We start from the raw sequence: 243,793 nt of genomic DNA on the forward strand, positions 1-243,793 counted from the left end.
AGGCACAGATACTGATAGGCCTACTGTATGTATTATGACTGTTAGTATTCAGTAACTTGAACCCGTCTTATGCTAAAATAAATTGCAAGATACTGTATTTACTAACGTGCGTGACTAAAGCGCTCCACTGAAATCAAACTTGACATTTTGTGGGTAAGGTGATCAGTGTTTAGAAACACCCTAAATGTACTTACTTTTTTCAATTAAAACATGTACTATACATCCTGATCATAGTCTTGTCAAAGAAAAATGTTTGAAAGAACTTTGATGACAATAACTGTGTCCCAATTCTACACTACATACTATTTTAAAGCAGGTTTTATGTATGTCATGCATTCATAGTGGAAAAAGTCAGTTTGCATGGACACTATTTTCCCACAATGCACTGCACAAAGGAAATGTAGGAGCTACTCACATCTCCGTAACATTACAATAAATTGCAAATGTTGGAGAAACAGCTTCAAAAAGTTCTAAGAACACAAAAAAAGTATTAAATCTTTGGAAAAGACATTTAAATGGCAGTGACCTTCTAAAGTCGCAGTTTAGTTGACTTCCTACAGTGCAGCTTTTGTATCATTTCTTGTGAGTATAATAATGGTAAAATATGTTGACTTCTTTTATGCCAAATGGAACACTATAATGACTAGTATAAAGTACATACTGTATACAATAGTATGTAGTTTGGGATTGGGACACACAAAATGTTTTGGTGGCATCATTCAGACTTTTTGTCTCCCCCTCTAACGCCCGCCATGTAGTGACTTTACTTCCACAAAACTTCTATTGCACAGAAAAAGTATGGATGGAAACTAAGAAAACGCACGACGCAGTAACGCAGAAGTTATACAGTTTCAGATGAGTTGACTTTATTTTCCTTGAGGGCGTAATGAAGGTGACCAACCTCAAACATCTTCTCGATGTTGTCGTATTTGGTCTTGAGCAGCTCGCCCCAGGAGGTCAGGTTGCAGTAGGTGAGGACGCCGCCGGACTTCAGCAGCCTGTGAGCGTGACCCTGCAGAGACACGCGGACCAAATCAATCAGTCCTTCAGCCCTGTAAGGATACGACCTGAAGAAGACTACAGTATGTGCACCACACAATAGCTCAACACTGAAGTCATTCATACTGGTTATTGATACGTGTTTTCTACTATTACGCACTATCTTCAGTCCACTTTTCATATAAACAATTCCAAGATTATCCTCCTATAGAATTTGTATCTTTTCAGGACTCTGTGTTACTTACTGGAGTGTTTTATGAGGATTTTAACTACTTACCTTAATGAAGTCAAACTGGTGGGTGTGCCATGTGTCCTCTGACAGAGGGTATGTGTCATAGAGGATACCTGAGAGAGGAAGGACACAGTGTTAGCAGAGTGCATACAACAACTAACTCATTCAGTTTTCTATGTGTGTGTGTGTGTGTGTTGTTTGTCGCTTCTTAATATTTTGAATCTATCAAGTGAAATAGGACAATGTCTCAGACTGTGTTCGTCTATTCATCAAACATGAGATCTCAGACAACAGTGGCTAAAGTGTTGAGGACCTTTGAATGGATTATGCATCCTCACACTGACTTTCAGCAATCAATAACTTACACTGAGTGGCATAACCAGGGTGCAGTGAAGTTTTATTTATCCTGATGTGGTAACTGATACTCCACTCGTCAGAGTTTGATGACGTGTAAAGGGATGAAACGGTTTCACGATGTTGTCGTGGTGTTTTAAAAAAAATGCTTTGCATACAGATTTGTACCAACTGTCTGCTCCAGTTGTCTTCAAAACATAGTGAACCGTAAACTCCAATCAAGCAAAACCGTGAGCTGAATGTCTGGTTTGATTTCTTACCATCAAAGTGGTTATCAGGCAGGGTGGGAACAACGTTCTCCCAAAGGCCCTTCAGAGGGACGACCTGCAGCAACAGAAATGCCACCTTCACTCATCTTCACTTTTAAGGACGGTAACTGTAAACTAGACGTGTAAACGTGCAACACACGCAGCTGTGATTAACAACACAGGCAGATAATGTTAACAGTTGGATCTGCTGACCTTATGTGGCTGAGCCTTGGCCCAGTTCTCCAGTCTGGCGAAGACGCCGTCGTTGCACTCGATGATCCAGTGCTCCTCAATGGGGTAAGACTCGATCTTGGTAGCGGCGATGGCCATGCCGAAACCGATCTCCAGAACGCGACCGCCTACCAGACAGAACACAAAAAAACAATACGATGAGGAAACGTAAATCTAATTAATCAACCAATAATCACCAACTGCTGATTGTCTATGAAACACTGTGACATCGACGGTTATTTCCCATCGACGGTTAATTCTCACACTAAGGAAGGAAGCAGGTTGTTGGGGCTCAGTAACATAGTGATAGCATTATTTTTGAGCCATTGCTCTTATGGACTAGCAAGACCATAGACCGTACTTTTGTAGTTCGCGGTTGAGGTTTTCTCCCTCTGTGGGGTGTGGAGGGATAGCCAGTTGCTTGTAACATGTGGTGGGACAGTAAAAGCCAAAGGGTTTAATTTCCTTTCAGAGAAGCATATAAATAGATCAGGGGTGAAGGCTATTTGCTGTTGCTTGACCCCTTCATGATGATTTACTGAGCCATTAATCAGCAACTCAGTGTAATATTCACATTTTAATTTCATTACATATTGTATACACTCAAAGAGAAGTGAGAGCAAACTGCATGGAGCTGAAATTTGCTGTTTGTTTTAAGTGCTACGTGTCTCTTTCATGTGAAATTCTCATGTTGTTTCTGTTTTGCTGTTACGTCTGTTTATTTGTTCTTGGCCTGAGTTTCATCTGAAAAAATATTTAAATCTTAAGGGGACTATCCTGGATACACAAAGGTTAAGTAAAAAGAATAAATTATAAATAGTTTAGATATGGCCACAGAGTCTTGTGACCGAATATATTTTGAATAAATTGTGTATGCTGGGTTATACAGCATACACGACAGTTGTACAGTGTTGTGCAGACAGTTTTAGTGCACATGCTTGTCCCTTCCCATATGTCTGCAAGGGTGTGTGGATCAGTCTATTTTTTTAAAGCTCAGAGCAGATGAGCCGTTTCCCCCTGGAGACTCCTTGGCCTGTTCCCATGAGTAGAGAAACAGCTGCTGTAGTACTCACACAGCGCTGAGCGAAGTGCTGCTCACACGCTCACACGTGTCCTCCATCATTCAACAAAATACTAAAGAAAAGTATGTGTTTAAAAAAACAATTACCCTGGTACAAACATTATCACACCTTTATAAGTATCAACCAAATCTCAAAAATCAAAACACTACTTTCATGAATGCATTTCATGTTATTTTTTAATTTACAATATTTTAGGGCAAACTGTGTACTAAAGTATGCAATATGCATAACAGGTACAATTTATTGGGAATAGCATACTGGTTTTCTGTGTATTGAGGATACAGATTATTCACCTGACAGCTACATTTTAAATGATATAGTATTATATTAACGGCACATTTATGTCTACAAAACTAATGTATATAATTTATGACATTAACTTGTTGTTATACTTATAAATGTCCCTCACAAAACGGCTATTTTGTGGCAGGAGTCCCTCATCAGAAGCACAGTCGTTCATCACAAAAATACGGTGTCCGATAATGGACCACGCTTCACTTCCCTGAAACTGCGACTTTTACCTTTTGAGGCCGCAACGGTCGCCAGGGAATGCATGTACGGGGTCTCCCAGCGTTCCATCACGGGTTTGCCCATGATCTCCAGGTGTGTGTCGGTCTCATTGTAGCCGGCGCTAGCGTCGTGCCAGGAGGGCTTACAGTCCTCTCCCTTGGTGAATATGGGCTTGGCTGCGGTGCTCATTTTGTTTTGATATGGTGGAGGCAGTGGTGGTTGTTTAGTTCTGCAGACTGTGTCTCCACATGGAAGAGGGTGAAATGCAGGAGGCGGCAGTTTATATCGGGCTCAGTAGTGCTGACACCTCGTAAGTTTCCACTACAGGTCAAAGGTTCGCATACATTCCCAGAGGGGGCGAGGAGGCGTCCAAGATCCTTTGTAGAGAAGATGATTCACTATGCGGAATGTAAAGCACTAGGGGGTGTGAGGACTCAAGTCACTGTGAGGTTAACAGCATCTACAGATTAACATAAAACCTTAAACTTACACTTATCAAAGTATTAAATTGAACAAATTAGATGTAATTTGTTCATCATGATAATAATAACTGAGCTTTACAGGTGCTGATGGGTTTTCCTATACCCTTGGACTGAGCCATGCTAGCTGTTTCCCCCGTTTCCAGTATTTATGCTAAGCTAAGCCATCTAGTCGTAACTTAATATCGGATAGATATAACGAGTATCGAACTTCTCAGCTATTTCTCCGCAAGGAAGCTAATAAAACAAAAATGAAAAACTACTCATTTAAAAGGAAAAGTCTATTTGTTTATTAACTTCAAAGCTTGTTCACAAGTCAAATGCTCCAGGTTAGTTGTGAACTGCGCTTCATTTAGCCTTCTGTCTTGTAAAGCGGTGTTTCTTGTTTGGCGTAGACTGAACTAACGGCAGAGTGAGAGCTCTTTGTTTATTTTCCTGCTCTCTGAGCATGGACAGCTGGGGTCAACTATTTCAGTGGATCTAAATCACACTTGCACTTTTGCTCCTACTGCATCACCTCATTTGAGCAGCTTCATGAACTGGATTTATAGATCCTTTATTAGTGTGTGGCTGGTATTGTTTTCACCTCGTGAGTCTGCATGTGTAGGAGGTATGAAGTGGGGAAGGGATCATTGCTGCCCCAGATAAAATAAACCAATGATCATATCTACGCTATCTGATTTCAAAATAAAAAGAGCTGCACATTATTTGAAGCAGGATGTCAAAATGTTCACAGTTTAAAGAATACATGCAATTGTGCGAGTTAATAGTCACAAAAAAATCGCGTAAATGCAGCGCAGTGAATCACGGTTAGATAGGATAAGAGTTTAAACAATTATTTGATTAATCTAGAAAATAATTGATTGATTAATTGATAATATAGAATGTATGTCGTCCTAGAATGGGATTTTAGGTTCTCATAAATTCCCTGATGAATACAGCGATGCAGTAATTCTCTATGAGAATAGTATTAGGATAATTTTTTATTTAAGGTGTCAAACATTTTGTTTAAAAATGCTACTGGACGTGAAAACTCTGCCACCAAAACTTCTAATAAACCATAATTTCACCGTTTTCAATGTCACATAGCCTCTTCCTATGAGTTGTATGACTCACAATGAGACAGAACGACAGTCAAAATTGGATCATCTGATCATCTTCACAGCCCCTCTGCCCCAGTTACCCATCATCCACTTCAGTCCCATTAGGTGAAGCTGAGTGGGACCGGCTCCTCAGTGAGGGTCCTCATCAAATCGCAGGTTTTCATCCACCTACCGCTCTCACACGAGACTCTTCATCCACACTGCCTTTGAATAGTACTTATTTCCACAGAAGCTCACATTCATGCAGCAACCACAGCACTCTGACACGGAAAACAATAAACCATTACTCTTTTCTTTTTTGCAGTTCTCAAATGTTGTCATGTCACAGACCCCAAAAAGCCCATCAGAAACCTTTTGATGAGATTTAGCTCCGGGAAATGTCCTACTTTGGTAAATGTTGATATTGAATTACAAAACCACTTGGGCAGATGAGAGTGAGACCTAACTGTGAACATTTCCAGTGATTTCAGTTAACGTACTTTCAAGAATATCAGTTATACCAACGCATAATAGGACTTACAAAACATTAACAAGCTGCTAACCCATCACACCACTGTAACGGCCCTCAGCAGGGACTGGTGACCTAAAGGTCAACTTTGGATCAGCCTTTCTCAAAGCCACGTCTAAGTTACTGCTAAATAATAATTAAAAAAACATCAAAAGACACAGATTTTAATTGTTGTATTTATTTGACCAAAACATAGAAAATGAATAAATACAATTGTTAAAAACAACACAAAACTACAATTCCTCTTAAAAAAATGTTTTTAAAGATTCAAACATCATGAAAACAAACTGATTAAAATAAAATTACTCTTGATGTTCACATTGCTAGCTTATATTTGATTAATTATTTATTTACTTCTTGAATAACTCATTGAAAACCCCTGAAACACCACTCTGTTAATCTCTTCTGGTATCCCAATACTCTTAATATTATACTTTATCCTTCTAAGGTCTTCTTCAGAAAAGCACTTACCACAGGCAGTTTATCATACTGCCTCACTGTTAGTCTGCCCAATAAAATGACAATAATTACACTAGTTACTTTGTCATGTAACCTGTGTCATCACAGGTCTCCTGCTTTGCTTTTTCACTGTTTTCCTCTTCCCATATAACATCCTGCTGCCCTCAGCATTTCACCAGCAGGCTCAAACTAAAGGGAACTTAAAGCTATCAAGAGTCAAAGAGCAGAACAACTCTTCGCACGTCAACCAGATAAAATCAAATCATTTTATTATCCGTCAGTTCAGAGTTTCCTTGTTTTGTTTTTTTCAATTCACGTGCCAACAGACTTCAGAGACAGAAGTTGAGTGAAAGAATCAGAAATGTGAATCACATCTTCCAGAACTTATACGTTTGGCTGTTCTTTGAAGATGTATTCTGTATTGGAATAATGGCTTTGCGAGAAATTACAGAAAAGTGCGATGAAGAATTAGATTGTCAAAGATACATCTTTGATAAAGTAAAATGTCTTTGCAGTCTGTATCAATGTGTTGCCATTTGAGTTTGTATTGCTTTGTTAAATACATACCCTGAGGAAGTAAGATATGAGGAGTTTATTCCATTGCAATATACCCATATATATATATATATATATATATATCAAATATGTACTATATGTTGGTGTGTACAGATTTGGTTTTGGGATCTGATGGATTGCTGTGCAGCTCACAACAGGAAGAGGGTGCTGTTTTCCCCCCAAAGCCAATGGAGAAATAATGAATGCCAATCACAGTCGACACCTTTATGTTGTGGTGGAGTGTAACTCAAGTACCGTATGCCTACTTAAATTACCTTTTTAAAAATACTTTTACTTTACTTAAGTTCTTCCATTCTACACTACTTCATACTTCTACTTCACAACATTTCAGAGAGAAATATTGTATTTTTTACTCCTCTACAGTTATTTGACAGATAAAGGAACTAGTTACATTTATTTGAAGATGAAAACATGATATGATGCTGTACTGTATTACACATCCAGCCAGTAGTAAACAAACTGTTTACGATTGGCTCCACATTGACAAATGAAAACATCTAAATTGCTCTGAGCCTATAAGTTGCTATAAAAACTGAACAATATAATGATGATGAAATTAAACTTTAAAAGGATCCATAATGACACTTTTACTTGAGATACTTAAAGTACATTTTACTGACAATACTTTTGTACCTTTACTACAGATACATTTTTAACAGAATTCAGGACTTTTATTTGTAATGGAGTAATTCTATAACTCCAACAGTAACGCTGACTTTATAACAGTTGTCTCAGATGGATGATTTAAGATTGACCCTCATGGCAGTCTTCCCTCACAGACTGTATGTTGTAAAGCTGCCTGTACCTTCAATGCCCTGGGATCTGGATTGAACTGTAGCACCTCACCTCACTGTAACAGAGATTGTAAATAAAACAAAATATGACCCATTAGAAAACATTGTATCTGTGTTTCACTGAGTGTACTCAGTGTACTAAATGCTACTCAACCCTGTAACCACTGACTCAGCATTTTACTGTTTGTTCTTTTTCATGCAGATATCCACTGCTGTGTTTCTAGTTTGTTTTGTGATCGTTCCTTCACTGATGTTTTAGACATGACCTGCCTAGAGACTGCCCATGAGAATTATCTGTAAGCTAACTCTGGTTCAATAAATATGTGTAATACTGTACATGGTCCCTTAATAATTACATAAATAAACATAACCAGAATTTAAAGCCCACAGAAACAGTTACTAACATGAAGTATGCATGCCATCATGACAGTGTCCTCTCCTCCTCCTGCTCCAATTTGTCTCTTTATTAACACAGTAGCCAATCCCCTCTGAGAAACATGATCGAGCTGTTTTCCCCACATACAATTTAAATAAAACGGTGTTGATGGAGTCCCAGTGGAGAAAGACTGAAGTGTGACCTCATGTTGTCCTCTAAAAGTGTCATTAAATAGAGAAAGGGAAGCAAGAATGAGAGGGTGAACCTCATTCTGACATTACAGTAACTGAGTTGTGCGTAAGCTTGGGGAATACTCCAAAATGTGTACTTCTATTTTTATTGTTAATTAGTTATCCAATTATTGCATGATCTAAGCTTTTTGACTGACTTTGCAGGTAGATAGACAGCATGTGTGTGAATGTGATGGTCCACTTTTTACAATTAAGTATTACATAAGGTATTTTTATTTTTTATTAAGACACACTCTCAGAGATCTTGCAAGTGAAGGGGGCCAACTTTAGTAGATTATTTGCCATAATTTATGATATATGAGTCTATGAGAAATGTTCCACTTCGTAGCACTGGTAGAGGCGGATATTCTTGTTTTTTTCCCCATTCGGCAGAACGTTTCCTCACTAAATCATACACGACTTGAATGCAGGTATTGTTTTGCCTTCAGGAAGTACTTAGGTGTTAATTCAATAAAACATCTGTGATAGGATGTTAGACTGTTCAAAAACTGAAAAGTGTAGCAGAGAGCTGTTCTAACATAACTGTTTGAACATATTGTGAGATTTCTTCTAAACTAAAACACAGTTTTACCCTGAAAACGAAAACCTTCCTGTTTATGTGCACATTATTATACTCTGAATGCTATAGTTATTGTTTTCTTTATTGTAGGATTAATTCGTCTATTGTGTCTGTAACTTTGTGTTTGAATTGTATTTTTTTTATGCATTTATACTATATATGTTTTTGTTGTACGCAGGTCTATCTTAAAATATATCTTGTTTTCTATTAGACTAAATGTTTAAATACAGGAGTAACATAATATAACCTCCTGACCTATAGACAGAATGCTCCCAACAGGAAGAGAACCATCGGATAACACATTATCTTTTCTTTTATCCCACCTAAAATAATCAGTCCACACGTTAGATACCTTTGTATTCTGTCGTCAATCCATGATGTCTTAAGAGGGCTGTCTACTTTTCATTGTTTTCATTATCACTCATTGTTGTTAGGGCTGTTTCTTCAACACATTTCCTGATAGGAATGCTTAAAAGACCTCCGGATGTAAAGCATTTAGATAGTCGGATAGTTAGAACTAGTAGAGTGACTGGTTGGTTGTAATGTTCCTTTAAAGGCCGCTGCCCCCCTGCAGCGTCGTCATTGCGCAGAACAGTTTGAACCAAAAAGCGGAGTGACCTTCCTCCGCTCTCAGTCTGAGACGGGCAGCACTGAAGCATTAAGCCGGTCACAGCTCCGACAGTCCCCCGCTTTAGCCTCAGAAATGAACAACAACTTAGTCGGAGATGAAGTCGGGTAAGATCCATTTAACGAAGCCTTCCACTGCGGACGCATGACACTGTGCATTGTTAACTTATAATTAGCGTGCTGACTTATCAAGCTGTCATCTGACAGCTAGCGTTAGCTATCAAGCTAAGCTAGCTGTAGTAACTTAGCGAGAGATCGCTAGCCCGAGGAGAGACGGACAAAAAAGTGAAAGTAGTCATCAAAGTGGCTCAGTTGTTACTGTTTTTGCTTACGGTGAAATACACCGTGCATGTCTGGAGTACTGCTGCGTATCTTGTCAGGGGAATGTAGGAAAGCGTAATTAGTTATTTCAGTGTTGTTTTCAGTTAGCACCTGAGCTAGCGCAGCTAACGCTTGCCAGCGAAGCGAGAGTCTCCTCTTCTCGACTTCGCCGATGCGAGGAGGGCATTTAGCGGGCACTGCTGGAGGATGGAGCCTCCTCCTCCTGCACTAACACCCACACTTCTGTCACAGCCGCTACAGTCATCACGGATGTGTGTTCAGCAGCGATCTTAATACATTAACTCGCAAGCTGGTTTTGATATTAGCGCCACTTAAACTGTCGTTAAACTTCCAGTTGTGCAGTCACCGGTCCGCATGCATGGAGCCGAGCAGCCGCTCTCTCGTCCTCCGCTCGGATACTCGGCGCTTCAGAGGTGGATGCTGGAGCCGCTGGTACACAGTCACTAGCTTGCTGCAGCTTCTGGACTCAGTTTGTCAGCAGAGTGCTGTGTTAGCTAAACGCTGTGGCTCTATGGCTCTGTCCCGGGGTAACTTACGTGGCAGGAGGTTCATACAAAAGACCGTTATTGTCGCGGTCATCACGGCCAGTGTCGGAAGTCCAAAGTGACCTCCACGACCAGGACTGGACCTTAACGTTGGTCACCATAAACCCGGTCAGCTGAAGCTGTGTGTGTATATCTCCCTGCTCTGCACCAGCGTTGGTGGCAGCGTTGCCTCATGTTGTGTAATATCTTTGTACTAAGCTCTTCAGTCAGCTGGAGCGTTGTTATGGCTCTGAAGCTGTGCTGTCAATCGTCTCCTCTGCCTGTGTTTTCAGCCTCTCCGTGCTTGTTATCATGCCTTTTTGTACGTGACTTGTATAACTATAAGTTTGTCCTTTACTCTGATTCAAAGTGATGGTTAACGATTGACTCATCTATCATTATATATCTACTCTTTTCAGGAAACTTTTTGTGGGAGGATTGGACTGGAGTACCACACAAGGTTAGTTACGCTGTTGCAGACACTTCGTGCAGGCAGCATTGTTCATTAACAGGAATTTGTCGGATGTATCGGATTGTTTTGCTGTCGGACTGAAGGACCTTGTTGGTCATTTGTTGGGCCTCTCGCTTGGAGTTTGAATCAAAGTTGAATAAAGTCTTAATAGATGATCAGGTTATAAGAAGTAGAGCTGGGCAATAAAATACTACTTTTGCATGTGACAGTTGGTGCTGTCATACAATAATTCAAATAAGGGTGTCCTGTATGATTGGTGTATGACAATCATTACCAACGTGGGTGTGGTGGTCTAAGAGATAGAGATGGTCTTGCTTATTTAGCAGCTATTATTGTCGCTGATATCAAGTGTATGATGACAGTGATGCACATCACATCATATGACATCAATTAGATAATTTAACACCACTGATGCATAATGAAAAGTATAAAATATCAAGATACGTTATTTACATTACATTGATAGAAGTATTGTTCCTCTTTATATAATGCAGTTTTCCTGTGTTTGAAATATGTCATTGGGATTTTCTCCATTTCCACTTTGCAAAATGACTAATGATCAGTTGCAAACTGCAAACCCCGGTGGTGGAGTCTACATTAGACGGTCTACATTGGGTGTATACATTCCCCAGCACAGACTAGCCCAGAGATGGGCTAGTCTTCAGTCGTTTTACTGGCTCATGCTTGATTGGCCATTGTGTAACTTTAAACAAGGGCTTGCCTGTGTTAACAGCACACTGCTAACATTACGATCTGAACCACAGCTCTGCCTAACTCTGAGCTTGTTTCCTCAGCGATGCCCCAGGGCTTCCCAGCAATGAGAAAAGCAATTACGATAGCCCTCTCCGAAGTGGCTCCTCGTTTGTTCAAGCTGGCACGCTTTGCTGCTGTGGCGTTACAGTAGTCCGTTGTATATTTGGTGCCATTTAACATGACAGTGTGTCAGTGCTTTGTTCGCTCTTTAGGAATGTCATAATGTGAGTTTTTTTATGTTTTTACATTAAAAGCCAATGGTAAAAAGCCCAATGTTATGCCATAAGACAAAACCACGGTCACTGGATGACTTATAGTCTTCCCTGTGTACTTTCATGGAGTGGTGCTTGTGTTTCTCCCCCAACACCTGTTTTACTGCAGGTTGGAGTGCTGAAGATATTTTCTTAGCATCATTTATCATAATGAAAGCATGAGTTCTATAAATCATGACCACACTTCTTTGTGTTCACGAGGCAAGCTGGATTGGGTTATAGCTCCAATTATAATTGCACTATAGTTGTATGTTTCTGTGCTAATTTTCATGAAGCACCACTGTTATGCAATTTTCTTTCTTTCTGTCCTCAGAGACACTTAGGAACTACTTCTCACAGTACGGGGAAGTAGTGGATTGTGTCATCATGAAGGACAAAACTACAAATCAGTCGCGAGGCTTCGGCTTTGTCAAATTCAAAGACCCCAACTGTGTACGGACAGTGCTGGAGACAAAGCCGCATAATCTTGATGGAAGAAATGTGAGTATTTTAAATCAAAGGAGCAGATAGTCGTATCAACCCGAGTGATCTGCCTGCGCATTGTGTGAGCAATGTGAAAAACCCTCGTGCTGCATTTCACCATTCAGAGAAGTTAGAAGTTATTCAAGGAGAAGCACAGTTGTTCTTGCCTGCTGGCGTTGGTACAGACAATGCACTTAGCTAAATATTGATTTTGGTTTGTCCAACAAGACTGACCTGTTTTAAGTCCAATTAGCAGAGATCGGCAGTTGAACCTGGACTTCTCTGAGATGGCAGAAAAGAAACTGCTTCTGCATTTCAGGTTTCAATAATTACTTATATCAATGCAGCCAGCTCACCGTGACTTATTGCTTCCGTTGCTCTGTTTAAGAAGGCGGAGAAGGGCGTAATTGGCCATATATTCAAATGAATGTCCGTACATGTGTTTCCCTGTTGTGTGAGGCGAGTCGATATACTGTGATGGGTTCAGTGAAGAAGAACATTTGAAGGTGCCTTTATTTGGGGCTAAGGTGGCACGTTTTCTCTCTCTCTCTGCTGTCAGATTGACCCGAAGCCGTGCACTCCCAGAGGAATGCAACCGGAAAAGACTCGAACCAAGGAGGGCTGGGTAAGAAAAATCTGATTTCTACTGGGTATGATAGGAGTTATATAGGACTCGGGTCATCCGTCTCTCCATCCCCTACTTCTGAGGTTGAGGTTGGACTCTCTTCACGGCCATGAGGAGACATTGAGCTTCATTTATAAAAACAGTCTGACTTTGACCTACATGTTGTTTCTTAGAAGAGTGCAATTTAAAAAAACGATCTACACGGCCTTAATGCCTTTGAGAACACTAGAAATTGGTTTGGGTGTTTTGATAAATCACAGAAGCATCAAAGAATCTCTGACTTGTATCGACCTCTATTTGTAATCGAGCGACTGCAACAATATCAGCAGATCTGTGGTCACGTTTTCCCAGATGTAACAAAAAGGTCTCATGAAGAGGTCGTAGTGGAACTGTAACAATACTTATGCATTGCTTTTTTTGGATGTGGAACCGTTTTCTTTCTTTTAAAAAAAAAATGGTGGAGTTTTCACGCCTTCCCAGCTAAAATATGTTGTTCTTATAACTGTTGTCCCTTGTTGAATAAAACTGAGAAAACACAAGTAGAACTAGAGACGAGCAGGATAGTGTGACACAGGAAATTGCTTTCAGCAGTGAATTTTTTTCTGAAAGGCAGAAATCTCTGCAGCAACTTGGGTAATTTCTGGTTCGATCAACGAGCCACTGCAGATCTATTATAGTCATCTTGTCCCTTTGGACGTCGATGGTTTCAGTTATTGCCCCTTTGCTGTCAATAAAACATTTTTTTGTATGTCCTATATTTAGCTGTAAGCCTAAATTGTATGTCGGAAGCTTTTACAAATGAAGCCCTTTGCGTTCCCACTGGAACCTCTTTTCACTGATTTTAAGTAGCCGCCACTGAATGTTTTTCCTAACAAAGCAGAAGATGTAATTGTTAAAAAATCATTGTTGTACGCAGCCTCGAGCCTTTGCAGTATGAGTGCAGTGCGCAGCAATGGTGAAATGCTTAGTGGTTGAGAGTAAGTGGAGGAAGCCGTGCGCTCTGATCTGTGGAGACTAGTGTTTGCATTGACATGACATGTTAAGAATTATACCCCGGGGCAAGAGGAGAACCTCATTTCTTTGAATAGATGATGGCTAACGTTCTCCTAGCCAGAGTGATCCTTTAACAGACATTATAATCCATACACTCCCTGTTTTCTTTCAGAAGGGCAGCAAAGCCGATAGCAATAAATCAAAGAAGATATTTGTAGGTGGAATCCCCCATAACTGCGGCGAGCCTGAACTCAGGGACTATTTCAATAGATTCGGAGTGGTGAGTATGGAGAAGTGCATAACGCCGTTCATATTAAGACTGCTTGAATAGATGTGAGAGTTGATATTTAGAGGGATGGGATAGGACAATTCATTATTCTTTCAAATTGAGGCAGAATATTTAATTGGAGTATGTCCTGTGATCTGAATGGAGCCACTGTTTCCCTTTGTCCCATCGAAGGTCACAGAGGTGGTAATGATCTATGATGCGGAGAAGCAGAGGCCCCGAGGTAAAAGCTGATCCCGTTTTTTCCTCCCCTCTCCACACCGTACCATCTTAAATCTCATGACAAACTATTCTGGCCCAAAGAGAAAAAAAAGCCCATCAAGCGCCAGATATTCAATTGAATTTAAAAGCCGTCAGCCATAACATGAAGTTTATGTACGGTGAAGACCCACAGTAAAACTCCAACGCATGTTGGATGAAACCCGTGTAAAAAGTCAACACAGCTTACAATCGAATGGGGAAATCTGACTCAACATTTCTAGAGGTGGAATGAGAAGCTTATTGTAACGTGAGATACACTGCTCTCCTGTGAAATTCATGAAATTACCTTCAGTGTATGCGATGGTTATAAATGTGTTACATGTAATCTGTCCACAGAACAAAACAGCAGATGGGACTTTAAAACCTCGTCTCAGCCTTTTGTCAGACGTTCAAATCTGACAATTGTTTCCTGCGTGACCTTGTGTGACAACATGAGTCTGCTCCATGAACACATTTCTGCTCTTACTACATGTGGAATTAAGAATTATATTTGGGGTGATTACGATAACTAATTAATTCAATTAGTTAATTATTAAATTAATTAAGCCATTTTTGAAAGTGTTTTTTTAATGGTAAAACGTGTGTCACAATTTCCCCAAACCCTTAAATTGATCATTTTATCCGACCAACATCATCTTCAGTGATATTGTCTGTTGTTGCCATGTTTGCTTTGAACAATTATAGAGATTCATTGATCTATCTCTAAAAGGAAGTTTGACAAAAAGAAAGTTTTAAGCTATTTAAACTTTGTAAGATTAAAAAAAGAAGAGAAGTCCATTTTAGAAGTAGGGATGCCCACAGTAGCCTCAATATAGCATATAAATATCAATATAGCAGAACTTAATATAGCGAAGAGATGTGTCATTTTAAAGAGTATAACTCCAGAAATACTAGGAAGTATCTCCTCTAAAGTGTATTAAATGCAAAACGTCCATTCCTTTAATTGGAAGGATGTAAAAGCATGTAATGTAAATGCCAAATTTTAGTCTATTTCAATTTTGGGAATTGTCTTTATGAACCTGTGATAATGCTGAAAGGCCAGTAAACTAAACTATAAAAAGATGTTGTGGAAAGGAGAGCAGGTGCTCCAAAAGCAGTACTTCATCACAACATGCATCTGGCATATTGAGAACAGTTTGAGCATCTAAAGGGGGGTTTAGTCCTTCAGAGGTTCAATATTACATTGTTATCATCAGAACAATGGAACTATTTTAACAGGTTTTACTTTTCTATCACAACATTCTTTCTAACCTATTTACTGACAGTTATAAATGAGACCTTTTTAAAATCCCAGAAGAGTTTAATTTCATCATTTATTTTATGATATGTTTATGACATGTTTATGACATGTGCCTCACTGGGAATCAGACCCTGTGCCACCGGCAGTCTCTGCCCGCTGACTTACAGTCTCGGCTGTTTCCTCTGTGTTTGTCCTACATAGCAATGATGCAGCGGCCACTGACCCACTACGTGTATTACTGCTCTCCAGTCCAAACCCCCATTCATCCTCTGTTGGGAGAAACCCAGAATAGTTTGTCATTGGAATTTAACATGTATTGCACCACTAACAACCATAACATAATCTTTAATAGTGTAAACAGTTTCTTTTACTAAAAACGTTAGACTTTCAACGTTGGAATAAGTTTTCTTTAACTTGCTATCTATGTAACTGATACGTGTATCTTATCTTAAATGGCGTAGTATGTGTTTTCCCATATGTAGAGAGTTAAGTATTTTTGTAAGTAAGCCCTTTTCTATTTTTCTTTCTTCTGTCCCCCTTCTCCTTGTGAATGGTTTGAATGTGATTAACGGTGTCTCTTAAGATTTGTCTTTTCTCCTTTAGGTTACTGTGCATTGACTGGTAGCACAGAGGTACAGGCCAAATGTAAAAGCACTCAAATTCTTTACCTGGTCAAAATGGGGTGTGTACAAAGTTGCATCAAATTGTGAATGCTCTGTGACTAGAGAGAGACAATGTGATGAGGATTTAACTCCAGGTTACTCGAGCAATAGTTTAGCAGCAAGAAACCCTTCGCTACGTCCCGCCCCTCGAACGCAGACTGGCCAATCGTAGCGTAGCATTGGGCAGGTCCACCCGGGTCTGACACCTATCCGACTGTCCTACATAGACTCTCATGCAATCGTTTCAGATTGTCTTCATTTTCAGGCTGGTTTTCATCTGCTAATTATTTTCATGATTAGTAGATTCATTTTTTTAATGTATAAGCTTCATTAAAATTTCCCAGAGCCCATAATGATGTTTTTTTCTGACCAATCTTACAAAAAACTAAGTATTTATATTCAAGAAGCCGAAACCAGTTTTTTATTAAAAAAAAATTTTGTAAAAAAAAAAAAAAATCCCTAACCCAAAAATGATTATTAAATTATCAAAATAGTTATTGTTGCTGCATAAATGATGATTTTAAATGATCTCACAGTTCTACGTTTCATAGTCTGAGTGATAGTCACTCCACAGCTAGTCTTATTTCACATCAGTTTTATCAGTAGTAGTAGTTTAAATTGTCAACTTGAGTTTGTAACCAAGACACGTCGCTGTAAACAAGATATGTCAAAGTCTTCAATGTGTCAACTTGGTTTTATATTTAGAATAAGGACGGGTCATTGACAGATGTTATTAATAGCAATAGATCATGAGGCTGGGGAACGCTTGGCATGGCACTAGAGGTCTCTAAAGTCTCAGTAGTATTGTCTTTAATTGGATTCAGGCTAGGTCCCCAAGTAGAGAAGCGCACACAACCCAGTTCTGCCATCGTGGAAAGTTTATCAAATTGAAAGTAGATCACTGCAGCGCAGCGCGGCCCGCTGACGCTCTATTGCACTGTTGCAGATAGTCGGATCAGTTTACTGAGCCCACATGTTGGTAGCGAAATGTTCTCACTCTTGTTGATGAACATTGTACATCCCCCATGAAAACTTTTGATCACAATCAGCAACTTGTGACTTTGGGGAACCAGTTGTGGCCTATATCTTTGTGTTACCGTTGTGAGCAATACTTTAATTATCCATTTTAGGCTTATCCTGGCTGACTCAAAAATAAAATACTGAATTTGGGAAAGCTTGGAGAAAGCTTTAGGCATTCTACAGTTTGTGTTTCTCCATATTTTTGTGATGCATTAACAATGGCTGCTGCGAGTGTGTGCTCCACAGCAATATACCAAGGGACAGATCAAGGTGGGGTTTGGATGAAACGGCATGAAGTAATATTGGTTCGATTGGCATTTATCAATGTTAAAGGGTGGAAGATGGACTTCATTAAATCAATTGCTGCACGTGTCGTTCTTCATGTTTAGCAGTTAAGCAGTCCTGTATTGTTCTCTTCACTAAATCTTTCCCTGCACAGTAAAGAAAGAAAGTTTCCTTCAATCCCCCAGGCATTAGTCTTGGAATTTGTGTTGTTCTGCGAGTCTGCGACATCATCCGAACCCCAGGAGCCTCTTGCTCAGTCTTGACGGATCCTCACTCTGCTGAAGCCCAATACTGTTCTTCATCTTGTGTTGTCACAACCCCCCTGCTACCTTGATTGACTCTTGGTCGTTGGCTAGGTTTTGGATTTATTACTTTCGAGGCCGAACAATCAGTGGACCAGGCTGTCAACATGCATTTTCACGACATCATGGGCAAAAAAGTGTGTAGTTGTAGTTTTATTTTACCCTTAAGATCAAACGGAGGCTTGGGCGACAGAGTGAGAATTACACTATGATGCTGTTTGATTTGGTCATTTGCGGCTGCAGCATCATAGAGCACATAGTTAACCTTTGACATCAAACAAGAAAACAACTGATCAGGCCACTAATTAATTTACTCATAATATTATTCTTGATAATAATATTTTTTGCTCTAAACATGTTCTGCCCTCTCACTTATTGCCATAAGTTATAGTTTCTGGAGGCACAATGATCCTTCACTAATGCTGATATATCACAGCTTCTGTAGTCGCCTAAGGCTTTGTTTAAATCGACCACTCCTTTAGGATGTCTTAAGTCCATTCGATTCTCCTAAAATATTAAAGTTACATCATTTTCTGTTTTATTACATAATTGCGATATAATACAGCACTTTGCTGAATATGAATCACCTAAAGGATTGGTCCAATCAGTTCCGTTTCTTTTGTTTTCTGATATGTTGTTGGCAGGTCACTTACACGTCAACATGTTTTTCTTTTTTTTGTTCGTTTTGAAAAGTTAAAGAAAAAGCTCAACTCGGTGACCTCAGTTGAAGAATCTCCATACTGTGTCTTTCAGTTTTTCTAAATAACAGATGACAGTTCTCTCTGAAATGCTGCTCGGGATGAGACACGAGTCGCACAATAATATTTGCATGTCACTTCTTAGTGTTTGTTTTTAAATCGGTGTGTGTACCAGGCGGCTGGGTTTACTGTGCAAAGACAATTCAGATTGTGTCAGGTAAGCTGTCCATCCGGGGAAAAAACTATAAATTCATTCTGGTGTTCTATTTAAGCACAGCTCCTAACCTTCTGGCACGCCTTGTATTGTTCTATTGCTTGTGGCAAACACCATCCACCTGGCACCTCAGCTGAGTAAAACAAACAAGTCAAAAATACAGTACTACTTGGTACATATCTGGCCAGGATTGGTCCTGGCACTTGGGCTTTAAAGCTCTCATTCATCAGCCCCGCTTTTCCCCCAATAGAGACATTTTGTAATTAGAAGCTTTTACAGCACTCTACAGAGATACCAGAGGAGAGACGGTCTCCTTTCCGCTTTCAGTAATGATTTGTGGAAGAAAAATATTCAAAGTCACACCGTGTAGTCAATCATATCGTATCATCACACGTGTCTTGTTTCTGTCCTTGATCGTTACATGGTCGCAGGGGTCTTTTAAATAGTTGAAGGTCAGTGTGCGATATTTGACACTCAAAGACCGTTGCTTATATTTATGCTTTGGGCTAAGGTTTTTAACTCTTATTGAAAGCGGCGCCTTTTTTTGTTGTTGCTGAAAAGCTCTAATTTGTTTCTGCACTGAATAGTGGGAGCGGCGTATTTTCTTTTATGGATTTGGGTCCAGATGAAGCATGAGTTTCTGTAAGTGGAACCCTCTTTGTTAAGTCATGTCAGTCAGTCAAGTTGTTTGTAAAAGTATGTTTGGGGTCTTTTGTGCTTTTATTTGAGGGTGGACAGTAGATGGAGGACACTGAATAAAGGAAGAGAGAGATGGGGAATGACCTGCAACCAGGGACGATGCCATTTAGTTATTTTTTAAGTTGTTTTAGTTAGAAACGGAAACGGAAACGTAAAGCTTTCCCGAACCGGATTTAAACTGGATTTTTGTTATAATAATCAATGCTATTGAGGCATTTGTATTGAAATGTCATTGATCGTTACATTAAAAAGATGAAACCTTGGTATATGATGTAGCCCAACCTGTACACTCTCCAGTGGTACCTCCACTCCTTGACTTTGCCCTGGTTTCCAGCAGGAATCTCGGCTTGACTTAATCCATTGTTCTTGACTTGACATTACCTTATGCTGGGACTTGAGGGAGGTTGGGAGATATGAGTTACTAAATTAGAAAGTGGAGCACATCAAACTGTGGAACAAATCCCAGTTCTGCTGTTGGGGACCGTACAGAAGTCATAGTATCCATCACTCGTAGCTGTGATGCCCACGGGAGAAAGCTCAGGTAGCTGCCGGCGGCGGGGCCACTGCCGGAAACATGTGCATGTAATTAGGTCGACAGAGAAGGAAGAGGGGAGGCTGGGGAAGGTGGCAACACTTTAAAGCGGGGAGGAATTTGTGATTCGTTTTCCTCCTGCAAGGTGACCCCAATAACTCAACCCCTCAGTCTATTTCTGGTTGGCCCCCCTTAGTCTCAGCCTGTTTCCTTGCTCTGGTTAACTGCTGGTAGCTTTGCCTAGTTACAGGAAGGACACTTTGTTGTTTTGGAGCAATACATTTATATTTGATCCAAGGTATTTCAACTTAAAGTCACCATTCTTACATTTGAGAGTCCTCCAGCAGCTAGCTGACATTATATTGAGGTCAAAGTGTGTCAGTCACTTGTACTCAATTGAAAAAAACAAAATTCTTCCCTTTGACACAGTATGAAGATTCAATTTTAGATTGACTGAAAAAAACTGTTTATTTATAATATTTGCATGTTTACCTTTTATATATTCTGTTAGACCTTAGATACAAATTTCTCTCTACATCCATTCCCCCCTCTAAAACTTATTCCAAATATAATAAAAATGAGATTCTTTATAAGCGTTAGAAAGGTAAGTCATGACCTTCCGTTAGATGTCTTTATCATATTTAGCGTAATTCATTGGAGGAAAGAAATAGTTCTATGTTTCTCAGGTATATCTTAAGAGGCTGTGATCTGGAGATGATGCATTTAAAAAAAAAAAATAAAGTTGATCAATTACTATCTGCATTATGATTTTGGCCACCATGAAATTCCCGCTTGATAATAACTACCTGAGACACATAGCTGCACAGCTCTCCTGGCTACACCGTAGTATAAACTAACGTAGTTGCCCCACGTTATTCCAATAAACATAAAGTGAGAGATTTCAAACTGGCCCAATGTTGAGATTAAATACTCAGTGGTAGGACAGCTCTGTCTAGGTGAGGCACTTCGTAGACCGTATACTGGTGATGCCAAATGTGCCCTCCTTGTCCTTTTGTACAGGTGGAAGTAAAGAAGGCCGAACCCCGTGACAGCAAAGCTCCTGGCCAGCTTGGCCCTGGTCAGTGGGCACCCAGGGGCATCTTGAGTGCAGCTAATGGTTGGACCGCACAGCCTGCCCAGGGCTGGCAACAGCCTTACGGGGCACAGGGTGAGTGGGGACAAGTCCAAGTGCTTGTAGTAACTGCTTAAATGTGTAAAAACCTGCTGCTTTACATTACATTTGTTACACTTTCATGTTGAATATTAAACTGGTTTCTGTTAACAATTTACATTCCAGTTATTGTCCCCAGATTAAACCTTTTTCTCTCTCTCTCTCTCTCTGAAGGAGTGTGGGTGTCGACTACTGGCCAACCGATAGGTAGGTGTTTGATCTCCATTTGACAACACAGAAATATATCTTCTCTTTATTTTAGAGAATTGGTTGTTTTTTTCAGTATGTTGCATAACTGTGAATTGATCTTATAGATTTTCAGTCTTATCTTGAAACGCTCGTGTCACAAAGATGGCCGTGCACTCTGTGTGGCCGATCGCATTGAACAGCACATGTTCTCACTGATTCATAATGGCTGAGGCTGCTGATAATGTGCTGCTTGACACAGATGGCCGTCTTGAATAGATTCCAGCCTCCCTCTGCTTTTGGTCAGGCTCAGTTTCATATCACCACCTCCGGGTCAACCTGCAAGGCTCGCCACAGTGTCGGCCATGTGCTAACTCACTCAGTTTAAGCTTGCGTTCTGCAAATTCAGTTTATAACCCAGTTATGTATCAACTGTCTGTCTGTTATTCAGCTGTTCAATAAGACACGTTCACATTCATCTGATATCACAGATATTACTAGTATTGCTTGTGTACTTACATATAAAACATATATTCATGTAAAAACATTTCTGTAAAATAGATCTGTTCTGTATTGGATCAGGCGGGTATGGACCTCAGTTGACAGCCAGCCGTGGAACCCCCACACAGCCTCCGTCACCTTTCAACGCATTCCTGGTCACGAGCCCGGCGGGTGGCTTCGCTGCACCTCAGGGCTACCCTCAGCAGGGCTACAGCACAGCACCTCAGTTTGGTCAGTAATACCGACACACTCGTACCTAACCCTTTTGTTGTTGTTTTGACATCACTACAAAGTACTTACAGGTGATATAGCATATGTAAATGTGACACTGTGAGTTAGGTGGACACATTAATTGAATCTATGTCAGGTTTTCCAGGCAGCTTTGCTGTTGCTGTTGTCAGGGAGGAACCTCCACCTTATCAGAGGTAGACAGAGTGACTCGCAGATAACCAGCATTTCATGAAATCTTGCTAAAAAGCCTGTTGGGGGGTTTGTTACCTTACAAGAATCAAGCCTATTATACGTCTTTGACAAAATGTTCGAAACAAACTGTGGAAAAGAAGTCCATAATGATGCGTTACAAATGTGTTAGTCACAGTTTGTTCCGGCAGCTGATATGTGTAAGAAAAATTTGGACGTACAACTTGTATTCTAACCGGCTAAAATGAGAAGAGACTTGGTGGATTGTTCAATACATTGACTCGGAGTGGTTTTTGTATGATGATGTGGTGTGGTCAACTAGACTAGACTATGTGTAGAAGATCATTTTGAACATAATATACCATCTGTGATAAAGCAACGGTCATATAAATGACCTTATTACTCTCCAACAGGTTACAGTTTCAGCACACCCCAAGCAGACCAGTATGCTCAACAGCTTCCTCCTCCGCCCACCACTCCAGGAAGTGCACCTCTGGGTTTTGTCCCGGCCACCACACCAACTCAGGACTTGAGCAAAGCTCCCACTGGGCAGCCTGACTTCTCTTATAGCCAGTATGGTAAGAATAGCATTGTGCATTAAGCAGTTTGCTGCCCTATTCTCTCCCATTTGATTTAAATTCCCTCCTCGGCCCTGCCCATCTCCCTGGATATTTGAATGGGTGCGACTACATCTCATGTAAGTGCATACCTACAACCCTTAGACAAGCAGGAGCTTGCTCTCGGTACCGTGTAGCTTGAACTGCTCCACATGCATACATGCTTCTTGCATACATGAAGGCCTCTGGGTCTGCGGTGAAGATGCTGCTGAAGTTTCACCATATCCAGGAGTCTTCAGCAGACATTTCTGTCAAGTTTTTCCGGCTGGGCTGTGGATTGGTAAAAAGATTGGTAGGTCTTCGTAGGTTTGAATTAGATCATCCTGCCTTGCAATGTTTGTTTTGTTTTCCATTTTTATTTAGTCTTTATTTTCCAGGGAGTGCAACCTTCCCCTGATCGACTGTACTTGACATTTGACTTGTTTCAAATGTTCTTCCCTCTAATTACTCCTCCTCCACGTCCCTCTCTTCCTCCCTGTTGATGACTTTGCTGCCTTCTTTTTCCTGGTCTTGGCACAATAGCCATAGAAGAGCACCAGCATGACAGTGTTATGGAATTAGGCATGTCCAACCTGCCACGCTACTTATCAAAAATTGTTCATCATGTCCATCAATTTATCACACCAGAGCTTTGCATGTTTGTCTGCAAAATGTGAACCTTGAGCCTCTGCCTTGTGGATACATGCAGATATTAGTAAGTCATTTTTTGAATAACGTGTCTTTGTGGTCTTTGAGATGGACTGTGTTCAGCCAGGATAGTTATTCCACCTGGATCTGTACTGAGCTGAATTCTTGGCCAAACTTGGCTAGAGACTTGAAAATTTGACATTTCATCAAGTCGCTTCTCGGAGATGATGTGCCTTACTTACTATTTGCTATGACTTAAAACAATTAGGAGGTTGCTTCTCCAGTGAAACACTCAGAAAGGCTGACACACTGTGATAACTAAGCAGCATCTGTGGAAAATGAACATGCTTCATTCAGCATTCACCCATTCAGTCACATAAACACACAGTCATGTAAGAGTCAGACGCTCATTTAGAAGCTGCATTCAGTCTTCTGGCTTACAGCTGCTTCACACTGCTGGATCCACATTTAAAGCAGTCGTGATCGCCGTCAGTCGTGACAGGTGCTCATCTTGTTCAGTGTCTCGTCTGTGCTTATCTTCCATCCAGCTTTTTGAATTTAGTGTGCGCTGCCTGTTCAGGCACTTAGTCAGTAGCAGCAACACAGTCTCGCAACGTTTTTATGAAATGAACAGAAAATCGGAAACGTTGTTGATGATGATGTGGACACAAATCACACACCTCTACCATGAAAGTAACAATAGCAGGACCTGGGTATGACAGTTTCACTTGTGTAATATTAGTAAATGGTTGAAGTTAGTTCGTTAACTTCAGTTAAGTTTGGCTCACGTGGAGTTAGGAAGTTAAAATAATTTGGTTAGAATAAAGATCAAACTAGTAGTTTTGGATGTTTCAATGCATAAATATTTGATTCAAGGCCAATCATTTTGTAATCCATAACCATATGTTATGAATTATTCCCACCTTCCAGGCAGGCACTGGCTTTTGCTCTCGTTATACTGTGTCACAATAAACATTTCGTTTATTTTCTTTTGTCAAAACTTCCGGGTGCATTCAAGAACATTGTGACATCGGAAATTTGAGAATTGACTGCCGTAGAGCGTCATATTTTGCTTCACTTTAGTTATGCCCATGTTGATTTATGGATCAGAATTTTCTTTCAACAGAATAGCTCATCAATGGAGTTCATTCTGACAATTTTGGGATGAGAAAGTTGCTTGAATGACCCACCAAGGACTCATTAAACTTTGATTACGCAAGTAACCTAAAGTTTTGAAAATGGTTGGTTGACACAAAACAATGATGAAAAGTAACAAAGATAAATCAAGTTGGTTGTCACAACATGCTGAAAGTAATCTAGACCAATGCCGGCTTAGAAAATAGGAAATCAATCTACAAAATGATGTCATTCTTTAAAAAAATGTTAATCAGCAACGTGAAGTCATATTTTATGGACTAAAACATGCAGAACCACCAGTGTTCTAGTTTTTGCTTCACTTTCATAACATTGTCTTGGTAGGAAAACATATTTCCTATGTTACTTGCATCGTAGCATATCATGCACATTTCACAAAATGTCCTGAACCAAAGCTGGCATGAATTAAAAAGTCAGGCATGCTAGCAGATAGCTCACACACTTGCACTCCATTTTGTTTTGACTTCAGGACGAAGTTGAGCAGTGATGCCTCTCAGAGCGTAGTGCAGACGCAGTAATTGAGTATAAGTGTGCAGCTCTGTCAGGTCAGTGAGGGGGGGGAACTATGTAGTTGGCCAGTAGTATCTGGGTTCAGTCAACCTGGTCTCCTCATCTCCCTGATAGGCTTGGGTAACTACCTTCAGGACCCCTCTGCCTACGGACCAACGCGTCCTTCTCACAGTTATGGTCAGGATGAGCAGGGAGGATATAGTGCAGGTAGGTGCCAGCATCGTCTTCTCAACCACAAAAGTCGCATTTGTTCAGTACTGTAGTGTTTATAGAGCTGCAACCTGGTTCTTTCCTCTTTTCTTTTGCTCTGTGTTTTGTATTTGCATGTACATACAAATTACTGTGTATACTCTTGTATAGTAAAACACAGCCACGACTGCTAGCTGAGAGGATTTAATACATTTACGTTGAAATTTGGCATCCAGAGCTCTAAGCAGTCGTCTCTCCCTCAGCGGCTGTAGCTTTACTATACCAAGAAGAACCATGTCCTCCTTTTTTGTCCAGTCTCTCTGTCTGCATTGCTTTGCAGATTATAAAAGGATGATCTAATTGTCAGAAAATGTGTTCATGGTTCAGTTGTCTCTATGCATCAGCAGTCCATTCAATCATTGTCTTTTCCCCCCATGTACTGTCTCCACATTATAGCTGAAGGGATGAGAAAGGAAAGAAGATTTAAAGAAGGAGACGATGGCAGTAAATTTACAATTTCACTTCTCTTCTCTCTTCTGTCGGGCGGTCCTGTTGGGACTGCTCTTGTTCTTCAGATTTCTTATGTTTGTTCCGTTCATGGAGCACGTTGAACACCCCAAAAATAAGTGTGGTATTTTCTAACTTTTCTCACCATATTTCTTTCTTTCTGGCTCTTGTCTTTCCATTCTAGTTATTTAAAAGGTCCTCCACTCCAGTATTTATCGGTGACATTTCAAAATCAGTGCTGACTGGATGATTCCAGGGCAGGAAATTAACCAGCAAGACGCTGGAAAGATTTGGCTGCAGCTGGTTTCCATATTCTACCATTTGGTAGCAAACCCCTCAGTTTTTTTTAACTTTAATGTCCTTCTGACTTTGACGGTGGCTGGTGAATTTTGGGTTGCACCAGCCTTTAGTTGGTTAGTTTCCTTCCCCAGGTGTCACTTTGGTTCCCTTGTTTGTTTGCAGGGGGGTGGTGCTGCCATCCAGTGTCTGAATAGAAGAACATTATGCGTGTTGCACTAATCATCAAGAGAATCAAGAGATTGTTTTCCTCAATGAAGCCCCCTTTAAGTGTTTATTTAATTCTCTATACATTTTAACAATGTTGCACAATAATGTTCAACACTAAAGGGCTCATTGAAGGAATACAGTATTTCAATCTAGAGAAAAAATCCACCAATAAACTTTTAAAGCCTTGACATCATTTACAAAATGCATATTTCATTTTTTTTAATCTATTAAGTCGTTTGGTGTGTCAGTTAATGTATGTATATAGCACTTTATCACAAACACATCTCAGATCCCTTCATTGACAAACAATTAAAAGATTGAATTACTGAACAAAGTAAAAATAAAAAAAGCTCATAAAACAAGACAGCCTGTTAAACTTGTCTATTCTACCCCATGGGTTATAAAGTGGTAAAAGTGGAACAAGAAGGCAGCATGATGATGATCGTTGTGACGTACCAACACTTCAAACAGCTGCAGTAGCACCTGTAATTGGTGTTAAAAGAAAACTAACGATTGGATTGTATAGTAAAAGGTGGATTTTTAACCTACCTACCAAATGACCATTTCATATCAGTTACGGAGCCCGTGTTACCTTGAATTCTTGAATAAACCTTTTCTTGCATGCCTCGATAATGAACTACGAATCAAAAAATTAAAAGTTGGTTGTTGAATCTAAAACTATATTATTTCCTTTAAGACATCAAGACATTTGTTTACCAACTTGCACAACTCGTGCAGTATAACAATATGATCTTAGCAAAAATGCACGTGTTTAGGAAGTACTGAGCACTGGATAAATGAGATTTGGACTTTTGTTATATAATAGTTTAGTAGACAACGTTTTCTTCAAGCATTCAAGGTAACATGGGGTGAGTAATTGATATGCAAATGATCATTTTGTGGGTGAAGTATTATTTTAAGATTAAAATAGTTTTTTACTTAGCAGTACTTTTAATGGCGTAAGGCTTCTCCCTAAACAGCGTCTGGTGACTCTGACATTAAACTCCTCCTCTCTTCCTCCTGCTTCCTCCTCTCTGTTGTGGTCCTCAGGGTACGGGCAGGACCTGACAGCCTTCAGTCACAGCTTCGCAGACCCCAGCCAGCCGACGGCTTCCTACGGGGCCCCGACAGCACAGCCCGCCCCCGGCCCCCAGACTGCTGCCACCGCGTTCGGCAGAGGGCAGAACCACAACATACAGGGCTTCCACCCGTATCGACGCTGACCCCCCCCCATCCCACTGGGCAGGGCCGCTGTGTAAAGTTCAACTAAAAAAAAAAAAAAAAGAAGTCAGGGAAATGTGTGTTCTCGCTAAAAAGCATAACTGGAGTTCTGGATTGTTGAATGCACACAGTTTGTGAAAGCAGGAACTTTAGTAAATTCAAAAGGGGTCTAAAGAAACCCAGGTTTTGTTTGCATAACTTAATGAACATTCAGCAGAGAGAAGCTTTTATCCCCTACCCCCCCCCCCCCACCCCATGTTTTATAGTAGAACTAAACTACTTTGCAATAATTTTGATTGTCTGTTCAAACACTAGCACAGAGACTATATGTAAAGAGACTTGCATATAAATATGTATATTTATGGTGGACACAAATGAAAACAGGGTCTCAAGTTTCCTCAGCTTTAAATTCTAGGGAAAAATGTTTTTATTTTTCATTTGGTGGATATTGTTTACTTTCTGAGCCTTTAAAGTTTGTTTAAAATGGAGATTATGAATATATATATTATACACAAACTGTGCAATTTTTTAAAAAGAGAATTTTGTACTATAAATGTACACTTTGCTTGTTTTTTTATTTAAAGATGTAGACTTCCCTCAGGTGGCTCTTTTGGGTGCATTTTTTGCACTTACGCAAAAAGAAAAAAAGGACAAATTATTACAAAAATAAATGTTTTAAGGATACAGTGCTTGTCCCAGATGTTTGTATTTGGTTGTGGATGTATTTGCTTCTGGTGTTTTGGTGGAAGACCTGCAAAGTAAAGCTGAAACAATTAGTAGATTCATAGGAAATTAATCGTCATCTATTGAATGATTCATTGTTTGGAAGAGTGGTTTTCAAGCAAAATGACATCAGCAACAAATGTAGTGGATCCTGCATCTCCAATTTTAATATATGCCGCTTTTCTGTGTAATATATTGTAAATGAAGTGTCTCTAAGTGGACTGATGATCAAACAAACATTTGCTCTTAAAAACTGCGATGGACATTTAACATTTAAAAAGAAAAAAGACTAAACGATTTATTTATTAGAGAAAATAATTGTCACATTAATCAGTAATGAAATAAATCATTAGTTGCAGCCTTTATGCTAAAATAGGAGTCATTGGTATCTTTTCTGAGATTCAATTACGGTTTAAACAAACTGAGTCCCACCAGTATTCAGATGCTGTTTTAAAAAAGGACCAGAGATTAATTAATTAATATGTTTTTTATTCCCACAGACTTTTATTTGGGTTATTTCTGATGTAAAAAAAAAAAAGAAGCTGTTTCTACACTGTAGTTTAACGGAATACAACATCCGGGTCACAGGTCGTAATCGTCATTTCTCGAGCTATTTCCGCGTTGTACGCATATTAGCATTAAGCTACCATCTCTTTGGAAAGTATCGTTAGTTGAAATCTGTAATTTATTCAGATCCGGACCGTTGTATTTATACGGATGCTACTTCGACAAAAAGAGAACAGCTTTCGAGGTTTTGGGGCAGAAAGTGTAAGCTGCAAAGGAATGAATGTTGTCTGTTTAGATGTGTTCCTGTTTTGGTACGTTAGCCTGTTTAGCGGTAATGGGCGGCTAACTGGCTAGCTCCAAGCGACGTAGAGCTATAAGGTTAACAGGATGTCAGTTGTAGCTTAATTATGGTCATGTTGGATGGGGACGACACACTGTGTGTGTGCGTGTGTTCAGAAGCTTTGTGGATTTTAGCATCTTTAACGTTAGCGGATGTGTCAAAAAAACGAAACTAACGCAATTTATTGTCACAAAATTGATGATTTAACATGGATGCTTAAAAACATACAAGCTGAGACGATGATGGCAGAGATATAAGGTTACATGTTTAAATAGTGAGGTGTCTATATGTGGCACAGACTGGGAGAATACATTGAGACGTTATCAACAGTGATTCAGCCTTTATCCCTTTGAAGTTTATTTTTGCTTTCGATTAAAACACTGTTTGCTGTTTCTCTGAAAAAGCCCACACAGTTGTGTTTACAAAACAAAACTACGTGGGAAAACAATCGAGAATAATTAGTATCTCACTGGTTATTCTCTAATATTTATTCATGGCCTCATCTTTTAGGCTGAACAGAGTCAACGGTCACGAAGACAATCCAAAGCGTTTTTCATAAATCTAAACACATTAAAATATAATTTATATCTTAAAGAGATGACTACCATGAAGTAGAATACAATTGAGAAAAATCATCTTTTTTTAGTAATTTGCTTTAAAAGATTGAAACCCATTCAGTAGATTTATGTGGAGCATTAAACCATCTCACAGCCTTCATCAACAGTTGTCACGTCACGTGATAACAGGTGGTTGTATATTAGGGAGAATGAAGAATGTTTCCTTGTATTATTCGTCAAATGTACAAATACTGTATTTGTGTCTCTGTCAGACATGATTTGGTTGAAGGGACCGGCTGTTGTGTTTTCTGGGAATGAACTTGTGAAGAATTTGCATTCCAGTCAGGCCCAGGCCAACGGACCGGCCTACAGTAAAATGTGGAGGGACAGTGTAACATTTGCCACAGTTATGACACAGACGTTGAAGTGTGAGCACCGTGCAGCTGAGTCACACTCAATGAGACCGCATATCAGGAACACACAGCTGCGAGTGTGGTCGGCTGAAGAGTAGCAGCTCCACGATGAAGCAGCACAGAGACCTCCAGGGCCCTCACTTCAGTAACAAGATTCACTGTGTACATCATAGGAGCTTAGCTCAAGGCATCGTCTAGGTTTTCACTGTTAAAATGATCTGTTTGTCAGTAGGACCAGGTGCTGCCATGCAACGATGTGTAATTTGTGTTATCTGTTTGACATCTTCACTTCTTATGTGTTCACCTGGTTTCCCACAGGGTGTCAGTGCTTGTCCTGGGTCGTTGAACGGTTCATGCACAGAGCAAAGAGGCTGAAAACTGAAGACAAAACAGAAGACGGCCAGGAAAGGTAGGGGACAATCAACCCCACAGCTGTCAGAACCATGTTTATTTGTTTTTAATTTCCTTCATTTTGATTTAATTAAAAAAAACATGCAGAGGTGCACAGATTGCAATTTTCTTGGCTGATTCCGTTTAGGTTTTTTTAAGTTTGTGGACCATAAGCCGATTTTCTTTCTTAGAACTATAATTTACAGCAAAGCACCAGACTAACTTTTTTTTCTCCCTCGACTGTCCTGAAGTCAGTGTAAACCATCAAATCGACTAATGTCAGATATTGACATTGGTAGATTTGATGATGTATTAAAAGCAGCTTAGAGCTAGTGTTTGGAAGGTAAACAGGTCATAATTCCATCTCTATGTGTTATATATTGCTGTGAAAACGTATCCTTCAAACAACGGCAAAAACTACATTTTCCAAGACTTCCATTGAACACATCACGATAATGTTATAATTTGAACATCTCTTTTCCGTCGGGGCAGTACATGTGTGTTGAAATAAACCCTTAATTTATCGACACACTGTTTTTTTCCCCCGCTGCCTCTCTCTCCTCACAGAGCTTCTGTTACTGATGTTGCATGTCCCGTCTCATTGTTAAAAGCCACTCTTACAAACCATTATGTTGGGGCGTGTTCCCGGGTTGAGGAGGACCCTAAAGTGTGCAATTGGATTGTTGCGTTGCTGGATTATTTGGAAGAGAGAACGCCAAATCGCTCGAAAGGTTTTTGTGGAGTCGGGAATTGTTTTCGGACAACATAATCTCTGATGTAGTCTACATTGAAAAGTGTAATTCAAAGTCTGTCACACATTTATGGCTGGAGTGGCGGCGCTCGGCCAAAACGCTTAATCAGTCAAACACTATTCAACAGATCATCCATAGTGCCGCGCTGCTAGCTTGGCAAGTAACATTAAAAGATTTATTTTAATATGTTTTGACCACATTGTCCAACACCTACATTATATGATTAGTAGACCAATGCATAGGCTGTTTTCTGTCAGAACGTCTCATTTCGTTAGGTAAAATATACCGTCCTCAATCAGAGATCTACACATGTTTGTAGTGTTACTTTCCCGTTGTGATTTACTGTAGCTGTATCTGATTAGTCCGAGCTCCTTCCACAGCATCAGGCACGCACTGGCAGGCATGACCGGGGTGGACGAGCTCTCGGACAGCACAGAGGTGGTGGAGATGGAGGATGTGAATCCCACCCAGTTCCAGGTGGAGAAGCACACGTGGGACGGCCTGCGGAAGATCATCCACAACAGCCGCAAGAACACGGGCGTGGTCATCAACAAGGCGCCACACGACTTCCAGTTCATCCAGAAGGACGAGACGAGTCCGCACTCCCACCGCATGTACTACCTTGGTGAGCTCGGGGACCTGAAAGCTGGAACCTGTCACAGTTTGTTGGAATATGTATTCATCTTCAGGCAGATAACTCGTACAGGAACACCGTTTTGCTCTCAATCAGTTAGATGTAGCGTGTGATAGCATTTCCAGAGATTCCCGTAGGACCCGTACACATGGTCGCTCGGTTGTTGACTAAGCGTCTCTGCTCTCACAGGAATGCCTTACGCCAGCAGGGACAACGCTTTGCTCTACTCAGACATTCCCAAGAAGATCCGCAAAGAGGCTCTATTGGTTTTGTCATGGAAAAAGATGCTGGATCGCTTTCAGGTGAGAAGGATTTTTAGCCCACTCTGACACTTTAATGTGACTATCCGAACCAGATTCAAACGAGGATTATTGTTGAGAGGATGATTATGAACCACTCCTTTTCATAAGAGCGTCTTTCCTCGTGGAGCTTAAAACAACTGTTGTAAATCTTCCCCTAAAGACTAAATAATCTCCACCACTTGATTTCATTAACGGAAGTTGTTTTTGCTGAAGAGAGAGCAGATGAGAGGTTCTATTGATTGGTACATAGCATTTCTCTCTTAAATTAAGTCTGGTAATGATTTCTTACCGTCTGTTTGTTTTCCATGCCCTCTTCGACTTTGACCTCGCTCGGGCCAGAATTGTCACATTGTGTGTCCTCCTGTCACCCCTGACCTCAGGCCAGCCCTCACCACGGGGGCTTCTCGCGGGAGGAGGAGCTGCTGCGAGAGAGGAAACGCTTGGGGGTGTCTGGCATCACCTCCTATGATTACCACCGACCCAGCGGCCTCTTCCTGTTCCAGGCCAACAGCAATCTGTACTATTGCCGTGACGGCGGAAACAACAGCTTCACTGTGAGTTAAAGGATAATAAAGCAAGTAGTGACATCACAGAAATGGCAAAGATATGGTTGAGGTCATTTGGAAACGGGGTTTCATTATTACACAGTTTGTCCACCAGGGAGCACTGATACGTTTATTTTTCAACTGTAGAATTCCCCCTCACTACTTACCCCACATAGACACAATTCAGACAGCAACCAGCTGTTATTTTCATTGTTAAAACATCTTTTTATTTCCATAAAATGTCAGAAAATTGCTTCAGCTTTAGTCAGAATTCTTTCTTAACCAAAAATAGGGAATCTTTATCATTTCTGTTTTTTGCTGTGAGGTTAAGTATTTTTCTAATATTTGAAATTGCATATTTAGCTGAAGAAGTGGGAGAATGTTCTCAACCTGAATAGGCAAAACTTGATCCAAAAATCACCTAATTTGGATAGACATGTTCTTACAGGAAAGTGGCATTATATTAAAAACAATACCAGTCTGATATTAGGCTTGGACAGTATCGAGGTATTACAATGTACCAGGGGTGTTTAGAAATCCCGACGGTATGATCTTCCATATAGTCAAAAATACGGGGACTCCTCTTTCTATAATACGGAGATGCTGCATTGAGGTGATGTATTCATGATCACAGCTGGCACCACTAGAGGTCAGTCTCTACTGGTTAAACAGGCAGCTGAGCTGAGAAAGATGGCGACTGCGAGTAGTTGGTATAACGTTACAGGACTAGTAAAAAAAGAAAGTGTCATTCTCTTTCCTATCAATTCATTATTCTATGTTCCATAAGTATTTAAACCCAGCAAGACGTGTCTAAAAAGGCTAATTAGACACAGAATTTAGTTTTTTAGACAATTTCTTTCATCTACCATATACCTCAGTGAAATGTATGAACAATTAGATACCGCCCTAGCCTATCTGATATGTGGTCAGATTTTTTGCACTCTGAAATATCACTGTTGGTCTGAAACATCCTCGTCTTGGTCTGATGTTTTACATATTTTCCGTCTGTTAATGACAAAGTGTGCAACTACAGCAGCTGTGACCTCAGATGTCTGTCAACCTCTCCGTCTGTGCAGACTTCTCCCATGGAGCCTGTTGAAATTAAGAGCCAGAGTTCAGGCACACGCATGGACCCAAAGATCTGCCCCGGGGACCCCAACTTCATTGGCTTCATCAACAACAATGACATTTGGGTGACCAGCATTGAGACGGGGGAAGAGAGGAGGCTCACCTTCTGCCACAAAGGTCAGGATGGAGACAGTCGGGTGTTGCTGGAGAGTCTTACCTGGTGCTTTGAAGTTTTCACACATCGTTTTATTTTTCTCTTAGGCATTGAAAACCCAAAAGACGACCCCAAATCTGCCGGTGTTGCCACTTTTGTCACGCAGGAAGAGTTTGACCGTTTCACCGGATACTGGTGGTCACCAGCTGCTCGTGAAGGTGAGCGAGAAATACAGACATAGATTGCTGTCGCAGCTTTCTTAGCAAGGAGGCAATCAAATGAAGATGGATTATTATTATTAGATACTTAAATAACACAACTTTATTTATATGAGACTTTACCTGTGTTAAGTTTTCAAATGATTCCGATACCTACCGGCTGGCAGTTTAGTCCTGTAAACAAAACCGTCCTTTACTGTTTTTACTGGTTTCTCTCTGGCTCAGAATCAGATGGTGGTAAGACTCTACAGATTCTTTACGAGGAAGTGGACGAGTCAGAAGTTGAGATCATCCATGTTCCATCTCCGGCTTTGGAAGAGCGTAAGACCGACGTCTACAGATACCCACGCGCAGGTACACTACACACACACACACACACACACTCACACACAAATAGCTTTTGATTTATACATTTTGCATTTGTTGTTTCCTGGTTTTGTATGATAAAAATAAATATACAGTAGGCAATTTTTTTTAAGGATGCTCTTGGAGTTTTCTTGACTTTGGTGAAGTGCTGGTGTCTTAGTATGTTAAGGAAACTGCTCTAGAGAGCTATAGGTCAAAAACTCCACGGGGTACTTTTTAAAACTCTGTGCATGTATGTTGTGTAGCTCATTCAATACAGCATGACTTATTAACAGAAGTCTAGAGTTATAGCAGAAAGGTATCGTGTGGATTTTTATGTTGATACGCTACTCGGTTTTGTTTTGTGTTCAGGCAGCAAGAATCCGGAGATTAATCTCAAAATAGCAGAAATCCGGACAGACAGTCTTGGCAAAGTAAGTGCTTGTTCAGTGCCATAAAACATAGTTTACCAGAAAGTTCATCAGAGAGAAGTTCAAATGCCAGCTTCTTGTTTTTTCTCCCTCAGATTGTCAGCACGCAGGAGAAGGAGCTGCCTGTTCCCTTCACCAGCCTGTTCCCTAGTGCTGAATATATCACCAGAGCTGGATGGACAAAAGACGGCAGATAGTATGTTTTTTTTTTTCTCTCTCCAAAACCTAGAAAACACAACTTTAAAACCACCACTCGTAGTCTTTAAACTTTGCCATGCTCCAAAACCAAAAATGTAGTAACATGGAGTCCCTATGCTGCACGTGCCTCACAGCTCTTCCTCTTTCTGTGTGTCAGTGCGTGGGCGGTCATGATGGAGCGACGGCAGCAGCGTCTCCAGTTGGTCCTGCTGCCTCCAGCGCTCTTCATCCCTGCACATCAGGAGGGAGCCAACAGGCAGGAGAGCCTGGAGGCCCTCGGAGACACCGTCCATCCCTTCATCATCTACCAGGAGACCAGCGACACCTGGATCAACGTGAGGCCCAGCACCACATCGTTCTAAAATCTTGCACAAATAGTGCAGTCTTCAGTGGAAAAAAACACATCGTGATTTGTCTTTCAGGTGCACGACATCTTCCACCCGTTCATCCAAACCAGCGATGATGAGATCAGCTTCATAGCAGTAAATGAATCAAAAACCGGTTTCTGTCACCTGTATAAGATCACCTCAGTGTTACAGCAGGGCAGCTACAACTGGGCCACAGGATACGTGCACTCTGAAGGTAACGCCTTCCACAAGCACATTCACAGTTCAGGTGCACCAGACAAACTGTCCCCCCTAGAACAGGGGTCTTTACTTCATTTGATGACTTTAGTGACGAGCATGTATTAATTAATATTTATAGTTTTTTGTGAAAAAACAACACCTTGTAGTTTTGGTCTATAATTTAACCCAACCACACAGTACCATACCAACTTATTAACTCCAAAAGCCCAATTTATTCAATCAGTTTGGGGAAAACATTTTGATTTGTTTTTCAAATATGTGAGCCACAACGTTTCAGACTTTCTATTCTGTTGGTCTCATTTTTGCCCGTTTCGTTTCAGTGTAATCTTGAGTAATCGGTTGTCTGTTGTAGTTTTTGTTTTGCGGACTTATTTCAGTTTTGGTTTTATTATTGTAAACCAATCCTGAACTCATTGACTCATTTCAACATATCTGTGTTTCCATGAGGCACCACAAGCAATGAGATTAAAGGTCAAAAATATATTCTGGAGCCTTCAAATGTATCAACAAGATCTTAAATCAGTCCTAAAACAAATGTGTCATCTGCATAACAATGAAAAGGGATACCATGTCTATGGATGACATCGCACAAAGGGACCATATACATGTCTGGATCAATTGTGTCACAGGCAGCACTTCTATCCAGTAGCACAAGAATTGTACACATGCCTGCGTCAGCATTCATGAAAATGTAATTTCTTACTCTTGAGAGGTGCTGGCTCAGTACTGTGATATTGATAAAAGTAATGTAACGATTCCTTTGTTGTAAAACAAGCACCTGTCTTCTCTCACCAGATGATTTCAAGTGTCCAGTCAAAGAGGAGGTCACCATAACCTGCGGGGAGTGGGAGGTGCTGGCCAATCACGGATCGAAGGTAAAGCCCCGCCCACATATCTGTTCAAGGTGGCTGAAGTTTAACTGTATCCGTTCCAGAGCAGCACAAGTGAACCACCTTCTCATCAGAACACTGAGTTTCACATAACATTTGAGATGCTCTGCTTGATGTGCAGTATGTATGACATGAGCAGAGTTAACGGTTCTAGGGTTCGTTCTTCGGGTCTCCTGCATCAAGATGTTAAATAAATTATATTTTTATGAGGCCTTAATAATTTGGAAATTTCACAAAAACAACAAGAGTAGTTTTATGTAGTTGTCAGTTGCAGGTAGTAAAGAACAGCTATGTACTGTCACTACAGCAAACTAATGAAAAAGCACTACTTCAAAACAGGATGTTGATTTTTTTTTTCTTTTCTTGTTTGTGTCAAACACTGTTTCTAGCTCTGTGTTTTTTTTTTGTTTTTTTTCAGCGTTCATCAAGTCCTCAGATTTGGGTGGACGAGGCAGCAAAGCTGGTTTACTTCCAGGGAACCAAAGACTCTCCTCTGGAGCATCACCTCTATGTTGTGAGCTACGACTCGCCGGCTGAAATCGTCCGACTCACCAAATCCGGCTTCTCCCACAGCTGCTCAGTGAGCCAGGTATGTACCATCAGTGATGCCTGGACCAACTCCAACCTCATTCAAATACACATAAATCATCCACCCGTCACACAGCCCAATTCATTATTCTCTCTGACTTAGAGACCTGCAGCCTCATGGACAACACATCTGCAATTAACTAGAATGTTAATTTCTATGAACCTCAAACAGACATAAAACTGTACTTTTATTTGTTAATTCCTTGTGTGTTAAAAGTGTTCAGAGGCTATTTCACTCCTGTTTCTGACACAATCTTATTATAACATTATTTATAAATTTGGCACAAAATATCACCCATTAGCACCCTCAAAATAAATGTATTGGCATCGGCTTTCAAAATACCATGAGCATAACCTTAATTAAGAAAAACTAAAACGATGTCAATTTGTGATCCTGTATTCAGGTGTCGGCAGACATATGAATTATAAGGGATGCAGTTTAACCTTGTTTTGTGTGATTTATTTTCTTTTTTCCATACAGACCTTTGACATGTTCGTCAGCCATTACAGCAGCTTGACCACAGCACCCTGTGTGCACGTCTACAAGCTGCAGGGCTCAGACGACGACCCGCTGCACAAAGAGCCTCAGTTTTGGGCGAGCATGATGGAGTCCTCTGGTACTAAAAACAGTTTGTTTACAACATATAAAATATTGTGTTGCAGCCGTGACAGTTTCTTATCCCCTATCACCGGTTTGAGATTACACTCGTATCCACCGATTTAAACCGAGTTAATGTTCAGACTTGTGTATATTTCCAGGTTTTCCTTCCGACTCCACTCCTCCAGAGATCTTTAGCTTCACGGGGCAGTCGGGCTTCGAGCTGTACGGCATGTTGTACAAACCACACCACCTGGTCCCCGGCAGGAAGCATCCAACTGTCGTCTTTGTTTACGGTGGCCCCCAGGTTTGATCTCCCCCACTGTCACAGCAGAGTCATGTCATGCACACTTAGAGGTTTACTTTTGATACTTCAATTACATTTTAATGGTAAAATGCAATATTTTTGTCATCATATCATCATCCTCATGTTTTTTTTTTTGCTGTAACCATGTTTGTTTGTTTTCTTTCTTCCAGGTCCAGTTAGTGAATAACTCTTATAAAGGAGTGAAGTACCTGCGTCTGAGCACGCTGGCTTCTCTGGGCTACGCTGTGCTGGTCATCGATGGACGAGGCTCCTGTCAGCGCGGACTCAAGTTTGAAGGAGCTGTGAAGGACAAAATGGTAGTTAACACATTAAAGACTCATGCAGGGGAAGGAACAGTGTTTTATTTACATGTTTTACTCTTAAAGAAGTATTTAGTTATTTACTGATAATGACAGTTGGTGTTTCATGACCACATTACTATATGATAACATATGCAGCTTGTAGTTATGTTGTTAGAAGTCACATATAATGTAAATGGAAGATTAAGTCACTTTATTGTATTTACAGTTTATTTGTTTTAGCCCTTTTTAAACTTGTAGTAGAAGTAAATGTGTGTATTGTAATGCCCGATCTGTTCTCCTCCAATCAGGGTCAGGTGGAGATTGACGACCAGGTGGAGGGTTTACACTACGTGGCTGAAAAGTACAAGTTTGTGGACCTGAGTCGTGTTGCCATCCATGGCTGGTCATACGGAGGCTTCCTCTCCCTAATGGGCCTCATCCACAAACCGGACATCTTCAAGGTGAAAGACACTAACGTTTACTCTCTCATCATGCTAAAGGTTGTGCAGTAAGTGAGTATGAGACTTAAAGGCTAACTTGGACCCTATTGTAAATGTTTTTTGGTCTAAGTGACCAATAGGGACCTTTTTTTTAAAATATATCCAGTATTGAGGGGTACTGTTGTACCGGCAGCTACAAAACAATCTGCGAGGGCAAGTGAGCAGCACCAATATCACGTTACTTCCACTAAAAGTGCTTGTTTGCATTTGACAACATAATGGAAAGGACCCTACAGAGAAATATCAAGTTTTGCGAGCTTTCAGAACGAGACTCCTCCTTGAGCGAGACTCTTTCCATAATATCAGACTCTTCCAATCAGCCCGACATGGTGAACACGAGCACTTCCAGTGGACTAGGGGTGTCATAATTCTCCCAATCCATTATTCAATTTCACTTTCAGTTTTGAGGTCATGATTCAAGTAGATTTTACACTTCTTCTGTTTGACTTCCTGTTTGTGTTTTTTTCAGGTTGCCATTGCGGGAGCTCCAGTGACGTTGTGGATGGCCTATGACACCGGCTACACAGAGCGATATTTGGACACGCCTGAGAAAAACCAGAAGGGATACGAGGCTTGTTCTGTCGCCCTGCACGTCGACAAACTCCCCAATGAGTGAGAGCAGTCCTATTATTACATCATGTTATACGGCACCTTCTGTCAGCCGCCACCTTTGTCCAACAAGGCTGGTTTTTACAGTTAATGTCACAAAATAACACAGATTGTTGATCATTTGTAGGTTCAAGTTAGAAGTACACGTCAAAGTGCACAATTTGATTTAGTTTCTGTATTCCTGTTGGTATCAGTTTAATTCATCCTACATGTTTATATGTGAACAATAGCAAAGAAATTAAGAATTGCGTCTCTCTGTCAAACAAAGGCCCAACCGACTGCTGATCCTGCACGGGTTCCTAGATGAGAATGTGCACTTTTTTCACACTAACTTCTTGGTGTCTCAGCTCATCCGGGCAGGAAAGCCTTACAACCTGCAGGTAAGAGGGTTCACTTATTCATACTGACTTTAGTGGAGTCTGTGAGAAAGATGTGCAACCGAGTCCGAATCTATTGTTTTTAATAAAGTCTAAGGAGGCCGAAACTCCAGCAACACATCATGAGCCAATGCGTTTTGCCTTCATCCCACAACACGTTACAAAGCACATTTAAGTGAGTTTAGCAGAGAAGATGTGAAGGACAACCTGTTATGTCGCGTCTTGTTCTTCCTTGTGTCTCTTCGTTCTTTAATGAACTAAAACAAGACAGCAGCTGGAAGCTTCTCCAGTTTTTCCAGTATTTCAAACTAAGATAGGCTTCGCAAAAGTTAAGAAATTGCTGATCCTTGATTATTGGATGTGGGGTTTTTTTGTTTCTGTTTTTCCAGATTTACCCCAACGAGCGACACAGCATCCGATGTCCAGAGTCCGGAGAACATTACGAGATTACGCTGCTGCACTTCCTCCAGCAGAACCTCTGATAAGCCTCGCTACACACTGACCTTCCCTTCCTTGCTTCTTAACCTCCTCTCCTTGTCTCCTCTTTCCCTTTCTTCCATTTATTTAAACCTGCATCTTCTTCTCCTTTTCTCTCGATTTTATGATATTACGCTGACTGCAAGCTATGCCATACCTCATCACACCTCAAGAGTTGTGTCGTCAGTCTTAACGGTGCTGAAGCATTTTAGCATCAATAAATGATGACGAGATTAATTTACAGATTTTAGAAGCGTCACCATGAATGAGTCACTCCCTGAGAAAGAAGTCGTGGAGTCTACACTCTATTTTACAGTGTAGGGAAATCTGCTGGATTGCTCCTGAACAAACGGGGTCTATAAAAAACTTAATTGATGTTTAGACAGAACTTTGTCAGCAATGCAACAAGTACAGAAGTGGACCAGCAGCTCTGTTTTACTGTCTCTTTTTCTTACAATTCCTTTTTTTTATTGAACTCTCACCTTTTTCTGGGAGCCGACTGATGATCGTCGTCCTGTGTCTGTGAATAAACACTGGAGTGATGTTAGCAAACGTAGAGCTCTATAAGAGCATACAAGCTCTCAAGCCCCCTTGTCGTATACTCTGTGCCCTCACGTGCTATCATAAAATACTTCTTATGTGCTGTGCCACACTTTGCCAGATCTACCAGAAAAAAAAAATCACATGCCACATTTGTTTTTTGCTTAGTGTTAAACCATATTTGTATGAATTATTATGCATTCATAAAAGGTGGAACTATGTAGCGACCTGTTGCTGTTTCACTCGCTCACTCGCTTGCTTAAATTTTGTGGGGAGCTTCTTTTTCTTCTGCTGCTGCTGAGGAATTTTGCACATATTACATATATTTGCCTTGGTGCCAACAAACTGACCTATGAGATGATGTATGACACAACTGTTAGCAGTCTGAGGTGCCTTGCTCGTATAGTTTAAATCAGGGAATCTGTCTGAGGACCTACGACAATAAAATGCCTTGTTACGCATGTGTCTGATGAACATCTGTCAGATGAGCTACCGTCACCTGTTCATGGTTAAATGTACTCTCAGATAATGTAGAAATAAACAGAAGTGGACTTTTTTTTTGTTTTCGTCCCAAAAGTCTTGTCACCAAATGAAAAGTAAACAGTTTTTTAAAAGTATTTTAAACGTAATTTTTTTTGGTAAAAAATCTGAAGATTCCTCTGACGGTTCAGGCAGTTGGTAGATAAACAGTGTGAGGCCTTCTGATGTTTGAGTTTAGGGGAAAGGAGATTAAAATGACAACATAAACCAATTACACCAAACTCAATGAAAATGTTAGATTCATGAACGGAATGGATACATTCAGGGGGCTTATGAGCACAACTCTGGTCAACATGGACGTCACAAAAGTCAAAATGACTAACTCCAAATCAAAAAAATACGAATCACCCTAATGCAGCAAGAAGACTTATTTCTATATAAATAAGAAATTGCACAGAAGTAAAACACAGGCCCAGCAAGCCATTTCACATTAATAACAAAGTGAGAAAATCCTCTTAAGAAACACACTTTAGAGAGAGATCGACTGTTCCATTAATCTCATCCTGATACAAAATACACTTGTGAGCTTTCTGTCTCTTAATTGAACACATCGGTGGTCTTTCTCATTTCCCCAGCAGGGAGCAGTAGTTTAAAAGAAACCATTTTCAACCCCTTTGTCCAATATGTTAAACAAACGTCACACTATGTGCCAAATATTGTAACGTAATAAAGAATGCCCTGAAGAGCATTCATTCAAAATCAGATTTCAAGCGGCTCATGTTAACCATCTACAAACAGCTCATTTACATTTGTGTTTATTTACATCACCCCACAGATGTAGGATTCTCCAGTAAGAGGCATTGTTTTCAATATAATCATGTACAGTTTGTGGTTTATTTTGACCTTTTTATATAGACTCATTATGAAATGCGTAACTCATACATGTACGTAGACGGTCATTTGAAGAACTTGAAGTGTAAAATGTTTCTTTGTATGGTTTTTCATTTTATTGAGAAGAAGTTTGCTGTTACGCCTTCAAGCAAGAAGAAAGAACCAAGACTTATTAAACTTTCAAAAAACTTTATTCTCATCCACTTCATATAAATGAAATATAAAATGTTGTATAAATGATGTAGATAATACACTGTAGAACTACTGAAAACACATGCAGTAAGTATTACAAAAAAAGCTCAAGAAGCCCTTATAAAGGGAATAAACAACTGTCAATATGACTGAACATGTCCACTGTGACACTTATTGATCGTATGGCACAGCATAGAAATATGTGATGATCCTGTTAGGAGAGATCATTACTTAGTATTAAATAGAGTCATGTTTTCTTTGGTCCTCTGCCGTTTCAGGCAGACTGATCTGCTTATTGTTTTATTGTGGTCGGCGCGATCTTCAGAAGCGTGGCCTTCACAGAGTGGCTTTGTCCCTTTGTGGACGGCCAGAACATCTCTTGTCTTCTGGACCGCTGCCGTCTGAGCACGCTCGGCCTTCTGGGATATCTGCCATTGAGGTTTGACTCGCCACAACTACTGAACCACCAACCACCTGCAACACAAGAAGAGCATTTTTATAGCAACATTTTTGTTTCGTTCTGATTATTCGTGGTATTAAGCCACTCCAGACAGTTTGAACGTGTTGAGGTTTCGTACCTGAGAGCAGTTCAGCACAGTTTACATCTGCAGCGAGGTCGTTGTCTCTGTCGGCGGTGGAAAAGGGAAGACCGGATTCTGCGGTTGTCATGTTCTCCTGAGCCCCAGATGAAGACGTCTGCTCCAGGTGGAGAGCAAACGTCTTCTCTTCTCCTTCAAGTTGGAATCGATAACGAGCCTCCTGCTGCTGCTGCTGCTGCTGCTGCTCTCCCGCCCAATCAGAGAGCTCCACCTGCAGGACGTACTGGCCTTGTTTGGAGAGCGAGTGGATGTTCTCCAAGCCCAACCAAAACTCACCTGAAGGGAGGCGAAATGTTGAGATTCATTTTAAATTTTCACTGAGGTTTATTGATATTTTAAGAACTTCTTTGAGACAAGTTTCTTACCATTCAGGTTGCCAAAGCCTTTCTTATAGCTTTCCCACAGCTGGTTGAAGTTCTTGGATCCATCTTGACGTTTCTGGATCACGGTCCATCCACCTTCTGCAGAGAGAGAGAAAAGATTGAGCTAAAGAGGCTTAGCACACAAAAATACTTCACTTTGTATTGTATTGATGCTGTAGTGGAAATAGAAAAATGTAAGAGCTGTTTAAATTTCTTAGGGATCATGTATCGCTGTGAAACCTTTTGAACTAAAATTTCTCCTCTTAGTGTGGCCCTCTCTGGAGTGATTTTTTGAGACTGCTTTATGATTCTCACCTGAAGTCATTTCACAGAGGACGTTGAAGGGCCGGGAGCTCTGTGGTTGGATTTTGTAGACGCCGCTGGCTCGCTGCCCTCGTACAAACAGATCGTGACAGTCTCTGGCCAAACCTGAGGAAAAACCAGAACACAGAAAACCGATCAGATGATTGAGGTGTTCGTTCAGGCTGAGGCATCAGAGCCAGTCTGTTGGGCTCAGGTTTGATTTTGGACATTCAAATCAGTACATCTGTAAAACGTTGTTGATGAATCTGGCTTTCCGTGTCCTACAAACATACAGTACAGGTGTGTTTAACAGCTGCTGTCCTCTTTTTCTCCTGATCTTTGGACTCTATGTGAACTGCTCTGCCAGCGACTCAAGTGTTATAAATTCAGGTGCAAAGGTGATGTTTGTTGTTGTTCTTATGTGACTTCAGGATAAATGAATAGCTCCTGTGTTCTCTTTCTGCAAATGGTTGCAAACTGAAAGGCGTTTGCTGAACTGCTGGTTAAAGTCTTTTCAATATCCTCCCTCATTCCATTTTTTTCTTTCCCCTCAGAGCGACTTTGTCTCCATCACTTTCTTACCTGATGCGTCTCTGCTCAGCTCTTCTGTCTCTCCCCTCAGTGCCGTCTCTTCATCTCTCCGTCGGTGTGATTTGACTCTCTTGTGTGCAACCTGGGAGGATCACAGAGCAGGGTCAAGAAACTATAATTAACCACTGACAATCATCTTGTTAATTCTTTTGGTTTGAGGGATCATCCTGCAGCTGAAAAGTCACAGTTTTGTTCTCTCTCACTGGCTTAAACCCTACGAGGCTCACCTTGGTTTGCAGTGTTTGCAGGTGCAGACTCTGCTTCTCCAATTTGTCTTGTTGCTGCTTGATTTTCTCCACCAGCTGGTCAATGCGTCTGTTCTGAGCCGCTACCAGTCTCTGGAAAAATACAATGTCTGGTCAGCTTCACAGCGTCATTGTGTTTTCAGGGGTACAGCTTTGTTTCAAATAACATCCGACATGGAGGTATTTCGATGGGAAACAAGTTCACATACTACTGTTGGATTGTGTTTTGTAACTAGCACTTGTGGATTTTGTTTTCAGAAATGCTCCTATTTATTTTTCCTCACCTGGATAAATGAGACTCCTGTGCGATCGCTGTTGTTGCTGACCAGTGTCGGCTCTTTGAGAACCTCATCCACCTTCTCCTCCAGTCTGTCCATCCTGGTGTGGATGTCCTCGCTCTGTGTCTTCACCTCCTCCACCCTCACCCTCACCTCCTCAGCCAGCTCTGCCGCCAGCCTCTCCCTCTCCCTCTCCTCCTCCACCTCTTTGCTTCTTGCCTTCAGAGCTTCATCTTGCTCCTGCTGCTTCCTCTCCAGTTCAGCCACCGTGCGGTTGAAGGCCTTCAGTTTGGCGTTGACGTCTCTCATCTGGGCTTTGTTCTTGTCCACATGCTCCTTCAGACCCTGGCCCAGCTGCAGGAGGCCGTGAGCCAAAATGTTCATGTCGTCCCAGGAGGCGTGTTTGTCAGGCTGAGCTCTTCTGTCTGTGGGGAAAGCGACTGCTGCGTGCACCAAAATGGTCATCAGGAGGATGAGAAGCTGTGGCATATTCATCTTTGTGTCCGCTGAGAGTCTGTTCCAGTATGAAAGCTGGTTTTGATGTCTGTCTCTGAACAGCACTGAGAGATTTTTATAGCTCAGTGCTGCAGCAGAGGGCTCTTCTGATTGGCTTTTGGAGCTTGGAGGTGGGATGACGGAAGGCTGGGGGCGTGGAAAGTCTTTCATAGTAGTCACCCTTATGCAGACTTGGATCATGACGCAATGAAAGGTCTGAATCTTACTGATTAAACACTCGCTGATGGAAGAACTTGACATGGATGGTTTTATTTTCAAAGCTCAAACTGAGCTTTTCTACCAAAGTCTGCTTCTGATTTTAGTTTTTAGTTTGTGACAAAAGTTTAAAAAATGTCTTTTTTTCTAGCTGTGCGCTTTGTAGTTTCCATAAAATAACTCAAATATTCTATCTAGGGCTGAAACTTTTAAACTAATTATTTTCATTATTGATTAATCTGCTGATTATTTTAACTTAATTAACTGATTTACCATCTATAAAATATCAGAAAAGGCAAAGATTACATCACAAGGTGACATTATTGCCTTGTTTTGTCTGAACAACAAGTCCAAATTATCATCTAAGACCAAGAATCTTCACATTTGAGAACCTGGAACAGTACATATTTGGTATTTTTGCTTGAAAAATGACTCGATAGTGGCTGACTTATCAATTAATTGACTTATTGTTGTTCTTTGTAACATAATTATCCTGTATATCACAGGCGTTCATTTGTTCATATTCTATTTGCATTAATGAAGTATTACATCTAATGTTTTGCATGCATTTAACATCCCCAACACACTGTTTGTAATAAAACAATATTTATCTACTGTGTTTTCCATATTTCAGTTCACTCAAAAAGATTCAACCTAACACAAAAATATCTGTGTAGTTTTTATTATTTTAAATTTCATGTGGAAATTCAGATTGATTTAAAAAAAAAAAAAAAAAAAAAAGTCACAATAGTTATAGTTTTGTTGAATGTTAAACAACAAGACGTTATGGTCAGATTTAGTTTCTTTTGCCTCCACAAATGAACCACTGATATTCAATATTGTTGGTTATCTCAGTGAGTGAAGCAGGCGAGTTGCTGCCCGTCTTCAGTTTGAAGTGTTCAGGAATGCTGGAGAACATTTAAAGATGGAGGAGTCAGTGTGAGAAGTAGGGGAAAGTTCAACCCTCAGGCCTTTTTACACACACGGTCCTGACGACGAAGTCCAACAATCACTCACGTTGACGCAAGGCACGAGGTGTAGCTCACTGATGAGGTACAGATGCCACATGATGTGCCAGACACTGAAACACACACACACACGCAGTACATTATGGAAAACCTTGGCTTTGCTTGTGATTTATAAGAAAAGCGTTTTTAAAGAAATATTTTACTCAGACAAGAGAAGATTATAAATGGTCAGATTAAAAGGGATTTCTTAAACTCTTGAAGTTATGATGCACTAAAAAGATTAGTTAATAAGTTAATTACAAATATTCTACAACTATCTGCCTTTTCTCTGTCTATTGTGATAATAAACTTATTATCTTTGCGTGTTGGGCTGTTGGTCGAAACCTTGCGTTTTAGGGAAACTGATGGCCATTTTTGTATTTCCATATTTTACAAACCAAACAATATTAATCAAGAAAATATTTGTCAATAGCAAAATTAATAATAGTCAGTAATTACAGCCCTAATCTAATGAATCAAAATCAAAATGTCAACATGAAGAACTCACAAACTTCTGAATATGATAACTAAACTAAGCATCTACAGCCATGATGTCCGCTCCACGAGGCTGAACATCATGTTACTATGCTAACATGCTAATGTTTAGCAGGTGTAATATTTACCATGTTTGCCATCTTAGTTTAGCATGTTAGCAAGCTAACATTTGCTAATTAGTACTAAACACAAAGTAAAGCTGAGGCTGATGAGAAAATCTGCTCGACATGTATTTTCTTAAAACAACAAAGTTCATAATATATTATTAATATTGGAGGAATTAAAATGTTAGCCTGATGGTGTCGCAAGAGGAAAAGTCAAGAGATAATAAAGTTATTACAATTCATCATTAGGGGAACATGACAATGTATCCAATAGTGGTGCAGACATTTCATTCAAAACCACAAATGTGATGTGTATTCACTAAAGTCATTAGGATTCATCCTCTTTAAGCCATGAATGTTTGAACCAAATCTCATGCCAACCCATCCACTAGTTGTTGAGATATTTCAGTGTGGACCAACATGGTGGACTTACAGACAGCCACGCTGCAAGTGAAGCTAAAAAACAAATGACAACAAATGTCGAGAAGAGAAACCGCTCAGTGTGGCAATGTTTGACTGTAGTCTCTGATAAACAAGCTGCTGTTGTGGTGTCAAACTAAATCATAATGGCAACTAACATTTTGAAACTGCAGTCATGAATGTTTCCCAACCTCTGATGAAACCAGACGGACAAAGAGGAGCTATATTTTCTTGTTGCAAAGTTACAAAGTGCAGTAAGATGAAACTAAACCAAACATTGACAATTGAACCAGTATACTTGTCATTTGTTTGTATTCGTGATAAAGCCTCGGCCTCGGGACATTTACATCATTTGTTTGTACTGCGAGTGTCTGCTTTGTGATCCAGTGCACGTATCGTCTGTGCATGCAGGCTGCCGTCCTGCACGTATCCCTGAACCTCCTGCTCTCAGCTTACATGAGGCGCAGCTTTGTGTCCGCAGCTCTGCTCAGAGGCAGCCTTGAGCCTTGTTTTCATAACAGCTGTTTCCTGTAAATGGGAATAAATATTCAGGGTTTCAGAAACTAGAAGATGTATTAAAATATATTTCTGGTGGTAGTTATCATAATATTTATCCAAATCTTCAGTTAGATTGTCAGACGGGAAACTGAGGGCGATTTGACATTTTTAAAAAGTTTCGCTCATTTTTATATTGACACTGCCAGCAAATCATTGTTTAATTCTAAAGAAATTCAAGAGCCACACTCTAATTTTGGCTTATACATTTGATTTCCTCTGACGTAGTATCGTAGTGATACATGCTTCTTATTAAACGAATCCATCACAGGTTTATATGATTTCGTAAGTGGAAAGTTTCTTCTTGCCCCGACTTCACAAGATGAGATTCATGTTGATGCTTTTAAAGATGTTGGCAGTTATGTAAAGCCTCATTCATGTATTTGCATTCAGCTGCGTTAAAGCTGCACTAATAGTTATTTTTATGTGTAATCTGTAAGGAGTTGCTCATAGTAATTGACCCACACATAAGTATCACCTGAATCTGTTGCTCTACCGAGCGTTTTAGCGTCTTTCAGCTCATTGTTTTGGTTTTCTGGAACACGCGTTAATATGCGAGTATGGCAAAGTTCAAACGTGGATGTTGATTGCAGTGATGTGCCTGGATATATTTTAGGCTTGTAAATGATAATATTAACAAACATTTTACACATGCATTTCTGTATCTGTGACTTAAATGAGGTGAATGACACTGAGCGGCAGATATCTGATCATATTGTCCCGACACATCAGATAACTGGTTATCTGCAGATTAATTAATCTCAACAAATCACACTTTGACATGAGTCAAAAGACAGTTTTCATCTTCCAAAAACATCCAGAAACTTTCCTGAACCCCGAGGTCACTTTTAACTATGTGCAGATTACAACAACACAGCATGTTCCATCAGATCTGCACATGTACAGGACATGAGCTTCCATTAAGGGGCGGGGTGGCGGTGGCGGGGGTAGACCGTGTCTTCAGGCACCAGTGGGTTAGTGTGTGAAAGTTGAGGCTGTTGTCACGTGTCTGGTGTGTTGCATCAGCCTCTCAAGGAAAGAAAAGATTCCCAAACTCTCTTTAGGATCTGATATACTCAGCTTGAGGGCGAGACCAACCAACAAAAGCAGAAGAGCTGCAGCTGGATCAGGATTTATTTTTAACTTTTGTTGTGATCTTCAACCTCGAGTGTTTGTGTAGTCTTTATCAGTCACCTTGAAAGATAAACACGGCCAATTCACAGAAGCACGAGATGAGAAAAAAAATAAACCATTGACAGCAAATCTAAAATTAGTGTAACAGAGATTTGGGATTTGTTTGATTAGGCATTTCAGTTTTTACTTGAATGTTTTCATCACAGTTCTGTCTCTATTTTCTATCTATATTTTCAACTAAGGGACACAAATCAACAGAAATCCTGTAACTTAATGTTTATGTTTTATACTTATTTATTTGGTTTAGAATGGTATCTGTCATTTTTGGAAAACAGTCTTTAGTCCCGTCTCGTCTCTTTTCTGTTTTCAACATATGGGAGTCAGCTCAGATAATTTGGCAGAAAAGCAAAGTGTGTGAAAGGTAACGTCCGTGACGTCATGGGGGATTCATAACAAAGCAGCTGTTATTTACAATTCAAAGGTTGATTCTCCACTCATTCACATGCATCACTCTGACCTTTTACCCAGTTTCTCCTCTCACAGCATCTGTATCCTGGTGTTCCCTCTCGCTTTGGGACCAGTTGCCTTTTTTTTTCTCCTTTTTTTTTTTTTTACAACCTGATTCTCTAGCTTGCACTTTAACCTAGAAAGCAGCGTTGTTTCCTTGAGGCATCCACTCCCTGATCAAAGAGTATAACAGAGGTGAAGGCATGTCAGGCTGTGTAAATACCTTTCCTGTTTTCACGAGTGAGTTAATGAGGTTTTTAAGGCTACTGTGAAACATTGAATGTATAGTTTTACAGTGATTTAAATCAGCACTACTTTAGGTTCATCATCCTGTATCTTACCGTTAAATTAAACCACTTATTCTATTTATTTTTAGCAAATGTATAGTTCTGTTTGTAATCAAGCTTTTTATGTAATTTGTATATTTTTGGGCTGTAATGATGGCGATGTCAGGTCCACCACTTTGATCCAGACTGAAACATCTGCCATGAAATCTCATTCAGACATTCATGATCCCCAGAGGATGTACAGTATTTGAATGACTTCAGCGATTCCTCAGAATTCCACTTCAGCGGCAACAGCAGGTCAAAGTTATTACTTCTCCTGTGTAATATTTTGATATCTAGTAGATGAGTTGAATTTAAATGTTGTACATTCATGGTCCCCAGAGGATGAATATGCAGGTGAATACAATTTTAATTTAACCACTACCATTTGTTTTCGTTCACTTACATTGGTGTGCTACGGATCAAAATCTAACTTTTGACTTCAACTTTTATGCATCTTACAGTTAGGTTTTCTTTAGGATGGGCGTAAGAGCTTCACAAAGATGCAGTGCTCTAAACTAACTAGTTGGAGCGACATGTTCGACCACGTCTGCAGGCAAAGTGTGCCTATAGCTGCACAACCATGCACAAGGAGCGGGGTAAACAGTCCGCCATCGTAGAGGGGACCGATAACAGCTTGATTGGGGATAACATTTAGTTGAAAGACGTGTTGCACTCGGTTGTAAACATGAAAAGTGACAGAAATAGTTGCTTTTAGAGAGAAAAAAAGACTAGAGAGAGAGAATGTAAAGCCCTGCCAACTTTCTCACTTCCGTACAGTTGGTCGATCACAGCGTGAAGTGTGTGTAAATTGTCGGTTTTGGAAAGTTACTGAAGTTGTCGGAAGCAGTGTTCTCAGTCCTGACGTTGGAAAGGTGTGTTGGGAGGGAGGAGGGGGTTTCCAACACGTTTTGACCATCGGACAGGCAGCAGCAGCATCCTGACATGTTTAATCTTGTTTAGAGTAACTTGAACAGTCGTAGTGTAGCCTACAACTTGGACCGGCGCTGTTTTACATGACACCTCCCTGTGTGATGTCTTTCTTTTACATCCTGTTAAGACAGGATGCTGGTTCCTCATTTCAACAAGCATAAATTGAACAACAAACGTACACCTGACAATCTGTCTAAACTCATCTTTAAACTTCCTCAGCGTCTCATTGCATGAAATATAAATACCTCACCGGCCTCTGCTTCATTTCTAAAAATGAAACCCTGCTTGACCTTTTGTTTGTGGTGTTATTCATCAGGTACTAACCTTTGCTTCAGTCAAGAAAGTTACTCACATGGGGCTTCACTGGTTCACTGCACCCACCATCACATTGCTTCACGCTCTGCTGGGCCGTGACTTCTGCTGTAAGAGGGTCAAATCACTTCTCTTACACGGTTCACCTTTCGCCCAGAAACTGGTAGGAAAGCCTCTGGGTGTGAAAATAACTTGACTTGTAACCACATGCAGATTTCTTACTGACTGTTGGTTTTTCTGTTGGTTTTCTTTGCTTTATTGTTTTATAGTTTTTTATGTTTTGGGATGTTTTCAATTATGAGAAAATAATCAAAATTTGTTTTTAAACATGGCCCAAATGTTATATAATAATATCGTAGTCATCAGAAGGTTAAAAACATCATCAAGAGACATTTTACGAAGTTTAATCACTTGACATATTTGACAGTTTAGTTAATTATTATGCGTTTTGTATTATGCTAAAATTATTTGTCTATTTTTAGTTAGTGAAAAGGGCCTCTGGATGAATATTTAGAAAATAAAGACACATTAAAATAATCTGCTGAAACCAAACTTAATTAAACATTTTATAATTTCTTTTTTTACTGAATTTCCATTCAACATTCCAACATTAATGTCAGCTCACAGCAAATACATACAAAATACCAAAAGGGAAACAAAGGAATACTAGACATTGTAAAATCGTACACATCGACAGGAAATTGTCCAATTTCTAAAATAAAGCAGAAAAAGGGTTGCCAGATCTAAAACCTTCTGCTTTAGCCAAGACCAGTGTTACTTATTGGAGTTTGACATGTGCCACTGAATCCTCCAGCCAGTGTTTATGACATGATGGTGGTTCAGTCCCTTTTCATTTGAAGATAATTAGTCGTGTAAAGAAGGGCGCAGACTTAGCTTTGTTAGCTGTGACATTCAAATCTTCAGGGACCAACACTAGTATGGACGTAAAAAGGTTTCGATCAATAACTGTGACGCATTCATTTGAAAGGGAAAACCATTGTTCAGCTGCAGACAGGACCAAAACATGTGGATGGTCCCAATCACGCCCAAATCTTAAACAATTCTCATCTACTCATGAACTAATCCTAAAAGTTAGCTGCAGGTCAGGTGGAGCTCTTGAAGCTGTAGTAGCCTAACTGCCAAGGCATTTCTGATCTTTATACACAAACATTAGTTTAATACAATGTGCAAATAAAATCTAAATTCACATTAAACTTAAATATCAATGAGATGGATATGGTCACCTTTTTGTGACAATACTTCATACACACTACAGTGAATTATTAGAAATTGATAATAAAAAATAATCTTAAATTGCAGCCCCTAATTTTATGATTCATGACTTGAACTCGTTTTTCTGAAGCCAAACAAGGAGCTCCTTTCCCTCCTCAGAGGTCTTGAAGCTGATGCCAAATGTGTTTATTACTTCATCCTGTTTGGCCCCACCTGGACTCTCCTTCGGGCCGCAGTGAAGAAAACATGTTTTGTTGCCAGTGTCTGGACTTTGATTTGAATGTGAAAGACGGGTGTCCTATCTCCATCCCCTCAGTGCCATTCGCTACTCAGCTGGGAAATAGCTTTTTGTTCTGATAAAGAGCTGCTGGTGTTTGGCCTCCAACTCTTTTTCCCCCCCCTCTCTGGTTGCTCACTGTGTACAAAGGTTTCTACAAAGTTACCAACACAGAACGATAGAGGTCAAAGTTCAATACCTTTTATTATGTCGACACAGTTGAGAGGAATTTGTCTCAGTGCATCTCTAAGAAACAGGCAAAAAACATCAATAAACAACAGTGAAAACAGTTAGCACATTTCTCCATAAATGTATGATAAACTTATACAACCCTGGAGTACTTTGTTCTGCTACTATCTACTTTTTTCTTTTGAAGTGCTTGTTGACTGATGCTTGTGGAATTTAAAAGTGTCAATCTTCTCCGCTATCGCGATTATTATTTCTTTGATCGTAGCGATGTTTACAATCGGTCTGTTTTCCCTACACCACTCCACGAGGACTAAATTAAAAGCTTAACTAAAAAGAATAAAACCCTTTCATGAATGGTGGGGCCTCCAGGTGCTGCAGGATTCTGTGAAGGCACATAGACACAGCTTCCTCTAGACACACGCATCTTTATGTAGTCGAGAAAGCTCACCAGAGGATGTTCTTCCTTAGACTGCTCCAAAAAAAAGATACTACGCATCCTCCCGAAAGTTCACACCCAATTCTACAGAGCCACCATCAAGAGTGTCCTCACCTCTTCCATCACAGTGTGGTTCCCCGCATCCTTTGCCAACACCAACCACACACTGGAACGCATTGTGCAAACAGCCTGGTGGCTCATAGGCCAGGAACAGGTGCCTGTGAGTGTTCTGCCCGATGCCAGAGACAGAAAGCGGTCCAGGAGGATAGTGGCTGACCCATCAGTGTTTGCAGGAATTCCTCCACCAATATACTGACTATCATTTTCAATTAAATAATCTAAAATGTTTTGTGAAACGTTGACATCCATGTCTGTCCAAAAAAAATCATCATTTTATAGTATTATACAATTGTGTAAATAGTAATAATTAGCAAATTAATTCCGGAGTACTTTTTTCAACCTGTTGTACCATGAATATTTTACTTTTTTCTACATGCTAAACTATGACTATTTTCAACCTACTGTACTAAGAATTTTTTCGACATGCTATACCACTTTTTTTAGACACGCTAAACTATGCCGTTCCTATTATTTTTCATGTCGAGCTATACTACTCATGTTTTTTTATGACCAACTATACCATTACTTTTTCATGGCATCTTTTTAATGACTTACTTACAGTTTTGTATGGCATACTATACTATGACTTAAAAAAACTATAATATACTATAGTATACAATTTTGATGTCATAGATAGTATAGTATGACATACCATTTTTATGACATACTATACTCTGACTTTTTTGTATTTTTACCACATACTAGTCATTTTTATGCCATACAATACTCTTGATATCATTTTGAAATGTTTCTAGTATACTACACTACAACAATTTGTTGGGACTTTTTCACTTCAACTAATCTTCAGTTTCCCAGCTTTCAAGTAAAGTATACCTCTATGTGTTATATACTGATGACCTGCTATGTCCCCCTAAATATCCACTGTCCCCTCCTAAAAAAAGACTAAAAGCAGCAGCCAGACCAGGAGGCACAATTTTATATTTTAAAGTGTCATTAAAATTGTCTCGGAATTTTTAAACATTTACTTTTACATTTCCCATGTAAAATATAGAGGTAGCTACATGTACTTCTACTTTGTTACTTATCACCTGTACAAGAGAGGAATAATAACCACTGACTAAATATATTAAGTAAAAATGTACTGTTTCAGTGCTTTTTAAAATAATCTTCTAATAAAATGATAACTAAATCTAAAACATTCAGGCATGTGTTCATTACTTGCATTTAAATGAGGCAAAAAATAATAAACAATATTTTTTATTCAATTTCCTGTTGTGTCAACCTATTATCTTTAATGTATTTATCTCCTGCTTTAACATTTACAGTTTCTTTAAAGCTGCAATGATAGTTGTGATTTGTGGCCACTTGGGGAAAGCAGAACACGCCGTCAACACAACAACTCACTATTATATCTTTATAAAGTCGTCAAACAGTTGCTTATTTACCCAGCTACAAAGCAACATCATTATATAATTAATTGTGTTTCTGGTCAATATGAATCTACCCTTAGCTGTGTTTGGTCCATCAACTCCTGAGGGACACATCTGTCTCTTTACCATCACTCCTCCTGCCCTGTCTCTTGGTGTGTGTGGTGTTTTGACAGCATCATGTTGAGGGTTGTTTCTGCCGGCTCTTGTTCTAATGACAAAGAACATGATATTTGCTTGAAAGCTCAAACTAATGTTTCTCAAGTCAAGAATGAACTTTGACCCTTAACAGGAACCCCATATTGCCGCGAGACATATAGACCTAATAAATCCTTTAAATCTGAAGGACTGTTCATAAGCTGAAAGATGTGAACTGAACATGAGCCTAATTTAAATGACTTAAGTAAAAAGAAACAGCTTGAGCCGGATGCAGTGGAAACTAAAACTAAATAAGAACATTAATCATAATCTAACTCCAGCTGTATTGAAGTACCAGTACCAGTTCTCTCTGAAATACAGTGAAGTACAGGTATAAAGTAGCATTCAATTAAAACACTCAAGGAAAGTAAAAGTATTCCTACCTACCAAAATGTACTTTCCAGCACTATTATTAAACAGTACTATGTTGTGGACTGTCGGTTTCAGGTACGAAAATGCTCTGACTGCCTTCAAACTGAAAGACAACAGCGTCCTCATCTGCTTGATGGAAGATATTGTACTTTCTGATGTTTTATGGTTGTAGTCTTGGCTGTTTATTTTAATATAAACAAATATGGTTTCGTCTAAAACTGTGACAGGCATAAAAAAGAAAATATTGTGTGAGCGCTGGTTGACTTTGATACGAACAGACCACATCGATATTAGATATTTAGACTGAACAACCTAAGAAAACAAGACTTCTAAAACAAGCTAAATGGGTTTAAAGTATGTGGATTATTTTGATATTGTGAAAACGTTATATCGGTTGATCGGCATTTGTTTTGCGACTATGAACAAATGTAACGACGCATTTTGTCGACCAAACTGACGAACAAGTCCCGCCCCCTTTCGTCACCAGCCCGGCGCCGTGTTTTTCGTTCCTGATTGGAGGATTCAGCTGTCTGTCATTGATTCCTTCGCACTGTAACCAGCGGCAAACTAACAGCAATCTGAAAGAATCTGGTCAAAATCCACAGTTAGACCGGAAATGACTGGGTCAAACAGGATTCTGCCTTCAAAATAAAAGCACATGGTGGGACACGCGTGCTAAAATGCAGCCTGCAGAGTGTCAAGTATGTTTTTCACACTATGACAATTTATCTTGTTGCCATGTCAGGCTACTATAGCATTATTGGGCATGTATTTAATATAATTATGTAACTTAAATGACACATCAATCAACTTTTACCTCACACTTGCACACAATCAAATGTAGCCTATTTTGAATTGATCCTACAGTCGAGGCAACAATGTATCACTCGTATATGAAAGTAAATGTCGTGTCTGCTTCTTGTTCTCAAATCGTATCATGTTTATTGTCAATGCAACATCATGGGTTCCACACAAGCAGGTTTTGCGTACGCAAAAAAAGATTTTATATTGTAGTGAAATGTATAAAAAAAGTATAAGCAGCATATCTGCTGCAGCAACGCAGCATAAAAACAACAAAACGAAAGTGGCAACTGCTTATATACGACTAACAAAAAAAATCATGTTCAACATTGTCGTTTTATTTTTAAATCCCAAACCGGAAAACGTGTTTTATATGTTGTGTAACTTGACACGAGTCAGGGGTAGGATTTTTTTTTTTTTCATCTTCTCCCAAACTTTTCTTACCTTCTCCAGAAAGTCATGACAAGTCTCAGTGAGACTGGACGGACACACGGCAGAAGGTAGGAAACAGCCCGAGGGATCGATGACCACACACTGATACTGATATCTATTGATTCGCTGATTATTGCCACGCTCCAGGAACTAACGACACAAAGATTTACTCTGCATGTGTTTTAGTTATTAGCCTCAAAGTGTTGCGGTGAATTATTGTAAGAAGTACTCGTCGGTTGCAGGAAATCTATATATTTGTGATGCTCCTGTAATATCACTGTCCTACTACGCTTATGTGTTTATAATCATGTTGTGCTTTTTTTTTGAGTTTTTAACTTCCAGGAATGTAGCCAAAATCCTTTGATTTTCAATAGAGACCTATTGTTTCTATCTTTAAAGTCATCTGTCTATTATTGCTTTTTATAGCCCTACAAAGTGACTGTAACTCTGTCATTTCTAAAATACTTAATTGTATTACCATTACTACTTAGCTTGTTCTTTGTTTCTGTTCTCTACCTCCTTTTCCCTGTCTCTCTCTCCCATTCAGGACTTCTGTTTGCAAAGTGTTATAAATAAAGTTGGTTTGCTTGCTAGTAGAGCAGAATAAATATCTCTGATAGTGTTGTGGGTGAGGCTCCTACATGGGATGAAAACGCCCCCCCCTATTGTCAGAAGTGTTGAACCCTATATATAGTTGGTAGAGACCAAATACAGAGCTAAACAGTTCATATTTGACTTATATCCACTAGGCTGACACAAACACAACTCTTCTGGATGTGTAAATAAGCTATTTGCTATCAAGCTCAACATATCAACTTAAAAAGTGATATTATGTCAATGTTGTGTTCACATCTTGTTTTTGCTGCTCCCCTAGTGGTCAGTTATTGCAGGTTTAACCAAAGTTAATTTTCCATAACATCCTGTTTTCTCTAAACCGTAAACATACTTTAGTTGCCACATGCAGATACCGAAGAACAAAATCCTTTTAAATGATATCGACGTTGGATGTTAACAAACGATGTAATTGCATCCTCGATTTTATTTTGCAGAATTGGCCAATATTGTTGTTTCTGGTGATCGGGTGTGTTTACAGAGGTAGAGTGGAAGGATTCAGTAAAAGGAAGCAACATTTGGTTTTAAAGACAAGTTTGAAAGAGCGTCCAGTTTGATGATCGATGATGATGGCCGCTACTGGATGGGAGAGCGTTTCTGCCATTGTGCGATATCACGCAGATACAGTCTACTGACTCAAATAGCTGGAATGGGTATTGGTGACAAAGTGGCTGATCTATTCAATTCAATTCTATATCATATACTATATACGTTACTCACTGGAATTTTAATTCCTGTTTAAATTTAGACACATTTAGCCCCAGTATTGGTATCGTGGCTGAAAAAAGTCTGATCGGTGCGTCCTAATTGTACGTTTATGTTTCTTCTTTACGAGTGTGGCTAAATTATTTGATACCAACCATATAAAGGGGAGGGGGGGGGGACCCTTTATATATATTTTAAACTTATTGGATAAAAGGCTACAGAGAAACAGTACATGTTTATTTATTTCAGTCAGGAATGTCAGGATGCCGTGGCCTTTTCGTGGAACTTCCTCTTTAGCGTCTTCTTGTAAAAATGAAACAGAAATTAAAGCTGGAGGGTATTTCTTAATCTTGTTTTTGATGAGACAACCTGCTGTACATGAGTAAGCAGAGACGTGTCCCTTTGAGTCAGTGTTTATCGCTCAACAACCTTTCTGGCTGAGGGGAAACAGGACTCTGGGGTTTTCACTTACTGCTGTCGTCTCAAAAATAGATTGACTGTAAGTTTAGTTGGAGGTGTCAGGAGGTCAGTGTTGCACTTTGATACTCTGGATATTTCCTCTCTTGCTCCAGTTATTTTTTGCCTTTATACACACACTCCCTAACTCATACATGCCTTGCACCTAAGAACAGAGGGAGGACAGTTTATTAAATTAAAACTGAATTAAATTTGGGTGTGTGCTCTCACTCACGAGCTTGATAAGATGCATGCCGTCGTATTTTTAGCTCTATTACGAGTGGTTTTATTTTAGCGCCTCCAGACTGAGTAACTCTGCACTGCAGTGACATGATGAGCGAAGAGAAAGCTGGACTCACCAGCGTTAAGATGACAGTACACTAAAGTCAAAATCTGCATTTTTTTCACAGGTAATCTGGTGGGTTTGCAATCCTAAATAAACCCCTGAATGAGAATAAAATCGCTGCTGTGTGCAGAAACATTTTTCAGTCTCATTCAACATCTTCACTGGATTGCTCTTGTGTTGAATGACGTCCATTTGAAGGACCACTGAGTGCAGCTTTAAGTGGGCATTCAGGCGTTGGTTGGGCCGTGTTGTTTCAGATGCAGGTTAGACAATGAAACAGTTTGAGTAACAAATTCATTTGTTTCAAGGCTCAACAGATGCCAAACCACTGTACAGAGGGTCTGTCACAACATCTTATGACTCCTGGAGAGATATCACGGCGGCAACTATTCAATCTTTTGTCACGACAATCACAAAGTAAACGGTGCGAATACACAGCTGATGCTAAAAAATTCCAGCTAAAAAATTCCAGTGGCGCCAACACTAGAATTTTCCGGATGACACTGTTGTTTTGCCGGTGTTGGCAAACGCACTTTTACTGAGGCCCTGTATTCAAGTACAACTTTAAGGTACATTTACTCGATTTGAATATTTCCATTGTATACTACTTTATACTTCTACTCCATCACACACAATGTTGTAATTATTACTCCACTATATTTATTTAACAGCTTACGTACTTATCTTACTTACTTTTTCTAAATGTCTTTGCATTATGAGTACTTTTAATACTTTAAATTACATTTAGTTGATGGTACCTCTGTACTTTTACTTATGTTTTTGAATGCAGGACTTTCACTTGTTATGGGGTATTTTTCTGTATTTTAATATTTCTTCCACTACTGGTTGCTGGACTGGCCTCTGTGAAATTAATGACAGCGCTGCGTGTTGTTTTTAATGCCGTGTAAAAGTTGGTCTGAACGCCTCCCTGTTAAAGGTGCCGCCGTTTGTTTATGAGTTGAAGGAAGAATCTTGAGCTTGTACTATTTGTTATTAAAGCGGATACCCACTGATTAAAGAAGAACAATTCCAGGAGAATTTAAACAAATAAATGTTCTGCTCTGTGAATCTATGTGGTTTGTTTACCTTTTAGTTGAGGCAATTTTTATTCTTCCAATCTAAGGCAACACTTAGTTTTAAGTGTCGGAGCTGTGTGGAACCTGAGAGCAGGAGGTTGTCATCATAATTAGCAGGCATCCAGGCTTAGAAAATGGAAATTACCACTTTCAGCTTCATGCCAGATCCTCTGATTGGAGTGGCTTTCCAAACTGTCCCTGGAGAAAGGAGAGAAGCCTTTCAGAAGTTCAGTGTGTTTGAGTGAAGCAGCTGTGAGTTGTCTACATGTAGTTTTAGTTTTCACAAGGTAGAACTTTTTTTTTTTGATTTATCCAGATTTTTGTCGCAGAGACCATGTTGAAATATTTTAAAACAATGGCTCCAGAGTTGACTTCCAGCTGGACGGGAAGTTTAGAGCAATTACAATTCAAGAACACAACACTGTACACAGTGGAATGTAATAAGTAGAAATGACACAAATCTTTAATAGTAAAACAAAGGCTGTTGTGTTGTCTTAGTTCTTTGTAGCTGGTAGACACTTAAATATTCAGAGTTCATCATAATATTATTTGTCCGATTAGTCTCGAGATGTGACTCGTGAAACAAAAAACCAACAACTTAGGTTTTGTTTGGGATTTTTGCCGATTGAGTTTGTATTTAATTGTTAATTGTTAGTCTTTTAAAAATTCTCAAGATGACAGATTCATGGTTTTGTAGAAATGCAACTTACTTTATTAATTTAGTTGTCTGATTATCTTTTATTATGAAGTCCTTCCTCTTGGCCTTTTGCATGAATTCAATCAAGTCTCTTGTATAATTCTGAACAGCTTCAGTAGAAATGAGACACTGGAAAACTCTCTGTGACTTTTTAGTGGGATCAATTTACTGTTTGTTTTGGTCTTTTCACAGGATTTGTTCACATATATACAATTACATATATCACCAGATTTATCCTTTAAAATGTTGCAAATGACTGTACATAAAGGAGCAATGCCTTCTAATGACTGTAGTAAAACAGGACAATACTATGAATTAAAAGGTTAGCGTCTACCACGGTGGTCCAATCAGACGCTCGTCCCTCTGCTCTCTCCACTGCCTGAGAAACTCTGAATGAAAAACACAGGGCTAAAAATACCCACGTTCACTGAAGTACTTGGGCAGAGCTTGGGAAAGAAGAAGCACTAATCAAACTGTGTGCACTAACACCAGGCTGAGAAAACGTCAAACGGAGAAATCACTGCTGCATGCTGATTCATCTGGAGGATCTGTTTAGTCTAGACTCGGATCATGATTTACAGGTTGGGATTCTTGACCCTGAAAGGCTTTTTGGCGGGTAAAATGGTGAAAGACTGGTTTGACTCTTGTGGTTTGAGCACCAAAAAGGTCAGACTCTCGTTGTGCCTGAGCTGACCACTTCTCTCTGTGGAAGAACCAAACCACGACTGCTTTTGGAAACACTTCCTGCATGTCACTGTGAGGCCGGAAACATTTTTAACCCAATTTAAATATTTTGGATCAAATAATGAAAGTTTTTGTGCGCCGCTAAAGAGAGCGAGACGTTTGTGGTTGTACTCAAACTTTCTCTGACGCCGTAACGAGATTTTGAATCTGAGGCCTGAGGAAAAAGTCAGGGCAGAGCGAGAGCGAGGCCTTGAACTCTAGTTTAGTGCGTGTTCTGCAGCACAGAGATCACCTCTGTTCACCGGCTCATAATGGAGGAAATGTTGTGGAAAAGCACCTCTGCCCTATGAAGTCATAGGCAGAGGCTGAACAACACTGACATGTTCAGTTCCCACTGCAGCCACCAACATGAAAACTATCTTTTGTATCCTAATGTTACCGCCTGACTTCTTAAAAATGTAATGCTTTTATGAATATCAGTCATTTTGTAAAGCATTCTGTGAAAGGCTTTATTTAAGGAAAAGGCAAAAAAAAATAAAAATACCTGTTCCACTTTCTAATAGAATCGAATTTAATCTTTAAAAGTCGTAACTAACGGCTTTATTCATGTTTTAAAGTAATTTCCTCCTCCTTGACAGATCAGTTATAAGCAATTAAAAAGAATAACTTTTTTGCGTAGCCATGTTGTAAAACATCTCTGTGGCTGCTTTGTCATTAATAGTGAAGTCATTAATAAAGGGATGAGTTTCTCACTTTCTAAAAAGCCATCAAGTTGTTCTTTTTCCAGAAGTTCAGACGGTCCATTGGAAAGTCTCACTAGAGAGAGTCTGAACTAAAGAGCTGAGTGATGGAGCCTGAGGTAACCTGACAACCTCAATATTGGGTGTTATTGCTTAAAACTCATCTAGTACATTATTTATCAACCAAAATATTGAAAAACAGACCAATAAAACGGCAAAAACAAGGCGGTAAATAGTTGTGTAATGTAACAGAAGAGGCGGCAGACGAAGAGCAAGTAAAAGCCAAATTCTATGAAAGGAGTCTCCTTTACAATCCGGCTGAGATCAATGTGCAGGTTGTCTCGACGTCTGCATGGCATCGATATGTTCAATTATGTTTTGTAATGCCTGGCAGACATCAGATTGCCTCTCAGGAGTAACGAGCAGCCCAAAGTTGAGAAGCTAACTGAATCAGTGCCTGCATGGAAAACTGAATTAGAGCCCAACAAACATGTATTTTCCACAGGAGCAGCTCCGCGGCGATGAAGGTGTGTTCGCAGGAGCTTTGGGAGACCTTTCAAAGACCTACCTGCACCCAGTGCCTTGTCATTACCCCGACGCTCTCCATCAAAGCGATGCTTGAACTGGTATAATTTCCACCGGTGAAGGAAACAACTTGATGATATACATATTTCAGTTGTTTCTAGGCAGAAAGCTGCTGACATCTGGTCCTGTTCTGTAGTTATGAGAATCAAACATCTGGAGACTCCAGTTGCTACTGCTGTGAAAGAGACAAATGTTGAATATCTAGGTCAACTCAGAGAGACTTTTAGAGACGCATCAAGCTGGTTTGTTTTCGTTATTTGCTTGTCTAGAAAACAAACAGCTGAAGGGAATGTAGGAAAAAGTAAATGTGCAGAAAGAAACATATTTTTAGATGGAGAACTCGGTTAAGTCTTTTCTTGGATATTTAAAAAGCAGCTTCTACAAAGGTTCAGTTTGTCTTGTCAGGAAAAACAAAGTGTTTCAGTCCAAAATACAACGTGACATCAGAACTGGAAATTGGGTAAAACTTGATTTGTGAACGCTGCTTTGGTTCAGGGTCGGGTGGGGTTGGGGGTTGGGGGTTGTCAGCCATGGGACCGCCTCTGTCTCAGCTGACTGGATAATGCTGTTGCAGCTGACTGGGACACTGTGCAGCTCTGCAAACTGATGCTCACAGCATTGTTTCCAGAAAGAAACATATAATTTTGCTATTCCAAGAATTCATTCAGGTCCCGTCAGGTCGTTTGGTTCTGTGGTCGTCCATATTTGAATCTTTACTGGATGGAAAACCACAATGCAGTTTTCACAAAAGATGCAGAAGTTTGTTACTGGTAAGAGAGAATATATACCAGAATACTTTTACAATTTGTAAGCCAAAGTGGGATTTTTGACTGAGTTTTTCACCCCGACTGTTCTCTTCAGACCTGCTAGTTGTTGGTGGTTTATCTTGTGACTGTTGGTAGTTGGTTGATGGTCAGTATCTTCCTCTTGGCCCTGGGTTTCTCCGTGCATGGATTTCAGAATTTATCCTGCATGAATTTAGAAATAAAAGGGGAATTAATTAGTATAGTATATACAGATATAGATGCAGAGTTCAATATGTTTTCAGACTAAATTCAGTAATTAACCGGTCATTAAGAACGATGGTTTAAAGGGTTAAAAATTATATAAAATAACTCTTTGTATAAATACAGCAATTATGTATGCTTAATATTAGACCTGATATGATTAGCAAAACTTTATATTTTACATTTACAGTCATACAGGAAATGAAAACCAGATTAAAGAATAGACCTTTAGTTCCTTGATCTAAATCACACACAATCCATGATAGGTAAAAATGCATACAAACCTATACAATTGCAACTATGTCCCCAGATCAATAGCTCGAATGGAGCAGAAGCTCAGTGAAGCAGCCCACTGTGCAGCAGCCAAAGATTCAAACGGATTGTAAAATGATGCAGACAGAATCCAGTGAAAGTGAAAGTTCATGTTATTATACATCTGCACGAATGACATTATTCCACGGCTCCACATCAGCTGATTCGTCATGACGTGTCGCTATAACTTATTCAGGCTGACCCACGGACGCAGCAGCCCACAGGTGACTGGGATCTTACTCTGTTTGCCCGATGGCCAGTACATGCCTGAAATAATTGATATTTTTAAACATACCTGTAAGCGATGCACAAGTCCTCCCACAGTTTCTCCATTTGTTGCCTTTTTGGGGCCATTGTTTCCAAATTTGTCGAGGCAGCGCTACCATGTCCAGCTGTTCTGTTGCCCCTCTGGCACTTGTTGCCGTACAATAGCAAGTGAGTCGCATGTATGTAGCAGAGGTGCTGTGGGCATGTGAGTATTTTATGAAAACTAGACTGTTTCTTACGAAAACTCGTGCTCGGTGTGAAACGGCTTTTCCCCAGCAACTTTATTTAATTTACTTTGTGACATTTCGGGGCGTCTGGTGTGGAGAAAACAACGAGGCCTCACAAAACTTCTGGAAAACAGCGCCGCCACCAAACGGGCATAAAGCCTCATTGTGGAGGCTGAATGTGGCTGATTGTGTTTGCTGGAGGATCTGGAAGGAAGAGGGAGGGGAGGCAGGACGCATGTGATGTTTGAAGTCAACCTGGAGGTGATTCACAAAAAAAACGATTTCTCATTTAATCTGGATACAGCAGGACACGCAAGATGTTAGAGATGTGACGCCAGTGTGTGATTTATGTTGAAGAGATGACGGAGAGGAAGTCACACTACTCTATGTTAGTGTATATATATATATATATATATATATATATATATATATATATATATATATGCCGCAGTGTGTGTGTGTGTGTGTGTGTGTTTATGTCACACTGGCTCTATTTGTTCAGCTCTCAGTTTTTGCTTGCGTTCTCTCCGGTGTTTTCCTGCTGCCTTCAGGAAGCAGCTTTCAGGACAGCCTGATGGGTTTCCTGCTGGCAGGCCCCCACCCCCCCACCCCCAGTTCCTACTGGGAGACAATGGGAGGTCTCCCACAGGGGCATGAAGGGGTTATGTGTGTGTGTGTGTGTGTGTGTGTGTGTGGTGATGAGGGGGATTTATTGGAGGAGTAGTGGGCTTCCCTTTAGGAAACTGCAGATTTATCCCAGCAGCAGAAAGGCTCTACTGTTTGTGTGTGTGTGTGTGTGTGTGTGTGTGTGTGTGTGTGTGTGCGCTTTAATTTATATGTCTATTAGGCCTAAAAGTCCTCACAAAGATAAAGACATGAAACAAATCTACTCCTCTCTATTACAAGAGATTAAGTTCAGGATTAGCAGTATTGAGGTTTAAGATTAACTGGGTTGAGAGTTGAAGCTTGTTAAAATTGACATTTGCATCGAGATGCTGTTTCCTGTTTCAGAAAGCAACAACCAAGTCAATGTTCAAAGTTCATTCTTGATTTACAAATAACAGAAAAATCTGACCTCGAGATCCATTTAGATGTTCTGAAGATTTTGATCATGTCGTACCATTTTCGTTAAATTAGTTTTAATTTGTTAAGAACAAGCTGCTTCACATGTTGATCTATTCTGTACGCACAACATCTGCACTTCTTTCAGTCCTGGAGGAGGGATCCCTCCTCAGTTGCTCTTCCTAACTCGTTTCCTATTAGATTACAAAGGAACAATTTGTGAATGTCTTTACAGTGTAGTAATCCAGGTATGTCATATGGGGTAAAGGCCTATATTTGTACTTTGTATCTCTGTTGCTGTGTGTGTGTGTGTGTGTGTGTGTGTGTGTGTGTGTGTATTTCTGTTCTGATAGTAAAAGTTGCTGTTGGTGAGAGAGGATGTCGGCTCTCACTCCCTCCTCGTCTGTCAGATTGACTTCTCTTCTCGGGAAAAGGGAAAAGGGTGGCGGGCGGTGTGGATGAGGTCACTGTTCCAAAACATGGCCCCCGAGCCTCCAACCAGCACAGCATTTCCTCTTCCACTGAGCGCAGGACAACTCAGTGTTTTCTTCTTCGTGAGTCTGCTCTGGGACGACGTGCTAATTCTCCACTCGTCACATGTTCCTACTGAACACGAGGGGGGAAACTGAATCATTAACGAACTGTTCTGTATTTGACAGATCGATGTTTTTATAGAAATAAATGTGCGCAATAATCCTGAATGCTGCTTGAATTTCAGTCGGGATGTGTCCATAATTCCTTTCGGGGATAATAAAACTGTACTTACTAAAGTTAATTGTTGAGATCTGCAAACACAATAACGTCCAGCAGTGGAAGGAAAAGAACACAAGCAAAGTCATTCTAACGGGTTATAAACATCCATCACAGTCTAAATTGAAATAGACTTTTGTTGTTGTGTTTCGAACGTTTCAGGTTTGACTTTGTGTCAAACCTCCAGAGAAATAGTTTTAGATCAACAGGGAGGCAACAGGTTTGTAATGTCTAAATCATTTTATTTGCTACACGTTGAATTATTTAGTCATGTAAAAACTTTATTTTCCATAGTTGTTTGCTTGCCCGTGGGAAAAGTTTTAAGTTCTGCATGTTCAGGTGCCTCGCTGTGCAATAAATAAAAGAGGCTACTCTAGAAATAAATTGGAATTAATTAATTAGAATTGCACCAGTTGAAAACTGTCTATTTTCTATGTAATTAGTACCAACGTTTGAATTCTGGACATTTTGGGAGCATAAAATGACACTGTACGAGTCCTTCAACAAATGACTTTTAGTTGCAGATAGTGCCGGCAGACATGGAAGATTATTGTGTGGCTGCAATGTGAGGAAATGCGACTGTAGTGTTGACTTGTGAGCAGCTGCAGTTTAAAGTTGATTGCAGTGTTACATTAAAACTGAAGAATGTCATGTAATTTGTAGCCATGGAACATACAGACGTCTAAGGCTGTTTAGTGAGTCTGAAGAATAATGAAAAACACAGTTTAGCGCTTACTAAATTAAGGTGATATGCCCACAATGTGTTGTAGCTGTGCATCGTCTCTTTCTGACTGCAGGATCATGTGACCGTGTGTGTGTGTGTGTGTGTGTGTGTGTGTGTGTGTAAGAATACATGCACTGTGTTTCTGTTGCTGTGTGCACTCGCGTACATGCCTTTATGGGCCTTTTTGTTATTTTGTTTTTGGCTTGTGCAAGTGTTATTATGAACATTGCCACTCAGTGGTGTGTGTGTGTGTGTGTGTGTGTGAGAGAGAGAGAGTGAGACAGAGACTTGACAGAGTGGCTCTCGGCTGGTCAGGAGTCGGGGGGTGTAGAAAGAAGGAATGCAGCTTCTCCCTGAGGTCTGTAATTTGCTGTCTGTCATCAAATCAGAGAGAAAAACAGAAACACTCGAGGAGTGTGTGTGCGCGTGCGTGTGCACACTGTCTGTCTGTGAGAGAGAGAAAAGAAGACTGTGAGAAAAGAAATGAGTCATGTGGGAGAGGAGAAGAGACCAAGAGTGAAAAGGAGGTGAGAAAGAAAGAGGAGAAAAGAAATGTTTAAATGAGAAGAAGGATAATGAAGAATGAAGATAATAAAATAGATGATAATGAATAGAAGATAGTGGGGAGGACTTGATGTTTATTTAGTTTGTTCAACAGTCTACTTAACTTTGCAACACATTTATAGCTTCATGAATAAATGTTCTACAGAAATGGATACTTCTCATCTTTCTGGTTGCTGCTGTGGATTCAAGTACATTATTGTGTCTTCAAACTATTTAAGAATTTAAGTTTGATACTATTTCATGACAACGCTGTCAGTTTCGTGCTGTTAAACCAGCGATTCATCTTATAATACAATTCCTGTATATGGACTCGGTTAGTCTGCATTATAATTCTAGCCTAGAGCTTCCCAAAACCTGAACTTTTAGGAACCCTGTAATGGTAATGTAACACCAAATGGGAAGGAAACTATTTTTGCCTTGTCTAATGCAAGTTTGACAGTGGCATCATTTGTGTTTATTTGCGTCACTTGTGCTCTACGTGTCGGGGAGGAGGGTGGGGGGTAGGAAAACCAAATGTCTTTTAAAAGCGTACTAATGCTCAGTAGTTTTCATTATTCCCCCTATTTTTCACACTGTTTATAAACATACATTTATACACATAGTTATGTCTGGTCTCTGTACACATATCAGGTATCTTTTGAAGAGCTCTGGGTGCTATAGGATAGATGCATAGGCTCTGCTACTCTCTGATACCCGATCTAGCATTTGAGGTTGTACTGGAGACATCGGAACAGCTCCAAATAACGGGAGAGGGAAACGGGGTAAACAATTTCTGTCTGCACTCAGAAGAGTGCAGACGAGGCGTTTTAGTTTCATAAACTGAAGCCAGATTTGTCTCAACTTCTACATCTCCTCTAATACTAACCAGGCTGGATTACATGCTGCTAAATTTGCACCAATAAATAGACCATCTTTGAGTCATGTGACTTATTTATAAACTCTGGTTGGCTTGTATTCGATCCTAAACAAACTCAAAGTCCGGTAAACTACCTCCCTCTGGCTCGACCCAACGTAAACCAAAGGTTCTTGTATAACTCGTGTCTGACTGGCTCGGACGCTGCAGCATCATGTCCTCTGTGGTTTGACCTGAGCGTAGAAACTGACCCTCTGAGGGGAAACAGAGCTGTGGCTGATAAGCAGAGGCTGAGCAGAAACGTCGTTATCAGTAACAGAAGATTCTTTTTCTTTCCACTGCATATTTTAATTGATCTATTCTCCATAATTAGTCTAGAATATAATTAGTCCTAATTAGTCCTCTGTCTCTCTGAATGTTGTCGTCTTAACCTCGACAATAAGCTGTCTGTCTGCTGCAGTCTGAGACGACACATGATGTGTGTTCATAGGTTATCAGTAGTCAGTCAGCTAGAAGGACAGCCGGCGTGTTACAACAGCATGTGTTAGGAATGTGCCCGAGGCCGCTGGAAAACATATCCGTATGTGTTTAAAACTAAATGAATCACTTCATGTAGTGAGGTTTTTTTGTGTGTGTGTGTGTGCGCTGGGGGGGGGGGGGGGGCAAGTTACTGTATCTGAGACTGTCTTTGAAATATGAAAACACGTACACACAGTGCATCTGTAGTTTTGTGTTAATGAATCTTTCTCTATTTTTAAAAGTGGTGTTATGCCCCAAACACACCAGCTTTGTAAGACCCACATGGACGACAACGTCTATAACTTTCTCAGTAATCTTAACACACCTGTGAGGTTTGTGGTGGTGCAGGTGGATGCACACCTTGTGACAGTTGACATCAGTGACCTGTTGTCCAGCATCAAGGCTTTTTCATACTCGGCTCTCTAGCTTCTCAAACTCCTTCTCTTGTCACATGATGGCACATCGTCTCTGGTCTAGTAGATGTTTCTCTTCGTCCTATGTTGAGATGAAAAAATACTTGGATTTCTGCAAAAGAGAAAAATGATAAATAATAAAAACAGCTGGAATTGATTAAAAGACTCCAAATTAAGGGCAGAACTCACTGTGTGGTATTTACACAAATGTGACAAAAGAACACCACAATCCTCCTGAACAGCTTCATTGCTCCTCGGCAAAGATTCTACTGGATTGATTAACTACCATTCTTACACGACATATTCAGTCATTTGGTGTTTCGATGGTGGTGGAGTGTGTTTTGCACGTCAGTCCAAAACCTCCAATATGTGAGTTTAGATCTGGTGAACTGGTGAAGGACATAACTCATGATTATATGGTCAATATGCTGTAGTGTTTCCTCTTTGTGCAGCTGCACTGTGATGTTTCTGATGGTGGATGTGTGTGTCTCTCTCTCTCTCTCTCTCTCTCAGGGCTGAGTGGAGCAGGAAAGAGGGAACCAGCCTGAACTGCAGCTGTATGAATCACTCACTGAGGGGCTGAGAGGTGAACTTCTCTTCAACACAGCAGCATTCATTTGAAGTTCAAATCTGTCATGTTTAAGTTCATGTTGTCCTTCTTTTCTCTGTACTTGGTGTACGGTTATCCAGAAAAAGTTCAATGGTTTTCCCCACTTGTTGTTACTTTTTTCCTGAAGCACAGGAAGCTTTTGAATATTTAGTGTCTGTTTGGAACAAACACAAGAAGAACATTGTTATTATGACTGAACGAAGACGAGCTTTAAACCTTTGTTTATTCTATTGAGACTTTTTGAACTTAAAGATGATGAATATCAGAAAAAGAAGTTTATGCATCAACTTAAAAGTTGACTTTTTAATGTTGGGGAATTCTTATAATGTTTGTGTTTAGCTTTGTTGATGATGTTGTACAAGTTGGTCAGTCGCCTTAGTTTCTTTGTGTCTAAATGCACAGACATTATTCCCAAAGGAAACGGTATGTACGTACGTCAGGTTTCAGCAGTCTTGTGGTGACAAGAATCCTGTGGTCTCTCAGTGGAGTTGGATGGTGCGATGCTGTCGTTAATGGAGCAGCTGTCGTGTGGTTTGTGAATAGTGTTGAGCTAGTGTTTCCCCTGACTGCCAGAAGTTTCTACACACTGAAGCTTTAGCTATATAAATGGGATGCATTATTATTATTATTATTATAATAATGTCACTGTGTTCTCTTTAGCCAGGTGTTTATTTGAAGCTGTGTGTGCTGAAAGGTCCCAGTCCTGAAACATGACTCAGTCGGTGCAAGTTAACCCAAAACTGCCTGGTAAGAAACTGTTTTTTTTTTGTATTTAAACCTCATATCCCAATTTCTTTTGTGACTGTGAACATATCTAGACTTCTCTTTGAGATGAGGTTAACTGTATTGTTATAATAAATCAAATGGACTTGTTTTAACCTGCCAGTAGCCTGTTTGTGGAGTTTACCACATTAACAATGCTGTTTAACCGCAGGAAACAAAATATATTTGAAATAGTTTGATGTGTATTTATTTAGCTTACATTGTAAAAACAACAGGTCAGACACATTGTCATTCAGTTGGTTGACACGAACACTATTATCTCCAAGCCAGTAGACATGGATGTACTGTAAACAAGGATTTAAAATATTCAAAATACAATCGCTATTCCAGTGATTTATGAGACTGGAAATACATTTAACGCATTTGTTAGACCTCAAGGATCGCCCCAATGCCTGAAAAACACGAAATGTAAACATAACTTTTGTGTGCTCCACAGGCCATATTTAGGTAACAGGGATAGTAGCCATATTGTTTGGTCACATGTTCTGTTGTTTCAGATCTGGGCTCTCCATTCATCTACTCCAGTCAGGAGGAGGCTGACCAATCAGGCTCCTACTCCGTCCAGACTCCGTATGGTTTCCAGCTGGATCTGGACTTCCTCAAATATGTAGAAGAGATAGAAAGTGGGCACAATCTCCGTCGGGCACCCGTTGGTTCCCGCCGCACTGGCCGAGGTGTCAAACTCTCCCAGAGGAGTATTGGAGGACGTACCAGTGGCTGGACATCCACAGAGTCTCTGTCGTCCCCGGCCAGTGAGGATGGCAGAGCTCCTCCGCCGCCGCCACCACGCAACCGCCTTGGGTCGGCACCCTGTGAGGGGCTCCGTCTTTCCCCTGTGACCCTCATCAGTGTTCCTGCCCTGTCTGCCGGAGCCAAAGTGCCACCTCCTCCACCGCAGCGCAACCCCAGAGTGGAGCGGACTCTTCTTGAAACCAGCCGGCGGCTACAACAGGAACAAACTCACCAGTACCAGAATGGTGGGCGCTTCCAGCTCGCAGATCCTCCAAAAAAGCTCCTACCCTCGCCATCCACTCAGCCGCTGCAGAGTAGCTGGACTAAACCCAGTCCTCAGACCTCTGGGCGCAGCACTCCAGCAGTTGGCAGCACAATGACTCCGATCCCACCCAGCCAGCTGCAGACGGTTAGAGAGCAGATGGCTACGGCCTTGAAACAGCTGAAGGAGATGGAAGAGAGGGTTAAGGGTGTTCCTGCGCTTGAGAAAGAGGTGGCCAAGCTTCGTGCAGAGAAAGACACGCTCCTGTTAGCCCTGCAGGAGAAGAAAGAGGCCAAGGAGGTGGCTCAGCAGAAGCAACAGTCCACTGAGTCTTTTACCCAAACCACAGAGATTCTTCAAACTGACCACAGTATCCACAGTCGTTTGACTACACCAATCTCACCTGGACATAAAAGCCTCGGAAAATCTGGTGAGCTGAAAAGGCTGACTGAAAAATTTGAGGGGAAGGAAGGGAAAGCTACAGAACCTTCATCAAAAGTTTCAGTAAAAGCTCCAGAAAAAGTGTCTGTTGAGAAGAAATCAGTGGCTGTTGGGGGTGACTTGCCAATGGACTCTGTTGTTTTCTACTACAGCCAGGGTGTGAAGGATGCTTCTGAGGGCACCGAGGTAAATGTTTGTGATAAAGGCACAGGAATAGAGGCCCCTGTGGTTCAAGAGGCAGGAGTACAGGTCAGAGTGGAGACAAAAGAGGCTGAAGTTTGGGTTATGGAGTCACTACTTGGGCTGACCAGCGAAGCACAGCGGGAGATTGATACCTTACAGGACACCATTAAATTCCAGCAAGAGTCCATTGTGGCTCTAGAGGAGCGATTGAGTGTGGCCGACAAAGACATGGGGATCCTTAAAGTCCAGATGGAGGAGAAAACCTCTAAAGTCACATTTGAGAAGGGGGTTCTTGCCAAACCAGACATGGTGAATGCCCAGGTAGAGACATTCACTGCTGCATTAAAACATGTTGCGGTTTCGTGCCGTCCTGAGGTGAACGATGTATGTGTAGGGGAGAACTTAACAGCAGATAAGATCGAACAATTCACCCAGACCGACGCTGTAGCGATAACAGCTGAGCCAGCACCTGTTGCAGTGGTCAGCACTGGGTGCCAATGGGAGAACTTGTTTGAGGAAAAGATGGAGCAAAAAGTTACCGTTCTGAAGAAGAGACAGATGACCATCGCTGAATACAAGGTCTCGCCAGAAGAGGAGGTGGTCAGTATGGCTGAGAATAAAGAGGAAGACCAAGGAGAGAAGTCTGCAGCCAGCAACACCAAGACAGGTGAGAACTTCAAGGTATTCAGCTTCATCGTAGGGTCGAAGTTCATTTGGGTGAGGACATCAAATCAAAATGCATCAAATGCAGAATTCTTTGTCTTTATAACATTGGTGCAAAAATGTAACACATCATTAGTAAGTGCATCCCAGAGAACATCATTTAATATTCATAACAAGTAGAGCATAATGGAGAGATTTCATAATATCAAATAAGTTCCCTGAAACGTCTAACTGAGTAAAACTACACACTATGTAATCTGGTACTAATTTAAAGGGAAATAGGAATGGGCTTAAAATAACTGTCATTTAAAACCAAGTCATTTTATAAGTCATTGTTTTAAGTGGACACGTGTACGCTGAATTGGCTGTTTGGCTGCATGTGGGTAAGCTCACATTTCTTGCACAACAACCTGATTTCTTGTGCATTGGCTAAAAGACTCACTAGGTGATTATTTAAGTCTACCAATTAAAAAGAAAATATCTATTTTTTCCCCCAATATAAAGTTGCAAATTACATTATTCTTTCCCTGAAATGAACTATTCAGAAATTGCAGAAAATAAAGCATTGCCCACACTGATATGAAATATATTTACTGAAACTATAAAAACAAAAAAGGCAAATTGTTTTTATAATTAGTACCACTAGAAAGACAAAAATGAGGTATTCTAAAAAGATGGCTCAATCCTCCAGCAATGGACTTATAACTCATGATGTAAACCAAACGATCTGATTATGTGTTTCTCTTTATTTGATCCATCGGCTTCCTTTATGGTAACAGGTATGCTGAAATCAATCATGAAGAGGAAGGACGGGAGTAGCTCCGGCGAGAAGAAGAAGAGCCTGCAGTTCGTTGGCATTCTGAATGGAGGGTGGGTAACATGAAACCGTATTTTATTTTTTACCACAGTTAAAAAAAAATAAGAGTGACAGATGGTCTAGACTAGGTTGTAAATAACACTTTGTCCAGATCACAAGTTAGAAGTGCAAGACACAAAAGCCTTTTTACTCACCAACAGCAGTGTTGTTTTCCAAAAAAAGCGCCATCAAAGTGCCTTAAATGTGAACTGCATAAGTTGCTCTGTATTCCAGCAAATATTTGTGTCTCCCAGGTATGAATCTACATCCAGTGAAGAAGAAGAAGAAGAGGAGGAAGAAGAGGAGGAGGAAGATGGGAGTTCTTCTGGAGAAAGTGGAGAAGGCGAGTGCTTGGACAGCACAGATGATGAGGCGGCTCTGGAGGACGAAACATCAGAGGAGGAAAGAAACATCAACCTGGACGAGAGCGACACTGATGAGGAAACCCTGAGAGCCACAAGTTATTCATGTGAAGCTGTGAAAGAGAAGTATGTTGTCACTGAAAGTACGGAATAATACGAAGCGATGAATTCAGTTTCAGAGCTCCTGATTAAAAAGCGTAGTGCTGTAAATGTGAATGCTACCAAATCATGTTGGATGACAAAGAGCGCCGCATTGAAACACACATACATTTGTAATGCAGGGAAAGATAAACTATGTAAATTTTAAATGTTTTAAATTCATTTTTGTGTTTGTTGCAGATTTGAGCTGAGCTCAAAAATGCGTGAAGCGTGCCTCATTCTGAAGAACCACCTGAACGATGACATCAAGACACTGAAGAGTAAGGAAGTGGTGCGTCCCTGCATGCTTCTTCAAACCATTTATCACCGAGTTACACATTTAACTTCACTTCATTGTTGGAATTACGCAAAATCGTAATTAGTTAAAGTTGATGAAAGCTGTATTGTAAAGGTATATATTTGGCACTAGCAAACATTAATTATGAACAATATAAGCTTAATTTAACAATAACAAGTGTGTAGAATGAGAAAGGGCTCATGAACTGGTTCATGTTGAGTCTAACTCAACAACGATCCACGGCTTCCCTTTACTGTGGAATGTCAGGCTTCTATAAACGTTGACTTTGCCAAAATACACCGTTCACACAATTGTTTTTAAGTTCACCAAACCATGAGAAAAGGTGTGTGAGAAACAAGCGGTAGTGGTGGAAGAAGTATTTAAATCTTTTACTAATGTAAAAGCAATACCACAATGTAAAAATACTCTGTTAGTCATGTACTCAAAGTTTTTACTAGAGTAAAAGTATAAAAAGTACTCATAATGTAGTAGCCAATTTCAGATTAATATATATTATTGGATTATAATTATTGATGCATTAATGCGATCATCACTGACACAGCTGGTAAAGATGGAGCTAATTTAACTACTTTATATACTGCCGGGTAGTAGCAGTATATAAAGGATCAGTATGATCTTAACCGATAATAAAACGTCAGTTTGATTTGATTTATACTTTGATTTATATTAATCTCAATATGAAAAAAATAACTAAAGTAATCTAATAAATGAGTAAAACAGTTAAATTTTTGCCTCTGAAATGTGATGACGTTGGATTAAATGAAAACAAATTTGAAGTACAAGTACTTCAAATTTGTACTTTAGTACACTGCTTGACTAAATGTATTTAGGTAATTTCAAGCACTGAGTAAAATACAGCTTCATTACTTTCTACCTACAGATGCTGTGTATGTGTGTAATGTATACTTATAGATAATATATTACTTCCCCCTGTCGCCTTCAGCTCTCCAGCACCCACACCGTCCAGCTGGAGTGGTTCCGTGTCTCCAGCGCCAAGACGGCTCAATCTCCCCGCGTGTCGGACTATCTGATGGCGTTCTCTGAGGTGTCGTCAGCGCTGCTGGAGCATGTAGTCAACATGACCGACGGCAACGGCAACACAGCTCTCCACTACAGCGTCTCCCACTCAAACTTCGGCGTGGTGGGGCTGCTGCTGGACACAGGTCAGGGACCTTCTGAAACTAATCCACTCTACGCGATAGAAGGTCTTATCCAGTCAATAATCCGACCAATTATTAGAGAGAGGTCCAACGACAGACCCCAGGTCTGCGAGTCAGTGGAAAGAAGGGACGGGTGCCCATTAGTGGTCTTTTTTTATTTTTACCAGATGTATAAACGGTGACATATCTCTGCTCAAGACTTTAAATATTGTTAACGTAATGTTTATATTCTGATTAAAAACTAGCTAAATAGTCTTTCTGGTAGTGTGTTGTGTACTGTTGGAGAAGCTAACATTTGTATAAGTCCTATAAGACCATGTGAAACAGATTGTAACATATAGTACCTTCTGGAACAGAGCAGACTGTCGTGTTATACTGCATTAGTTTGAGCTAGTTGTACCTCCCTAGCTGGCAACTTAGTGTAAGTATGTGTGCATTTATATGTAAGTAGCGATGTGTTCTGTATAGCTGTGCACTTGCATGTATGCCTAAATGCGCAGTAATAAAAGCATGTGCTCCCTGCAGGTATGTGCTGTGTGGATAAGCAGAACAAGGCGGGGTACACGGCCATCATGCTGGCTGCTCTCTCTACTGTGAAGGAGGAGGAGGACATGGCTGTGGTCAAGAGGCTCTTCAGTCAGGGCAATGTCAACGCCAAGGCCAGCCAGGCAAGTCATCATCAGTTCATCACAGTTCAGCGGGGAACACAACACACACACACACACACACACACACACAAAGTGCTGCTTGTAGCCACTTTCTGTTCCTCCTCCTTCAATGTTCCCTCAGTCATTTTACTGAAGTCATTCCTCTCTTGAATATGCATGTTCACTTTTAACAGCTGAAAGACTTGTGGCACAACATCGTTTTTAAAGATAGTTTTGTACTTAAAAAGGTATCACCTGAGAAGTGTGAGTGACAAACGTGTGAGCAAAAACAAGAACCCAGAGACTTACTGCGAGTCTGTAGTCAGCTCCAACAGCCTGAAGCATTTCATCACGTAAGACTCAATCCTGACTCAGCTGGCGTTGTTAAAGTTGAACCTATTTAAACCGTTCATGTGAAAACATTCATTATAAAACCAAACATCGGATTGAGTCCTAACATTACAGCCAAATAAGAACGAGTGTAAGTGATGTGAATGAGTCACTGATTTGCTGTTACCAGCATTACATTGGATGGAGTTGAGTTTTTACAGAATTCCTTTGTTGAATCTAAACTTTGCTTTTTCCCCACTGGTTTACAGTGTGTCAACGAAGCTCAATGTGACTTAATCTTTTTTTAGATAAGGCAAAACAGAAACCAGGTTTTGAACGAATATCTACTTGATTCCCACTTGCTAGTTTGAGTGAAGGTAAAAAAAAAAAAAACGGTGTTCTGGGGATAAAAGCCGTCTTTGTTCCCTGTTTACGTCAACGGGGGAAGTGTTAAAAGAGTCTGTCCTGTGTGGTAAGGAAGTTCTTTATTCAGAGCCAGATGAGTAATTGGTTGCAGGTTGGATTGCGTTATCTGTTGCCTTTTAAGTGGTTTTATCTCTTTGCTTGATCTAATCAGGTTGTGTGTTGTTTGTGTTTTGAACACAGCGCCTGACAGGCTCTCACATTGCCAAGTCATAGGACTCTGGATTTATATCCAGTGATGCTATAAATTCAATTACTGGCGCTTGTTATTGTTGCTGTGGGGAACAGAACACAAGGCATGCAATGCAATTTTAGAATCTGTGCCCTGTTGTATAAAACGACTTCGGCCAAGGTTGCCCTTACATAAAATCACCATAATGGATGATTGGTATCAGTAAGTCAGTGTTGTTTTTAGTTTTTTTGCAATATTTTTCAAGCTGTAAATGGTGTGATTTTGTCATCACTTAATAAATAGGCTATGCAATAAGACAAGCTCTACAATACGGTATTCTCTTAAGAAGAAATTGCATTCTTTACCTTTTGCAGGCGGGCCAGACAGCGCTGATGCTAGCTGTTAGCCATGGTCGGCAGGAGATGGTGCGGGCGCTGCTGGAGTGTGGCGCCGACGTTAACGTGCAGGACGACGAGGGATCCACAGCTCTGATGTGTGCCAGCGAACATGGCCGTGCTGAGATTGTCAAACTGCTCCTGGAACAGCCTGGTTGCGACATATCCATTGTTGATAATGTAAGGCATTTACATTTAGCTGATGCACACATTGAGGACACCTTTCAGTAACCTACACTGAGCTTACAGTGGAGGCCAACTGTTGTCTGCTGAAACCATCTGAGCACGTTCTCGTCTGGGATTCAGCTTAATCTGTGCTCAGGAAACGGCTCCTCATGGGAAATTGGTCTCTGCAGTTTCCTTGTTGCATCTTTTTCTGCCTCTTTTCTTCTGCGTTTGTCTTCATTAACAAGATCGGCTGAGAGCTAAAGAGACACGATCAGATTAATTTCAGCTTCCTTCGGCTTAAAGCAGTGCTGTATACAGGAAACAGTCAATGGGCCACTCACAAGCCCCGAGGGATGAATTAAAAACCCACAACTCCTCTATTCACAACTGCAGATTTGCAGATTTCAGACACAATGCCCTGCAGGCTCTTACACGATTCGTCTGTATACTTCATCACATGACCCACATGTCAGCAGCCACTGTTCATATCCTAAAAGAAATCTTAAAAATCCTAAATGATTACTTTTAAACTCTGAAGGATCCAGACTTTGCAAGATTTATCATTTTGTCAACTAATTGACTTAAATTACTCACCAAATGTACCAAATAGTTGTAGAGTAAGTGCATCAGTGTGTCGGTGGGAACGTTCCCTTTTCTCAAGCAGCCGAAATCTTACCCTGAACCGAAACTCTTGTCATAGCTGCTTGTGACATTTCTCGCTTCATTTTGTGTTAATCTGCACAGCCGTGTGTTCAAAAGTGATTTCACAGAGGACCGGTCTGAATGCTTGAAGAGAGGCCAGGCAGACTGATATTTGAGCATTCACATCTGTGCCATGAATGAGTTGACCATTCAGCGCAGGCAGCTCCTGGATTGTGTTTCAGTGCAGCACAGCTGGATTGGGGCATGGAAAACATTTGGGAAAGCCCCAATCTCCGCTGTACTGAAAACACAAAAACAGCATGACAAACCATGACCGTAAGAAACAGTGGAGTTAGATGTACAAAGATTTTAATTTTATGCATTCCTCTAACTAGAGGTGTGAGGGTATACAACTTTTGGTTCAGTATTATATAAATGAAATGATTTCTGTTGGCTTAATACTGTCTAAATAGGTCTATGTGTTTGATGTGTGGAACATGAATGCCAAAGTGTGAGAGTTCTACCACAACAGCTCGTTAGCTAGAACATGCTGGATGGGTTAGTTAGGGTGAGTCTCCCTTCCATTACATCAACGAAATGCTGAGGATGCAGGACGAATGGATGTTGGGGTTGTTTACAGGCCAATCTTGGCTTTACTGAGGGGAATGAATGAGCCCCAACATCCATCACAAGAGTGATGTGACTCATCAAGACGGAGAAGTCTTGAAAAAGGAACAACCGTGTGAAATGTGGATCACAGGGTCAATCTCAAACGGTTACGTTTTCTATTCTCTCATGTTTTAAGGGTCAATAAACTCACTTTTGCTCTCTCTCTGCTACATCTGTTTCTCCCTCTCTCTTCCGTCTGTAGGATGGCAGCAATGCTCTGTCCATCGCACTGGAGGCGTCTCACAACGACACAGCTGTGCTGCTCTACGCCCATATGAACTATGCTAAGACCCTTCCTGTGGTGAGTCCTCCTTCCCACACGCCTCCTCCTCTGCAGAGATGGGGTAGTCACACTTGTAAAAAGACACGGGTAACGGAACTAAAAAACAACAACAATGTTACAGCGTTATGTAGAGTTCAAGTATGGCCGTTATTTAAGCAATATGCAAAGTCCCCTTTGGTTTTTAATGTTGAGTCAAGAGTGAACTGTTTAGCTGGCAGTTTAATTCTTTGGTTTCACAAGCTGAAAGGTTAAAAAGCCACCCGCTTGTGATCTGCTGGGAAAATGTAAGCAGGCTGAAGTCTGGGCAGGTCACACTCACAACATAACGGTATTGTGAGCAATGTCTGTTTAATTTAAAGTGGGTCAGGTCAGTTCCTCGGCAGCACTCCAGGCTTTATGGGTGTGGGCAGCACTGACTGAAGGGGCACTGCTGCCCCCTATAGGTGCTATCGAGCTCCCGTGGATTGTGTTTTCTGAATAATTCAATGATTACTTTATAACAAAAACAAAAAATTTAAATACAATTTAAGTTTAAAAAAAAAATATTAACAAACCAATAAAAGTCAACAATGAAGGCGCCTTTCCATTAATATTTAATGCTCTGAACCCTTCGAACAATTCAAAAAATATAATCCCTTGCAGAATAATTAATTATTTTATGTGTTTGATGTCTTTCAGGGGAGTCCGAACGCCCAGCCAAGGAGCCCCACCAGCTCCCACAAGTCCTGGCCTTCAGACTGAAAGAACCATGGCCGCTAATGCAGACCGACAGACCAGCAACAGAACTGGATCCGAGTTGTGAAAAGCTCCACTGGAATTGACTAAAACATACATGTATTTATATATTGCCGTATGTCCTGCATTTTATAAGTATTGTTAATATGAGAATATTATTTTTCCATAAAAGTCGTTAATGGTTATATAATATTCTTGACTAATAAGAGCTCCTAGCATATCTAAATGAGGTCTCCAACGCTTGTCTGTTTTCTGTTACAGGAGATGAGACCATTGCATTAATTATTTGCACTCCACTAATATTTGTACTGTTAAGAGCAACACACACCGGTAGGATATGATGCACATAAAAAAAAACATAATTCAACCATAATCTTCCATGCAAGCCCACACACTGACATCACAATACATGACTGTCTTGTAGTAAATCTTAAAGTAACATGTCGCTGCTGTAGAAAATGTATCCTATAGGCTCCCTAGTTAGGCATCCTGGCTACTCTGCCTGACGACCGTCTGAAGTCCGGTGTGTACTTTAGACGTCACATGACACGACGACACAGCCGGTGTGTGGTGCCGTCTGCTCTTTCTGTCCTGCCTTGGCTAACTGATCTGTGAACCTCTCCACCTTCAGTCCGTGCATTTAATGTTCATATGAATATATATATATATATAAAATCATGTCTGAAATAAACATATTTACATAAAAGTTGATGGAAAGCAGTTGTTTCTGCAAACATAACAAACATGTTTTCAACGATAAACTGTTGTTTGCACTAAGTGAGGTGGCGTTCACAAAGACCATCTTCAACAGTGAAATCTCTCTCTAGTAAACCTTCTGATGCACTGGATAATTGAGTTAGTTTGGGTTTGCTACATTTTTCTACTAGCATTTGAAATTCAAACTCAGTGTTTAGCAAGCTAACATGGCGGTGTGCTTATTGTGAATTGATCGTAACATTACATTCCTACCTTGGCTGAACACACATGAATCCTGAAGTCACTGCATCTGAAAACACAGACAATTAAAGTTAATTATTACAAAAGACTAACGCATTTTGAAGACTGCTACGTCTTTAGAAAAACTAAAAGCAATTACAAGATTTGTTAGTGGCTATGTCGTCTCAAAACGCAATACTATTTTATAGAGTGTGCTGAACATGATACACCCTAATAGACACGAAATAGATGAAGCAAGTTATTTTTCTGGGAAGGGTTTGTAAAGAAGTATAGACATCTTTTACTTTGACTTAAAATAGCTTTAGCATCAATATATACTTAAACGTAACAAAAGTAAAAGAATGGTCCGTTTCAGAATAATGAATATCATATTGTTGAATTATAATTATTGATGCTTTAATGTGGATATCACACAGTAGCTTGTGAATTTACCACAGAGGATAGATTTTGTATTCATGTTTTGGATCTACAAAGTTGTGCCATGCTTGCAAAGTTTAGTACAAGGTAATAAATAAGTTCAGTTTATTATAATATGCAGAAAAATGTTCTAATTATCAGACAGCTAGAGTTACTTTATACATATGCACTTTATTTAGATTTTAACACATTTGCAACACAATCAATTAGCAAACATATTTACAATATACAGTACTTTATACAAATATTTTACCAATATATTTAAATATATAACATGCTTTACAGTATACGTGCATATATTTTTGGGTTATTGATCAATGATTAAAGCTACAATCCTGAAAGAATTAAACTGGGTGTGAAAGTTTCAATAAAGTGTCCTTGGTCTGGTCTTGTCAGTATAAAAGCCCCCATGAGGGTGTCTGGTGACAGTCACAAGTAATAAAACAGAAAGTGAGCATCAATCCATTATTTGCCTGTTTTGAGTTCATCGAGGGGGATCTACTCCTGGTTCCTGCTTCTGTGCAGGTTCTGCTGTCATTTCTAAAATGCCTTTAAATATCTTACCTTCACATTTTTATGCATTAAACATTTACCAATGCATCATTAGTCATGGCAGCATTGTGACAGTCAGCAAAAAATGAATAACACACAGTAATATCAATATACATAACTATTTAAAGTGGCATTAAGCATCAGGTTGGCGCATTCTACTGCCACTCTTTCATGATATACACTGATCTTAATTACAATGAGTTTGTCTACCTGATCGTAAACATGTAGTCAATTATTGTAAAGGGCAATCAGGCTTCTTGTGTGTTTTAGCACACAGTCTGAAAACAGCTATTAATAATACATTTAGGTGGCATCTATCCTCTCCCTTTTCTTCTCCATTGATGCACTGCACCTAAAAACGTTATTGGCCAGTCACGTCACTGATCTCAGAGCTCTATGACAGCTGAGCCAATCAAACATAAACATGGTAACAGCAGCTCAGCAAGGAAAGTCTTACCTCATGTCTCGATAGAGACGTGACATGAACACACCATAAATCTGCACACGAAGACAGATGGAGTATGATTTTCCATCAGGTATAAACTCTGTCAGACCAACACTATTTTAGCAATAATTCTTTTTCAATAATGATTCCATAGTGAAACAGAGGTATAAAGTATAGAAGACGACAAAAATAAATCGTAAAACTACAGTAACCACTCTGTTCGTGATTGTTAATACATTTGGTTTTGGCCCCGTCTGATGTGCCAGGTTCATTATGTATCGCAAGATGTGGTAGATACGAACATTCTTCTAAAGCACAAGACAGTCAGCCGGGTGAAGGTCGGTCTTGTGTTGATTAAAAACGCTCAAGTGTGACATGGACTCAAAAGGGTAACTTTTTAGCAATGCACCAATATGGAATTTCAGGGCCAATCATTTATTATGTGTTTATTGTAGCTGATTACCAGACCTGGAATTACGGGCGAACCCATGGGGCCCAGGGTTGCCCATCCAGTGATACGTAATCGCTATTATTATTGTTATAATCATATATATTATCATACATATTCTCTTGGTTGTGATTTATTATTATCATTATTGTTGTTATTTGATGTGCTTTATCCAATTGTTTCTTTAGTATTCAACTATCTTGCAACATTGTGTCTGGAATATCCCACACAATGTGTGTGTCTGGGATACGGACATTCACACACGCGCGCACACACACACACACACACACACACACACACACACACACACACACACACACACACACACACACACACACACACACACACACACACACACACACACACACACACACACACACACACACACACACACGCACACGCACACAGTGTTGCCAACTTGGCAACTTTCTCACTAGGCTACAGTTAAGGAGAAATGGCAGAGACAACATATTTTCACATCATAATTCAAAATCTGAGAATCAAACAACTGCTTTTAAGGTAAACATTTCGATTTTTAATGCGTAAGACATGCAACTGGCTAACAGTCCTGTGACATCATCATTGCTCCTCTCCACCTCCCTCTGCTGCTGATGTGAGGCACAGCCGGTACGCAGGAGAGGCTGGTTGGTCTCTGCCACCAGGACTACAAGACTCAAACTAAAGCTTGTTCACAACAGTTTACTATTTGCATCAACAAGCTCTGTATGATTGTGTAAAACAAACAAAGTGTGGATAAGGAGGGAGCCAAAGCTCTGCACCTTCGGATTTCATTTTTGGCTGAAATTCCATTATTGGAATAATAATTACATTTGCTCAATTACATACTTTAACCTGAAATATGTGCAAGTGTGTAAGTCCCTGGGACTATTTATCCGTCTATCTTTATTTGTTTTGATCATGACAGAGGTTTATATTTATTTTTTGTCTTTAAAAAAAAATAATAATTTGAATCTCAACATAACTCCAAATGTAGCCAAGCAGATACCTTTACCGCGGTGTTTGTGATCCATTTTCAAATTCTTGGAAGCAAAAAGAGGAACATGCCTAATGCAAAACCATAAAAATATGTGGAAAACAAGTATGTCAAATTGATAATCTTTTCAGTCACAACATAAAGACACAATATAACAAAGTGCTGTCTGAGTTCTGTGACCTTATGTTCTGAATAGAAATGGGAATTGAGAACTTGTTCCTAATTGTCAGATTATCTGCGTTGCAAAAAACTAATGCATCTGACGTCAAACTCTGCGTCTATGCTCTTTCAACAAAAGGTAGTCATGGATGAGAGGAAGGGGAGAATCTTATATTAATTAGCTTATTCCCTTTTGATTCATTAATCACCTCGACCAGGGTTATTTAATTCAAATTCAGCGAGGTCCAGTTAGAGAGAATTTCCTCATGCAAAGGTCCGGAACATCACAATAATGTCTAACTTGCGCTATGATTTAGTCCCATATATACTGAAGTAGCCAACAGTTGTATCAACGTCTGTAGTAGTCAACTACTGACTGTCAATCAAATAATGAAAGTTCAATTGAATAATATCATAATATTTCAAATTAGCGCTCCGTTAAAATGTATTAATTCTTAATTATCTATCGGTTATAGGTCTGGGTCCAGATACACCGGCGTCTGGGTCCAGACCCGGACCGCGGTCTGCACATTAGTGACCCCTGACCTAGACTGTGGCGTCCTGTGTCTTTTGCATCAGTTTCTAAAAGAAGTTGAACTGTTTATTATTCTTTTATCATTATTCGGTTTTATATTTTTTTTCCAAGTTATTTCCTTTTAAGAAAAGAAGCATTGTAATTTTTTCCAACATTTTGAAATGTTATTAGGCAGAGTTAATAAATGCGATGGTTGACGCGATGGCGATTACGCAGACAACCAGTACAAGTCTACTTTTTTTGATAAAGAATCGGACCGATAAGCATAAAGGAGAATGGAATTGGTATCAATAAAATCTTGAACAAAAGTTGACAATAGATCACAAAATAAAATTGTGATGACCTTAAATAATAATCTTTAAAAACGTGCATTTCTACTTCGAAACTACTCAGTATTTTGTGGAGCATACTATAAAATATGAATGTATTTTCAGTGGCCAATGCAAATTCACCGGCTTCACATTAGCTTTATTTTGGAGTATAGCATTGAAATTGCTGTATGCAAACAGAAAAACCCCGTCACCAATTGCAAGAAAAAGGATGTTATGCTCACTTGAGGTGGTGCTTGTTGAAAACAAGTTGATGCATTAAATGGAAACGCTTTGCCGAATAAATTCTGATGAAGCGAACATTTAACTCGTGGGAGAAGTTTGCCTTCAGCTGGAAAAGGTTAGTTTGAACCCAAACCATGATCTTGGTCATGAACTTTTCTGGTGGAAAGGGCTTTCTGGGAGAATGAACGCACATGACTGATCAGGTCGAGGTTTGTAACCTCCATTTCTTCTTCTACTCTGTTTACTGGCAGATTACAGCCATACAAGCCCACAGCGCCAATATCTGACCAAACTAAGCTGGAGATGATTCCATTTGCTCCTCGCCAATCGATGGAAACAAGCCCAAATTTCTTATTTGAGACAAAGTGTATTACCGTTTATGTGAGTGAAAATGCCATTTAATATTGTCGATAGCGAGGAGATATTTGATATAAAAGACCGAGATTGAAATCTCAGACATTATATTGGCTGATAGTCATTTTTTAGCAAAGTAAAACATTTTTGATAAATATCCTTATTTTATTTTCTATTCTTTAGTCATTTATTCTGTTTTATATTATGTTCTTTAAGAATTGTGACCTAGATACATGCTGAGTGGGACATTTTTCAATTGAAAAATAAACCTGCCGTTTGACTTACTTTCGTGTTTCGATCCTTATTCCTAATCCTATTATGTCCAATAAATGTACATTTCTGGCCACCACGTTTGTACAATGCTTAATTAATCCAGGATATAGTCCAGGGCAATACGTTAGCCATCTGCTGAATCTCATTCAACTTCACTTCACTGCTCAACGGCTTCAAAAGCATGTTGAGGCTTGCATGTGAGGTGTTCCAAGAACTCAGGACGTCTTCTGTGACCTCAAATCAAAGCATGGGATGTATTTCAACTCAAATCACAGGATCAGTCAAATGCTGTTCTGAGGAATTCAATGCAAGGGAATATGAAATTGATTTCTGTGGTGGTTTTATTCCACATCAGTGAGGAGAGTTTAAGCCTACTCAAGAGCTCAAATTTGAAATTTTTCACATATTTTCTGCATGGTGTCTTGAGGCTTCAGTGATGCCGTAGCCTGAAGGCCCCACATCAGGGTATAAAGAACAGGGGACGTGCTTTCTGAGGCCACAGAGCAAACAGTGTACCACTTGGCCTATTACATTGTATCCTGCAGTATCGTTCACTGAAAGTAGAGGTAAGAGGCAGAATGGAGTATCAAAATGCTTCAGAGATGAACGGAGGAGTTGACAGGAACCTGAACACATGCAAACGTAATAGTTTGTGCAGAGAAAAGAAGGACTTCAAGGACACTGTAGATGCAAAAAAGCTGTCTCACATAGAGAAGGCTTATACCACCATCCTGAGCGAGCTTGGAGAGGACGTCGACCGGGAGGGACTTCTACGTACACCACTACGTGCAGCCAAAGCCATGCAGTTCCTCACCAAAGGCTACAAAGAAACTACTCAGGGTGAGGATGGATTTCTTTTCTTTATCTTGTTGAAAACAAAACTTTCAGTAGCGCTAATACGAATACTGAATGTGAAGCTAACATCTAATCCACAGATGTCTTGAATGATGCAATCTTTGATGAAAACCACGAAGAGATAGTGATCGTCAAGGATATCGAGCTGTTCTCTCTCTGTGAACATCACCTGGTGCCCTTCTTTGGCAAGGTCAGAATGAAGTGTCCGCAAAATATATATATATATTAGATAAATCAAAACAGATATTGATATTGAATAGAAAAGTACTAGCTTGTTGTTCTGACCTTATATGTATTATGGAGGGTACTTTAATACATATTGCACATCTTATACATAGACAATACTTTGTTTAAATATTCCAGGCTCACATCGCATACCTTCCAAACAAGAAAGTGGTTGGCCTCAGTAAGCTTGCTAGGTAGGTGATCAAAACACACACACACACACACACACACACACACACACACACACACACACACACACACACACACACACACACACACACACACACACACACACACACACACACACTAAAATACCAACATCTCTTACACTCTCCTTTTTTCCAGAATTGTTGAGATCTACAGCAGGCGGCTTCAAGGTAAAATGAACTGCCGTAATACTATTTACACATACTTTCCTTCATAATGTTATTCGTCTTTTTTTGCGTTTGTGTGCGACATCTGATGCGTTACTTTCTCTGCAGTTCAGGAGCGTCTAACCAAACAGATTGCTTCAGCCATCTCTGAGGCGTTGGAGCCCGCTGGAGTAGCAGTGGTGATTGAGGCTGTGTGAGTGTTTAGCTTTTGTGTCATCCATATTAGATTACAATTAGATCTTAATCTCTTTTGGATGAACCGATCAGTGTATTTTACTTTCTCGAGGCTTAACTCTCATTTCTGATATCGCATTGATTCTGTACAAATCATCACTACACGGTAATTTAAACATCTTCCTTTGTGTATTTCAGCCACATGTGCATGGTGATGAGAGGTGTGCAGAAGATGAACGCCAGCACTGTTACAAGTGTCATGCTGGGAAGATTTCATGATGATCCCACGGCCAGGAAGGAGTTCCTTAGCCTCACAATGAGGAAGTGAAATGTTCTTCATCCGTCGGATAAAAGAAGTTCAGACTGGGCCAGTTGATGAAGTCTAAACTACTGCTCCAACTCTGTTCTTATTCAAACTAGTTCTCAGTATGCCGATGTCATGTGTGTGAGTTGAAAACATTTAGATATAATCGATGGTGCTATTATGATAAATCAAACTCGTCTCTGCCAGTTTTACTTTCAGTGAATTACTGTCTTTCATGCCGTTAATTGTGACCCTGCTCGAGGTAATATTTTTGTATATACTTATCCTGTTTGACTGTCACATACAAGTAGGGCTGTCACAATCATGAATTCTATTTGTCAATTAATTGTCAAAAATAAATGCAATTAATTATATGATTGTCCGTTTGTGTTTAATTTTTGCTGCTGGGTTTGGCTTTTTAACTAAATCCATGTTGTTCATTTCAATGGCTGCTCATAGAAATGATGATATGAGTGTCAATTCTTCTTCAAATAGTTTGCTGAAACAATGTTTCACCTCTTGCTCTGCTGCACATGGAATTATTTTAAATAGCTTCTAAAACTGTTGTGTATGCAGACTAATGTAACAAAAACAAATTGGTTTAAGACGGTTAATTAATGTGGAAAGAGGCTGGATTATATTTTCAAAAGTTAATATGCAACACGGAAACACAAAGCCTGTGTTAACCGTTCCTGCTACAGCTTCCAGACCGTGGTCGGGAGGCACTTTGTTTTGCCTCCAGGGTGGAAATTGATGCACACTTGAGGGTTAAACTGTACATTTACTACTACTAGACAATTTTACGTTACTCTGACGTCTGTGTTCACGATATCCTTTGAGAGACTGGTGTTGTCCTGAAGAACATCACAGCACCCTTGCTAGACCCCCTGTGGTTTTCCTACTGGGCAAACAGGTCTGTGCCCTCCAACCAGGACTTATACACCTCCAGAGTCAGCAAGCATCACTGCAGATCCTTCACACCCGGGACACAACCTGTTCCAACTTCTACCCTCTGGGAGGCGCTACAGAACACCGTTAGCCAGAGCAACCAAACATAAGAACAGTTTCTTCCCACTCTGATGAACACTTAACAGTCATATACTGTCAATAACCCTGTAACAGCAAAATATCCACTGCTGCCTTCATAGATTAGAATTTTACGCACAATTTGTTATTAATATGTAGGTTTCATGTCACTATCAATATAAATCCTACACACTATATACGGTATAGAGACATATTTACACGTACAGACTGTACATAATCATCCAGTCTATTTACATCCATTCAGTTTTTATTTCTTTGCACTATAATTTTTGTTTACAACTTCCAGAACACTTGGCTAGTATATAGATGTATTATTTCTTATATTATTGCTGGTACTTATGAACATAACAATCCTGTGTATTCTTTACCTTTATCTGTCCAGCTTTGCTGTCCTTGTCCGTTGCTGTTATTTCTTCTAAACGCACTGCTGCACCTGTAAGGGAGACTCTCTGCAATAAATCAAGATACACATTACCGGCACCTCTCTGTCATCATCATATGGTCTCATATGAGCTGAAACAGAAGAACCATACAAACCTTGCACTCAGGGGGACACTTTCCCTGTAATCCTGTAAATTTCCCCACTGCGGCACCAATAAAGGATTATCTTATCTGATCTTTTCTTTATTTACCCAGCAGATGTATACACACCTAATTCACTTTCCAACATTGCCGTTACATTTTCCATAAGGGGCTGTTCGCATGCTGCATTTTTTGTGCCCTCAAATCCATTTTTTAAATGAGGCTTACTGTGAAATTACCTCAAAAATCATCATATTCGTCAATGCAGATATTTTGGTTGCTTAGTAATAGCAGGCGCGACGGGAGCACAACCTCCCAAGCACCCTGGATAAAAGGGTGAAAGCGGCAAGACTGGCGTTTTCTACGCATGTTTAAACACAACATGTGAACAGCCCCTAATTGTGGAATCCAAAGATTTTGCAAAGTGTAATGGCTTTCCAATGCAAATTTACATTTAAAATATACATAAAGCTATTCTTATTTGCTAATCCTTATTCTTTATGTTTAAAGAGAACGATGTTTTTGTTATTCTAGATGGTTTTTCATGCTCTTCATCCAATGATAGCAGTGGTAGAAATAAATATAATCCTATGAACTGCACTGAGATCTTACAGGTTTTTGTTTTTGCAAAGGATCATAGTTTAATAAGTGTTGACACAGTTAAGCAACCAATCACTAAATCTAAATTACTATCCCAAGAATCACTGAAAAATCATATCAACACAAATCACATCAAAACAGAGACATCAACAAATAAAACCAAAACATCCATTTTTAAAATGCCCCGGTCACCTCACCTTTAAAAGGTAAAGCATGCAGGTTTTTGGAGGGATTCATCAGTGCATTTATTCTCTATCGTATTCAATCTGCACATTTATACAAGCCGTTTCTTATCCCTGCCTGACGGACTGGTACAATACAATGTTGGTGCACACCATGGCATCATATCATGCAACTGAAAGACACACGTTTAATGTATTCACATGCTTGCTAAGAAGAATTGGAGAGACACAATATGTCTAACCTCTTTACATCTAGTTATCATGCCATTAAATGTGATTCCGTAGTCACCAACATATTGGGGGCATTTACTCCACAGCTGTTTGAGACAAGCACTGCACACAATCAAATCATCTGTAAACAAAATCAGTAATTATGAGATTACCAAAGACACGATCTGTTTTAAATGTAGATGAGAAGTATAATCTCTTAACAAGTAAAACATAACTCATGTAAGGTAATGTATACTGCCATTACAAACTGAACTGCAAGATCCATCCTGGACAGAGATGAGAGGATCTTTTGAGCTAATTAAGGTGGAAAATTCAATTTATTTCATTCCCTAGTTTCCCCTGCTGCAAATATCGTTTTAAAATGGTCAAGAGCCAAAATAGGTTATAAATGAGGATGGAGCTTTCAACATTATGCAAAAGTATCATTTTTATGATATTTTTGTGATTTCAGAATATTTTCTCTTAACGTTTGAACAGAAGAAAAAAAACTTCTGTTTACATTTATGGAAAAAAAGAGGTAAGATACAGCATGAACCCATCTAACCTGCATTGATGAACTACGTGTAGATATTTAGGAACTCCTTGCATTACATGAAGGAAGTTAACATGGCAATTACAATAATGGCATTTTTTTCCTGGGCTCAATAATATCACTTTTAGGGATCCTCTTAAAGCCATGTTATTAGTTTATCAGAAGAATTAGCGATACCGACGGTATAAAACAGCTTATTAATACCAAAGATAATAATGTATGATGGATATTTTTTCTTAAAATATATAACAAATGCAAGGTATAGGGTAAAAAAAGCATACACCAGCAAATTAATTATAGGCAGCATCCATTAAAAACAAATGTCTTTTATCTTTGCTCAGTTATAATTTGTAAATGTTTTGCTGCAAGGACCTAATTTATTACAGCAGAACCTGTAAGTATAAGATCACTAGAAATAGAGAAATAAATTCACCTAAATAACAAGATATTTAACAAACTGTATGTTCTTTAATTTGTCCAGAGAGCAAAAATACAGTGCAATCACAACCTAAAGCTGTATTTCATAAATATCATCATTTTAGCAATATCAACAGAAGATGACTCGTTTCCTCTCGTCTCTCCGTTTGTAACTGTTCTGACTGGGATCTGATGGAGGGAGTTGGTGGGGGACTGTGTCTGCTGTTTTGTCTATGGTGCCGTAACATCTTTTTTAACCAGTTACTTCCACACCACTTCTTTCATTATGCTGATCTGTGAAGTGGAACGTAACGCTGGCTGAGTTGAGAGGTCAGGGGCTCCCGCTGCCTAGATACATACAGTCTAATATTAGAACATTTCCTTGATTTGTTAGCAGCATCTCTGCTGACTCCTGAGCACATGGCAACAGGCCGGCCAATAGGATTTCAGGAGACCACTAAGCCTCTCGCTCTGTATAGCAACAGTGGCATCCTTCCCTTATTTATTTATATAGGAGTTTTTTTTTTTCCCACCGACTCATTTTCATGCTTCTGTCCCCCCACTGTGCAGCCACACTGTGCTCTCAAACTGTGAAAAAGAGTTACGGTGCGAAGAGTAGAGCTGCTTTTACCTTTTGCCTTTCCTTTACTTGCACAAGCTCTAAAACCTACATCATTTTTATAGATCTCTTTCATATATTTGAATAGTTGTTTTTATACTGCACCCAACAGAAGAGTGGACTTTTTTTTTTCTGTGCATTGCACGTAAAAGTAAAAACTAAGTGGGAAATGTCATGGAAAAGGCTTGATTTTCATGAAGACATGAAGAGTATCGTTGACGAGGAGAGGAAATACCCAGAGGAATGGCACAGTGGGAAAATGTGGCACTCAGAAGGGATGGACAACAACCAAGTGGAGAAGATCTTTAAAAGATGGAGGACACAGGCAGAGAGGCAGTACGGGTTGGGAGGAGAAGGGGGGGGGGGGGGGGGGGGGGTAGAGGGACATTGGATGGCGTGAGGACCGAGGCCGGTGGTTGGTTTGATCTGAGCCACGTGTGCGTCCGGCTACGTCTCTTCGCCCCTTCATGGATGTTGATGAAACGTTGGCTTCCCCTGCCGCCCGGTCCCTTCCGTCTTGGCCCAGGTAGGTGTGTACTGTCCCGTCCTGCTGAGTTTCCTCATGATGATTCATTTTTCAGGCTGTTCTGATTTTATCTACACCAGAAGTTGCCATTTTGAAAGTTCCGTGCATGCTCAGCCTTCGCATCTCTTCGTCATTCCGAGCTTAGATACGGGACGATGGAAAGCTTGAAGGCGTTGGGGGGGGGGGAAATATGGCGGATATAAGCCGTCCCGTTTTTGTGATGCAACGCTGATCGATAACGGAATACGACCGAATATTTGACCAAAACACGTTCAGAAGAAAATTGACGATTTTAATTGCCTGACAAAGTATGTGGCATTTTCAAAACAGCGCTTTAAAATACAACATACGCAAAGTGATTTTTAGGACTCCAAGTTTGCTTCTCACGATTGCTTTTCCTTATGGATCCACTAATCCAACAATAATGCATGAGCCTCACAAACATCATTTACTTTGTTTTGATTAGGTCATCGTTAAAGCACATCCTAGTTTGGGACGGCATGTTTTTCTCACTTACAAACATATATAGAAACGTTGGTATTAATATCAAAAAAGGTTATGAATTTAAGAAAGTATAAAAACATTAGAAAATTGTCTTATGTGATAAAGATCACAGGACTTCGTCTAAATCAAGTTTAGTATCTTGCATCATCTCAACAGGATTTGGACACAATGTCCCGATCCACGAAGACTTCATGGCTGCGTACCATCGGAAGTATTTCGATGTCGACGCCATTTCCAACGCTTTGACTTTTGATCTGCAATATTTCATCACTCAGTAAATTTGGATACTATACTAAATATCCTTCTTTTGTAGGAACAGAACACATTCTAAGTCAGTACAAATAAAGTAAATTTGAGTTGTCACATAATCAGGAATTTTCACGATTTTTTGATACTTTGAAACTTGATTTTTTGAAAATAGATGCTGAGAGCATCAGTTGAACAGATTTAGTAAATGAGAAAAGGATTTAGCACAATAAGTTAAATGAGGTTACTGTGTAGGTAAGCAACTATGACCTATTGTGATGGGATCAGATCAATCACGGTAAGAAAATAATCTGATCTTTCATTCAAATCAATTTTGATGACAATCAAGTTACAGTCATTTTACTCTTGTAGCGCAGATGATCTCACATCTCTCGTCACATTGTAAAGGGTATAGGAGGGTGACTAACTGCTGACTAATCCCAGATGCTTGGGAGAGGAACAGGATTTAGTCACAGTCCTTTGAATTACATACTATGTTATGGATTACATGATATAACACTATACAGTCATTATATAAAAAATTCTAAACGCCGACTTCCTAAAAAGAAAATCCCACGAAATCCCAAAAGGCGATATCCAATACTCTCTTGTTTATTCTCTGTAACATATAATCTGCTTAAATATGTTTCCAGTGCACATTTATTGGCAGCATTTCCCACACAGGTCTGACACAGCCAGATGTGTGAATGGATATAAGATCCAGTACAAACGTTATGGAAAAATGTCTGAAAGTTGACAAATTTAAGCCTCACAATGACGGTGTTAACACCTATCAGATAACTACGGGGTTGAACATTTCAATGCATTAACATGTTAGTAACAGCAATGATTGAATTTTTCTAAACCTGTTTTGCAGGAAGCCTCTATAAGTACTCCATAAGTATGCCAGCGATTCAATTTAAAAATGACTGAGCATGAACGCACCGGGCAGCAAGTCTGAAACATGAAGCTGTAACAAGTTAGGGTTTAGCTGCCCAAAATATCAAACAGGGGACAGATTTGTGATACAGTGCAGATTATTAAACCATTATTTGGCCAGATGTTTGCATGCAAAAAGGCTAATTCTCCCAATTCTCAGTACTAATTTTATTTGTGCATTTTTTTGTTTTAGGTTTTCTGACATGAGACAATGCGCGAGTCCTTGGGAATAAAATCAGACAGTAGTGCTTCAGTCTGTTACTCTCCAGTGGATTTACGACCCAATAACTAGTGTCGAGGTGCCTATGAAGCCGGCAGTCAGCTGTTCAGGAATAAACTGTGGTTGTTCTGGGTAGCTCCAAGATATGAATCCCTTTAAGCGAATGACTGTGAAGCAGAACAGAGACAACTCCCACTGAGTACCTTCAAGTGAAAACACAATGGCGCAATGTCATCGCTCTGCTCTGTGATGAAGTTCAACCGGGGATTCAGGCTGAGCACAATGCTCTACCTCCACAACACAGGGCAGCCTTGAACTCTGCACCGTCACTCTCTCTATCCTCAGCCATGAGTGTAACTGAAAGCCGATAGTATGTGATCAACAGCGCCGTGGCACCCAACATCCTGCTGCTTCTCCAACTCAATAAAACCTAGCTGGAATATTCAGTCTGTGTTGCGAAAATGGCAGAAGAGGGTTTCCAGCTCAGAGCGCTAAACTGTGCCGAGGACAATGAGCTCCAGCAAGCCGACTTCCCGACGTCATCGCTAGCATCCCTCCATCTCAGGGACGAAGCCGTGGTCATCAACGAGAGCACCAACCATATGGGGGATAATCCCGAGCCTCATTCTGTAGTTTCTGTAACGTCATCACCGCTTAACCAATCTCAACAGCAGACCGACACATCCGGGGCTAGGCCTGAGCCTTCACCAGCAGTTCAAGGTAAGATTTGGTGCTATGCTAATCATTTTTACACAGCAATAATGATATAATTATTGCAATAGTAATTATGATGCATTTGAAGAATTATAGTAAACGGATGAGAAAATCATGCAGAACCAATCTCATAACAAAGATGTTAAAAATGTCTTCTGATCGATTTTAGTTAAACAAAGCAGAACGTTTTAGTCAAACGTCTGCTGCATTTAATGAGACATCAGAAAGTGTTGAGACATTCCTGTCAGTAGGACGAAGTACATTTATCTGATGTCAGTTTGTGTCATCCGTGATGATATGCGCAACCGTTACTCCACTGGGTGACGGTAAAATTGACAGTAATTATATTGCAACCTTAAGATCGATGATCGATGGCAATCGTACATTTACAACAGAGTAGAAAAGTGAAGTTATCTCAGTTATTCAGGGCTCAGGCAGTAAAAGCCACATTCACCTTTTCTGGCTTTGGGAGTCGTGCCAAGGCCTGGATGGGCATGAAATATTAAATGGGCGGGTATGAATTATATGTTTTTTTAATGCAATACAGTGACGGCGTAAGGCTGTGTACATACAAACTAGAGGAGAAACACCAAAGAAGCATTGCAGTAAGAAACATCTAATTGATGCCAAATTAAACCTTGTAGAACTCGGTTACATTCAGCAGTTAGAATCACTTTACTTTGTAATATTGGCCCACTTTTGAATAAATTCAACAAATAGTGACCGTTTTCTTTTGACCAACAGTCCAAAAGCAAAATATTTGGTAAATTTACTTCAACAATAAATGAAATTAAATCCACTTTGATTAGAAAATTATCAAAATTGCTAATCAATTTGATCCTTTCAGCTCTAGTAAACAAGAATTTGGCAAACCCCAAGAGAAATGTGAGGAGCTGGGATCACATGGTTTCAAAGACTTAGTGATCTGAAGGATTCTTAGATTCAAGTTTCATTACACGCAGAGCATTTGTTAGGTTTCTACACCAGGCAAGTTTTGACAGAGCTTCACTGTTTGTAGGCCCTGGGTTAATGAGTTTACGCACTTTCTAATTTTACTACAGCATATGTGATTCCTCCAACATATGTATAAGATCTATTTGCAGCAGAAATTTAATGCATCTTCAGACATACCATCACAAGTGCTGAAGGGATGATTTACATCCACTGCTAACAGCACGCCTCTCACATACTAGTAAACACAAACAATTCACACATAAATGAAATGCCTGACAGACAGACTCTCACCTTCCCCTGCTTTCCTACTACCACATTAACACACACACACACACACAGACACACACACACAGAGGGACAATTAACACAATCAGACACAGCAGAACATCAACAGCTCCAGTCCTTCATGCCTATGGCATCTCGCTGCAGACAGCTGTTGTTTGTTAGGCAAGGCGAGGCAAAGCAAGGCGAGGTCGAGCCCTAGCAGAGTCTGGCTGTTGAGTCTGAGTGTTGAGGAGTGCCCGTTCTGGTATTTTAGGCAGTCAGACAGTGTCACCTGTCAGCAGACTAGTCTGGACAAACTCTCCCACATGGTGCAAGACCAAGCAACACAACGATATCTCCCTCTGCAGTCCTTGCCAGTGGGCCAGCAGTGTGTGCTGAACCACCACAAAGTGCAGATAGCCACATTCAGATCAGCCTCAACTGACATCAGCAGTAACACTGGGTCGTTGTGCGGTTGATGTTGCAGAGTTCTTGGAGCCTGAGATGGGCCAAAACGACGGTGAGCCTCACTCTCGCAACCCGACAGCGTTCCTGCAGGACTTTTCCTCCCCCGTCGATCATGTTGACGCATTTGCTGCACTAAGAGCCAACATTGTCAAGGAAGGAGGTAATCTCAAGCATCTCTTTGTTCTGACAAAAGTTTACCTGCTGTTGATCGATGGTTTTATAATCAGTGAAAAGGGACAAAAGGACGAGGACTATGATGGATTATCTTTTATAGAAGTAGTTGTTTATACTTAGTCTTTAAAACATATTTTAGGTCTGATGACTCCAGCAATCCAGACTTAATAACAATAATATGACCTTTATTTAAAATCAAAGAATACTTGCTAACCTGCTTTTGTTTAAAAAAAATTATACAATTTTTGTCTTTGCTATTTTGTATTAAAGCAAACGTTGTTTTTTTTGCCTTTGTGGTCAGAACTTCAATCCAAGAACAACATAACCAAAGCAATGGCAGCATGTGACTCCAGCTCTGATGACAGCCATCTGTCGGATGCAGAGTGGTACTGGGGAAATACCTCGAGGTATTTCATATTTCCATATGGCATGTTGATGATTTGATGTATGACCTGCTAATATAACACAGAACATGAATCTGTTTTGTTTACAATATCTAAACGTTGAAGCTTTTAAAACCAACTTTGTTTGCAAGTCGTTATCTGAAAACTCCAACATGAACAGTTTGAAACCTTGGTGCCCTTTTGTGGTTGTCCAGAGAGGAAGTAAATGCGATGATGAGAAACACTCCTGATGGCACGTTCCTGGTCCGAGATGCTTCCAGTAAGGTTAAGGGGGAATACACTCTCACACTAAGGTAACTACTTTTAACTTCTATGTGTTGTGAGCACATGTAGAAATCACATTTCAACAACTGGTTAAAGGCTCTGCATGTGTAGTAAAGTATTTGAGCTGCTAATAATATAGTTATTATCAGTACTCTGTATCTCATGGAAAGGCTATGCTCCCACTAAATCAAAAACATGTAGTCAGAGGTCAGTTATTACTTCCTGGTTTCAAAGTCTAACTTTAGTTTTACCGGTTTAATATTGTAACTTTATACAGTTCTGTTTCTGTTTAGTTGAATCACGGTTTCAGTTATAAAGCTCTGTTGATTAGAGCTTGGCGCAGACTCCAGCAGTCAGAAACATAACACCTTTTTTACACGTCTAGTCATTCGTCTCAATGCCGTCTACACCGTCTTTACATTTTTGAGAGATCCAGGTAAAGGGTCTGTACTGGACAATGCATTTATACTCTATAGACTCCTTTCTGCTTTACAGTAAATATATCTTGCACCAGCAACATCTGTGCCAAGCTTTGCGCCCTCATGACATTTTTGAATAAAAGATATCAGGCATGTGACATTTCCACTTCATCTTTAACTTAAAACAAACCAGAATATTTGCAAAGCAACCATCAAATATTGATTTCTTACAGCTACCTTGCATCACCATGATGTTTGATTTGATTGGGGAGGTGGTTGAATAGAGTTGAAAACTTTGAAAACAGAGTACGAAAAAGTGTTAAGAGATGTATACAATAACACTGAAGTCTGAAAATTTACAAAATGGTCCTTTTAAAATAGAAAAAGACTATTACAGAAAATTAGGATTTGTCCTTCACTAGAATCGGCCTAAAAAGGCAACAGTGCTTTCACACCTTGGTCTGGTCAACCTTTTCAGTATAACTTGTGTAATTTTTTTCCCCCCCTTCGTCCGGACCAAGCTCCCAGTAAGAGCGGCAGGCTCTGGGACAAATTTTACGTAGTGGCCAAACGGTGGAATTACAATTTAGGTCCTGAAAGTGGTGAAATCCAATAATAGCCAAAGACAGAATTATTTTCCTTCCTCTGTTCCTCTGGTCGCAAGAGATAACAAAGCGTTAGAGACAACTTTCTAGTGATGCTTCTGTCTGTGTTGGTGTTGCGTGCATTGGCAGCTTTGTGTGACAGTTATGCTTTGACTTTTGTAGGAAAGGTGGCTCCAACAGACTGATAAAGATCTTCCATCATGAGGGGAAGTACGGCTTTTCTGAGCCACTGGCCTTTACCTCTGTGGTGGACCTGATCCAGTATTTCCAGAATAAGTCTCTGGCCCAGTACAACTCTAAACTGGACAGCCAGCTACTCTATCCCATCACCAGATACCAGCAGGTGGGTTGATGAGGCCTTGAGCTCTCAATGTGTGCCTCCCTATGTTACAACTATATAATTGCTAAATATCAAAACGTAAACCTTTTCAGCATCATTTATCGTAGAGGTTTATTGTTATGATTGTATTTGAAACTATGTAGGCCTATATGTGATTTTGGCAGCATCAGAGCTGGTAACAGGGATCATGAATGAGTTGATATCAAGGATGCTTTTAAATGTCTAAATTTTAGTAAAATGCCCCAAACCTTCTGTAATGTTCAGATCAGATTACATGAATCATAGGAGCTTTAAAAATGAACTTGGTCCTTGATATATTTCAATATCTTCTGGTATCTTCCTAAATATCTTAATCTATCTAAACATTCTCGTCTGTAGCAGCAGATTGCGATTGACGTTGACATTGATGCAGTTGGAGAACAGCTGAGGATATTTCAGGATCAATACAAAGAGAAGAGCAAAGAATATGATCGTCTGTTTGAGAAGTTTAACCAAACCTCTCAGGTACAACAGTATCCTAATCATTAAGATCAGTCGTTTTTATTGGTTAAAAGCAAAATCTTTAAGTAAATATTGTTACTTCTAAATGCTTTACCACAACTGAGTCTGACTGTAAGGCCTTGAAAGTAAAAGTAAAGATTTGTTGCCTTTCCTCCCTCAGGAGCTGCAGAGCAAGCGGACAGCCATAGAGGCTTTCAGTGAAATCATTCGGATCTTTGAGGAGGAGTGTGAAACACAAGAACGCTACAGCAAAGAATACATCGACATGTTCCTCACATTAGACAGCAGTACACAGTCGGACAAGTAGGCTTCAAAATACCAAACCCTCATTTCCAATTTTGTCAATTTTTTTGTATTCTGTTTGACTTATTTTCAAAATCTAAAAGAAAAAGGTACTCACTGCTGGCCATGCCCACAGCAAACCAGCAGACTCTGAACTGTTAACTGAAGTTGTTCCATCTCCTCCTCCTCCTAGGATTCAAAACAATTCAGATGAGCTGCAGTCGAGGGTGGAGGAGATCCACAACAGCAAAAAGAAGTTGGAGGAGGAGCTGAGGAGGAAGGCGTTGGCTCACATGGAGGTCGACAAGAAAATGGACACCCTGAAGCCCGACCTGGTGCAGCTCAGGAAGATCAGAGATCAATACCTGCTGTAAATATAACCCTTCAGCACCTCTTCTTCTACATCTGTGCTCGGGCTGTCAACAAATATTCTAAATATTAATATATATTTGAATAGTAAAAAGAAAAGAAGAAAAACAGACATTTTAATATGAAAGTTAATATTAGATTGTGACAAAAAGCAGCCGTCTACCCCGTGCACACCACATGACAGGAGTCACAAGACGCCTACTTCTGAAACAAAAGAACACATGTTTTATATTGTGATATTTACTGGAAATAATATAATATAGCCAACAGCAAGTAGGGTAATTTCCTGCGATCTCCCTTCAGCCAGCTGACACCTTATTAAGGTTTTGGTCGTGAGATGGGGAGATATCGTGCAGATAACTCCTCATTCCAACTTCACTTAGGTTCAGCTCAAAATGGCGCGCTGCGCAGTGCAGCATCACCAACAGCCAGTTAGGACACGATGCCATGTACATAAAGGTCAAAAATATATACATATATATTCAAGAAAAAATATTCAAACGTCATTCTTCGATCATTTTTGTCAGCCTAGTCTGTACAGATTATAGACAGATTAACACAGATGTGATACCTTGAACCTTTTTTCATTCAAATATATCTCAAGGACATGAAAAGCACGAACAAGGCAAAAAAGGAGAAAGCGTTCAGATGCTACTGCAGAGCAAGAGGGGGCAGCAACCGCAAGATGAATGTATTGTTAGAATAAATTAGGTGTTGGTGATAGTGACCACGCTCTCTTGGATGTACTGTATCAAGCAGGAATAGCTCACTACTGTCTGCTTATCAGGTGACCCCCAAATGGGGTCCCAAAGCCCCCCACATCAGATGTGTCGACATGATTCTCAATTAGAGTCTAATAATTATAATGAGATGAAATCTATCTGATTGATTTTAGTTTAGTTCAAAACAGAGGGTCACATACCAGTGACACAGCTGAGTTGTAAACATAGAAAACCCAATCAGCTGTTCTCACTCATGTAGCCACAGCTGTGAATGTCCAGTATGCTCAGCACAATGCTGCCTGATGGGAAGACTCCGTCTTTCTAGCGGACTCTTCAATTCAAATGAGCAGATGTGCTGCTGAGGCTTTGTGAATGACAAAATGTCACACTCAGCACCGTGTCTTTATACGGACTGGTGCCGCAACTTTGCAACAAACAAAGCAAAACTCAAGGTCTGCTGTTATTATGCATCAACACATCTCGTTAGAAAAACCTTCTGTGTCATAATATGGCTTCTTCTTTTTCTTTTTTGACTGTGTTTTCTCTACGTTTCAGCTGGCTCACCCAGCAAGGCACGAGACCGAGCCAGATAAATGATTGGCTGGGTATCAGGAATGAAGAAGAAGAGTGAGTATCCTCATTTAACCTGGTCAACTGAGCCTCATTTAAAAATAATGAAAACAGAAAAGTGTAGAATGTACAAGAATATATTTTACTATTTCTATTTGTCATGAGTTACTTCTTATGCCACTCACTAGAATCTGAAACATGCTTCCATGTGTGCAGATCTTGAAACTGTCCCATGTAAACATCACTGCCATGTGTAGATAGATTACGGCAGCGAAGGATGTATGCAGTATAACAGCTCTATATTATATTACTATTTAATGGGCATAAATGCAATAAAACACAAGCTAAAGAAGCTTTTTTCACTAGCTAACCTATGCAACTCACTGTGCCAGTTTTTTTGACAATTTCTTCTGTTGGTGTGATGAATTAGCAGAGAGCAAAGTGGCAAGAAAACAGGTTCCTCATGTTTGTTAGAAGGCATCATATGAGGGCTAATTATTGGAACTATTTTGTGAGAACAGTATGCTTTAAAATACATATTTCCTTAAAAATCTAAACCTTTCCACCTCCCCATCGTCCTTTAGCCCGTACACTCTAGCAGATGACACCGACCAGGAGGAGAGGAGCTGGTACGTTGGTGGTATGAGACGAAAGGAGGCAGAAGAGCTGCTGAGAGGGAGGAGGGACGGGACCTTCCTCATCAGAGACAGCCAGACTCAGAGAGGCTCCTTTGCCTGCTCTGTTGTGTGAGTACCAGCACATTTGCATCTTTCAGGCATGTTAAAAAATAAATAAAAATCACACAATTTTGCCCGTCTAATCTTAATGGATCATACATTTTTAACAAAAGTGGGTCCAGTGCAGATTAAACTCGTAACCTAAGCTGCGTTGGACCCAAAAATCAAAACCGCCCTAACACATTCATATCATTATTATATGTGTTTTGTCTCATGCAGTGTGGACGGGGATGTGAAGCATTGTGTGATCTACAGAACACCCACAGGGTACGGCTTTGCTGAGCCCTTCAACCAGTACCCATCGCTGAGAGAGCTGGTCCTCCACTACCGACACACATCTCTGATCCAACACAACCAGCAGCTGAATGTAACGCTGGCCTGGCCCGCTCTCAGCCAGCAGCCCAGCTGAGACACACCAGCATGCCACCCTGATGGCACTATCCCCAAAGCTTCATTATTTCCACCACGGATGCACCAACATGGACACTTGCCAGGCTCTAACAAAGTACCATACGTCACTCAGATCTAAAAATCCCACCCTGGTAAGAACAAAAAAAAACATTACTGAACAGTCACATGGAACAGATTTTCTCCTGTAGTTTTGAGGCTGATTAGTTGATTGTCAGCTTTGTGTACAACGGTTGCATATTGACTGCAGCTCTGTGCTAAGCTAGCCAATTTCTCTTTTTAAAGCTATTATTCCTAATACTAGAAATCCCATTTGCTCGCCATCTGCACATACAGCTTGGAAAAAACAAACACAATTGGGATTAAGTACTTAGCTGAATTCAACATTGAACTAAATCTTTGTAGCAGTACTGAAGTAGTACTGAAATACTGCTTCCACGTGATCACAGTACTGGTGTCAGCCAGGTTCCCAAACTGGCGCTGGTACTGGCACTAAAGTGGAAGTATCAAAGTTAAAAACTCTTAACAGTGCAGTGGTTTATAATGGCAATATAAGGGTACCACAGGATACCACTCTAGCTGTCAGAATGCTTTCTATAAGTACACAATCAAAGCAGACAGATATCATTTGGCTTGCTAGAGAAATTGATTGAAGTTATCCACCAATCCAGACACTAAACACTTCAGTTTTTTCTGAAAGTAAAGCACAAGAAATCATAAATACTTAAAAAAAAAGCAAATATTATGAGTCATGGTGTGAATCAGCCATCATCCCTCCACAGTACATATCTTAAATCCTTATAAATCAGTGCAGTTGCAGTGTTTAAGGTGCTTCTTGGAAACTGAGCTCAGGATGGAACTCTGCACTACCATGCCCATGTGCATTATGGGTAGTGTAATATAGAAACTGAGGTGACACACAAGCACTTTATCCAAACAAGACAACCAGAACACACATAAGCACAGAAATGAGCGTTGAAGATTTGTGAGACACTCATTTCACATATTGATGTTGCTGGTTGGAAAAAAAAGTTTATTTAAGTGGAATATAAAAGTTATTTTCTTATTGTCATCTTCATTCTGCACTTTTCCACAATATCCTCCGGACATTACAAATAGAAAGAAATAGCTGTGCATGGGGGACCTCTGTGGTGTATTTATACTTTATAGCCCCTATGTGTGCAATGTTTGTTGTCATTATAGCGATTCAATTATTGACAGATGAAGATTTTTGTTCATAGAAAAATGAGACAATCAAGCTTAAGTTCTTGTAATCTGTAAATGTGTCTGTTTAACACTTTAAAGTGTTAGTTATATTATATGAGCGGGTATTAACTGTGAAGCAGCAGACATGAGGCACAGGAAAACAAAGAAAGCTTTTCTGTGTGTGGTGTACATGCCCATCTTTGAATACCAACCCAATAAGCACAGTTACTTAGGCATATGGGAGATCATACTGCTTCAGATTAACCTTTGATTAATCAGACAGCTGTATTTAAAGCTCTATATTTTTCTGAGGATTTAGCTGGAGTTGGTGATCCAGGAGCTTTGACAAGTCCCTGGATGTGGTGGAGTGTTAATACACAGGCCTTTTAGATTTCGGGTTGAAAAGTGCCCTTAAGTGTTCCTGTTGCAGCCATCCTGTTTCCTTTGTGTTACTCTCAGGAGAGATGTCTTGTCCCCTACACGAGTATGATGTTGGGTGGAAACAGCAAGGTTCTGATGAACCAAACACTGAGGTTGTGTCTAGCTGGATACAAGGCTTCAATAGCACAAATACTCTGGAGTACCCTCAAGGAGGGTCTTATTATCAAAGTTAATTACTATCCCTATTATAGAATCATATTTAAATCATTATATTTAATAGGGCTGGCTATCAGTACTCAATACCTTTAAAAAGGTTTCGACCGAAATAACCAAGAACCAAGTAGTATCGAAAGTTCTCGTGTCAAACAATATCTGCCATCGATCCTTTTTGTGCCCAGATCTAGAAAAAAATGATTATTGGTTTTGCTCGCAACCAATCACAACGAGCGTTCTTCTATTTAATGCAACGTGTGATTGGCCCGTTACTGCAGCAGCTACAACCTATACTGCCTAACAGTTTTCACCTGGGGGAGAACTGAAACCCTGCAGGGCTTCCTCAACGACGTGGTCTTGCCACTATGGGTCGGGGGACAGCGTGATGAGCGTTAAACGCTGTATGAGCGCTGTTCAGTGCCGCATCCATTAGCTACCGGTGGGACATCAGTTCACATGATGGGTATCAAATGAAGTACTCTGTTGGTATCCGTATCACTTTAAGGGTACTGGTATTGGCATAGTCATTTTTTAAACAATACCCAGCCCTAATACTTAACTATTTTGTAACAGTGATTGTCAAATAGACCAGCTGTGGATCAAATATAGTATATTACGATCAAATATGACGAAATTATGATATTGAAATTCACTCGTTTGGTAAATGTTGGAATACAGCAGCAGAACATATCTGAATATCTGATGAAAGCTGTTAACATTTCAGGCCTATCCTGGTCCCTGTGGCCCTAGGGTTAGGTAACAGGGACTCCTTTGGTAGTGCACTGTGTGGTGCTTAGACTGAGTTACACTGAATCATTTGAACTATTTTTATAAGCAAAAATACAGTAGTCATTAACAATAGTATTTTTAGTTTTGGCTGCCCATTAATGTAGTTTATTCCTGTTTGATGGGTTACTTTGAATGTGCTTCTCTCCGAGTTGCAAGTTGCACATTTGGAAGTTCTCAGTTTTATCCGACTGTTTATTTCCATGAAAGGAGTAGAAAAACAATTGTGTCATATTCCTACTTCGTGGCACTAAAAAGGTGTAAATGTTTGATTTCGCATGCCATTATTGTGGAACAGATTAGGAATTATATGCATTTACAACTTATAATATGGACATAATGGCTGGGTACGGTTTTGATACCGCTACTGTTACTATAAATTCAACACCAGCTATAAAAGACATGTTTTGTTACCTTTCTTTGATGGGTTAGCCGTATATTCAGTTGTTTATTTTGGCTTTGTCTCCATCATTGGTGCTAAGCAATCGTTGATGTAGTTTTCCCTAAATGCACCTCTCTGAGATCACCTGTCAGTCATACAGGATGAGTGATTATTATCAAAGCAAATGGAAAAGCTTTTTATGTCGGGTGCGGTCTGTTGTGCTTGTGACCACATGAATCTGCGATATAGTGTTGCACAGTAGCGAAGCGGTACGCGCTACATTGCACAGGTTGTGGACAGAGCGTGCCTCAACCACTAGATGGCAGTGCAAGCAGGACCTTTAACCTGTGCAGTTACTCTGTACAGCAAAGAAGCACATTTTGAAATGTTGGCCAGCTGTTTATGCTGATTTGTGATACTCAGTGCTTATGGGCAAGCAGTAGCACTCTCACTCCTGTGAGAAAAGAGTCAAAGATTTAGGAAAAGACAACCCCGGTGCTAAGAATGTGAAGCTTTGCCCTGTCCAGAGAGAGAGAGAGAATAACTTCAGCCAGGTGGACTGATCTTTAAGGATGAGCAGCTTTTCTCATTTTAGTGACAAACTGCTCCTTGACAACCTGGTGAAAAATATAACTTAATTTCCAGAGTTGGAATTTAAATATAAAAAGGATTATAAGTTAAGTCATAAAAGTGAAATAAAAACGGTTGTCACATTGAGAAAGGTTGCTCACGCTCACCCTTCTGTCCACTCGTATTTATCACATAAATCCCAATTAGTATGATTGTATGAAAATACATGATGATCTGCGTCCCTTGTCAGTCATGTTGATCGTTCACTTTAAATATTTCTGCTGCAAGGAATTGTGGGACGACATTATCTCCTTTCCTCATGTGGTCTAGTGTACCCTTTGCTAAAGGAGATAAGAATTGAAGCATTTAGGCAACTTTCCTTAACATTTAGAGAACTCGACCAGCTCTTAGATACTTCCAGGCCATTTCACTCAAATTAGGAACCTTCCAAAGCAATAAAGACTATTGGACCGCAGTCTAAGTAACAGTATCAGTGGTGTAGTGTTAAATGATAAAACTGAAGTTAAGGGACATATGGCTCACACCTGCAATCATCAGTTGGTTGAGCATTCATCTTTATTAGCCTGGATTCCCTGCCTCACAGGATCTTCATCTTTTTTTTCATCTTATTGAGACTTGTTCTACCGTAAACATGAATGAATGCACCTAAATTACTGTCATTACGTAAGGCATGTTGGGTGCACATCTGGCATGTAAAATCTCTCCCATGTCATTTAGGACATGTCTTTTTTTTTTTGCACACTCAAAAGATTGATCAAGTGTTTAATTTAAGTCCATAACTTGAAACATAAATGTATTTAATATTGTGAATTATAAGAAAAGAAACTTAAGATATTCTGGTTCATTTTTGAAGCAGGAACACAGAAAAGGTGTACAGCTTATATGTGCACAAGCAAACAACAGAGACGACACCAGTTCTCTGAGAGATTTAGATTTAAAGCACAGTGTTTGCACACACGTATCTCATGCGAGGTGGAGATACTATGACTGTCTTCATGTACATCCACCCTGTTGCTGAAGGTGGTGGTGCTAAATATGGATAAGTTGCTGATGAGATTGATATGTTGTAGCACTGATAAAGCACTGATTTGAGTTTAAAAAAAATATCTGTCTCTTTAATGAGCTGAACACTTAATAGTATTTAGTTCTGTTAAGTCAGACTTTTTTTTGTAGGCTAACTGTATAAGCAAAGGTTGGTCTTTCTCTCTTGTCACTGTCTCACTTTGTAACTTAACTGTGTTATCATTGTGCAGAGATTAGGAAAACACATTTCAAATAGATGAATGCTTTGTAGGAGAATCATTGGTGTCTCATATCATCAAATTTTTTCATGATGTGCTTTCAGCTGCAATCACAGTAGTCAAGTTTTTGTCCAACTAATGATTCATAACCTACTATTACCTGTAGCTTTAACAACCATTACCCGGATACATTTACTGTTGTTTACTGAATTATACACAGTTATGAAGAATACTGTTATGTTGAAAGAAAAACACCCAGATACGAGCTAACCTTGCTAAGCTAGCCTGCCGATCTTTCAACATTGCAAATGTTTATGACTAGACAAAAAAAATAATTATATATATATATATATATATATATATATATATATATATATATATATATACGTATATATATAGAAATGTATAAAATAATATATATTATAACAGATTTCTGCCTTCTTCATTTGGCAGTTAACTAGCACATGCTCCATAAAACCTCCACCAGGGAGGTTTAAAATCAACAAGAAGTCTTCTTCCTGAGCACCTCGTGAACGTTTACTGTATTTTGCGTTCGATACAATGGATTTGTGACACGTAAGATTAAATGAGCCTGACTTGTGTACGGTTAAAAAGAAGAAGATGCCCTCGTTTGTCAAGTTCTGTGGTGTAATGAAATGGAGATGGTTTCAGTGGTAATAATGCCAGCTTTAATTCTTTGAAGGGGAATGTATTTGTTTACACAGTTCCTCCTACTAAGGAATGAAGTTCATATTGGATGTGATTTACATCAATGCCAGTGTTCAGCAACAAGGCAGGAAGCAGAGAGCCACCTGGGTAGAGAAGCTGAGGGTATCGTGTGGAAGCTGGGATAGTGGATGGGCATGTAAGATGTTTGGTTTTGAGACTGGAGAATAGGGTTTGCTACTTGTCTCAGACCAAAAACTAAAATTAGCTCTTTTTTAATTTAACCATGACGACAATCCTTCCCCCAACCTTAACGAAGTGGTTTCACTGGCCTTAGTTTAATCATACTGTTTTGCCCGGCACAGATATTGTAGGAGAAATTGATCAAAAACTGTCCGCACCAAATGTTCAAAAGTTAGCAGCGAATGCAAATTTGAGTCTTTAGCATAATTTGCCAAGATCAATGTTGTGTGTGATGAAACGGTTGTTATACAGAAATGTCTGTGTTTAGGGTTATAGAGTCGAGTAAAGGAACTGGTTGTGTACTAAAGGTATAGTGTAAGAGGTACAGGTGGGTTTAGTACATGTTTAGTCAATGCGTTGGAGACAGGTTAGGTTTAGTAAGTATACGGATGGTTATGTTTATGAAGGGTTTGATTTGGTTTTGGGTAAGGTTGAGAGGAAGGAGGTTGTTTAGTACCTGATATTTGCTTTCACACAGAGCTCTGCTCTATCTACTTTCTTCCATGCCATAAACATGGTGGAATATGTAACATTTGTACGTTTTGTTTCACTTTGTCTGTGCATATGATCAAATACCTCTACTTGTCTCTGCATCACCTTCAACATAGTACTTGATGTTTCTGTAACTCTGACTTCTATTTTCCCCCCCATTGTGGCTGTATGGACTCGTCTTTCTGCTGTGAGAAATACTGTTAGTGTAACTGCTTATTTAATGTATTGATTATGAAATTACATTCAGCTTTTTTGAAATAGCTTGTGTTTCATTCAGGAGTCATATCTGAAAAAAAAAAATGATGGTTTCAAACATTTTTTGTTGGTGTAAAACCTGACTTTACCCACTTCAGGATATCATTGTTCATGTCTGCACTTTCAGAATCCCCAAATAAATTTGAGATGATGACGGTTTGATGAATTGTGCAAGTGTTATTCTAAGACTTAACATGTTAGAGGCGGTGTTGGATCAAAACTGCAAGCCTAGATAAACAAAGTAAAAAGTACACACGAGAAATACCATTTACAACATATAAAGCAAAACACTACAAAGACTTAAGACATCATGTGCTGCACCACAGTACCACATACGGTGGATTTACAAGCATCCAGCCGATTTACTGCACATTGATTTACTGTACTCTGTTGTAATAATACTCCAGGTCTCGGTTGCAAAACAGATTTCAAACTCAATGGGACTTAGCTGGTAGAATTAAATCAAAATAATCCAATATAACACTGTGGTTTTCGCCATTGATTTACTGTGTATTCTATTAAACATCGTATCACCTAGATTTTAGCATTTACTGCGCATAGACCAAATAATTGTTTAGAATATCTACTTAAGCACCTTGAAGAGCTGCAGCTCCACACACAGCATCTTAAACACCTTTTCCACTAACAGAGAGCAATATGGGCTACAATGTGTAAACTGCAGTGTCTGAATAGAGTGTCAAAGAGATGGCGTGTCAGAGAAATTGTATTCTTAAGGAGGATGTGCAACCTGCAGTGGTAGAGGTAGTATATTTTACTAAATGAAAAGTAACAATACTACAGTGAAGAAATGCCCTGTTACAAGTCCTGCATTCAGATTTACTTTAGCAACTTACTTTAGTACACATATATATTCAGGATAATACATTTGATATTATTGGATTATTATTGATGCCTTTATGTGTAAGCACCACTAGTGTTTGCACCAGGTAAAGGTTGAGCTGATTTTAATGAGGTCATCTACACTGGTGGGTAGCTTGTCCTAACCAAGAATAATAAATATTGTTTTTTTGTTAAATACATTTTGCATTGCAAATTTCGAATTGGCAAAGTAACTAGTAGTAACTAAAGTTGTTGGTTAAATGAAGTAGAGTAAAAAGTCTTACCTTCAGACCTTTTCAATGCAGCATGTGCTTAAAAAGTGGAAGCCAGCCAGCAAGTTCAGACCAAGGTCTTGATGTCCCCCTGTCACAGAATGCAGTTAAAATCTGTTGGTGAGAAACCATTATCCATTAGATAAGATGCCATCGATGTAGACTACGTACAGCAGCGTATTCCACCTGCTAATGGTGAGTAAATACTCCATTATTGTCATGCGGTTTGTTGGGCAAGAGGCAGTGAAACTGGTCGTTAAAATAACATTTCCATGGATGCGAGGAAACGCCCCTGACTTCCCAGACACAAAACTGCTCTCCATAATTCGAGATACCTGAATAATAATTATGTTGAAAGCCGAAAATGATGCTTTGTCAATCATCTGCTTGCCGAGCTGCTGTCTGCCATGTTCTGGTTCCGGGTCCTTCTGGTCCTGGCCCGCCGGGGTTCCTTCTCATTTAACCTGCAGCAGCATCGCCGAAGAAACACCTGCTTCGTCTGAAGGCCTTCGCCCTCGTGTGTTGGCGATGAAGCCGAATTGTCTGCATCCAGTGGATATTGCTCACCCAAAAAAAAAAATTATTGGGGGGTTATTTTGTATTCCTCCTTCTAGTTTGAGTAAGCGTTAACACATCCTGGTGGTTATTTGGTTCATTTAAAAAATGCAAACATATGCGAGTAAACTTCTCTGAAACACGTGTACAGTGACGTTTAAAAAGCGCATGTTCTACCGCGCCTCTTGACGGGTTTCTCACGGTTCGCTCATCATTTTCTCCTTAAAAGCTGAAACATGTTCCCGGGGTTTCATGCCCACATTGTAACCTAAATGTATTTTCTAGTGTAGATTGTAAAATGTAAGCACATCATCAATTTGGATTGGACATTTGTGACTATTTCCTTAAAACCACACTATTTACGATTTAATTGTTCTGCTCACATGTGACCACCAGAGGGAGGCTAATCACCATCATAATACCAGTATGCGTGCTTCATGTGGAGGCTCCATCACCATTGCCAGTTGTTATACACTCATAATATTATGTTTTTTGTTGTGTATCATCATGCATATTTATCACTAAATACTAAGACGTCATTCTCTCACATTTAAACTTCTCTAACTAACCCTAACGTTGAACAGCCAGATATTAGTTGTTGTCGTTTTCCACCTATTTACGGAGCCAGAAGCCGGAGCTTTCCGAGGGTCCCTGAAGGCAGCAGCAGTCAATCTCACCTGGAGTTAATCAGCTGATGATGAGGCTGATTGGACGGCTCTTGAGAGGAGCAGCGGCTTCAGTCATCTCTCTTCGGTCACTGTGCGGACTCCTGAGATCAAACATGAAGCTGTCAGGACTGTTGGCTGTGTTGTTACTCCTCTGTACTGATCGGAGAAGCTCCGGGATGTCCCACCCTAAACCAGCCTGCCGTTATCCGCCGTCTCAGTGGTGTCGATCCCTGGAGATAGCCATAGCATGCAATGTGAGTAGAATAAACGCACTGCATGGAATCTATTTACAGGAGTCTATTTTTTTTTTAACCTCTACCAGGGTAAATGCACATTAATAGTAAACACAAACAAAATATTATTTGATAATGTGGTAGCAAATAAATGAAATAAATGCTTTTATATAACTTTATTCTCAGTGGGATGTAATTCACTCATATTTGCTTAAAACGCTGTTAATGTTTAGAAGTATGACGTGCATGTATTCTCTATAAACAGCCCAATACTGAAAGATATTTTATTCTATTTTTATTTAGTTTTGTCTTTTGATTGAATTCTAGGCCTTTTCAGTGAAAATGTACAGCAGTCATCTCATGCGCTTATTATGTCAGTATTGAATACAGTTCTGTATGTATGAGGAAAGAGTAAATTCTCTGAAAACTGTGACTATTTAACGCAGATGGAACCATATGATTGATGTTGTTCCAAACATGAAATCCTCTTTGTCTGTGTTTAAATGAGAGTCATGCCTCAGAAATTGAACACCAGTGGTTCCTCATGTGACTGGCAGAGCAGCTCTGGGTCAAGTCACACAAACCCTTAATCAGTTTAAAGTTGAGTGCAAAAAAACAGAACAGTTTGTTTCACTTTTAAATGTAAAGTGAAACATTTACACAGACTGTGTGTATAAAATGCCTGTTGGCAGTGATGTCTTAAAAAATGCTTGTCACCACAAAGCTCCATTTACAATGAAATGAGACAGAAGCAAGTAGAAGCTGTAGTTTCAGCTGCATTAGTGAATCTAAACAGTCTTTTAAATCTTTTTAGTAATGTATTCTCTTATTTGTTTTTAACCTAAACAATCGATTTTCCCCTTGGATACATCTGGTCCAATCTTACTTGCACTCCTCTTCATGACATACTAAAAAATAGTTGTAATTGTATATTTAATTAGTTTCATCAGGATCTCACTTATTTCTATCCTAGAAATGGATTTTTTTTTTTTTTTTTGTAACGTCCTAAAAGAACGAGTCACGTTATTTTCGTCAAATGTGTGATGCTGAGGGTTCATACGTCTTAGCTCGCCACAACCTGTATCTCTTTTACAAACTTACAGTTTAACACGTTTAATTTGACACATGTCAATGTTTTTTTTCTCATGTAGGTTCAGAAACAGTGTATGGAGGTGAATGCTACCAGACCAAACCAGGCTGTTCCTCCAGTATCTGTCATTCTGTACTATGAGAGTTTGTGTCCGGACTGCAGAGCCTTCATCACCCAGCAGCTCTTCCCCACCTGGACGATGCTGCAGGACATCATGACCGTCACTTTGGTCCCCTACGGGAACGCTAAGGTACACTGATCCACGGCCTCTGTAGATAAATGAATATCATCACATGTCTACTAAAAGTTGACATGTTTCTTGTAGGAAATCCCATCACCAAATTCTCCCTTCACCTGCCAGCATGGAGAGCCTGAATGCAGAGGAAACATGATTGAGGTTTGAATCATTCCTCACCTACACGGTAGCTCTGTCGCATTTTGATTAATAAAACGCAACATGATGACATTAGATTGATCCATCTGTTCCTCAGGCCTGTATCATCCATTTAACGGGACACTCAGCATTTCAGATCATCTACTGCATGGAGTCGGCTGCAGATGTTCTCGACGCTGCCCCGCCTGTGAGTACCTACAAAATAAACTGAAGCCTTTCTCTTATTTGCACAAGAGAGTTAGATGTTCAGACAAGTTTTAAAAAACATCCCATTTCATTAAAATCGAAACAATTTTTAAGAGAAAACAAAGGGAAACATACCAAAAATGTCCATCTACAGCTTTGCAAACCTGACTTGCAGTACAGTAATTATTGTAATGGTGTTTTGTTTAATCAGAGATCAGCTCTACAAAATCTAAATTGGCAATACATCTACAACTTTAGTTTTAAAGATAAGTTGTGAACACAAATTTGTCTTGAAGTCAAACTTTGCTAACCGACATTTTATTTATTGGTTTATTTGGTTAGGGACAGTGCACATAAAATCCTGAAAGACTGTTTCTTTAATCTAACGGATGCGTGTTGTTGATGCTGCTCTGTCCCAGTGTCTCCAGCTGTATGCTCCCTCCGTCTCCTGGTCGAGTGTCGACTCCTGTTTGAAGGGAGGTCTGGGACGCCAGCTGATGCACGCCAACGCTGTCATGACCAGAGCGCTGCACCCGGCACACACGCACGTCCCCTGGGTCATCTTCAATGGGGTAAAACACTCTGGACTTACTACGATTGATCGATATACCAAAGTTTTACAAAGACCGACCGTAATTAAGTTTATAATTTATAATGTTCAAAACATTGTATTTACAACCTGAATATGAAGTCTGAGTAGGTTTACATGTTATTCAAATTCTACTGACTCCATCAGAGTAGAACTGTTTTATTGTAATGGGAAAACATTGTAGATATCAATATTTTAAAATGAATTATAATGTTCCATTTTATAGCGCATATTGTGCAAAAGCGTTTGGACCCAAAAAAGTTTGCATAGCGCTGTAAACCGCAGATGGAAGTTTTGATTGTATGAATATTGAACCCAATTATAATCTCATTTCAGTGAGTTGGAGATGAAAAAGTACATTGAATAAGAAGGAACTCTCGTCAAAATATCTAAAACTAAATGTCCATGATATTTAGGTCAAACGATTATCTAGTAAAAGTCTCATATTCATGGAAATGTAGTTTAGGATTAAACTGTACTGCTTGTGTCTGTCGTCAAGAACTCAAGCTTTGAACAACTATTCACAATTAATGAGGACTTGACGTATCTGAAGGATCATAAACCGTTTGTGTTTCAGGAATACACAGAGGAGAATGAGGACAAGGCGATGTCGTCTCTTTTCCACTTTGTTTGCCAGCTCTACAAGGTGAGGACTGTTTTTCCTTACTACTGTGACTCTAATTTGGGATATCTGCGATATTGGTGCTGGAAAATACATGTGAAGAACTTTGGTAAATCTTCTTCCAAGGTAAAAGTTAAAAATGAAGCCTGAGAGTGAGAGGAAATTATTTATTAAAAATAAGATAATAAATTGAGCCTATATACGTATGTGTCCATTACTGCTCAACCTGACTGCTTCATCACTAAATGTCAGATTTGATCAGTATAAGTGAATTATTATTACCCTGTTAATGTCAGTTGTGTGTACTGTAATGGGACTGAAACTGTGTGTTGTCTTCAGGGGGTGAAGCCTCCAGTCTGTTCTGGAGCTCCGGTCAGACTGAACAGAAGCTTCTGCTGAACACAACAAAAACTTTAACATGTGTGAAAACAGAAACTCACAACATACATAATGTACCAAATAACACCATCAAAATCATATACACATGTCTTGTTTATGTGCCTCTTGGGATCAGATTTAAAAGTGGAATAAATCAGTCTTGTCTTACTGTAGTTTTTGAATGACATTATTTCCATTTGAAGAACCTCTTTTGTTTCTATAGAGTCCATCGAATGGAATAAAAACAACCAGTCTGAACAAATTTCCATATTATTTATTGTCATTTTCCACTTAAATCACCCTGAACTCTCAAAAGTCTTTTGGCTTAGAATGAGAAAATAAAAGTTATTTTCTTTGACAAAAACATTGGAGTGGCATATGTATACTTTTAAAGTATACTTGATTTTTAGGCTCTAGAACATAAAATCAAATGTCCTATGTTACAGTACTTTGTCTCGACCGACACATTTGAAGAATAAATATCTTTATAGAAGTTTGCACGACACAGGCTGAGAAAACAGATGGCATGAACATTAATGGTGGCAGTATCAGTGCGACACACCAACGGGGGTAGAGAGCGGGAGAGAGAGAGAGAGAGAGGGAGGGAGGGGACTCTCCTGCTCGTCACTACATTTAACACTGTATGGCACGAATGTCTTCCTGTAAAGAACCACACTGCTGTGTTTTAACATGCCGCAACTCCTTTCATCACAAACTACATTCAGCTGACTGAAATCATTTGTTAAATGTTTCAAATCCACATGATGAAGATGCCATGATGATGGTTCGTCCCAAAAATGGGACACGTTTTCTTGCTTCAAAATGGAAGAATTGTACAATGAAAGTATGGCCTGGGCTAACAAGACATGTTGGACACTTCCTGTGCTACAGGAGAGCTAACAGACATAATGGTATTTAAATATAAATGTATCTTATTTCCTAAAAATAAATATTTAGAATCAGAAGTTGTATAAGAGGAGAAATAATTGACATTTAAAAAAAATATTAAACACAGTGCCAAAGTCTGTCTATCTGAGCTTCTTTATCCATTGCAGTCAAAGTTTTAACTATTTGTGGACTAAAAGTTTATATTGCACACACTTAAATATTTAGACCTTCGATAATGAGATCTAAAGCTTGGAAAGGAAGTTTAATGGATGATTACAGAACTACAGAGCAACTTTTTGTAAAAGTCCAAACTCTTTAAAATTACAATGTCTCGGAGTACTAAAAAAATACTTTTCAGAAAGATACCAATAGTTTAAATCCAAGCTAGGATGCAATCTTCATGATTACACAAAACATGTATTTAATGTAAAACGGACAAAGGTTTATTGTCGGGACGATGCTAAAGAAAAAGGCCGCCGAGTGTCACAAAATATAAAGCTGTCATCCGTTCACTAGATTTTGACATTTCTTGTGTGCAAGTATAAACTTTGGCCTATGGATGCGAAGTCTGAATAACCAGAACATTTGATCCACACATTTCTGCTGAGGTTTACGTGGTATTTTCATTGTGGAGTTTTGAGGGATTTTAACACTGTACGCTAAATAAAGTGAGTAATCAGGAAAACACAGAAACTTGACATTTATTTCTTACATGTAGCTTGTTTTAAAGGGAAACACACTAAGAATGTGTGTATATGGACAGACGCAGAATATTGCTGCCGTCATGAGAAATGTATGTTTATATATTCTCAATCTTTGAGATTCATGTTTTTAGCCTAGAAATGAGCAGTTTTCTTGCTTTTGAGATCAAGCGATGCCGTGAGGCTTGGCATGTTAAAAACAGCATAATGGTCCTCTTACACTAAGCTCCAACCACTTCTATCACATGTAAGGCTGATCAGTAAAGCTTACTAGCTGAGTTAATGAAATACTAAGACTGGTATTTTCTACGATTGCCTGACCAGGAAGTGCGTCATATCTTTGTGTAGTGCTTGTTTATTTCCTGGTCTTTCTACCTCAGTGACGGCGACAAACACTGCTCTAGACTGAACGTAGACTCCTGAAGCTACACACATTCTCAATTATCAGCTGTCTGATTAGGAAAGGGCTGAACAAACGTGAGCTGCACAAAAACTAATAAACTGTCTGCTTTAAACACTGGAAACACATATTTGTAAAAACTAACGCTAAAGTCATTGACTTTGATACAATCATCAGGTTAAAATCTCTAGTGTAAAAATGTACAGCATCGTAGGCTGGCAGGTGTTTGTGTGTTTTCAACACTTGTGGTACACAGTAATCCCAGTCGAGCACTATCTGTCAGATAAAACCTGATGGAACACAATCTGGTTAGTTTGATCTGATTCAGCAACTTCTGATCTCTACAACAGATCCTATCGGCAGGGCAGGAAAGAAACACCATGGTGACTTACTTGGAATTATAAGATCATTTCAAATAACAAACGGGTCTTTCACTTGTGGCTGAAGTTAAACTTTTGTGTAATATGTTGATCAAAACTGTTCTAGTAGTTGTAGAAAAGGAACAATCGGGCTCGGATTCATTTGAGGTTTGAGCGAGGAAGAGCTTTTCTTGTCAACATGACGATATAACGACATGTCCCAATGAAAGGATAACTGGTGATATTCCATATTTTTCTTACCGTTAACAAAGCCCATGAAAACCCACAGTGAACTGATCAAAGTATTTCTGTGACGCAGCCAATTCCTGCGTCATACAACTCCATTGTACAATAAATATTAAAAAGCCACAATGTTGCACTGAGAGACATTCTTTCATTATGAATATGTCCACTGTAGCTCAATCCCGCCTATACTTTCCTGCTGCTGTAAATACATAACTTAACAAATGTGTATTAATCCACAGCTGAAGTAGTCGATAACTCCTGTTAAGAGGCACGTTTGATAACTACAATTCCCTTTTTAAAATAAAAATAAATAATAATGAATATATTTGTGACAAGTTTTAAAAGATTTAAAAGTCGGAAAGTATTGAGCGATGCAATAAAAGCTTTTCATGGAATTTGTTTTTAACAAGAAAAATATAGAATAACACCAGAGATATCCTTAAATGAATAGTGTTCTCACATGTTTTGCCCACATCATATTAATGTAGAGGTTCAGAGATTCAGAAAGGCTTAAATCCTGGCTGGATGGGGCACTTTGTATCAGGAGGAACAGGGATCATTTCAGAGAACTTTGCAGTAAAATATCACCGGTGACTTTCCTGCTCTGCCTTCTGGTACCTCGAGTCAGACGTCCTGTACGGGTTCTGTGTGATCAGTAGGCCTACAGTGGACGAAGCCCTTTGTCTGACTGAATAGAAGAGCTGAAGGGCAGAGACGGTAAAGTGCTACTGCGGACCGGAGGCACCCTGATAAAAAACGCTTTTCAAGCACATAAACACAGACAAGACCAGCAAACGTACAACATAGAACTGTTCAAAACCCCAAAACAGTGACACCATTTGAAACCATCTCAGGTAAAAAAGAAAAAAAAGAAGCCTAAACTAATTATACAGGTGGTGTCTTTTGTACTTTCAACATGTGAGACTGGGGCCCAGTCTGCTTCAGTGTTTAAACGCTGTGGTGCTACAAGCTGGTTTAAATACATCATATTTAATTGCTTCAGTTGCCAAATGTTCTATTAAAGGGCTTAATTAAGTGAAAAGACACGCAGGTTTAACAAAGTCTCAGTTGTCTCTGGTTTGGAGGTAAATCAAACAGGAAAGACAGTTTGGGGTGAAAGGTCAGGTGAGGGTTACCCACTACATCCGTGCTACATTAGATTCATGTAATCTTCATACCCTGAGGTTTAGGTCCATCAATTGTCTCTCAACTACATCCTGTATTTGGTAAAAGTATTCATCTGTCACATCATTCTCAAATAAAGAAATCATACTCACTTATTCCAGCCGGACTCAGTAATTTCGTGTCCTAAATCAAAACTACGGTGCAAAATAATTTCAAGACCCTGTCAGACCACAGCGATCCTCATACTCATGTCTGAATGTCATAAACAGTTATTTTGGAGGAAGACATTTCCTTTACCTTTTGTTCTTGTTAGAGTATCTCGCCTTGGGTCCACTCGTCTTCCCAGTTAAATTGCAGCAGTCCTTGTCAGGGACACTCTAAACTCAAGCTACAACAAAGCAGGATGGGACACAAAGTTCAATCAGGCACCCAAAGAGAGGCTGAAAGGATTCTTCTTGTTAAAATATAAAAAAAAACAGAGGGGAAACGTCCCTCTGTTCTCGAGAGCGGGTGTCTCCAGTGTAAAGGGACTGTAGTGATTTTACAGTAAAGGCCTGCCCTGCCTCCGTCTGTCCATATTCAGCACTCGTGTCTGTCAGGCGGGGCAGGTTGTGCTGGTTGTTACGTCCCCATACGTAGGCACGCCACCCCGTCGCCCTCCTGGCTCAGTTCTCTGTCCCTGTCGGCGCCATCCCGACCTGGGGAGGCCAGCGTCCTGTGGGGGCTCCGCACCGATAAGGCAGCCCGATTCAGGGTCCGAGACGGGTGAGGCGAAGGGGGGCGGTACCTGCTGTTGCTGCGAGGGTCTGGGGACAAAGACGGAGAGGAGGAGTCCCGCTGCTGCTCCCCACCTGACTGGGACTCCCCCTCTAAGGGGCTCTCCAGGTCAGACTCCACCTCCTCTTCATCCTCCCCTTCTTCCTCCAGAGTGAGTTCAAACTGGAACTTGTCCCCTCCTCCTGAAGGGACAGGCCCTCCTGATCCCACAGCTCCTCCTCCTGGCATCACCTCCACATGGTGCTCCTCGGGGCTGGTGGGCGACGGGCTGCGGGGGATCATGCTCTGATACCACTCCCTGTTGTCCTCCAGTGTGTCCAGGATGTCCTGGGCGTCAGGGTGCACCAAGTCTGCCCATGTCTCCCACAGAGGGTGGACAACGTAGTCGATAAAGCCCACCTAGTCATAGAAATAATATTAATAAGTCTAACAATAAACACACACATATGAAAGAAGTAAAATATGTCAAACAAAATAAGAAGACAAACTGGTGCATGAAGCTTGTCTTGTGAAGACGAAGGCTGCTAAGATGCTGTTAGGAGTTTCCAGAGGACATTTTGGATGAATATGAATGGACAGAGGGATACAGATCTACATATTACTTTATTACTTGAATCTAGTTGCCTTGGTTGTGTGGCCTCTATACCACAATCTCTGTAGTGGCAGGTTAAAGATTGTGTGTTGAAACATCTTCAGAGGTGCTAATATGCATATGTGCAACACCAAGAAACCGAAACAACAGGCAGCAGGTTATACAAAGAGTGAAATTACCCAGCATGTGCTGCTAAGGAAAGTTTTAAAACCAATGCTGAATTCCTTGAGACACACGTGTTTGGAATCAGATTTGAAGGCCCTGTAAATTTGAATTCATGCGTGTTTGCTTTCTTAACTTAAAATTTATTGAATTCAAATATATGAAACTTCTCTTACAAAATAACAATCTGCGGTATATGAGCTATGTGTGTTCTATAATTTAATGCTTGATACTAGCAAACAATACTGATAACATGCAATAAGTGTGACAGTGCAAAAGATAACTTTAAATTCATTAAAAACTAAGATGGACACAGTTTACTTTTAATCCTTGGATTACTAAAATGCCTTTTCTGCCTCCATGTTCTCTGTTGTTAACCTGGAGGTTGTAAAATCATCTAAACTCTTTGAAGTTTATTACATTTCCACTATTATCCTACATCCCTGTGCGTCAGTGGGCGTTACCTGGTTCTTCTCTACGGAGGCGTTGTGTTTGTCACACATGGGACTGATCTCCATGCCTTTGTCCCGCTCTCGGTCTCCCTGGGTGAAGAACTCCTCCATGATGCGGTCCGTCCACTGGCGGTAAAGCTCCAGCGGTTTGGTTGGGTTGCTCAGGTCGGCACAGTGGACCATGTTCTGTAGAACCTGGAGAATAGACGCTCATTCAGACTCTGCTGGTAATGTGCCCTGTTTTCAAAAACCTCACCAACAAATGCTCAGAAAAAGCAGCAGTGGCAACTTGAGAAATGTAACTAGCATTCCTTTTATTTTATAAATATATATTTGAACCCTGTCCTGATTCTGACAACACCTCAACAATACCCAGTATAGATTGGTTCAGCGCTATACAGATGCAATGACTACTGTGTGTCCAGCAGGCAGCAGCACTTTCACACCAACTCCCCGGTTGAACATACAAACAGCGGATCAGTGTGTTTGTTGTGTGTGTGAAGGCTTTTGTGGAAATGTGCTGCTGCTAATGTCTGAGATGTCTCTGCTTATTATTTACTGCTCATTTTGAGTATTTTAGCAAAAAAAAAAAAGTTTGTGACTATAGCCACAGATTAAAGATCCATTTCTAAACCCTGACTCAATTCCCTGGTGTTGATAAAATTAGTCTTTTATTGAGACTGAAATGTAAAAGATTGTATGTGAACTATGTCATAATGATGATCAGTTTCTTACATTGTGATTGTATACTAGTTAGCAGGTGGTACAAATGTGTAATTACTGTGTCACAATAGAAAGCTATATATGTATCTTTTGTCTGCATGTATCATGTACTTATGAGTACCACATGCTACTCAGTATGTATATTCTGATAGTCAGTGTCAGCAGCGGGCGTTCTCACCTGGATGCGGTCAGAGTAGTTGTCGAGCAGCAGGACTCCTAGACTTGTGACTTTCTTGGTCTCCACCATTGTCTTCATGTCCGCCAAGAAGTTCATGTGTTTGGACATATCTGTGGCAAGCACCTTATGAAGAGGTTCAACACATCGTCAGTCTCTCATGTCGTCTGTGTAATGTGGCCTTCTGGTGTCCTATATTTCTAAAGACAACTGGTTCTGTAAGCGTTTGACAGTTATTGGTGAATGATTAAGGACATGTGAATTTAAAACACACATAAGCTACAAGAGCAAAAATTAACAAATAGGTTACTTATCATAGGAGATCAAATTGTTTTTGTGTGTTGCCTCTTTCTCAAAACTCTTTGTCTTTCCCCATTTGTTTGTTCCCTACAGCTGAAGATGAGAAGAGCAAGCTGTAACTGACCATCAACTCTCACTGTCTGTTTTCTCAAACATCAACTACAATATATTTTGCCCAGCAGCCTTTTCAAAGTAGTGACCAAATAAACAAAGCTGAGGTATCGGCAGAATTTTACCGTACACAAACTTTACTGAACCATGAACAAAACATAATGAAAGCCTACACTGTAAAGCAGCAGTTCAGGTACAGCACGGCTGAAAAGGATATCAATGAATCGTGTAAAGAATGCAGCAGTCTCACCATGTCAATCACCATCTTTCGGAGAGAGTCTCTCTGTTTCTTGCTGAGGTTTTGGAAGATGTCACAGTTTTCTTCTTGCAGCAGTTTGAAGCCCACAGCGAGGTGGTGATTCTCCAGCACCGAGGCATCGTTGTACATCAGCGCCAGCTCTGAACCTGTGGTTGGTTGAAATGTGGGTTGAAATTGTTAAATCCGTATAACAGGACACCTCGAACATAATTAAAGTTCATTTGAATCAGTGCTAATGGAAGTCCTGTCTAAATAGGATCCTGTGCCATGCTGGCAATATGACCCAGACCCAGTTCAGGTGCAGGTTCAGTTAAAAGAGTCCAGATATCACCTAATTACTGAGGCACACAGCAAACCAAACTGTGTTTCCTCAGGTGTATCAAATGTGTTTGTTCTGAAGCATTTTGTGGTAGTTGTGTGCAGAGACAAAGAGAAACCTACTAGTGTTTATCAGGAACTGGTTGGTGACTCCTGGGTGGTCAACATCATGGATGGCACTAGCAAACAGAACAGCCATGACCTCCAGGTCTGTGAACACGGCCTGGGATGAAGAAGAGAAAACACATTCATTCATTCAAAACCATAGACTGATATTATATTGTGACCATGAACTACAGTAACAACAGCTTCCTGAGCTCACCTCCAAAGCAGGGGTTGACAGGAGGACGTGGATGGACTGCACCACATCAGCTGCATGAATGTTGTTGTGATAAGCTACGTCTGCATGGTAGTGGTCCTCCAAGGTCATCAATAAGGTGATAAAGGTGTCACTTGGGATCTTAAAGGTTTTCAGAAGGTCTCGCTCCTGGAAGGGAGAGGAGAGAATCAGAGTCACATCTTCTACAAATCAGTTTTTCTCTTCTGTGGTGTTGATTCAAACGGCTGGGGACGTTGCCTAAAGTTTGCCTGCAACCAGCATATTCTTCCTTAATCCAGTTTGGTGGGTCACAGCGTAAAATACACTGTAGAAGCAGACAAACTTTAAAGTGGCAGTAACGTCTTCACTGCATTTATACCTATATGTGCCTATATCATGTGAAGAGACTGAATTTATAACTTTTTAACTTTTTCAGCAGACTTTGCGCTGAGGGGTCCTCCTACCTGGAAGATGGAGTACATGACCACCGTCAGAGGGCGGTTTCCTGAAAATTCTGCTATCTTGAATATATCCAGACCCCAACGATCAATGTCCTCGACCTCCTGGAGAAGGAAAACAGGACATCTATAAGACACATTGTGTTTCTGTGTGTGTGTGTGTGTGTGTTATGTGTGAGTGAGTGCCCACCTTGGACAGCAGGCTCTCGTGTGGAGTGCTGACTCCAAAGCGGGGGATGCAGGCGGGTGCTAAGCTGGGACCCTGTGTGACCTTTTTCACACCAATGATCTGTGACATTGGCCTCTTCTTCTTCTCCTTCTCCTTAGAAGTTGGAGACAGGATCTCCACGTCATGTTGTTTCTCTGCAACGTGTACAAACACACATAGCATACTGTTGAATACATATGTCTGTCTTCAAGGAATTTCAAATACTCAGACTTAACATGATTGCCTCACCTAACCAGCTGCAGTGGACAAAGATTTTCTCGTCAGTGAAGACCATATCTTTGCCTGAGCTCTGACTATAACTCTCTTTGAAGGTCTTGACCCATAAGCGGGTGTCTTCTGCTGTAGTAATTGTTATTATTCAACGTGTCTAATCCTTCCATTACCAGTACAATTAGTGCTTCGACCAACTATGGCTGCTACCTCTATTACTGTAGCTATACTACTACTACAACTCTGCTACTATCAACTACTTATATGTTTATCAATACTGCTGATACGACTAGTATTATTATACTGTCAGCATCTAATCAATCACGCACAATTACTTCTGCTGGTGCAAGTATCCCTAAAAATATCACTACTGATACTGCACCTGCTGTCGCTATAACCGATACTAGCATGGTACAGCTTGTAAAAATGTGTGCCTTACTGTACATGTGTCACACAAAGTGTGTGATGACATGAAACATGTCTTCTACAAATCACTGACACAATAAGTAGGCCAGTATGAAGAAAATCACAAGCAAAGAAACATCAGACACCAACTGATCACAGCTGATCTGAAACTGGTCTATTTGAACATCCTTTCAGCTGCGGTAAGACGGTCAAGCTTAAAGGAGATCTGTTCAAAAGTGAAGATGGCGTCACATACAGATCTTCCCCTGAATATACACATGTAGATAAATGAGTCACGACAATGTGCCTTCTTTGGGTAAGTCAGAATCTGTATTGATGAACTTGTGAATGACGAGACTTTGCATCGCTCTCAATCAATAAATTATAGATTTACGGTGACATGAAGTATGTAAAATGTAATTACAACTTAGAAATAGAATTATAAATAGATTTAAATTCAAGCAATATGTTTTTTGTGTATACAGTATATACTGTATATGGACCACGGTTGGAAGGTCACCAACAGTTAGGAATGTGTGCAGCTATAATGAAGTACACCTGCTGTACATATATTATCAGAGCACAACAAGGTGTATATGAACAGAGCACCAGTAGTAGAACAGCTAAGGATGATGGGTAAAACCTGTCAGCTTCTCAGGAGCTCAGCATTGTCTTGAGCTTGATGACAAAGCGCTTCTCGTGTATTTCCAAATGTGGGTTTGAAAAGGCTTCGTCACGTCTACAGGTTGGAGATTTATTTTCTTACCCACAGCGGAGCTCGTAATCCTTTAAGCAAAAGCGTGGAAATGATCAAAGCAAGGTTTCCACCAACAGTATCAACATAATCTCTGTATGACTTGTTGACACAAAGGTGCTGTCCCAGCATACACGATAATGTTGAAAATGACTCATCCGTATTCGTACAAACCAAGGAAATGATCCCATTGTGACATCACAGACAGCCTGCTTTACCTCACGTCCACATCTCATCCTTAGTATTTCACATCCACGTTTTTTTAAATTAGCAAAACAGCAATGATATCCAGATCTGAGCCCAGATACAAGCACACGCCACCACAAGGATGCAGAGAGACCTGAGTGGCAGCGTCACACGAGGCGCTGTCTGGCCTCTCTCACCTCTCTCACAGTGCCTCCTCTTCCTCACACTCAAAACCACGGGGTTCATTTCCAAACGCAGTCGGGCTTGACGCCGAGGCGCTCATGTCAAAACGGCAACCGAACGACAGCTCCATCCTCGTTCGGCCGGACCTCCATCCTGCCGGCAGGGCTGCAGAAGACTGAGCCTCCTATTGATGCAGCACGCCGTCTAATAATATTGCACCCTGTTGCTACGACAACGCCACACAATGTGTCCGGGAATGCTGTCTGTCGCCGCGCTTCCTTCTCTTTTCGGGAAGGAAAAATACTCACCTTCTCTATTCCTCCCTATTAATAAACATCTCATCCTTCCTCTCCTTTAGAAACATGCTCTCTTCATATGTTTTAGTTTTAAAAACCATCCTCCTCTCTTTAGCCCTGAAAATGCTGAAATTCTCCTCTCCCTGTTTCTTTATAAATCCTGTTTCACTTCCTTTCCATCAAAAGCAATCTCTCCCCTTTCTCTTTTTCAAAAAATCTTGTATTTTGTATCTTTGACTTCTCATTTCTTTAATATCCACGTCTCTTTTTTCATTACTTCCTTTCAATTTCCTCCTCCATGTAATCCTTATTTAAATCCTTCTCTCCTCATTGTGTCTTTACTTGAAAACATCTTCTCTCCTTTTACATTTAAAAGCCCTTCTTTCCTTTTCTGCGCCTCTCTTCCCTTCCCCTTTTAAAACATATTTCTTCTTTGCTGAAATGAAACACGAGTAAACTATTCCAAATCCTTTAAAGATCTCATTTTCTCCCACCACCATTGACAGCAGTCAATAAAACCAGGCGACGCAATCATGCAAATGCCCTTCTCCTTTGTAGCAGAGCTGGGCAGCACCACAGACATGTTTGGGATAGTACCAAATGTCATTTATTATATTTTAAGATATTTTGAGGTACCAGTGAGAGTTGACTAAATGTGCGCATCACAGTATAAGACAATACAATTCAACAGCACCACAAAACTACAGCCTCCAAAATGACCAGTTGAATCAACATCACTCTAAAAATCACAACTTTTGTCAATGTAGACTTCTTTGCTTTTATTGATTTACATCTGGCAATAAAACTCACCTAGGAAGGTGTGGGCGATGAACTCTGACACCTGATTCCCTGAGCGGCTTGTCTCTGATAGCTGCGTCAGCTCACGGTTCAGCATCCTCTTAAACTGTGTAGACACAACAAAGAATGTTTAGTCCAGGAAAGACTGCAGATAAACGTGTTAAAATACTCACAAAGACAAGGTGCATGTGTAGCTTGTTTAAACATCACTATAGGAAGTAAACTAAATTGTGATACAGTTATAAAACTAAACATATGAGGTATTGCGATTCAACAAACTTACACCATAATTAATATAAGTACGGACATTGAAACCATGGAGGTTGAAACCATGGGAAAAAATGTTTTGCTGTACACTGTTAAAAATGCATATAAATGTTTTAGGCTCCACGTAAATTAACTTAAATTAAAACATAATTAGTAAGTAATGTATTTACAGTACATTCATGTTATTTGGTTGGTTGATTAAATGTATGCTCCATTGTCTTTGCTGTGGTTAGAAAGTTAAACACCAACATGTAGGGGAACTCCAGCATTGCAGCACAAGTAGACTGATTTTAGCACATTTATTTCTATGTCTATATAGCCTACAGGGCACATTTACCCTTTTATTAATAAAAGAAGACAAGCTGTAATATCTCTAATTCCTCTATTAGAAATCTGCACTGTGGTTGTAAAAATCATTGGTGAAAGTTTTTTAAACACAAAAGTGTTCAGTGTTCCCCCTGAGTTTTATCGCAGCGGTAGCTTCCACACTGATTATGTAACAGCTTTGGCACGTGGTGACTGAGGGAGGGAGGATCTAGGTGAGAGAGTGCTGCAGTGGCCACTATGTGACACACATATGGGCACAAACAAAAACATACATACTGACATGGATCATAATCCTGAAGCTTTAACCAAAATGTGCCTGTTTATCATCTGGTTTACTTCTCCTGTAGCTTCTCAACACACCTGTTCCCTCTATCATGCTTTTCCTCAGGTTTTCTGCACACCATTTCTCACATGCACACACAATCTCTAATGCTATATATACAAATAACATGCAGCATATTCCTGCTGCTGTAAACCAAACACCGCTCTGAATTATTTTACATTACAAATTCATGTCAGCTACTCCCTCTAACATAGATGTTTTCTGCCTTTTCCCCCACAATTTCTGTTTCTCATACACACTCACACACCTACATACACACACACACACACACACACACACACACACACACACACACACACAATCTCAACATTCAGTCTGTTTGCAGATCGGGTCCTGAGTCAGATCTGACGGGCACGCTCACTCAGCATTCCGCCCCCCTGCAAAGCCTGCACTGCCGATAGATCCCAATGTAAACAAGGCAAGCCAGCAGCGCTCCCGTCACTCACCTGTCTGAGTCTCCAGCACAGACAAACGCAGAGAGCCGACGCAGGCATGTCAACCCACGCATGTTGATGTTAGAGGTCCCTAAAAATCCAAAAACGACCAGCAAACAAGTTTGCTTGCTTAGTGACGAGCTGCTCACTAAATTCTGGTCCACGCTCAGCAGGAAGGGTTTTGGACAAGAAGAGAAGTCCGTTTGGAAATAAAAGTTCCCACAGTCACATGTCCTGTCCTAGAGGTGCAGGGGGTGTCGGAAAATAAGGGTGGGGTGGGGGAGGTTGGGGATGTGGTCTAGCATCGGGGAGGAAGGGTGTGGACAGCAGTTGCACATCCAGCTACTGTCAGTTAGAAACATAAAGCGGGAGAGGCTGTGAGGAACCCCCCTCCCCCGCCCTGCATGCTGCTCTCCATTCTCTGTCCAATCAGATCCATCTGGCTTCAGGGGCTGGGTTGAAGGGGAGGGATCTGATTGGCTGACTGGGAGATGGAGGAAGACTGAGTGTAGCAGTCAGACGGTAGAGAGAAGCGTGACGGTGGGAAGCGAGGAGATGATGAACTCTTTAGATGGAGGAAGAAGCCATTCATGAACCCGAGTGTTTCTGGTTGTGTTGTGACCTGCTTTTGATTCATATCTGAACGCTAAAATTAAAATCAGTCATTGCTGTCATGACAAAGGGAAGCTCAGAATTAAATTGTAATAAATTGGAAACTCTTTTTTTTTATATAAAAGGCTTTGCTTACATACACCTCTTAACTGACCCATTCTGAAATATCCTCGATGAAGATGAGGCAAATGTCCTCTCACCTTATTAGACGCCATCTCGCCGACTGAGTGTCTCGTCTGCAGCGTCTCCAATTGGTCCAGACACCAGTCCAGCTCTTCTAGTGTCTCCACCGCCAGCTTCTGATAGGGCTCCTCTGAAAGGTCAGAGGTCACACATACAAATGTTACAGGTCAGTTGTGGGACTGCTGTGAAAACATCCATGTTGAATTTTGTCAATCACACTATGTATTTTATGTTAAGTAATATAGCAAAGTATCTTCGTAAAAAAGAATGTTTTTACATGATAAATCTGCAGTGTCTCAACACACAGGGATATTAACACTGACCTGTAAGACATGGCTTACACATGGATGGCTGGTTGCTGCTTGTCGGACGCCTGGAGCAAGTAAACAGTTGAAGTGTTAGCAGAACAAGAACATAACAAGCAGTCGGTCATTCAGTCAGCTTTTCTTGTTCTTACTTGTTTGTGACACGATCTTGCAGATGTGTCAGAACAGCAAAGTTAGTCCTTACTGTTCGAAGACTGGCAAGAACCTAAGAAGGAAAAAAGCGGAGTGAGTTTTGGAGCTGTATGAATGTGTACAGATGGAGACACCCGAGACATGTCCCCCTTAATATCAGGAGTAGAGTACAAACAGTAGTACAGTTTGTAATGGCCGAACATCCATCCATCTAGTGTATCATCGATTAACAGCTGGACTAATGAATCAATCAGATGAATACAATGTCATCAGAAGAACTGCATATTGCAGCAGCATGTTCTACAATGAGGTAATTCCTAGTCAAGACCCAACTAAAGCTTCACTGGCAAGAAGTACACAAATAAATTACATTCGGTTGTTCTACAGTAAAACTGTCCCTAATGCTAAACCCAACTTCCGGTCCCCTGCTGTACAGGTTGTTTCTGGGCCACTTGGTTTGGATTGTGTATTTTTGTTTGACTTGTCAAATTTGATGAAAGTAGCCAGTACATTAATAAGGGAAATTTCTGGTCATACAAAACCGGCATTACAAAAGGCTACTAACCTGTGCAAATGGAGTCACTATCATGTCTTCTCCATACCTGTGAAAACCACAGACAAACACATATAGAGTGAAAAAGCAGTGTGTGAACCCATGTGATACAAAAAACCCAAATAGAAACACACAAACAATGACAACAAATACATCTGTTTGTTGTCATCATCTTAATGTGAGGAATGTAAAGGAAGAGTGAAGAGTACAGTGGGTTACGACCCTAGCTTGGTCTCAGGTATCACACTGGACATAAGGAGGGGAGATTATTTTAGTTAAACAAATATTTCTTAGAGGCAAAGATGCAGCTTACAGTTAACCCTCAGAGCCAAAGAACCACTACTTTAAATAAGTTAAAATAAGATAATATAAGGGAAGGGAACATTTATCAATATTGCATACGCATTGAGGATTAATTTAACCAGTCCCAATAAACCTGAATTAAGTGACGTTTTTAGGATAAAATCCAATGACAGAAATGACAAATCGTAGCTCATTGTTTTGGTTGTCTGGGCCTTTGGTTCTCATCAAGCTTGCCATGTAAAACGAGCAGTTGTTTCCAGCAAACAAGCTCAGACAAGATGAGTGTCTGCTACCTGTCCAACAAGAAATGGAAAGAAAAAGACAACTTAATCCAAGTGATTGATAGAATTCTACTGTGGCATTTATAATATTTGTGTCAAGAGTTGGTAGAGCTAAAAGGCATTGGAAGACTAGACACTTGTCTCCAGTGGGATGCCAACGACGCCTTTCACTGGATGTGTAAGTAGAAAAAAGATTGCTAATAAGTTCTGCATTGACAACTTAATAACCCAATGTATGGCCTTCATTTCTATGAGGCTCAAAATCACTTAATGCTGATTGGTTTCTGTTCTTACATAAGTTTTTCCTCCAAGATATGTATTTGTACAAAATAGATAGATCTGTATTGTGCATGGGGTGCTGCGAAAGCCAACTTTTGAAGAGGTAGACATTTTCTGGAAGCTTTCAGGTGTCAACATGCTCCTCACAACCATTCAGACTTCAGGGTAAATCCATGCTGCCAGTGTCAGAGTGAATCTGTCCAGCAAACATTTTGACATTGAATAACTATAGATATGACAGCCTGTGTGTATTGTTTTGTGAAATTAAATATCAAAAAGATGTATTATCAAATCACCAAATGCTTTTGCTTGTGATACCAGATCACCATCTGTCAAATGCTTGCTGGGACTGTTAAAAATACTTTGCGGGAGTGATCACTTTGGAGTTGAGCATCCACGATATGTTCTTCAGGTCGTAGTAAGGGAAAGGTCACGTGTAAGGGGGGTGGAGGGGTGGAGGCGTAAGTGGTAGTAGGTTTGGCTCATGACAACATGGCAAAGCCCAAACAGGTGGACGGACAAATCACAGCAGTCTTTACACTAGGTCTCACCGAGGGAGACAATTGATTTCCCAATGCTTCAATCCCTCCTCCCTTCAAAACAAAGGAGCGACAGCTATTGGTGGTCGAGGCCCCATTTACACTCTGGCTTCAAATAGACTGCTAGCTGCACAGAGAGATCTTTAGCTCTATAAACAGGCAGAAACTGAATGAAAAACTTCTGAGCTAAGATTATGGTTTTGGCTTTAGTTGTACGTACCAACTAAACACGACTGCTGTTTACGCTGACAAACATGAGCTCTGCTGCCAAAAGCCTCTTTAAAGCCAGACGCCACAAATGCACTTTTTAGGGTGTAAATAGGACATGAATAAATATTAACAATCAATTACAGTGTTTCCCAGTGTGTCCATGTGTCCTGATGCTACATATTGTGTATTCTACATATAAATTGAGGGCATGAAATGGAAAATGAGTTTCTTTCCCAAAGGAAAGAGTCACAATTTAGAGCTTCATTTTTAAAGTTTGTACAAAAAACAGTCATTCAATTATTTATTAAATAATCTATTATTAACCTCAAATTTTCACTGTGGAGGAACATTGCTACTGAGGGACTTGGGAAACACAGAGATTAAGTAATGTGTTGGTATCCAGGACCAGTACCTCTGGACCCAGATACAAAATATGAAAAATAATATCTTTAAACATCAATCTTTTGTGCTGTGAAGCAAATAGATTTTCCTCCAAATCAGCAAACCCACACTGTAAAATGCAACATGAAGTAGAGGATAAAGGCTGGCTGGTTTATTTGGTGTTAAAATGATACAGATATTATATTTAAAATACTCACAGGTCGCTGGCAGTAGACGAGTTGCGGGACATGGTTTTGGGTGAAAGGTCGAAGTCTGAGTCGGAGCGGTAGAGAAAGGACTCGCGCCGTTGACTGTGGGGAAAGTTGGCCTGAAGTACCAGCCCAGAACCCGGGCTAGCATGAGGGTCCAGTGGACTGCGTCCCACCGAGAGGCCATTCTCCACATCAAAACTACAGAGAGACAGAAGAGAAACATAAATACTACCGTTACCGTTTCTGTAGTTTCCACCTGCCAGACTGCTATTCTATTTCACTTCAATATACCTTTAATTTCATGACTGATGCTATTATTACTACTACTACTACTACTGCTACTGTTACTAGTACTACCACTATTACTGCTGATGCTTCTAAACTACATTTGCATACCTCAATATCATAAGAGAAGTACATAACAAAAGCAGCTATATCAAATTGAAAAAGAAATAAACAAACAAAACAAAAAAACACAAGAGAGTAAAAGATTAAAAACATGCAATGCAACATAGATGAGGGTTGTCTCTCAGCATTGCATCCAAACCATGGATACCCAAATATAAAACTGCTCCTGTAGCTGCTGACGACAACACATGATGAGGATAAGACGAGGCCGAGATAAGCTACGTATGATAAAAGAGACCGGAGCTGGAAGTACATGCATGTCCAAATATCAAATGTTTTTCAAATACAGCAGCATGTTTCTTACAACAAAGTATCCCAAACATTCACAATTATTATTGAAATTATAAAATCACACAAGAACAGGATGTGTGTAAATATTCATGCGGCAATATGAAAAATCATCATAATAACAAGCACAAAACACCTTGGTTTGAAAAGGATAAAAAGGTTGGATTCAAATTGTCTGCCCTGACTGTGAGAGGCTTTATAAACAGGTGACCTTGTGATTATTCGCTTTTCGCAATCAGACGCACACCCACACACATCTTTCCCTCTGCTATCTCTGTATGACGTCAACGCTGACTTCATGCGTGGTGCGTCACCCCATCGCATCCACCACATTGAAAGGCACCCCTATCACTGAACACAGTACTTAACGTCTACAGGTATCATTTTCAAAATTGTATTTTATTGGTATGATCAAAATGAAATTGTATTTTCAAAAATCTGCCTTTTTTTTTGCCAGCTGGATTGAGTCCAACTCCTGAAACCAAAAGGTGTCACAGCTCGAGTCTGCCCCGATTTAATCCCTTTCAATCCTTCCGATCAAGAGGACGTCAGCCTGCAGGGCCTGAAGAGGGTTTGGTATCGAACACATTCACTCAATGAATTCCCTTTTACCTAAAATTGTTTCAGCCTCACCGTGGTCTACATTTGCTCAGTGGTGCTGTGCCTGGCTCAAAGGACACACAGACTCGACGTCTGAAACTCTTTTTTTAAAGAGTGCAATGAGCGACCACTTGGTTACAACTATTCACTTCTTCTCTGACCTGAGTTCTACAACAAACAATATGTTTCCAACAATGTTAGATTATATAAAAAGAATGTATAGTGATTCGATTTTAAAGCACCTTTATGTGGATACTTGAGGGGTAATTTTAAGGTATTTTTATGTATTTTGTGTGAGTTAAATCAATTGGTATCTGTTATAATCCCCTCCTCCTTCCTTGGTGATAACAATAGAAAACAGAGCAATGGAAGGTTGGTTCCCTTTCTATTTTTAGCTCAGCCTGCCTCCAGCGCTCCAGCAATAGCAGTGCCTGATAAATGAAAGATGGCTATTATGCAATCGATGCTGAATGAAAGACATAATTCACAGAAGCAGAGAGACACAGAGGAGGACGAGGTGGGGATGATCAAGAAGGCTGTATCCAGCACAGTGATGTGGCTCAGCATCTCACAGCTGATTGGTGGGACATGGCAGAGAGGAGGGGGAGGGCTGCAGCAGGGCTTACCTCAATGATAACACCCCCACCCCCACCACTCCACTACACCTCACCCAACCCTATTTACACCCTCACCATCCCCCTGGCCTCAGTGTAGTCGGCCGTGACGAGGCCCCATCAGAGGAGACCAGTGACGTCAGAAGCTATAAATAGATCTGCCTGCCAGGAAAGAGGGGAATGGGAGACTTGTGACGGAGCTTACGTAGATACCCCCCCCCCCCCCCCCAGGCAGGGTGCAGATGATTTCTCCCCTCCTCATGAATACATACATGAAGGATTTTCTTTTTCATTTTGATTGGTTGAGTGCTTCTAGAATGACTCCAAGTAGAAATACAAGACCATATACTATACTATCTCTCCGTTCTTATACTCCATATTGTCTTTTAAACTTTTACTCAGCTGCATCTCTGAGTGAGCAGGTAGGATGCTGAAGCATCACTGCTCAAGGACACTTTGACAGTGTACATGGCTGCTACTAAGATTGAGCAAGGTCAGACGGTCTCATGGTCCTTAATGCAGTAAAAGTCAGTTTACTTTTTTGTTGATCTGTCATGTCCGTAGTTTTTACAGCGTCAAGAGTATATAGGGGTGGAAAGGACTATCATCATATCAGAGGTGGATGACACTGACTGGAGGATTAATCCCATTTATTGGATGTGCCCTGCTCTTTAAAGCCTCGGTTATACTCCCAAACGGACGCTTGCACGAACAACTGCGTACACCACTAACGTGTAGTAGTTCAGATTATACGTCTGCTTGGAGGACGTGTTCCACACATGCACAGTAAATCACTACGCTATCACTTGCAGCGTATGCAACATTGAATGTATATGAAGATGACTGCAACAACAGATTTCGTAACACAAACTATGATGAAGTAATGCCCCCGATGACAGTGAGAAAAGCTGTCGGAATAGTTACATATTGCATTAGAGTGTTTCAGTAGACTTACTGTGATTTTTTTATGTTTTTGGTGGCAGTTTATTTTCACAGATTCACAATCATCATTGAGCTCAGCAGCAGCTGCAGTTCTTCTGAGCTCACTGCTGGTCAATGGCATTCATTCTCATTCAAAAGTAGCAGAAGCCAACAGACCTCTGAAAGGGAGACAGCTCCCACTGCCGAGGAAAATATGGTACTGCAAGGTCCCATAAACAAGGCTCTGCTCAAACCTTGGGTATTCTGCTCCATCTTAATTGTGTTTATGTGAGCTCTTCTTTTTATTATTCCTGACGGTATTTTGTTGGTCATTTTCCTGCAGGACAATAGGGCTAAAAACCAGCTGGGGCAATAAATATGTAAAATAAGTTGGAACGTGCATTCCATTATTTTTCTGTAAAGTAAAGCAATTGTACTCAGCACATTTATTTCTTCCCATCACAAATAATATTGAGATCAAACCAACAATGGATGACAATGATATGGGTCCTTGAGAGCATAACAAGTTCCTGCTGCAGGAAGGAAAACTAATGTAAGCTGTAGAACAAATAAAGGATATCAAGCCAACAGCTAGAAAGGACAAAGGTTGGGCAAAACATTTCTTTACAGTTTAAAATGTAAAGCTGTTATAGAGAGTATAAAATACACTTACAGCGGAGCCCTTATACTAGTACCACCTCTACAATGCGTACTACTTGTTATACCACCACTTCTGCAACTAGCTAAGACAGGCATTCCTCCTTTAAACAGACCGGCAGGCAGGCAGGCAGGCGTCTTGTGCAGTTGCAGCATACATAACAAGTTGACCTTGCTCTGTCTCCTGCCTCCAGCATTGTTTTCCATTTCTCTGACGTAAATGAAGGCTCCCTTTTCTCTCTTTAACTATGTTTTACTAAACTTTTCTCACACACAAACACACGCAAGAATGCACACAAACACACACACACACACACACACACACGCACACACCCCTCTACACCCACATCCGATCTTCTGCTTTTGTTCCCAGGATGTTTAGTTTGCACCTCGTCCACATATTGAAGAGGAGGGATCTTTTTTAAACCAACCCAAAAAGATTGCAGAGTTTAAAAGCGGTAATCAACAAAGTTTCCATTTTATCATCAGGCAGGATAAGTGTTTGCTAATTTGTCTTAGCTGAAAGCTGAGTGATGCTAATAATTACTTGATGAAGCAATATGTCAATCAACATAAAATGATCTTCTGAAGTCAAGCAGAAGAGCCACGCATTCACTACTTTGCCCTCCTTAGTTGTGAGGATTTGCTGCTTTACTCTACTTTATGTGGTGGTAAACTAAATATCTTTGGGTTTTGGGCTGTTGGTCAGACAAGACGAGCTATTTCAAGAGTCACCTTGGACTTCAGAAAATTGTGAAGGGCATTTTTCCGTATGTTCTGAAATTGTATGGACTAAAATATTAGCTGATTAATAGAAAAAAATGATTAGTTGCAACCTTACTGTTTTAAAGTTGGTGCCGAGATGATAGACAAATCTGTTTTATCTACACTTTGATATGAAAATAATTTAAGAGATTAACAGTCATACTGCAGTGAACTGTTACAGCGTGACACTATACTAATCTAAAAATGTCTATCAAGCTGTTGAACAAAGAACTGCATTGATGTCACTCAGAGCATTTAAGTAACAGTCACTTTGACTTTAGGCCATGCCCAGAGACAACTTTTTTTAATCCAAGGCGGACTTTATGTCATCCTTATGAAGGCTTTTCTCAAGGCTAGCTTCTGTGACTGCACAACAACTTAGAACTTTAGGAAATGCAAAGTACAATCAGTTCCAGTTATCGTCCGTGCAACCGTGTTTGTGATGTGCTCATGGGAACCAGGGCCGAGGGATTTAAGAAACTTTCTGTTATGTATGTGAGCGATACAGAAAGCTAGCATCGAGGCCAGATGTTATCTGATGGGGGGGATGACACAGATTCAGGGTTAAAGGTCAACCCACACACATGCTCCCTCCTGTTTTCTTTCCTTGTAGCGTGGGAATTGGCTTAGATGGTTAAAGCATCACACCAGGAAGGAGGCAAAAGGTGAGGAACCAGGGAACACTTGATGTGATTTGCATGCATGCCTGTGAGTGTGCGTGTGCCTGTGTGTGTGGGAGTCAGACAGTTCAGGGAGTAAAAGGGGGTTTGTTTGCTTTACACCTCAAACCTATTGTACATTTGATTTGAAAGCAAAAGAAACGCACCCTGCTTCCCACTCATCCAGCCCCCTGCCAAACAGATCTTTCCTCCTTAAAACCACCACTGTGTGTGTGTGTGTGGGATGGGGGGGGGGGGGGGGGGGGGGTTAATATACTCATGACAGCGCACAAAGAGGGAGGACATGTTGGGCAGCAGGACTGGAGAAGAACAATCAGGACAGTTATTCATGCAGATCCAGGTCTGTGCATACTATAGCAAGAAAACAAGATCATCCCACTTGGTTAAATCCATAACGACAGTCTAGTGTCCAAGCTATCTGTTTCAGAGTTAATCACAAACACTCCTCTTTATTGAAGGAGCAGTATCTCCCCCCTTTTCTTCAACTTCCCATAACTACCTTTTACTGATGAAATAAATGTTTATTCTGAAATAAATCTTGATAAATCACGAGTTAATAGTTAAGACACAGACCATGAACGTAAGGCTGAGCAATATGATCAACATCTTCCATCACAATATGTCGTCTCGATAACAATATACTGTATATCACGATATAGGAGGTTTTCTTGTAGGTTAATAAATAGTCTATATGAAATAACCACACGGTATAAGACTATTGTTGTATACTCCTGAGGGAATTAAACACTTGACAGTATTTTCTCCCTTAATTAATAACTTTAGTGTAAAATGAACAGTTTCAAGTTAAATTAAAGAGAAAAATAAAAAAAATATTTCCAGCTATACACCGAGTAGGTTTACGTGAGGCAATAGTTTGATTTATTTCAGATTTTCGGGGAAATTTGAGATAGTACGTGCGTGTCAATATCAATTTAGACAATGCAATTGTCTATTGCAATATCTTGATATATGATTTAATCATGATATGATTCCATTGAAAGATGATGAATTATTATATTGAATTATCACAGAGCCCTACATGTCTCTGGTTCGAGTGCAGCCAGGGATCTTTGTTGCATCTCTCTCTCATTTCCAGACTTTTTATATTGGTGACATTGCCCTGACTAACATTAATCGACTTTTTACAGTTACTCTTTCACGTCTCACAGTAATAACACTACTGGAAGCTCTTCAGATTGTCACATAGGTCAACATCAACAGCAAAAGTGCTCTTGAGCAAGGCAACCAGCTGCTTCACGGTGAATATCGCTAGACATAATAATACAGCAAATAACATTCAGAGAAACTGAAGACACAACAGACATCCAGAAAATATCACTGCAACCACAAAGGCCTCAAGATGCTATAGTTAACTTTATTGACAGGATCAGAAACAGATAGAAATCCACAAGATGAATGTAAGGCCACACACTGCTCACTTCCAGTGAGAAAACAGAAGAAAAAGAAGAAAAGCCGTTTGTTTTACCACATTGCATCAAAGACATGGCGACAAGACGTGCAAGCTCACGGATCCATTCACTGCAGTTCTCTCCTCATGGAAGCAAATTTCAACAAAAAATGAAATTCAGCAAAATACACTAAAAAGTGTGCAGGACTTGTCCTATATCCTGTCTTGGGTCATTTGATTTATCACCCTGTACGAGTTGAATTACTGGAGTCTTACTGTACATCGGTCTACTGCAGAGAGAAGAGAAGTGAATGTTTCCAAACATGCAAAGATCATGAAATGTTACTCTTCTTTTTAAAAAAAAAACTACTTCCACTGTTGTATACAACCATATTGGATTGAGTGCCACACCTCCATGACGAGCCAGTTGCTCTTTCCATCCACCTGACCAACCAGAGCAAACACTCTGTGTCCAACATCAACATCTGATCTCAGAGCAACTCATGTCTCTCTAAATATAGCCAAGGGGAGGAGAAGGTTGCACCGAGTCAAGCCAGCTGCTGTGTTATTATTTTTCGTGTGACCTTTGACCTACAGGCAGAGGAAGGACTCTTAGAAATGGTGGAAGGCTGTACATTGCAGGCCTTGATCCAAATCCTTGGGAGTTGGGAGGTTGGCCAGAGCTGGCAGAGATTCGTTGTTTGGTCAAAAATACTTTTGCAAGGCAGTTGTTTGCTGTCCTGGGTGTTTGAACTGTGGTGCTGCGGTTAAAGAACAAACTTACAGAAACAATGATGAATTCTAGCAGACTGGCCCTTTAAATATGAATGTGACTGGGGTAGTGCTCAAGTGCTTAAATCTTTTGGAGTGCTGGGCGCCTCAAAGGTTGATTCACTTCTCCGGACGGGTATTGATCGTGGAGTCTATGTGCAGTGATTAGCTCTGTCCGTCCAGCCGGGGAGAAATCCATACAGTGGCTGATCAGCATTAACATGATTAGAAACTGGTTAGTGTGTGATTATAGCCCCAGCAGTAGAGATCTAGATTTGGCTCCAGAATCGACCTGAAAATCAAACAACCTTACATCACATTGGTGAGCAACTGGACAGGCTGGTTCAGGGCACGAACACACACACACACACACACACACACACACACACACACACACACACACACACTGTCGGTCTGTCTTTGCCCAGCAACAAGCCATGCCGAGTGTTCTTCTAATCATGTTCATACTGCACTAATTGGCGTCTTTCAGTATACAGGGATTGAGCCCGGCGGTAAGGCAGGAGTGTGCCACTTCCTCCACTAATTAGCCGAGGGGCAAACCAGGAGCAGCCAATCACATGGCTGATCAGCGGGGCATGACAAGATGGAGACAACGGGGTAGTCTGTTTGCTCCGAGTCTTTCTGTGCCGTTTTTGTCTTGTTTTTAGGTGCTGACACCATGTAAAGCTTATTGAGTATTATCATTAAGATGTGAAAGATTGTTACAGTATTAAATAAAAGACATTGGACGGAAATTAAAATACTTTAAAGAGTATATTGTGTGTACATTTTATTAGTGATATATACTGGAATGGTATCAGCCCTGACACTGACCTTAAAGGGGGTCAGGATGTTACAGACCCATAAAAAATAGTTTGTTTCTGAATGTTATTACAAATTTTATTCAAAATAGCAATCCCTGCTTCATGTTGCTTTGAAATTACCCCAAAGCGTTCCAATGAGGCACTCATATCAGCACTGGTATCGGATCATTACTTGGTATCAGCACAGTTGAAATATCAGAATTGGTACTGGAAGAGGATGCATTCCTATCTTTAAGATATATAATTAATCTTTCACAAAATATTTATATTTTAAGCATTAATAACGTCACATGAGTTAGACATACTGCAACATGACCTGAGTTAATGTGTCATGGAGCATAAACTGATGACAGCATCTTTGAAGCACTCACATACAGACGCGCCATCTTGTCATATCACTGCAGTGTTTGTAATCTCTACAATAACAAAATGTGGAAAGTCTCCTCCAACACCCAGGCATTTCCCTACCTGGCATCCTGCTGTGTAGGCAAAGCCTTGAAGTCTACATAGGTGACCAAGTTCACCTGAGACAGACGCTGCTGAAGCTGACTGCATGTGGATGCCTTATTTCCTCACTCGTTTGGATTACGTAAAATAAGTGGTGTACAGTAACGAAGTAGAAATACTTCGTTACTGTACTTAAGTCGTTTTTTTGGATATCTGTACTTTACTTTACTATTTATATTTCTGTTGACTTTTACTTTTACTTCACTACATTTTGCAAAGAAAACTGATACTTTTACTCCGATACATTTCCCCTGAAACCTTCGTTACTCGCTACAAAATCAAATCTATCTTTAGAAACAAAATGAATCATGAGACCAACGTCGGGGACTGTGGTGGAACAGAGACTGCAAGCAAGCAGGTTTGGCGAATCAGTGGTCCTAGCTTGCAAGTTAAATCATTGGTTAATCACGTTAATGCGCAAAACAAGTGCTCTCAAAGCCGCGGTGTTTTGATTTCAGTGATGCCCAGGATGCTACATGCTATAGCTAGCAGGCGACAACACGAGTAGAATTCCACACAGGACGGGTGGGACGAGGAGAGGTGGATGGGTCAAACAAACACTGGTGTTTCCTCCAGGAGGCCGCAGTTTGTGCCGTGTGTGAAACGAGAAGCCAATGTTGATTTATTTGTGACGTGACTTCCGTACTTAAGCAACGCCACTTCCGTAGATATTTTAACGCAAACCACGATCTTTTCCTAAACCTAACGAAGTAGTTTCATCGCCTAAACCTTAGCTGTTTCCTGTGAAGATGGAAGTTTATTTTGAAAAGACAGTATGCATGTAACAAGCGAAAACTGACTCATGTTGCTGGACTTTTGCAGGAAAAACGCACGAAAAATGAGGAGTAACTTTTCGTAACATATCAATAAAACGGGGATGAATTTATATCATTGTATAAAGAGAGTGACATGAGAAGATCAATCTCATGTCTGTAAGTTAAATCAGCTATAATCACTCTTTTAAAGTGATTAGTGACTCGTCTAAAGCATTTAAAAAATGAATAACTTCAATAGAATCATTCTATACAATGTAGCTTCTTTACATTCTATTAGAATGTAAAGAAGTTACATTCTAGTAGAATTGTCTTTTGAAGATGAACAGGACATTTTTCAGTTTCCAGTAATAACTGGGTTGTTACTTTCGGTGCTGCTTTAGTATTGATCATGTTTTGATATTTGAGTCATTTTGTGGATGATCAGATGGAGTTATGATGGTAGCAGTCGCCCAATTGCAGATTCAGCTTGAGCAAAACCTTTGCCTATTGTGTTCAAATCAGGCATATAGGAGTTTACAAGGCAGGTGTCCTTTCTCAAAACACTGACCTGATGCATCAAGTGGATATTTTCTGCTGAACACAATATTATGCATTTGGCCTCTACATCCTCTAGTCGGAATGAGCATACTTATAAACGCACTGTTACAACTCCTTCATAGTGTCATATTGCTTTTCGGAGAATTATGATGATAAGTTCATAGCAGATGCAAAAGTATACTTATGTACAATATATTATGTTGAACATTGTTGCTCCTGGATGGATCACAGCCAACCCAATTATTGTCAACACAGCTCCATGTCCTTGGTCATGGTGCCACAGCACTTAAAATAATAAACTTCATAATTCTCATAATTCTGACCCTTTGCTTTTTTATTAACAGCATTTACTTGTACTTTTACTTTCAATACTTAAGTACATTTAATATCAGAAAATTACTTTTGATACTTAAGTACAATAAATATCAGATACTTTAAGACTTTTACTCAAGTAGTATTCTAATAGGTGACTTTTACTGGAGTCATTTTCCAGTAAGGTATCTTTACTTTTACTCAAGTATGGCTTTTGGGTACTTTATACACCACTGCGTAAAAGTCCATCAAACACACTATTGTCTAATCCTGCAACAAATTAATGGCACAGAGGCGGTCCCTGTCCCTGAGTTGATCATCATTCCTGGAGTCACAGAGATGTCAGCATAACACTCAGTCCACTATTCTACACAAGAACACACAGTCACACACACACACACACACACACACACACACACACACACACACACACACACACACACACACACACACACACACACACACACACACACACACACACACACACTCACACACAGTCACACTTGTCTGCTGACGTCAGTTGTGGTTTCATGACTGTCACTGCAATGCCGATCGACCAGCTCTCAGGCCTGCAATTATTCCTGACCCAACGCTCTGCGAGCTGCACTTCTGTTTTTCCACCAAATATGAATCTTCAACACGGAGGATGCTATGAAACACGCAAAAAGACGATACAAGTGGGAAACCAGCTGGCTGAGCTTGTGGACGCAGTGGGATCTCTGTTGAGGCGTGTTTGTTGAAGGGAAACAGAGGAGTGACTCGTCCTGTGGTTAAGCGGGTTGAGATGTCAGCAGTGTATTGCGTGAACAATTTGGGATCAAGTCCAGTGAACAGCCACTGGCACGTCAATATTTCCTTTCAGCCGTCAACCAGGGTCAAAAATTCCTTTCACAAAAGTGCAAGACTATTAGCTGAACATATGAGTGGCTATATGTATCTTTTAAGTATTCAAAATGGAAGGTGATGGATCTTTCTAAAAAGATGTATATATATATATATATATATATACACTAAAGATCTGGAGATCTCCGCTGTTAAACCCTAAAGAAAAAAAAACCCTGGAGCAGAAACTGGAGGGATGTATGACATTATCATGACATCACTTGCAACAGCTGCAGAACATCTGTGAAGTGGCAAGGATCCTGACTAGAGACCGAATGGACATAAACAGACAACAACAGCTGTCCGTGAACATTAGACCAAAACCAGTCACAGCATCGACTGGGAGGAGGTAAAATTCATCGATGAGGAGTCAGTGGGTGGGCAGGTCATCTACATCTGAAGACAGACACCATCTTTGAACATCTTTTGAAACTCCATCCTCTGAGGAGGATCGTGAGCTCCGGTAAAAGTGGACCTTTAATCGAGAATTTTTCCTCTATAATTATTTTGGAAGGTAAACAACTTTCCAGCCTTTGGCAGGTGAGCAGCAAAGTTCACTTCAGACATCAAATCGACTAATTCACTGACTGCCCTATGAACCCTACGAGCCTTATGAACTGCCCTAGATAACATGATCGTCTCAATTCTTCCTGCCATCATACTCGATCAAAGAGGAAAAACTCCAGCGACTCGTGCAGTATGAACAACAACTTTATTGTGACATCACTCACGATAAAGTTATTATTTAAACTACAGGTATTCCTGGAGTTTTGACCTCAGCCTCTTCTTTACAATCATCTCCAAGTGCTTTGGGGAACCACTTAAAGTGTAGGAGAGTATAACCCATTCTATTGCATACTTGTTTTGGAGGAATATGTATATTTCTTGAGATTGGTCACCCTACTGAATAAGTGAAGTTGTGCAGAATTCAATGTAAGGAGACACAACCGCCTTAATCAAACCCATCAGATCCAGATCACTGAGATATAGGATACAAAAGTCAAGAGATGCCTGTGACCTGTATGGAGAAAAACAAAGATAGTGCTGGAGTCTGTGGAGAGAGAAATCCATCCACATTGTCAGTACAGGCGAGATAAGTCTTACCAGCTGCAGGGGCAGAATGAGACCACTGATACAGTCAGCTGGTACTCATAGCTCGTAATGACAGAGCAAACGTGACTCTTCGTTTACATTACGTTGCAACATGCTGGTAGCTTGCTGTGCCCTTTGACCTCATGTAGAGCGAGCTGTGCGTCATGTCGCAGTGTGCTGACATGAGCTGAGGCCCTGAGGGCTGGCCAACCTGCTGTGACACCACCAAAGGTCAGATCTCATTTCAGAACTGTTGGGAGGGACAGGCCGTATGCAGACAGCTCAAACAATTAGACAGTACCTGCATGGGGACTAGGGAGTCAGTAGTTGTGGGGTGTTATCCTGCTTTAAAAAATCTGCTAGCCCTAAACTAATCTCATCAGAATGATTTACAGTTTTTGTTGTTTCAGGCTGTGAGAACGTTATTTTCCCGACAAGAGTTTCCATGCATATCGAAGTCTATAAGAATGAGCAAAATGCATTACACAGGGGAAAAAAGTACAAAGTAACTGACTGCAGTTGTCAGCTATACAGCTGAAAATATTTTCATGAAAACTACCATGTTTACAGTGCTAGTAGACTGCATTTTCCTACTGATCACTTCCTGCAGCTGCATCAAAGTAACAGCCGGTCAGTTAAGACACATTATTGTGCAAATATTATGAAGCAGCTGCAGAAAAAAAGACCTTTGTTTAGGTTAGCTAAGCTTTGACGTAGGTTAAAAATCAACAGTTGGATATTTTTTCATTAGATTTGTCAGTAGATCAGTTTTACTCAAATCGACTAGATAAAGAGCTGCAGGGACTTATTTCACTGTGGCCAAATCTCAGACCTCCAACAGACAATCAGGGTTAGCAAAGCTGTTTCCTGAGCCTTCCTTTTCCTAAAGTTAAGAAAAACCTGATTCAGATAAGTTTCCACCTTGACAAAAATACAATTATATCCTTGTTGATACACCAACAGGAAAGAAACAAGTGTGACAACTTAAGAATGAGAGCAAATATAATCTGAGGCGCTCAATACAACACTATAAATATCAGCACAAAATATCTGCTATCAGCAGTTTAAATATAAAGAATTATTGAAAAAAGACCTAATGACCTTAAAAATACAAATTGGTTGACCTCATACTACTTGAATAAACAGTAAGAAACTGCAAAACGGGTGTTTATACTTATTCAAACACTCAGATCTTTACTCCCATAAATAGTAAAACACAAACAGGTAAGATTCACCCAAGCTCTGTGGAAGAACTATGAAGTGCGGCGTGTTCCGTGTGTCGTTTCACAAGCAGCAAAGAGCACAAGGCTGCACACACACGAGACATTTCATCATGACTGTCACCAACATGCAAAGTGCAAAACGCTTCTGACCTCAGCAACTCAATTCTGTCTACAACCACCTCAAACAAATATCACATCAGAGCTCTAATTTATTGTATTAAATTAATCTAGTACTTCAAACACACTGAAAAACTTCATTCTATCACCAGGACATCACTAGTGGATGATAAACTCATCAGCGCAAAATCAACAGCATCAAAACAGAAGGCAGGTGTCCCTCAAATGGAAAAACATAAATATTTTATTTTATTAAATATATATTTCAATTTATGTGATTGTTTAAAAAATAAAAAGATAAAAAAAAATAGAAATAGAATAAAAAACCTCTATCATTAAGTATGGGTTATTTTGGGGCTTAAAGTGCTGAGCAACTTTGGTGACTGATCATTATTACTACAAGATGGATGAGCGGTTAGCTCCCCTTCTCACTGTATGAGTCAACGTTGGTCCCTAATGGGAAGTAGATCATGATGAGTAAGCCAGAGGCTGATGGTATTCTTCATCATCACCATCTGCGTCATCATCATCATCATCATCATCATCACTAAAGTTACAAGTTTATAGACGAAAAGAGCAATAATGACCAGATGCCTGTACTACGAACCAAATTCAACATAAGCACGATATAATTTAGTTATCCGGCTTCACTAACCCTAAAACCGCAATCACGCTAAGCGGTCACACGGCGGAGGTTATCAATTTTACCAACCCATGGGCATCCTCGTCGTCCCCTTGGACCCCCTACAGACGGCTAAGCCCCAATGTTTGTGACATGTTCAGGCTAGTCCAAAATCGTATCCACATCTTGGTAGTTCCCCAGAAAATAGCTGCGTTCCATTTCTTAGGCTGCATTTCCACTGACTGTAATAACTGTCAATGTCGTTTCCAGATCAATTAAAATTCAGTCACGCATATGCTACGCATAGACAGGGAGGTTGTGTATCTAATTGTATAATCAGCCCTCTTATGTTTAGATTGGGCCCACTCACGGAAATAAAATGCCCGCCCACGGATTTATGTCTGCCGCGGGCACTGACTCGAGGATTCACAATCCACACTATGAACGTGTTCAGATGAGAGAGGCGATGTTTGCAGCATATGACCAATCGCAGAATGGACAAGTCTACTGTCAGCAGAGCAGCATGTTTTACAAAAAGCAAACTTTAACATTACGCAGATACAAAAAAGTTGAACACATAATCAAGGCTAAAAGCAAGTATTCCGTTACTGTGTTGCTTGGATGTATTCTTTCGCGTGTTTGACAACTTTTGCCTTATTCTTTTAGCTCCAATTGACTTAGGAGCAAATAATAACTAAATATAAAAACATCGGCGTAGGTATGCATACTTTCACGTTTTAAAAGTAGGGCTGTACAAAGTAGTTTGAAGCTTCATTTATGACGTTGACATTCAAATTCTAAATCAAACAAACAGGACTTTCACCCACGGCTGTTTGTGTCCCATGTGATACCAAAAGTAAATGTTGATTTTACACTTCTTACGGAACATTGTTACACTTATGTTAGAAAGTCAGCTAAGGGCAGTTTTTAAATATCGACACTAGCTACGCTGTCTCAGTGATTACGTTAGGTTGTTACCTTAATTTGAACAAAAAACATGTTCTTTTTTCTTAACCAAGTAGGTTTGTGGGCTGAACCTAACCAACCGTTTCACAACGTTAACCACATGGCATTGTGCATCTCTGCAAACATAACAGGCTGTTAAGAAACATATTTATGAAACGTATTTTTGATTCAGAAACACAGATAATGATTGACGAGTTATTTTCAGTATTAAAAAAAACCACAAACTTATGTAGTCCCTTTTATACACGTTGATCTCTTATCTCGAACATCACCCGCTCCATCACACGTTACTGAAGTTAGCCATCAAACCCCAATCATGCTTTGTAGTACAGGCCTCAGGACAAGATAGAAATGGCCAATTTGGATAAAACCGGCCATGTATTGTTATATTGTAAAAGCGATATTAATAACGTGAGAATATAAGAATGTGTGTGTTTGTTTAACACAGCAAATTACATGACAAAGCAGAATACTTCATGACATGACAAAAATCATATTAAAATCTGTACAGCTACAAGTGAGGATTATTTGTATTTCTATAATCAACCTGTTGTTTAATTGTTATTGTTGTTGCCAATTAACTATAAATTGTTTATAAAATTATCAAAATAGTAATTTTCTGTTGACTAATCACTTAATTGAATCATTTTGTATGCGCTACAGTCCTGCTCCCAGTTCACGGTATAAACAGGACGCCAAGATGACAAATTTGTATTGCCTCACGTTATATGTCAGGATGGAGAAGGATGGAGAAGGTGGGCGACTGTGGCTAAGTGGATAGCAGGGCCGTCTTTCAATCAGAGGGTCGGCGGTTCAAACCCCGGCTCCAGCTCTAGTCGCATGTCGATGTGTCCTTGAGCAAGACACTTAACCAAAAATTGCTCCCGTAGACGGTGATAGATGATACACGGTGATAGACTCTGAATCGTAAGTCGCTTTGGATAAAAGCGTCTGCTAAATGACTGTAATGTAATGGAGAAAGACAGCTTACTACATGACACTCATGTGGTACATGAGGGGGAATGTAACAAGACAGTACAGGGTGTGATAGAACGGGACATGACAGAAGTGAAAACACAAGACGGAGTATGGCATTGTAACTAACTGAGTAAACTGAGAAAACATAACTATTTCAGACAGTAAGTGTGGTGACTGAAACCTCACTGATGTGATTTCATACACAGCAAACTCCTATGTCATCATAACCCTAAAAGCAGAAGCTAAATACCTTCACTGACAGACATGAATCTCTGTTTGTCTAAACTAGCTATAAAACCTTTGACTTTATGTGGTAAAGCAATGCTGCATGTTTCTTAATGGAAACTACAGGGTTAAAGGGATTTAGACGATATTAAAGCGCACTCTTCTTTTCAACGCTGCTTTTTGACTGTGTTATTACACGCATGCGGTTTATTCATCAGGCTTATAAATACGTCAGACTCTGCGTTCATTAGCAATCTCTCTTTGAAGGTTTTTTATGAGTGGGTTGACGTTATAAAGACGCTTTGATCCCCCTCCCCGCCCAACAAGGCTGATGTGGTCATAACTTTCTGAAAGGCTGGCTGCAAAATTAGTCACATTTCCTTCAGTGACCTTTAAGTCAGCAGCCACTTTCAGGTATGCTCTACAACCACTATACTAATGAAGTGTGTGTGTTGTGTTATGTGTAGTAGTGCATGAGCGCTGGGTAGAATATTAGTTCTGGTATGTCATCATATGCTTTAAAAAATAAAAATGCTAAAATTATTCTAAGCAAAACTGAATGTTTTTTAATTGACAAAGCAGCATTACAATTCTAACGTCTACAACTTTAATTTTACATTCAGTTTTATAGGCCAGTTTAGGTTTCTTTGTGAGTTTACTGTGTGTAATGTGTGATACTTCTTTGGAGAAATGTGTTTGTGTGACAAACAGGCAGATACTGTATTTGATTTCAGGTGTATTTGTTTCAGTGGTAATAAGTGAATAAATAGTCCAATGTATTTTGCTACAAATTATGCAGTAATTGATGATAAAACATCAACAAATTTCAAAACTTCAAGCTTCACCACACACACACGCACGCGCACACACACACACACACACACACACGCACACACACACAGACAGATTCAAGAGACTCTTATTTAGATCCACATCAGGCCATCTGACTGACCATTACACTAATAAAGAACTTAAAAAACAAACTCAGGTCATGTATTAAGACTGAGCTTAGCTCTGCTCTGTTATTTTGACACCCTGGATAAAACTGATTTAGTTCTGAGAAGTGAAAAGTAGCTACACATTTTGTTCAATCTGTCACCTGCAAGTTGAAGACTCTGACCCTTAACCTTTTTACACCTGATTGTAATTTTGACAATAAAGGACAAGAGAATTAATCTTCTCTCTAAACTCACAACATAAATCAATCTGGATGAAAGAGAGCAAAATCACTCAAGAGTTAGTCGTGCAATTAATTCTACATGCTTGTGAAGAAATTATCTCATGAAATGTTTCTACCATAAGGTAAAACATATCAAATAGGAGTGGCACAGACAAAGGATGACTGTAGAGATAATTCAGAAGATTAAATGAAAATATCATCAAATACCATCAAGTAAACTGAGGTCACTTTAAACTCTGAGTAGCACTGACTCCATGTGAGTCAAGTATGAATGAATGATAGGGATGTCATGAAAGGATACAAATATAAAGTCACTATAACTGTTATATGCCGAGTAACACTGAAACATTATTAATCACATTATAAATATTACAACAATATTTTTTCAGAGGCCGATATTCCCGCAATTATTCAAGGGTCACTGCAAGAATATTACAGTGTAATTAAACTGTAGAAGTCAGACATGTCTTTTGAATAAGAAAAATCTGGATACATACTACAGTAACGTCATAGTGATTTTATCATAGCTTATTGAAGTGTTTGTCAGCAAATTAATTATGAAACTGTTTTGAAAAAGAATAGGCAGCTGTGTGTTAAGAGTTGTGCAACTAAAACATCTGGATCAAAACCATATCTGGCCTACCGCCTGCGTTTCTGCACAATGTCGATGGGCCGGTTGACAGCGCACGGCGAGCCGCAGATATTCCCATTCCTCACTTTGAGATAGCGATCCTGGACCGGATACATACAGTTCGTCGGTAAACTCATGTTTGTGGCTGTTTTTGTCTCGACTTTGTTCTCCACTAATTCTCCTCTTCTTCCTCCTCCGGGCGCTCCTCTACTTCTCGGCTCTCGTGCGCTCTCTCCTCTCCCTCCACACCGCGCCAGGTTTCCATTGAGGCGCGGACAGACGGAGGAAAGCCCTCCTCCGTGCGTTTCAGCGGCATGCCTCCAGTCCAGAAACAAGTCGAGCGTAAAAAGAAGGAAGAGGGATCAAAGCAGAGTGGGTTTTAAAGAGTAATTTCCTCAGCGCTGCTGTTTCATGCGGTTTGGAGTGCTGAACACTGAGAGCTTGAACTCGTGGTTTCAAATCCACATTGAGGAGTTGAGCGCTGAACTCTCTCTTCTCTTGGAGATACACTCCTCCCTCCCTTCCTCCTCTCTCTCTCTCTCTCTCTCTCTCTCTCTCTCTCTCTCTCTCTCTCTCTACACATGGACCTCTTAAAAAAGACATGAACTATGAGTGAGTGTATGTGTAGTATGTGTGTGTGAGTGAGAGATAGAGGGGGGGGGGTGTCTCTGGTCGTATATAACGTGATTTGTACAGTGTGTGTGTGTGTGTGAGAGAGAGAGAGATAGAGGGACAGAGAGAGAGAGAGAGGTAGTGTATATGCACATGTGGTAAATGTGTTGTGTATGTGTGTGTTTAAAAATCAGGGAAACTCTCTGTGGCAGCCTCCTGCAGATTATTTAACCGTTAACAGGCTCAGTAAACACTCACACACACACACACACACACACACACACACACACACACACACACACACACGCACGTTTTTAACAGCCTGAACATAATCAACACAATAAATCAATTTCCCACTACGACAAAAAACTAATCTTAAAGTTTTTTTTCTAAATTCAAACCATAACAAATAAATCCTTGAACACATGTCAAGCCTCTAATATTCCCCCAGCTTTACATCAATAATATTAAAAATGTATTCATGCATTTCCAAGGCTTTATATACTGTTTATATATTCTTACTGATGTCCTTAGAACTGCACCGTAAGTACAGTACATTTACAGCAGCAGGTTTGATTGTATAATTCACAGGACAACCTGGAACCTGCAGTGTGCTTCAGTAGAGGAGCACCAGTCAGTTTCACCAGTCAGGGAGTGATGGACTTACTGGACCGGATGATCTCACCAAGCAACCATCTCGCTGCTGTCGACATCGTTGACAAATATTTGTCTTTTAAGAAACAGGGCAAACGGCCGAGTTGGACGTACTGGCAGGCCCATGAACCAGGAGGTGGAGTACGGGGGGCTTTAAAATGTCAAGCATTTCCTACTCGGCATATTCAAGTTTAAACATTAAGATGCAAGAACTTACCTTGAATGTTCTAAATATAGACCGGCAACTCCGGCATAAATCCATCTCCTGAAGCAGACCCACAATTCACAAATCAGCAAACCACATTTCGCTGTTAATTACAACAGTCTGGTATAATGTAGGGCTGGACCCAAATATTATTAGGTATACATTAGGTAAGTATTCGGTTTTCAAATTTGATTATTTCTTAACCAATCAGGGATACAAACATGCATTAAACATATCAAACCGTATGGAACATTATTCTTATTCAACTACAAATAAAGATACAAACAACAACACTTTAGAAGAATACAAATTAACTGAAAGTCACTGAACTGAAACTAAAAGACATGCGTTGTAGCGCTATGCCGTCCATGTCAGTCGAGAACAGAGAATGCCGAGTCCTTCCCGAGTCATTTCATGGAGACTAGCCAAGTCAGAGCCCTCGTCGCCGTTGCACGTGTCGGGGCCCAACCCGTGCGGGACTCAGGCCGAGAGGGCTGAACGGAAGCTTCCGCAGGCTGCATTACGCACGGGCTTGCAGCCGGGCACTGCCAAACAGGCGGTGCGTAAAACCCAGAGACAGAAGCCTCAAAACACTGGCGTTTAGTGGAGAGGGCCCGCAAACGTGACTTTGAGGTATACGTCTACACTCGCGCAGACAGAGGGACGAGAAGAGGAGACGCTGAGCGCGGACAGAGGCGCGTGTGCACCATATCCGGGAAAGCCCTATAATGTCCACATCACTGTGAATGCTGCACCAATCCGTTCCATTGCCTGAGACAATTAACTTAACTCCTAACTTGGGGAACTTGCTCCCAACCCAAAAGGGGAAATTCCTAATTTGATTGGCCTCATAGGTGCTGACCCATATCTGAACCACTTCACAGTCACGTGTTAACTGTCCCTGGACATGCTGTCAGTCACAGTTCAACACCTGTTTGGCAATGCACTGTTGCTCTTAGAGTACCCTGCATGGAACCATTTTGCCTTGGGGAGACCCTTAACAGGAGTTACTGCCTTGACAACATATGCAAGCCCTTGCACTGGTCTCACTTTCAAAATTGCTTCTTGTAAACCTTCCTAGATCCGATGCTTGTGCAAACCAGCGCTGACAACCAAAAACAACTTTTTCTTTGTGACCAATACTTTACACCAAAAGCCATGGAAGGAAGAAGTATTACGTTTGTCATACGTTTTTTTATACAGTGATTTCCAATATCACATTGAGCTGTTTACCATGTTTTGATTTTTGTCTTAGTTACACTAAACTGAAACCCTAGCTGTACCCCTCCCAACATGGTCTCCTCCCTCTTGGTGCAATGTGCTTGTGAAACATGTTGGACCTCAAAACAGATGCCGGGGTGGAGGTTTGCTGAGAATGAGACGTGAGGGAGGCCCCTGTGTAACCGGATCCACCTGCCATATGACTTCTACGGTCCAGCTGGCTGCTGGCTCTAAAGACAACATAACGTCTGGTAATGAGAATAAGCTACCAGTTGGGAGCGTAATGCATGTGTGTGCATGAGTGTGAAAAAGTGAACAGCTAACTGTTTGTGTGCGTCTGTACCAAGTTTATAGTGATACACAGTATCAAACTTATATTGATCTTTTAGCAAAACATCTGATATCAGTCAGTCTGCTGATGAGATGATGGAAATTCACAGCTACAGAGAAACTGGCAGGAAACTCTTCATTAATTCATTTAATAGACATGTTCACTATTTTACAGTCCGAAGCTTATTTACACACATGCATAAGCAATAGGGCTTCAGACTCTGGGCCTCAAAAGCAATAACAGATGAAGAGGAAGCTCACAGTATAGTTGGATATGTTTTATACATTCTTCTGCAAGACTGTGGTCTCTGTCAGACTATCAAAACGTTGTTTACAAATGTATGTGTTGTCTTTACCGCACTAAATTTGTGACGTCAGAGCCGAGAAAGACTTGCACCACCTAGTGGAGAAGTCGTTCAACTGGCACATTTGTTATTTGTTATTGCTGCTGAATTCAATGGTTAACATCCCTTCAACTCAACAGGAGGAGATTATCAGAGAGCTGTTCAGTCAGAATGAAAATCCACCTTCATGCCACAGAGAGTAAAGAAACAGGATCACAGTGTCTGTTTTTTTAACCTGCAGTTACAGTTGACCAGAATGTGTTATTTAAGAGTTTAGTGTCTCTGCATTTGGTTGTTGTTTGGCTTTTATATGCACTGAGCTATCTAGGACATCAGAGAATGTTGATATTTAGCCAATGTGAGTAAAGTCAGAGTGCTGATTAAGTCTGCTGAAGATGGACTGACTATCCAGCAGGGGTCCTGCTTTGCCTAGAAACTGCTGTACATTTACACACAGGAGGGAAACACACACATACAGACACACTAAGCACAACAACAAAAAGGCAAGGAAAGAAGGCAAGGCAAGGATTTCATGGGGTCGATATGACTACAGCAATTAGGACTTCTACTTCTCTTCATGTTTCCTTTTCATCACTGATAAGATGATATTGAAAAAGTCAGCGGTGAGATAGTGTGAAAGAGGAAATCTTTCAACCCTCCGTCCAACAGACCACACCCTGTCCAGCATTAAAACCCCCAAAAACATCTTACACATCTCAACTTCAAGAGCAAAGCTGACTCAAAACTTCTCTCAACTGTTTATTCCACTGCTGCTAAAACACAACACCTAATTTGGCAACTTGACCAGAAAATAGTAACAGCAATTCTGTGGTGGAACAATCAATATGGATTTTGGGACGGGTGGCTGTGGCTGTGTGTGTGTGTGTGTACATGAGAAATGAGAAACACATGTCACATTCACGTGTTATGTGCTGCCAGGCTGGCGGGGCTGAGGAACTATTCCAGGCTTGGGGATTTTATTTTGGGGGTCTGTTAAGCCAGTCGTTGCCAGATCGTTCAGTTTGCCAACATGGAACTAACACTATGGGCAGTTTCTAGTTTCAGTCACTTAAATCCTCGTGTTTGCCTGAACTCTGTATATTCTTGTGTTTTCCGGTGCCTTTCGATCCATCCTCCGCCTGCCTCACTCAGCGCCTCGCCAGTCTGCTTCCCAGCCCGACAGCTCAGCTCCCGCGGCCTGCCCCGCTCCACTGCGATCCCCGGATCAACTTTCAACACACATTTCTCAAATAAAGTTGTTTTGTGAACATTTGCAAAGCTCTGCTTTTGGGTCCCAACTCCACTGTACACAACACATCCTCCACTTGCACCAAAGCACACTGGGTTCTCCTTCCTTGGGATGTAGAGCAGGTAAATATGTGATGGTGAAAGAATGAGTGCCGCTAAAACGAATGCAATCAAACACAGCAGCCCAAACGTCATTGATAAAAATGAAGTGGACAAAACATAAGAAACACCTCTCAGAATTACACATGACAATTTAATAGCGGACTCAAAGATAACCATAAAGTCCAATCATCGCCTCTCTAAAACAGTTTGAACAAAAACAGTGTAGGCCTAAACCTCATGAAGATAGAATTTATTGCAGGGGTGCTGATTCAGACTGCATGTGTTTTAAATGAGTGTACATAATAAACTGGGTACTAAGTATTTATTGTATTTGAATATTATTTCCTCTCAATGGTTAATACCACTTTTTAGCCACAGGGTGGCAGCTTTGCTCTACTCTACACACAATGTGTTAATACCAATATTATGTTTACTTCTGGGTCTATTCATACATGTACAATTCGTGAACTGTATAATCTATCCATACTAACGTGCTGTTTTTCAGAAATATGTGCATACTTACATTTTTTTGTGTGTATACAATGGAAAAAAACTATATCACAGCATTGGGGACTCTACCCTTCCTCTTTAAACTGCAGCTTTAATCTACATGATCGGGATATTTTATGTTTACAGTTTCTGCCGTGCGTTAGCATGAGTCATTTTACCAGGGAAGTCACTCTGATGACGTGCCAAATCATGACTTAGAAAGATTTCCGAATTCCCCCCAATGTCCCTTACCCTCGAGTAGATCTCTCTATGTGTCTGACAGATATGCAAAGTTACCAGATAAGATTCTTTAAGTTTTAGAACTTAAAGAAAGAAAAACAAAAAGATTTGGGCTTTGGTTTTCTGCTGTCTGTGACTTAGAGTCATTTCAGATAAAGACAGTATGAAGTCTGCTAGTAGCAGTGAAACAAACGTTGTCCTCTTTGAAATCAACTCTGACATTTCTTTGTCATTTGAGGGAATTGTTACATGGTAATGGTAAAAACTCACTGCATTGATAAATGTTGGAGAACTGCATCGTTTTCATCATCCTCTTAGCTGGTAGGTTTGAGTTTAAATGGGAAAAGCCAACATTCCTGGATACAGCAAATACAAATAACAACAATCACAATAAAGAGCCGGTGAAAATAACAAAAATGCTCCAAGATTTGACTCTTTAAAACATAAACACTGTGTATTGCCTTTGTCAGGCAGAATATTCGATTGTACAATTGCAAGTTTCCCTCTTCTTTTACTGTGTGGTTCTTGCTGTGGGTGATGGCAGGGAAGGCGTGGCATGTGCGTGTGGTCATGCTGGAATGTGGAATGGGAGGCTCAGTTAACCACTGACTGGAGACTGCTGGGCGGTGCCCACCAATCCCAGCCCAGTTTGATGCTTAGCAGGACTGAAAACAGGTACAAGCAAGCGAGGACGCACACAAAACACATGCATGCAATGAGAACATGTGCTTATATCTTGACACACACACACACACGCAAACACAGAAGGCAGAGTGTGTTTCTCAGTAATGTAACATGAGTCAGTCCTTCATTGCACATCAGCAACAACAGGTGGGGCTATCTATCCACCAGCACCCTCTCTCTGCTCACAGACTGACAACAATGTCTCAGGCACAACACACATACACACATATATATAAACATGGTGTCAGAGACAATTACTATTCACAAATTGAGCCACTTGCACTTATTATAAATATAATTAAAAATAGAAATTGAACATCTCCCTTCAGTACGTTGTGTTCACTTAGCAGAGCGTTTGTCTCAGGGTCAGTGTGCAGAAATGTCTCTGGGAGACTTTCAGCAAAAACAGGAAGTCTGTTGAATGAAACCTGCCACAAACAGAACTTGCTTCCTCTCAAAAGCCGTTGGGTAAAATGCCAGCAAATATTAAAACATTGCATCTCAAGAACCACCAAGTAACACAATGGCCTCAAAAGTCAGGGTGTTGGGTGACACACATCCCACTATATGAGCCCATACAACCCTTTCTACTGTGCAGACTTCCATTAGCATCGTCTATAAAATAATCATTATGAAAGTTCCTGTGGGGAACATTTCCTCATCAATTCTTCTTCTTTTAGGTTTCATCAATCTGATGAATGTGTTCCAGTTCATTAAAGGAGCTGTATTTAACATTTTAAACATAACTCTAGCATCAAATAACAATTTGCTATGTAAAGATATAGTGGAGTCATGTCTACCTGAGAAGAGAATGAAGTCACTCTCCCTCTGCGTGTGCTTTTATGCAAACTTCTCCATCCTTTGTTGACATAACCGGAACGACTGTGCATGCTTTTAGTGCATATGAGCGTGCCCCACAGGTTAGCTCACAGCCGTCGCTCTGCTGATAGTGCCATCCCCAACCGACAGCATTGTCACGAAAGTGTAGCACCCACCCTCCGGTTCCCCCTCAGGTTAACACTGTTAGCTCAGTCAGCACCTTCTCCGTAGTTCGCACTGTTAGTGCTGTTAGTCATGAACCGCCTGCTCGCCGTCGACATGTTGATAGCCGTTGAGAGGCCATCGAATGGCTCGCAATCTTGCGATCTTGCTCCTTTTACACATTGATAAACCAAATTCCCACTAACCAACTAATTATCTTTTTACGACTAGCATTAACGTCAACATCCTAGTTGTAATTACAACTGGGAAATTCATCCTACATCCGACTTAATCAAAATAAAGTGCCTGAAAACCAAACCGACATGAATGCTTTGTATCAGCCAAAGTGCCTCCTTTAATGATAGTTGCAGTTGATGTTTTTTTATGACACCAAACTCCTTTTTCTTAACATCACATTATTAGGGGAATTACAGTCTGTTCAATTTATTTTCATTACTAGGAAGAGGATTATACGGTCATCACTCTTCCACCTTTTCTCAACTCACATGATGTTAAGAACAGTCTAAGCTTGTGTCATTCCATGAACAAATATATGCCCGTTCTGCCTGTCAAGATTCAAATTAGACCATAACAGTAACCACTTATAAAACCCTGTATGTATTTTCAACAATAACAGTAAAATCACTAAATGTATAGTGTTCTATTTTAAACATGACCTTGTCTATTGCTGTTGCCCAGACAGTGAAGCGATCATTCTAGGTCTGTGAGCCCTGCGTGCAACGTGTATGAGCACTCCCTCTCATGAGTATGAGCGCTGAAAAGATGCAGGATGCATAGATTAGGAACATACCCCAGGCACGAGTGTCTCCGACCGTGTCCGAAACCAGTCGGCGCCCCTTTCCTTGCCAATCGGAAGTCTTTGCTCATTGTCTCTTTGAACGCCTGACTCCTACGAGACACTAACATAAGCTGAACATTTGAACCGAGCCTCCTGTGGATTCTTGAACTTAACAACTCAGTCCGTTATTTTTCTGCCATGATCCACCAGGTTGTTCTGGATCGGCTCCGTGAGGTTTGTATTGCGATAAACCATAACACAGGAACTTTCCAGGCGAGAAAACAAAACAAAAGTGACACAGTCAGATGGAGGACAGATCTGATTAATCCTCAGTGCTTCAGAATGAATGAAAAATCGTTCAGGAACATTGCAAAGCCCCAGGCAAAACAAGGCTGACTGCAGTATGATATTCAATTAGTCTCTCTAGAAGGAAGAAGCGGGAGCTGTTGTAACTGAAGACTCAGCTGCATTGAACGGCTTTCCACAGTTGTCTGTCCTCTCTTACTGATTTGTTGTTGTTGTAACCACTCAAAGTAATCCAAGACGTGACATTGACTACATTCCTAAAAGGGACTCTTCCGTAGCACAGCTCCACATTGTACAGGAGATCTGGAGAGAACGTTTTAAAACTTTCAAAGTAGCTTCGTTACTCGTCTTCTGTCAGTCAGTCACTCTGTTTGCAGGAAAGGGGGGCGGTTCAGTTGTTGCATGAGAGCAACGTTACGGCATAGCGTCAGCGAGGGTTGACCTCTTCCTCCAGCAGTGTGAGAGCATGCAGAGTCCCCTGGGGTCGCTGTGGGAGCTTAGGACAGCCCACCAAGTCCTCAGGAGCTGTTGAGGAGTCTGTTTTCCACAGGATGTCCAATGCCGAGACAAATATACAAGAGCTCAACCGAAAAGCGTTGGATCAAGTTAAAGGCTGATCTTCTTTTAAGCAACATTTCCAGATATCTAAGACAAAGACGAAACATTGCGTGTTGACCCTTTCTGAGCTTTGAGAGACTGAACATACTCTTATATTGAGACAGTTACAGAGGAACTTTTTGACAGGTCCCAACTTGTCAAAGGGACAAGTGGGTGGTGGGCGTTTTTTGTGTTTGGCAGAGCTGGCTTGGCTCAGCCTTCATTGACACGTGAGATCAACGGGCCACCTGACCCGACACCCTCCTCCTGCTGCCCTGCAGCTACATAATTACAGAGGGATATTGTTAGAGTTGGTGCTGGGCAGGGTGGCAAGCAAACACAAGCTCACATTTACAAAAACTATATGTAGTAGAGTTTATTGAAAGCTTTAGTGTCACATACTGGTGTAAATTAGAGCAGCAACTAACTATTATTTTCATTATAGATAATTCAGCTTTTTTTTTTGTTGATTCATTAATTCATCGTTTCATCTATAAAAAGGCAAAAACTAGGGAAAATGCCCAATACCACTTCTCTGAGCCCAAGATGATCTTGGTCCTTAAATGTCTTCTTTTGTGTGACCAACACTCCAAAACCCAAAGATATTCAGTTTACAAGCAACACATCCTCCCACTTGAGCCACTTGAACCAGAGAATGTTTACACTATTTTTGCATGAAAAATGACTGAAATGATAAACCACTTATCAGTACCATATAAAATACATTAGTTGCCAAATGTATCGGTCAGTCAGTTTGATTAGGCTAATCGACAAATCATTAGCTCCGGTCTAAATGCTAGAAATAAAATGGAGGAAAAACTGAACAACCAATCCTAATATAACATAAAATAGTTTGCACACACACACAAGACAGTTTGTAAAGATCCTAGGATCCACAGGACTATGTTTGCCTGAGTGAGAAAGGCAGTCAAAGAGGAGTGAGAAGACAAATTTCACAACTTCTCTAACCTCATTAACTTTTCACACATTATGTGATAGTACTGTATGTCAGGAGCTAAAACGGTGCTTCAGCCAATAGACTATTGACTCAGAGGTGAGATAACACCCCTGCCATACAAACACATACCCCACCTGAAACCAACAGATTCCCAGTTGTAACCTAAAGGAGAGAGCAGTGAGAGCTCACCAACACAGAACTGCTAAAATAATGTGCTTAAAATGAAGACTGAAAAATATGTGTTGGCGTTATCGTAAATTATGACATCTTCATGTGCCACCCCCCCCCCACCCCGGAGGGAATATTGATGTTTTCATTCTAGACTTTTCTTATAATTTTCCCTTTTCTTATAATTTTCTTTTAAATCATGGAGGGGCAGCATGACTGGTAAAATGGCACACCAGTAGATATACAAGCCATAGATTTGGCTACGGCCCCAGTTCTAGATTAAAACAACCACGTTCTAAGTGTTACCAGCCATTTTATTTTCCCATTGCTTACACCAGAGAGGAGTTGCCATTTTGAGGGCCGAGCTTTTGTTTCTCACTACTGGCACTTTAATTTTTGGTTCGGATAGAAAGGGACACTTCCGTGGCAACAGTCAAAACCACCACAACCACTTCCCTGAGCAATAGGCTACACTACAAACTAGAAAGAGGATACTGCATAGAAATACATTATCTTAGAAATGTGGTACAACGTGTTTGTCATGTGGTCGATGCATTTATGGGAAGTATCTTATAATAACAACAACAGCAATAAAGTGAAGTAATACAAGGATAAATAAACAGACCTATGAGCCTGATATAAAAGCTTATTAACTAAACAATTCTTATATGAAGGTCACAGCACATTAAGATCCCAATGCTTTAGTAGTGCCTTGATCTACCAAAGCCTTGTGGGGAATTTAACCTTTTATCTTTATAGCACTCGTCAATTTGTATTGTTTTTATACAAAAAATATTACCTCGTAAACTAGAGTTTTAACAAGAGTGTAATTGTATTTTTGGTCGTTTCAATTTTGAGCTCCATCACCACCTCTTTTTATTTTTTTACTTTGATGATGAACGTAACCTAATAACTGGAGTAATTAGGAGTAATGAGAGAAAGAAAAGGTGTGTATGGTGCACTTTACTGTCATTTCTCAGTATTAAAGTCCTCTCAAGATGAAACAGATGTCTGCAAGAGCAACAATTACTCAGATCATCATGCAACATTGTGATTGTACAAAAAAGACCAAAATGTTGTCGATGCTCATTAAATCATTTTCTACAAATAAAACAGTGTAGAAACATTCCAGGAAGTATTTTCACGACCTAACAATACTCTTTACTGTGTGTTTACAGACTGATAAATGAGGGCTTTAGACAGCACGGTAAATTTCCTTTCGAGGAGTTTTCTCAAATGACCTACAGGTCATGGCTGTGTACTTGGAAAATCAATTTCATACGTCACTACCCGCCAGCACTGCCTTTTCTCGCACTAATATAGTTTGTATCTATTTAAAAAATTTGAAAATGACTTCAGAAAGTCCTGCTGATAGCTGTACTTAACATTCTGTTCTGAAATGACTAATGATCTCCACCCACCACAATAACTATCTGCCATTGTCTTTTAAACATTTAAGACATGCAATTCCAATTTAGACATTGTTGCTACAAAATTAAATTAACTTGATTTTTGCTGACGTAAAAGAGCCGCATGCTCTCTATTTTCAGTCACGAGGAACAAATGGCGCAGCATTAAGCAGCAGCCTTGTTTACTGCGATGAGGTAATAATCCCTCTGAATTCAGCTTTGTCTCTGCTGAACAGAAACCTCAGGTCTCTGACTTATCAAAACTGTCAAATACGCTTTTATGGAAGACTTTCACATATGCTGGACTGCTTGTCTCTGACAAGCAGTCCAGCATATTGGATCTATTCTCCTCACTATTTGACCTATACGCTAGACCTGCTGAACACCTTAGGCACAAAACAAGTAACTCTCTTTCATTGCAAGAACAACGAGGTCCATTGAGATGACACCGGTCCCGACGTCAACAAAATCATGATTTCACACAGCTACCTTCTCATCGGACAATGGGCCTTTTTTGCCACAGCAAACCCATGACACACATCTTGAGGAAGTGAAAACGCCCCTTCACCTTTACCAGCCCCTGAAACAACTTGAGGTCATCCAAATTTAGAAAGGTGTCAAAAACACTGAAGATGATGGCCTTCAAAATGTATCTATTTTATCCACGTACAACTACAACTTACAACCATGTGATTATTAATACTACCTGGGTGTGTGTGCCAAGGTGAAGCGCCTCTGCAGGGCGATGCTGCGGTTCATGAGGTGCTTGCGGAACAGCAAAGGAGAGTGCCGGGGGGAGTTTCGGGGAGAGTTGCAGGGGGACATCCTTGGGGATCCACAGGGTGATCCAGACGTTGACTGTGGTTTCGGCTTGATGGGCTGAGTGCTGCTGAGCGGGAAGGAACCAGTCTCCCCAGAGCTTTCCAAGACGGCCTCACTCATACTGCTGTATAAGGCTTTAACGAAACCTGGTCTCTTACGCTGATCTCTTGTGCCACCATCGCAGTTCTGTCAGGTAATCCAGGTTGTCCATCTCAAAGCAGCAGTATTCTTCAAGGGAATTCATGTAATAACTTGTCTTGTAATGATGCGCTACATACTCAGCAACACCTGTGGGAGTCTCTAAATTCTTCAAATCCACTTTTACTATGCAGCTTAAGAATCTTCTTTATCTTTCACAACAGAGCTATGTAAGAGCATTGTTGATGGACATGGACACGAGTGCAGGAGTGAGCCCTCCCCTCAGCAGTAAGCTCTGCTTACATAACACTGAGTCCTGCCTAAATATGGCCAGGCCTGAATTATAGCGTTGTTGGCTCGTACCTCGGGTGAACTAGCTGTGTCCACCACTCCCTTCATGCACACGCACAAGTTTGCATTTGTTTCCTTCCTCATCAGTGCACAAACATTAAACACAAGCCAGACCTGTGTTGCGCTGAGAGGCTGCAGCTTGGATAGGTTTTCATTCTGTTGGTCAGTACGGCCCCTCTCTGTCTAAAAACAGAGCCCTCTTGAGATAAAAGATAACAGGAACCCCAGAAATGTCACTTAAACATTTAGTCGTATCTTAAGTGAATACTACTTTCCCAACTGGGCTGAGGGGAGATGGAAAAACAGAGGTCAAAGAGAATTTCATCTTTGACCCACAGACAGCCCAAACCTCCTCTACCCAAAACAAAACTGTGTGAATTCAGCCAAGATACACAAACTAAAGTCCTAAATCTGCTTGTACCTAAACATTTCCCTTGATAAGTAGTATGCTGTAAATACAAGTTGCCCCTACTTTACACACATAACAGTTCAGTTCATTACTACTCTTCTCATACTTCATTCATCCATTACACAACTTCACACAATGTTCAATTTTAGGGATTCAAAGATAAGAACGGTTGTCAGTGGTTGGCTGTGTGTCAGGGTTCATCTGCATATGGGTGACAGGAGTATTTGTCTTGATGCTTATCACTAATCCGCTCAAGATGGCAGCAGACGAAAGCAAATATGATCCTTATACTGGTATATTTTGACTCTAATTATGATCTGAGAACAGGGCTGGTTGAATCAATACATTTCTGTCTCAGTTGTATAACTCCCACATCAGAAAAACACAATTGAACTGTGAAACATACACTGGATTTTTATTCTCAATCACTGCTTCATCCATTATTCAAAGTGTTTAAACTACTTTACTTTTTTTTAACCTCTTTGTTATTAAGACGTACCATCTCTGCACTGCAATTATCAGAGACAATTTGTCAATCAAACAATGTCTTACGTTGAATAAGTCTGGGATTCTGTGGGTAGTTCCTTTTCCTTTTGTCTGTTCAACCACAGCAACATGTTAAGAACAGCGGATGTTAACTCACTTGTTAACTACGTATAGGTTTAATCGGTGTTATTGCTAGTGTTGTGCCATGGGGGGGGGGCTGAGTAATGTGATTAATACGTAAAGGAATACTTTTTGTGTATCAATAACTGCGTTTCCTTGAATTCTTGAAAAAAGTCAGTTTTTCTACAATGGCTCTATGGCGAACGGTGAATGCAAAAAACGATTAATTCCTTGATGAATTGAAGTAAATGGGGTCTAGGTTAACAACAGCAAAACTATACAAAATCTCACACAACTCATGCAGTACAATCCAAGTCTTGTTTATCCATTCGTACGCTCAATCACATGCATCTTCACTAAAACCTTATTATTCAAAACACCGTCTCATGGTTGAGCCTGCGTTTGGGAAGTACTGAGCATACAACTGGACAAACGAGACTTGGATTATACTGCAAAAGTGCACAATTACTACCTTTTAATTGTGTCTGTAAAGTATCTAAAGAATATTAACATCTTCATGGCAAATCAGAAAACAATTATCCAACATTTAGCATTCATCTTGTCATTATGTCTCTTTGTCATTCTGCATCCATTTTTATGAGGCACTAAAGTAGTGAAATATAAGGGCTCTTGAGCCCGATGGGCCGACTGCCAAAGTACAGATTTATTTGGGAGGGGTCAGGAGGGGTCACTGCAATGAGCTCACCAACAGAAACACAGCTGTTGTATGAAGTGTTGCCAAATGCGACCAGCAGATGGTGCCCACACGCAAACATAGAGCAAACACACACACTGATGTAGACAAATGTCAAATCATCCTATGGGGGTTTGACTTGGAGAAATTAAACTTTAGACCATTATCGAAATATCTTTCCAAGTCACCTTACAACGTCACAACTCGAGCATATGAGGCCCCAGTGCTTTTTTAACCTCTAACTCTGGAAACAGTCCACTTCATCTGCCAACACAGTCCACCATTATGTGACTGAATGAGAGGTTTGGCCGAGTAGGATCAAAACATTCTAAATTCAAGAAACTGTAGACTGCGTGGGCAAAGTCAATTAAACTGTTGCTATTATGAGTCAATGGGGAGAAAAGACGAGGAGCTGAATCCTGGATCTTTTCTTAATGTGACTAATACCAGGATATGTTGAACTATTTATTCAACTGAGTCATATTCCCTTCCTCCTCCCACCACCACCACCAGATCAAACACACAAAAGCAGTGCTGTTTTGGCTGACACACACTCACACAGACACACAGACAAACATGCGTTGGTTTCCTGAAAAGCATACTGCTTTATCCAATAAACTCCAGAATCTGGAGGTGTATACATGCTCAACCAAAGACTGAACTACAAAATACAATTTAATTTGAGCGCCACACGTCTCTCTTCTTAAGCCAGCAATTGCTCCTACTAATAGCTTCTCTCCCAAGGCTGTGTTTTTAATAAAGAAGAGATTTTCTTCTGAAGTGTGTGTGTGTGTGTTTTTAGCAGTTAAGCTTCCCTAATGAATGACTCTTCAGCTGCTTTGTGGTGACGCAGTGAAGGAGGTGACAGCGACCTCCGCTTTCACAGGAGGAGAAAGAAAATTTGGGGGTTAATTAGATGTAATATCAAATGACATACCCAAAAAGTGTTCCACCAAACGGTACAGATAGAGACATGACAAAAAATGTGGAAGATTAAGTCTGCACAATGCACCTTATTTACATAAATTGCCTCTTTCCTTGTAGATTACCTGCGACAAGTCTCAAGACCAGTATGCATGTAGCATTTAGGGGGATGTATTGGCAGAATTGGAATATAATATCAATAAGCAGGTTTTCTTTAGCGCATAATCACCTGAAAATAAGGATTGTGTCTTCGTTACCTTAGAATGAGCTGTTTATATCTACAGGAGCGGGACCTCTTCATATGTTTCTTTGTTATCTTTCTACATTAGCCCAGACAAATACAACACTGGCTTTAGGGCCGTTCATGTTTTCACGTCGGCCACCATAGTTCTACATGCTTGGCACACTGGCCCTTTAAACCATTTCAAATGAGTGAGTGAGGGGTGTGGCCAGCAGTGAGCTGGGTGTGGTTATCAAGGTGATTCTTCTGTTTGCAAGGTCCACGTGCAACGGGCATCAAAATGTGTGTGATAATGCATCACCACAGAGTCAAGTGCAGCTCAGTATAATACTGTGTGTGTAGACAGCCTGATGACTGATGATAGTTCATTAAGGTGAACGACAAACTGACAAATTAAAAGGGAAGGAGGAAATAACTCTTATTTTCACTCAATCAAGGAAAAGAATTGCATTATGTTCATTGTTCATTCTATTGTTTTATTTTATTATAAAGCACTTTGTGCTGCATTTCTTGTGCTACATAAATAAAGTTTATTATTATCATTATTTTTTTAATTGTACAGGAGAATAACTTGATTTCAGCATTGAGCAATTGCTTTAGTAAATAAATGTCAATATCAAATTCAGCCTTTTCATTGTGAAGATTTATCCAAAGTATTACCTTATAATGTTTCCTTAAAAGCAATTTCACTACTGGTGGCATTTAAAAAATCTGAACATTGAGCATTTTCGTAAAATGGAGGGACTCGCGCAAACATTTTGAGAAACTCAATTTGAGTAAAGGGCGCCCCTTAAAGTTGGAACACTACATTATATAAAATAGTGCACGTCAATACACACACACACACACACACACACACACACACACACACATACAAACTCCTCTCTTTCATACAAGTACAAGCAAGCATGCAGTGGTGCATGCATACACTTGTTCCTGGCTGAAAATTTGATTAGAAGATGTACAGTGTACCAAAATACTTCTTACATAACTACATAGAATAGCAATGTCCACTTACAGTGCTAATCAGGGGTGTAACGATACATCAACCGGTATTAATGTATAGGTTTAATCATAAACGATGGCCTGTTGCTGCTCTAAAGAGATGTCCTCCAGCTCCCGCCGGCAGGATTTTCTTTTGCTCTTTAGAAGGCACAGCGAACAATATGCAACACCCAATATGAGGTTTCATTAACATTAACCGAGGATGACAACAATTATCGTATTACAGTCATGAGGTTCAGGATATCTACTGTAATCCAATGTGATGAAATCAGTATGAAAAAAATAAATGACTTTCCGGCTTCCCAGCCTTGTCTGTGGCTCTCAACCACAAGCCCATGTGTCTCTACTTAAGATGTAAATCTTTAAAAACAGAATTTTTTTTTAATCCTTTAAAGGCTACACTAATAAAAAAAAGATTGACACTGAAGTAAATAGTGCTTTGTTGGGGACTACTGTGAGCCACACATTTGGAGTGGTTCATTTTAGGTAGCACAGGTTACAGAGTGAAGAGAGATGTAGAGAGCAAAGATAAACAAGTCCAGATGGAATAACTGAGCCCCAGCCAGCTCCAGGGAGAAGAAGGGCCAGGAACATGAAGAGGCTCATTCTGGACTACTTCCTCTGGAAAAGGTCGAGAGCTGGGATCAAAGCCAGCATCCTATCCTGTAGAGACTCTCAGTAGGCTCTCAGCACATTCCTGCTGAATACATGACTACAGATCACATCGCCCCATTGATCTCAGTCTGTGTTTATGTTCAAATATGTCATCTTTGCATTAATGGCTGGTTGTGGAGCACCAATTAAGCCTCGTTTTGGTAACTGACATACATCTTGTGCTAAAGAAATTTAAATAAAGGATTTGTCAATCATGAATTAGGATAGTTGCTGCTTAAGATTGATGTCATGACTCGTTCATCATATTTTGCTGTCGACGTTCAGTGTTGAGCGGCAAATAATGATGCTAAAGATAATAAAATACCAACAAAAAACAGTGAATATGTCGGAAAACCGTCAGTACAGCAGTGATCTACACAAAACCTTTCAATCGCCTTGCAATATTTCCTAATGAAGGTTGAGTGTGCTCTGAGGACAAACAAACAAACAAACATGGTCACATTATACTATTAGGGCTGTCGCCTCATTGAAAATAATTTAAAAAAGAAAAAACGTAAGCATAGCGGTTGTGGCCTGCCAGCTTGTATTGCGACAGTCCTATACTATACTATGATACTACCATGAGTAATCCATAGGTAGTCTAACAGCACTTTTATATGTGAGTTTGTAAAGCAACATGAGACTCAGATCCAGAGGACAAAATGGACAAGAGGACAAATAATCTACAGCGTATGCCCAAACCGAAAGTGCAAGTGGAAAGGTTTTATGTTGAGGGGAAGAGTTCATGTCACTTATGATAATATACACAAAATACAGACATCGTGCATGGAAAAAAGGAACCATGGTCCAAAGTCAAGAATTGCTGCTGCAATTGACTGTTCCATCATTTAAAAAAAAGCTCAGACTGTTACCGAAGAAAGCCTAAACCTGCGCCATCAGCAACACCAACCCCAGCAAATAAGGCGGCAAAGAAAGTTGCCTCCTCTAGAATTGAAAAATAGAAAACAGGCTGGCTTGTTGCTGAAGAGGTGAATAAGACAACCTCCATCTGTGAACCATGCAGAGCTGCCAAACCCCAACATAGCTAAAAGGATAGCTAAAAGCTAATCACGACTTTGGAAGGAAGCGAACAGGTGAAACAGCATTCAGCACACAGTAACCAAACAGTCAGCAAGCTAACGTTGATGTTACAGCCTACATGTGGGTCTTGCCGCCTGGATGGAATGATCAGTGGTGTGATCAGTGCGGTTGACCAACAATCAAGTCCCAAATCTAGAACATATTTTTTCAGTCTACAACTCAATTAAGTGCTGGATAGTTGTGTCTATCATTTTAGTATGCTTATTATTATGCTTTTTATACTCATTCAGGCTGATAACTTTATGCATTTTAATCTGGGCTCATTTCACTTTAAAAAGAGAAGAGCTGAAACACAATTAGTCGACTAATCGGTATGTTGATCGACAGAAAATTGAGATAATCAATTAATCATTTAAGTAATTTGAAAGCTAAAATCGCAGAAAAGGCTGTTTTCAGCCTCTCGAATATGGAGAAAAATTTGCCGACTGTCAACTAGAAAAAGACTCAATCGTCAAATCTTTCATCACGCAGCATCAGATCCAAGTGTGTGAGGATCTACTGCATCGCCTAGGCAACTGGGAGCTCCTCAGTAGCAAACAGTATGTTGTTATTCAAACAGGACGTCTGCTGAGGCTCTGTCAAGGCTCGGTGACCTTGCATGCTCCTGGTGCTGCAGCCACAATTAAACACTGCAGAAGATAATAAACCAAGTGAAAAAGAAAGTTATGAAGGGAAAGAAATGTAAAATGTTAATATTGTTAATATAGTAATCATGTCATTGATTATATAATTATCAGCAAATACAACCACTAAATATACAACATTTTGTCTTGTCCTATACAATGATATGCTACAAGATGGCAAATGGACTTGGTCATGACAATACAGCACCCTTCTTGTCTTCCGACCACTCAGAGCGCTTTCACTACTTGTAAAAATTCCCCCATTCACGAACACATACACCGATGGAAGAGGCTGCTATGCAAGGCCCCAACCTGCCCAGCAGGATCTAATCTAAATGCTCATTTGCTCACACACACGCACACGCACACGCACGCACACGCACACGCACACACACGCACACGCTCCACCCTCAGAGCCGCCCACCAGCCTATAGTTCTGTTGCTGTCAATAAGACTGTGATCTGTGTCAGCCTGCGTTTTCTAAAAAGGTGTTGTATTGCTCCTCTGTTTTTCATGATCAATCTAGATATCCATCTGTGAATTGCTGATAGGAGATCATCTTCCCACCACCACCTATTGAGTTCCACTCAGCTGACCAGCAGCACGGGGCTCCACAAAAACACATCCCCTGGTGAGCAAAGAAAGGAAGGCCTGCACTGACAAAACCTCTTAATCAATAATGTATTGATTAATAATGTAATTAATTGTCCTACACCAGTGTTACTCTACTTAGGGTGCTGCGCTTGACGGCCCGTCAAGCATTTCCTAATTCACGATGAAAATAAAGTGACGCACATTTCAATGTAAAGTGTGTAAAACAAAAAGCATCAAAACAGACTAATACAGTAGAGCTTGTTTGTCAAAACTAGCAGGGGAGGATCCCCCCAGACCCCCTAAAAGAGGTCTGGCCTGAACCCAGAATTGAAAATAAAGAATTTCAAAGTAAGATGAGTTATGGGCCTTTTAATGTTTATTCATTTTAACCGTCAGATATTATCAATGTTTGTTTAACTGTCATTTTGAAAAAGTGGCCCCCGTGCAAAGCAAGTTGAGTATCCCCGTCCTACAGCTTGTAACAAGGTCAAATGTTAAGCATGAACTGGGCTTTGTTAAGCTAAAGCCACTTTTAATCAATATTTCTTCCAACTTCAATTCAAAAGAGTGGACATGTTTGATTTGCTGTAGTTGTATCAGCATTGAGACCACTTTGGGGAATTAGCTTTATTTAGAAACTGCATATGTTCCTCACTGCTGGGAGGTGGAATGTTTCAACACCGAATAGTGAGGAAAGTAGCACCAAAATGTGTTACTAAAGCTGAGGAGTGTACACATGTCCAATCTGCTTCGGTTAGCGTCCCATGACACTGCACTTCATTTACACTTCGCGTTTGCTCACCAGCTGCACTGAGAAGAGCCTGACAGGTGGTCAACCTTCAAGTTATCTGGGAAAGTTTTCAAGGGATCGCATCATGGCACATGTAGAAATCTAACATGTAGAGTAGGCAGGACAAAATATCATAAGAAATATATGTTTCACAAACTTATAGTATAGCTGAGCTTCTTCAATCCTCATGAAGTAGTTGTGAAGATGAGCCAACAGCAGGGAGGGTCGGTCTAAATCCGAGGTGAGTCCAAGTGAACACAAAAACAAGATATGTAACATTGGAGCTGCCGATATCCATCAACAAAGGAAGTCAAAATAATGCCGAGTAAATTACTGAGGCAGCATCCTTTGAGCGCGCTGTGCTGGTGTCTTGTTAATCTAACTCATTGTCTCAGTCATGTGAGATGTTTTCGATTGATCAAATTTCACCTTTCATTATATTTTCAGTGTCAACACTCTATTCACTGAACAATGTAATGTGCTATCTGTATTATTTACAGCAAATGGACTCCAGTAACGCTTAAGCATCCATTCACAAGACGCCGCAGAGGAACAAAGGGGAACACATGGAAGAGAATAACTTTTGACAGTGGTGTTGATAATGATAACATCTTTTTCCCCATTCTGTAAAAAGACCCTGGGTGAGACTATAAGGCTGACTGACACTAAAAGATTAGAACATTAGGGGCTTGTCAGCCTTTCGGGAAATTAATTTGTACTCCATTGGCAATTTATCTCCCAAGAAATACCATGAACTGTGGTGGCTATTTTTCTTCACTTGACATCTGTAACATTAACAGGAAAAGGTTTCTATATCAATCTTATTAGTTAATTGGTATAAAACGAGTTTATGAGCATTGTCAAACCATTACAGAGGCACTGGAAACATTGCAGTGAAGATTGTGCATTAGTAGAAAGACTTTCATTCATCTTACTTGGCTACCAAACTTGGCTACAGTTTTCTTCTGAGAGGGAAGTCAATATATTCAGTTGACTAAGTTTTAATTTAAAGTACATTTTTTACAAAAGTTTAATTTATCATAAAGTTAAAGTTGCTTTAACTGCCAAAATCTCATGGTGCTTAAGTCAAATTCATCCAGTTCATGAAACATATTGTAATCACAAAATCTCTGTTCAGAAAACAAACCAGCTGTGTTTGTGTTGCTTTGATACATAAAACGTAAGTGAGATTGACCCAGCTGGTTTTCAGCAGATCTAATCCAACAGCATTGATATTTGCATATTAACAAGAACCATATGAATGTCCTTTTCATTCTTCACTTGCTATAAATTTAAACGTTTCATGTTGAAATTCCAGCCAATTGGACACGTCTACTGTAATAGCTTTTGCATTGTTCATCACTGGGATGAACAGATGATCAAATTGATAAGGAACATTTATAATGTTAAAACAGTCTAATAAGTATTCACCACTAAAATGTCAAGTTAACTTACAAATCCATGTTACTGCAGCTAATACCGACCTGATATTTAACATTTCCAGCACTCTCCAGTACAACTCATCGTTAACGAGGAGCAGAACCACAGCTTGTGCCATAACACCTGCTACTGTTTGCTCATCATGTGATAGATATTCAGCCATGGATTCAACATACCAGCTGTTGGCACTCCAGTTAACCATTTCCCAGGCCTTTGCCGCTTCTTAACATGCTGCATGCTGACATGGCCAAATGGAAAGCATCCAGTGTTTTTCAGGCTTTGGGGTTTGAACGAGAAGGAGGATTCTGGAGTTAAGTCTAGTCCCGTGTAGTTCAGTTTAAAAATGTTTTTTTCTGTAAGCTTGTTGTGGTGTTCCCGGATCCACTGAATGTCGGAGAGTGTTTCATGCTGATTTCAGCTGCTTCTGGGTTTAAGGACAAAGAAGAGCGGGAAAGATGTGGTTTGTAAGATCATTGGAAATCAAAATCATCTGAAATCAAATATTTTAAAATGATTGTAAGATTTAAAGTTCTTGATTGGTGTGGAATATCTTCCTCATAAACCTAAACATTCATATCTGATTAGCACATTTTGAATATACAACTTTAAATCATACGCTACTCGTGTTTAGAGTTGCTATCCAAGTATGAGCTGACAAGAAATTAGGGATTGGACGAAACAAGATTGCTAGCATACACAACAGCAAAAGAAGCTTACTAATGCAAAAGAAAGATGAGATTAGTTCTCACCTAAATCATAAGAACTAAACACTGCAACAACCTCAGCCATCTTTGGTGACTCCAGCTTTCTCCGATTAGCTAGTCAGGGGTTCACAAGTTGCAGTCATTTATGTTGTACTTCATGCCTGCTATGCTGTTTGTACTTCATACTAAGCGCAGCGTTAGTCAGATCTGAAGCTGTATTATGCTCTTGAGTTTCACAGCCTTCTTCTATGTCTATAGGAGGATTCCCAGTGGTCTCCATATGTCAGACCAGATTTTCTTGCCCAATGCAACTTTAATTCTGTTAGGAATAAATGAAAACACAAATTATTACTTTAATCAATTATAACAATCTCTTGAGGCAAAGAGTGTCCGTTTGACGGCTGTTAGTGCAAAGCCAACATCACAGGCCTACTGTGAAGTGAATCTGTGACTACAACATGTTCTGTACCACCGAACACATACTGTAACATAGACCTTAGTTGTGCTACATTAAGTATTTTAAAACAAATAATTGAGTCCAGCCAGTTATAATCAGAGACATTAATACATTGATCTTAAAATGGCAGTCTGGTTGGACCTGCCCTGTTTGGTCATCTATCATCCATCCATTATCTTTAACCACGTAGCCTTGCCAGACTATCGCAGGGCCAACATATAGAGAAGCTCACTTTCACACCTATGGGCGATTTAGAGTCATCAATAAATCTAAGATCTGTCTGGAGAAAAGAAATAAGGGAAAACAGATGTAGATAATAAAAACCTCAGTGAACATCATGTAATGTGATTTTTTGTTTGTTTCGTGGAACCATTTTATCCCCGAAAGTGCTCCTTGAGAAGCACTCATGGCTCGTTGACTCCAGGATGTAAAGTAGATTTCGGTTGTAACGATAGTATATCCAGCATCCTGCAGTCAATGAGCTACGGCCTGTAAAGGCCCGCTGCACACAACGTGTTCGACTCAGTGAGTGCTATTGGCTCTTTATATGATATATGTTTAAATATTGAACATGTGGTGTGTACAATTAGCACCAAATTTGAAACTGCACTCACTTGAATGCACAACAAGTACATCAGATGAACAATCCTCAAGATATTCGAAGAACACACAAACAGATATTCTTTGCTTCATGGTTAGGAGTGGCACTGGACAGCCTTATATTGTTTCAACATGTTGTACGATAGCCACACCACAAATGGGTCAAAGACGATTCTATTTTATTCAACAGAACCAAATTGAATTTTTGTCTGTTAGATTTTGCAGCAGCAGCGTGGGTTCTCTCCGGCTTCCTCCCACAGTCCAAAGACATGCAGCTTAGGTTAACCGATGACTCTAAATCGCCCGTAGGTGTGAATGTGAGCGTGAATGGTTGTATGCGTTGGCCGTGCGATAGTCTGGTGGCCTGTCCAGGGTGTACTCTAACAAAACTATTCAATATTCTGGTTAATTTACCTTTTCCATATAAAAAAATATGATGTCTTAACAAGATCACAAGAAAACCGAGACAAGATGTTAGATGGAGGCAGGGCTAGGCAGCATGGCCTTAAATGTATATAACGGTATCATTTTTGAGCATGGACGACAGCGGATTATATCACGGTTTATTCTTTTACTAATACTTCTAAAGGGGTAAATACTGGTATGGCAACTGCAGTGCAATTATTACTGTACTCTTAACTGTATTACTAGGACATATTTCACATAGTAGGCCTAGAGGTATCTTAACAACATTTATCGTGCAAAACTGCAATAATAAATATATAGGAATACAGATCCTTTTTTCCTTGCACGATGACTTGCCTGTTTGTTGAAGACACATTATTTTGCTTTTGGCTTGAGGCGATAGAAAAGAGTACGTGTATCACCACCCCTTGCAACCACTGTCATCCGACGTAAATTGCAGACTAGTGTTTTCTGCTCGTTGTCTGACTTTTTAAACCCAAACCATACAAATATAATGGAGGTTTCACCTGTATTTTTTACCAACTCCTCCTCTTCGTTATTTGCAGCGGTTTCAGACATTTCTTGATTTCTAAACAAAGCAGAATTGGCTCTGCTGCTCAAGCTGATGATGACGAATTCTATATAGAATTCGTCATCATCAGCTCGTGCCAGCAAATCATCTGGAAAACGAGGAGGCAGAGCACCGTATAGTCAAAATTCATACTGTAGGGCAAATTCATACCAGTGTACTTTCTATACCTTTTATATGTTCCACCCACAGATGAAAGCTATTTATCGTCTCCACCACGACCTCTTTTGTGTCTGAAAATGTAACTGAAGGAGACAACTGTTTCCCTGCAAGATGGCCAGGCCTTCCTGCTTGAACAGGAAAATGAATCCCATTCTCTGCTTGTGTCAGAGTGATCTGCACAGAGACGCCCCTCGACTCAACACGCCACCAGATCTGCATCGATGTGATGAATCACAGCCGTTATGCCTTCTGCCTCCTGTTTGCTCTTGGAATGGATCTGTGGTCCTGGCTTCTCATATTAAGAGTCAAACTAAAGCAATCACACATTCATCGTTTCTGTGTGAGGCAGAGAGAAGGGGGGGGGGGGGGGTAAAGGTGAAGATGAGCAAGCTGTTGCCAACAAGCAGGTGAAGTGGAGAAAATAGCTGCATTTGAATAAATTGCAGATGTGGCTCACAGTACCAGATGTTGCGGTCAGTGTACAGAATGTTGCTAGTCTTCTTTTTGCGCTCTCATTTGTATAGTCTTCTTTCTGTATGCTCTGTACACTGTACACTGTATAGTTGACAGTTTGTAGGCACCCAACAAATGTTTTATTATTCATCTTTTTGTCATTATGTAAATGCTTTGTCACCAACATAACCATGAGTCAAATGTTCAATGTCTATATACTGCCCAGTTTATAGGGGTATAGATATGCAGCAGACGTCTTCCTGGGTCTACCCAGTTCCTTGTAACTGAGGAGGTTGGGCATGATAAAAATCATAATTATCTAACCAGGTCGGATTAGATCACTATCTGTAGCAGCTCTCTGTGTGGGTATCCAAGCTTTTTGAAGTGAGAAAGAGAGTGAGAAATATGAGGTGTGGGAAAAAGGAAAGGTAAAGCTACTCATATTGAGCAAGGCTGCCTGGTGATGTATGTACTGTACTGTATATATGGGAGGCATAGTTAATGGTGCTAGAAAATGACGCGATCACGGCCTGCGCGTCGTGTGTGATTTGTGTAACTTGGCAGGCGCGGCGAGATCGTGATCAAAGCTTGATTGTCACATGTCTAGGGATTATACAAAAGGACCAATTTGTTTTTAGATGTCTTAGCAACAGGAGGTCTTAAAAAGCTACATTTGAGTACATGCTTTGCAGCCAAATCAAATTGTTTCCAAGATATTCAACCTTCAGTTCATTATAATGCATTCAATACTTGACTTCTTTCTTTACAGGGCTTGTATAAAGGAAATTAAGTAGACCATGAATATAAGATATGGGTTTACATACAGTTATTACAATTCCTCCACATTGTGGAAGTTGGTTTATGCCGTTTTGCCGGTAACTCTCGTCGTCCTTTTGGTTGTTCACAGTATATTTTGTTTGCGCTTCGAGCATAAACATCCTTGTGCATGCTCGGAGCTCGCGAGCCATCTGCGGAGGCTCAATTTGTTATTTTGGTGGCTCTGACTTTGGGAACTGCTGGGTTTTTGCACAGGTGTGTGCTATCTGAGAGCTCTCTATAGGTCGACAAGACAAAAACATTAACAAGGGCAAAGTGTAATTTCCTTCTATTCTACCACTTAAAGGAGCAGTAAACCAAATGAAACAGGACTCTGTATTTTAGCCTCTGACAAGAGTAAGGTCGCTGCAAGGACAGAGATACCAATCTATTATATTCACTGAGCATTGTTTGGTAATTCATCAAGGTTTATCGAGAGCAACTGAGTTATTTTTTCTGATCTGTTGTACCCTGACTGAATCAGTGGACATTGAATATACATGGACAAGAAGTGCTTTACTCATCTCTTGTAGTGCTCCATCACCAAGCTATTGCTGTGTTGCTGCCAGATGGATCAGAAACCCTATTTGCTGTTGTGATTGTTTGCCACTCAGAAATACATGGCACGTCACACCACAACCCACAACCCTGCAGATAAAGGCGGGGAAATAGCCATTGTCTTTTTCCAAATAATAACAATGAACTCGGTTAAGATTAGAGGCTTCCCCTTCCCCAAATCATCCTGTGTCCATTACACAAGAGAAAGTCCTTTCCAGTTCTGCAAACTACAGTTTAGGTTTGATTAGCCAAAATATACTTATCAATCCCCTATAATCCTTAGACCCATCCTTTTGATTTAGAAGCAGCGAATGCCACAGTACAGCACCAAGGACCAGCTCCAGTGTAAAGGAAATAACAGGAATATTTCTAAAACCCAACATATGTTTTCTTTTGTTATGAAATGACAGGCATGCAGTCATCACAGTGACGAAGATTGAACCGCCTGCTTGTGCCATTTGGATAGAATTCACTTTCTCTCTTGTAAGTGGGATGCCACTGGAGAGATAACACATTAATAAGATAAGACATTAGTGACATTACAGATAGTGTCTCATTCTTTTTCTTTTTCATTCATTTCCTGTTTATTTGGCATTAAAGGCATTCAGAATTAATTGTCACAGGCTGTCTAGGACAAATTCCGCTGTGGGCCTGGAAGTACCCATTTTCCTAGTTTACTTTAGACGTTTCCGTATGTTGTCTTCCAATATGAAACACTACAAGGAATAAAATGTCCTGTTTCCTGACACTCATTTTCATTCCCAGCAGCCCATGTCAGTGAGGTGAAGACCTTGTCGGTCTGATATTGTGCAGTCTGATCCCTGTATTACGCAAACTGTCCCATCAAAGTCAGTTGGAGATGGGGTGAATTTTAATTGTGTGCTTTAAGTTACAAAAAAAGAAGGATATTAAGTTGACCTTGGAGTCAAGATTTTGTTTAAGGTCAAGAATGAATCTCCATGCTTAAGTCCCAGGACAGGCAATCGAAAACAAAATAACAATTTGTTATGTTATCCATTGGCATACAGTCTGGAACATCTAAAACTGAATCCTATGACCCAGATCAGACAGAGCTCTTTGTAGCAGCCTGGGGCGGCTTTTTGTTATTGTTTTCAATGAGTACGTTTTATTTTTTTGGTTGCAGCTTTTGCGTTGCTGAGCGACTCGTATTTTTCCGCTCTATGTGCCTCGCGTTTAAGCAGGACCCTTAAAGCCTCGAGTTAAAAGGCTTTAAGGGTGACAAAAAAAAAAAAGAAAGCGGGTGACAAAGTTATTAATAACTTTGTCTCCCGCCTGCCAGAACCTGTAATATGTTCCAGTGAGCTTACCCAAATATGAATTCAAACCCGCCCGACCTGTAGGTCGACAAAAGATAATGCTAACTTTGCTAAACATTAGCTAACGCAACCCATTTGTTAACAATATCCTTCTTATCTGGTTATTAGTAAAAGTAGTGAGAAAAATAAAAGGTACTGATCTGTAAATTTACTTCACAGCAAAATAACTTTTAGGCTGAGTACAGGTGACTCACTTTTTGCAAACTGTTCAAGTACTCTGCTGCTTGACCGGGCCCTTAGTATGTATTTTATCAGATTTTCCATACAACATTAAATACAGTTGCCTCTCTTTGCTTCAAAAGTAATCATTAACAGGGAGAGTCTGCACACAGCATTTGTGGGTTAATAATATAAGAGTCATGTTTCTACTGAGCGTGGGTTTTCTCCAGGTTCTCCGGCTTCCTCCCACAGTCCAAAGACATGCGGTGACTAATTAACGACTGTAAATTGCCCGTAAGTGTGAATGTGAGTGTATATGGTTGTATGTCTCTACGTGTAGGCCCTGCGATATAGTCTGGTGACCTGTTCAGGGTGCCCAATTTCAGCTGGGATCGACTCCAGCCTCAGAATGGGATAAGCGTTTACGGATAATGGATGGATGGATGTTTCTAATGACATTTACAATGTATAGCTTTAAGGTCATTTAGTTTTCAATGTTAACATTTTTTGATGGTTTATATCAAAGCTACACCCATGTTTAGGTCGATGAGTGTCAGTGACAAATGTATTACATTAAAGTATAATGGCTTTAGAGCCCATTAAACATCTCATCCTGAGTAAAATCAACAAACAAGTTTATCAAGCAGGCAACAACAGCAGTTTCCAAGAAACGCCTGACCCGTTTCTGCCACGGGCATCTGGTCTGCCTGGGAAATGAGTAAACACTGTCACTTCTGCACAAGTCTGACTACCAGCCAGAGGCAAATGCACAGAGAGCAAGAAGGCAACAGGCATTTATTAAATGAATGTGCCTTTACTTCACAGCTATGTGTCTAGTTTCAAACACGTTTATTATGTTTGTCAGGCTGAAAGTTCTTCTAAATAAATAAATCATAGACGGCTCAGTGAAAGATGCAGTATTTGTAAAAAAAAATTGAGAAGGAAATGGCTGCACACTCATCATTTGTCACATTACAAACTGTGAACTCATGTTGAGAGGGTCCAAACAACATGTCTGATCATCAAACGAAAACATTGGTGTTTACTTCACTACTTGACCAATGGCAACAACTGAAAGCAGTGATCCAGGGTTCTCATTGAAATGTGAATAGAGGAAACTTATAAGGCTTTTTTTTAAAGAAATAGTTCAACATTCAAAAAAGACGCTGATTGGTATTCTTTTCAAAAGTTAAATGAGAAGATTGATACCAGTTTTCTCGAGGACGGTTATCCATCTGCCCAGTGCTTCTGTGCAGCCAGTGATCTGTTCTTTATGCAATCTACTAATTCAAAATGGGCCCTTGGATAATAGTTAAGTCACCACCTCGGCCAAAGCCAGCTGAGCAGAGACAAACTGAATACATGTTTTTACGACTACGACTACTTTGATAATTATTCTCTTGATTATTACTTTATCAATTATTAATCGGATAAGAAGCTATATCTCATATAAATATATTGTGTGTATATATATATATATATATTCTGTTTATAGTTTCGCTTAAACCTCTATATTCTGACTTAGCTTGAATATTATAACAGCTACTTGCGACTACAATATGACCCCTTTCCAAAAAGAAGAAATGGTGAACAGTTTTTTCAGCTTGTTTTCAACCTGTCACTTGTTTGAAAGCGGTCTGCACAGCGTCTCCATAGACCACTCTGATTGTCTTTGGCTGACAGCGTGGAGGACGGGTACAGGCTGCTTTGTCAACTTTCTTTTTAAAAAACATAATGATAACAAATCAATGTCCAGGCCAGTGGACACTCCGTCATCTTCATCTTTTACAATCACGCCTCTGTTTTAGACCTCTCGTACTGTATGTACCCGACTGCTTGGATACTCAATAAAAGCATCGTTAGGGCAGGGTGAAGTGCGATAACTGTGATAACACTGGCTGTTCTAAGAGACTAAAGGAAACTAAACATATAATCTAGCAATGTAGACAGGACGGGAAAACTGCATAATCATAGCTCCAATACAATCTTCATATTTTTAGATCAAAAAATCCCTCTGTACTGATTATTAAACCAGGGATTTGATTAGACATATAAAAATAGTCTGAAACTTTGTTCATAATGTTGACATTCAAATTCTAAAGTAACATTTGAATGCTGCTCGCCTTCTTTTTTTTCCATGTGTGTTTAAACATGGTATTTATGCACAGTTGCAGATAAAATTAGGCCACATATTATTATTGGGCTATTATACTATTTGTAGAATTAGATCTCAGTGGTGGCTGCGTAGGAGTGATACACATGTCGAATCGCGGGTTGGGCGCTTTCGGATTTGTGTTCGGGTAAGTTTACTGGAAACATTATACAGGTTTAAGTGGGAGGTTAATGAAGCAGCATTCCGAGTAAGTTATTTATAACTTACAGAACGTGTGTGTAAATGTGACCGGCACTTCATTTTAGCTTGCAACTTCACGAACATACAAAAGGAAGGTCTAAAAAGAGAACTGACTTTTCTTTAACCCATTCTGTGACAAACCTCAGTTGTGAGGTCCAGGGACAATACATACAATTAGGTCAGACAAATAAAAGACAAATATTCAGAAACATGCATCCTGCGGCTCTTTGTGGTAAAGCTAGGAACACATCAAAACACACAAAATACATCAATAATCTTGATCACAGCTGGTATAGATCTGGATGGATCATTCATAAACAAAAGCAAGTCATCTGCGTATATTGACATGTTATGTTTGTTTGAATGCGTGTTGTTCTATAACCAGAGCTAAAAGTAAAGCAGACAGGGGACAGACCTCCTCTGTGCCATTAACAGAAACGGCACCATGTGAAAAACAATCAATACAAATATCACCAGAGTAAAATGTATTTAGTGTTCTGAATAAGTACTTCCATCTCCTCTGTCATATGCTTTTCTGCATCCAATGTGATTACTACCGCACTGTTCTTGTTATACCCTACATACTGCATGACGCCCAACAATCTTCATTTATTTGAATCAGACTGGCGGTTTCAAACAAAACCAGCTTGATCAGTGGCTTCTAACTTGGGCAGCACTGCATAAAGCGTTTTGCCAAAAATATTGGCTTAAATCTGCACTTAGAATTGATAAAGGTCCATATGATGAGAAAGGGCTCCAGAATAACTTTACAAACTTTCTCGGTTGGTCACACTAGCACATCATTTAACAAAAATATATTTTTATCTGTGTTGTCATAAACTCATATATCTATTTTTGCTTCACCCGGACTTGAAATTGTGATTCAAGTGGAAAACAAACATGTTCATAACTACTAGACCACAATCATTTTCAAAAAACTAAAATAGTCAAGTGATATACTTTCTTTTTCATGAAACCATTCTCCTTCCACGGAAAAATAAATAACAGAAGACTGAGCCATCACAATGGCAGTTGTCTGAGGGTTATACACACACATGGGAACTAAATTGGCAGAATCCATCAGCAGCCTTTAATTTCACTGGACAATCTCATCACAGTGGTCCCAGTGGCGTTAAATGGTCTCTATTAAGTATTACAACTCGATAAAAGCAACATCCACACTACAACTGACATCTACAGGGCAACTCATGCAGCTAAATGCATTAAACACTACTGCATTACCTTTCATTAATCCTCCCTCAGTGAACTGCTAATACGACATGCTTTTGTGTGTTTTGTTATTATGAAATTGGTTAGATAACATTCAGTTCTTCTGTCTCGATAGCTGCCTTCCCTCCCCCCCACTCTGATAACCTAGTGGGGAAGCCTTTATGTGATTATCCCTGGAAAACAGATGGGCTCCATAGCGACTGGTGTATTTCTTTCACCATCCAGGCGTAAGAAGGGCTTTCAAAGCAGGCCGTTCCTGTTTCAAGTTGACCATTGGTCCAGATGACACTTTCTCACTACTCGCGGCCTGGGAGAGCAGCCACTTGGATTACATGACCACACTGCAGACGTAACAACGGGAGCACATCATGTAGCTGAAAGACCACCAGTTCATTCCCTTTAAGAGCCGACATGCCTCCATCACCAGTAGCGTGTTGTATACTTGAGCAAGACAATGAATCGCTATCTGATAATTCATTGTGATTCAGCCAGGAGAGGAGCCTCAGCCTACACCAATGCCTGAGAGGCAATTCCCTTTGTAGTGTGCATCTGCCCCGTCAGTTTTGCCGGCTCAATCTGTGACATTTATGAACCTGTCAGTGTTCCCCAGGTGCACATGTAACATACAGAAATGGAAGTCAAAATTATGAAAATCTGCTGAGTTATACAAAGACAGGTTGTTTAACCCTGCAGTGACACTGCAATTATTTCTTAACATAGTGTCAAAAGAACTAGCTGCTGCTTGAAAACTGAACTCCCTAAATCTATTATATGAGTTCCATTGGGTAGATAGAATAAATAAGTACCATACACAAACCAAATGCTGTACAAGATCATAGACTGTATATAAGAAGTGGACGTAGTAGTCGTGACGTCACCCATTGGTTTGTGGACTGCAGTTTTGAAGCCTTGAGTTCTGCATTTTGGCCGTCGCCATCTTTGTTTTTTTGCAACCAGTGAATAAAAGAGGCCATGTGGACTGCGGAGGAGTGGCATAGGGATGCATATACGGCACAAGGTATAACTATTTCCTCCAGATGGGACCAAAACTTACAAAATGGACATCATGCTGTATTGAAGAAAACTTAAAACTAGCAATTGAGACCATAAACTTGTGTTTATAATGTTTAGTGAGGTAATGAATCAAGTGAGAAAGAGGATCATTTTCTCATAGACTTCCATACAATCGGAATTCTTCCGCATTGGCTTCACTTTTTAGAACCGGAGATTGCCGCCTGTACAAAACAAATGTGAATGCTTATACCAATGTACACCATGTTGTAGAATATTGACCCGTGTCAAGACAAAAAAAAAACCCTCTTAATTTCACAATCGGTACAAGAAAGCTTAAAATGAAAATGTGTGAAAGGCTTCTAAGGTAAGACGAGCCGCCGCATTGCTTGTTAACAGTAAAGTGTGTCTGGACGCTGGTCTGAACAATCGATGGTTATCATGCCTGCTCAACTCAGCCAATCTTGATTAATTTTCTTTTGAATTCAAGCGGTTCTCTTTCTATCTTGTAGGAACAACAGACACTGTCCAAATATGGAGGGTGAGTGTTTGCCACTATCACACTGTACTGTTGAACACATACAAATGATGATGCAATATGAGGCTAGGCTGTGTTTCCTTAAACTCTTGGAAATAATCCAATTTAAAACTACAATAAAGCTCCAAGACTTATGTCACTGTAATAAAGTATTCATTGTATCGCTTTCTCGTTTTCTCTATTTCTTTCTCTTTTTCGAAATCCTCAATCCAAAAGCAAGGCCGTTTTGTCAAATTAATAACTGTAAAATAATACAAAAGCAACGCGAGGCACAAACACCAGCAATCAATCTCTTCCTTTCTAGTGGTTGAATGAAGCGAGTCTGAGCCCTCCGACAGTCCAACTGATGAAGTTTACAGAGCAGTTTAACGTTAGCGGTACCATCACTCACATCTCCATCATCCCTTAAAGTGCATGGAGTCCCTCTGCAGGAGAGACTCACTCAGTCACGATGTGTTATTTTTAATCTAAAAACACCTGACAGAGCCATGACTTAACAACCTTGGTACGGCCTTCTTTATTTTTTGATCTGATTAATTCACTTAATCAAGAGAACTAATATTCTTTTATTGCATGCTTTCTGAACTTTGCAATAACAGGTGCTTTCATAATTTCGTCCCCAAAGACACAGGTTATTGGGGGCAATTCATTCCTCAACAGCCACCACAATGTCCGCTGAAAGGGCTAATTGGAGCGTGAGCAAACTGACTGAGTGGACAGGCTCCAAGACGTCACTGGAAATCAGTGTTTCTTCAATATCACAGATACTTTTACAGATCCATCCATGGAAACTCTACTGTGCAGACGTGCAATATGCATAAACATTGATCTCCGTTACAAATTTTTGTAAACATCCTAAAGTTTCATCAGACACCAAATTGGTTAATCCATAGAAGAGAAAAAAAAAGATTTAAAAAAATGCATCTATAAATTACTGGATTAGTTAAGTTATAAAATAATATTGATTTCATTAAGACATTCAACATAACGTGATATGCAGAAGCGCAGACAGATACAGAATATAGCCTATGATGATGTCAACAGGTTTGTTCTTTGACTTGGAAGCTACTTTAACATTTAAGGAAAATATTAACAACAACATGAAGGTTGACATGATAAGACACTGGTTGAGAAAAAAAGATTCCTGACCATCAAAGATTTATATCAATTTATAGTATGTATACTGAAAGAGAGAAACTCTAATGATCTAATTTGTTGTGTTTCCAGAGTCAACACAGAAAAAACAGGGCAGAAAAGAAATCTATTTATTGATTTAATATCTTCTAGAAATTACTTTTGTGAAGCGCTCAGAAACCTGATTATTTCATGACTGCGTTACAGCCTAGCAGCTATTTTAACAATCAGAGCTTCACCAACCCCCCTGACATTCATCATCCGTTTATGTCAGCAGGGTTAATACAACGTGTTGGTGGAGAGCTACACAGAGGAGGCAGAGGCTTTCTGCATCGCAACAGCCAGCAGAGACTGATGACCCATGGCTCCATCTTGTGACTATGAATACCAATAACATTAATCACAGCACTATAGACACATGTGTCATCTCAGCAGGGTATATGGAGGTAAAGTAGATTGGAAATGTTTGGTGGTAATTTATACAGTTTTCTATGTGGGGATTAGTTCAAATTAAGTACAAATCCTGAATAACTTTCGAAACCATAAATTAAAAAAAACAGCTTATTTGCTTCTGTGGGTTATCAAGCAGACTTAAGTAACAGCTATATATTTGTCATTCTTATTAAGACACTGTGACATAACCTTGGTTTGACGTTATGTTTTAATCTAAATTATCAAATTAATGCAGCCTTCTTTCAGACTCAATATGTCACGATATAAAAATTAAAATGGGAGCAGTGAGCTTCACTAACGTTAGATAACGTTAATTCAGCAAATTGAAACGTTACGGAGTTACAAATGTCAGTCATCAATCATTGCGCAGTTGATCCGTTAACGTTAGTCCGTCAGAAGTTTTGGGACTTTTTCTCCATATATCTATGTTAGGCATAAAGTTATATATGTATCTCCAGAAAGCGGACTTAAAGCGAACAATTAAGCCGATTTAAAATGTGACGAGCAGACTCTTAGGGGGAATTGGTTACCGTTTCTGAGGGGAGGGCCAGGACATGCGGGGTTTCCTCAGCCCGGGTCGCAGCTTCTCCAGGGTCCGGTTGCGACACAGGTAGCGCTCGGTGTCCGAGTTGAAGCGCTGTTTGATCCGTATGTGAGTCCTGGGTTGCCGCCACAGATGTTTGGGCGGCTTGGCGAGCCCTGCTCCCTCTCTGCTCAGCGTGGTAACATCACACTCCATTTTTCTACTTTAGTTTGTTTTCCTTTTTTTTTTTAAACGAGTCTTTGAATGGAGTTCGGAGAATGGTGAAAGGCGGAGAGAAACGGGCTGTCTGCGAGTTTGAGGGGGGGAACCCTGCGCTTCACACCGTTAAAGGACAGAGAGCTGCGCGCGGCATGGTGTTGCGCTGCTGTCCACGAGCCGGAGTGCTGAAACGACTCTCAGCCTCTCAGTCAATACCGACTCTCTCCCCCCCCCCCCCCCCCCCCCCCCTCTTTTCTCTCTCTCTCTCTCTCTCTCTCCTTCAATCTTTCCTTTCATAGTCCGATGTATTGCTCGCCATCTTTCTCACACAAACATGTATATACAGTATTTCCTCAGCAACCCGTTTGTATTGTACTTCTTCTGGTAGAGCAACACTTTGTGGTGAAACACTGATCAATCAGTCTACTGATATAAAATTGAAGGACAAACATTTTGGTAATTGACTTATCTTTGAAGTTATGAATAATACAGAGTTCTAGTTTCCTAACTATTTGCTGCTTCTCTTTGGTTTCTGCTCTGGGAGAGTCAATTCAATATACATTTCTTCACCACAATAATCCACTTAGGATCAATACAGTCCAGAGTAAATCAACTAAAAACAAACTGTTTGACAATCAATACTAGTGTCCAGATTTAATTTTATTATCAAAAAACTGTAGTTGTGTTTGTTGCTTTCTAAACCTAATAAAAATAGATTTCAGATATGACAGCTTTTCTCAACCCACTGGTGGGCTGCTGATTTACTGCCAAATGGTTGGATTCAATTTAAAAAACAATTAAACAACAGCTAAACACATATTTTTTATATCTAAATGTGCTCAAGAATTTCCATCAAGTATAACAAAACATAGCAATTCAAACAAAGCACTTCAATGACGAGTTTGAATATCACCTCGCCATGTTAACTTCCGTAGACTTTATTGGGAAGGAACTATGAGATGCAAATTGTAGTTATTGTAGTATTTATTGATTTAGGGCATTTTTGATTTAAGATTTTGTTAACATTTGGTCATCATTAGATTTAGTTTATTGTCCAGTACTGCTTGTTTAATTGGCTAAAGTATTTTTTATGTGATGGATAGCCTACAGTACTTCCAATACTTGCTGGAAGCTCTGGCTTCATGCCATGACTTAAGAAATATTCATATTTATTGGCATGACAGGAAAGCAACCAAGCTTTGTGTTCATTAGCCCGAAGGACAAATATGGGCTATATAGCAAATGAGCTGTTTAGTCAAAATGGGTTTTCACTCTAACAAAAAAATATATGATGTTCACCCCTCGATCATTAATGAGAGCACACAGATACATGGTGTTTCTAAATGTTTAAGCATAAAGATTGTAAACTTTCAAATAAAAGAAAAGACTAATGCAGAGATAGGGAAAGACACGCACACACACACACACACACACATATATATATATATATATACACAACTGAAACCAAACACTGAGATACAAAAAAGGGAAACAGAGCTAATGAGCAGAGGTAACTCTGCCCGCTTACCTTAGAGAGAGAAAGAGAGAAAGGACAAAGAAAGAAAGTATGAAAGAAAGAGGGCCTCCATAGTCAGAAAAAAAGAGTAATTACTGGATTTTCATGGCTTTTGACCCATTTTGTGCTTATTTTCCATCAAGCAAATGTCCTGTCCTGGTCATTGTTGAGCTGGATGCCTATCATTTGCCATGGCGACGCAGGCCAACAGATGTTCCAAATCAAAATAGAACACACCAGAACAACAACTCCTGAGATGAAGAACCAAAACAACCAAGCGCCCATCTTTTTCATAAAAAATACTCCGTGAACATCAACAGGCAGCATTTTAAAATCTCTCAATCACTCAATCACCAATCACCAATATTATAAAAACACAAGAACCAACAGCAAGAGCACTTCCATATGTGCGGTATGTACAGCCCTCCAACCTGCACAATGAAAGAAAACCCATAAAAACACAGCAATGCAAAGCCGGAGGAGCAGCTTTCATTCTTTTTAATAGAAAGAAAGAAGAGTGTATGTGTGTGTGTGTCACCGACCTTTGCCCATCTCTGACCAGTGCTCGTCTGTACAGCACTTCCAGCCGGTCCAGAGGCAGACCGAGTGTTGCAGACGGCCGCCGGTGGTCATACGGGTGCTCCTGGCAGGAGTGTCTCCTCCACAGAGGAGGCAGTTGCAGCGTCCCAGAGAAACGCCGCCGCACCGCCTGGTGGGCTGCAGGCAGAGACTCCCGACGACCCTGCACCGCGAGAGGAAGGAAGAGAGAACACGAGTGTAAAAAACATCAGTGACATCGACGCAAAAGACAGCGAGACATTTTTATTTCATAACATCCTGCACAGTATGAATATAGTAGAAATGATATAGCTTCAATAATATAAGAATATAAACTACTTTGACAGTTTCCTAACTAAAACACAAAAATGCAATAAATCCTGCCTGGTTATAATGTTTTTATTGGAATCTTTTTAGAGAGGTGTTTATTCAACATAATGATCATTTTGGAGGCTGCAGTCAGTTTGTAGTTCTGTTTAATTGCAATGCAATATACTGAGAGGTGTTTCTAATACTTTGCCAACCTGATTTATATCAATGACACACTAAATAGTAGAGCTGAGCTGAGATGATTACTGTGAGTTTTTTAGGACTAAAGGCCGTGTGTGAGCCTGTGTATTTCTCAGTTGCCACCGATGCCTCAAACAAGGGAAATAGAAAAGTGTTTTGTGTAATGCAGTGCAAGTTACTTGACTTTTATGAAGACAATGATGCAACTGTAAATGGCATACATCAAGCTCTGATGAACTGTCTGAAAAAGCAGGAACTGGACATTAGGCACATTCTCAGTTGATGCAGCAGATAATGCCACTGTGAGCTTTGGGAAACACCACCCTGTTCACCACTTATTGAGCAGTGCCAACAATCTCATTCTGGAAGCTAATTGCACACCTGCAAGCACGCCTGAGACCAGCTGTCAGTGGATATTGAGTCTGTTATTGTAAAGATCTACATCATGTCATGTAAGGAAAAGACCGCTTGAATCAGTCAAAAGCAGCAAAAAAAATATCCATGGAATAATAGCAGTGGTGAGTCACGGGGCCTCTTTAGTCCTCTTTTGCTTTTGTTGGTTTTTTTTGCTCTAAAAGGTCCAAAGAGGGATTTCTTTGATCATTTATTGAGAGGTTTATTCACATAAGCTATCACAATGATACAAACTAATGATAAAGCTACATACTAAATGGAATATACACATTTGCCTTTCCAATTTAGTAATATGAATATACACTGCATATTTTCACGACATCATACCACACTGCCTTGGCACCATGCACCTCCCCCCCCCCCCAGTTATATTTTACATACTGCACAGTGTATCATTATCGATGTGTTTGATGCAATATAGACGCACAATGTACCCACCAAGTATGCTGCGCACTTCAAGTAAACAAATGACTCAGTATTCATTTATAAAACATTAGAGTAGAGACTTTAATGTCCCACTGAAATTATGAAATATCATCTAATTAGTTACAATTACCATATGTTTGCAAAGCATCGCTGTTGATGAACAAATATATTATCTACGACTTCTAGTTCAAATGAGAATGAGAAGAGTCCTGCCATAACAAACTAAATGCTGGAATAATTTAGCTGTCTCACTTTTAAACAGTTTTAACAAATAACTCAATAATGAACTTGCATGTATTTGTCCACAGACGTGTGGCATCGGCCCAATCGGCCCTGTGGGTATTGCCGGCGTAGCACAAACACTTTTCACATCTGACACTAAGCAAGTGGTTTGTTTGTCTCCTTCCCATGTCATTAAATTGGCTGTTTTTGCATGTTCCCCTGCAAATCGATTTAATGTCCTTTGATGCACCCTAACTGCAGATTGCAGTGGTGAAAGACGGCAACTGGAGAGACAGCAACTTTGTCCGGTTGACAAACATCACTATGGCAAATCCAGTGTGAGTGTATGCGTGTGTGTATGTATATATGTATGTATGTATGTATGTATGTATGTGTGTGTGTGTGTAAACAGTACATCACCAAGATGACTTCTCATTAAAAAGTGTCAAATAAGATTAAGGTGGCCCCAAAGATCCATGTTCATTTTGGCCCCAGCAGCTCAAAGCCTTTGTTTTTATGTCAGTAGTGCTTCAGTAGAGTGCCCAGGGCTGTTACCTGGTGAGAGGTGTTCAGAGAGAGGTGATAAATATTGATCTGCCATCAAGGAGCTGCAACCACTAGTCTAATTTCCCTGCTCGGTGCCGTCAGGCACCAAAAAAACAAACATGTGACAGGCCTGCCCTCCACCTCAAGCTCCAATACACACCTGTCATCTCAGACAGTCTTTGTTTCTGTTGCTATTGGATATCAATACAACTTGGTCCTGTGGATAGAAAGATTTTGAAAGACATGGTTGTCTCTTTGGTTATTTTGTTCTAGTCAGTATAAACTAAGGATTTTAGCCTGTGTAATGTATATAAAGCTACACAAACAGCTGATGCATCTAAAGGTTGTGTGCTTGAAAATAAGTAGTTCGTGCTACCTGTTCTCTGATATTGTTGGCAATCAAAAGGGTTTACATCCGTAAAATAGTGTTTAGATATGGGAATAACGGCACACAGTAAACAGTTTCTCCTGGAAAACATTCATAGTGTTGCGCTTAGTTGTTCACATGAAAAGTGATTGAAAAAGTTGTGTAAAGAATGTAAAAAATCAGAACAAGAAAGAGAAGAACAAACCCTGCTTACTTTCCCACGGCCACACAGCTAGCCAATTTCTGCGTGAAGTGGGTGTAAATGTCAAATTCTTGACTTTGACATATAAATTGTCTAACATATGTGACCTCAGTCTGGCAAGGTTTTTTTAGTGGTCCTTGAGTTCGGATTGTTTTGTCAGGAGCTGTTTCAAAAGCGAAGCTCATCTTTTAAGCCCACGTGGACAACAAAGCACTCACAATAATGGACAGTTTGAACAGCCACACTTTCATGTGCGTCCATGTGATAAGAGCAAAAGCTCCAGAATGAAAATGGACCTTGAGCTGTGGCCAAGAATGAACTGTCAAGCTCATCAGCAAGTTGAACAGAGGCTCAAAAGTCCTTCTCAGCAACACTAGGTGACTGTGTTGCTTACTTTACTATCTTTCTGCTGCTATACTTCAAAGTCATTTTATTTAATCTAATATAAACTTTAAATAGTGTTGGTGTCCAAAGAATCAACTCGCACTTAGAGAATTCACTTCTTACACTGCAGTGCGCTCACATGCAGTCAAGAAACACAGTTACTAAGTGAACTCAAGTCATGCAAACCATCGTAAAACATGCAAACCAGGCAGTAATGCAATTTCTCTCTACCACAACCTTATTTTGGGATTATTACTTCCTTTTTTTGTGTGCTGGTGTCAGAGAGCTGAACACAGTTTTTCGTGTGGCTGAATTAACCAGTCAAATGTTCAGCGGTGGAAATTCACGTATTTATCTCAAGCGTTTATCTGCTTTGTGTTAGTTTCAGTTTTAGTCTGACTTCAGATGGAGTTATATGAATACGGGGATGTTTCGATGCATGTTCACCATCTTCTTTTTCATCAAGCCAGCTATAATCTCCCTGTCTGAAGTCTTTTTTTTTTTTTTTACAACATTACAAGTCAAAAATCAGGTCTCTCTAATCATCTACAGAAACCAGGTCTCTTGTTTGCATGACATTAAAACAAAATCAGCTTTCTGGAGTATCAGACCGTAACCTGGTTGCGGGCACTTTGTTTTTTTAAACACCACCACTCTCTTCTCTACTAAACTTGTTGTGATACAGAAAGATCTTTCATTCTGGTTTTTATTTTTCTGACTCACTAACTTTATATTTTTGTCAGAACAAGGTCAGTGATACCATCACTACCGGATCAACATTAGTTTTCTCTGTATTGCAGCGCACTGCTGTCTCGCAAGCACCTTGACATTTTGCAGGTTTGACATTTTCACCCAACAACAACACAATATGACTTAAAGCGGCACCTTTCTATTTGCTTCAACATGTTGTTTTTATCTGAGCGATAAATTCCTCCAGCCAATCAGCAGCAGAGAGGAAACAGCTGGTTGTCTTATCACCTGGCTGATCTCCTGCCATGCCACACACAGGAAGTGAGAATGAGATGGAGGCAGTAACGCCGGTGTGTGATCACAAGGGCCAGCAGGTGTCCTGCCACTAAAGAAACAATGATCTGATGGGACTTGCCACACTTCTCCATTATTCAAGAGTGTTTAAACGCTATGACTCACACTTTCTCCCAAAGTGCTTGTCGTATTTTTAGGACAGTGTGGCAGGAGACAGTTGGATTCAAACCCCAAACCTCAACTGCATTAGTGTTCAAGTCATTAGGGGCTCATCGCAGCTCAGATGTTTCACATGCCAACAACATCAATACAACAAGAAAGCAACTACTAAAACTGAGATGGGGACCATTGTAGAAATGAAACCTGCTTAGCATAAACGTGTTAGCATTGTCATTGTGAGCATGTTAGCATGCTGACATTAGCAAGTAGCCTCACAATGCTGCTAGCATGGCTATTGTTAATATACTGTATGCACAACTGAACTAATATATTAAATACATCTGATAATTCCTGGTGTGCGATGGACTTTCTGTGTTTATAATGAAAATACTGTCCGCTGCTTCACAACTTAGTCACCAAGCTTAACAACTGACTACTAGTTTTAGATTTGGACATTTTCAGCGCTTTGCAATTGGCAGATCTGTTTTAAATAGCTATGGAGGCCTTATCCATTGCAAGGAAAGAATAGTAAAGGAAGATAAGGCCACAAACTGGTTACACAAAGAGTTGCAGGTATATAACAAGTTCTTATCGCAGCAATATGTAAACCTCGATGGTCAGAAGTGTGCTTTATTGCTCCTGAAACCACACAGGTTGTATCAGTACAACAGTGATATCACTGTTGTACTGATACAACCTGGAGTACACTTCCACATCACTGCTGGAAGTCAAAAAAACAAGATGTGCACTAAGTAACTTTAAGGTATTAAGAAACATGAGATCAAGGTAATTACCGCTGTTCAATGCACTGTTGCATCATCATGTGGAAACACAGTGCTGTCATTTTGTCATCACAGTATGCGCAGATATCAAAATATATTTTTTATATACTGTAAATGTGAAGCTAGCATACCAAGAGCCTCCGCTTGTAAGTAACATTTTCTTTCTGAGCTTGGACGGTTTGTTGTTTTTCTTCTACTATTTCTATTATGCTCTTTGTAATCCAAGTCCAACAGTAGAAGGTCTACATTCTGCTGCAGAAAATAACATTTTAGTTCAGTGGTAGCTTCTCTAGCAATAAATACAATTTCTCTCCATTACGATAGTTTGTTTTTTATTTTTCATCTTGGATTTATGATCTGATAAATCTTGCTCTCTGCTGATTCTGTCTCTCAGGCTTTTAATCATTTTTTTGTAAATGAGTTGATTAGCCTGTTGTGTAAATGTGTCAATTGCCCTCAACTGCAATTAATTAAAGATCCTTGTGATTTGCCAGTAGCTGAAGCCTGCCTGCTCCCTACACGGTCGTTTTTCTGCTAGAAGCAGACGACTTTATCAACATAAAAAAGGAAAGATAGCACCGTGGAGGTTTAAAGTCCTCCGTAGGTATTACTGTGTATGATGAGGGCTAACGGTGCAGCTCCGACATCTTGCTGCTGTGACCAACATGAAACCAAAATGCATCCAAAGTTTAACGCCAGAGGGATCCCACAATCACCTGCGCTCCTATCGGCCTTGCACAGCATATACACACATATATTCCCATGCATAAAACACAGGTATACTACGCTTACAGAAAAAGACATTGCATATTGCAGGTTCTGAGTGTTAACACCGTGAGGATATAATCAAAGAGCCTTTCATTGACATCCTAAAAACCAATCAAAGCCGCTGCTGTTTTCTTAATTGGAAAACTGAATATTAATTCATCCTAATGGGGAGAGGAGCGTCGCTGGATATGCCTTCCCAATGAGCGAGTGATGCGTGATGTGTGAGCATATATAACAGCACACAACCAGAAGAAGTCTGTTCCTCTGGTACAGAACCGAAAACATTCACCTGTATGTATAATGACACCCGGGGTGCAAAGAGTATGATTAGCGTCGCTCCATAAATAGAGCCAGTCTCCAATCAACCCTCTACCTCTCTCTGTGTGTGCATGATTAACTCTGCGGGCAGACAGAAGCAGAATGTTTCATGGAAGATGGAAGTTCTGCTCTCAAAAACGTGTCTTCTAGAGCAGCCATGGGTAAAGCTGTGGGGGTTTAAGGTTACATGTGTCAGTTCAGTTTCCTAACCTTGTCTGTGATAGTAAATATAAAAGGCTGAGACAGAGTAACGTTGCTGCATCCAACCAGAAAACACCAGTCGGAAACAAAAAAAATAAAAATAAAGCATAATGGTTACTTTCTGCCAAGCATTTTATTATCCTTCCAATCTTAATTATATGATTGTATCATCAAGATTTTGATATTTTGTGGTCAATGTTCATCACACTTTTGATGCACTTCAGAGCTTCTTTGATATAATAAGTCACAGATTCAGAATGGTCTTGGAACAGTAGTTCTCTAACAAAGGAAAACATCTTCTTGAAGACATGAGTGGTTGCATTTGCTCTGCAGCTCAGACAACAAGGCACTGACACTGAGGCCATGTCCACAGAGAGGGAATTAGTTCAGCTTTCTCTTTTCCACAGGAAATGCTGTCAGGTGGTTTTTTTTCACTGTAATGGCAACTTTCTTAAAACATGCTCCTGTATTTTGTGGGGACGGTGCAAATGGATCTGACTTCAGATCACCGACTTGTGCTTTGTTGTGTACAGCAAAGACTTGAGAAGTTACAGTAGACATCATTTCTTTGAAAACCCTTGTGTGTGGATGGATCAGATTCAGCTTTAGATTTTTTAATGGTTACTAGCAGGAATCTGATAAAGGCAGGATACTTACATATCCTAACGTTACGTCCATTACATAACGTTTACTTTGTCCTCTAACTTGTGGTGTTCGCTGGTGTCCCTTTTTCAACGTTAATATGCTTCAACATTTCTTAGCCTCTGAACCCCAAGCAATTGTAATCTCTGTGGCCTTGTTTTTCACTGCAATATTTAAGTCCTGCACCTCTATGGAAACAGCACAAGCATGTCTAGAAGTAGAGATAACTAAAAAAAAATGTATTTTATGCAGTATTACACAGTAATAATGTTATAAATCATAAAAGGCAGGTTGAATTCAATCACAGCTTCCCAGTTGCGCTGAGAAGAACAAATTCAATGTTTTTACAAGATCTGGTTAGTGTAAACGGTTTATTTTAGGAATCATTTTTCATGAGACATGTAGACTAAAGTGATTTTGATGAAATATCACAATTTTAAGTTTTGATTTTTCTATACGGAAGTGTTCATCACACATGATGTGATGATTGACCACTGGAAAGTGGAAAATCTGAAGTTATTGTCTTTTTTTACAGCTTGATGAATGGTGCAATTTTGGCAATCATTTAACGAAAACATTTCTTTTCAAACCCGTCTGGAGGTTTTGGGGTTCACAGGGAGGGCATTCAGCATCAGTGAAAGAACATCCAAAGGCTTTATCCTGCTTCAGTAACATCTCAACTAATATTCTTATTTAAGCTCATGGATTTTACAGCCAACGCGTGAAACACAAACTTTATAACAGCCTCCATTCAATAATTAAATTAGCGAATAATTATTGACCATTGATTTTGATGGAAACTCCTGTTGGTAATTTAACAGGAATTCAAACGTACTACTATAATATTTGGTACTTCTATGGTAAAAGTTATTTAGGATTCAGATTACATTCATCATCACCAATATGCCCTTGAAAATGCATTTACCAATAAAATCTTTTAAGCTTTATTCCGTGAAAGAAAATAATTAAAAGCCATTTTAAAATGCCTCTAACATTTAAACAACAACTGACGAGACTCTGACTAGGTCATGATTAGACACGCCTTGTGAGTGTGCATGTGTATGTTTGTCCATGAGTCGTTATTAACGGCAAAGAAAGCCCTGAAGTAAAGATAAAACTTTTATGGCCGTGAGGTAATCAAAGTCCAAAGCCAGTCATCATTAGACAGAGAGACACGATGTGACGCACAGCGCCAGAGTCAGGCTGAGGTTCAAATGTTACGTAGGACTTTTCATAAGGCAGTGTGTGTGTGTGTGTGTGTGTGTGTAAGAGGGTAAGCCATGAACCTTATTTACCTCAAGCCAAGACATGGATGCTTGTTGTTTGTTGCAGCTGAAACAAAGAAAAAAAGAGAGGTGGTTTCATAATGACATTCATTACTCTTTGTAATCTAGTTTTGCCAGAGGACGTTACTACAAGTGGATCACCACAAAGTATTCTAATAAAACAATGACAAATCAATCGACTATTACTTCACCATTTGCAGAGATTTCTGGCATTCAAAAGTAATTTTCCTGCCCAAACCATAATCACTTTAAACCTTTACTTTGGATTCATAAATCAAATTAATCACAAGACAAATAGAAAATAAGTAGCATTAGAAGTAAGAATGAAGGCCTCCAATACATATGAAGAAGAAAAACTAAACATTAATGAGATTCATGTGACTCATCAACACCACCTGGCACCATGTGCTCAGTGATGGCGGAAGGATCGATGAGTAGCCACGGGCATCACGAAGACTAATGAGCCTTTCTCTCCAGCCAGGAAAAAAAACATGATAAAGCACTTTTATTACATTGATGAGCTGATTTGTTTATTTCACGCACACAGAATGCTCAGCCCACAAGATGCAGTGGCAAAACAAAGTTTAACACAATAAACAGAAATCATTACAATAACTCGAGAGCAGGGACCCGAACATGTTGTCTTGGCGTTCAACGCCAAATTAAAAAAGGTGGATATTCATAAGCGCTTCATATGAGGGACAATAAATCATAAAATGGTAAATTGACAGCACTGGTATCGTGCTTCTGGTCTGAGATCAGTACAAAGTGGTTTAAAATAGCTTATATATTAAGGTCTGCGTCAACCATTAAGGTCTCTGAGGAACCTGGTGAGAGTTTACAATTCATTTTATAAATTGAATTTAATGTGTGTATGTGTGTGTCTATATATATATCAATATTTATTTATTTACAAACAATATAATAATGTAACCAAATAAATAACATGTATCATTTTTGGTGTCAACTTTTTCTGGCAAAAGAGGGACTTGACCTCAGTTCTTCTAAAATCCTGGCTATGGCCCTACTCATGTTCTCACACACACACACACACACACACACACACACACACACACACACACACACACACACACACACACACACACACACACACACACACACACACACACACACACACACACACACACACACACACACACACACACACACTATTCACTCATCAAAAGGGATCTCATTACATAATTCCACTCTGGAGTCCAAATTTGACTTTATTGCCATTAGTAACCTACAGTAGCTCCAGGGGAACACGACGTGAGGAGTTGAAACACAGATTTGTCCGTTTTATCAGTTTCATTTCCTGTCGTTAAGTCAATGAAGGTCATGACTTATTAAACTTCCCTTTGGGCCATAATAGTCCATTCCCTTTTTATTTTTGTACAAATATAAAACACAACATGGAAACCTTCCACTACGCTTAGAATCCCAAACTGTCAACTATATCAAGTTATCAGACATTCATTGTAAAAGAGAAGCATCTCCAAGTTTACAGTACACTTCTTTCCAATGTCTTTTAATGTGTATACCAATAAATAGACATTTGCATCATTTCTCATCAGGCTGTATTGTGTGGCTAAATTTGGAGGACTTGTTGGATAAATCCCACTTTCATTAAAATAATTATGATCAGTTTTGGTCAAAACTGTTTTTAAGAGATGTTGATTCAACTTCATGGTCTTTTTGGAGAATTTAGTTATGGTGGTTTATACTGAAATGTGTGTCTAATGTTTGTCTACGTCCATTTACATCAATGAGGACTGTTTTCATTTAATTGAACTCTACTGAGACGAGGCTGTAGACTAAAAACATGCTAATTATAGGTGTGAACTGTGAAAATAGAAAACAGGCTTGTGTACCTGTGCACAATACATCTTATTCTACATTACCTTTGTCAGATTTATAAAACAGACCCATACATACATTCAACTTTGGGATTACGGGGGCATATTTCTGGCTTCCTGTGCCTGACTTCTTGTCTCAGACTTGTGATGTCTTCAAATGACTTGGTTCCCCAAATCTAAAGCCATTTTTTAGTTCCTACCTACCTTGGCTCCCTCCCAAACAAAAATATTATTGAGTTCCCTTTTTGCATTCTGTGACCTTACTTCCATCGGCAGCTGCTAAAGCCTTCCGTCTCAAAGTGTGTTGGCAGGTTTATTCATTTTTATCAAAGGCAGTGTCACATTGTTGTTATTTCCTTGACAAACATAGATGTCTTTGCTACTCATCACTCTCCTGCTGCTGCTTTTAGAAAACATGCATGTCTCTATGGAAAAGCCAACAGTATACAGGAGCTGCTGTTTACATTCTGGAGGCAGATCCCAGCCTGTACATTCAAGGTTTTTCATGTTTGAAATGTGGAATTACCCATTTAATGTAAAAAAGGATGTGGTGTTTACATGCACAATCTTATTAAAGTGACAGCAAAGTACAGAGGCAGTATGTGACAGACAAACTGCTTTCGGGCCACAACAACGTCATAGAGACTCCTCTACATCTACACAGTTTCAAGTTATAGTATATCCAAGATTCATAAGCTTCAGAGCTTCACTGTCTGGCCTTATAAGCACAATTTTACCTCCACCAAGGACATGTTGTGTTAATTTACAGATTGCAATTAAAGCCAGTATGAGATTCTTGTTACAGATATAAACGCAGATCCAGGTTTTTGGTCAATATTTTGCTATTTTGTCAAACATGTTTCTCATTATTATCTATCCCTCCATTTATCATAACATCTATCCATCTATCTATCTATAAATAATAAAATCAATGATGACTGAATTCCACTTAACTGCTTGTTAGTTCCCAGTATTGGGCATGCTGGCTCACTGTCATGGTTTACTGGGACAAGAGCCATTGTTAATGGTGTTAAAAGGAAAACTGAGCTTCTCCTACTTTGGAGTTGTGAAGTCCGAGAGACTGAGTGTTTTTTTCCGTGTTGCATTCCCAATTCAAAATGAACTTTTAACGATATGTTACAATCACATAGGTTTATGTTATGGCCACTCGTTTTTAATTATTCCCATTTTGCTTCTGACGAGTCATGTTTTGACGGTCAGTTTGGCGGACGGGTCTGAATACTACAATGTTGTGAGTCTCGGTCACTGTTGCTATGGAAAAGAGGCCAGTCAGAGGCGCGAATCAGTGCGGTAGCACATTTAAAGCACTTCATTGTCCAACTTGTGCACAGAACAGGTGCCATAGTTGCAGAATAAATCCAAAATGAAATGTATTTAAGCTGCAGATTGTGTTTTCAGTTTTCTGAACACTGTTATCTTTGGCTTCTGCGTCCCAATAGCAGCGCACGAAACAGTAGTTTGAAGCTCTGTGATGGAATTTCTTGCCAAAATGAGTCATAGTTAAATTCAAAGTCTACCATCAACTTCTTATAAAAGAACCACATATATTAGTTGTTAATCTTTTGGACTGATGATTCAACCTGGATAGTTTCATGCCGATATGAGTCAAAGCAATACTCCAACTATGAGTCACGTAACTTTGTGTATGGGACAAATGAATGGGACTTTTACTTCAAAAAAATAGCGCCGCCCACTTCGCAACTCTATGACAAGTCAAAATGTCTGCTGTGAAAAAGGCCTACTATTTAAATGTCAGATTTAGAGAGAGCTTTCTAACATGAATCCTTCCTCATGTTTAAGCCTTTTGAAACCAGCTGTATTTCTTTGTAAATGTATTTTGCCTCCTTTGCTTTCAGGCGCTAGTGGACCAGGAAACCCTCTGGCCCCTTTAATCTCCACTACAGTCTGCAGACCTTTTTTTGATGGTTTTCTCAGTGTCAAGATGCCTTTTGGCAGCGTCAGCTACAGTGCAGCTATATTTTTGATACATTACGGTCAGTTTCTTTGTCAGGCAACCTTTCACTTCACAGAGTAATGACAGCCTCCTCTTTGTCCTGAGGATGAAGAGTTGCTTTGGAGTGTTCCACCAAGGAGCCATCATTAATGTAGTCAGGGATTTTTCTGCAATCACAACTTATAACATCTATTTAAGGGCCTAATTGGTAAGCTCTCAGATACTAAAGAGTCTCCTAATTAGTGCTTCATTGAAGGCAGGCGCATTAGGAAGGTCAACCAATTCAGCCTTTATGATAAACATGCAAACAGAATCCAATTGAAAGGGAAATATACAAGATGTTGTCTGCTATAGCTGTTTACAGTCATACAAATCTGGCTTATTTTCTGGGTTTTGATTCTCTGTTCACTAAGGTGTGTTCAGTACTAATATGTCACATTATAGATCAGTGACTCTAAAAGGGAAAATGCTTGTGATTTAACCATTTTTAAAACAATGACTGGCAGCATGATATATTACACAGAGGATAACCTCCTGGCACAGCAGTCTGTAATGATTAACCATCTCAACAGTGGTGTCCTTGTCATAAATTCTAGAATCAACCATCATAAAGTTAACACCCAAGGCATCTTGTGATGCCGGCGTTGTTGTGGTGACGCACGTCAGATGTAAGCTGATAAGGACCGCTAATAGTCTGAGCAACGTTCAAGAGCGTCACTACGAAACCAGATATCTACAGAGGAAAAATGTGATTCACAACATTCACCTCATCCCACACGCTACTATGGATTATTATTGTATTTTATTCATATTAATTTGATCAATTACCATCATTATTATAGATATTCACCTCTTCAGTACCTTTTTAATCCCCTGAGACTCGATAGTGTCTTTCAGAGTCCGTAGCTGCCTCAGTTTTGAAGCTAGAGTTTAGATATTATCTCACGCTAGCTTGTTGGGAAGAGGGCTAGATAACGCTCAAACATTCTGAATGGACATTCAGAGGACATGTGCTTCTCCTCGGTATATTGACAATAAGGGGGTTTCTGAGCAGTTTCCAGAACAGATGCTTTCGACATCCAATCCCCAAAAAATGGACATCTTACAGAAATCTCCAAATGTCAAACATTTTTGATACAAAATCACAATATGACTCTTTCTATGGTGTTCAACAAGGTCTTGGTGTTGTAATGTGGTCATTTTGGAGGGATTTTTGATAGTTTTTATCAATTCTCGAGTGGTAAAGTATTGTTAAATTTAGCACCAAATGTGTGTAACAGACGGGAAATGGTATCAACAGCGAAATTGAGCCTTATGAGACAAAATATAGCATGGGGATGGCCATCATATTCTTCCATAATAACTTTCTAACCCCTTTTACACTGTCACAATTTAATATAATTAATTCATTAATTAGTCATTTGTATTTCTGATTTATAACAACTTCACACACACTGCTGAGCTGCATTTCAAATTAATCTCCAGGTTCCCAGCTTTCAAATGATATGTACATCCACCATGTGGCCTATACTGTTGACCTGCCATCTTCCCCTAAAGATCCCATGTCCCCCCCTAAAAAAGACAAAACAGGTCTATTAAGGTCTCTCAGCGTTAATAGGATATTAAAGAAATAATTCAACATTTTCGTGCCGAATACTTAGAAAAAAACTGCTTCCAGCCAACAAATATTCCACATAAAACCACAACTTGATCTTTTTACACTTCAGTGTTTGAAAGGACATATAACATGTACCAATGGGTGTGTATATATATATATATATATAGATATATAGATATATAGACTACAGAGAGAGATGTCTGACCTCCACTGTAGCTACATATCTTTGTACTTCATGCCCTCATTATACAGGAGGAGCTTAGCTAAACCCACATGTTGGTTTCCAGCTCAGAGTGACTCACACCAACATTTAAAAATAGTAATTGCACTAAACAGAAAAAATACTGCTGCTGTGACAAACTTCAAAAGTGACAAACGAAGTCTTTTCAGTCACCTATCAATAAAAGCCCAGGGTTTATCTTTTGCTTCTCACCAGTGATTTCTGAGGAAGCAAAAAGACAAATGCTCTTTTGCTCTCAAACAACCAGTGAGTCATGCAGACAGACAAAAGGAGATTTGGGCATGGGCTCTGCAAATGTTTGCAGATAAAACAGCCTCAGATGGTGATGGATGATAAGAGCAGGAGGAGGCGGCTCAGTGCTGGAGCAGCACGACATCTAATGGGCACAAACAGTACGGTCATGCCTGGTTTTCTGTGTTTATTGTTGAATCGATGACACTGAAGGATTCCCAAAGGTTCCCACGTCACAGAAACAGGTCTGACAGAACGGTTTTAAGCTCTGTGCAAAATTACACGACTGCTCTGTAAGTGTGAAGAAAGCAGGTGCAGTGAAAAACAGTCAGTCTTAGTCACTGCATAACTTTCAGGTTGAAACTGGTCTGATGCCTGATAACGCCTCAAACATCTGACAGGGAACGCCAAAAAAAAAGGCAAGGATCCCTGACCTCTTCAACGGCAGACATTTAAAAAAGAGATGAGCAATTAAAAATAAATATTATAAACTTAATTTAAGAAAAGTTCAAGCGAACAGAAATCAAACTTTCCTCTCCTCTTATTTTTCCTCATGTGGCTGGTTTGAATCCACAGGCTGACTTGAGCAAAGCACTAAACAAATGGACCATACAGTACTTTGATAGCAGTTTAAAAAACAACACGTATATGCAATATTTAGATTAAATCAATAAAACATGTAAAATAAAGAAGGTTAAAATGAATGTATCCCAAACAGAGGATGAATAAGAATAAACACAAGTGAAGAGACAAAGAGTATTCTTGTGACCTTCCCGTTCTCTAAATGAGTGTGAGAGATATAATTTAAAAAAGAAAATGATGTACAACTTTCAAACAGCAAGAGAGACTCTGTATGAGTGTGTGTGTGCGTGTGTGTGAGAGTGTGTGTGTGTGTGTGTGTGTGTGTTATAGAGGCAGAATGAAGGAAGCAGATATGGAGGAAGGAAGGAGATAAAGACAGAAGGAGGGATGCATAAATATTTTGGGGAAATACATTCCATGTTGGTTTGCTCATGAAGCTGAATTATTCCAACCGTTCGACAGACACAGTCCATGCTTACAGAACATTACAATACAACCCAACACAACTGTGACTGGGAACTACGAGGCCTACCACTGAATATATGCTCCACAGATCTCATTATCACACTATAGAGGTACATAAATAGACAAACGCACAAAGAAATAGTTCATGTTTTTGCAGGAATATCATTGGAATATTAAAGAAAATAGACTGTAAAGCAATACAAACACACTATTAAATATAATAAATGTATTATAGGATGAGATAATGAGATAATACATTCATTAAGATCATATAAGTCTATAATCACTCAACGGTTCAACAGACACGTCTTATGTCCCTATAGGGATACTACAAGAAGATAGTACAAGACTCACAGTCAAATCCGTGATTTTTCAGAATCTTCGTTTCCGAAGTGCAAACTGTAAATCATTCAACTAGTTCAACTACTTTTTCATTGACAACAAGTGTATATTGAAGTATCCGCTGCCTCTCTGACCAATTCTACCATCATATCACAGTTTTGAAGTTTAATGTAATAAAGATTAATCCACTCACCGCAACGACCGGCCGTGTGTTCTCGCGGGGTTTTGCTTGCAGGTAAATGCCAAAGGACCTGAGGTGTCGGTCAGGTTATGCTGCAGCGGTCATCCCTCTTTTCCATTTTTATTGCAGCAGTTGAGTTAGTTAGACTTCAAACTCTGCAACATGCAGCGCTGCGTGCTCTGCCGTGACTGTGACGTCGACGCCCCGGAGCACATGACAGGAAGTGTAGCAGCCGAACGTAAACAACTTTACTAGACTAACCACGAGGTCTGCTGTGGTGGCTTCTAACCATTGCACTGGCCTCAAAATGCAGAATGAGCGTATATAATTGTGGGAGGAACATTTTAATGTTTTTAAATTATATGTTAAATTTTGCATTTAACCAGAAGTCTATTTATTTACATCATCTCTTTTTACAGGAGGGATTTGGCAACATTGGCAGATTAAAGATATAGATAGACTTTACAATTGAAAGTGGGTAATAAAAGAAATATAAAAAAAAAAATAGAACAATTAAAAAAAGATGTTTCTGCCAGTGTCAGTCTTCAGGTCTTATGTGGAATAATGTCCAGTCCGTCCAGTAGGCTATGCCAACATCTAATCTCTGCTTTTGTGTCTAATTTAATCAAATGGACTGAAGCTCCCTCACACTCACAGATGTTACTCAGATGTCTGTTAATCAGGTTAAAGATATCAGGCAAAAAACGTTGGGCCAGTATAAGTCAGACGTCGTCTACTTCTACTTTCTTTTTTTGTGTGGAGAAGTGTCTCAGCAGTTTTACTGACAGACAATGCACTTTCAGACTACCTTTATCTGTGGAGTCTGTATCATGTCTCTCGAGAAACTTGAATTGATGTTGAAGTGTGGTTGAAAAGACGAATGGCAGGGTGCTATGTGGTTGTGAGTCAGGGATTACAACAGCCAGTGATATTGAAAAGCAAAAAACTGCAATGTGTTTTTTGGAATATTGCTTTTATTTCATTGAAAAGAATCCCGACTATGTGCTTTACATCTGTCTGACAGCAAGTGTGTGTAATGCACATGGAAGAGGCAGGGTTATATAATGATGATCCAATTTCAAATACACTTTTAACATTGGAAATACATTTTCCTGTGCACTATTAAAGATACGAATCCCTAAATCATCATGGACACTTAAAATGTAGTTGCTGTATTTGTATAATGTAATTTGTTACATGTAAGAGTGGAATTATGAATCGAAAGTGCTTACGAAGATATACATCTACAGAAATGAAGGAGGAAGAGTTATTGCAATGGTTGACTCAGCTTCTATCACCAGAATTAAAAGCAGCAAACAAGAAGGTCAGAGGTCAAAGATGAGGCATAAATACTCCCCTGTCATTGACAAAAGTGCTTTGTAAAGTAATAAGAGCTTGAGAGAAAATCATAAACATGTTTTTTTCTTGTGTGGACAAGTGGTTTTTTTCTATCCAGAATCATCAGAGTTGTACGGCAGACGGACTCCTCCTGCATTTCAGCGTCCGATGAAGTGTCCTCTGTCATTTTGAGTGCTTGGCGAACGGAGAAGCCTCGTTCACGTTGCTCTGGCGAGATGAAAGGAAACAGCAAAGGAGTTAAAAAGAGCTAAACTATTTATTACAACCTGCAACCAGAGGAGTTAGAATGCCTTTATTGGATATCTGGTGTTGCAAACCTTCTTTACAAACTGAGCAATACGGCTCAAGGAATCTGCATAGCTGTGTGCTGCTTTACATAAAGATGTATCTTATTTTATATTATCCATTCTCTTTATCAACTTACTTCTATTTAGGATAACAGCTGCGCTGAACTAATTTAACTTAATTTAACTTTAGAGATTGATAAAGTAAACACAGCAACATTTTGCAAAACAGAAAAGTTCTTGTCTATGATTCGACAGAACACAGGATTTGCGGATTTGGTCAGAAATAGGACACTGACAGCCAGTCACTTACACCTTTTGTCGTGACTCTTACAGAAGGTTCTGCTTTGTTACTTCTCTGCAGTGTCATTGCACACATTTTAAGCTAAGTTTGGTAGCTAAGGATGAGATTGAAATGATAAATGGATATTTCAACAGAGAACATTCACTTTATCCTTGCTATGTTGTCAACATATCAAATTGTCTCTTCAAACAATGAAAACACACAAGAAGTAGAATTGACACGACAGAAATAAAATCCCCACGGAGTTGCAAAGCAGCATTGAAATGTTAATTTAGTGAACATTAAATGATGTACAGTGTGACGATGTGTGATTCTGTTCAGAAGCTCCACAAGCAGGAACAGTTTCACTACACAACACTTGTGTATACAGTTGCATTTTAAAATACAGAATATATTCCTGTCACTTATTAAACCTGCAAATCATCTGCTCATCATCACCTGCTCAATTTGCAAAATCAGCTGTTTTTTTGTGTTGGACCCAAATGTTGTCCTGTACTGTGTATGTTCACATGCGGTACACATTGTTCTACTCCGACGTCATGAAAGCTATACCGCGGCTTTGCTCAAGTGCAAATACAGATTTAGAGATAGCTGGCGGCAGTAGTTTTACCCTAAAGTGTTTTTCTCTCCGTTTTTCACACGGTGGAGACCTGATGCTTTGGTCACACTTTCACCTGATATGACATCTGAAGACTGCAGGATGCTGAGAGTGTCTGAATACCTGCTGACACACTGATGCAGTGCTGATTACTCATCCTGAGCACTTTTTCATTTCTAAATAAAGTGCTTAGTCAATACATGCTCAACACACACAGTGCTTCAGCAGCCTTCCTGTTTGCGTAAAAGAGAGAGCAGCAAACCACTGTGCTCACTGTTCAGGTGGAAAAGATGAAGATGAAGACACGTGGAGGGTGAATAGGTTTTCAATGACAGCTCTTACACACTGCCAGAGTTCACAGGTCAATTCCCTGTGGTGCAAGACATTGTACTGCCGCCAGTGACACTTTGTTCACGTCCATGTTTTAATCATATAAACAATCTCATGCGAGTGTTGCCCCCTGCTGGTGGAAATACCAGAATCTCAATCTTTGTCTCAAACAATTTATTTGTCAGCTTCCATCTTCGCTTGGAGTTGAATTGTGCATGTCTCATCTAAATGCGGTTACAATTGCACAAAATGTGTTACAGGAGCTTATGTTATGTCAAAATGCCATGTCTGCAAGAATTTTACAATCAATTTTAGGAAAATGGCATTGAATATAAAAGAAGACTATGGAGCCTACAGGCATTCTGGCCGCTCTGTGAAGCTGTTCACAATGACAGTGCTAAAAGTGCTGATGTTTAGCCGGTATAACATTCACCATGTTTACCATCTTGTACTGGTGTGGCAGCTTGCTAACATCTTACTAAAATTAGAGGCGCCTGTCTTTGTGTGTACGTGTGTGTCCTTCGAGTTTCTCAACAACCGTTCATCCGATCGACTTCACTTAGCAGCACTTAGCACTTGCTGAAGACCAAATGAAGTGCAGCGCGGAGCACAAGCTCTTGAGATCTACGGGACATATTTATTAGTAGTGCGTTATGTACACATCGTGCAGTGCATGGAGAGGGGTCCCCTATCAATTGTTACACCGCCAAACGGCATGCTGGGTATAGATTGCTCGATGTTCGTGTCAGCTTTTGCAACCAAATGACACGTGTATTCTAGCGTTGCTGGGGGATGCAACTATGTCACGTATTGCTCAGGACTCAAGTAAGCACCGTTTGCGTTTAACACACACACAAGTGTGTTTTGAGGTCTTTGGCCATTAATCACAGAATTTCACAGATTTAAGTTTTTCTAATCGTCCAATGGTGGCTATAGATGAAAAGTTAAGGCACTACCAAAGACATGACAATGAATCCTCTGGAAACTATGAATTACATTACAAAATTGAATTCAATAGGTGTTGAAATATTTCAGTCCGGACCAACCAACCATACCGATACGCTGCTAGCATGACAAAAAAACAAATAAATAGCTTCTTTTAATCTCCTCCAAATGTGTTATGATTACATTTAAGTAATTAAAAGCAGTTTTACAAGTAAAATCAGTTGAAACATCAGGTTCCTTTGCTTCTAACTCACCATCGGCACGTCTTCAAGCCTCTTAAAGTTGTTCTCCGATGGTCTACATTTCATGATGGTATACAACAGCAGAATGACAAGGGCGAAACTGAAGACGCAAATGATGGCCACGAGGCCAGGATCTGTGGTCAAGTCCCACTCCTCTGGAAGACCTGAAGGTGAAACAAGCCACAAACGTACTGTATTAACTACTCAACACACTGGATAAACTTGTCTGCCTCAGTCAGAAGAGAGATTCTTGAAAAGGACTCAACTCTTAATTTGCCAGCAGAAAGCCCTCAAAGTGAAAAATGTATTACTCAACAGTTAAGTTTACAAAAATAAATCATTAAAAAAATTACATTTACCTTTTGTCAGATCTGTGATCAGACAAATATTTAATCTTCTTCATAAGTATCTTTTATTTTATTCCCTAATACCCCTGTTGGAGCATTTCTGAAGCCCATATCCTCTTCGTTTTTTTTACAGCTGTAGTGAATGACTTAGTCGAATTAAGTGCCCTGCAATCAGTCTACTGCTAACCAAACCAGCCACTACTAGCTGTGTGATGCTAATGTGTTGCCATTACAACATTCTTAGTGGATGTTTATTGGGTTTTGGGCTAACTGTCATGTATTTTACTGCTTTTGCTTTCTTCCTATAGGGACTTCATTTGTATCTTTGACTACTTGTTTCTTCTTTGCATGAGTGAAAATGAGTGAAAATGTAGCTTAACTAGTTTGACAGTATACGACTGTTCTTGGTGGTGGTTGTCACACTGAATGACATCATTTTTCTTTGCAGCCCAACTGGTATGGTGTACAGCACTTGTTGTAATCTCTGTTACTTTTCTTGTTACTGCACTCATTCATTCATTTTTACATTACCTTGGGTACAACTACCATTTTTTTATTTTTTTTATTTTACTGATTTGTAATCACTATCATTTAATTTACTGAAGATCTTCTGTCCCCTAGTGGCCAAAAATGTATCAATGCAGCTTTAAAGTAAATTAAGTAATTTGCAGCCTGTTATTATACCGCTGAATAGAACTCCACCGAGCTTGTGAACTGATTTCTTCCTCAGCAAAGGGACCATGTCTGAATGAGTGAAAAAGTTGCAGGTTTTTTATGTTTGATCATTTGTAGAGGTGTAGATTTAGAGGTGTAATCATTGTTCTCTGATTCATAATAAACCATCAAACATTCAGCTCTAATTGTAGTCTGACCTGGGCTGGTTATGTTCACAGTGGTGGTTGCAGTGATGTTTGGTAATTCTGATGCTGATGGGAGTGGCGATTCATGGGAAACTGTCTCGTTGGATGACTGGTTGGTCGTTGTAAGCTGAGGAGAAGTGACACTGAAATGTGTTTCCTCTGTCCTGTTGGGTGTTTGTGGTGAAGTCGAGGGCGATGGGGATGATGACACATTGTCTTTCTTTGCAGCCAAACTGGTGTAGTGTGCAGCACTTGTGGTTATCTCTGTTACCTGTTTGGCTATAATATGAGTGGTGCCTGCAAAGGAACAAACAGCATAAAATGTCTGTGAGGATGCATAGCATTTGCACCTGATCGCGATAGGCTAGTCTGTTGGCTTTTTCATGGTTGATAAACAAACTTATATTTTGGACTTCAAGCAGAGGTGTAGTTGAAAAGTATGTGCCCTATGCACAGGAGGGGACTACCTGCACTCTGGATTAGTTTCATTGGATGACACAGCATGCATAAACACAGTACTGCACTTGGACTCGCCCAAGTTTTCCTCCCACGTGCACTGTGCCCTCCCACACAATTTATTGACCCACCTGCAACCATTCTACTTGAGATCATGAAGTGAAATTTGTGGATTGATTCCATTTATACAACGGTGTACAAGTGCAAAAAAAAAGGGAGTGTACACATGTGCTATTTTGTGTCTCAATTTGTTATACCTGGACCAATTTTTACATTCTTTTTTAGAGCTGCCAGTATTGGTGGCTAACAGGAAAACAGACATTTCAAAGTCACCAGGATTGTTGATGAAGTTCCAACCACAGGAACAGGCGTAATACCGACAGTGATGACTTAGTATGACTCAAGGGCCCACACTGTAAACGTACACCATTATTGAACTGCATATCAATGGCATTGTGTTCACATACCCTTGAAGTCAAGACCATGTTTGCTCTACAAAAAATTCAAGACACTCAGGACAGGTCGCCAGACTATGACAAACCTTCACGCTCACCTTCACACCTACAGGCAATTTAGAAACCTCAATTAACCTAAGCTGCATGTTGTCAGACTGTGGGAGGAAGCCAGAGAAGCCGAAGAAAACCCACGCGAACATGGAGAGAACAGGCAAACTCCACACGTGCTGCCCTCTTATTTAAATCATTAGGTCCTAAAAGTTGTAAAATGCACAATAGGCAATAATTATTTTCCTTCCTCTGTTAATATGAATGAGCCATAGAACGAGGCTGGACTGAGGGCTAATAGGTGGGCTTAAGGAAAACACGCTTGAGCGCTTGCTCATGGGCCCCGTAATGCTAAAGATTGCCTGAAGATCCTGATATTTTCATTTGAATTATATATGTGGAAGTCAAGCGTTTTTGCTTCATGCGCCACTGAGCCTCCAACCATGAGGCATATGCTTGCAGCAAATAGCAAAATTCAATTGCAATAGCCAGGTTATAGCCAGGAGGGGGAAGTCACTATGCAAAGTTGTTACACAATATGTAGAATTCAAATTCTCTAATAATGTCAAATTTGGACCTGAATCCATCAACAACACTACTAAACACCCATATTGATTTTCAGCAGAAAAAAAGTGGTTTGTGGATTTAGTTACTCTTTAAATGTATTTCTGTATATCTAGTAGCACAACTAATTATTAAGCTATGCTAAGTACAATGTTAGTACAATAATCATATATATACAAAAATATTTACAAAAATAATACAACCTGCTTCTCGCCCCAGGACGTTTCCTGATTGCATTACTTTGCATCTTTATACGATTTCAAGATAATTTTAACTATTCAAAATCTCAAACACCAATTTAATAACAGGTAGAATGTGAGCTGTCGACTTACCTGTAGAAACAGCCACTGCAAACAGGGACACCAGCACAGTGAGGTGCATGGCTGCAGACATGTTGAGAAATAAAGAGAAAGGCCGGCGGTCATATTAACAACACTCACACACACACCTACACACACAGTTTACATCCTTGACTGCAGGATGTGTCGGCTTCCTGAGGAGTGCTGGGTTGGGGCATATCAACTCCCTCCGGTTGGTCAATCAATGTTTGAACAACAATCTGTATTTGCTATGTATTTGTAGTGGCATATACCTACTGTTGACGCTCTAATCTATTAACAGAGCGGGCAACTTCTGAAGGAATAGTGGTGTGAATGCTGGATGTTGAAAATCTGATGCTAAACTCGACTGATGGCTTTAAAGGTGCAAGGTGTAATACCAGGGCTGGTGTAGGTTTTGATAGCTTGTTTATTGGATTAAATAATCTCAAACCATTCTCTAAAAATGTAGCTGTCCTTTTGTGTTAACAAATAGTTATTTAATGACATTTCACCCTGACATTACTTGTGTTTTTTTTCTTGAATGTAGGCTACATTCAAATCAACTACTATGATCCTGACATGTTTACAAGGGCAAACTACTGCTGTGGCAAATCATTATATCATAACATTTGCATTCAGCACTTGCTGTATTTCATGTTGTCATATAGACAAGACTGTGTTTGTGTGTATATAATATATATTACTCAATCTCATATGTCAATGATTGAAACATCTTTTCATCCCTGCATCTTCCAGGAGTGCACGTTTCAGATATAAATATACAGACACACGGGTCCATTTACGTTATTTTTATTTAGCATATAGTATCCAAAACACATGACCCTCTATGTTAAAACAGAAAAGCTGTAAAATGGTCATGTAATATGTTTTTTTTTCTTTTAATTCTCGTGTGAAATGTGAAAACTATCCAGGGAGAAAACTGAATAAGTTTCTACTTTGTGTACGGTCACCGCTGTAGAATATTGTGAAATCATTATTTAAAACGATACTAAATGTTTTTTTGCAACATCGGATTGACAGAAATACTTCGGGGAACTATGCAATAACACAAATTCTTAGTTACAATGAATGTCCTTGTTCAGATTTTTCCTGTTTATTAATGTAAAGAATATCAAAGAGCAATAAAAGTTATTAACTTAAATATATATTTATGAATCAGAATAAACGAGACACCGACAGCAAGAAGTGAGAAGAACTGAACCTCCATATGTAAAAGAAGAAAATTATATATATATATATTTAGATATTAATTAATAAAATAGCAGCTGGAGACATACAGAAGGTGGTATATTATGTCACATTTAAAACAAAAGTATAAAACTTCTGCCATTTAAAAATAAGTAATTTCTTCAGTCTGTCTTCAATCAAGGAGCTGATGATTCAGTCTGATATAAAAAATAAAACATGTGATATTAAATAATTATACCACAACAGATTTTCTTTAAGCACGTAATCATAATCATGCATTTCTTTCATAAATACCTCAAAGGGATAAACTGAAGACAATCTTATTTGGCATCAAAACAGAACGGATCTACACATTAAGGCAAAGTTTATACAACTTAATATTAGAGATAAAAACATAGCAGCTGTTTCACATCAATTCTGATTTTTTTCATTTTATACCAGAAACAGCAACAAAATAACAGGAATGCCACTCTGTGGATATTGGACAGTTTAAATCATTTAGTTTCACACTAAAAACGTGCACTAACTAACTTACATTTAAATGCTTTGGGGAAGGTTGTGTTAAAGGCAGCAGTTACAGTGATGCAGATGTGATAAAGAGAAAAGCACCATCATCAGAGATATAAGCTTGAGAGGCAGTGAAACAACTTTTCATCCCTGAATGTTCCTCTAGGAGTGCACGTTTCAGATATAAATATACAGACACTATAAAAACAGCAAAATGTTCTTTTGCCTCCGATGAACGACTTCCCACTTGAGCATGAACTCTGTGTCTAAGCTTCCTCCTCCAGAGGTTTGGTCTAAGCTTCCTCCTCCAGAGGTTTGGTCTAAGCTTCCTCCTCCAGAGGTTTGGTCGATGGGAGCGCTTCCTGCTGAACATCCACAGCACTGCTGTCTGAAAGCTGCTCGGTGGGTTGGCTGTCATCCTGTCACACAAAAACCAAAACACACATCAATGTTATCAATATCACTTCACTTTAAATTACTGAGCAAGTAGAAAACTCTGACAGACACAATGAACACGAGCAGAGAAATGGTGGAGATGAGTTTTGATATATACTGTGCGTTTATTGTTCTTTACTAACTGTTCTTTATTAGTGCCAACTTTTACATTTTGTCTTCATTAAGGCAAAAACATAAAAACTAAAGATCTAAAATGGTCATTTTATAAGTAAAAGAAAACATTCTCTTCATCAAGAATTGTGAAAACTAGCCAGAATTTTGCAGAATTTCCATTGAATCTCCCGTGTGGCCGACTTACTCTGTGTTTGAGATAGGAAAGGTAGACATCCCACCCTACGGTGATAAAGTTCATGTACACAACACGGAATTTGGGCGAGAGGAAGTAAAAGTTGATCATCTGAGCGGGAGGCCAAACACAACAGTCCGCCTGCAGGCAAGAACACAGATGAGCATTAACAAAACTAGTTACACAAAGTAAACACGGTAAAAACGTGTCTTTCAGCTGGCAACCAAGATATCTGCTTTCACAAACCATACAGAGGAAACCGTCAGTGAGCTTCCTCAAAGAAAATATTAAACATTGAGAAAAAGAAGTCTCATAAGCCATTAATAAAGTTAGCATGTGGTGATCACAAATGATTGCTACATGTCAACAACACTGATGACATTTCAATGAGTCAGTAGTAACACAAAGAACAAGAATAAGAAACCTCGTATACGACTGGACCGTCTATGGTCAATGTGCTAAATTGTGGTCAAATAGGCCCTTTTCACAGCAGCTATTTCAACGTGTCATGTTGCCGGGCGTTCATGATTTGTGCGTAGGCTGAAGCAGTTATAAATTTGTTTGTAGAGTACAAACAAGTTCGGTAAGAAAATATTGACGATCCCAATTTGCCCATTGTGAGTAAATTATCATTGATCGGCTGCTCCAGATCTACAGGTGAGACCCTGACCCAAGGTGTACTTGCCTTATAAAATTCCCAGAACTTGCTCGTAAAATCGTTCCATCCTTCGGATAACGTGTGTCCCTCCATGAGACCCATACCTGCAATAAACAGAGTTGTCTGTCAGGGCCGTGTTTCAGAAAGCAGGTTTAGTGAAGACTGAGTTAGTCAACACCGAGATGAAGGAAACTCTGGGTTTTCAGTTTCAGAAAGACTTTAACTCTGGGTCTGTCTCGCTAGTAGGTTCTCTTTAACAAACCCCGAGTTTCTCTCTGTCTCCTCCATCTTTAATGTTAATCCTGGTCAGATATTGTTTCTTTGGCCCCCACGTTCAAATATTACACAGAGTAGAGTTACCTTCGGCTCAAAATAAAACCCCCGCAGGTCCTTATTTTTCCGAGTGGAAGTGTTTTTGTATATATAAATATAGAACGCTGTGACTTTGAACAGTGTCAGTGATGGAGGCTGCCTGTCGTTTACCTGTCGCCACGGTAAATCGTGGAATCGGAGCTCCATTAATGTTGGCCTTAAAGGGCACAAGCTTAACTCAGAGTGAACAAACACAGAGTTAATTAAACAAACTCTGACCGGCTGTTCTGGAACCGAAAACTTCCCATCTCAGGGTTAGTCAAGTCAGAGCTCAGGGGTAGCCTCAGAGTTTGTTAAACAGGGCCCAGATGTGCGTCAGCACCACGCTTCATAAAATCTAACTTCAGATAAGGTCAGAGCCTGAAGGAACTCTTATTAAACATTCATGGTTGAAATCCAAACTGCTTATCACAGAAGACCTTTAAACTCCATCCACCTGATATTGTCTTTTGTCTTACGTCATCCAAATCTATAAGTAAACTCTCACGCACGTACATAAACGCATTTAGCCCATCCCAAACATGAAGAACAATGGGCAGGGAGTGTCTTGCTTAATCCATACAGACAGTAAAAGCGTCTTTTGCCATACCTCCTCCATGTCTTTAAGAACAACCTTTGACTCTGTACACTCTTTCATGTGTGTACGTTCACTAAGGGAAGAAGGAGACGGGCTGCTTTGTGCCAACAAACTATGAAATCCTTCTCACCTAAAAAATACCACATCCCCAAAAACGGTGAGGCGACCACCTGGTCCACCAGAACCTTCTTGCACACCGTTTTCAGAGCTTTGCCCACGAACACTCCATCCAGCCAGATGTACCAGTATTGCAGCACAGGACCTAAGGAGCAGCCCACCGTAAACATGCAACCTTTCAGGGGGAGAGAGTCAAGAGAAAATGAGAGCATTAATGGCCATGAGTTGGTCATTCAAAATATAACACATTGCACAGATGTTCTCCAAAATACGACATTTGATTCTTTATTAATCGATGGAGATTTGAGTATACTGGCTGAGAGAGCTGCTCTTTTCTCTGTATCTCACCTGTTCTCCTCCAGTCTCGTACTCTGCCCGGCTTTTTTAAGTTCTCCCGGCTCTGCTGCACGATGTCTCCCAGTGCCAACAGTACTCCTCCGCTCAGGGTGTTTGTGAGCAGCAGGGTTCGGCCCTGGAACAGCGGCCGCCAGTTGAACTGCATCCGGACGAGAAACTGTTTACCCATCCGAGGAAGCATGACGGCGGAGAAATTCACGTTACTGTCATCTGTGGGAGAAAGAGGACAATGATGGACAAACTCCTATCAGGATGCTGCACCTCCAACACAGAGGGTGAAAAACAAAAGTACAAAACAGATTCATAGTGATGTTACGTGCTGTGCCGAGATTTAAGAGCGCGGGTCGAGTAATTAAGTAATCGAGCGTGTTTTCAGTGAGGCTTGTATCGCTTTGAAGAAACGCGTTTAGGAATTATAATTCATGAATGAAAATAAATAAAGGCTCGCCCAACATCACTTTCCCAGTTACTGGCCTCTGCCCAGGGACAGTGTGTACGTTATAGTGGCATCTAGTGGTTTGTTGCAGATTCCTGTCATCCTGTCCCCCTGTCCTCCTGTCCCCCTGTCATCCTGTCATGCTGTCATGCTGTCCACTTTGTCTCAGCCAGCAGAAAAGTTTACCAAAACAAATCTTTTGGCTGATCGTGTACATGTGTTAACATAGCGGAGGTGGCCGAATGAATTAGGTTTTACTTTCGTTTACATGTCCATGGTTGTAGCACAGATATACAGCAGCCTATATAAACACATTACATGGTTGAGAAAATCTGTAATAGATCCGCCTTGTTTCACTCTTCGGCCACCAGGCAGTTTTATGTTGCACACGAAGCCTCGAGAAATGAACCATTTTGCGAACCAATTGGCTGAAATGCTTCATGAAGCTTTAACTCGACATCACAACAAGAAGAAGACAAACACCTCACAGTCATATATCATCACAAAAATTGTGTTTCTGTATGAAGTAAATCTCACCATCTCTGAGTCCCACATAGACTTGATCAATAACGTTACAGATGAACTAACGCTAATGAATGAAACATGTCTTTCTACTGGTTGTTTTAGGTCTCCTCCTGTGTTCAGCGACCTTGTCTTTTAGTACATATACTTTGTTGCATGGACTGTTTATCGGGTTAATCAACTTCTCTGTATTACACGGGATGAGAGTATTTATATTTACGTTTATATTATCTGCAGATTACACAGACGGAAACTTTTGACAGTTGAGAGGTTCAAAGGTCACTGAAACTAGCTTAACTGTTAGCTAGCAGCTCATTCAACCCCGGATTAAACACTCGGCTGCCATAACTATGTAGTCGTACACAACCGTTTACCTGACTGTTTCATATTTAGTACAACACCAGCGCTGACATTGACCCTAAATATGCAAAATCCAATGTCACAATGATCTCTCTGCTCCTCGTTGAACGCCAAATGAAACCGGCTGACATGTGAGAGTCGGTGTTGCGTCGAAGTCTATCTCCCTTCTTACGAATTTCCCCATTAACGTTAACCTGACCACAGCCACTTAAGTGTGCAAACACATCCTCACCTAAACCCGAACCGCGGAGCTCTCTTCATACATCCACGTGAGAAACACTAGTGCAACCCCCTGAAACGCGAGCTGTTCATGTTGTTCCCGTAGAACTGGACACTTCTCATGTTAGAGCGCCACCTGCTGGCTTGGAGGACCAATTAATCACAACAGAACGCCATAACGTATACAGATCACTGTTTCACTCACTATGACCAATGTTTTCTCTTTACAACACAAGATACAATATTCTGTCAGATGTTCACGATTCGCTATTGCTATTTTTACCATATATATATATATATATATGGTATATCTGCCTGTTTACACTCTTTGGCTACTACAGTAGTACTAGACCAAACTTATGACATTTTTGAAATTTTCATGACCAAAAACAATTTTTTTTTGATAGAAGTATAATACTTCTTCAGAATAAGCCAATCAACTTCTTGTTTTGTTTCGGCGGACAACACATTGCTGAGAAATATGGATAAAAGCTATCACCATTTATATCTTTGAGATGTGTAATTATTGTTTACATTACAATTGTTTGTATCTTATTGCAGGTCTTCTAATTCATTATGCTTTCTCCCCAATGTATTATGATTTATCATAGCAAACAAATTGATGTTAACCTTGTCTCAGAGGAATCTTTAGCAGACTAACATCACAAAAAACAATAATTACTATAATTATCCTATTCTTAATAAATGTGCTTACGACTGAGACAACTGTGTATTTATTATATTTGTCATGTTGCTTTACAGATGAACTTTATAGTGGTCATATTCATCTTTATATATAGTTTGTAGGACGTTGTGAGTTATTTTAAAGCATACGAGTATGGTATTCCTTATCATATTATGTTTCTGCAGTGGTATTTGTTACAATGACCATCATTGTCTGATAATAGGTGGACACGGCAGCAGTGGTTACTGATGACCTCCTAATCAATAATTCAGTCTCTCCAGCAGCGCTCATCAATAATAAATGACAGGTGGACCATATTTGAATGTTTCAGGACAGTTGTTACGCCGCGGCTCTGGATTCGTCAGACAGGCTGTCAATCTTAACCGTGGTCCCGCCCACCTGTCATTCCTTTTACCGTTGTTTCTGGCTGAGAACAGATTGCGGAGTTACAGGAAGACCGGAAATAATTGTTTCTTTCAAAGTAATTTCGAGTTTTATAGTTGGATTTCTCGCGTTCAGGTAGGGAACACAAGCTCATTACACTAGGGAGGACACTTGAGTCCGGGTCTGTGTGGTCTGAAGAATACAAAGTAAACACCTGGTGGTGTGGAGTTAGAGATAATTGTCAGCATCTCTGCTTGAGGCTAACGTTTGCAGCGAGAAGCTACTTTCGCCGCTACTAGTTAGCAAAACACATCCGCTAACGTTAACGTTATACCTATAAAGTAAAACTGCCAATTGAAATAATACATTTGAAAAGATGTATTGGGATTTTCCTTTTGTTGTATTTTTTAGAGCATCTACTTTTCATCATAATTGTCGCATTTATTTTGAGCAATTAAATAGGCAGTTTGTTTTTTACGGCCTTTATTCTGGAATCTGTAGCCGGATGTTGTGTTGCACAGACTTTCTGACTTGACAGTGGTGGTGTTTCTGCGGGTCCTGGACGAGGTGGATAGCAGCCGGATACAAATCTATAAAGGTGAGATTTCTGTCTCGATTAATGTATTGCATTGACAAACATGTAATATTTAAATCTAAAGTATCCTTCATGTATTGTTCATGAGCGCTTATGTTCGAATATCTGTGAAATTATTTCAGATTAAAGAACCTTTGACATATACGATGCTCGCTTTAGAGCAGCTGTTTTCATTGTGAAAACCATAAACCCGTCGTAGATGCATGTAATGCATATTTATTCGCGTAATCTGTTGGCATGGATCTGAAGGGTGCTATTAGTGGATTTCTGGTGTGCCCAGGGGCCTGTCCTGCAGGAAAAGGCGTTTCACACCGTCCGATGGTTTAAATACGGAAAATGTCTTAATGTGGAGGAACAATATAGTTGTATTCAATCACCTCCATTTTATTTATAGCGCAAACAAGGAGAGAGTCATCATATATAATTTATGTCCTGCAATTATCTGTAATTTTCTAATAATATTTAAGCGATTATTATCATGAGATAACCATATACTCACTATTAGTCCGAATATGAGGGTTACGTAATATTATTTGAGTTTTATAAATGAAACGTTGAGCCTTATGGAGGACTGTTGTGTGTCTGTGGTAGGGTGAAACATTTAGTCCTAAACCAATCAGATATCGGCTAGTGCCTTAATATGATGTGTATGTGTGTGCTCCTCACACTGCAACAGCTCATTTCATTACAGAAGGAATGAAAACGCAGAATCCGGCTATAATTTGCCTCCCATATCCAAACTAAACATCTTAACTGCATTGGATGTGCCAACATAGTTGTATGCCTACTGCACATGTACAGGAGGAAAATATACAACATGTAAAGGCTCCCAGTTCCTTAGGCTGCATGAACGGATATTGACAGCATGTACAGAAACATTTGTTTTTGAGTCTATAGATGAAAGTGTGTGTGTGTGTGTGTGTGTGTGTGTGTGTGTGTGTGTGTGTGTCTGTTATGGACAGAGACAGACAGAAGATGTACATATTGGCCATCATCCACTAAAATAAGATTAAAGCTCTTCCGTCAGTTTTCATTTAACCTCCAAGGATCCCAAAGTTTCACGTGTTTCAAATAGTCTGAATGTGAGCCGACAGTCTGCAGTTCACATCTGCACTTCCTCTGCTGTGAGGAAGGTGAGAGTCTTGTGAAACACACTTCCATGTTGCCTGTAACAAACACTGCTATAGTACCAACCGCAATCAGGTTCATATGTTGGGTCCATATATTTTATGACATTTTTAGATATGAGTCAGTCTGTCAGAGATATGAATCTCATCTGACCACTGCTGCAGAAAAACAGACTAAATCTTCAGAGTTGTTAAAATTAAGATGTTTCTTACCTTGAAGAACGGTTACCACTGAACTAATTGGTTTCAGTGGAGAATTTCACAGTCAGATCGTCTAAGCTTCAAAAGCAAAATATCTCATTGAATTCTTGTCGGTATTAGAACGTAAACACACTGAAATATTTGGGCAGATATTAGGTATCAGCAGTTTTTAGGCCAACATTGTATTAATAATTGTAGCTGGTCCTTGAAAAGCTCTTATTATAACTAAAACTATATAATACTAATAAATGTCATTACCACTGGGACGAACAAAACAAGCCTTAACTTAGACAAAGTACAGAAAGAAAAAAGTTTCACCTTCCACAACAGGTTTTACATGTTTGATCAACATCCTTTTTTGAAAATTAAAAGCGTAAAAACAAGGAAGACGTGTCCAATAACAGGTTAATATTTATGAAGTATAAACTGGTTCACCTGCAGACTCCAGCACCAAAACACATCTCCCACATCCTCGCTGCTCCCTCCTCTCTGCTTTCTGTTTGCTCTGGAGAGGAGAAAAAAAGAAAGAGGGAGAAGAAATGCTATTTTTAGCTTCCCCCCCCCTCTCATCTGCATCACCACGCCTCCTAGAAAAGGGGTCACGTGATTGGAGGAATAGGGGGAAATGCTGTCTTCAGCAACCTGGGGGCAGGACAGCAGCTATATTTAAAAACCACTGCATCTTCTCTGTTTTAACATTGTTAGTTTTTGTTTCACACGCGCGGCTGCCTGGTGATAAATAATATAGCATCAGACTTTTATTTAGAAAGAGAAGAACACAGCAGGCAGTAAAGCAGTGTGTGTGTGTTGTTTGGGATGGCAAGAGTTTTACTACAGCATCCTCTCATATTTTCACAGATATTTTGAGTTTGCTTGATTTAATCTAGTGGCAGATAAAATATTAGATAACACTACTACTATAAATTGAATTACTTGTATAGGATGTATTCATATGTAAGTGGTACTTTAATGTTGTTGCTGGTCAAAGTGGAGCTAACTTTAAGTACTTTCTACCACTAGTATAAAATAATACTCAATATTGAGTCAATGTACTTTGTTACTTTTCACCAGAAAGTAGTATATCATTTAGACTTTAATGTAAATAAATGGGATTATCCCGACCTCAGAAACATGTGTTGAAAGTGAAATATGTTATCTCCCTGAGTGTTTTTGTTACCTCGTGGAGGTGAAGACGCCTCCGTCAGTCGACTCTGCAGGTTCCTCAGTAACTTCCTTTAGGCAGGAAGGTGTTTGGATGATCTGAGGATCAGCTGAGGATCAGCTGTCAATCTGCAGGAGGCCAGCCACTGCTGATTAAATGAGCCTGACTAGCTGGCCGCAGCAGCACTTAGCTGTGGATCAATCCGGCTCCTGGAGGACGTCGATCTTCTTTAGGTGACAGGTTTAGAAGAGAGCTTGATGATGTCATCGTACAGCACAGAAACCCTTAGTCATGATTGAGTGAATTAGGAGTCAAGAAAAACACTTAACACTTGGTTATGTTGTAACTACTGACAGTGTGCTGTTGAGCAGAGCAGAAAACCTGTAGCTGCATGTTTTCTCGTGTATTTCTTGTTATATGTAAAAGTGAAAATCTTTAATGCTTTATATTATTTAAAAACAGGCGGTGCAGTGGGTAGCACTGTCGCCTCACAGCAAGAGGCCTCGAACCTCTTTCTCTCTTTCTCAGGCTTCCTCCATGCAGGTTAGGTTCTTTGTTGACTCTGTATTGTGAGCGTGAGTGCTTGTCTGTCTCTCTGTGTCGGCCCTCTGATTGTCTGACAACCTCTCCAGGGCCTCTCGCCCCAAAAAAATCCTCTTCTGTGATATCAAAATGTTTCCCAGTGACTCAATTTGAGCTCAAAAGCCAAATAAAAACCCACTGTAGTGACCACATCTCGTCACGGGAAACTAAAAGTGACAGCAGAAACATCAGAGATGTGGATTTCAGTGTGATTTGGCCGTCTTTATTGTCATGTCCCTCCTCCTCCATGATAGAGGAGCTGAGTTATCCTCAGCATCTAGTGCCAGTGTCCATTTTGCAGTTTAGTTTGACCTCTCAATTCCCATCCCTCCTCACATTCAGCCACATCTCCGCGTCCTGTTTCTGCTCGTCAAACTGCGGGAGAGGCTTTTAATTTGATGAGACCGTTTAATGTGGCTGAGATAATCTCATTTTGAAATGTGTAGATGTGATGTTATCTTCCACTTTTTTCAATTTGCCAGAAAAAAATCCGTGGCCCAGTTTGTTTAATATCTTAGTAAACAGAATTTCATTGTCTTTTGGAGGACGTCGCCTTTGGCTGTAAGAATTGCTGGTGTGCATTTTTCACTTTTTGAATCGATAATGCAATAATGCAGCCCTTGAAACAGAGCTCCAAGGCCCTTAAGTGTAATGTAAAGTCCATTATACATCTTACAATTTCTTTAAGTCATAATTCATAACAAACCCATGTGTTACTGCAGCTCTCACAGTTCAGCCCTCCTGACTTCACTATCGAGGCTAAATGAAAGCAGCAGCAGCAACGTCCCGCAGGCTGAAACACATTTGCATAATGAGAATTTGTTAATTACTTTGATATTAAACACAGAGGCCTGCAGCCTGTAAGCCTCTGTATCAAAATAATGTTTCGTGAAGGTTAAGACAGCTCTCTTCTTCACAGTTAATCTCTGAGACGCAGAGGAGAGGCTGCGGTAATCTCCCCACACCGTCACATACAGCAGCGACCCGACAGCCAACAAAGGTCTTTGATCGTGTTTGACAAGATTCAGACTTCCAGCTGTGGCTATTCATTTCAAACCTCCTCTAATCACAGCGAATAGCATGTCACATGCTTATGTTTCATTTTTAGGTATTTAAACCAGTGCTTTGGCCCATAACAAGCTCAATAAATCCACGCTTTAGACGCCCAACATTTTAAGAGAACATTAGGAAAGAAGCAAAGGGTCAGATCACGCTGTTGCACCTCCTGCAGCAAGTATTCCTGAAGAGGTGAACGATTTTCAGAGAGAAATATGTTTTGTAGAGAAAAGAGAAGAGAACGGGTTGAAGGACCGGCTGAGAGCTTTATGAGCACAGCAAGCAAAGAGAAGCTAAAAGTTTAGAAGAAGTGTTTATTCTAAACTGCCTGATCAGACCTTGGCTTGGACGTCTATTTCAAAGTTGACTTTTTGCCTAATGTGCTAAAACTGCAACATCGCTGACTCAGCTAAAAAAACATGTCAATGGAAAGCACATGGGCTGAAATATCTACTGAGCTGAGTGGACACCTTGGTGCAACCTTAACATGAGCGGATACATTTTTAATAAGGCCGGCCAAAGAGGAAATCGAACACCAAAGCCCGACTGTGATCAAGTGTGATCTCACTTCCAGTAGGTTTGTTTTAGTCAGAGCCAGAGAAAACATCTTTGTCACATTTTAAGATGTAACTTGCTTTTGGTTCACAGTGACAAATGGACCTCTTGTGTATTTTAGTCGAGTGTTAACGTTCTGTATTGTTTTATTTTTGTAAAATCTTTCTAGGTCGCATTTTGACCAGATGTGTCGAAAGGTGTGCAATGGAAACAGACTTTTAGTGAATAAATCATGACATACAAATATGACTTATGTGTCGCTGAGGCTTCAGCTGAAGAGACGGAAAATTGCAGCAGATGAAAACACCTGAGTTCAGCAACGAGGAGACTGCAAATTAACACATGAAAGAAACAAAAATGTGTGTGTGTGTGTGTGTGTGTGTGTGTCTTCATGGTCCTGGAAGCACCAACGGTAGCGGTATAGACTACCGCAAGCTTTCGAGTACCTTGCCGGGTTTTTATATGTCTGTGGATACAACGCAACCCGTGCTAGATGCAGTCATGCAACTCTACAGGTGTGTAGTTGAGATCAAAATGAAGGCAGAGTTTGAAGATGGGTGTGGTCCGAGCAAGGGCGCCGTAATTAAGGGGGTAGGAAGTGAGGAAGGAGCCACTGGCCCCCACACTTAGCACCCCTGGTCTGATTGCTGATCATGTGACATTAGTCTGTCCGTGTGTCGTCCTTTGAGCACTGTGGGATCAATGACTTGCGTGATGGCAGTCTATCCATGTGGGTCAGTTGATCCAGTGCAAACCGTACGTCTCCTTCAGCCTTTGTGTTTGTTCACATTTTCCTGTAGCTGCTGTGGATTATGCTCTCGCCCTCGGTGAGTCACACTGCAGTTCGCTTCACTGCAGCGCGCGGAGACTCTCATTTTCCGTCGACTTGATTGGAGGACAATCAAGTTCAGCGGAGCTGAAACTGAGTCACAGCTAATTTGAAGTTGTTTACAGATACCGTCGTAAGAACTGTGGCTTGCTGTACATTTCTGAGATGGAGACACATTTAGATAAATATAAACAAAGGCTGTCTAATAATATGAATGCATTGTGCTGAACATGGTCATCAAACTGTCCCAATTCTTTCTGATTGTGTTGTACTGAGACACACTGCTCATCATTTCAAGCACTTTTGGACTTAATTCTATGTAGTATGCATCGTGGAGGGTTTTTCGAATGACACTGACGTACAAATATGCAACTTTAGAATAAAGCATTTCTTCTCACAGTCTCTCTCCTCCAGTAGCTTGGCAGTCTATGGGTTATTTGAAAAAATAAATATTGTTTTGTTTGCAGAAAACACAGAAGCTAAACGCATGTGTTTCTTTCACTGATAAATTATTTATTGATTAAATTCAAGCACTAACACGTCTGGCAACTTGCACTTTTAGTTCAAACTTTCCTAAGACTGAGTAGGTTTCAAATGAGCAAATATATTCAGAAATACAGTGAATAGATTTTTTTTTTTTTAATTAAGCAGTGTTTCAAGTCCTAATGTTATTTGACTTAATTGATTAACGTTTATTTCAGGCCCATGCTCATTTTGTCAGATGAGTTCTCTTATTTCCCAGTTTTCGTCTTTGGTATTCTGGATTGAAACTCGTACTCAGATCTATGCAGTAGCTCCTGGCAACAGAGTTATTTGTGAGGAATTATTGACGTCACAATCGAAGCTGAACTTGTCATCAACCAGATAGAAATCGACACCTTCGCTGCTGCTGCTGCGTTTTTTTTAGATGTTCTCAATTATTTGCACAAATTAGACCAGAAATGATTGAAACATATTTTGTGTGATTTCTGGTTTCTTTATTCTTTTTGACTTCAGGTTCCTGTTTGAACCCCACTTAGAGTTGTGTTGCATGTAGCAGGTTTGGTAATGGCTTTACTAAAAAATCAGGTGTGTTGAGGAAGGGTCGGTGCTTCTTCATTATTTAACAAGGATCTCTGTGTTCCTTCATGTAAACCGATCGGCCGGATCTCTGAGGAGGCTGCAGTTGTTTTGTTTGTGCTTTATTCCCCGTGAGTTCTCGTGTTCCACTGCAGCCGAGTGGAGATAACAGTCTAAATATAGAGCAGGGTGCCACGACTTTGAGGCCTGTGGGCTCGAGTCATTGTGCTCTCAAGAGTCGACAAGGCTTCCTGAATGCTTTTAGCCCTCTTGCAGCCCACTGGTAGCTATAGCGTGGTTGCATCCCAGCAAATGTTGCAAGTCTCAGTCATGTAGCTGATGGTTTTTCTGCTGAAGTTGGAATCAAGCTGCCAGTATGCTTCTTGTCACATGGTCAAATAGCCTCGGTCGACTTTGTCCGACCATTACTGTAACTTTTCTGACATTCACACCCGCTTCGCGCTCATCGGTTTGCTGTGTGGAGGTGAGAGAGGAGCCAGGGAGGGATTGAACTTCTCGCTCTATTTCTTCGTTCTTGACACGACTACTTCTGTCACTTCTTTATGTGAACAACCGTGTTCAACACTGTGTATGTCTCCAAGGAGAGACTGTCTGAAAATGCGAGCTTTTATCCCAATATCTGAACGATATTGCATCTCCCCCCTCAACCTGCCTCCCAACCTGCTAATGTTCCCTATCCTGCTGTTATCCTATGCATGTTTTGTTCTCTTGCTGCTGTGGTTTTGTCATGTTTGTCTTACTGATTGTAGTATGCTTCTCTTGATGGGGTTGTGTTGCCTGATCCTGTTGTCTGCTACTGCCCAATGCTTGTGTGCTAGTCGGTATGTCTTCATGTAATGCTTGTTGACACATGTAATGCTTGTTGTGACTGTATGCCAGTAATGGTTGTGTTAGAAATGTTTGGATGTGTTTTGCTGTCGTTCAAACTTTTGGATTGACTTCATTTAGCCCCAATCCCCCTTCTCTCAAGAAGCTTTGTCAGGCCGCCATGGTAAATAAAGTCTTGTTCTTATGACTAGCCTGGTTAAATAAAGGTTTTTAAAAAAATAAAAGACTCCCAGGTTGTATATTAACATCATTGGTGTAGATATCGGGCTATATTTCTTCTCAAGTCTGTAACTTCAGCCGTAAGCATTCGACTCCTGCCATGAAGGAGCCATCAACGTTTGTCAGACCTGATCCTAAAATAGTCCTCTTATTATCACAGTAATGGATGCTATAGACACAGAGCTGTTGAAGTCCAGCTGGTGAATATCAGACTCCAAACTGACTTCATCTTGCAGCTGCTTGTGCAATTAATTATTCCTTCCACATCTCCAGCTGATTGTGACGGATCGAGCCAATCGCCTCCAACCTTTCTGCAAAATTAAGAAAAGTCAGATGGGCCTTCTGTTTTCCCCTGACATCGCAATGTGCTGCTTTGATTAATTACCATGAAGAAAATGTTTAAGCCTGACTAGTTAATCACAGTTACACAGAGTCTAGCAGATGCTGACAGAACCTCGTCTTTTGTCTGAACTCTCTGTGAGCTTTTCTGTGTGATAAATCACCTCTGCTGCTTTTTTAAGGGTTTCTTGGGTTTCATTTTAAAGTGTGTATTTGCTAATGACTTTAAAGGAGACGGTCATTTATTCAGATAGGGCCGACTACTAAACTATGCAATCAATAACAACTAACGCATCTGCATCCAAATCAGCATTAGTCCTGCATCATCTTGCCGATTACTTTCTCAATTAAAAGATTCATTGTTTTGTTTATCTAATGTTGTGAAAAACATATGTTACAATTTGCAGCAGCCCAAGGAGATGTATTCAAATATGTTGTTTTACCAACAGTTCAAAACCCAAATATATTTAGTTGACCATCATTAATGGCACAGAGAAGCAGCACATCTGCTGAAACTATCAAACATTTTGACATTTCTTTGCTTAAAGAATCATTGAAACGACTAATCAATGATCAAACTTGTTGACCAATCAACTTATCGTTGCACCTCTACTATCTTCATCATGGATGAAGTTTTCCTTTAAGCTTCATCAGGTCAGCTAACTCGCCTTTCTATCTAAACATTCGTACTGCATGCTGGAATTCTCATTAACACCTCCCTACATCCCATAGCATAGATTTAGTCTTATGGTGCCATCACTACTACATACTTTACTCTGAAACTTGTATTATCTCTCTTGAAAGAATGTTTTAGGAGTGGATCAAACACAACATTTGAAATTGTTCATTCAGAATAGGTCACTCTCATCTATTTTTTTAAAGTACTGGGTGCAAACTTGTCATGGGAGGTCCTGATCATCACTTGCATGCACAAAGTAGTACACAACGTACAACATACATACTGTACCCTTTCTGTTTAGTTAAATTAGTAGTTAATTAAGATAAATTGTGCTTCGCAACTTTGTAGAAAGGTATTTATATATAAGTGTTTTACAAGGACATTACAAACATCATAATCATGTATCAGCATGTGTGCTCCTCTTTGACTTGCTGATGAGGTCTAAAACATCATCATCCTTACCTTAAACGACATGATGCACCATTTTAGCTGCAATGCAAACTTTTCAACGGCATTACATAGAAGTATTTACAATCGTCACATTTCATTACTTTCAGCTTACGCCAAAGAAAAAAGCCTTTTAGAACTATGACAAATCCTTAATATTGTGCAATTGAAATAAACGAGATGGATTGCCAGTGTAATTCATCACAGCCTCCTCAATGTTAAAATAGTCCGTTATACCCGGGACCCTCCGCCCAGGAAGGAATAATCTTACAGATGACTTCTTCATGTGACTTATATATTCACTGCACAGACAGGAAAATTAGCTTCAACGTATGCTGGGTTAAAGAAAAAAAAACCTGCATTGTGAGGCCCTGTGCGGTACTTGCACCAATTGCTATGACACATGTAGCGGCGGCCATTTGATTAAAGCTTTGTGTTTCTCCTTCCTCTCTGTCCACAGATGGCCTCAGCAACAGCGACCTACGGGCAGAAGGAGTCTTCGGACCAAAACTTTGACTATATGTTCAAGATCCTCATCATTGGCAACAGCAGTGTGGGCAAAACCTCCTTCTTGTTCCGCTACGCCGACGACTCCTACACACCGGCCTTTGTCAGTACGGTGGGCATTGACTTCAAGGTGAAGACCATCTACAGGAATGACAAGAGGATCAAATTACAGATCTGGGTAAGACGTCTGGAGATGTGTTGAGTTTCCTGGAAGGGGAGTAAATGAAACTGAGATCTATAATTAACATGTACATGAAGTTGAGGCTGAAGCTGAATTAGTAAGTCCTATATTGATTTTCTTCACTGTCACAAGCTTGTTGACTTTCTTCACTTTCCACCATTAAACCGTCACCTGCAGTTGGTCAACAGTGACCCAAGACTAGCTTCATTTTCACATATGACCTTTGAGCCACATAGTCTCAACTTATTTTCTTGTCCTTCCACATTTTAAGTGCTTTTGTCTTTTCTTTTCTCTGTGTATTGCTAAGATGAATCAGTTTAATCGGAGGTTAAAGTTGTCAGAGGTTTTCTGCACTGTTATGGCTGCACAGGCAGAGTCTTATACAGACACAAAGTGACCTCTTAAGTCCCCAGGCGTCAGTAAGCCTCAACCGAGGTGCATGTTAGATGGTTGAATGTCTGCAAACCCCTCTCTCTCTCTCTCTCACCTTTACAGTGTTACACCATGAATGATGTTCATGAAGGATTGTCCTTTATTGTGCGCCGTTATTCTCATACAGTATTTAAACAATTTTGGCATTTTGTCCCTGTCAATGGCGGCAGGATTTTCACCCAGTTCAGAGTAGTTTGTTTCGAGCACAGCGGCACCAGCTCTACATCTGAAGGCAGTTTCAAAAAGCAGGATTAGAAGGTGAGCTAGACAGTTGTGAGAAAGATGAGGCTTTTTCCTTGGGCTACTCCCTTGAACCTCTGAAACAATAACATAAATGTTAGTTATGTATTTTTAATGATGTCTAATAATACAGCAGATAACTCTGTGAAACACTGGCCTGTGGTGCAGTTTTATTAAGCCAACTGTCCTCAGATCGCAGTAAACATACACAAATCTGCATAACAACGGCATCCTCTCTGCAACCTGCTCATCCAGCTGGCCCGTGGATGAGTAGAATCCTATGGAATTCAATGGAAGTAATAACCGAAACACTCAGGTAACATCGATGTGCCTACAGGAACAAACAGGGCGGTGTTTGTTGCATCATAAATGTGTTGTTTCCTGAGGACTCAGCAGTAAACACAACCATAGAGCAGTGCACTGTTCCAGTATCACGTTGTAGATTATACCATCATTTCCACTTTTACATTGCACAGCACTGTTTGTGTGTGTGTGTGTGTGTGTGTGTGTGTGTGTGTGTGTGTGTGTGTGTGTGTGTGTGTGTGTGTGTGTGTGTGTGTGTGTGTGTGTGTGTGTGTGTGTGTGTGTGTGTGTGTGTGTGTGTGTGTGTGTGTGGCTGTCTCTGTTGTCAGCCTTTTTTAGGTCTTGCCTCTGGTAAAGGAGACGGCATCGCCCAATCAGAGCACGAGAAATGGATGACTGGGTGCTGCTCTCCCTTCCCCCACTACTACACATCTCACCCGAGTAGTTATCCCCCCCCCCCCTTCCCTACACACATGTAAAATCCCCGACCCCCACCTCTCAGCAATTCTGTCGGCTGAGACTCCAGTCGAGTAAAAATGAAAATGGTCAATATACAGTATTCTGTATATAGATTTATTTCACAGTGTGCAGTTAATCCCATTTATATAGATGTATGCAGACACGTGATGTGTACTTATATAGTTTGTCATCCACATTATCTCACTTGAAACGTTATTTATTTTCATTCATGCCACTATATTGCCGTACTGTTGCTCCTACTGAAGACTGGACACCCTTTCTTTTTTCATTGCACTGGAAGCTCTATGGCTACATGCATACTGTCAGTGTTCACAGATGTTGGGCTACAACTAACAATTTTATCATATCATATCAAATAAATGTTCAGAGTATTTTCTTCAAAAGGTCTTGTTTTGTCCAATCAACAGTGTAAAAGCCAAAGATATGCAATTTATAATCATACAAAACAGAGAAAATCAGCACATTTTTACATTTAAGAAGCTGAATAGAACAATTATTTGGCATTATTGCTTGATAGTTTTTATTCATGTCAATTCTTGAGCATATTTAGATTTAAAAATAACTTGCTTTGTAATTTATTGATTTATATGTCCTACAGCCCAAATATTTATTTTAAAAACTCTTGATTTTCTCTTTAAATCCTTTGATTAAAATGAAAGCATGATAAAGGAGACTTCTTCATTTTATAAGCTGTTCGCTGAAATCTAAAATGTTCACCGCTCTATATTTGAATCAGGGCTCACGGTGAAGGGTAGGATGAGTACTCCAATGTGTTCGTTATGTCACAGCACACAGTGCTGCCTACACTGACAAGCCGTTGCCTTGCTGAGTGTCCTGAGTGGAGGAGCAGGACGCAAACTGTAGCTGCAGAACATGACAACCAACAGTGTGGAAATGTCAGAGCTATACACTTCTCCGGAAAATAGATGTCATATAATATCAATCTGACCTGAGAATGGTTGTGTGTGACTGAGTAATTATGCCAATGAGTACAGGAAAATACATAACAAGCTAAGAAGTGTATCTGTTTACAGTATGTTTTGTTTTTGTGTGTATTTGTGCACACATCTATGGAATCTGTTTGTCAGAGACTGCACTTTGTAGTCCATGTGTGTGTACTTTAGATGCTTCAACGTAAATGTAATTCCCTAGAAAGTTTAATAACGGGTAGAAACTTGGTATGTATTTGCTGTATGAGTGGTATGATGTGTCTATAATAATAATAGTAAAGACAGCAAACCCCTATTTAGCATTCTTAAGCAGTATACAAATATTTGGTGAATGGTTTATGACACAATAAAATGTAAGAAGTGTGAATTCTCATAAATGTCGAGGTAAACCAGTGTAGCCGGTTACTTTGCAGTACATGCCAGTCGCAGTCTTTTGCTCTGCTGATCTCTAAACTGACACCGACAGCCGAGTGATGCTGTTGGACCAGAAGCTGCTCGGTTGGGTGTCAGAAACACACCAGGCTTTAATTCCCTGAGCAATCATTAGGACTTAGCAGGGGCAGGGTCATTGTTCAGCAAAGCTTTCAGCAAAAACAGAGACAAGAGGAGGCTTGATGAAGATTTTAAAAACCACAAGAGGCCTTTTAATATGCTGGCTGTACTGATAGCACATGGGAACAATCTGTCAGTGTTTTTGTTTGTTTTGTTTTGTTGTTGTTTGTGCACTTAAAGTTTCATCAGGATAATACATCTTTAATGCAGGACACAGGATTGGTGTTCACGACTCTAGCTAAGGATTAGCACGCCGTAAACCGATCAAGGATTGTGTCTTTAAACACAAGACCAGATAGTATTAAAAGGGCTTTAGACACCTCTTGAATTTAGCTTGTGTGGATTACCTGCCAAAGTGGCTTTAGTCAAACCTGTCAGAGGTCACTGTGAAATGGATTCTGTGAGATTTAATGAAAGCTAACTGCTGCTGTTTTTTCCCCCCAGGACACGGCGGGGCAGGAGCGTTACCGCACTATCACCACGGCCTACTACCGAGGAGCCATGGGCTTCATCCTCATGTACGACATCACTAATGAGGAGTCCTTCAGCGCTGTCCAGGACTGGTACGTGATTGGCTTAGAAAGGGGTGTCTCATGAAAAGAGTGTAAAGTGATACCATGCAGCTTTACCTGTGAGAGGGAGTGCTGCGTTGAGGATGGATCAAGTGGTATAGCCAGTCTGGAAGTAGATAAAGAGATACTATAGATTGATGGACAGAGACATGATGTGTTTCAAGTCTTAGTTTTGTCTCCTCCCAGGACCTTGCCTGTGTGTGTCTTTTAATTTGAAGGAAAACTTTATCTCGATTTCATTTTGACTCTATTACAGTATGTCAAAAACTAGGTTTCATTTTCACTGCTTAATGCTAATAATAAAACCTTTATTCATATAGCACCTTGTGAAAACAATGTGACAACGTGCTTTACAATAAAAACGTGTTATCAAGATACAAGCAGAATAAAAGAATTTCAGGATCAGATTTTGTAACTATGTTCAATCTCTGTGATCTAGAACTTTGTTTAAAGACGCCATGTTTGTTCTTCACTGTACACACACACACACACACACACACACTGATGAGTAAACTTCAGGACACATTCAGCCTGCAGTGTGGTCACAGTCTGAGTTTCCGCTCTGATTGCTGAAGGTGTGTTTGTTCCCAGGTCGACTCAGATTAAGACGTACTCGTGGGACAACGCCCAGGTGCTGCTGGTCGGGAACAAGTGCGACATGGAGGACGAGCGGGTGGTGGGCGGAGATAGAGGCCGGCAGCTGTCTGAACACCTCGGTGAGTTCATGGTGTACGCGCACAAATACACACTTCTCTGCGACTCATTGTCAGGTAAACAAACCTGAAGTGACTCAATGGACAGGCGGAAAGGTTTGCCTGCTAGTGTTACTGGATGAAAAGTCAGGAGATCACCAGAGTCATTAAGAATAATCTTTTTTTTTTACAACCATAAATTAAAAACATCTCTGCAATTCATCGCTGCGCTACATCTCGAAGACGACCACATCCTCTATAAACCCCTCTGACCCTCTACCACACCCTGTTTCCTCTCCAGGTTTTCAGTTCTTCGAGGCCAGCGCCAAGGACAACATCAACGTGAAGCAGACCTTTGAGCGCCTGGTCGACATCATCTGTGAAAAGATGTCGGAGAGCCTGGACGCCGGAGATCCTGCTGTCACAGGGGCCAAACAGGGGCCCCAGCTGACAGAGCAGCCCGCTCCTCCTCACCAGGACTGTGCATGTTAAAGCTGACTACCTCACCCCCCCGCCCCAAACCCTTTTTCTCCCTGTTGCTCTTTGTCCTCCTTCAGCTGGACCCCGGGGCCTCGGGTCAAATACTCCCATCACCCTTTTCACTCACTGCTTCTTTCTGTAACCTAGTAAGGATGATTGGCTGAGGGACACAGGAGCCAGGCTGAAAAGTGTCTGAAATGCTCTGAGATGGACCAGTGCTGAGCCGTGTTTGCGTCCGGTTCCTCCTCATTAAAGAGCTTTAAAGGTGTTTATTTTGATCAGTGCTGGTGTTGGTCTGATGCCAAACCAAGTTCAATCAAACCAGAGTGTTTCAGACTCTTTGCAAACCAGGTTCCTGAAGGTTCCCGACCCATCATTTGTTGTCTCCTTGTTCCTCAGTATGGTTTTACAAGAAGGATTTGACGGCGTGCGTCCTCAGAGTGCCATTTGAATCCTTCCGATGTTTACAGCGCTTTGTTTCCTGTCAGTCAAATACCTTGATAAGATGTCAGCCTCGGATACGGTGACCAAGAAGGCCACAGAGGAGGTAATGTGGCAGGGCTGATCCAGCTGAAATCTGCTCCAAACTAATGTGCTACGTTTCTTTTAGGGTTTAAGATAGGACAGAATCAAACATGCATGGATCTGTGTTTCATATGTTGTCTCACCTGGTATCTAAACATGGATATTGCAGGTGTTAGCAAGTGTTTTGTTTTCATTATTCATCTGAGCCTTTTCATTTGGCCTTTTTTCGAGAATCCAATCGGGTGTGGAAAATATGAACAAGATAGAGCTACGTAAAAGTAGCAAAACATTAAGAGACAGCTTTTATTTAATTATATTTATTTCAAATGTACATATAAATGTTGTGCAATATATATATGTATATATATATACATATATATATATATATATATATATATATATATAATATCTACAGGTATGCATTTCCTGAAATTAATTTAGAAAGGTATCAAATATAAGAGGTCTATGTTGTTGGGTTTGTTTGGATGATGTGTGGAATTTTTTTTGTTTGAACCCTCGCAAGCTCCTCCGTGAGTCGTTTCATTTCCCTGTCGGTTTCGTCTCATGCTGCCCTCCAGAGACGTCACAAACTCCCCGCTTAGAAAATATAGTAAATTAAGTCTGAATTACAAGTTAGAAAATTACAGATATGTTTCTCATCCTCCAAATTCACTCAGTGGGATTTGCAGCCAATGTAAGGGTATCTGGAAGGCATTTTGGCAACAAAGTTGTGTAGTTGTGCTTGCGAACAATGCTGCATATTGATGTTACAGTATTTGACATCGGGCAGAGAAAATCTTGCAGGTGATGCTAAAGAAGTTGAAATGATGTGATCTTAACAGCAGACAATTGATACTTTATGAGATATAAACGTTTCCTGTAAAATGTCATCATTCTCTAAAACATGATGGAATGGGTTAGGAAGATGCAAACATGTTGGTCTGTTTGATGCATCAGGAGAGAATAGGATAACGTGTGACATACCACCAACACTCAGCGATTTAATGTTTCCTTGCTTTGCGACAAACAGCCCAACAGTAAGCAACTTCCTCAGAATCAGTATTGGAGTCTATTTGTCTGTGTGTAATGTTAGCTCAGTCTTCAGGTGAAGTACGGACAGCACTGTTTAACAAGCAACAAACGGCTGGAGGCTGAAATGTTCACAGACCAGGTAGCTGAGTTTATAACATTAGTTTCAAGTCAATGCAGGAATTTAATATTTTGTTCTGAGGTTTTCTTGGTTGCAACAGCGCATTTCCACTAACAGCTGTGTTTACATTGCATCACTGGGCGTGCATTGTTCCCCCTCCACCAAACACTGAACTTGTTTTAATACAGTTTCCAAAGTTAGAACTAGTCTGCTGTGTTCTCCTTCTTTTCACTTCACCAAAGATTGCTGTAGAAGAAGCTCACTGTTTTTGTAGGACGCCACAATGAGCAGTGTGACAAAAGTTTAAAACTGTAAAGAAACGAGTGACGAGAGAGAGGATAGGTTGAGAGAGCAAAGCGCTATAACAAGTCGTTATGGAGGTGCAAATCATCGACTTCATAAAGTCAGAGACTCTGGCTGTGTGATCAAAGCAAATCTGATTCAGAAAGTATTTATTTTGAGAGTATACAAACGGCAAAACAAATCTGAAATCACAGATGAGCCACTGACTGTAGAGTTTGAGAAGATGAGGCCCCAGTTAAAGTGTTGCTTATTATAAGAAGAGGAGTGATGATGACAAACCTGAGAGCTGGTTTTGATCCTGGCTATATTTGACTTCTTACTGGTTGTGACTGGTTAAAATCCAAACTGTTAAACTGTTCTCCTTTCTAATATGTCTTCCTCTCTATATAAACCAGTTCTGTAAATACTGTTTTTTTGAGTCATATTTGTGGATTGTGTTGTATTGACTCAGGCTTGCAACAAAGAAAAAAAAAAAAAAAGACAGTTAAAACCTGAACCCCCCCCCCCCCCCCCCCCGCCCCCCAAAAGAGCCATGTTGTACTGTATCTGCATTCATTACTAGGCCTGCTTGTGAATGAATGTGTCACTCTGTTACAAAAGCAATACACACTACAGTATCTACACAAAAGAGAAATGCCATCAAGCTTGGTAGAAGTTGCCGACTTTAGATCTTCTACTAGCACGCAGGAACATGTACTTTATTCGGTTTCGTCTCACTGCCTCTTCACACGCTCCTCGGTTTGGGCCATTAAGGTGAGAGAATATGCTGTGGATGTTTTTATCTGTACTTTGTGGTAAAACAATAAAAAGTTACTAACAAGCAGTTGATTCTCGAAAGATTTTGTACCTTTACGGGTGAGATGATGTTACCTGCTCGTCCTAATGAAGTTAAAATCTCAAAATGAGGTGATGTTATCGATGCAAACTAACTGAAATCCGCATGAATGTTGTTTAACCCAAAACAATAAAGTGGAGATCCAGATTTATTCAAAGTAATCAAATTACTTTAGCTGAGAGTCATCTCGATTTAGCAGTAACATTGTCATGTTGATGGCAAATGTTTGGATGCTTCTTGTCCCAATAGAGCCTCAAGATGTCACTGTTTCACTCTCTGTTGGCAGAAGATGTAGAAGGATATTGTGCAGCAAGAAGCAACCCGTCACAGTTGATGCTTATTAAAGGGAAAATGCACACAGAAATGTACTCGAGTAAGTGTGCAAAATATTTGTGCTTGGTGCTCCTGACAGCAAATAGACTAACCAGGTGAATGCACGTGAAAACTTGTCAGACGATAGTCTCCCGCTCATCATAGGTGGACGGCAACATCCCCTGGCTACACAATCTTTAACGAAAGGAAGATATAATTTATATATTTGTCGAACCTGGATTTTAAGGACCTCCGCATTGATTTGGATAAGTCATTTAATAATTATATCTAATTCTGCCTGTCTGAGGAATCAATAAAACTAAGATAAATCAGTGATCTCATACCCAACCACACACTGTTATAGGCTATTCAACAACATTTGCAATCAAACTGATCCTAATCTTGCCGTTGACATCCTGGAGCTATTCAAGGTTCTTCAGGATATCACAAACATCACCAAGATGTCATTTAAACCATGTCGTGCGGTCAACATCATTTGCAATTTCACATTTAACCAGCAGAGGGAGAAAGACATCAGGGTGACGATGTGATGTTGATTTCTACACACACAAACGCTTCCTAAATCCTGGTTATTATACAACACTGACTTCTCTAATTCATTCTCCATCAGAGGAGCAACTATCAATCAACTTCTAATCAAGATCATTTAAGTTGATCCAGGAAAAATGTATTGTACTGACTTTTAGTTGTTGTCAATTATAGTGTCAATCTTGTGTGGGCACTGCCATATAACCCACAATATCATTTCTTATTGTTTCATTTAATATACTGTAACATATAAAAAGGATTTCCATGTTATTCTCAAGAATAACGTGCAATAAAATACAAAACTGATTCTTCAGTCGATCCAGTTAGTTGAATACCTTTATGAAACTCAACATAATCTTAAAATGAATGGTTACAGTATGTCTGTATTTGACGGCCTTGGACCTGAAGGCCTTTACAGCCATCCACCACCAACTTATGATTTTACCAACATGCATGCAGAGTTTCGCCAACATGTAGGACACGGTGTTTATTGCCGAGCAGCATTTACTTCAGAACACAGTGGCATAAATCCAAACAGCTGCAGGCTAGAGGTGACAGCAATAGGCAGTGCAACTAAAAGGTTACAACTACTCACATTAAAACAAGAACACATTGACACATAGGGACACAGTAGAGTAAAAAAAAAAGATAAATACATGTGTTTGTAAAGAGTAAAGATTATAAACACTGAATAATTGCACCCTTTGACACCCAGCTGTGGGCAACATTCGAGTATGTAAACAACATGCAAATTGTTCCCCATAGAAATAAATGGTAAATGGTCTATATGTAGACTATCTTTTACATATCAAATGTGGGTGTATGTGCATGTATTCTTACAGTCACCTCATATATTAAGTATATCTGTGTCATAAATAGGTATTATATTAATATTCATGTAGAAATATTGTAAATATGTTTGGCCCAGGTTTGAGACACAGCTAGTCTGTAAACATGTTTACATGGAAATAAATAGAATTACGTGCTTTCTGTCCATAAAGTTGAGCATTTCTCTTATCAGGAAAGCCCATGAACACAACACTGCAGTTCAATGCTGCCTTGTTCACCAGTACACATGTGGACGAGGTAGAACAGGATTTCATCAGACATAGTGAAAGGAAAACGCTCTTCATTTCGTCATAAATGCAATAAATCAATTAGCAATTCTTTTTTTAAATTCCATGATTAACTTTGATTGGAGGCGCCTGTGGAGCAATGTGGATCCTGGAAATTGCTTCACAAATTAAAATGTCTAAATAATATGTCTGGTCGATCATAGTCTCATCACTCCATTGTCTTCAATTTTGCTCTTCCAGGTATTTTTGTCTTTTGCCGATGCTCAAAATCATTTGAACACTCGCTCAATTAATGTACAATTAGACCTAACGTGGCCTGGCATTAATCCACTCCACTGGGAACAGCGCACATCTGGGCTACGCTAAATACAGAAAAGCCCAACATCAACAAAGTCCATGAAGCTTATATGCTGGTCAGCAGCCCCAACTTCAGGTCTGCTTCTCCGACTAGTGCACTTGAACCTCGTGTGGCAGCACCTGACAGCCGCTGTTCACGTGGGTGAGGACTTTCTGTTTCAGCTGGGCCACTTGATCCCTTAGCAGGCCAGCCGTCGAGGCCAGGTCGGTGTTGTGGCTTTTCAGCGATTTGACCTTGTCCTCCAGCCTGGAGATCCGCTCCAGTTTGCGCATCCGACACTTGGAAGCTGCGATCCGGTTCCTGAGCCTCTTTCTCTCGGCTTTCACGCTGTCGTGGCAGTCAATGTCGATGGGAGACAGCGGGGGGCTCTCCCCGAAGCTCTGCACGTCGGGGACCGTCTGAGGCTCCTCCTTCAGCGGCTGGACCCGAGACAGCGCTGGCTGCGGCGGGGCTGCCCCTAAATGATGCGACGGAGGCGGCGGGAAGGGGACCGTGTCTGTGGAGTAGTTGACAGTGGTTTCCAGTGTCCCGCTACCGTAGCTGTTCAAGTTGGTGTACACCGGTAGATCCGGCTGTACTGAGACCGGGGCGATATTGACGCACAGCTCCAGGCTGCCGTTCGTCTGCCCGGCTCCGTTCAGCTGATTCTGCTTGTGTAAATCCTCCAACGCCTTCACGAAGCCCTCCGCGAACTCCTGCTCGTCCGTCACCGCCTTCGGGTAGAGGAACTGGGTGCTTGTCGGTGTCGTTGTGACCATCCCGTTGGACTGGATGATCAGCCTCTCCAGCTCCGGGGAGGCCAGTTTGAGCAGCCCCAGGTCCGGGGAGCTGAGGATGCTCTCGGCGTCGCAGAGATGCGGCTTGAGGTTTGCGTCGTCCGCCAGGCTCAAGTTAATATCCTTCTTCATCATTATTTCCGTGAATAAAACCAATATGTCGCACTACTCGGCACTCCCTCACAACGGCGCCTTACCCATAACCTCACAGGGGAAAACAGCAGTGGAAAAAATGACCTGTTTAATTAGAATATCTGATACTTTACTGAGACCGTTATCGGTCCTCTGTTCTCGAGCAGGATCTGAGTGAACTGCACGCCTGCGCGCACCGCCTCGAGCTTTTTCTAGGCTGGCACGTTCCATTATGTCACATCAGCGCGCGCGCATTGGGGCAGAAATTACGTTCGCCAGACTTTTTATTTAAATAATGGGACAAACCGAGAAGAGAGGAGGAGACGTGAGAGAAGTGTCACTCTTCTCTGCATTCTGGTACAGAAACAGGAGGCAGTGCCCATATAGGTCTATTAATGTGTGGTGTAAACTACTGCATTACTCCTGATAAATCACTGTTATTAGCTTTATGAAAATATGATGTTTGGATATTACACTATGTCCATTCATACGTAGGCTACGTTTCAGGGTTTAGATTTCTACGACTGGAGTTTCTATTCATTTATTTCTTTATTTTCATATAGACCCTATATACAGTATATGAGTGTGTGTGTGTACTGTATATATATATATATATTTATGAATGTTAGGTTATCAAAAACTGCAGCTCCCACACTTAACAACAAAACACATCATAACAGACCTCTTTGGACTCCATTACAAAGTATTTTTCTTGCAGAGGGGTAAAATTGTATTTTGGTGAATCCGAAAAAAGGAGTTTTTCACCTTGTTGTTATAGTCACGCCTGGGATTATAGTTCATTTTAAGAGCATCCATTTGAGGGATATTATCTGCGTTTGTAGCAGTAACTTCAGAAAAGCAAAATAGTCAGTAAAAATAAAGCCGGGCTTGTACTTGTCCTTGTACTACTGTCATATAGACCTCTGCTCAGGCTGAAGTTAGTCTACTGGTCATTAAGGTGTGAGCTGTCCCTGCCTTCGAGGTCCAACAGAGCAAAGGGAGTGAAGGAGACCTCAATCAATTAGTCTGTATGGTCAAACAGTCAAAGGCAACATAAGGGGAAACACCTGTGGGTATGTACCGTGAGTGTGTAGGGGCTTTAAAACAAACAGTGGGTTAGGGAAACCACGGCGTTGTTTTTCAGGAAGTCCATGAATGACCATTCAACATCTTTTCACAGTCCTTGGGTTTTTCCTTTGTTGCATGTTATTATTTTCCATTGAAATTAAGCTTGATTCTCCTTTTAACCACAAGCTGAGAGATTGTTTTTGTGTGTTTCCCCCAAAACACATCATTTGGCATGGCGATAACAACATCTGACAACCTTTTTTTACCTGTGCTTGAAAGCTCTGGGAAAAAATGACAATGGACCTTGTGTTAAGATTTCTTTGAACTCCAGAGTTATTCATTTTCTCAGTAGATGATCTTTGGTACCTGTTATGAGAGGAGAAATAAACTATAAAATATTGTCAAACTAATATAGCAAAGTCTGAAATGTTTAGCATTGGGATTCATGTTTTCATTATTTATTTATTTTCAAATTGCAGTTAGGCTAATTGCCTAACTGCATTATATAATGGAAATATCAGCTTGCACAAGACATGAACAGTTGTTGATGTCTCCCCAGAAAAGGCTTACTTCTGTTTTATTCCCTCAGCCAACGCATGTGTTGTATCTCTGCACAACATCATTTAGAGAAGTTGAATCTGAAACTCCTCTGATTTCAACACTTTCTCGCACGCAACACATCCATCCTATGAAAAAGTCACATGATTATTTCAGTTACCATTTATGCGTTGTGATTTTCTATAATTTCCCTTTTTAAAATGTAATGTCCCAATTAAGAGAGAGTTTAAATAATATTACCACTGTTTGTTTTAAGTGGATTTCTTTAAAAGTGAAACTAATGAGGTGTAAATCTTCAGTGGTGAGCACTTCTCATAGTGGAAGCTCTGTTTGTCCAAGGTTGATAGATTTGGTCATAGTTATCCAGACTATCCCTCCTGCCACTAAATACGCAGATTTCTCACTCCTATAAACATACCGTACTTTTATACACTGTATTGTGTACAAACACACTTCAAGTCCCAGTAAATTAATTGAATAGTTCCTTTAATATGCCATGTCTGTGTTTGGTTCCCTCCCTTTACATTTTCTTTAGTTTTTTTCCGAAAAAAACAGAGAACAAATTGTTGTCTTCATTACCAAACAGTGTTCTGTCAGCTTGTAAAGGGTTACACAGAGGAGGTATGTGCGTCACAGGTAGGCCCCATCCATCGCTACAAAGCTTTGTGTGGGTGGATCACATGGTGGACCCTGTGATGTCAGAGCTCTGAACATTGTAGCGGAAATGGAGGTGGGGGGGAGTAAACCAACAGAGGAGAGATATTTTTGTCTAAAAGCTGAATATCAGTGTATAGAGTGGGGGTGCTGAGCCTGCAGTCAAGAAAAGAAAAGGGCAGGCGGTAGCTGGAAAAGGATGTAACGCACACACATACACACACAAACACAAACACACACTGTCATTTCCCTTTCCCTTTAATCACCAGCACACAATGTGAGGAAAATACATTTACAAAGAGTTAAACACGACACATATTATGTTTCTGGACACTGAATTTCCAAGTGATTTGTTATTGTGTTGTAATGTTGTATTACATGTTGTTAATGCCAGATCAGATTATTTCCTCTCAATTAATTAAAATGTTATAGTCTGTCTTGTTATCAATGAGTAAAATCAAGGCACGGAAGCAGTGTATCTAGCCTTACTTTGGTTAAATAATGAAAATGTATTTTTAACCATAAAAAAATCCCGGTTGATCACAAACCGAATGTAATGAATACAGCTGCTGCTGTTCATGAAGAATAAAACGAAACACTGTTACAGCTACTTTTCAAACCTACGGAAAGTGAGAGTTCGATACCTAAAAATAGGGTATCACTTCAAAGGTTATCGTAGAGTTGCAAGAGAAAAAGTTGAATTCCTCCACACTGTCAGCACGGAGTTTATTAGATATGCAATGTTTTTCGGTCATGGACCTTTGTTATGTAAGCCAACAACATCTTTTTACTTGAATCAAAGACAGCAAAGACTAATCAATACTAGTTAATTAGTTGACAACAGTGAAGAATTTCAGAGAGAGAAAAATGTGTTTCTTTTGAGTGTGCATGATGTATGAAAAAAATCAAGTTCAACATGTAAAAATCCAATTTTGATTTCATTAGTGAGAATGCGTATACTCTAAAATATGTTACTACCAAAATTTAAAAGGACATTACATGTAAACTGGTCTTTCATTTTCAAACTGGCAGACAATAATTTCAAAATTAAATTGCAAACTCGACTTTTGAATTGTAATGCACTGCCAGTAACCTATAGCATTTTTAAACAAAATATATATTTCACTTAATAAGGGAAAACTTTGACATGTTTGTGGCACTAGATGGAAAGTCAGGGATCAACAACTCCTCAAAAGTCATCCTCTGGGGAGCCTGAATGTGAGTGCTGAAATCAATGGTAATGCATCCAACAGTTGTCAAGATATTTCATTTTGGACCAAAGAGGTGTGCTACCCAACTGTGCTAACCAACTGACAACAGACAGTGCCATTCCTAGAGCCATGTCACAAGAGTACAGCTAAATCTTCAGATACAGTAGTTGGTTTACACAAGTACTGGCATATATTGAGCCATCCATCCAGTTGGAGGCGATCCAGCTGACATTGGGCGAAGGCGGGCTACACCCTGGACAGATTGCAAGACTATCGCAGGGCTGACATAGAAATAGAGACAGACAGACAACCATTCACACTCACATCCACACCTACGGGCAATTTAGAGTCATCAATTAACCTAAGCTGCATGTCTTTGGACTGTGGGAGGAAGCCGGAGAGAACCCACGCTGACACAGGGAGAACATCCAAACTCCACTCATACTGCAAATTAAAAAAGAGAAGAAGAAAACAACAACACTTATTTTTAAATAGTCAATGGGCTAAAATATTAAAAGATACCTGTATGGTGCTGCATGGTCCTACAGAACAAACTGTTCCCTCTCAATTCATTTAGGATTCCTGACATGATAAAGAGTTCCAGATATAAACATTGGCCTTTTACATGATTTATAGTGTGTCATATGACAAGCTAAATGTTCTAAATTCTTCAAACATAAGTCAACATGAGCTGTATACATTCAGGCCTCCAGCAATATTTGTCATCAGAGACTGTTGGTTGATGCTGCAAGTCAAGACAGAAAGTGATGAGCTGTCAGGAATGCTTGGCATCGGTTGAGAACGTTTTGTGCTGTATTGAGCAACATGTGGTTCATCTGTTGAATTTCTATGAATTTCTTGTGACACAACTCTGAGGTTTGAAAGCTAATGAAGCCCAACGCATAAGTTAAGTGTTGTGTTGTTTGACTGGCAACAGGTTTTGCATGCTAACATGGATTAAGTTAGATATTGTATAAGCTTGCGAGGCATTCTTTCAAAGTAGTTAACTAGATAAATGTCAGGCCAACAATGATACAATGCCTGAATGGCATTTAATGTATGCGACTTGTGTGCTCAAAAATAAAACTGTTTATTAAACACATGTCAAACAAAACCTTATTTGAAGTTTCATTTTCTTTTGCCGCATCTATCTTTCATACATAATCAATCTGGCTTTTTATGAATACATTGCTGAATCTGCAGCTGAAGGGATGTGATCTTGGACCTCTTTGGTGCTTATGTTGATGATAAATAGTCATGTCATCTTTATAATAATAAAGCTAATGTATGTATTTTTAAATCAAGACAAAGCCTTAAAGGCTTTAACATGCCACTACCCCCCCCCCCCCCCCCCCCCCCCCCCCAGCGACACAGCCAGTGTGTGATTTGAAAAACTTGATTTGATTTTGTTACTGAAGCTCTCCATTTTTATTCTTTACAGTTTCTGCTATGTTTACAACTGAATGCCTTCCTGGCACGATTGAAAGGATGCGCTGTTTTTCCCCATTTGAACCAATAACAGGTCTTAATTATCTCTATGACGGCCGGCTTTTCACCCAACCTTCAAGTGTGGCTGTTCAGAACATCAGAAAACACAAATCAGCCTTATTAAAGGGACAGTTTACACCCAAAATCTAAATTTTTTTCTCTTACCTGTATTGCTATTTATCAATTAAGGTTGTTTTGATGTGAGTTGCCTAGTTTTGGAGATATTGGCCGTAGAGATGTTTGCCTTCTCTGCAACAGGACTATATGGCACTCGGCCTGTGGCGCTCAAGGTGCCAAAAAATA

At 40.1% G+C, this 243,793-nt stretch overlaps 12 protein-coding genes across 24 annotated transcripts in view; 7 read left to right on the plus strand and 5 right to left on the minus strand.

Moving 5' to 3' along the window:
* The window catches only part of gamt (guanidinoacetate N-methyltransferase), a 4,899-nt gene extending 1,054 nt beyond the window's left edge, over window positions 1-3,845 (minus strand). The window contains exons 1-5 of the mRNA XM_076088645.1: window positions 3,668-3,845; window positions 2,047-2,192; window positions 1,846-1,909; window positions 1,277-1,344; window positions 902-1,012 (exon numbers count right to left, since the gene is read on the minus strand). Coding sequence (XP_075944760.1) covers window positions 902-1,012; window positions 1,277-1,344; window positions 1,846-1,909; window positions 2,047-2,192; window positions 3,668-3,845 — 567 coding nt within the window. The remainder of the gene's footprint in view (window positions 1-901; window positions 1,013-1,276; window positions 1,345-1,845; window positions 1,910-2,046; window positions 2,193-3,667) is intronic.
* A 5,507-nt stretch (window positions 3,846-9,352) lies between these two features.
* dazap1 (DAZ associated protein 1) lies at window positions 9,353-28,325 on the plus strand. Of its 6 annotated transcripts, XM_076088206.1 has the most exons (14): window positions 9,353-9,496; window positions 10,674-10,714; window positions 12,065-12,231; window positions 12,773-12,838; window positions 14,004-14,111; window positions 14,292-14,340; window positions 17,942-18,024; window positions 21,051-21,198; window positions 21,376-21,408; window positions 21,970-22,119; window positions 22,722-22,886; window positions 24,679-24,682; window positions 25,237-25,424; window positions 27,471-28,325. In XM_076088206.1, exons 1-14 carry the CDS (start codon window positions 9,465-9,467, stop codon window positions 27,641-27,643), a joined length of 1,407 nt encoding a protein of 468 aa, XP_075944321.1. In that variant the 5' UTR covers window positions 9,353-9,464; the 3' UTR covers window positions 27,644-28,325. The 6 variants fall into 6 exon arrangements, with proteins under 6 accessions (XP_075944321.1, XP_075944319.1, XP_075944320.1 ...); XM_076088202.1 differs by lacking the exons at window positions 24,679-24,682; window positions 25,237-25,424 and adding an exon at window positions 10,065-10,162 and having other exon boundaries at window positions 9,383-9,496; window positions 14,007-14,111; window positions 21,949-22,119; XM_076088201.1 differs by lacking the exons at window positions 24,679-24,682; window positions 25,237-25,424 and adding an exon at window positions 10,065-10,162 and having other exon boundaries at window positions 9,384-9,496; window positions 21,949-22,119.
* Window positions 28,326-28,473: 148 nt separating this feature from the next.
* Window positions 28,474-41,610, plus strand: LOC142946726 (dipeptidyl peptidase 9-like). Of its 2 annotated transcripts, none has more exons than XM_076088197.1 (21): window positions 28,474-29,132; window positions 30,500-30,590; window positions 31,704-31,948; window positions 32,147-32,259; window positions 32,640-32,813; window positions 33,881-34,049; window positions 34,134-34,244; window positions 34,470-34,598; window positions 34,962-35,023; window positions 35,116-35,216; window positions 35,376-35,553; window positions 35,641-35,800; window positions 36,601-36,680; window positions 37,114-37,284; window positions 37,765-37,900; window positions 38,043-38,188; window positions 38,359-38,505; window positions 38,799-38,951; window positions 39,460-39,602; window positions 39,868-39,979; window positions 40,366-41,610. In XM_076088197.1, the coding sequence occupies exons 2-21, from the start codon at window positions 30,535-30,537 to the stop codon at window positions 40,456-40,458; spliced, it is 2,679 nt and encodes an 892-aa protein (XP_075944312.1). In that variant the 5' UTR covers window positions 28,474-29,132; window positions 30,500-30,534; the 3' UTR covers window positions 40,459-41,610. The 2 variants fall into 2 exon arrangements, with proteins under 2 accessions (XP_075944312.1, XP_075944311.1); XM_076088196.1 differs by lacking the exon at window positions 28,474-29,132 and adding an exon at window positions 29,197-30,326.
* Window positions 41,611-42,539: 929 nt separating this feature from the next.
* On the minus strand, window positions 42,540-47,208 carry LOC142946728 (angiopoietin-related protein 4-like). 2 transcript variants are annotated; one of them, XM_076088199.1, is made up of 7 exons: window positions 44,941-47,200; window positions 44,639-44,749; window positions 44,403-44,493; window positions 43,833-43,946; window positions 43,521-43,616; window positions 43,135-43,431; window positions 42,540-43,030 (listed from the first exon to the last, which is right to left on the minus strand). In XM_076088199.1, the coding sequence occupies exons 1-7, from the start codon at window positions 45,688-45,690 to the stop codon at window positions 42,849-42,851; spliced, it is 1,641 nt and encodes a 546-aa protein (XP_075944314.1). In that variant the 5' UTR covers window positions 45,691-47,200; the 3' UTR covers window positions 42,540-42,848. The 2 variants fall into 2 exon arrangements, with proteins under 2 accessions (XP_075944314.1, XP_075944313.1); XM_076088198.1 differs by having other exon boundaries at window positions 42,540-43,431; window positions 44,941-47,208.
* Window positions 47,209-70,803: 23,595 nt separating this feature from the next.
* kank3 (KN motif and ankyrin repeat domains 3) lies at window positions 70,804-81,107 on the plus strand. Its single transcript, XM_076088646.1, has 10 exons — window positions 70,804-70,840; window positions 71,374-73,161; window positions 73,937-74,027; window positions 74,268-74,501; window positions 74,715-74,805; window positions 75,776-75,995; window positions 76,518-76,660; window positions 77,939-78,139; window positions 79,641-79,739; window positions 80,400-81,107. Exons 1-10 carry the CDS (start codon window positions 70,804-70,806, stop codon window positions 80,460-80,462), a joined length of 2,967 nt encoding a protein of 988 aa, XP_075944761.1. The 3' UTR covers window positions 80,463-81,107.
* Window positions 81,108-86,722: 5,615 nt separating this feature from the next.
* On the plus strand, window positions 86,723-88,100 carry LOC142947005 (GTP cyclohydrolase 1 2-like). The gene is made up of 6 exons (XM_076088647.1): window positions 86,723-86,984; window positions 87,080-87,189; window positions 87,363-87,418; window positions 87,570-87,601; window positions 87,707-87,791; window positions 87,971-88,100. The coding sequence occupies exons 1-6, from the start codon at window positions 86,723-86,725 to the stop codon at window positions 88,098-88,100; spliced, it is 675 nt and encodes a 224-aa protein (XP_075944762.1).
* A 7,022-nt stretch (window positions 88,101-95,122) lies between these two features.
* Window positions 95,123-102,857, plus strand: LOC142947006 (phosphatidylinositol 3-kinase regulatory subunit gamma-like). 2 transcript variants are annotated; one of them, XM_076088648.1, is made up of 11 exons: window positions 95,123-95,381; window positions 97,048-97,221; window positions 97,537-97,642; window positions 97,834-97,932; window positions 99,090-99,270; window positions 99,646-99,771; window positions 99,929-100,071; window positions 100,244-100,420; window positions 101,697-101,768; window positions 102,296-102,457; window positions 102,668-102,857. In XM_076088648.1, the coding sequence occupies exons 1-11, from the start codon at window positions 95,123-95,125 to the stop codon at window positions 102,855-102,857; spliced, it is 1,689 nt and encodes a 562-aa protein (XP_075944763.1). The 2 variants fall into 2 exon arrangements, with proteins under 2 accessions (XP_075944763.1, XP_075944764.1); XM_076088649.1 differs by having other exon boundaries at window positions 97,081-97,221.
* An 8,816-nt stretch (window positions 102,858-111,673) lies between these two features.
* Window positions 111,674-115,160, plus strand: ifi30b (IFI30 lysosomal thiol reductase b). Its single transcript, XM_076088210.1, has 7 exons — window positions 111,674-111,901; window positions 113,032-113,220; window positions 113,296-113,367; window positions 113,462-113,551; window positions 113,970-114,122; window positions 114,717-114,785; window positions 115,101-115,160. Exons 1-7 carry the CDS (start codon window positions 111,674-111,676, stop codon window positions 115,158-115,160), a joined length of 861 nt encoding a protein of 286 aa, XP_075944325.1.
* A 238-nt stretch (window positions 115,161-115,398) lies between these two features.
* pde4cb (phosphodiesterase 4C, cAMP-specific b) lies at window positions 115,399-203,799 on the minus strand. 3 transcript variants are annotated; one of them, XM_076088208.1, is made up of 17 exons: window positions 203,163-203,799; window positions 195,666-195,702; window positions 187,430-187,629; window positions 131,954-132,145; window positions 129,755-129,791; window positions 129,189-129,262; window positions 129,055-129,104; window positions 128,749-128,861; window positions 126,578-126,671; window positions 123,695-123,867; window positions 123,511-123,609; window positions 123,050-123,214; window positions 122,851-122,950; window positions 122,401-122,555; window positions 121,743-121,865; window positions 120,854-121,036; window positions 115,399-120,034 (listed from the first exon to the last, which is right to left on the minus strand). In XM_076088208.1, exons 2-17 carry the CDS (start codon window positions 195,678-195,680, stop codon window positions 119,480-119,482), a joined length of 2,328 nt encoding a protein of 775 aa, XP_075944323.1. In that variant the 5' UTR covers window positions 195,681-195,702; window positions 203,163-203,799; the 3' UTR covers window positions 115,399-119,479. The 3 variants fall into 3 exon arrangements, with proteins under 3 accessions (XP_075944323.1, XP_075944322.1, XP_075944324.1); XM_076088207.1 differs by lacking the exons at window positions 187,430-187,629; window positions 195,666-195,702; window positions 203,163-203,799 and adding an exon at window positions 161,985-162,630; XM_076088209.1 differs by lacking the exons at window positions 187,430-187,629; window positions 195,666-195,702; window positions 203,163-203,799 and adding an exon at window positions 157,853-158,971.
* A 7,553-nt stretch (window positions 203,800-211,352) lies between these two features.
* mpv17l2 (MPV17 mitochondrial inner membrane protein like 2) lies at window positions 211,353-216,451 on the minus strand. 3 transcript variants are annotated; one of them, XM_076088212.1, is made up of 6 exons: window positions 216,352-216,451; window positions 214,793-215,011; window positions 214,458-214,619; window positions 213,406-213,482; window positions 212,733-212,861; window positions 211,353-212,397 (listed from the first exon to the last, which is right to left on the minus strand). In XM_076088212.1, exons 2-6 carry the CDS (start codon window positions 214,980-214,982, stop codon window positions 212,299-212,301), a joined length of 657 nt encoding a protein of 218 aa, XP_075944327.1. In that variant the 5' UTR covers window positions 214,983-215,011; window positions 216,352-216,451; the 3' UTR covers window positions 211,353-212,298. The 3 variants fall into 3 exon arrangements, with proteins under 3 accessions (XP_075944327.1, XP_075944326.1, XP_075944328.1); XM_076088211.1 differs by lacking the exon at window positions 216,352-216,451 and adding an exon at window positions 216,134-216,340; XM_076088213.1 differs by lacking the exon at window positions 216,352-216,451 and adding an exon at window positions 215,775-216,113.
* A 1,444-nt stretch (window positions 216,452-217,895) lies between these two features.
* On the plus strand, window positions 217,896-233,417 carry rab3ab (RAB3A, member RAS oncogene family, b). Its single transcript, XM_076088215.1, has 5 exons — window positions 217,896-218,005; window positions 227,567-227,791; window positions 231,196-231,314; window positions 231,915-232,039; window positions 232,317-233,417. The coding sequence occupies exons 2-5, from the start codon at window positions 227,567-227,569 to the stop codon at window positions 232,505-232,507; spliced, it is 660 nt and encodes a 219-aa protein (XP_075944330.1). The 5' UTR covers window positions 217,896-218,005; the 3' UTR covers window positions 232,508-233,417.
* A 3,074-nt stretch (window positions 233,418-236,491) lies between these two features.
* On the minus strand, window positions 236,492-238,726 carry LOC142946734 (transcription factor JunD-like). The gene has a single exon (XM_076088214.1). The coding sequence runs from the start codon at window positions 238,512-238,514 to the stop codon at window positions 237,693-237,695; it is 822 nt and encodes a 273-aa protein (XP_075944329.1). The 5' UTR covers window positions 238,515-238,726; the 3' UTR covers window positions 236,492-237,692.
* Window positions 238,727-243,793: the final 5,067 nt, after the last annotated feature.

The sequence above is a fragment of the Anarhichas minor genome, unplaced genomic scaffold (assembly GCF_050575085.1).
Source record: "Anarhichas minor isolate MPS153535 unplaced genomic scaffold, ASM5057508v1 ptg000010l, whole genome shotgun sequence".
Classification (NCBI taxonomy): domain Eukaryota; kingdom Metazoa; phylum Chordata; class Actinopteri; order Perciformes; family Anarhichadidae; genus Anarhichas; species Anarhichas minor.

Excerpts from the sequence above, each read along its gene's own strand:
- dazap1 (XM_076088206.1), top strand. The coding sequence starts at position 9,465 with ATGAACAACAACTTAGTCGGAGATGAAGTCGG. Across the intron at positions 12,232-12,772 it reads ATAATCTTGATGGAAGAAAT|ATTGACCCGAAGCCGTGCAC; the intron begins GTGAGTATTTTA and ends CTCTGCTGTCAG. Across the intron at positions 22,120-22,721 it reads CAGCACAGCACCTCAGTTTG|GTTACAGTTTCAGCACACCC; the intron begins GTCAGTAATACC and ends ACTCTCCAACAG.
- LOC142946726 (XM_076088196.1), top strand. The coding sequence starts at position 30,290 with ATGAAGCAGCACAGAGACCTCCAGGGCCCTCACTTCA. Across the intron at positions 38,506-38,798 it reads GAGCTGTGAAGGACAAAATG|GGTCAGGTGGAGATTGACGA; the intron begins GTAGTTAACACA and ends TCCTCCAATCAG. Across the intron at positions 39,980-40,365 it reads GAAAGCCTTACAACCTGCAG|ATTTACCCCAACGAGCGACA; the intron begins GTAAGAGGGTTC and ends CTGTTTTTCCAG.
- LOC142946728 (XM_076088198.1), bottom strand. The coding sequence starts at position 45,690 with ATGTCAAGTTCTTCCATCAGCGAGTGTTTAATCAGTAAGATTCAGACC. Across the intron at positions 44,750-44,940 it reads CAGGAGTCTCATTTATCCAG|AGACTGGTAGCGGCTCAGAA; the intron begins GTGAGGAAAAAT and ends GTATTTTTCCAG. Across the intron at positions 43,432-43,520 it reads AGGCTTTGGCAACCTGAATG|GTGAGTTTTGGTTGGGCTTG; the intron begins GTAAGAAACTTG and ends GCCTCCCTTCAG.
- kank3 (XM_076088646.1), top strand. The coding sequence starts at position 70,804 with ATGACTCAGTCGGTGCAAGTTAACCCAAAACTGCCTG. Across the intron at positions 73,162-73,936 it reads AGCCAGCAACACCAAGACAG|GTATGCTGAAATCAATCATG; the intron begins GTGAGAACTTCA and ends TTATGGTAACAG. Across the intron at positions 74,028-74,267 it reads GTTGGCATTCTGAATGGAGG|GTATGAATCTACATCCAGTG; the intron begins GTGGGTAACATG and ends TGTGTCTCCCAG.
- LOC142947005 (XM_076088647.1), top strand. The coding sequence starts at position 86,723 with ATGGAGTATCAAAATGCTTCAGAGATGAACGGAGGAGTTGACAGGAAC. Across the intron at positions 86,985-87,079 it reads CTACAAAGAAACTACTCAGG|ATGTCTTGAATGATGCAATC; the intron begins GTGAGGATGGAT and ends TCTAATCCACAG. Across the intron at positions 87,602-87,706 it reads CTACAGCAGGCGGCTTCAAG|TTCAGGAGCGTCTAACCAAA; the intron begins GTAAAATGAACT and ends CTTTCTCTGCAG.
- LOC142947006 (XM_076088648.1), top strand. The coding sequence starts at position 95,123 with ATGGCAGAAGAGGGTTTCCAGCTCAGAGCGCTAAACTGTGCCGAGGAC. Across the intron at positions 97,933-99,089 it reads GAATACACTCTCACACTAAG|GAAAGGTGGCTCCAACAGAC; the intron begins GTAACTACTTTT and ends TGACTTTTGTAG. Across the intron at positions 99,772-99,928 it reads AGTTTAACCAAACCTCTCAG|GAGCTGCAGAGCAAGCGGAC; the intron begins GTACAACAGTAT and ends TTCCTCCCTCAG.
- ifi30b (XM_076088210.1), top strand. The coding sequence starts at position 111,674 with ATGATGAGGCTGATTGGACGGCTCTTGAGAGGAGCAGCGGCTTCAGTC. Across the intron at positions 111,902-113,031 it reads AGATAGCCATAGCATGCAAT|GTTCAGAAACAGTGTATGGA; the intron begins GTGAGTAGAATA and ends TTTCTCATGTAG. Across the intron at positions 113,368-113,461 it reads GCAGAGGAAACATGATTGAG|GCCTGTATCATCCATTTAAC; the intron begins GTTTGAATCATT and ends TCTGTTCCTCAG.
- pde4cb (XM_076088207.1), bottom strand. The coding sequence starts at position 162,220 with ATGAGTGAGGCCGTCTTGGAAAGCTCTGGGGAGACTGGTTCCTTCCCG. Across the intron at positions 129,792-131,953 it reads TCGTCTACTGCCAGCGACCT|GTATGGAGAAGACATGATAG; the intron begins GTGAGTATTTTA and ends TGGTTTTCACAG. Across the intron at positions 122,951-123,049 it reads TGTCAACCCCTGCTTTGGAG|GCCGTGTTCACAGACCTGGA; the intron begins GTGAGCTCAGGA and ends TCTTCATCCCAG.
- mpv17l2 (XM_076088211.1), bottom strand. Across the intron at positions 212,862-213,405 it reads AGTTCTGGGAATTTTATAAG|GCGGACTGTTGTGTTTGGCC; the intron begins GCAAGTACACCT and ends TCTTGCCTGCAG. Across the intron at positions 212,398-212,732 it reads TTTCCTATCTCAAACACAGA|GATGACAGCCAACCCACCGA; the intron begins GTAAGTCGGCCA and ends TTTGTGTGACAG.
- rab3ab (XM_076088215.1), top strand. The coding sequence starts at position 227,567 with ATGGCCTCAGCAACAGCGACCTACGGGCAGAAGGAGTCTTCGGACCAA. Across the intron at positions 231,315-231,914 it reads TTCAGCGCTGTCCAGGACTG|GTCGACTCAGATTAAGACGT; the intron begins GTACGTGATTGG and ends GTTTGTTCCCAG. Across the intron at positions 232,040-232,316 it reads GCAGCTGTCTGAACACCTCG|GTTTTCAGTTCTTCGAGGCC; the intron begins GTGAGTTCATGG and ends TTTCCTCTCCAG.
- LOC142946734 (XM_076088214.1), bottom strand. The coding sequence starts at position 238,514 with ATGATGAAGAAGGATATTAACTTGAGCCTGGCGGACGACGCAAACCTC.